We start from the raw sequence: 239937 nt of genomic DNA on the forward strand, positions 1-239937 counted from the left end.
GTTTAGGACTGCATGTGTGTGCATGTGTGTACATATATGCGTGTGTATATGTGTGCGCACGGAAGGGGGGATGGTGCATGTGTGTGTGTGTGTGTGGGTTTCGTGCACGAGTGAGTGCATGTGTAGCGTGTTATTGACTCCTGAATTACTTCTCTGCAGGGGGATTTTGTTGGAATTTTGTGTGTGTGTGGCGGCGGGCGGGAGAACATGGATGATGAATAGAGAAGTGTGTGTGTGTGTGTGTGTGTGTGTGTGTGTGTGTGTGTGCATGGACAGAGTGGGATGCTGAGTCAGGTGGGTGATTTACAGTGTAAGCATTGCAGTGCAGGTGGAGGCGAGCACACACGCAGACACGCCATGTGTGAGATCATTTTTCTCTTCTTCTTTTGTTTTGCTGCGTGCAATCCAACTCCTCCTCGCCTCTCGTCTCTACTCATTCTGTTTCTCCTCCACGTCCTCCGATCCCGTCTTTCTCTCCCTTCCTCCCCTCCTTGTTGCATCCCTCTCCATCACTATCCCTCGCCATTTCCCTGCATCTCAGTGTTCCCCTCCCCCAACCAGACAGCCGGGGCGAAATGTATGTGTGTGTGCGTGTGTGTGCGTGTGTGTGTGTGTGTGTGTGTGTGTGTGTGTGTGCTCTCCCAGCTGGGGGCAGGAGTAGGGAGGGACGTTCTTTGGGGAAATGGAGGACGGTATGCAGTCTGCTCCTCTTGGAAAACCGTCAGTGTATCATCTCTCCTCTCTATCCTTTGTCAACTGTGAATTTCTTCTTCTTCTCTTTTTTAAACACATCTCGGTTTCACTATGTCTGATTTTTCTGCTAAAAAAAAATTGTTCAATCTACCTGTCACCCCCTCCCCCCCCCCGATCCTCCTTCCCTGCCTTCCCCTGTTCTCTCCTCTGTCTGATTTGCCAGGATTTTTTTTCCACTGTTGCTGGTGCCCTCTCAGCATGTACCGCTGTCCCCCACAGAGAGGGTTTTCTCCTGTCACTACACACTCCTCACAGGGTATCCTCTCGCTACCAACAGTCTCTTTAAAGCCCAGCCCTCCATTTATCTCAGCTCTCTTTTTTTTTTTTTATCTCCCATTCTCGCTTTTTTAGAAGTGCCGCAAGCTCCTTTCAATTATCTTCCCCTTCTTCTCGCCGGTCGCTGGGAGACAGCTTTTCTGTGCAAATATTTGCTTTTCATGAATATGCCATCATTAAGCACCCTGCATAGGTGTGGGCGAAGCACCGATGAAATGTTAATTGTGGCTCGGCGAGGCCCTCTCGTGCATTCCTCCCCTTGCAGGAATCTGGCAGGAGCTCAGACAGGGAACAGACGTCTGGGTCAGGGCAGGCTCAGGCAGAGGGAGTGTGAGAGAGAGGAAGAGAGAAAAGAGGGGGAGCAAGGACAGGGGAAGGGAAATGAGGAGTGTGAATGAGAGAAATAAGTGTGAAACTCAGATGTAAACATGAAGAAAATTACCTCTGAAAGCCTCCATTTGTACCATCAGGTTGAGCGTCCAGTCTAATCCTCCAGACCTCAGGGTCTAACATGAACCACAGGGGGGGTTTCAACTTTCGGAAGAGCTGCTTTGTTCCTCTTGAACGCACTTCCCGACCACATGAAGGCACGTCATACACTGAGCTCATTTAAAGAAATTCTTTAATGTTTCTTTATAAATTATCGCAGTGTTTCTAAGTTACTAAAAACCCAACCACTAATTCTTAACCCACTGCTTTAGATTTTTCCCTGTTGTTTTACCTGCTTTTAATTACTGCGTGCCTCTATCCTCCTATTTCCCCTTTGAGATTTCCATTTAATGAAACATGTGTTATTTATAAAATGCATTATCATTGTTATTATTATTATTATTTAGGCCAGAAAACATTGAGAGTGCATATGCCCGAGGGAGTTCAGTCATCAATTGTAGTACAACTGGATGAGGACCAAGAGGCCAGCGTGAAAAGAGGGATTAGAGTCCGTTTCAACATAGAGCTGGTATCTGTTGCAAGATCGCCTTAATATGGTGAACAGCAACGGCTTTGTTGTAGGCGAGGAATGCAGCCGGTTCAGCTAAATCAGAGGCAGCCATTTCCGTTGGCATGAGGGCTTGGCTATGTTGGCAGAGCTTCTGCGTGGGAGAGAATGCGGATGCTGTGATATGGAGTAAGGCAGTTGAAGGAGCCAATCAGAACCAATGATAGATAAATAAATATCAGCTGATGTTTGGTTAGAATGATTACCTGCAGGTTCTTGGTGATGCCAGAGCAAAGTCCCATTCTCTAACATGGGTTTGTGGCAGGACAGTACACGCGTTGCCTACGTGATAAAGTTGCTCGAGCAACAGTCCGCTTGCCCTCTTTGGCTGAGCTGCCTCTCTGAAGACAAAAAAAATGTTTTATTTTTGCTGTTCTGAAAAAGAAATGAGTAACCTGTAACTATTCATGTTAGACCTTTAAAAGAAAAAAAAGTCATGGAAACGTGACAAAAAGCAATAGCTTGATGTAGAAGTTGGCATAACCCTGGATCCCTTAGTGAAAAGCCTATGGGAAATCTAAAACCTACATCCACAAACATCTGGCTTTTGTATGTAATGGAAAAGGTTATAATTGGTACAGCCGGGTCAAGTGACTCTGCAGTAGTCATGGGTATTTATCAGCTCAGGCTCTGATCAGCAGTGATGGAAATACAACACCTGGGTGAACGAGCTAATTTTAGCCCCCTTACCAGCGAGATGCAATGACACACCACCACAAAATACCATCCGTCTCCGTCTAAGCAGCGCTCAGACATCCCTCCAAATCAGTCTGCACCGAGTTTAAAAGAGACCGAATAGGCAAAAGATATATATTAAAAGAAATGGCCGGCGTAAAATTTCACTGGCCTCCATGCTGCTTTCTACTGTTTACTAACCCATTTTCTGGCCTCTCTGTGTTGTCAAATGTATCACATAAAAAAAAAAAAAAAATAGAAAGGCATGCTCATCTGCTGCAGAGCCATGTACATGCTCTAGTCTACTGGCAATGGGAAAGGAGTCTATAGTCTATTTCCCGTGTTTAAAAAACCCACATACATGCGCTAATTTTGGTGGAAAAGGGGAAAGAAGTAGCCTGGAAATCCAGACCCAAATCTAGAAAGATTTAGGGTGGCCCAACCCGAGGGGCGGCACCAAGCATGCATTCGTAAATATCACTGCACGCAATTGGATAACACTACGACCAATCAGAAAAATACACGGGGTGATGTATACGCTTAGCTACCAGCGGAGCTAACTGGTAGATTAGACTCTTGCCGTATCCGGTTGGCAAAACAGCAAAAACGTCCTTCTTGCAAAGGAAAGATTCGAGCGCCGTCTTCTGTTCCTTTGTTAGAGAAAAAGCCAAGTCTAACTCGTTCATTGTAGCGGCCAAAGCCGTTTCAAACAACTGGTGTTCATCCGTAGCCATCTTGCAATGTTTACTGACTGATTCCGGACTTCGTCGTCGCAGCGCTGTTGTCATCTGTTTAGCTCGCCTCTGGCCCGCCTGTATCAGATACACCGATGTGATTGGTGCAGCTCGGTTTCATGGGCACAGGAAATGAGCATCATTACTGATTGCCAGAGTGACTCGCTGAGCAAATTCAAATTGTGCTCTCGCGAGAACTCGGGATTTCCAGGGTAGGAAAGAAGCGTGCTTAACATAAAACAATGCGTGTCCTATGCTCTGTGGAAACAAACAAATAGGTGGTGACTTCACATTGCAAGCTAAATTTTGTTATTGTTATGATTCCTGTCCTGCCAACTCCCGTTGGCCACCTGATGAATAGTGAAATTGACTCCCATCAGTGTCAGCTTCTGTTTCTTTCATGCTTAATTTAACAGGAAGTAGGCTTATTTTCTCAGACGCTTTTTTTTTTTTAAAGTTGGTAGTTGGCATCCAAAATGATAAATACACAGTATAATATATGGTGCGTAGTATCAGTTGCACTTCCTTCAGGTTAGAGCCACAGCCACTCAGAATGTCTGTGCATGTCCCTGGTTTCCAGACTTGCATACGCACAGTAGACATTTTGAGATGAGTCTTAGTAGGAAAAGCACAGGTGTATTCAATAGCATTAATGATAGCTGCCTTCCATTTGGGGGCCCTGGTATTGTGCATGCTGGCTTACTTGAATTGCTCACTGGGGCACTTAATGGAACTGAGCCATTGTTAATGTTATCTGTGCTTTTTCTGCGATGACACGTCAAAATGTCTGCTGTGAGAAAGGTCCCATGGACGAGTGGTGTGAGAAGCACTCAGATCTTCTACGTAAATTAAAGTATCAATACAAGTATGTTAAGTAGTCTTGCATTCATTTTTTACCGTCTCTACCTCAGCTCTAACATTGGAGCGTGAGAATGTGCGTGAAATTGCTGGTGCAGACAGACAGGATGTAGTCACAGGGATGACATGATGGTAGTTAGTCACACTGGGCCACATGACGGCTGCCACCGCCGAGTGAGGCCAGATTGATATGTTGAGGCCCACAACAACAGCTCCGTGTTGTCTGTCCTGAGCCTGCATCGCTGTCGTCTCGTGTCCTAAGTGTATTTTCACATATAAAGGCGAGACGGTATGAGGAAGATGCTCCTCTACACTGAAATGCAGCTGACACGTGGATGTTTGTTTGGGTGGAAGCTCTCCAGTTCCCCCTTCTCATTCTCTTCTCGCCGGCAGTGCAGGTGTGTGTGGACGGATTCCTCATTATCCTTCATTTGATCCTTTTTTTTGTATCAGCCCCCGAAAGCATCCTCAGCTCTGTTTTAGTTTCTTTCCACAGGTGAATTCTCCTGCACCCTCCCTCCTTTGTCTCTCATCTACCGCCCTCCCCCTCCCCCCTTCTCTCTCTCCCTCTGCCTGCTGCTTTCCCAGAGAAGTCAACCTGTTATCGGCAGGGTCTATGAATAGCACAGGGTTGGAGCTGCGACCCACTCACCCCCCTAACATAGCTCATGTCTTATGCATTGCTCCTGCACGCAGAATCCCTCAAGCCCTGTTTCTACAGTTACCCGCCTGTAGTTCTGCCACAACACCTAGTTTACAAAAATGCTGCTCGGTTCCAAAATATTTTAGAGCTTTACATACCATATAATTTATGTGCAGATTAAAGGCTCTATATCACAGTTTGAAATAACGTGAACACATCTCTCAGTTCATTAACAGCAGCCAGTTCATTTCAGTGTCTGGATGTGGGTGTTGCAGGTGTATCATCCTGCTGCTGCTCCTGAGCTGAAAAATGACAAAACGTGTGAAACTGTTAATAAATTGTTACGCTCATTTGCATTCCGCACACATTTTCTCCCACTTTTCCTGCACCAGACACCACACTGTATATTCATCCACAGATTGCAGCTCAGCAGTCAGAGCTGCAGATGCAGCGCACAGATAAGCGTCATCTGTCGTCAATGCCATCATTCTTCCTACGTTTGCTGCTGCAAATTCGGTTGTGGCGGAGATGCTTATTTCCCAAACGCTGAAACGTGTTTACAATGCAGTGAGCGGCGGCATCATCCTCCCAGTGTTTCTCCTCTATGCCACAGCTCCAATAATACACCAGGGACAAGGAGCTTAGCAGTGACAGCCCCAAATCCCTCTTTCCACAGTACTGATTTCTGGATTAAGGAGGGGAGATTTCCACACCTCTGAATTGTATTGTGTTACGGGGCTCACACATCTTTTCATGCATCTTTTCTTCTGCGGCGTGCATCGAAATGGGAGCATTTCCTTATTTACACAGATTTAGAGTGATTCTGGATGGGGCATGGGAGGCTATAAATGAGGTTTGAGGCAGGGAGAAGGTGGAGAATAAGAGTGATTATTGTGGTAAACCCCCTTTATAAGGGGATTTTGGAGCTTCATAATAAACAGAACACCTAAACAGAGTGCTTATGCATATTTTGGTTCCTGAAAAGTGCGTTCACTCGAGGCAGGTTGGATGTTTTTTGTGTCTAAAATTCAAGATGCGCCTCAGATCTGGACTCGTAGCTCTCCCACTGCTTTAGCAGATTTGGATGCCACAAAAAAGGTCGGGGATATTTTCATTCCAGCCTGATTAAAAAACAACTCTCTACTTTATTTCTCCTTTGCCTCCCTCCTCCTTCTCCTCCTCCACCTCTTGGCCACTCCTTTTTTCCTCTCCCTCACTCCTGTCCTCCTGGACCCTCCTCACGCCCTTCGTCATTTTTTCCCTCATTCCATTACCAAACATTGTTTTGACTTTCCAGGTTCCGCATTCCTGTCCACGGCATACCGACCTGCCTGCCGGACAGCCGGAAGAATTCCTGGCCTGTTATTATCCACTCATATTTCTTTCACACACACGCACACACACAGGGGAGGCAGTAAATTAAAGGAATGGGGTGTACTGTTTTATTACCTCTGAAGAAAGGTTTATTGTTTCTTATTGCAGGGCGTTGAATTGATTTACTGATACATTCCAAAATGCCCAAATACCATTGATTTGCTTTTGAGTGATCAATCTGGAGAGATTTGTGTTGTTTTTTTAAACAGATGCTGTATAGCAAGCGAAGCATGTTTGTGTGTGTGTGTGTGTGTGTGCTGCCGTAATTTCCCTCTTTGTGAGCCAAATTAAACACAGCTTTATCGCGTGTTTGTTTTACATTTACTGAGAAATTAACTTCTGAAGAGCAATTAATTAGAAGCCGGAAACGATGAAAATCTAAATCAATCAAACTGAAATTTCCCTCATGGTGCATCGGCAGACATGTATGTGCATTCGTAATTATGGCAAAACACCACATTTTGTCGGAAATAACTGTAATTTTTGCCCGAATGAATAAACAAATTAAACCGGTTTATGTATCTGGAGCAGACACATTAATGCATGTACACACACAAACACTAACACACACAAAGGCATGCACAACATACACACACAAAACCCTACCAGTTGGCAGTGGGTGTTAATTGTGTTGGGCCTCAGGGCAAAAATAACATTGCACCAAAGACACAGAGACAGAGTGTGTTCTGTCTTTCAGCAGCCTACGCCTTTCTATCAAGACAAAATAACACAGTCGTGTTACAAATGCAAAACGCACTCTGTGTCCTTTATTAAAATAAAAGGATAACTCATTTTATATCAAATACATCCTAGAAAGTATGTTCTTTTGTTCAAATCTTCCTTTCTTGTCCTATTTGCAGCCTATATCCCCCAGTGAATCCCAGTAGACAGTGTTTTCATGACTATATGACTGTTAATTGCTAATTAGGCCGGTGTAGCAACAGACCCCTGTGTGAGGTGATAGCACTGTGTCGGTGTACACAGAATAATTACAATGAAAGGTGTTGTAGGAGCGTGTCAACATCTGCTCCCTGTGTGGCTGCGAGAAAAGAAACTGAGACGAGCTCTCACAAATGTGACAGGTTGTACTTATCGGCACGGCGGTATTTGTGTAAATATTTCACAGGTCGTTGGCTACAGTCCAGCGGATACACAGATTTTAGAGGAAGAACTGAGAGGGTGTTTCATTGTGTGAACGTTTCCAGACATAAACTACATTTTCCTTCAATTACATAAAAGCTTGTACGATTACTACCTGTATAATTGAATGTCAGCTGCATCATTTAACCACTGTACACATTGTTTTGTTTCCTGTGCACATTTTGCGACACTGCTTTTTTACTTTAAAGGTCGTGGTGAAACAGTGAAATGTAAATGAACTTTTTTGCGAGAGAATCCTCTGAACTGATGCAATGTTTGGTAAAAACCCATGACTGCATTTGGTACACACACATCTTTAGCGTTTCAGAGATGCATTTGGAATTGAAAGACGAATGGAAAGCGATGAACCAAACAGTGTTAGTTTCAGTGTCATTATGTCTCATGTTGTAAATGAATCCCTGTGGTGCAGACATAGGTGGCTAATGAGGTAGCAAGCAAGACACAGACTTTGTGGTGGCTGTGCCACTTTTTTAGTTGTTGTTTTGTATCTCTTTGATATAACTTTGTGTGTTCTTTATAGTTTTATGTCTCTCTCTTGCTGTTTTGTGTCTCTCTGTAGTTGTTACGTGTCTCTTTGAGGTACTTTTCTGCATCTCCGTAGTTGTTTTGTGTCTCTTTGAGGTACTTTTCTGTATCTCTGTAGTTGTTTTGTGTCTCTTTGGGGTAGTTTTGTGTCTCCCTGTAGTTGTTTTGTGTCTCTTTGCGGTAGTTTTGTGTCTCTCTCTAGTTGTTTTGTGTCTCCCTGTAGTTATTTTGTGTCTCTTTGAGGTGATTATGTCTCTCTGTAGTTATTTTGTGTCTTTCTGTAGTTATGTGTCTCTTTGAGGTAATTTTCTGTCTTTCTGTAGTTGTTTTATGTCTCTTTGAGGTAATTTTGTGTCTCTCTAGCAGTTTTGTGTCTCTTTGAGGTAATTTTGTGTCTCTCTCTGGCTGTTTTGTGTCCCTTTGAGGTAAGTTTGTCTCTCTGTGTTTTTTGTGTCTCTCTGTGGTTGCTTTGTGTCTCTTTGAGGTAATTTTGTGTCTCTCTGTGTTTTTTGTGTCTCTTTGGGGTAATTTTGTGTCTCTCTAGCAGTTTTGTGTCTTTTTAAGGTAATTTTGTGTCTCTGTGGTTATTTTGTGTCTCTTTGGGTTAATTTTATGTCTCTCTCTACAGTTTTGTGTCTCTTTGAGGTAAATTTGTACCTCTCTGTGGTTGTTTTGTGTCTCTCTGGGGTAATTTTGTGTCTCTCTGTGGTTGTTTTGTGTCCCTTTGAGGTAAGTTTGTCTCTCTGTGTTTTTTGTGTCTCTTTGGGGTAATTTTGTGTCTCTCTAGCAGTTTTGTGTCTTTTTAAGGTAATTTTGTGTCTCTGTGGTTATTTTGTGTCTCTTTGGGTTAATTTTATGTCTCTCTCTACAGTTTTGTGTCTCTTTGAGGTAAATTTGTACCTCTCTGTGGTTGTTTTGTGTCTCTTTGGGGTAATTTTGTGTCTGTCTTCAGCAGTTTTGTGTCTCTTTGAGATTATTTTTTGTCCTCTTTTGGTCATTTAGTATCTGTGGTTGTTTTGCCACTATTTGTACTTATTTTGTGTCTTTGCAGTTCTTTTGCATCTCTTTGTGGTCTTACTGTGTCTGTTTGGGGTTAATCCTGAGTCTCCTGTTCATTACGTGTTAATTTGAGTGACATTTTGCAGGTGACAGGGGCCTCCTGACACTTTGGGCCCCTTGGCCTGTGCCCAATAGGCCTGTTTAGTAATCCCTCCATGCCTGCGGACATTGTCTAATATAGTACATACTGTGTGTGTGTGTGTGTGTGTGTGTCTGTGTGTGTGTGTGTCTGTGTGGGTGTGGGAGGGAGTTTGCAGCACTCAGGAGTTATGAGAAACTAAACGTCCCACAAGTAAACCAGTAAAACAGGATTTAAAAATACAGATCTCGTCATGAAATAATTGCGATGCACTGCTTTTGTATCATCGCTCTTGTGCAACACACACACAAACACATATACACATCCCCCCACATTTTCCTTTACTTGCTGACTATGTAAAGCATGTGTCTGTGCTTGAGGTTTGGGACTGCAGCTCGCTGAAAAGCTTGTCTGTGGGTAGAACTATTCTAAAAACACATGTTGGTCTAATGGATTTAATATGGCTGTAAATTACAGTCAACAGAGTGCCGGAGCATTAGTACCACTCACATGGAAATGAGCGCTACTTGAGTGCCTTTTAACGCCGTATTCAAAGCTTTATCAGTGGTAGTGTGTGTGTGTGTGTGTGTGTGGGCATCCCCATTTCAACACATCTTCCAGTGGGCAAAGTTGAGTGTGGTTGTGGTCAGTTATGTCTTTGGTTATTCTTTTTCTTTCACATTTTTAATATGACTGCGTCTTATGAGTTCTTCTCCATCATGCTTTGCTTCCTGCAGATTGCATGGATTTCTTGTCAGTCTGTGATTAATTTCATGCTTCATTTGAATGGATTGTCTAATTATTCAGACAACTGCTTCACAAAAATAGCTTGTAAAGGCTCCCGCTTTAAATCAAAGCCACAGTTTGTCTGTGTTGCCATTTTAATTTTCTCAATTCATGAGCCACAACATTAGCAAATGTCAAATCAATCAGTGAGTCTCCTGTGCGAGGCTGTGATGCAAGAGTGGGTACATGCATGCCATATATGCATAGGTGTGCATATGTGTGTGCGCCAGAGCGAGTGTACTTAAACTGTTGATCCTGTGAATGGTGGTTGCAGATTTTAACCTGCGCCTCTGCCTCATTAGGCCTGCCTCCGTTGCCATGGTTGTCTATTAGAGCAGCGGAGATTAAAGACTAATTTACATGTGAAAGAGGAGAGTGGTTAGAGAGAGAGACTACACTCTGCTGCACTCTGCTCACTTTAGTGTATTCTGGAGAAGAGGGTCAGATAGGGCGCAGGCAAATGTTTGCAGAAGCTTTGACCAACATTTTGACCATCTCTGTGTGTGTGTTATTGACTTTCGTGGAGTTTATTATATGAAATATATTGCCAGCTGATGCACTAGTTATTGATTTACTTTTTGGTGCAATCAAATTTAGCATCTAGCCATAGCGTGCCTTAACACATTTATGACTGGGCGTCTTTGTGGCTTGCGGTTTCAGATGCTTGCCATGTGAACACAAAACCTTGGTTTCATGTGAACTACCTTGCTCTCTTGTCGTGTTTCCTGTTGATCTCAAGAGTCAAGACGACATTTGAAGATCATTTTAAATCATATAGGTTTATTGCAACAAAAGACAAAACCCATTGCTTTATATTATAGTTGTAGATCATCCTGATATTAATATATATTGCGTGTGTTCTGCATGTGTCAGTGTGAGACAGGTGGATGTTTTGCATACTGCATGTAGGCCAACATCTGGCATCCTGTCACACTCCATCCACAAGAGACAGAGAGAAATGAATGAGGCAAACTTGGAAATCAGTTATATTTTATGATTACTGTGGGGGGAAAAATGAACTAAATTGAGGTAAGGAAGTGCTGTGATGTGTAGTCATTGTGGTGCTTGTTGTTCAAAGGTCTGCAAGGTGGACTTAATGACTTTGAGCATGTAATTACTGACGTTGTTCATGGGAGGCATGAGTCACCTCCCGCTCTCTCTGTGTCTAATGTTCGTCATGAACCAAAGCAGGAAAGCTAAAGTGGAGCACTCTGTTTCTCTCTGACTCACTCCACCACAGCGGCATTGACCAAAACAAGCCACAAGATCAACCAGCCTGCGTGTGAAGTCATGCTGCAGCACCGGACCGTGAATCTGCTATTGCTCAGCACAAGGCAACAAATTCACCACGGACCAATTAGTCAAATAAAGTCTGATATTTTCACGAAAAACTAAAGCTTCGCAAACAAAGAGAGTCTGGTGGATTCATGATATGGTTCGTGCCATGTGTAGCCTTCACATTATCAGTCCACACAGGCAGTCTGTGAAAATCACAATAGCCTTTCCCAACAGAGAGTCTGCTCGCCATATTTTAGATTCCTAATAAGCCAAGTCTTTGGGCTACAGGCTGCAACAGACAGCAAGGAGAGAATCTTCTCTATGAATATTAATGTGTGGTACAGAGGGGGAGGTTGAGGGGCAGAGAGGGTGGGGAACCAAAGCCTCCTCCAAATCCTTCGCAGATAAACTGAGAGGGGAAGAGAGATGATTACATGCATGGTTTTTCACAGGGCTCCCCCAAATCTCATTTTCTGTAGTGCATTTTAATGGGATCCTTGCGCACACCTCAGCCCAGCTAAGTCTCTGGATGCCGCTGTTAAAGAGGGGGGCTGATAAATTCCTGGCTCCTGTGATTTTTTTTTTTTTTTTTTTTTTTCATTTTACGCCTGGCCCTGGCGTGGTTTTGTCACGGTTTTTAATGTGCGCAAAAACTGGGCCTTGTCGACCTTTTTGTCTTTGTAATGCGCCGTTATGTATCAATGTCATTTAAATGCAGCCTCAGACAATGGAGAGCTGCGAGAGATGGATGATATGAGGCGCTGAAATGGGAATCAAAGTCATTCTCCGCTGCAGATGATGGAAGAGGTCACCGCATGCGGGCCCGGAGGGAAAAAGATTTGGACATATGTGTGACAAGAAAACATGACGGAAAATTAGTTTATATGAAGAAGAATTGGCCACATTTGATGAAGCCGTACAGTATTTTTAGGCTTTTAAGATTAACCTCCCAGAATTCAAGTTAACACAGAAAAACTGCCAGAACGGACCTTTACTCTCAATCAACTCACATGTCACAGGCCATGATTTCCCGTTTTGAAATCTGAGACTCAGACATTGATCTCGGTCCCCCTCTCCCGTCCGTCTTGTGTTTATTGCTGATAGCCATCAGGGTGACCTGAGCACACACGGGGGACTGTTTAATTACACACTCTTTCTCCTCGTGTCCATCAATAATCCAACTGATGCAATCATTCATGTGGCCATTTCAATCAATACCTTCAAGGGAACTGCAGTCAAACTCTGGGTCACGTGACCGAGGCCTCACATCAGTTTTATGGCATTGTTACTCCCCTTCGTTTTACTGTCTGGAGTTTACCAGCCATTTACTATCAATCTGTTGGTTAAATGGGCCATTTGTTAGTTTTTATATAGCGACTGCACTTTCTCTTGGTGGGTAATTCAAGAACACTGGCAGCTCTGGAAACAGGATGAAACCACTCAGATTTTGGACAAATGAAATGTACTTTTTTAATTAAGTTAAAGATGACATCATGTGTTAGTAAAATAACCCGAATGGAAAACAACATGCTTTCTTCAGAGCTTTTATTTAATTTTTAAGTTAAAGATTGTTTGAATATCAATTTGAAAAAATCCTGTCTTATCTTAGAATAGGAATTTAGCTATTACAGAACCGTCCTGACATAGGCTGTGCATACACACTTTGAGCAAGTTTCTGACCTGTTTTTTAAGCCTTGTGACTGATTTTAGATTCAAGCTGAATTTCAGCTTCATTGAGCGTCATTTGCTGTGCAGTGTACAGGAAGGAGCAAGGAGCTATCATGGCAGGATCAACTGCTCCCAACCGGCCGTCGAACGTTCGGATGAATTTCTGACATGTTAGAGGTTTTGGTTTGAAGGCTCTTGCACTATTGAAGCGGAGCCATGAGTTGATTTCCCAAGCTCAGTGCCTTTTCCTCACTCAATCAATCATACATTGCAGCCTATGCCCAGCTAGTTTGTTGGTGCTCACACTCCAGTGTGTGTTTGTGTGTGTGTGTGTCGAGGGGAAGACAGTAAATCAAAACCTGGACCTGTTTTTAAAGAAATTGTCTTTTAACCTCTTCTGGGACATCTGTCTCGACCCCAGCGCCTTCAAACGAATCTTTATTGGCAGTTGTCAACAGCCAGAATGGTCTGCAGGGGCCGACGGGCTGTTTTGTTGTCTGTTTTACACGCGCATTGTGAACACTCAGGTTGTGGCTTGACAAGTGGACCGCATAGTGAGAACACATTAACTGTGAGCTTTGGGTTTCTACTAGAGACGATTTACTCATACAGTGGGAGTTGGAATTAAACAACAAGGTTTCTAAAACAGGCTCAACTCATACAGTGTATGCCCAGCTTTAGGGATTTCCAAAGTTAGGATTCAATGGACAGTATCTTAAATTCAAACTTACTGCCAAAAATGGCAGCACTGCAGTATTGTTGTCTGAATAGGTCTGAATAACAATAACAATGAAGATGGGGAACAACATGAACACTGAAATATAATGACTGAAAGGCCACTTAAATCATATGATGATGCTTAAAAATTTGCAGACCATGTATTAATGGGAATATACCGAGATGGTGAATGGTTGTACAGTTCACAAATGCACTGTTTTTGTTTTTGTTTTTTGCTGAGGGTGACTTCCTGTCTAACCTGATCTCACTCCAAAGTCGTCAAAATCCAGTGCTTAGGCAATGACTTGCGGTGTCAGACACTGACCAGTGATACACGGCTGGTCGCTGTTATAGTTTAATGGCGCTTGGCAGCATCAGGGGAAGCGTGACGGGACAAGAACGAAAGTTAAGGTGACGAAAGTCAGACTAGGGTGGACAGGAAGGGTGGTGGACGGGTCCAACAAACACAGACTTTCACCTTGGAGAGCAGTGTTTGCATCCCTTAAGATTAAAAAGCCAAACCCTGTTCTTTAAATCTAACCACATGTTTTTGTTGCTAAAACCCAACCATGTGTGTCAGTGGTTGGAGGCAAAAAAAACGTAGTACATTTATTTTTAAAGAGACTAAACAATAAATTTCCTGTGAAAACGAAAGTGTATTTTGAAAGAAGACAATGCGTGTCACAGGCAGAATTTGGCACGGCGTCCCAGAACGTCAACATCCGACACACCCAGGATACATTTCATGTCGTATCTAGACGTGCAAAGTCCATGATCAAACGTCAATGTGTGACGAGGTCGGAATGAGAATGTGTTGTCCAGTCAGTCCAGACAAGTGAGAGCCGTCAATATTATGGCATTGTCCATCTCAAGTAGCCATTTAAGTACATTTAATCAAAGATACAGGCCGTCTGTGTTCATTATAAACATAGATGCAGGGACAGTGACAGGACGAGTGCCGATTGAAGAATTGAGTTTACAGATATAGTAAGGATTTTAAGGTCAAGATAAGATAGGAGGTCCGAGTTAGGACAGGACACAGTGATGAGTTTAGGAATGGCTTCTGTAATATGAAGAAAGGATTTGTCCTCTCTTTGAAATTTAAGATGAAACACGCATTTCAGATATTTTCCTGTAATGAGGCCCCTGAAGTTTCATACAAAAGAAAGTATATTCTCAAATAGTCTACACAAAAATATTGCATTTCAGTGTACTTTCCAAGTCCCTCATGCTGTATTTTTGCATCCCTCTATCCTAGTTGCTATTTTTTCTTTTAGTTTTCTCCTTTATTTAATCTCACTCCCAGAGGTGCATCTTTCCTCCCATGCTTTTAACATTATCATATTCCTCTCCAGAAAAAGCAGCCACATGAAGCGACTTTAGGGAGACATCTACAGAGCTGGAATTGTCTTGAGGAGAGTGCTTCGCCGAGGTATTGACACTGGGCTAGAGAGGATTTGGAAATAAATATAATGTGTGCAGAATCTGTCTGTTTCCTTACAACTGTAAACCATCTATTGGTTTCGTGATCGGAAGGCTTTGACTTTTCATAGAGGACAACAGAAAACGAGCACACTTGTGTATGAGGCGCTAAACAGCCTTGTTCCTCTCTTCGACTTCAAACATGTGCTCATAGCTCATGGTGTGTGTGTGCTGAGCTGAGCTGGTATAAACAACACGATCTGGCAGTTCTGCAGAAATATGAGCGAGCAGATGACAGTGATAGGAGAGGATGGGGTGTGTGTGTTTAGTGAGAGCAAGTGTTTGTGTTTGCACTTGTGTGCTTGATAACCAAAAAGATTGCCTCAGTGTCTGTAGTGTGTTTGCAGGGCCGGCTCATGGAATAAGTAATCAAGGGACCGTTCAATTTCTGGGCCCCTATTCAGGATGCCTTTTTATTCCATAGCCTCTTTGACCATAAGACACTACTCTATCCAATCAGTGTACTGAATCCAGACACAACAAGAAGCTTGTCTCGCTCTTTGCATAAATTTGACTCTGTATATTTTTGTCTCAATGAGCCATTGAATGTTTTGCCTCACGGACATTATTGAAATATTCTTTCAGCTGTCTGTAGCTTCACTTCTTTGGGCCATATCTTACACCCAGCACAAAGCTATGCAAAGTAACTGTCATTGCTAGTTTCATGGCCAGTGCCTACGTTGTATAAGTAGCAAATGTACTTGCGCCCATCATGTGAGTGTAGGTCTTAAATTGAGGTGTGGTCAGGCACATTGCTATTTTGAGGCAGCAGAAGTGATTGCACCATTGACCAATGAAAACCTGATCTAAAGTCAGATTGCCACAGCATTTTCCTGCTATTTAAAGGGTGCATTGTTCAGATAGTAAGATGCGTTTACATGGGTGGATTCGGAACGTGCGTACACTTTGCATATCACACCTTTAGGGGCACACAGATGGGTTGCGGGTGGATGAAATAATACATCACTAATGAGGAAAAAATTCTGTTCTCTAAAATGTGAACATGGCACAGAGCGAAGCAGAGCTGCTGTCCGACTCACCATTAAGAGCAGTATAACTTCACTGATTATTTCACAAGCTCAAAGTTTAGTTCGGTTTCCTCTGTCAAGTTCATAACCACAGTTTTTGCTGCTTAAATGTCCCACAATATTGGCTGCAGTGACATTACTGCTCTCACTGTATTACTCTCAGCAGAAAACTACTCACTTCTCCAATTCATCAAACCCGCAATGTAAATGTCAGTGTGCCAGGTGCAGGCACATCTGGCTTTAAAGGGTTGAATTCTAGTTCACGCTACCCCTATGATTAATTAAATGTCCAGCAGAACAGGAACTTTCTCCCGTGTGCCAAGCGCGCAGGAAAACGACGGTGGCCGATGCGAAAATGCAAAAATGCGAATTGTCCTAGAGCTAGTGTTTGGTTTGACCATTCTGGGCAACGGTAGAAACAACACGGCAGACTCTATAGAAGAGGACTCCATATATAGATATAAACAGCTGTTTCTAAGGTAATTTTAGGTAAATATAAACTACTAAAGATATAGTTAGGATTTTTATATTCCATTTCTGTCAATAGATGCCCCTAAGTCCTACACACTGGACCTTTTAAAGGACTAAATACAACCTCTTAGCCCCTTGCACCATACTCTGCAGCCAGATTTAACTAGAGGAAGTGAGTTGGACACACCCTGAATGCACCATGCACATTAGACCACGCGCTATAGATTGTTTCAATAGGGCCTTTGTGATTAATGACATTCAGAGTGACAAAAATGGCCCTCCATGTGCATGGCTACATTCATGCATGTGCCTGTATATGTGTTAAGTCAAATTCAGTGGGAAGACAGAAAGGTGTGAGTGTGAGCTCAGCTACTGTGCTGAAGCTCAAAAGTGTTAGATTAACATCACACATCCCAGCCCTCCTCAAGGCCCTCTCTCATCCACTGCTCTGATAGACTCAGCCCGGGCAATACAGCATCTGCAGAGATGAGTGTGTGTGTGTGCGTGTGTGTGCGTGCATACACTGGAGGAAAAGCCTATGAAACTGTGATCTCTTCCATAATTCACTTTCAGCCACAGCACTGGTGACTATCTGTGCGTGTGGCTTTGTGTGCATGTGTGCAGTTTTTGCAGAGGTGTGAAAAGTGGCACATTGCTGTCTATAAAATAACACTTCAACTCCTCATCAGCCGCTGTCGTATGTGTGTGTGTGTGTGCGTGTGTGTGTGGAGGGGGTGGGGTTCATGTGTGTAGCAGGTTTGCACGTGTGTGTATTTTTGTTTGTCTTTGTGCATGCCTGGAGGAGGGTGAGGTTTATTTTCAGCATATCATCCTTGTGCAGAAACGTTTTGTTTTTAGCCATTTCCAGTCACACAGATCAATGAAAACACGAATAACCGACTCATCAGGTTTGATCTGACCGTGTTCACACTGAGAGAACGGGATCACATTGACAGCGTGTTAGTCATCCTCCTCTGTCAGGCTGCACAAACACAAAAAAAGGCTCTTTGAAAACAAGCCTTGACCTCAGGAGTTTGGCAAGAGCTTCGCCCCGATGACGGCTCTCCAACTTGGGACACAAGGAAGACAACCTTCCCATTGTCAGTGCGGGAGCGTGGGTACAGCCGAACAGTCACAAACTGTTACTTCAGCTGTCGCCATATCTGGATGCGATGTGTTACTCCCTTATTTCCCACCCACAGCATCCACATCCTTTCATACCTAATGGCTATCGCCTGCAGTGGTGGTGGTGGTGGTGGTGGGAATGATTAAGCAGGATTTGCTGTCGAGCCTCAACCCTCCCCTCCTCCTCCTGAAGTCCGCAGCACTTCAGAGAGTGGTGAGTCATTGAGGGATCGCCAGCCGTGTCAGAGATAAAGACGACGGAGGGGCACTGACTGACAGAATGGAAAGTGTAAACACAGAGGACCTCCAGGCGTCTTGTCTTTTGACATCTGTCTCTTCCACCCCTGTGTTTTTGTCTTTGCTGGTGGTTGGTGGAGATTCATTTCCATGTTTTTTTTTTTTTTGTCATCCTCTCATTCCTTTCTGCAAACCCCTCCACTCTGAAAAATGCAAGCATTCCTCACTCTGTAACCATTCCTGTCTTCTCTGCCCAGTAGGAAACTGCTGTCCAATCCATAAGTCATGATAACAACCGTCTTCCTCCCTCCCTCCTACACACACACACACACACACACACACACACACACACACACGCACACACGCACGCGCGCACACACACACACACACTGTAACAGAGGCGGTGGAAAACCTCCTCCTCGCTTAGAGCATGATGTCAGACGTCTGCTGGCTGACAGGTCTTGCCATGGGAAAAACACGCATAAGTGTGTTTAAGTGTGTGTGCTCACACCACAGAGACCTCGCAGGCACATCAGCGTACTCGTCCTCATGCTCCATATGTGTGTGAGCACACATGAAACACTGCTGTAATTGAGCTGCATATTCACCAACGGAAGCCCATTAAGAAAAAGACCCTAATTTTGAAATGACTTAAGTGGATTTATTCCTCGATTTCGGAATGCAAATCTCACGGTGTGTCATAATGATTGATAAATTTCGCATTCAACTCCATAAATACCAAAAATGATTAAACATTTATTTATATAATGCACTTTGAAAATCCATCTATTCCTTTATGCCAGAACTCCAGTTCAATTTGGCCTCCCATCGTTTAGGCCGCTGTAAGAAATGCCCACTCTCCCCGTATGGCCCCGTGTTATTGATTTGCCATTATGTTGTATGTGGAAGAAAATCCATGGCTCTCCCTTTAAATAACCATCACATGAAGACAAGAGAGATATATCATGGAGAAACCATATCGAATTGGAACACATGGGACGCCTGGTGTAAGCGAGGCAATCTTCTCTGTGTGTCTTATGTCTGACAAAGACGAAGCTGGTGAATTATGTTAAGCTTTGCTGAATCAGGCTTTTCTGGAGACCCTGATCTTGCATGTTGTTGTTGGGAGGGATTCCTCCTCACACAGAGGCTCCTCCATTAAATCTGCATGTATTCATATTAGCCAGTAAGCATGGTGACGTCTGGCTTACTTTAAAACTGGGCTGAATTCAGGCATGAAAGTTCGATCTTGACCTTGGAAATAGTTTTTATGGGAAGAATTTAAACACAAAGTGCACTTACTGGAGCTGGAATAATTTTTGTGGGCTGAATTTGGTTGAAAAGTGAAAGCTTCTTAAATGTCTAGGTTACTGTTTCATGTTTCCCACTAAAATACAGTTAAAGGATGGGTTCACAGTTTTTCAAGTTTTAAAACAATACCGACAAGCCCACTTGTACATTGAAAGAGTTATTAGTTGCTGCAATTGTCAGTTCCTCCGGGATTTCACAGGCTTTTTTTAAATTGGATTAATCCCCACATGGAGTCCAGACACTGGTGGTGGTGGCTGATGACTCTGAGGCTGATGGCTGCTGAGGTGGATGAATCCGTAAAGACTGGGTGGCGATGGGGAGGTGGAGGGTGAACACAATGGCAGCAAGATAGAACTATGGCAGAGAAAGAACCATATTTAAAATGAGGAGCAGTAAGATGATAGGCTGACAGAGAAGGTGTGTCGCTGTGCTATCAGTTGATTGTGAATCAGCTGATGACCCAGACAATGACACCTAGAGACAGTGAGTAAGAATACGTGCAAGGAGTGAATGGCAAGGTGAGAAAGAAACTTAGAGCCTGAGCATTAAAAGTGTTGTCTTCCTGACTGAACTTTTGCTAGAGCTTCATTTGGTGAAACTCATGAGAAACGACTATGATTGTATTTGTGGAAAAGCTGCAGTAATTGGCGAAAATTGAAAGGTCAAACATAATTTACAGGGATTGGCTGAATTGGCATCAGTTGTTGCAACTGCAGCATCTTAGAGGAGCTGAATTGTTCAGCGTGTCCGTTTTGGCTTTTAGGAAGTTCATTAGTTCCAAATGTGATTTCAGTGTAAGAGACGGGGTACAAAATCTACATTTTGAAGTTCAGCCAAATCTAAACTAAAGCTTATGCAGCCTCACTTATTCAAATTAAATGGGAAGCTTCCAAAATTACTGTTTTTTTTTTTTTTTTGTCTTTGTGTTACTGTCCCCTCACCAAAGCTCAGCATCGGAAAACTATCTTGGTGAAACAAAGACTAAATTTCGCACAAAGAAGACTTCAACTTTGGAAAATACCCACTTCATTTGTCTAAGTCAGACCGCTGAAGCTTCATGTTAACTTTGGATAAACTTCAGAATGCATTTTTGCACAGAGCATGGATTTTAATAGGAGGAGGACTCTTTTGAGCTGGCCTGGAGGAGGAAGAGTTACAGCAGGGTTGTCAAACTCAATTTAGTCCATGGGCCACAAGCAACCCGATTTGATCTTAAGTGGGCCGGTCCAGTAAAACCATTACATGATGACCTTTAAATAACAACACCTCCAAATGTTTCCCTGTCTTTAAATGTAAAAAAGTTAATTCTGACAACTCTCAACCATTTACAAAAGAGACGATGAACAGCCTGAGATGTCTCAAGAAAAATAAGTGCAGTTTCAACAATATATCTCAGTTCTTACACATTCAGCCAGTCTGCTACTCACTGTCCTTACCTGCAGTGGTGTAGTCTACGTGATACGCAGGTATACACCGTATACCCACTAAGAAAGCTCCAGGATTTCCGAATACCCACTTAAAAATGTGCAAAGATCCGTAACAATATAGTTTTGTGACAGAACTTTAACTTAAGTGATTTTATTTCGCAAATACCGGGTAAATAACTGCAATAAAATACATTTTGCAGGGGAATGTGTCTCCTCTTTTCCCCTCCATTCATAAAATTCACCCTGTGCACTTGGGTTTTTGTTGACATTGTCAAAAAGTGATAATTATACATTATGTTTATTATAGAGGTCATAGTGGATGGTGTTGATGTACTGGAGTGCATTATATTGTGTGGTGTTCTCATAATTTTGCCCAATCCATTAATATGTATTGAGGGGGACAAAATATTAGGAACACTTTAATATATTACACTCCAGTACGCCAGCACCACCCAGTACAACCTTAATAATAAACATAACATAAAGTTTAATTCTCACCTTTCTGACAATATCAACAAAAACTGAAAATGTAAAAAGCTTCATAAAGTAGAATGTATGACAGAGCTGTTGGATTAGATTGCACGGGTGGACCTAATGAAGTGGCCGGTGGACGGACAGAGGGGCACACACACACAGCGTGTTGCAGAGGTTAGCGGACAAAATACTGTTGAGGGTACTAAATATGGGTCACAACCAGTAATGGAAATTTTTAACAAATATCGTTGTCTCTCCGTCTCGTTTAAGTGTGAGGTGTGTACTGCCATAGCGAAACTTAGGGGTACGGTCAAATCTGACACAAATATGGCGGTGGTCTCGTCGACGTGACGTCACTGTTACCCATGAATAGGTCACTGCCAGGCCTCCCTACGAGGCTGGGAGGGAATCATCACAGTATACCCACTACAATAAACTAGACTACACCTCTGCTTACCTGTGCATTTTTCCAGACATGTCCACTCCTGTGTAGTGATGCTGACATCACCACACCAAACTAAAGTGGGTTAAGAAGAGCATGTTAAGTTATCCCCTGCCTTTCAAACCATTTACAAATCACAAATCTTGGCTGTACTTGAAAGTCATACTTGAGTAAAAGCATAGATATCTGACCAGAAAATAATTTTGATAGAGGTTAAAGTCACCTAATTGAATATTACTTGAGTAAAAGTCTTAAAGTAGCTGATATTTACTGTACCTAAGTATCAAAATTAATTTTATTTTAAATTAAATTTTGAGCATAAAAGTACAAGTAAATGCAGGTAATAAAAAAGCAAGTGGTCAGAATTCTAAAGGCTTTGACAGTTTTTCTTCCTAACATGTACACCACCTTAAAATGGAGCACACACAAAGAAAAACAAGGTCTTTTCCACAGCTTGAAAGGATTTAAAGGAAACTTTTCAGTATCCAGGGCTGACACACTGCAGTAGAACAGTCACCACACAGTTACCTGTCACAAACCTTTATCTTGTTGGATCATTACTCATCCTCTCTGCTGAGGGACGCCATTTTCTGTTTCCATCATGAACTCTGCCTCATCATCCAGTCGAGTGTAGTCACTAGCATGTAGCATCTAATCTGACACGTAGCCTGGACTTGACTGGAGATCCAAACTTAACTGCGGCTTTGAAAGCACTTGTTTGCACTCGCCCTTACAGTACGTGATTAACCTATGATCTGACTTGCCAGCTCGGACCACTGATTCACCATACCTTCCGATTTTATTGAGAAGAGAAGAATTTGCGGAAACGCCCAGATACTGGGGTAAAACTGGAGTAAAATACTTTTACTCCAAGACGAAGATTTGTATTGGAGTAAAAGTATACATTTTATTTAGGAAATGTTGTGGAGTACAAGTATAAGTTGACAAAAATATAAAAACTACAGTACAGATACTCCCAAAACATTCTGACAAAGTATTATTACTTCGTCACATTATACCACTGCAACAGGGTTCCACCAATATCATTTTAAGATAGAAGTCTGATGCAGATTCTTTTATTGTGTAGCTGCTGATTGACAATATTTTGCACAATATTTAACATCTTTAAATATAACCACAATAAGTATTTATTGGTTTTTGGTTTTTGCTCCTGAAACCCGCCACCTCTTAGCCTTCACAAGTGCATCAACATGGGGTGTGCAAAGCGTCTAGTGGGCCAGATTGCACCCTGTGGCTGGCCTGTGGGTTTTTATGTTTGTCAGCAACTAGTTGCTCTTTCAATAGGAGTAAGGGCTCATGAGTATTGTTTCAAGCCAGCTCTGAAAAAAAGGGCCCTATCCTTTAATAAAGCAGCCATTATATGTTCCCAGACACGTTAAAGCTTTTACTTTCCAGGACATGTTCTTGATCTGCAAATCACCAAATCAATGCAAACTGGGTGTCACTGGAGAACAGCTTATACTTGTTCAGGCGTGAGTATAGACAGTGCAGGCAGTGCGGTTGCACTGGGGCCCAATTGCCCACTGGAAATACACCTGTGTTCAAAGAAGAGCTCACATTAAATCATAAATGGTGTGATCTTCTATCAAGTCCTCAAAAAGGCCAGCCCATCTCCTTTAGGGTTTTCTGTTTTTGTAAAATAGTATCAATCTATAACAAATTACATGCTTATTCTACATAGATTATAAAAAATATAATTTAACTTTAAAAAATATTTAGTTAAACTTATACTTTCCTATTTTCTTTTGTATGTTTTGCCATATACAGATAAGTAATGATGGTTGCTGGGTAATATGTATGTTGATGTCCAATATCAAGTCTCTGTTTAATCATGTAACAAGATGATACCATTTACAGCAGCAGCTTTGCTTTTTTGGGGTTATTCAGCTGGATTTAAAAGTATATTTTTGTCTAAACAAACCCAAATAGAGCCAACAGGAACACTTGGTGTCAAATCTTAAGTATGTCTCTATGACATTTAATATTAATGACCAAATAAGGAGTGTGTGGGCGTGGTTTGGTCAGATGTGATTGACACTGGGAGACAACCTTAAGCAAACAACCTCATCATGATTCAAATATTGCTAAATTCTGACTGACATGGCCTTTTTCCGACTGAGGCAAATCTGTGAGGAGAGATTCAACGACACAGACAAACATCTCTTATCTGTTTTAACTTTTGCAGAATATTTTTTTTACCCCATTGCTCATAGTAAGACACCAACTGAGCCTTCTCTCCACATGCATTTGAATGTTTGTGGTTTTAGTGTAACATGCATCATCTGACACATGACTGACACACACGCGCGGTGCAGTGACAACAGAAGGGGACAATACAGGACATGCAGCAGACAAAGAGCTGCCTGTGCTGCTCAGGAAGAGGCCTTGTTTCACTCTGATGTGGCGAGCTGCAGTACCTGCGACACACACCGAGTTCCTGTGTTGAGTGTATGAAGTCTGGTGCACGTGGCAGGGCGATGAGTGACACAGGCACACACACACACACACACAGGCAGCTCTGTCTGCATGAGTCCTGACAGGCTTGCCGTAGGCCATCAGTGAGGGAGTGAGAGGTGATTATAGAGCCATGTGGGTATTAAGGCTTATTGTCTGCAAAGTTTTCTATAATGTTGGATATCTTTGAATGCACACAAGACGGGTAAACAGCCTGAGTGAGTGAGACAGATTTTATTTTTGAATGCCTGAGAGAGAGAGAAAACGACAAAGAGGGAATAAGAGCATGAGCCAGAAAACAATAGATAATATTGAGCCGCGGGTTCTTTGTTTACATTGTGATTTAAAACTGCTGCGGATGGCGGTTTCTGAGTGATTGTCACTTTTTGCAGAAAATGGCAGACTCCATTATCTCTTTAAATTTAATACAAATCTTAAATCCCTGTTGTGCTCTTTGCTCAAGTGAAGAAAGCTTGCTTTATCTATCAGCTCCCCCTCTGAAGCTCCTTCTCTTTGCTCCCCACGCAGCCAATCAAAACCCTAAAGTGAATTATGATAAAAAAAGAAGAAGAGGAAGCAGCAGGGCCAACGCCTGCATGGCTGAATTTCCATATAGATAGACGAGCACATTAAAGTTGTCTATCTGCAAGCTCACTGTCCACCCTTCCTCTTATTACATTTTGATGGAGAGATGGCCGCTTCATCTACATCATCAACTTGCAAACCCCCCTTTCCCCCTCCTCCCTACCCTCTCTCTGTGTCGTGTTCCTATCTGCCCTGGACACTTGATTGTTTCTGAACCCGTGTTGACCCCATAAAGAGGAACCTGCGCCTGGTTTTCCTGCCACAGTTTGTTGTGTTCATTTGAGGTTCTTATTGCTCAATCTAGCCCCTTCCTCCTCCTGTAAAAGCTACAGTTCATGATTCCCCGGTGGTGAGGAGAAAAATAAAGGAGAAGAAGAAGAAGGGGGGAAAAAACAGAAAGGCAGCTCCTCATCATGGTGCTTCCAGGCTTACATGTAAATTAAAACGCAATTAAAAACAGGCAAATAAGCTGTTCCTGGGAGATGGGGAGGGGAGGGGAGGGGAGGAAAGCGAGGAAAGGGCTCTCAGGATAAGGGCCTGCGTCACTCATCATTAGCATGGCATTAGACTGAGGGGAGCTAAATCTGAACACTGGGTCACAGGCACATTTAGAGGAGCTGCGTCTGCTATACTGCGAGGTCTCCATGCCGATGAAAATAGCCACACCATCCCGAGCAGAGGGAGTAATTTCTGCCTTACATCAGAGCAAAAAAAAAAAAAAAATCCACGCAATTATTCAGTGGATTATTCAGCTATTGTTCTCTGAGGCGTACTATTGTGTGCTTACTATTGTGCTGCAAGCTTACTGTTGTGTTTTCCCGCACAAAACCAATCGAGTATCCATCATTGATGGCGGCGAATGAATAATTTTGACATACAGTAGCACTGTGCTGCATGCGCGAGCAGAAAGGTGCAGCTGTGCACTCTCTCAGCACTCAGACACCCATGCTATCCTCCTCGCTGCAGCTCAATACTGTATCGACAAGTCGTGCATTCAGCCGCATTCTGCCAGAATTCCACTGCACCACCTCCTTCCTCCGCCCCTGATCTCGGCCCTCACCCCTACCACCCCCCTGGAAGCCTGGTGCTGTGCGTAGGCCCCCCTTCTTCCTCTTCTCTCCCTCTCCCAGGCTCCCTGCTACCCCCCCACCTCCTGCTCAGGCTCCTGGGTAGAGGGGGATCAATGGGGGAAGCTTATGTTGGTGGTGGTGGGGAGTGGAGGTGGTGGTGGGGGTGAACCCCACACGACGGCAGCCTTGCAGGCAAGCAGGCGGTAGGGCACAGAGGGGAAGAGGAAGGAGGGAGGAGAGCCCACCCTGGCAGAGGAGCACCCCTCTCTGCAGACCTGTCGCCTCGGTGCAACAATGGCCGTGACAATGACACTGGAGGAGGAATTTCCGCTGCCCCCCCCAACACACACACACACCTCCCCACCCCATCTTCATAGTGCATTAAAATCAGCAGTGCCAAGATGAATGGCTTCCTAATAGCTTTCATTTGTTACAATTATCATAATTAAACATATGTCAGGGGCAGACAAAGGAAACGGGAGATTTCTGTTTTAGCACCTGAAGCATGGGGATATGCAGGCACTGGAGAGGGGTATCCATTGTCACAGCATAATTAGCCTGAATGTGTGTTGTAATCATACAGCATATTTACATTAAAGGGCCTCTATTTCACTAATTCAGCCAGCGAGTTTCCATCTTGTTTTCAGCAACAGTGAACCTTGATTCTTCCGTCTTCGTGCCCTTTGTGTGCATGTTTCATCTGTATGTCCTTGCTACATCAGCCTGTTTGATAGTCGAGCTTAATGACCGCCCGCTGAGTGCCGTGAGAATGGCTGTAGGGCCCTCTTAACATTTTTGTAACACCACCACCAGCACCCCCCTCCTTCGCCTAGTCTAAACCCTGTCCTTGCATTCTGTCCCTTAAACCAATCAACTCTTTTCTTCCTCGTCGCTGTGGAGGAATGAATCGGATGCTTGGCTATGGCCGACGCAGAGCTCTTTCTCTCCTCTCTCCTGTCTCCTTTTTTGTCCCCTCTCTTCCTCTTCCCACCACACCTTTTTTCTTCTCCTTGCCCTCTGCATCAATCACACTTTCCCAGCTTCTCTCCCCCTCCTACTCTCCCCCTCATCTCTCCATTCCCTCAGTTGGCACTCCTGGCACCGTGGGTGGTTGGGTGCCAAGGAAGGGAGGCCTCCTGGCTCTGCCCCCCCCCCACCCCCACCCCCCTCCCCTCCTTGAGCCACCATTTTGTGGATTGCTTCTCGAGCAAGCCAGCTGTGTGCATGCAGAGTGAAAGACAGAAAGAGGGAGAATGACGAAAAGAAAATTGGTGTTGCAATGGAAAAAAGGTCACAAGGCTGAGCTCCCAGTGCTTCCTGCTGAGACCGGATCAGAGATCAGGACTTAACCTGACCCTGGCCCTCCTACAAACACACCCACATAAACACATGACACAAACATTCTTACGTGCACAACATTTCCACACACTCTCAAATCCACCTTTAAGTCTCCTTTAAACTCACAGAAAAAGTTAAGAGCTGTGATGTTAAAGTAATTTCCCTGCTTTTACATGTCTTACAGAAATATACTCTGTCTCTCCAACATGTAATGATATAAAACATTGACACAAAATGACACCATATTGAAAAAAGTCCCTTCAAACAGGAGATAAAAACACAGACTGGTTGACCCTGAGTTTATCTTCATGTTTTAGATAAGAACTCGTTTGACCTTGACAGCCTCAGCAAGGACAAAATAAACGCTGAAAGGTTTTTTTCTTTTTTTCAAAAGCACTCATGGAGCATTAAAAAAAATCAAGTCTATAAATTCCAGAATACAAGGACAGTTTTGAGAGCTTCATAAACATCCACAAAGTGGTCTGAGTTTCCGTGTTTGTTGTTCATTTAGGAGCATTTTCACACCGCGAACAGCTTCGTTAAAACCCGGAGGAAATAAATCAGAAGTGTGTCTGCGCTGTTGAATTTGGGGACTGAGGTGTTTTCCACAATCAAATCACCTGATCTGATCGATTGAATTTGATCAGTGCCTTGTTTTAAAAAAATTCTGTGAATGTGTGTAGGTGTTTTTATTTCCCTGCAGATTGCTTTTTGGTGTCGGCAAATCGAAACTCTCCTCTTGATTTCCAGTCAGCGACTTTAATCAACACCGTGCGCCAAAGTCAGAGGTGAACAAGTGCACAGGAGGCACGAGCTCACCTGAGCGCATTCCTGAGAGGGCGTGCAGACCATTGGATCACTATAAATGTTCACACTCATGATGAAGATGATTACATCTGGACATATCTTAGTGCTTCAACGGATTTGCGGTTACTGAGGTGATGATTTGAGGTCATGATAAGTTCCACAGATGATCAACATTTATAAATGCGCGTCGGGGAGTGTGGATCTCTCGGCCACAGATGGATATATAAACACACGCACACACAGGACTGACACAAAAAATATTTTGTAGATAACGAATGCTTTCTAATTCCCCAAACCTTCATACTTGATGCGCATCCTGAGTAAATTAAGAAGTCATTCTTGTGTTTGGTGATGCTGCTTCACTTTACAGTGCTGCCAGGTGATTGCAGCCCACTCTGGTGAAGCCTATTGATTTTTTTTAAAGCATACACAAATATATTTAGATTATATCGAGCTGTGATCACATCACAGACTCCGACAGGCTGAGTCAGAGGATTTTCCAAATGATTATCTCTTGTCTTGACGCAGACTCCAGGCGTCATCCCCGCCGGTGCAAACACAAAATGATACATAATTTGTATTTTGGGTACCTGGTGAGTAAACAGAGCTCACGGTGAATACCTTCCCAACTCTTGAATTTGCTCCATAATGCTCTCACACACCTTTAATGCTTTTTGAATATGCATTTCGATTCGATTAGATCTATTCAAAGACAAAACAGTGCTTGAGGAAACGATGGCTCCTTGGTGCCATTTTTATCAAGAGCCCGTTTGTTTGTCACAAACTTAAATTCTCCCTCTCCCTCTCGGTTTCTCTCCGTCTCTCTCTCCTTTCATGCTGTTGCTAGGGAAGCAGGGCGTATGCGCTCCCTGGCCGCGGCTGAAGGGCACAGGAAAAAAACAGGAATAGGGCGAAAAGACGGAGTTTTAATCGAGCATGTTTGCGACATATGAGCCTTAACCCCCTCCTGCGCACATTTCAAGACCAAAACTCGGGAATTAATGAGTGTAAAACGCCATATTTCGGCGCTTTTTCTCCATTGCCTTATATGGCAGGGCAGAGATATATCGTGCCTGTATTTAATAGGCTGGCCGCTGCCGCTCTGCTTAGAGGCTTCACTTTAACCCTTGTGCTGCTGAATTATTCTTTGAGCAAGAAAAGCCTCACTTTTTAGCTCGTTTAATTCTCATTTGACGCAATCAGTGCCAAGTACCCAAACGAACTTTCCTTTTTTAAAGAAAATCACGCGCACAAATGCTGATTTACGCACAGAAACAGGTATTTGACGCACGGGCGCGCTTTTTCTCTCGTGTTTCTAATTAAGTGCCCATAAATCCGGTGACTTAATGCGGATGACATTTACAGCACATAGTACATACTCAGTGGTGATGTGGTTTATGCTGTCGGATTTAAATTGTCAAGATGCAGATAGATATCCGATATTACGACCAATAACAGGATGTAATGGGGATTTTAGGAGGGGAAACGAGCTGAGCATGGTGGCACCATTAGAAAGTTGCCACAGGTAGGCTGAAGGCTGCACAGCAACCCTCTGCTGTGTGTCAAATTAATGGCAATTGAGCCCAGAGGACATGGCACTGGTTTGACGATGGGAGTGTGTGTGACCTATATTTGCAGGGCGCTGTCAGTAGATCGAAGTGTAAGCCTCCGTGTGCACATCTTTAACTGTTTTAAGGGGATCAGAATTCTTGTTTTTTTTTTTTCTTAAAAAAAAGGGGAACTTGTGTTTCATCAGTGCCTCAGCTCGAGTGATAAACAAGCTTTGATGATGCAGTCACCCTCAAGGCTGGAGGACTGTATTGTTTTTGTTATGCAAGTCTCTAAAAGTGTTTTTAAATGATGTGGAGACAGATGATTGGTTGGCAAAATTGGTCATTTCAGCTCCCTCAGGTGCAGCTCTGCAGCATCAAAGCGCCTAAAGCAGTTTCTTTTATTTCTGTGTTCAGTTATATGAATTTTAATGGCAGCATAGGGATCTATTACTATTAATTTACACCCACACAGCATATGTAAAACTCAACCACTCAAAGTGTTTTTTTCCTCATGTGGATGGTACATTAGCTGTAGGAGGAGGGGTTCCCATGAGCTTTGCTATCGAAATAAACAATAAAGCTGCACGAGTGGATTTTATGCACACATGCTGTGACAGTAAGGTAGTGATTGATTTAAATTTCCAGATATCCCTCCCGCAGTCCAGCACGCACGGGATAAACCTCAACCTCTGTGCAAGGTCTCCACCTCCCCCTCCTCTCCTGACGTCATGCAACGAGCCGAAGCTATTGCACGAAAAGGGCTGCTCGCAGCCGCACTACTGTGAATATCTGTATGCTCATAGCCAGGACTGTGGAGTGTGCAAAGGAGGGAGCGCGCGCGCGAGAGAGAGAGAGAGAGAGAGAGAGAGAGAGAGAGAGAAAGAGCGAGCGAGCGAGGAGGAGAGGTGGAGGGAATACAGTTGGATTTGGATACAACTGGAAAACTACCAAGCGCGCACAGCACGCACCGAGCGGAAGGCACATCGACGGTGCGTTGCCAACATTTCACCTACTCCCCCCCGTCCCCTGCGTTCAGATCCAGGCGAGAATGGAGCTCCCCGCCGCCGGAGAGCACGTCTTTGCGGTGGAGGGCATCGAAAAGAAGCGCATCCGCAAGGTAACAGAGAGAGGGCATGTTTGCAGAACGCGCTCGGGACGGTGAGATATTGCGTTTGTGACACGAGCTTCACCAAATTTTTCCTTCTCCACCATCACAGGGCAAGATCGAGTACCTGGTCAAGTGGCGAGGCTGGTCTCCCAAGTAAGTCCTAATGCAACATAAGCTTCAACAATTAACCCTTGCATGGCATTTTTGCAACAAAATCAAGTGTTGTTACTTAATAAATGCCATTCATCAAGGGCGTGCGCGCACAGTGTGTGTGGTTGTTTGTGGCTGAGTGCGCGCGTGTGTGTGTGTGTGTGTGTGTGTGTGTGTACGCTGGGAGAGCGCGGTCGGTATGTGTTTCAGTGTATCCGCGGATGCCTTCACTAATTTATGCGAGGGAAGGGGGTAGGCACAGCCATGTAATCCCGTTTTAATTATTTCTGCTCTGCCAGCGAAATTACGAGACAGTGGTGCTAAAATGGCCGACTGTATGTTGGTGCTGGAGGACTGTTTGGAGAGCACAATTTGTGTGTGACATGTTGGCTGTGCAGTTGCGTGTCCCCATGGTTGTTTTGCTGTAGCGGGAATGTGGCTGATAGATGTTGCAAATTTATATTCAAGTAAACAAATGTGCAGAAACATCTTGTGACAGTAGGCCCTGCTTTACCTGTCCACTCCTCACTGGCTGCACTGTAAATGAAGATGTGGGAATGTGTGTGTGTGTGTGACGGTCAGAGGCTGAGGCCTGTGTGTCAGTTAGAAAAAGGAAGTCTGCACGTGACAGCTCTCTGACAGTTGCCCTCTCCTCTCTGCAGATACAACACATGGGAGCCAGAGGAAAACATCCTTGACCCGCGGCTCCTCGTCGCGTTTCAACACAGGTGAGAGAGATGTGGACTTCGGACGAGGCCGCAGCAGCCTCCAGTTCAGCCATGACCATATATGGGCATGGGAGGAGGGGCGCTCCAGTAACTCTAGCACTGATCTCCCCCTCCTCCTCCCCTCCTCCTCCTCCTCCTCCTCCCCACAGGACTGTCTCCTGGGGAAAAGGCAGGGGATGTGGTAGTGAGAATTCCTAAATCATACTAATGGGAGGATCGGACACGCGGAAATATGCATGGATGTAGACGTAAATTGTAACAAATTATCATCTGATTACGTGATTTTGCATCAGGAATCAGAGGCCTCCATGTCTGCCATGACCCAATTTCACAAAGACAACAGACATAGCTGCCTTTTTTTGCCAGATGGTGCACGATGGACCGATGAAAATGGGAAAGGAATGTGGATCAGACTACAAATATTGATATAATCATACAAGCATCACATTTTACCGGTTGCTTTGTAAAGCCTTAGCAGGACAGGTGCTGAATTAGCAGCTGCACTCCAGAGCCTGGCTGTTTTCATTCAGGGTGCAAGACGCAAGCGCAGCAGTTTGTTGTGGTTTCACATGAGGAGGCCAAGCTGCTGCCTGATGGGATTCTCATCACTATTAGCAGTCAGAGATCTGCCTCTACCTCTGCAGGCTGATGCTAGATAGTGTTTTCCTCCCTATCTCGGGGGGTTGCAGGGGTCAGAACCCTCCTCAATATGTAGAACATGTCCATCTGTCTCACCCAGTAAAAACAACAAAGTGACAGAGGACTTTTATTTGACAAAATTAAAGACATTTATACCATAGATTGATGCAGAAAAGGCACAAGCTGGTGCATTAAATCTCACCAGAATGCAGGAAATTAAGTGTTTGATGCTCAAAATGTGCTGGCAGAGGACACTCCCCCAAACTCCCCAAAATCTACGCCTCTTGTTCGGCCTGATCTGGTGTAGTCTATGGATGTCTGGGCCAAGACTTCCTCCTCTGTACACCTCGGTCAACCTATATAAACAGATATCTTCATATTATTGCAGATGCATTTTAAAAACAGTCAGATTGCACTTTGGCTAGTCCATTCCGCCTCTCACTCAAACGTAATCGGTAAACACTACTCGGACTACGAACGGAAAGCAGAACATTTCAGATACCAATATCTTGTCCCGTCACCTACAGATTCTGCGCACATGTGCAGAATGTGTTTATAGAGGTCACCCTAGTTTTGAGGCATCACATGCACCTAACATCTGTACTTTGCTGTGTAATGTTGTGGAAACAGAGTATCTCACCTTGGGTGCATAAATGGTCGATCTGCTTTGGTGCAGACATAGGTTTAGTAGAGGCCTGTGAGTTAATCAGAAACACATCGATGTCCGTCACAGAGGTTGAGATGTTAATGAATACTAATGCTGCTGTCAGTTTAGCCCAGTGGCGCGTGCACAGCAACATCTTGTCTGGGTTGCTGGACCCATGAGGCCTGCGAGATACACTCTCTCTGTAGGCCACCAGGCTGCTTGTGGGACTGGGTAAAGACACGATGGCTGGGGAAAGGAATTCGCATTTCTGAAAAGGCTAATTGACACGCAGTGCTCTCCAGCGTTTCTAGTGTACCGCTCTCATATTCCCCCGCAGCCTGCCCGCCCGCCTGTGTGTGTGTGTGGCTCTGTGCTGATGGTCATGGAGTGCTGCCTCTGCGCCGTGTGTGTGGATTCCTCTCTGCTCCCAGAGGATGGGGGAGGGGATCCGACAAGGGAGGCTGTAATTGCCAAATCTTCTGTGAATAGGGGTCACCCCGTTGGACGCTGTTTGAAAATCGCACATACATTATAGCATTAAAATGTAGACTGTTTATTGTGGCAATTTTCTGGCAGCTCTGATAGTTTGAACATCTGTAGCAAGAGGCCAACAATAGGCCGGGCTCACGCATGCCTGATGAAGCCTGAGTGCTGCCGGCCTTCACCCACCGCTGGTTATTTATGAGCCAATGATGAGTCAAGGTTTATATCAGGCAGCAATATTTCACAGACAGGCCCAGTGCTTGATGTAGTCAGTACAACAGTAACATGTTTCACTCTCTCCTTCCTTTATAAAAACATTTCCAAGACATGTTTGTTATTAGTCAGATATTCATCACCATACATTTTCAGGGTGGAGGCGTTGTGTTGCACAAGACGTTTCGGTTTGCATGCTTTGAACAGCAGCATGTATCCCAGAAGTACTCCACAATGTTGTATTTATCCCATTTCATCCCTACCTCATGACCCTAATTAGAGATTTAATGTAGAAGGAAGGGCGTGCTGCAGGAGGGAGGATGTTTGAAAGACAAGGAGAGATTTTCCCCGCTGTAGCCTTAATTGAATTTCTCCGGGATAATGAGAATATGGAATGGGCCGATTACCATGGAGAGCTATGCAAATAAGGACCATAACACTTTGCAGCAGGTCACATGTGGGCATTCATTAGTCCTCCAAATCTAAATTCCACTTTTGACCTTGAATAGGTGGAAGAAAATGAACGAACACTCCAAATGTCAAACCTGTAATTTTCCATGTGATGTAATTAGATTTTTAATGCAGAAAGGTGAAACACTGTCAGTCAGATGAGATGTTGTGTGTAGAAGGTAAACATGGTGCAAGGAAATGTAATTATCTTTTGTTTTCACAGAGAGAGGCAGGAGCAGCTGATGGGATATCGCAAACGGGGGCCAAAACCAAAACATCTTTTACTCCAGGTAATTATCCTCTTTGTCATCGACTAGTCATCACACATAGTTTCTGTTCAAATGCTGATTTAGCCTTTGTGTAGGTTTTACTCTGCGAGAGGCCTAAAAGGGGAAGAGGCCTCTCAGGTGTTTTAGAGCTGTAGTCATTATGGTCGTGGTTATTAATAGATTTCTTTGATAGAGATGGAGTAAGAGGCAAAGAGAGGATGGGGTTCTACAGCTGGATTTGCCTGCACACTCATCATGAAACTGGATTCACTGCCTGAGGTTACGCAAGCGCTGCTTGAGTGCACTCGTTTTATCTGCATGTTCATTATTTCTTTATGCTAAATAGCTTCATGTACAAAACACAGTTTTAAACAGAGCATGTTATTGTAGGGTCTTTTTGCACCAAGGAAATCTGTTTCATCAGAATGTTTTCTTTCATTTCCCTGTTTGCAAAAATAGATGGCTGAAAGCAGCACCCGTGACGTGCTCTGACTATCTTAGCTCGGGCCTTTACAGGAGCGTATTCTGAGCCAAATGTGATTATATATTTTGAGAGACTCTGAGCTGATTGCTATGCAGTGTCACTCCTTAAGAGGCATACCACTCTGCCAGAGTCACACGTGGCCAGCAATCAGGGATAAAGCGTGACATGTCTGGTGGCACTTCTCTGACCTGAGGTCACAGCCAAAGCGTCTTGAGCGTTCCGCTGCAGTGCCCCTCTGACGGCCCGAGGGGTCAGCCTGTACAGGAGGAGGGGGGAGGGCACAAGATGGTAGGAGGATGGTCGTAAGCTGAGCACTGATTGGATGGTCTGTTTAAATTTCCAATAGGCTTCAGCTTCCTGTAAACTTTAATGTTATCTGTATTATAGTGTGTGGGCTCGTATATTTTAGCTGTAGCTCCTTTTAAAGGGGCACTACAGCAACTTTACTCATAAAGGTCAGTCTGTTCGTCATGCTCAGTTTGTGAAAGCATAATGACCCCTCTGGCTCTGGAGGAGAAAATAACCCTGATGATGTCATAGTGATGTCATCAGGGTGATCTAGTCTTGGGCTTGAGACACGTATTTGTAACATAAAACTCTGCATAACAAAATGGGGGAAGGAGTTTGACAGACAATAGCATTTGCAGACAGGGAGGGTTAAAAGACATTGACGCAAGTGGAAAGCATTGTGGGAAATGTAGTATCTAGCGTTACGGAACATGATATGTACTAGTGACTAAAAATCAGGATATGTCAGCCTCTGTTGCATTGATTTTTATCTCTTGTCAGCCTCCCAACAAGTGCAATACTAAAGTGGTCTAATTTTTATTTATCATTTTTAAGACATCCCAGAATTCCAATCATCATTATGTTTTGGTCTTGACAGTAAGATTTTGATGAAAACAGGTGAAATGTTAAAGCTGTTGTTTTGTCTCTTTCATCAAGGTGCCCTCATTTGCCAGAAGATCCAGTATACCTGCAGGTTTCGAGGAATCATCTCAGGATGCAGAGGCCAGCCTCAAGTCCGATCCCGTCCCATTCCAGCGTCCCCAGCCTCAACAGTACCAGCTCAACAGCAAGAAGCACCACCAGTACCAGCCCAGCAGCCAGGAGGTCCCCGCTGACCAGCCAGCCAACGGCAAGAAGAAGTTCATCTACCAGCTCAACAGCAAGAAGCACCACCACTACGAGCCTGACCCCAACATGTACGACGCGCAGGCTTCCAGGCTCAAGGAGGTGGTCAAAGTTCAGGAGCCGGCCAGTAAACCGACAAATCCTGGCTGGAACTTACCGCTGGCTCTGCAGCAGAAATGGGTTCGGGACAAAGACACAGGCTGCTTGAGCAAAGTCAAAGAGTTGGCGGTAGAGGTGAGGAAACCGGCTGTTAAAGACGCTGAGAGCGAACATGCCCTTAAACCCAACCCTAAAGACGCAACCCTACCTAGTGCTATTAGCAGCAAAATGAAGATAATCAAGAACAAAAACAAGAACGGACGTATTGTTATAGTCATGAGCAAATATATGGACAGCAACAAGGTTCACGGAGCAAAGGGTAAACACGGGGAATCTTCGGGCGAAGTGAAACCCCAGAACACCAAACCGTCAGAGAACAATCCAGCGCACACGACCAAAATGGTGGAGCACCCGGAAAACGGTATCCCCAAAGAGCTCTGTAACGGCAGCTCCCCCCCTGCCGCCGAGCATCCTATAAAGTGTTCCCCAAAGGACAGACATTTCTCCAAACCATCGCCAAGCACAGCAGAGGAATACAACACTGAAGTTGCTCGTGGTCAGGCTGATTTACCAGATGATCTACCCCTTCAGTTAACCGCTAGCTCGCCCTTGACATCCTGGGCTGTTGACACCAACATCCCGACCCCTACATCTGTCGACCAGATCAGGATCCCTTCTTTCCCCAACGACCGCAAGCGAAAGCTGTCAGGTCCCATGGAGGACAGGAGCGCCTCTAAAACCTACCTGACTTGTAGAAGCTTCAGCATCCCCAGCACTGTGGTCACACCACCTCAGGACAAACCTATGGACCTCCACTGCAGTGGACCACGCCACAGCAGCACATGTACATACGAGGTTATGGACTCTGGCAGCCAGGAGGAGCCGATGGATCTCAGCTGCCCAAAGACTAAGAAGCAGGTGGAGCCGGAAATAGAGCCCGAGCCTGCCGTCACAAACACGCCTCCCGTCGTAGAAGACACTCAGACACCTGCAGAGAAATCAAAAGAAGCACCTGTTAAAAAAATCTCCCCTTTTATGGGAAATATCATAATCACTGACATCACGACAAACAGTCTCACCGTCACCTTCAAGGAATATGTGTCTTTTTGAGAGACTGTTTGTAAAATGGGACTACCGGTGACCGATTGGATGAATCCTGTGAATATGTGCATATGTAAAAACATCAGAATTTTGTATATGTGGAAATTTATAATTTATCATTCAAATTCAATATGTTTCTTATAATGTTTTATACTGTAACTCCAATGTGACGTCATAGCCAAGAAAGTGCCCTCGAGGATTTGAGCGAATGCATTTGGGTGGATGTGTTCCACTTTAAAAAAAAAAAAAAAAAAAAAAAGCTGTTTATTTGTCATATGGAGCTTGATGGGATACTTTTGCTGTTGTTTCATACCTGTACCAAACTTATAACCTGAGATGTATGAAGGTTTATACATATTTTGTATGAATAATATCACTTATTTTGGTCCTGATAGAAGGTAGAGAGGATGTTGTTGAATATATGGTGATCGAAGATCAATTGAAAGCACTTAATTACATTTTCATACATCGGTTTGTGTCATGAGGAGAGGAGAAAGTCTTATTTCACTTTTTACTCCACACAGGTGTGCTCAAACTGACTTGGCATACATAATTACATGTTTTGTTTGTGGATTGCTTAAGAAAACACGATTAGCCATGACATCCAAATTTAAAAAGCAGGTGTGTGCGTACAGTGCAAACACAGCGTGAGGCACACTCGGCTGTGTCAAAACCTTTAAGAAATGTCCTGCGCTTTTCTTCCTTTGTCTGGTTTTTGTCAGTGAATATGCCGTTGCAACCAGATCTTACTTTATTGCACATTTCAGCTTTTGCAAACATTTAGGGAATAAAATGTGACATCTCAAAGATCATTTACCATTAAGAAGACTTAAGGATTCATACCATAATTTATTATGTTATTGTTGAGCTCTCATTCTGCTGGAGTTACTTTAAAAGTACATGATGCTAGTCTCATTAGGAGCCTCCTAATGTTGCACAGATTAGCGATAATCATCTCATTTTGCTTTTGAAGCTCATCACATGATCTGAAAAACACATTGTACTACTATTTGCTTTAGACAAAGCTTCCATTAATGAGTATGTTACACGGATTTAATGTGAGTGGCGAGGCTGCCTTTTTATACTGTTACATGCGATCCAATGAGTGCAAGCTGTTTTGATAATGCTGCTGATAAATCAAATGTCAAAGCTGTTGGATGTCCCCTACATTTGAGTCTAAATTGCCTTCTACGCACGTTTAATGCAAAACCAGTGAGAATGCTGAAATGATAGTAAAAATGAAGCATATTTATTGACGTTTGATTTGTTGTTCAAAAACAACTACAAAGATGCTCTCTGCATCCGAAGCTGCACGTAATTCCACTGAACAGTTAGGAAGATATTTTGTCTGTTCCATCTCTGACTTTGTTTTGTTCATTCTGTCTCGCACTTGGTTCAAAATCAAAATGATTGATATAAAGTATGTTCTACCACGAGTTGGCTGACTCATTGTTGTTGGCACAGCTTATTGGATGGTATGTTCCACAATAAAGAAAGAGAAATGACCTCTGATATGTTGTTGCATTGATATGTGGTGGGTTTGGTTGGTGTGTGGATATATTGAACGTTCTATTGGCAGTCTTTTCACAGTTGTTTCTAGCGTTCCAGTGGAAGATTTATGTACAATTGTTCTAGCCCCGCAGTTGTTATGAAGCCTTTCTGCTCATATGGAGAAAGAACGGAACAATAAACACTAGAAACACTTACTTAGTTGTGAACCATGAATAGAAAAACAGATCACGTTGCATAATCACAAACGATCCTGCACAAAGGGCCCTCTGTATTGCATAACAGCACCAGCCACTTGTGTTATTAAAACTTTACCCCTGCATTATTTTTCTACTGCAGCTCGACTCCGAGCAGGAATGTAAACACACAACATAACTGCAGGGATGGCTGTTATGCAATTCTTAGATTTTATCAAGAAGAAGGCGTCATGTGGAGCAAGTATTTGGCCGTCACGTGGCTTGTAAGCGTGTGTGTGCCGTCCCAACACAATGTAGCAGTGAAGCGCATCGGTTATATGACATTTAAATATGTTGTGTCTGCACTGGGCTTTGTGGCATTTCCAGATCATTGGGTAAGTTGCTATAAATGGCTGTGTTGCCTCGTAAAAAGGCCTGTGTCACCATGACACAGCAGTTCTCCCTACACTGTTATCATACAGTGAAATTTAGATGCGAGTTCAGGCCTACAGAGGCACAGATAGACATGCAAACTTCGGATACACATGTGCACATGTCAGCCTTAATGAATGGACTTTAATAGGCTTTTCTCACAGCAGACATTTTGACATGTCAAAGCAGGAAAAGCACAGGTGTTGCTAATAACACTGAAGTGAACCAGTGACATTGATAGTGAGCCAGCATGCAAGGATCCTGAAATCAAAGCAGCTTAATTGAATATAGCTATCATATATATATTATTTACACCTGTTTTGCTCCTGCTGTGACTTGTCAAAAAGGCCTCATGCTGACTTTGCATGACATTTCCAAATACTGCAGACCTCTCTGTCCCTGTCTTGTAAGTATTGCCTGCATTGTAATTATATTATACGGGCTATCTACACACACAACATGTATTGCTCATCCGTCTGTCCAGGGAGAGGGAGCTCTCCTCAGCTGATCTCTCTGACACTTCCTCCATTTTTTCCTTATTACAGGGGTGTTTGGGGAGATTCTCATTATCCTAAGCAGTGGTCTAAGGACAGAGGGTGTTGTGTGCTGCACAAAATGGAGGTAAATTTGTGATCTGTGATACTGGGCTGTGTAAATAAAACTGATTTGACTTAAGGAGGATCATTTAAGGGCCTGTACGCCTGGACTGATGTGAAAATGTGAGCAGAAGTTGTTGTTCTACTGGAATCTCAAGCTTGTAAAAAGGTTAACTCTTGGAGGAATGTGTGTGTGTGTGTGTGTGTGTGTGTGTGTGTGTGCTTTATTCATGGGAGTTGCCTATCAAAGAATGTGACACAAACAGAAACCTCTAAAAGGAAAAACAAGACAGAACCTGGAGCTCTTTCTATGTCCACTCAGATGGATTGTAGTGAAACGAATGTTGCCATAGTTTCCAGCATTTCCACCTATTTTTAAAAATGAATAAACCCCCCCGAACTCTTCCCTGTTATCTTCATTTTGTTGCCAGTTAAGTGTCATTTCTCGCAGAGATTGCCTCTGTGGTTTTCTGGGTTACATGTGCGTAAAATACATGTTGAGCCAAAGTAAGAAAATATTTTCATATATTGAAGGCCAGCACTGAAGGCAACACCACCCGGCAGCTTTACAGATCTGTCAGCTACGTGGATCTCATAGAGTTTTCACAATAATTACCTCAACTTTATATTTGTCCTAACCTCATGTCACTCATAAAGACAGACTTTTAATTCCCTCTCCCTCTCTGAGATCTCGTGTTGGAAATTAAGATAACCAGCCAAGGTGGGAAATTAAGAGTTAATTAACTAAGAATTCAAATATCGCCGACTTTGGCCTCTTTATCATGGGAATGAATCCATTAATTAATAAATTAAGAATGTATTTCGGGTGTTATTTGGGCTGTGTGAGCTCCTGAAGTCTAAAAAGGACAAAAATATGACGATCAATCGATTAGTCCAAACAGGCCCAGAGGGGACTGTCTAAAACTGGCAACCAAAGACGTGAAAGACGCGCGTTTTCTCAACAGAAATCAAATGATATGAGCGGGATTTCAAAACCCACGAACGCACACACACACACACACACACACACACACACACACACAGACAGCTCACAGGTCTCTCTGTGTGTGTATGTGTGTGAAGGGTATCTATATAGGCCTTTTATGGCTTTGAACCAACTGTGTGAGTCAGTCATGCATCCGTAGGAAACTGAAACATCGTTGAGCAGGGGGCAACATATTTATAGACCAAGTGTGATGTTTCACATTCCCCCTTTATCATCGTACCCAGCAGCAGCAGCAGCCTGCTCAGTGTCGGTTTCATCCCCGCACAGTGCGGCAGCCTCACAGGATCATGTCAGCAGCAGGATCGTTTGGATAATTTAAAGCCCAGTGTGTGACCCGGTGGAGGCCTGTTGCTCAGAAAATTTAATAGGTCTAAATAAAGAGGTAATATTTGAGAATAAAAGAATGAAAGGGGCTTGCATTAATTAGGGGATTATCTGTGTTTTCTTTTAGAATACATACGAGGTGGAACAAAAGCATCAGTTGGTGTTTCATTTTCATCCAGACAGAGCTGTTAAACACAAATAGATGCAACCTAAAAATCTAAAATAGTGTGGGAAATGAGAGCTGCATGACTCTGTGGTGTATCAGGCTGCTGTAAAGGATGCTTTCTAATTCAAAGCATGCGCTGAAATGTGGCAAAGCTGCAGGTTTGAGCCACACCGCTTCACAGTTTCTTGCTTGTGGTTTTTTTTTTTCTTCTTAATGTGAGAGCCACCTTCAGTCGAAAATGTCGCCCGGTAAAGTAGGACAGTGAACAGCGAGCTGTGTGCAGCAGTTGCCCAGAAACCAGAGAGCCAATAATGTTCTCACAGAGCCAGCACTGTTTATTCATGTACGGCTGTCGCCATTGCGGCTCCCGCAGACTCACTTTTCATCGACTCACAGCCAAATATGGAGAACCGCAGCAGCGCAGCAGTGTGCGCGAGGCTGCCTGCGTCTCTGCACGCACCAAGCCGCCTTTCTCTCTGAACACAAACCGTGCAGGCTATAGCCATTATAGCACCGACAGGAAATGTCGGTCTACAGGCTATGACTATCAAAATGGTGGTTCATATTTCGACGGCAGCCACAACGCATCTTTTGTCCGCGGCGCGCCCGCCTTTGTCTGCTCCACAGCGGGGAGAATTTAAACAGATAGCAGCAAATATATCATCCAGTGTCTTTAACGTGATCGACGGTGGAGACGGACACACCGCCTCCCTGCTTATGTTGCCATTTCATTTCACACATCTGCAGGACACGATCCCACATCCAATCACATCACAAATAATTAGAATTAATTAAGAGACAGCCTTTTTACTTTCATGGATGTCATTTACTGTAGATATTAAATCGGGATTTTATGGTTTATAAAGCACAATGAAGCGCGCAGATCAAGACAAAAATGGAGACAAGCACATTTGTATGCAATATTTCCCATTAATACTAATAATCAGTGGTGAATGCGTGTGAAATAACTGTGAGGATTTCTGTTTTACTGTCACCTTAAAGCTGCAACCACTTTAAAAACCGCCACAGTGGCCAAATAATGTGTTGTCAGTCAGCGGAAATGTGTGGCCCACACACAGTCAGTGGCAGCATCAACAAAAAGCTTTGGTGGCAGACAAGATAACTGATGCGGGGACTTTATATCTGCTTTATTCATTAAATAAATCAGCAGTCACAGGCCTGCACAGACTGCACATATATGTTGGCATCCATTTTAATCACACTAAGGGGAAAAAAGAGGAAGAAAATCGAAGTAGAAAATCTGAAAATGATCAAGTCTTGCGCCCATGCTTTATTGTGTTTACAGCATTTTTAATTAATTAAATTATTTTTCAACGTGTTTTCTATTTGACCTTCCGTTAAGTTCAGTTAAAAGGCGGATGTGTATGGCCTGGAGGCTTTGGCGAGATTAAGATAAGCTCATGTTTCTCTTGAGAAAATGTATCCAAGCTTTGGTTCCACATTTATTATTTTTTTAATTTTCATTATCATTTAAAATGAAGGGCTGATGGATGTAGAAAATGACACCTGAGGCCTACACAAAATTAAGTCACAGTTATGTATTCAGTCATTTTTTTGTCCATGTTTGTCACTCAATTATGTGAGTAATATTCCGAGTAAATGTTTTTTATTACCACCATGATATTTGTTCAGTATATTACAAAAAAGGCAAAAAATGTAGTAATAATTATTATAATTATAATAGTAATAAATTTCTACTGACTGCAGAAAAACATTTTATTTTTAATTAAATTATAAGTGCTTCGTTTTATTTGTGACACCCACAAACATAAATCAAAATACATAATAATAATAATTATTATATTATGTTTCCAAACTCTAATAATAAAATTAACACTGTCGTCATGGAGGAGTAACCAAAAAACAAATTCTTGGACCCAACAGGCCATCATGGTCATATTTATGCAAGGGGAAAAAAAGAATATTAAATTTAATTAATTGAGGCATTTTTATTGTCTAAAGATGCACAACACATTCCTCCACTGATTACAGAAATATAGTTTTTGTTTTACGCAAACCAAAGACAGTTCATCCGGGTTAATAACATAATTTAAATTTAGCCAAACTTTAACTTTGCAGGTAAATCACACCCTGCCCTGCTGGGTGGGGTCTACTTTACTAAATAAAGTAACACCTTGGCTCAATACTTTCCGAAATTCAAAAGTCACCCAAGACTTAAATAATGTAATTTATTAGCTCAGAATAAAAGCTGATGTAGATATAAAGGCTGTGGATATTCTGCTTGTTTGTAGGGGAAGAAATCGACATGAAAGCGGTCGTTTTGACCATTGTGTGGTTTTCATGTAGCCTGGTTCCTCTTATAAAAATTATATCATAAATAGCTAAATAACCCGACTTCCATTTGGTGCTGACGGGCAATAGATTGAACAAAATATGTAGCCTCTGCATGATCATTAAAAACCGACCGAATTAAATGATTTTTTGTTTTTTAATCGCTCTCCATTCTGCATCCAATAAATCTTTGTGCGCTATAGTTGTGCTGCCTCACCGACAGTGCGTAAATCTCAATGCGCAAAAGTCAAATTACGCACGGTATTGCTTTATATTGTTGCTCGTGTAATATTTTCTCTTAATATTCAGCACCTGAAAAGCTGGAATTGATAAAGAAAATGTGTTGTCGCATTTTTTATTGAACAAATTATTTGAAATAATCAGTCACGCACCTGTAAACTAATGATAACCAAAGTGTGTCTAAGGGTGAAAGTTTTTACCTGGAGTGGGGCAGATATTGAAACATTAATGTACCCATTTGGTAAACTGGTAAAAAAAAAATGTATGCAGGGATTTTAATTTTTGAGGATTTTAATTTATTATTCTTTTTAATTATTAATGATTTTACATATAATATTTGCAGGTGTTTTGTGTGAATGTGTTGTGCGTGAGGATGGCATCTTTTATTGAACCACCCATTATCCTCTCTCACTTATTTATTTATTTTTTAATTTATTTCTTTAAATGTTTTTACATGCAAGTGAAATTATTATTTTTCTCCTTTTTGTTTGGATTTTTAGGACCCCCTCAGGGACCTCAGGGGGTCCGTGGATCCGCTCCGGGAGCCTCTGACTCTGCTTGTCCCACTGTGCCAGACATTCCTGTACAGCAGCCAGAGCAGCGGGGCTCCTCCCCTTCACTCAGAAACCCGGAGCACGTAGCAACAACTGAGCCAATGTGCTCCACCGCGATCCGTCCTACCGACTGCGGTGCCTGGCAACAGAAAAAGACGTGATGACGTCCTCCCCAGATTGCGTATTATGGGATGTGCGGAATTAAACAACCCGAAGAGGACACGGGGAAGCCAAAAATAATAAAAGAGACAGAAATAAACGAGGTGCATGGTGAATCATGGAGCTCTCGGCTGTTGGTGAGAGCGTCTTCGCAGCCGAGTCCATCATTAAACGGCGAATCAGACGGGTATTCGCTGCTTTTTCTGTGGCCCACAGGCTGTGTCTCCACACCTATTACGCAACCATTTGTTTGTGCTGCGCCTACAGGCAACCCAATGATAACCTGAATGTATTACGGATCTGTTTTGCAGGGTCGCTGGGAATATCTCGTGAAATGGAAGGGCTGGTCTCAGAAGTGAGTATTGTAGCCGAGGCTGTGAAGGACAGCGCTCCATCCTGGCCGCTCGCACAACTGCACCACCTCACATTATCGTTTATTCAGCTTGTGGATGTTTTTTTAATCATATCATCTGTTGTGTTTGTGCCGTAGTGCAGTCTGTACGTGTGGTGGCTCCTGTCATGGTGTTGTAAATGCCCGAGCTTCAGCCCGCCAGGATCTATTAAACTAGCTTTAGCAAATGGCTGGGTTCACCATGCGTCACTGTCCGCTACGTAGTCTGTAATTGCAGCTCACGCAGCGAGATCGCTTTGATTAAAAAAAAGTATTCAACCGCGTGTGTGCGCGTTGACATGTGATCCGCCCAACGTGTGGTAACAAACACCTCTCCTCTTCGTTGTTTGGACGCAGGTACAGCACCTGGGAGCCGGAGGAAAACATTCTGGACGCACGGCTCTTCGCTGCCTTCGAGGAGAGGTGAGGGTTTGACAGCGCAGCAGTAGGCCTCTCTGCTCCGCCGCGCATTCTGTGCCACAAACATGTCCATTTAAATAACACACTAAGCCCACATTTGAACCCTTTAATCGTATATTTTCAGAAAGAAAGTTATAATAAGTGTCAGTGGAGCGAGCTCATCCAGCTTCCACTTTAGATAGTTGCAATGTGTGAAGCCATTTTCTCATCCCAAACAGCTTATCTGCTTTATTCTGACGCGTTTTTCATTCTAATTTAACTTACTTCCAATCAAAAAAGTGCATTGAAACAAGTAAAACTCACTCCATCTGCAGAGTTTGTCATTTGCTTGGCAAATTAGATTTTCCGATTTAATTAGAGCCCAAATAAAAATATATTCGTTAATGTGTTGTGATGAATCGTTTAATGATTTTCATTCGTCAGGGAGCGCGAAAGGGAGCTGTTCGGTCCGAAGAAGAGGGGACCCAAACCCGAGACATTTCTCTTAAAGGTTGGTGAATCATTTGATGCGCATTTCTCCGTGTTTCATTTGATCTCGCCGCCTTTCCGAGGCGATACAGCTGATGAGTAATTTCCTCGATATGAAAACTACAGCCGTGTTAATTTTGAAACTGTTGGAGCGTGACTCACAAACTAGTGGAATGACAGCTGCAGCCCAACAGAAAATCTGTCATTCACCCAAATGGTTTTCATGAAGTTAAGTTGGGTACAATGTCTACACATTTTACGCATCCTTAATATATTATATGAAGTGTTATAGTTTTATGTATTGGCATGCATTCTTTAAAAGAAGCCAAGCAGCTTCTGGACGAGGCCTCGAACGCCCAGTGTAACCAAACAGATCTGCAGCTGCTTCTCTTAAACCTTTAAATTTCCTCAGGAGACTTCAGATATTCATTTCTTCTCGTAAACGTTATTTGCTCTGTCCTCAGGCCAAAGCCAAAGCCAAAGAAAAGACGTATGAATTTAGAAGAGAGGCTCCCAGAGGGATCCAGGTTTCCTATCCCATCCCGGAGCCTATCATAACACCGAGGGCCCGGGAGGGTTTACGCACCGTGGTTCCCACCATCTTCCCCCCGAGCGCGGTCAACAGAGGGGAGAGCGTCCACGTCCGACCACCGGAGCCAGAGAGGAGGCCCAGACCGACTCCATCAGCTGCTCTTACAGTCCATGAAGCCGCCCGGTTCCCCAAAAAGAGAGGGCGCAAACCGAAGCTGCATTTGCATTATGATAAAGATGACGAAGAGCCGGACACCAAACGGAGCAGATCACTGGCGGAGCCGGTGTCACATGGTTTGTCCAGCATGTCCCGACGCTTGCTTCATCATGGGGAGACGTCAGATCACAGCCTCATCCAGCTGACCAGGAGGTTTCAGGAGGAGACCACGATTACACCCAAACACAGCAGCGAGCAGAGACACGCGGGGTTGTCTTACAGCTGCGCGTTCAACCCAGATGTGCGTAAAAGCGATCACGGGGGACACAGGACTAAATGTTTGAGCAGGATGGCTATTCCTCGGCCTAGCAGCTCTGCCGAGCATCAGAGGCATCGCATGAAGGAGTGCTGTCCGGCCCGGGAGCAACCTGCTGACATCTCCACACAGTCCATCCATGAGCAGTCCACGCGACCAACCTCGACCTGGACCCCCAGTTTCACCAATCTGGACACTGTGACCGTTACAGATGTCACCATGAACTTCTTGACAGTCACCATCAGAGAGAGCAGCACGGAGAAAGGCTTTTTCAGAGAGAAAAGATGAGTATGTGGGTCAGAGGAGGCAAATATATATATATATGCGTAAATAATTCTTTAACAAGCTACAAACTAACACGCCTACTGTAATACTATATTTTTTCTATGTAACTTTCAAACGTGTACATACAGATATTTAATACGCTGCTGAGAAAATAAAAAATGAAATTGACATTGTGAGTTTTTTTTTTTTTTTTTTTTGCACTCAGCTAACATCTTGTTGTGTTATTTTAACTGCAAACTGTTAAAGCATGTCATCATAAACAAGCTTGTCATGACCTTTGTGGAATAATCCCACAATATCCACTTCACTAAAACGCACCCAGATATCCATTGTGACATCTTCCTCCTAATTAAACAACATTATAAAGTTACAAACTCATATTTATGTGCATTTAACCACCCAAACTAAGTCTGGGTTTTGAAGATTATTTCCATTCATGTGTGTCACTTTTTAAAAAGAGGCCACTTCTGTCTAATAAGCTTTATGTATAGTATTTTTGACTCTTCAACTAATTATTAAGGATGTTTGCTGGCAGTATTATCACGTCAAATAATCGAAATAATCAGCCCCATTTTAAATTAGCAATATCGCTTTGCAGGAAAATTAAACTCAAGCATATTTAGACGACCCAAATAAATTAGCCACGTGTTTCACAAAGTGTTGACACCTTTATATTTCTAATATAAAACCGCTCACATGGCAGAAAATAGTGATCTTGTAAAAGATTTGCAGTGTTTCTTTGCTGGGGTCAGGCTCTGAAATTGATCATTCCTGCTGTTTTTGTGTGTATGAATTATTGCAACAATAATTTTGGGAACAGGGCTGAATACATGCAAGAGATAAAATGTGCTCATGTTGGATTTATTTTGAAAAGGCTTTTCTTCTGGTGGAATTTTGTACCAGGAGCTTAATTGTGACATTAAAACTCCAGCAACTTTGGTCCTGTGACCCCGACGGTTCACTTCAAGCAATGAGGGCCTGATCTCAAGTTGGAGAAATACTGCAGTTAATTATTTTAACATTTATTTGATTGTCTTTCTTTTTTTGTAAGCAGCAGTGAAAAGGTTATGAAGCATATCTCATGAGAATGAAAACATGCATTAAAGCTGTGGTGCTTCGATGAACCTGATTACTGATTAAAACTTGCGCGTATATTCTTCTTGTTCCATCATCAGCACCGGCACTGATGTTCATTGGTAAGATTACAGACCTCAGAGGACGAGGTAGGCCTTAAAGCCTACAGCGAGTCTATAAAAGTGAGCTGACAGTTTTAATTTAAACAATATAAATCTTTTAAACAGGATAACTTAAGAACATAAGTGCGCAGACTGCAGAAAGTGTTTCCCAAACGGTGACCCCGTGTCAGGCTCAGTAAACGGAGGTTAATGGTTTTATTTCCCCCTTTTTTAATGCTGTGTCATTCTAAAATATCATGCAGAGGCCGTGATTTTCCCCATCAATGTCCATGTTTTCTACCAGGACACAATTTGCATCACCTTGCTCCATCAGGCCTGTACAGTACACGCAGGACCCAGGCTGCACTGCGCCAATAAGAGGCCATTTCTCTCCGACACAAAGCCTCCATTCATTTGACTTTGCTTTGTCTCTGTGGGACACATGACCCGATGTGACCATTCGGTACTCCTGTGTGGACACTGCTTCTGGTTTCTGCCTCACCAGTGGTTATTTGCAATGTCTAAATATGCGTGTGGGCGAATATCTGGATTTGGTGTTGTGGTTTAATGAAAAGTGGAGGAGAAGCGCAGTTTTGTTGAAATACATTTTGACGCAAATATCCTAAAAATGCACTGCAGCATTGCCAACTTCGTCATGTTTAAAATGTATCTTAATACTTAATCATATTCTGCATTCATCCTTAAATGTTTTAGGCCACTAGGCGTGTAGATTTTTCAAAGTTGTGGTGACAGATTCTTCCAAACTTCTTAAAGTATCTGAGCATGCGAAGGCTTTTCCTGCAGCTGTGACAACATCTGGCCAAATTCTCCATGTGAGTGTAATTTACTCAACGACGTACCCATCAAGAAGCTCAACCCTTTGATCTGATGCTGCTGTCCGAGGGCCTATATGCGAGCTATACCTCGAGAACCATAAGCTCTGAGAGCGGCCTGCATGGTTCCGCTCCACAGACCTCACCTTCCACAAGATGTCGCCACCAGCAAGACCTTGAAACGGTGCCAAGTTATGTTCGCACAAAGAACCTGCAGGACAGGTTAAAAATGAAGCGAAACCACTCACCCCGAGTGGATTAATCATTGGTGAAAGCTGGTAATGTTTGTTTTCATCAACAATATTAGCGGCTGTTGAGTTACAGCCTCCTCCTGCTGGAAGCCTGCAGCAGGACTTTGTCCTCCAGATGTGTGAGCGCATTGTGCGGTGCATCATCCCGCCACTAGATGCAGCTCGAGCACAGAAACACAGGCATTTCTATATCCCCCCCTCTTTATTTATTTATTTCTTTTTTCAGCTGGCCTACTTTTGACATGCATACAGATTGGATTAACTGCTCTTATAGCGCAGCAGAGGAACAAAGTTTGACTCGTGATTTGGTGAATTCAGGCGGATGGGTGGACTCACAGTTTTATCATTTTTACTCAACTGCTGTATTTCAGTTTTGCTGTTTTCCTGTATAATGTAAGCTATTCTTCTTATTATAGCTAATAAGAAGTATAACTTACTGAGCACTTGTGTAAAAGTGAAATAATTAACAGCGGGAAACTTCTCTGAAGTGGATGAATTATTGTGCAGAAAGACGCACTGCTGTTAACAGATGGCTGAGGGCTTTCAAACTGATTGCCTCTTTAGAGAGCAAAGACAAAGACCTGGAGAGTCCAGCAGTCCCCCAACAACTGGATCAGTCCTAATGAGACAGAGAGAGAGGGAGGGACAGAGAGAGCATCTAGTGAAGCTGAGGAGTCAGAGTCGCGGTGCAGCAGAGCTCATGTTCTCTCGATAGCGCACAAACTTTCCAGCCATGCACTTCCGTCCACTTCTGTCTGGATTTTTATCTTTATGTGAGTGAGATGTTGCCAAATGTGATCATTTTGATGTGCATCCTGGGTCTTCAGTTGCGGCACTGTGCGGCTGATCTATGCAACTGGACTGGAAGGTGAGGAACTTCTCTAATTTCTGCAAGATTATTGTGTTTCAAAGAAAGAAATGTTAGGAAAACACTTGCCAATTTAAAGAGCAGTGCTTCCAATGCTTAATAGATCCGTTAAAAGACATTGATAAGAACAACTTTTGGGTTAGTGGTGATTCGTTTGACCACTTATTTCCAGAGATGAGCTGCAGGCGATCTGTACACACAAACACACAAAATGTTAAAACCTACTTACTTTTAAAATGGCTTGTTAACCGCAGATTTAATGCTTATTATATGTCAAGAAACGAATGAGCATTTATCAATGATTTTATAACTGCATTATTGCCAAATAGAAAGGATAAACTATAGCCTAGAAACCTAAAATTACTGTCTTATAACTGATTAATAAAGCTATTAGTAACAATGTGATTCATGCCATATAGCAGTAATTTTAATTGCACATTATTCACTTTTTAATTCCCCGTTTTCCCGCCGTGGATCCAGCGGTTTTGCAGCTGCTGTGGACTCCCGCGTTGTCCTCCAGGTGCGGCTGCGCTGCACAGAAGGCTCGGTGAGGTGGATATACCCAGGCCAGGCTCTCCGGGTGGTCCTGGAGCCCAACCTGTCCTCCGCCCGGCGCACCACCGTCTGCATCAAACCCTCTCCCTCCTTCCGCGGAGCCAGCGTGTTCATTGAACGGGCCGGGGAGCTGGAGCTGCTGGTGACGGAGGGCGCGAGGCCCGAGCAGCAGGTGTTCTGTTTCCGGGCAGACGGTCCGCACAGGCCCGCTATCTACCTCCAGGCCAGCCCGCAGAGTGATGGAGCCTGGAGCAGACGCACGATGGGCTTCAGATACGAGCTGCTGGGGAACCGGAGTGCTGCACCCATGGGCCACAGCGGGCTTCAGAGTGAGTAGCTACTCTGTCACTCTTGATTCATGAAGATCAGTCCAAAATAGATTCATTTATACATTTTGACCCTTTTATATGTAACAAACTGTACTATTAATGGTTTATAAATCATTAACTAAAGCTTTATAGAGCAGTTATGAGCCATTAATAAGACCATCCTTTGGGTTGCCAGGTTGGTACTTTCTGGAGAAGGCCTGCAGAAGATCATAAATCAAAATAATCCATACTGATTAAGCATTTATTAATGGGTCACTAACACCTGTACCTGCCTTATCACCAAACTGAAAAGATAAATATTAACAAAAGGGATTTTTTTTTTACAACCTGGCAACCCAAAGTGTTATTAATGGTTAATAACTGTTTGATAAAGTATTAAGACAAGCTAACAACCTATTACAAACTCATTATAAAGGGTGCCTTATTAGAAAGTGGCACTAAAAAATTCAAGCACAGTTTAAAACCCATGTATTGCACCAACAGTCATGGAGTATGAGGGACTTACCAGTCCTAATTGCCAGAAAAAAATAGCGCTTATTTAATTACAGACCCCAATCATGCTGACTGGAGCATGCAGCTGCTGGTCAGTCGTGTGTTTTGTCTGGCTGTCTGGTTTCCATCGTGAGGACAAAGCAGCGAGGATGGAGCAGACCACTGGGCGGCTGAAGGGCACCGGGCCAAGGGGCCTGAATTGAGACTGCAAATACTTTGCAGATTCCACAAATGCCTTTTTATTGTGCATGTCTGTTTATTAGCATTTATCCATGTGTGCGGGCTGTTCTCAATGTGGTGATGTCATTCTGTGTCCATAATAGACAGCTGCTGGTTTATCTTCTCTGCACTGCCAGTCTGGCAGAAGTGTTTGACTCCTGCGGTCTCCTGCATTGGCACGGGGTCATTCAATTAGGTGGACACAATAGAAGTCAAACGCGGGGTCAAGACTAGTGAGGGTTTTTGATCTGGAGGCGGTGTGGTGGGCAGAGCACTTAAACACAGGAGCAGCATTCCTTCAATGAGCCCCTGGTTTCTTCACTCTTTGACGTGAGGAGGGAGATGGATGGAGTTGGTATGTGTGTCAGATTTTAGGTCAGTGGAGTGGTAGGGAGGAGAGATGACACCCATCTATCACTCCGTGTCAGTCATAGAGCTTTGGGTCATGGACTGGGAGAGGGTGGTTATGATTGACAGATTGGATGCAGGACTTTTTTAAAATGTCATTTTCTGAACTGATTTTCTCTCCTCACAGCTTCATGCCAACCCTGCAATGATACAGAACTCCTCATGGCCATCTGCAACAGTGACTTTGGTGGGTACATAACAATCTTACACTACAAACCAAAGATCTGCGGTAAAAACACACTAACAGAGTGTATTCACACTGAGATATACTAAAGCTATAAAGCAATGTAAAGAAGTAGCCCAAGTGTAAAAACAAATGAAAGAGAATATAAATGAGATTTGGTCTGATAAACACTGCGAGATACCTGACTTGTAAATGGTGGATGTAGTCAAGTGTGATGCAATAGTTGCACCAAAAAGAGCATCACTGTGCAGAAATTTAAATTTTTGAAATTAATATGATACATTCATTTGAGTATTTTACGCAGTATAAGCATTCATGTGCTTGTGTTACATTTAAGCTGTTACATGTTTTTGCAAATTTTTACCCCTCTGCATTTATTTAAGTTGTGTAAAATATTGTAATTTTTATATTACTACATTTATTTGACAGCTACACTCACTAGTTTCTCCGTAGATTTTACAAAGAAATACTTCATCCAAAAGAATGATCATTTGTATCTCAATTACTTACCTTGTGTAATGTTGAATTTGTGAAGAAAACTTTTTTTAAAATGCCTCCACAGTGGATGAAAAATCCAAAACTGGGGAGAATTCCTTGTGAATTGAAGTTAGCAACAGCAAAACTGTACCAAAACATCTCTTTACAAACTCTTTCACAACTTGTGCAGTATAATCCAAGCCTCATTTATTCAGTTGTGTGCTCAGTACTGACCAAAACACCTATATTTTTGCTAAAACGTAACTATTTAAAACAATTTGAAACAGTCTCGCACATGGATGAGTAGCGTACCTAGGCAAGCATGTACATTTGACAATGGAATGCACGCATAATGTTCATGCTGTATGCAAAATTTAGAGCATATGAACATATTCTCTTAACATAGAGGCAGGTAAGCCAGCGGCTGGTGGCTAACAGTGCCATAAACAGCGCTAAACAACAGTAACAGTGCTGACAGAGCTAACAGTGTTAACCAGTAGGGAAATGGAGGGCGAGCGCTATGTTTCCGCACCAACGCTGTCCTGATATCAGCGGTAACTGCCATATGAGCACAGTACAAAGCAGTTGTGACGAACAGGGGAAGGGGATACACACATGCACAACATGCATGCATTGGCGGACTGGTTTGCCAGAAAAAAACACAGAGAAGCTCAGACTACAACAGACACAGAGGTAGCGTGACTTCATTCTCTGCTTACTCCATGATAACTTAACATAGCAAATAGTGGTTTGCTGATATATTAGTGCTCTCAAAGTCACATGTTGCACCCATAAATTATAAGGTGTTTGGACTGAGTGTACGACTGGATAAATGATTCTTGGATTGTACTACAGAAGTTGTGTGAGAGTTTGTAAATGGATGTTTTGATATCTATAGCTGTTGTTAAACATGAACTTCTATGACTTCAATACGTCAAGAATTTTCTCTGTTTTTGGATTCTGTGATCACAATGGAGGCATTCGAGAAAACGAACGTTTTCTTCATGAATTTAAGGTAGCACGGGATCAGTAATTAATATACAAATGATCAGTTTGTGGGTGAAGTATTCCTGCAAGACCATCTTAGAAAATGTGATTCAGCGTAGTAGATAAAATTAACTCCACCTGGACAAACAACAAAAATAAAAGTTTGCTTACATGTTAATGTTGCATCACTATAATCCAATAATATCCTATTTACATGTGGCTTCCGTGCTGAGAATGCGTTTGTACTGTTACTTTTAGTAAAAAAGATTTTGAATGCATGGTCTGAATTTTTCCTCCACCCCTGAGATGAATATTAAAAGCTGATCCTATCATCTGGTGAATGCCCAGGAGGCAGCAGCTCTGCTGGTAGCACAGAGGAGGTCAAACAGATGTCGAGGGAGCTGCAGAATGGGAGAGACCTGTACTTTAGAGCAGAAGTAATAGGTCTTCATTTCTGTGCCTCAGTCTCACAAACCTGCCATGTTCATTTAAAGATAAGGAATACTTCAGCAGCGAAGGTGTGATTGGCTAAAGGAGTTTCGTCATCCAAAGCACACTGGTTATTCACTGATTTTTCATTTGCTTCCCTTAATGCATGAAGGGTATGGGTATAATTCTGCTCTTTTTTCTTTCAGTGGTCCGAGGCTACATCAAAAATGTCACCCACAACTCTGAACGCCAGACGTCGTTGGTGGAGGTGGCAGCTGTGAGGGTGTACTGGCAGCGCAGTGGAGTGTTTGAGCAACAAGCGGCTGCCCCTGGGTCACCTCGGTCAGTCCCGTCTTGGCGTGGACACATCCATACGCTCCTGCAGTGCCACGTGAAGCCTGGGGACGGAGAGTTTCTCTTCACAGGGTCAGAACACTTTGGGGAAGCTTGGTTAGGGTGTGCCCCACGATACAAAGACTTCCTGTCCGTCTACCAGACTGCCTGGGCAGCGCGTCGGAATTCCTGTGACTTTCCTTTAGACTGAGGAAGTGTGTTGTTTTAGCACTATACTGAGCCCGGCCAGTCTTTATCCACAGGCCTCCTCACCCCTGGCGCTGTGGGAGACCCTGTAATGTTGTCATGTGCCAGCAAGGTGGCATCCAGCATCACCAGCAGGGACGAAGCTATTAAACTGCTGGTAGAAAACACATTTGGAGGAGCAAAGCAGGGGCAAACAGCAGGGCCTCCTGCACTGAGGCTCAGAGAGGGCCGGCCTTTGTCTCCCTCCCATCACTGCCTTCAGTCCTGGGAGACTGAGAAGGGGTTGGGTTGCTGCTTTCTCTTTGTGCTTCTCCCCACATCAACCGTTGTTCACTTTACTGGCTCTGTGTGACAATTGCCCCCTGAACTAAGGTGGGAGGGAAGGCTGAAGCGCAGCCATTCATTATGCCCAGTTTGTCCAAGTGAATAGGCTTAAACGTATGAGTGAAGTTACTTTTATTCAGATTCATCTGTGCTTAAAGGTGCAATGTGTAAGACTTAGCCAGAATTTTAGTTTAAAACATTCAAAAACTGAACTAATATTTTTAAGAAGAAGAAGAAGTAACAGTTTAGATGTTAAATCAAAGACATCTTTTATTGTGTTGCAGAGATATCAGTGAAATTAGCATGCTAACCAGCTAGCCATAGCCTGTCCTCTCTTGTAATACCACTTGTATCTCGAGAGGTGATAATGGGGCAGGGTAGCGTCCTTGTCTGCTCTCAGTCCGATATGGGAGGACAGAAAAGTCAAGTCCAGTATTATGATACGTTCAATTTGCACTGGGAAGGTGGAATGTTTAAGTTCCCAAATGGGAAGTTCAATTGGAAGTTCTCAAAATCCAAGATGGCTATTTGCACATCATCAGTAGTCTTCGTTGTGTCTCATTAAAACAGTCATTCACACTTTACGGTCCAAATATAATTGTCGACATGTTGCTGTGGTGTTCATATGTGCAAAAGGCAGCGTAATCCATTTACTCTGCTACAACTGGTATATTAATAACATCTTGATGTCATTCCCTGCTTCCACCTCCAGCTTCCAAGGTAAATGGAACACAGCAGAGGTTTTTGTTGTTTTGAGATACCTGCAATCTCTCCCAACATAAAGTTCAACCATCTTTCTATATCCTTAACTTCCTCCTTTGTAATTGGAAAAGCCGTCTTTGGTCCCATTTTGTTTGTTCAGTGCAATGTGTATGTGGTTGACCCATAGACCCATATAGAGATGGACAACATGACAACTCCCTAAAAGTGAAGCCAAAACATTTCAATCGCCCCCTGGTGGCTGGCTGCAGTATAAGTCATAGATCCCGCTGCCTCCATGGTAGTGGATGGGATGTGGGTGAAACTAAAGAATCAAAGTACATGTACTGTAGAGTAGATTTTTCCCAGAGATGGTTTGTGTCATTTTGGGCAGTTCTTATCACGCTGATGTTTGTTCAAGTGTTTGTTTTTCTGATGAGATTTCACAGTTGCTACCAACATCAACACAGCTGGGCGCCGAGAACAGCCCAGCCAACCAAGCCAGGCCCAGCTGGCCAGCAGGCTCACCAGCCCCGTTTGGCCAAGGTCTGTACTCACTATTCAGGCAAGAGCAAGAATATGTCTCACTTCAGACAATCTGACATCAGGAGTCCCTGATGCTGGTGTGGTTAGGTCAGCCACTTCAGGCCAGTGTGCAGCCAAGCTAAGCTAGCTACCATTCGTAGCTCGTTCAAGTCCATAATCTTAAATTGTTTTCTCAATCCAGGCATTGATCAAAGCCAAAATATGTAGTGTCTCAAACAATACAAGGTTTGAGGTCTGAAACCTAAAATCTATTGTTTTTAGGCAAACACTGCTGAAAACTGGAGAGACACTCTATGCACAGACAGTGCAACTAATGACAACATAGACTGTACTGAAAAACATTCAGGATGGTGTCGATATATTTGATGTGGCTGTTTTCTTGCTACTATGGACTAAGTTTGGTGTATATAGCCAGTCATTACACACTGCACCTTTAAGTTTCAAATCCTCTTTGTTTTGTCTATTTATGTGTTGTGCTCTGTATATTACCTTTTACTTAAGGATTATTGTCTTTATAATGCAAAATAAACCCTCCACTGTGTTAGTGATCACTTTTTTTGACATTTATTTTGGTTCCACATATTTTCCCCATGTTTTATTGTGTCAGAGCAAACACTTTACAAATTTAAATCAGAGACTACATGAAATATTTTAGTATTTAAGACTCGATATCTTTATAAGTCTGTCAGGCTTGCGAGAAGTTTGCATCAAATCAAACATTTCCACATTAATCACGAGCCCAGGCTGTTAACAAAAATGAACATTTGATAAACAGTTTTCAAAATGGTGGCCAGTAGAATTTATTTTATCATCAACATGGAAATACAAAATAAGAACTCCAACATTGTTACTTGCAGATTTCTTTTTTATTCTGGTCTGGTCAGTTCATACAGCTGTATCTGATGAAGTGTTTAGAAATGAACAAAGCTCATGAACACTGCATAAAAATCTAAATTTCATGAGGCCCTCAAGTTCACGTGAATGCTCCAGCCCTTTAAGACTCAGCTTAAATGAACTAACACCCTCATTTCCCATCATATGCTGCGTAATCACATTTTTTTAGGGGAATGGGGCTTAGAAATAAAGCACCCTACAAGCTTATTCTGGCCGTTCTTCCTTCTGTGTCCCATCTTTTCCCCTGTAATCAGATTCTTATGATAATAGGATAGCCCTACCATTAAATGAAATACAAAAATCTCCTTAGATGGCGAAAAGCTCTGAGCAGACTGAATTGGACTTTTCTTTTGAGTTGTGTGGCCCCTACATCACAGCCCGAGAAGACGGATGGACAGATGTGAGGCCCCAAAGCCTGGGGATCCTCCCCCTCGGCCCCTCCCAGAAGACGGGGACAATTAATTGACTTTTAAAGCAAGTGCTTTCTTTGCCTATTCCACACTTGTCCTTGGCTGAGCGGGGCTCACAAATTGGTGTGTTGAACTTTTTATGAGGACTAAATAGCTGCCAATGAAAGTGTAAATGACTGTGTGGTGAATGGGGCCCGCACAATGGCTCTGCAGTGACAAGGCCTCTGGCAAACATAATGACTATTGTCACGGCTGCTGTCATCTAGAAACCATCAGGGCTAGAGAGGCGTGATCCCTGCTTTTTACTCTCACTCTATCTACATTTTGTCTTGTATATTTTCTTTTTATCTTTCCTATTTGTCTCATATTTGCTCCTCTTTGAATGTCTTGTTTCTCAGTTTCAGTTACTCCTGGCACTATAAGTTTTATATTAATCAAAAATTACTGGTAATATGAAAAAACATTTTCTGTGTGCACCCAGAAATATCAATGTTTGGCAAAAGGTTGCAAAAACATCTTACTTTGATAAAAGTTTCCTTAAAATCAAGCTTTCCAAAAACTTATTCATCCTACAGAAGCCCAGATTGAAGTCTCCTCCCTCAGTATTGTCCCAGGGGGCCACCATGTCAAATTTCCAAGCAAAATATAGCCTCTCTGCAGGCTTTTGAGACCACACAATTCTCATCTCTGGGAATTCCAGCAGGCTCTCATGGGGAACGAGCCCAGGAGGGCTCGGCCCGGAGCTGCTGCGTGGTGTACCGGCAGGAGTCCACCCAGACTTGGGGGGTAATTGGTTTATCCCACCGCCTGGCCTGCTTTCCCATGTGGGCCACTGCTGTGGGGAGGCCCAGGGGTACAATATGGGAACAGCGTGATACCCTCCAGTGCCGAACAGGCATTCAGTGCTGCGGCTATAGAGACCAGGGACAGAGTACCAGGAACACAAAGCTGAAGCAGAGATGTCTCTTGGCTTTGAAAAGGTTGCCATTTGGTGTCCTTTTAAGAGTGGGCAGCATGTGTGGTTGAAAATCTGAAGTAATTGAATTTTAGCTTTTTTGTAAATGTTCTTTTCAATTCAAAAGGTAATGAGTTTGAGAGTTTTTCCAGAGCTCTACATAATAGTTGTCATCACTCATGCACCTGTCATGCACCTGGCCGAAAACTAGATTTTCCTATTGTCCTTTTAGTCTTACATAAAACACAGAGCCAAGGAACAACAATAACAAAACCAGTATTTCTCTGAACTGGAGAGACAAATTTACTCAGTTTACTAATCATCTACAACTCTGTTTAACTTTAACTGTACCTATAGTAGTGTGGTGGGAGCAGTATCATATTAACTTAACTTGTAAGCTCAGCATAATAATTCATTCTGTGCAAGCTTACAACCTTTGTTCTTCAACCATCAAACTGCAGCACCTGCACTCGGAGAATCAAGAGTAAAGTTACACATGTTAAAGGTCCAGTGTGTAGGACTTAGGGGATATACCAGCAGAAATGGAATATAATAACATAAGAATATTTTCTGAAGTATATAATCACCTGAAAATAAGAATCATATTGGAATTTTCTAACCTTAGAATGGGACATTTATGTCCACATATGGAGCGGATCCTCTCCTACAGCGATCGGCATGTTGCACTGCTATGTTTTTACAGTAATCCAGAGCAGGCAAACCAAACACTGGCTCTAGATAGGGCCACAACAGTTTTTGCATTTTCCCATTGGTCATCATAGTCAGCAGCCCCTTCGTTATCCAGTATTTTATCCGGTTTTAATCTCCTGGTCCATTTGTTTTTTAGAGAATATGACCTGGTAAAAACCTCCTGAGCAATGAACACTGAGGGAAATTTAACCCCGTAAAGTTTCAGCTGGTTGCAATTTGCAATCCTCACCACTAGATGCCACCAAATCAACCTAAATCTTACACAGTGGGACTTTAATGTGACCAATAACAAACAGAAGTATCTTTAATTATATGAAAAAGTCCAACTTTATTGTATAGCAAAGACAGCATTATTGTACACAAACATCTCAGTGGAACAAAAGAAGGGGTAATATTGTAACTGTAGATGATAAAGTAATCTCACGATTTATCTCAACTAAGTTCATGTCTCATTTCAGAATGAGTCGAATCTTCCTGTCTCCAAGCAGGAGTCTGCGAAAACAGGAAAACAGTTAGTTAAGTTGTTCAGTCAGTAATACAGTAACACAGTCCTTTACAGTATAATATGTATATGTCGCGTTCCCCTACCGAACCAGTACGGCAGCTATTAGACCTCCTGCGATGGGTCCCACCCAGTAGACCCAGTGGTAAACCCAGTAGTTGCTCACTACGGCCGGACCGAAGGCTCTGGCTGGGTTCATACAGGTGCCAGATACATCTCCACTGATAAAACAAACAGGTAAGAGGTAATCATGTGAGCAGAGAACAATGATATCTATGTTAATTTTAATCCTACAGCAGCGTATACTTCTGCTGTACTTGCATCACTGCTGCAGCATAAATATGACATCCCACAGTCATATGTGATATAGCAATAATAATGCAGATAAATGTGATATTTAAAAAAATTTTTTACTTGAGCAAACCTGTAAAATATCATGAATGCATCCATACATGATATTAAGTTGCACACAAACAGACACACTCAATTTCTCATCTGTAGACTCACACTTCTTCTGTTTTACTCACCCAGCCAAGATGTTGAAGATAACAGTACAGCCCACCAAAAATGGCACCATGGGACTTTTGGTCTTGGTGTTGACTGCCCCCAGCAGCAGCACCATGGTGATCAGGCACGTCATGGCGACCTCTCCAAACACAGCTCTTCCTACTTCACTGTCTTCGTGCAGCACAGCAAATGCAGCTCCGTGGGCTTTGGCGAAGTTCTCCCCTGAGGTCATCGCCTGTTGGCATCAGCCATGATTCAGGGCTATTTTATGCACATACAAGAGAGCCTAAGGTGAATGTTTTTATTGACACAAAAATGAGGCAGGTTCACCTTCGCCATCGCAGCTCCAAGCACCCCTCCAACCAACTGACATACAAGATATGGGGCCACCATGTTTAGCTCCATCCCTCCACATAGATAGATGGCCAGAGTGAATGGTGGGTTGAAATGGGATCCACTGGAGAGGCAAAAATCAAGACAAAAAATCAGTTCTGCAGAATTTTAAGCAATGTTGTCTTAAAATGTAGAACTTTTTAAATGGGCATTATAAATATGAGATATAAAAGTGCAACATGGATTGAATAAATAAGAATAGAATAATAGAATTCTATTTATAAAGAAAAAAAAATCTATATGTAAATAATTATTGTCCAGACAGTAAGACAACACTTGGCACAATAAACACTGAAGATGATCCTCACCTGATCTCAGCCATACAAGTCACCATGACGGCTATAACCAGACCGTGCACCAGAGCTGGCTGAAGCCTCCCTGTAGACTCCACATTCTCTATGACCGACACACAGCCGATGAAAACGAAGAAAGTAGTTCCCACCAGCTCACCCAGACAAGGCTGAAATACCCTCTCAAATTTGTTAAGAGGTCTGGCTGGAGGTGGCTTTGACTCTGAAGTCATAAGAGATGCCCCAACTTCTGCCATCTCCATCATCTTCCCATCAGCCATGAGTCTTCAGTGAGGTCTGGTTGTAAGCGTTGAGGATGTAACACTGAGCCTGCTGACCTGAGGTCTGCATACAAATATCTCTGTGCCTGCTAATCACACGGACTTTGGTGTGTGAGGTTAGAGTCTGGGGAGAGTTGCTCCACTGACCTGCCCTGAACTCACTGACTCTTTTTCTTATTTATCCAAGATAGCTGGCTCATCCGCTCATTACAGGGACGAACTTGCAATGTGTAAATTCATGCATTTGCAGATGAGTTTGTGAAATGCGCCGTGGACTGTTTAAAAATCAGCCAGTTTTGGTCAATGATTGCAACTTAATCATTTACAGTGAAGTTACATAAACATGTTTTCAGGAGCTACTTTTCCATGGCAGGGTCGAAGCAGACCTTTTGTTATATGTTTGGCTTGACTGTTTTATCTGGTATTTTCATATAGATACAGCAGCACTTCCATATTGTTTAAGTCAAGATTTTTTAAATCTTAATAATTATAAAACTGTGACAAAAATATATTGGATAATGATGCAAGCCAGAAGACTTACTTAACTAAGCAAAGTCTTTAACTTGTTTTAAATTAGGAAAAATATCACTGAGTTACCTTAAATTGTATAATCTCATAATAGAGTAGATGTCACTCACTAATTTATCATTTCCCAAAAGTTGTTCACACATTAGACAAAAGAATGTCACCAAGGAGATGGTGCAGACTTTGCGCACTGAGTGGTAATACAGTGTGCATGGTGACCCAAAACACACAGTGATTTTGAATCCTTCTCTGTTCTCACAGGATGGTTTGTGCCTGTTCACAGGATGTATGATGATAACAAGAACGGGACAATTGCTAATGGATGCTCAAGGATTTTTGCACAGTGGTTTAGATCCACGAGTGGGTGGAGGTATATTGAATGAAAAAGCCCTCAGGATCACTGAAGCTCTACCAAGTTGATACTATACTAAGACATTTTTGACATACTATACTATAACTATTTTACAACATATTATACTATGATGTTTCATGACATTATATACTCTGACTTTTTTTGACATACTATACTTGATTATTTTGACATAATATACTATGACTTTTTTGACAAACTATACTATGACTTTTTTGACATACTATACTATGACTTTTTTATGACATACTGTAATATGACTTTTTTTTTTACAAACTACACTATGACTTTTTATACATACTGTACTATGATTTTTTTCACATACTATACTATGACTTTTTTTTGACATACTATACTATGACTTTTTTGACATAATATACGATGACTTTTTTGACATACTATAACTTTTTTACATCATATTATATGATGACTTTTTTGAAATACTATACTTTGATTATTTCGACATACTATACTATGACTATTTAATGACATATTATACTATGACTTTTTATGACATTCTATAGTATGACTTTTTTGACATACTATAACCTTTTTACAACATATTATACTATGACTTTTTTGACATACTATACTATGACTTTTTTGACATTCTATTCATGACTTTTTCAACATACTATACTATGACGTTTTGACATACTATACTATGACTTTTCAGGACATTCTACACTATGACTTTTTTGACAGCGCTGATCAAACATGACTCAAGATCTTCAGGTCAAAGGTTCGATCATTATCCAGGGCAGGTGAATTTTAAACTCCAACACCAAAATAAAAAGGTTAAAGGCTCCTGGAGACATGTGCATATATGTAGCTACTGACCTCAGTGCGGGAATCTGGGGTTCACATCCATTACTACCTCACGGATATGCTACGGCATAGGATGGGTAAATTTTGAACTCCAGTAGTAGTATGTAAAAAAAGTCATAGTATAGTATGTCAAAAAAGTCAGAGTATAGAATGTCTTAAAAAAGTCATAGAATAGTATGTCAAAATAATCATAGTATAGTGTGACATCCAAAATATCATAAAAAAGTTATAGTATAGTATGACATCCAAAATATGATAAAAAAAAGTCATAGTATAGTATGACATCCAAAATATGATAAAAAAAGACATAGTATAGTATGACATCCAAAATATGATAAAAAAGAAATAGTATAGTATGACGTCCAAAATATGATAAAAAAAGACATAGTATAGTATGACATCCAAAATATCATAAAAAAAAGTTATAGTATAGTATGACATCCAAAATATGATAAAAAAAAGTCATAGTATAGTATGACATCCAAAATATGACAAAAAAGAAATAGTATAGTATGACATCCAAAATATCATAAAAAAGTCATAGTATAGTATGACATCCAAAATATGATAAAAAAAGTCATAGTATAGTATGACATCCAAAATTACATAAAAAAGACATAGTATAGTATGACATCCAAAATATGATAAAAAAGAAATAGTATAGTATGACATCCAAAATATCATAAAAAAGTCATAGTATAGTATGACATCCAAAATATGATAAAAAAGAAATAGTATAGTATGACATCCATAATATGATAAAAAAGTCATAGTATAGTATGACATCCAAAATATGATAAAAAAAAGTCATAGTATAGTATGACATCCAAAATATGATAAAAAAGAAATAGTATAGTATGACATCCAAAATTACATAAAAAAAGTCATAGTATAGAATGTCATAGAAAAGTCATAGCATAGTATGTCAAAAAAGTCATAGCATAGTATATCAAAAAAAGTCATAGTATGGAATGCATAAGAACTCATAGTATAGTATGTCAAAAAAGTCATAGTATAGAATGTCATAAAAAAATCATAATATAGTATGTCAAAAAAGTCGTAGTATAGAATGTCATAGAAAAGTCATAGTATAGTATGTCAAAAAAGTTAATAGTATGGAATGTCATAAAAACTCGTAGTACAGTATGTCAAAAAAGTCATAGTATAGTATGTCATAAATAAGTCATAGTATAGTATGTCAAAAAAGTCATAGTATAGTATGTCAAAAAAGTCATAGTATAGTATGTCGAAAAAGTCATAATATAGAATGTCATAAAAACTCATAGTATAATATGTCATACATAAGTTAAGGTATAGTATGTTAAAAAAGTCATAGTATAGTATGTCAAAAAAGTCATAGTATAGAATGTCACAAAAAAATCATAGTAAAGTATGTTGAAAAAGTCATAGTTTAGTATGTCAAAAAAATCATAGTATAGTATGTCATAAAATGTCATCGTATTGTATGTCAAAAAAGTCATAGTATAGTATGTCAAAATAATCAAAGTATAGTATGTCAAATAAATCGTAGTATAGTATGTCAAAAAAGTCATAATATAGAATGTCATAGAAAGGTCATAATATAGTATTTCAAAAAGTCATAGTATAGAATGTCATAAAAAGTCATAGTATAATATGTGATAAATAAGTCATAGTATAGTATGTCAAAAAAGTCAGAGGAGAGAATGTCTTAAAAAAGTCCTAGTATCGTATGTCGAAATAGTCAGTATAGAATGTCATAAAAAATCATAGTATAGTATGTCAAAAAATTCACAGTATAGTATGTCAAAAAAGTCATAGTATAGAATGTCATAAAAAAGTCATAGTACAATATGTCATAAATAAGTCATAGTATAGTATGTCAAAAAAGTCAGTATAGAATGTCATAAAAAGTCATAGTATAATGTGTCATAAATAAGCAATACTATAGTATTTCAAAAAAGTCATAGTATAGTATGTCATAAATAAGTCATAGTATAGTATGTCAAAAAAGTCATAGCATAGAATGTCATAAAAACTCATAGTATAATATGTCATACATAAGTAAAGGTATAGTATGTCAAAAAAGTCATAGTGTAGTATATCAAAAAAGTCATAGTATAGAATGTCATAAAAAGTCATAGTATAATATGCCATAAATAAGTCACAGTATAGTATGTCAAAAAAGTCAGAGGGGAGAATGTCATAAAAAAGTCCTAGTATCGTATGTCAAAATAGTCAGTATAGAATGTCATAAGGAGTCATAGTATAATATGTTATAAATAAGTAATAGTACAGTATTTTAAAAAAAAGTCATAGTATAGTATGTCGAAAAAGTCATAGTATAGAATGTCATAAAAACTCATAGTATAATATGTCATACATAAGTAAAGGTATAGCATGTCAAAAAAGTCATAGTGTAGTATATCAAAAAAGTCATAGTATAGAATGTCATAAAAAGTCATAGTATAATATGTCATAAATAAGTCACAGTATAGTATGTCAAAAAAGTCAGAGGAGAGAATGTCATAAAAAAGTCCTAGTATCGTATGTCAAAATAGTCAGTATAGAATGTCATAAGAAGTCATAGTATAATATGTCATAAATAAGTAATAGTACAGTATTTTAAAAAAAAGTCATAGTATAGTATGTCAAAAAAGTCAGAGTATAGAATGTCATAGAAAAGTCATAGTATAGTATGTCAAAAGGCATAGCATAGTATATCAAAAAAGTCATAGTATGGAATGCATAATAACTCATAGTATCTTATGTCAAAAAAGTCATAGTATAGTATGTCATAAAAAATCATAGTATAGTATGTCGAAAAAGTCATATTATAGTATGTCAAAATAATCAAAGTATAGTATGTTAAATAAATCGTAGTATAGTATGTCAAAAAAGTCATAGTATAGAATGTCATAGAAAGGTCATAATATAGTATTTCAAAAAGTCAGAGTATAGAATGTCATAAAAAGTCATAGTATAATATGTGATAAATAAGTCATAGTATAGTATGTCAAAAAAGTCAGTATAGAATGTCATAAAAAGTCATAGTATAATGTGTCATAAATAAGCAATACTATAGTATTTCAAAAAAGTCATAGTATAGTATGTCAAAAAAGTCAGAGTATAGAATGTCATAAAAAAAATCATAGTATAGTATGTCGAAAAATTCATAGTATAGTATGTCAAAAAAAGTCATAGTATAGAATGTCATAAAAAGTCATAGTATAATATGTCATAAATAAGTCATAGTATAGTATGTCAAAAAAGTCATAGTATAATATGTCATTAAAAGGTCATAGTATAGTAAGCCATTACTGCACTGCTGGAGGTAGGTACAATCAATGTCAAACAATGTCTCTCCATTTCATTACACCTAAATGTATTTGGCTTAAAAGTGGAAAACTAGAATGTAATATGCCCTTCTCGTAGGCTCTGTCGTCGTATATGTATAAGTATGTCATAAAAAGTCAGTGTGTGCACTTTTCGTGTGTGGCCCTCAATCAATCAATCAATCAATCAATCAATCAATCAATTTCATTTATAAATCCCAATATCACAAATAACAATTTGCCTCAGAGGGCTTTACAGCATACGACATCCCTCTGTCCTTTGGGCCCTCACAGCGGATAAGGAACAGGAACATCAACAGGAAACATGATAAATTAATAGTAATCCATATGACAACATGATACATAGAGAGACAGAAAGAGAGAGAGAGAGAGACAGAGAGACAGAGAGAGACAGAGAGAGAGATGCAGGACAGACAGTAATGATAACAGCTTACAACAACATTAATTTAAGTAATAATATTACAATAATAATTACGGGTATTGTGGTACAATATGTTGTAGGTATATATTAATATATGATAGTATATTATGTATGTGACAATAATCATATGTGTATATGACAGTAGAAGTATGACTAATGATAACAGCAGCAGTAGGAGGCACCAGGCAGGACCACCACAGCACAACCACACACGTCACACCATCCAGGCACAGCTGCGATATGAGGTAACCTGCCAGACGGTGGAGCACAAAGGCTCTGGAGAAGAAGCCGAGTTAGTGACATGCAGTAACAGGACGAGAGTTAGCAAAGGACAGAGAGGAGCCTGATAGCTGAAGGCTCTGATTGCTCTGAATCATACGTTGAAATGACACTCAGTCATCAAAACTTCAAGAACCCCAGTTTATTATACCTGCAAAGGTGGCACAATGTGAAAAAATGACAAAAATTGAACATTTTGGTCATCATCAGCATGTCGGCATCATCACTGCACATGGAATGAATGAATACTTTTTGCATTTTAAGAGCCTTTTCTACTTTTCTGTCAGTGTGAAGCCAAATTTAATATGAATAGCTGCTGTAAGGGATGAAACTATAAAAGCAGCTCTGCAAAGTACCATGTGACAAAAAAGTTTGAGAACTAAACGAGGAACAGATACCCAGGAAAACAGGAACAAATCAAACCTAATTTTGTCTCTACAGAAGGGAGCATATTCTCTCTCAAACACGTTAAGTGTGGCTCTGAGTTCTCACTTGACTTGATTTGCTGCTTGCAAATTGCAGGTGTGAAACTATGCCGCTAGTTGTTCTTTAACATCAACAATCCAGGGTTAAAGTACCCTGAGCAAGACTTCAGCTATTTATGCACATAGGAATGAACACACACCACATGTTTCCCTCCATTTATTGGTATCATATAGTCACCATCAGTCCCATGACGAACAGGGTTTATCAGTCAATGACATTACTGCTGCATAGATAGGAACGCTTTTACGATGTATTCATTATTGACTCTCATAATATAGGCCACATGAGGCAGATAAGGAAGAGGCGTGCTCTTTGTCTGGGAAAAAAAACATGCTTTTGAGCAATTAGGAGCCTGATAATCATCAAGTCAATAACAAGGTCAATGAGGAAATGTACTACTACCTTCTTCATGAAGAATGATTTGAGCACCATGAGGAAAAATTTAATTCACTTCTACTGTATCGAGGTGGAAGCCATGAATGGATTACTGAACGGTATTGGCTCAGGCTCAAGGGCCCCAAGTGTCATGTGCCACCCCCCACCCCCTTGCCTTTACCTGCAAAATGTCACTCACACTACTGAAACACGTACCAACCAGGAGAAGAATGCAACAAAGAGACACAATAAAAGGCCACAGTGTTTCTAAAGAGACCAAGAATAGACTCTACACGACTAAAAAAAGTCACAAAATTACCTCAGAGAGATGCAAAACAACCAAAAAAGACAAAAATTAAATCAAAATACACAAAATGACCAAGGATGGATTAATGAACAGGTGTACCAGGCACACAATGTCAGGGTGCCCCCCTGGCCTTCACCTGCAAAAAGTCACTCAAGTTAACACTATAACCAGGAAGAAACTCGGTCTGTTATGGTGAAGAGGGAGCTGAGCCAGAAGACAAAGCTTTCGATTTACTGGTCCATCTACGTCCCAACCCTCACCTATGGTCATGAGCTCTGGGTAGTGACTGGAGGGATGAGATTGCGGATACAAGCAGCGGAAATGATTTTCCTCCGTGGGGTGGCTGGGCTCAGCCTTAGAGATAGGGTGAAGAGCTCGGACGTCTGAAGGGAGGTCGGAGTAGAGCCGCTGCTCCTTCGCTTTGAAAGGCGTCAGTTGAGGTGGTTTGGGCATCTGACTAGGATGCCTCCTGGGCGGCTCCTGCTGGAGGTGTCCCAGGCACGTCCCACAGGTAGGAGGCCCCGGGGCAGACCCAGAACACACTAGAGGGATTACAAATCTTGTCTGGCCTGGGAACGTCTCGGGGTCCCCCAGGAAAAGCTGGAAAGCGTTGCTGAGGAGAGGGATGTCTGGGGTGCTTTGCTCGGCCTGCTGCCCCCGTGACCTGGCTGCGGATAAGCGGATGAAAATGGATGAATGGATGGATAAAATGACCACAAAGAAACACAAAGAGACACATTATTACTTAAAGGACACATAAAATGACCACAAAGAGACTAAAAAAAAGACACAAAATCACCTTAAAGAGACACAAAGAGACTAAATAAAGACACAAAATTACTTCAGAATGACAAAATGACCAAAAAAGACACAAAATTACTTCAAGGAGACATAAAATGACCATAAAGAGACTTAAACAAAGACACAAAATTACCTTAAAGAGACATAAAATGACCACAAAGAGACAAAAAGAGACTAAAAAAGAGACATAATTATCTCGAAATGACACAAAATAACCAGAAAAGACACATTATTACTTCAAGGGGACATAAAATGACCACAGAGACTAAAAAAAAAGACACAAAATCACCTTAAAATGACACAAAATTACCTTAAAGAGACACAAAGAGACTAAATAAAGACACAAAATTACTTCAAAATGACCAAAAAAGACACAAAATTACTTCAAGGAGACATAAAATGACCACAAAGAGACTAAAAAAGACACATAATTACCCCACAGAGACACAAAATAACTACTCTAAGGGACGAAACAACCAAAAAGGAGCACAGAACACCTATAGAGCTGCAATATGCTACAAAAAAGGCAAAATCACTAGACAGTTTTGCTCCTGTGTAGGAGAGATGGTGTGACCTTTTACATGTCTGTGCCCAGGGACCTGTTGTCTCATAATCCACCCATGGTGGCAGCAAAAAATCTCAGAGGTGATTATGATAGCATCAACATTTTTTGCACCTTCAAATACTGTTTTATGTGTTTTTTCTGATGAAAAAATCTTATATTCTTATTCTGTTAAAATATGACAGAAATGAGTCACAGGTTCTCAGCTGTCACCACAGGGCAGCAGCCACAAGGTGGCAGCAGAGTGCTGATGTAGTAATTAATGACAGCTTGATCTCCAGTCAGTCCGGAGCAGCTCATTACCTTCCAGTGTGACAGACTGACTCTGGCTCGGTGGAATAAGTGCAATTAAAAGCATCTTAGTCTTTTTTTTTTTTTTTTTGCAGATTTTTATTTATTTACCTGTGACGTTTTTGTCAGATTTTGATTAGTTCAGCATTTTTTTATGAAATACTAAGCCTCATTTAACACTTTAATATTTCCTAGTCTACATTATAAAACTACTTTCTACAGTCAACTGAAACGTAAATGACTGAGAGCCATGACCACGACAGCTCAATAGCTGAGTCAATGCTTTTTTTTCCTTGCTTAGGTATCACATGTCACCACTGGGCCGTGCAGCTTACAGTAGGGAAGTACAGGCACTTCCTTCTTCCTACCACACTGGTTGCACTCAAACCAGTAAGTCTTATAGGAAGTCGGATAATCGTGGCGATGGGGATCCAGCAGCCTGCCAGGGACTGTTTCAACTGACTTCTCTGCGCTTCTTTCCACGGCCAATGTCCCCGAGTTTAACCAGTATAACCAGACAGCTGTAGTGCGTAAAAGTGGTCGGAGCGCAGCCCTGTTTCTGCCACAATGGCTGCGACGTAGCGCAACTTTTGGATCCGCGGTGGATGAACGACAGAGCTGAGGTGCCGCTAACTTTTACACACTTGCAGGAGACGCAAACGAGGACAAAAAACTCAACAACATGAAGAAACAGTTTAATCGCATGAGGCAACTTGCCAACCAGACTGTAGGAAGGTGAGTGTTTGTTCTATCATCATGCATTGTTGCATGTTGATGTCATGCAGTTATTGTCTGGCAGGCCAGCACTTAGGATTTGTCCGTTGTTTCTTCATTGTCATGTGTCTTCATGTTGAAGGGCTGGGCCATGTTTTTGCATAACTCATACCTGGATAGTTTAAGTTTGAGGAAAGTGAAGCATCCGTTTGCAGTTGGGTAATGTCAGAAAGAAACTAAACCTGCCCACATATCACATGAACTTTGATTTTTGGAGCAATAGGAAGAGTTTGAAAAGGTTAATGGGTTTCCATATGTCCTTGCTTAATTATTATTATTCTCTTACTACCTATGTGAGGACTTATAGTGTGTCTGTAAGTCCCCACAGTTATCTTAATTTTGATTGCTGTAAAATTTCAATTAATAGCCCGGGCTATTATTTGCTTAAATCACTGAAATCAACCGGCCTTTATTTGAGACAGGCTTTTAATTCCTTTCACACAAAACTGTTGCTCAGCAAAGACAGGAAATACAATCACATTGTTTATTTAAACCAGTATGAATATTACTCATATATAAAAAGTAGGCTTCAGATAATATATCCATTATGAATCATTCACCTGACATGCAGACACAACATCACTTTATTCTGTTAAAACAATACACACAACTTGCATTAATTCTTATGAAAAACCCTTTTGACTCTTTTGATCAGTGGACCCTTGCGGACCAAAGGAATAGAAATAACGTACAGGGTGATCGAGGAATGGACACAATTTGAGGTAGCCACCAACTGGTTTTAAACATCTGAAGAACTTACATTATTGATTAATCTGCCCAAAATTTTCTCTATTAATAGTTTTGTCAATAAAATGTCAGAAAAATAGTGAAGCATTCCCTCTGTTACCTCCGACAGACCAAGGTGACATCTTTAAATAGTATATTTTATTCAACCAACAGTCCAAAAATCAAAAGTTATTCAGTTTTTTATCATGTATGACAAAGAAAAGCACCAATTTGTCACATTTAAGAATCATGAAAGCAGCACGTTTTGGCTTTTTGCTTAAGAAATGACCAAGATGATTATTTGGTTATCACCTAGTTGACAGTTAATTTTCTGTGGATCGACTAATCCATTAATCAGCTAATCGATGCAGCTCTATTACCTTAATGAAATGTCCAAACAAAACTTTTTTTTAATTTAGATGCAAGAACCAGCTGGCAATTTTGCTCGATGGAAAAGCTAAAACGTCTAATCAGTTATCAAAATAGTTGCCGATTCATTTTTTGACACATTGTTTGAGCTTCAGCCATTTTAAGGCAGATGCTATTTACACCAAGGTGTATATATGCTGTTCTGCTTAAGTTTATGTAAACAACGTGCATTCAGCAGATTTATACATCCTAAAAACTGAAGTCTCCTGTGTGATAATACTGCGCTTAATCCACTTAGCCACCACGTTTTACTTCTGCCATGGACTATAATGCTCTTTATTCTGCGTCACATAACTTTCTGGTCGTACATTTGTGAGTTTTTTCTCGTAAATGTACCACTTTAAATTCAGAGAATATCCAAGTCTGGCTACTACAAGCTCTAACTGTAACCTTTTTGCCCTTATCCAAAGCACTTCCAGCCTCGACACGTCGGTGCGACAAGTACAAGCCCATTCACAGCATGCATCCATAATAACGGGTCGTAGAAATGGTTGTGAATAGCCGAATAGCTGCAGTGTGGCTGTGGCTGTTCTCACTTTGGTGCAAATAGACACTCCACAATATTCATTACATGTAATTTGTATATCTATATTGCAGAAGGAATACTGCTCTGCCCAGGGCCCTCTACAACTTCAGGCCCCACATTTCACTCCAGTAGAGGTCTACACAGTATGTTAGATTTACTGTTATTTATTTCTGCAGTTGTAGTCTCACACACACACACACACACACACACACACAAATATCTATACCATTTCCTCTCCCTTCATCTCCGTCCCCACAGGGGTTTCCAGCCCTGTTCTCTATCAGCAGCCACCACTGAGACCATGTCTCCAGTCATTACTGCATTAACAGTGTCTGCAGATGATGCCCTCGATATGTCTCTCCAAAATGACTTTCCAACCAACAGCCCGAAGCCACTGGCCTCAAATTCCTCACATACGCTCCTCCATATGTTGTGTAAGAGCACTAACACTCCACTGAGCAGAGTGACAGCTTGCTCACTGAGAGGCAGAAGTGTTTGCAAGCACACACCCCTCCGCTGTGGATTACTGCTGGATACAGGGAAATCCTTTGGTGCCATTTGTAGCACTGCATGACTAAAGCAAAGTGGGAGTGATGATGTTATATGAATAACTGCTTGAGATAAGCCTCTTTGTGTTTGATAAAAAGGTGTGTAGGGTGAAACCATGTAGTCAGTGATCACTGGAAGTAACCACCGCAGTCGAATCAGTGTTTCAAATGCCAAGGTATAGGTTTTCCCCAATCTTAATTTAAACCTAGCGTCAGTGAAGGGAAGCAATTGTTTTTATTAATTGTTTGGTGGATGAAATGTCAAACAAAAAGGCCAATCGCAACTTCCTAGATCCCCAAGTGATGACTACGAACACCTTGTTGTGGCTGACAGAACTTTGAAAACCCCAAATCCTCCCAAGACAAACTGAAGCATTTTCTCATTATTTTGCGTGATAAATGGCTCAAACCAGAGATAGATAGCCAATCGTTGCAGCTCTACATCAGTATGACAACACAAACCTAAAGAAAAAGTGTTAAGTTACATCATCATAAAGATGTAGGCCCATCTTTAGATTTTTGTGATGGATTATTTTGCCTATACTGGGTTCAGAGGAGTCTGTTTTCCATCACATGATCCCTCTCACAGGACACTGTTTTCAATCTGTTTCCATGAATTTTAAGTCCCATCCCTCCGGACATATAAGCCAAATTAAATTTGAATGGACTCTAAACCGATTGCCTTTGCTACTGTTGCATGAGGGCCACTCTTTATCTCTTTCACAAACCAGTGAATTTGTCTCCCCCGTGATGATGTGGTTCTCTGTTTTGGCAGGAAGGGCCGGGCACGGAGGGTTTTTGTGGAGTAAGCATTTCCATGGTTGTTGACGGGGACACAGCAGAGGGCTGGGAACGTCACACAGCCACAGAGGGGTGTTTTTATAAAAGAGGAAGCCAGTTTGATTTGCATGTAGTTGTTGCAGTGTGGTTTGAGCTTGAAGGGCAGCAGTGTTTACGAATCAGTGCATACATGTGGAGAGATAAGCTCACACAGAGGGCTTTTAACAAAACTTTGATTTGGGATGAAAACGCTGGCAGTTAAACATCATCTGATACATGAATCTGAACAGGTTTTTAGTATTTGGACTCTGATACGTTTTCTTACAGGCATAGTCATCAAAAGTCCATTTACACAACACACTCTTCTTCTCTTTCTGTCTTTCTGTTGTTTCGCTCCAAGTTTTTTTTCCGGGTCTGGGCTCCAGCAGTGTGGGAGTCTATTCTTAGAACAATAGCTGCTGGCCAGAGTCGAGCTGCACTCCAGTCAAATCAATGCTGATTCAATATTGATAGGAATCTAAAGATCGCTCCTGTAGCGAGCCAGTAAAGCCTAATGTGTAATGCGATCATGTGGATGAGTGTGGAGGTATTCTGGCTCCAAGATCATATATCATGTCATCACATAGATGCAGCACATCTATTTGTTGACCTGTTAAACAAGCTGTGACTTTGTCATATAAATAAATGGCTTATTTTTCATCTCTGTCTGGATTAGTGCTACATGAAAGTCATTTATTTGTACCGATTTTATATACACTCTGTTTTAAACATTAGTTTCCTCTCGGCCTGGAAAAACACGTTGCTTAGGATGTGATGCTGCGTATGTTAAACAAATTAACAAGTTGTAAAAAACAGACAAAAAAAGCCCTGTATATCAAGGTAGAAAATTCAAGAAGCCGCAGTGTATACAGTTCAGAGATGGGCTGGTTATCAGTGCTGAAACAATACCTGCATTTCTGTACCAATATCTAAACTGTACTTTTTGTCAGTACTTTTCATTAAAACACACAAAAAAAATTCTACAAAACAAAAAGAAGCCAACGTATTAAATGTGGTCTAAACACAAACAGTCAAACTTTGCCTTAAAAAAAATCCTTAATTGTCAGAATTTCTATTTAAATCCAGAGCTATCCAATCAAAGAATAAGTGAACTGGTAAATGGGCTGCACTTGTATAGCACCTTTCTAGTCTTTCGATTACTCAAAGGGCTTTTACACTACATGTCACATTCACCCATTCACACACATTCACACACTGGTGGCTGAGGTTTCCATACATGATGCCACTTGCTTCTCAGTAACTATTCATACACTCTTACACAGGGCTGGAACAGCTATTGGGAAAGATTTGGGGTTCAGTATCTTGCCCAAGGATACTTTGACATGCAGACTGGAGGAACCAGGGATCGAACCACCGATCTCCGGATTGGTGGACGACCTGCTCTCCCTCTGAGATTATAAATCTGACCAGACATCTGAGGCTAACAAGGGATGCAGCTTTTAGTATTTGCCCTCTTCCCACTTTGTATTGCAGCTGGTGCTCAGCAGTTTACCTCTGGATAAATCAAGTCTGATCTTAACTAATGATTATTTTAGTTAAGTGGCTCAGAGGTAGAGGTTCATTACAGTATGGCTCATTACAGTATGATTGCCAGTACTTAAACTGTGTGCCAAACAGCAAATCATTGATCACATACAATGAAGAACTCTGTGCAAACAGAATCTTTGATTAGTAAGACAAAATATTCTACTCATCGTGAGCTGGAGTCAGTCGAGAGCAACCAAAGGCGTCTTCGATTAACGGTGAGGATAACGGCAAGCATAAGTGAGGTAAGCCTGAGTCTGTAGGGTGTAACTTACAGCAGTATTAGGTAATAGCTCTTGTGTGGGAGAGGGTTAATTGATCCCTGTGAGATTTAAATCTATAGTGTGGGCCTGCTCTGGTGGAGAAAGGGGAGAGGTCTTCAGGGATTTGTGTGTGTAGATGTAATACGTGTGTGGTTGGTGTATTTGTGAGATATCGACAGAGTGAGCGATGTGCTCGTTTCCTTGTCTCACTAGCTCAGCAACATTAGCAAAATGGGTGGAAATCTGCTTTGAGAGTTAGAGGTCACATTAAGACACGTGCGTATCTTATTTCAGAACAGGTTTTGGCATTTCAACATTTCCTAGATGTTTTGGAGTGATGTCGCTGACCTGTTTTCTGCAGACTCCACCACAATGCACAGTGTGTTCAGTGTGTCTCAGACATCAACAAGCCACTTGGCAACTCCCACCCTCCTCCACACAAATACAAACACCTCCCCCCCTGTTGCCATAACAAACAAGGTGCAGATGACACTAGAGGAAGTGTGTGTTCGGACAGGGTGGAGGAATCCGACAGGTCCATCATGGAAAACATCCTCAGGCACGAGTGGTGATGGGCTTGTGCATGTGTGCATACATGTCGAGTGTACAAAGGTACCCACATAGTTCAGCTGGTCTGTCATGTGACAACATTTCAGTGTGGATTTAAGCATATTATGGGCTGTGTAACATTGCCACAGGCACAAACTGCGGACAGGTTGGGCAAGAAAGACTTTGCTGCATCAGTTTGATGGTCTTGTTTTCTGTGTGCTCATCAGTTTATCTCAGTTTAACAGCAAGTTAGGTCTTGTTTAGTTGAAATTCAGCTTGTGATATATAAGAAAACAGAGTGCAGAGTGAGACATGTTCAGATTCTCCATGTTTTTTTAGGCATATAATTCAATTTCATCATCATAGGACAGGTGTGTATGGGGCTGGGTAACGGTACTCCATACCTTTTAAGGTATCAACTGAAATAACCCAGTATCACAGAGATACCTACCCAACTGTCTTTGCCCAGGGGGCCATGTTTGCAAAATGAGAGGAGGTCATGGTCCAGTCGCAGCAGCCCCTGTTCCTAGGATTTGAGGACATTCAGGGTTTAGCCTGGACCTCTGTCAGGGGGTACCGTTGAGAACTCCCAAATAGTGCTGCAAGGATTAATTGATTAGTCATCAATTAATATTATTATGCCAACTAATATAATTATTGATTAATCTGTTTGTCATTGTTAAAAAAAGAGTAGAAATTCTCTGATTCCAGCTTCTTAAGTGTGAATATTTTCTAGTTTCTTTACTTTTATATGACAGTAAACTAATACGGACGAAACAAGACATTTAAGGATGTCATCTTGGGCTTTGGGAAACAATGATCAACATTTTCACCATTTTCTGACATTTCATAGACCCAACGACTCATTTATCAATCAAAAAAAAAATCAGCAGATTAATCGACAGTGAAAGTAATCATTTGTTGCAGCTCCAACAAGCTCTATTATGTTGCTTTGTATACACTATGGCACCTAATTTATATTAAAAGTACAAAGAAAATCCCAACATAAATCAATTTATTTTCATTATGAACAGATAATGTTTTGGGGGGCCACCTGGCACCCTGTCACGGCCCAGATTTGGCCCATGGGCCCTAAGTTAAGAGTCACATTACCTGAATTCGATCCTTTTTGTACACAGATCTAGAAAAAAAATACTATATGTATGGTTTCACTCACCGCCAGTCACCACAACTGTTCTTCAATATAACACACGTAATTGGTCCACTACCGCAGCAGCTACCACCCTTACAGTCGGTGCTGTGGTGAAGTCAGGCCTGGTGTATTTGATGGAGATGGCAGTTATCACTTTAAGAGTACCGGTATTGGTACTTGGTATTGTAATTTTTCAAACGATACCCAGCCTAATGTGTGTCCCTTAACTCACATCCTTGGATTGTATTATTATTATTATTATTATTATTTGTTTGGTTGTTTATGGTTTTGTGTTTTATCCCTGTATGTTGAAGATGTGTTTCTCTATCTGTATTTTATTTCTCTATTTGTTGTCATTGTTTGACGTTTGGCTTCATATTTGTGTTTCCCTCAACAGGGCTGAGAAAACTGAGGTGCTGAGTGATGACCTCCTACAGGTGAATATGACTTCTTCTTCTCTATCACTGTTCACGTACATTACCTGTCGTTCATACACAGACTGTGTTTAAAGGGCTGCGGCATTTTTCAACCCCATTTTGTCATTATTTTGTGTCTAAGTGACTAATGAGAACAACAATTTCTGAAAATGGTCCAGTATTGAGCGAGAGGGCTGCAGCTGGCAGCCATGAAACAGCCTGCATCTGCACTTGGTCCATTGGTGCACTGTCAATTTACATCCACTAAAAGTGCTTGTTTTTGCCACTGACAGGCTCAGATTGTTATTCTAAGTGTCTAGGATCCATACAAAGATAGATCTTTTTGTTGAAGAGTAAGATCTTTTTTGTTTAACCTGTAACAGCCTCAAAATTGCTATCGCCAAATCCACCAGATACCATTTCAGTAAACAGTTATTTTAGCTTGTATAGAGACAGAATATGTTCACATCTGAGTGAGTGAACACTTTCCCTGACAGAGTTTTATTTTTAATTAGCCAGCCTCTGCCAGCATTTTTGATCATATTCATCTTTCAAGACCCACAGAAGAATTTGTCCTATGAACATGTAAACAGTATGAAACTAAAGAAGAAACCTTCTGTTTTTAAACACAAAAACATTTTATTCTATCCTATTCCATTCCTTTTTCATCAGCACTTGTGCAATTTGTGCATTTTCAAGTACAAAATCAATTTCATATTACATTTTTTGTTTTTTTTCTCATTTTTTTATGTCAATTTGAATTGTATAAATGACAATAATAATAATAATAATCATAATGAAAATAATATTCTCTTTGAGTTATAGCGGAACACGTTGTCACGTTCATTGTCCATTGTCTCTCCTCTGTGTGTCACTGTCACCGTCACGGAGATCCCGTTTCGTCCCACCACACTTGTTTGCTTCTTCGTCCAATTCTTCGTCTTCGTCGGATTCAGAATGTTGATCAAAACAGGAATTGTCAGAGTCTGAGTCCATCAACATCTCCACGGCTTGCGCAACCATAAACTTTTCCATGGGTGCTGGCATTTTCGAGCCATTTACGAGCTGCTACGTTTCTGTAAACAACATCTGCTTCCTGTTTCCAGCGGATCTCTTTCTTCGTTTGTTTTTGGACATGGCACAAGATGTGCAACCCCCTATCAGAGCAGTGAAAACACGGATTGCTGGAATATCTCGTCAATGGCAGGGAAGCCTTCTGTCAAAAATGACGGAAAATCTCAGCAATGGTGGGGATAGTGCTAAGGGTTCATTTCAATCAAGTCAGAGTTGGTGATTGTTGGTGACATGGAAAGCTGAAACAAGATGTTGTTTGTTTATTTTGTTCCTGCCGACTTTTAATGAAGTGTGTTTAAATTCACATGGATGTGAAAATATGCTGACTCTGTACATGCTAAAATTATTTTTTATTTAAATGCAGTCTGGTGGGTATGGCAATAGTGATTTCGGGGCTGTTTCTGGTTAAACAAAAAGGATCTAACTGCATAACAATGCAGTCTATCTCTGTAGGCTCCTTTCCATAAAATGTGAAACAACTAAAATAACAATCTGAGTCCGTCAGTGGCAAAAGCAAGCACTTTTAGGGGACCTACCAGGGGCGGCTGGCCAATAGAGGGCGATAGGGCGCCGCCCCTCCTTGAGCCACAAAAGAAAAGAAAGATGATGATAATAAATGTATGATTATCATCATCATTATTGTCATATATACACACAATATATTAATTATTATGATCATTTTCACTTGAAACAGCTCGTCCTGCCTCTGAATATCCAATCAGAGGCAGTGTGAAGTCACGTCACTCTCATAGACTTTAATGTAAAAGGCTTTTTTTTCTAAATGCAGGCACTCCAATGCAATCTCTATGGGTTCCGGGAGGGCTTGCTCCAATGTGTTTTCGTCATACGTAATCCACCAAGTATCATTCATGTTCTCCTCGGATGGTCCTATTTCCCATGTTGGGAAGTCGTTCTTACTTCACTGTGTGTTCATGAGCGTTTAAGTCATAATGTGGAGACATCATGGACATTACAAAGAATATGTGTTGTATTTTATCACTCAAAATGTGCACGTCGTCAACCGTTTCCACTGAAATATTGCTTTACGGTCGGAAACTCATTTTTCCGATTATTCCGACATCACATGAGGCAGCGCCACTGCGCAGCGGTCACATTCAAGATCAACATGACTAACGTTTCCAGCTGATCCAAGAGGTTTTTTAACCATATAGGTTAAAAAGGAACGACGCATAGTGTGTCCAAATTCACACCCGTTCTTCTCTATGGATATTCTCTGCAACCATTAGCAAGAAGCCACATATCACGTGAAACCGGACCGGAGCTTTCCAGTGATAACACACATCATTGTGCTGTCATCCCATCACGCTATAAATGCAGATCAATTGTCTACAAAATAAAAACCTGACGAATTTCTTCACAATCCATGATACAGATCTTGTTATCAGTCACTTCATATAGTGAGGAATATCGTATCTTACCACGTCTTAGGCTTGCGTGTGTTTCTCCCTGTCTATCCACATTTGTAGTCCGGCTTTCAAGATGCAAATATCTCCATATTGTGCAGTTGACACTCCATCAAACTTTGTATGACAAGACCAACCACTTCACCTTTGCGCACCCAGACAACTGCAGCTTAATTATGCCTGCGTGACAGGGCAGTAGTCACCATATACATTGAGGGGGACACGTCCCCCAATGCCCAAAATGCCCCCCCCCCCCCCCCCCCAATATATAACTGAAACTGAAAAACAACAACAGAAAACATTCAGGTCAGGTCAAAGAGCAGTGATACTATGTCATGTGCATTGTATTAAGTTGTAGGGTATGCTTGCATTTATTTCTTTAATCAGAACACAAAATGAATTTCCACTTAGCTATAATAAAATGTTTTCTGATTTAGACTGACAATGACTCAGTGAATACCTTACTCAGTTTTATTTGATTAATGGTAAAACAGGTCTCTGTTTACAATCAAAGGTATTTGTGTGGGCAAACTGATGAAAAGTAGTCTGTTGATGACCACAGTGGATTGTTCAGTCATTGTAGAGCCAAATTAATTCAAATTTACCCATTGAACGGGTCACCTCAGCCATCATCACAACAATTGCCCCCACTGAGAAATTTGGCAGGAGCCGCCACTGGGACCTATATTGACGGTGCACAAATGCCCTGAGTGGTTACACTGCAACCTGTTTTGGACTTCCGACTGCAGACCTCTCACTTAATACTGGATCGGTTTCATAAACTGTTGTTTCTGTTCGTCATTTAGACACAAAAACATGACAAAATAGGGCCCAGGTTGAAAAATACCATAAGTACCCTTTAAGAAGTCGTTTTCTGGACGAGTAAAATGCGGAAGTTATCAAAGGACTTACAAGTTCTCCTCTCCTGCTCTGTTAAAGCCATCATGCCTGAGCTGCTTGTTGATGCCAGGTTTCTCTGCAGTCTTGGAGTACAACTGCTGGTATTAAAACATTACTGGGGAGTCTTTCATTCAGTAACGCCTCGCCAGCTCAGGGGTTTGGCACTGCAGAGAAAGCAACTCATGGTTTTCCACTCAAGGCGAACCCTGGCAATGTTCTGTTATCTTGAAATCATACTGGATGCATGTGTGAGTGTGTGTGTGTCTGTATGTGTGTTGGGGGATGGGAGTCCTCGGGGCTAGTTAAACTGTGAGGTCACTTCTAGGAAAAGAGTGTGAAGAAATACAGGAGAGGATGAAAAAGACAGAGCGTGTTTACTGTAGAAAGGAGCTTTTGTGGAAGGAAAAGTAAAGGTGAAGTCTAAAGCTTCTTATTCAATCATGGGAGTCAAAGTTTTATGACATGCAGCAGTGAACTATGAACTCCATGCTATTTGCACACACACTAACACATAATATGAACACTTTGTGGTGAGAAAACAGATTATTTCTTCAATGAATAAGCAGAAATACATCAAAGAAGCTGTTAGGGCTTGTGTTTTTTTGCTTTAACAGTGGCAATGGTTAAATTTAGTCATATTTTACACCATTGTGCCAACAGCACAGCGCACAATCTGACCCAACCCTTCCAGAGAATGCTTTCCCTCGTCTTTGGTCCTCGTCCTGAACGACAGGAGCTTTGTGCTGCGTTAGACATTCCTTTAGCTCCAGCTCTCAGAGAGGAATGTGATTGTCAAGTGGTCAGCATAGTGGAAGTAGCTCAGATGTCTTCTGGCGTAACAGCTTGAGCTCCAAGACAGATTCTGCAACCTTGATTACAGTCATGCTAATAAAATGTGTAGACCAGTGGATCAGTGTGTGCATTTAAATTCAGTCACACTAGCTGAGAAAGTTTTTCCCCTCTTTCCAAACACGAGCAGAGGAAGAATAGTTTTTCCTTTCCCCCCTCCCCAACACGCTCCCACACCCCCTTCTCTGAGCCGTCCAACTTGAAACTTGACTCTATGATTTCCATGGTGTCGTAGTAGTCTTTTCTTTTTCCATTTGTTTCCACAGTCCTTTGCATCGGCTAAGCCATTTGTCTTGTTTGGACACGTCCTGCCGCAGTGGGAGAGTTGAGGAGGCTCATACAGTAGAGAGAGTCAGGCTGGAACTGGTCCCATAGCTCAGTATTTGATTACTACTCACACACAATGGACTGTTGTTGTGGATACTGGAGCAAATTCATATCTGATACTGTATGTGTAGCAGGTATCTGTCTGATAATCAGCTCGTGAGCTAAGCAGACAATGACAGCGCTCACTCATCCTGTTAAAGGAAGAGTTTTTGTAAATACACTTGCTGGCTTTCTTGCAGAAAGTAAGATGAGAAGATCAATGCCACTCTCATGTCTGTATGCTAAATATGTTATGTTAGCTTAGCTTAGCATAAAGATGAGAAACAGGAGAGCTTTGCAAGGTGGGAAATGTTAAACCAGTGTTTCCCAACTGGTGGGTCATGGTCCACAACTGGGTCGAGGGTCCATTCTGAATGGACTGCATGTGACTTGCAAACATGCCAAGCTTGTAAAAAAAAACACTTAATTTTGAAGTACAGTGAATTTACAATGCAAGCTTTTATTTTAAAGTGGCATTTCCTGCAGTAATACCAGTAAATAACAGACAGCTACTTAACGGAGACAGCAAATTTTTGCTGAACGATCATACACAAGTTATAACTAAGAGAACAAATAGCATAATCACAATGTTTGTTTACAATAACGTCCAGGTGGAAAGCCCCTGCGTCACGTACATAAAATGAAACAGCACTGATCAACTGAGGTAGTGTTTGAGGTAGTGTCAGCCAGCTACAAAAAGGCCCACTGCAAAAAATCAGTTTCAGTTTAAGTGTACACTATATGTTGAATATTTTCACTTTACCTTGCCCTTTCAGAAAGGGAATTGAAGCTGTTAGCTCAAAGCCACCAGCCTCCACTGACAACAAAACTAATTTTATTTTGAAGCACATGTGAGTTGCTTGTCTGTTGCTGCCTTGACAAGTTTTATACCAAATATAGTCCCCCGTCCACAGCAGTACATGCTTAGCTTCTGTGCTGGTAGATTTGGTTTATTAAAGACACGAGCAAAGCAACACATTACATAAAATAAGCACAGCAGGGATGTATAGTTAACCATGGTCGGACCACCATGGTTAGCTATACATCTTTAAATGTTACAGTTATGGTTGAAAATGACAACAGAAGTAAACAAGTTAGTCGATTTATATCTCTACAGGTCAAAACAATTACCAGGTGTCTACCAACTCAGAAATGTCAGCACAGTGTCACAGCGATTCAGTCTATAGGCATGCTGTGTGATTTCAGAAAACACCTTCTGCCTGTGCTGGCTGCAATACGTGTCGCGGTCACGGATGCATCATAAAGTCCCACTTCTAAGATAAGCAGACACAAGTACGACAAAAAAGGGAATTTCTAAACTACTAATGTAAAATATCTTATTAAATGAAGCATATGAGAGAAAAAACATGCATGTTGAAGCTATTTAGACAGTATGATGTTTAGATATTGCTCCAGACAACTAGGCTACTGTCCAATTTGCAGTTGATGTAGCACTCACAAGTTGCCCTGTTCTAATACTGTCACAAAATAATCACATTATCAAACATTTTGCAAAGTTGGGGCATTATTGATCACACAGAGGCAAAAGTATTTTACAAATACAATGAAAAGGGTTAACTTGGCTCTGGCTGAAGCTAGCAAAATCTACCAGCACCTCCAAAGCTCACAAATTAACAGGCTATATCATGCTTGCTTAATGAGCACAAAAACCGAAGTGTAAAATTGACACATCATGGTTTTACAGGGGGTCATGTGACTGGACATTTCATGGCCAGTGGCAATAACTTGCTGGTCCTGGCCAATAAAATCCAAAATGGCATTTTGACGTTTTTACACTTTGGTTTTTGAACAGATGAAGCAAAATGAGATATGATGTGCTAATTAGTGATGTTTGAGGCAGTCGTTCCCAACTAGTCCAGCCACGGGGTCCAGATTTCTCCTTAGTCATGAGTTGAAGGTCCACACGGTTTGAGATATTCACTGTCATACTTGCGTTTGGCCATGTCGCTGAACTAGTTTGCTGCCCACACTGCGACTACCTGTGGGGGCTTAGTCTCTGCTTGTGTCCTGACCTCCTCCTCTGTCACATCCTCCTCCTCGTCATCATCATCCACCTTAATATTACTATCTTATCAGGCTGTCTGAGTTATGAACTAATATTGTGCAGCCCTGTTTTTCTCTCTTGTTGCAGATGTGCTGCAGGTTACGTCACTTTTTCTTCACTGTTTCTTGGTCAAACAGCTCTCTAAAGGCTTTTGTTAGATAGTTGGATTAAAGTTTCAGTGTCGGCAAGTAAACGAAATGGAAACATTGTGAGGTTGTATTTATTTTTAAACGTGACGAAGAAATACAGACGTGGTATGCAAAGGCCCTCAGAGGTGCTGAAAGACAGCTTTTGTCACCTTTTAAAAAGAACCAGGCGAGCTGTTTCCTCCGTCTCTAGTCTCTATGCTAATGAAAGCTAATATTAATACTAATGTACTATTCCTTTAAGCAAACTATTCAGCACGAGATCCTGTTTCTGCTCTGTCATCAGCTAACCAGACAGTTAGCCATCCTGCCAACAAGGTCAGCCAGCCCATCAGTTCACCAGTGATCCCGTCTGCCAAAGCTGCTCAGAGCCAGAAAACAAAACTGTACCCTCCACCCTCCCGGTTCCTCTGTGACTCACTAAACGTTCCACATTTTTTTGCTGTGGCAGGTCAGAGGTCGTCAGCTCGCTCTGTTTACTGTTTTCATTGCCGTTTGGAAAAAAAAGATGGCAGTAACTGTCCTGTAAACCTTTGGACAGCTCCATAACTGCAGAGGCAGGCGGAAGGGATTGTGTGTGTGTGCTCATGATCAGGGAGTTTTCCTGCTGGGTTTTTTTTTCTCCTCTCTTCAACTCTATGACTTCAGTTTGTCAGGGTGTGTGTGTGTGCGCGCGCAAGAGTCTGTTTCCATAATTGAGTTTCTCCCAGAGGCAAGACCTCTCCTTGTTAGCAGTCAGTAAAGCTGCCTGCATGAGATGTGAAGCTGGCTAATTGAAGGTTATGTTCATCAGACTTCTATTTTAATGAGTCATTATGTTAAATGGAGGTTATAGGAGTGTTTTCCAGTATTGAATCAATGCCAGTACAACATTGCGCCATCATAACGGTGTAGGTAAAAAGAAAGGACAGGTCATTTCACAACGTAAATGGTGCAAAACAGGTTGCAATTTAATATCAGAGGCATTATATTTTGTACTACTGGCGTGTGCCTCGAGGGTGTTTTGGTGTACAATCATGGAAAATTCAATAGAGACAATCTGATCACCCATTGTCTCCAGTCTGCGCCCACACTGAAGTCACTCAGGCCTCTTTCTTTCCTTCTTGGCACCGAGCGTTGGAGGTCTGGATCCAATCGAGCCGTCACCAGATAGAGCTAGACTTCCATGCATTAATCAGAGCAGGGGATCAGCTGAATGGTGAGCGAATCAATTGGATCCAGTCGAGGAGGCCAAGTCCAGCTGTGGTCTGGCATGGAGCAACAGCTGCAGGAAAGAGGGAGGAGAGAGGAGAGGAAGAGGGAGGTGGAAAAGTGTGTGCGAGTGCAAGGGAGAGCCCGACATGCCGTAAAGAAAGGATAAAAGTAAAGGAAGAAGAGTGAGAGCAAGATGAAGATCAGATGGCAAATGACAGGCTCTTAGATGTAGTGACACAGCCGGATGTTTACACTGAAACAGGAAGAGGAAGTGGATACTTAAATGACATTTGCAACAAGTCTACATTGGATTAATTGTCTTTAGAGACCATACAAGTGCTTTTGCATGCTTAACTTTAAATGCAACAGTGCAACAAGCACAGAAATTCAGGTTTTTCTTTGTACAGTGTCAGTGGTTGTAGTCTTCTGGGATGTATTTTTGACAACAACTTTTGAGGAACTGATAAAAACACTTTGGTATTTAACAACCGAGGAAATAAAAGACAGTTAAAATGAACTTAAACTGAACTAAAATCAGGAAATGCTCTCCGATAAAAGTGTGTTTTAAGAAGGGATTTAAAAGAGATCACTGACTCGGCCTACCTGATTTCTGCAGGCAGATTGCTCCAGAGCCGCGGGCCCCTGACAGCAAATGCTCTGTCCACTTTAGTTGTCAGCCGAGCCTCTGGGACCTAAAAACACACCTCTGCCTGAGAACCTCACAGTACATCCCGGCGTTTATGGTACTAGGAAGTCGGAGAAATGGGTGGGAGAGAGACAATGAAAAGCCTTAAAAGTAATTAGTAAAGTCTTAAAATCTATTCTAAAACATACTGGGAGCCAGTGTAAAGAGGTTAAAACTGGGGTGATGTGATCACGTCTCTTGGTTCTGGTTAAAAGCCTGGCAGCTGATTCAGGCAAGGAAAGAGGCTGTTGCAGTAACCCAGGCATGAAGAGACGAAAGTGTGTAAAATTCTCTCTGTGTCTTTAAAAGTTAACATGGATCGTATTTTTGAATTTTTCTCTAAGATGATAAAAACATGATTGCATAAGCTTTGTGACCTGCTGCTCAAAACTTAAGATACTGTCAAACCAGACTCCAAGATTTCTTGCAACAGGTTTGATATGATCCAACAGGGGACCAGCCAAACAGGATCTGTTTAGGGCTTAAGTTGACTTTTATTTCATTTTGACATTTTCAATGATATAAAGTAACCTAATCTTACTATATAATGACGAAAACTCTGTCTGTGTGTCTGTTCCACATTTTTCTCCTCACTGCCTCGGTCAATCCATGTGAAATTTGGCACAGTGGTAGAGGGTCATGGGAGGATGCGAATGAAGCAATATTACATCAGTTGGCCAAAGGGGGGCGCTATAGCAAGCGATTGAAATTGCAAACTTTGAATGGTCATATCTCATGCCCCGTATGTCGTAGAGACATGAAACTTTGCACAGAGATGCCTCTCCTCATGAGGAACAAATTTGCCTCAAGAACCCATAACTTCCGGTTATATAGATTTTCCGCCATTTTGAATTTTTTGAAAAACACTTAAAATCGATCTCTTCCTAGGAAGTTTGACCGATCTGCATGAAACTCGGTGAACATAATCTAGGGAGCAATATCTAAAGTTCCCTCTTGGCAAAAGTTGGAAAACTTACTAAAACTGAGCTTCTATAAGGCAATGAATATTGCAGAGGGCGTGGCTCATCACATAGAGGTGTATAACATCTCAAGGGTTTCACCGATCACCACGCAACTTTGTAGGCGTATGACCACACATAATCTGAGGGGACCCCTCCATTATTGACCCCATCAAACAAAATGGGGGCGCTAGAGAGCTAATTTCTTATCTGGGCCTAACCGCCATATCGATTTTTACTAAACTAGGTAGATATGTAGAACAGGACGCCTCAAGGTGACTGGAGAAATTTAACTCTAACTGGCAACTGGGTGGCGCTATAACAACAGAAAAATGCTTAAAAATGGCTAAAATGCGACCGATGGCTGTGGCTCCCCCTGTGGCCAAATGTTGTTGTTGTTTTTTTAAATTTTTGGTATGACTAAGTCATGGTATGGTATGCTGTACATAATCACGGAAACTGTCAGTGTGTCATTCTGTCAGTCAGTCAGTCATTCTGTCTGTCCCACGTTTTTCTACTCACTGACGTGGTCAGTCTATGTGAAACTGCACATAGGCATTGAGGATTGGCATAGATAGAAGGTGACAAAGCTACCAATGGGTATGGACTAGTGTTTTTAGATTGGTGGATCGTTCAAAACAGACACTCCTATTCTCAATTGATTTTCCAGAAAATGTACCATAGAGAACTTTATACATTTTACCCACGCCCATTGGATTATTCTCTAAAGCACAAGTTTTTAGCTGAATCACCATGTAATGAAAGTTATATTCATTTGGTCTTTTTTTCCCCAGACGAGTCTCTCGTCTATGAATAAATGCACGCTTCCTTCTCCGTGGTAAAACAGTTGGCTGGTGTGGTTTGGTAGAAAGAAAATAGTTCCTACATGAAATTGCTCATAACAAAACAGTCTAGATTAGGGCTAGGCGCTATGGACAGAAATTTATAACTCAGTATTTTCAGGCTGAATGGCAATATGTTATATATATATATATATATATATATATATATATATATATATATATATATATATCAGTATTTCCTACAAAATGGGCTGTGGGAACATTATTTATAAGTAAGGGGTTAAAGGAGCAAAACCACCAAGTGATACTTTACTGTTGTAACACTGCACGCTGCAGCACAGAGCTAGACAAACATCACAGACATCTTCCATCATGTTTTAGTAACAAGAGCACGGTGGGAAGTTTAGAGATGGATGTACACTGCTGTTTTGATTTGTAGCCCTCACCTGGGTGTTTTCTGTTGAACAGGAAACGTGTGTGTGTGTGTGTGTGTGTATTCTCTACTCACTGTAGGCCTGTTTGGTTTGTGCTAGTTTTATAACATTTTGTGTCTTGTGTGCACGCACAGATCGAGAGGCGGTTGGAGCTGGTGCGAATGGTGTCGCACAACACGCACAAGAGGCTGGTGTCCTGTCTGCAGGGTCAACTGGGCACAGACACAGAGAAGAGACATGTAAGAAGCACTCATTTACTCTTTGCTGCTTTTTCGTTCAGCTGCAGCACTGTAGACTCTTGCAACTTTGAACAGTCCTTATCTTATCATCATAGAGATCCTGACTATGTAGCGTGTTGCTAACACGCTACATAGTCAGGATTTCCATGTAAAGCTTTTCCATTTTGCTGTAAGAGTCACTGTGCAGCTGCTAAATGAAATAAGGATGAATCACTGTGACACTGTTGTTGGTATTTGGAAGGACCTGCTATATTGTGCTATGAACACATAGCATCTCTTCTTACATAACACACTGATATGAGAGAGACTCAGGAGAAAAATATTCAGCGCTGGCCTCCTGCCAGCTTCAGTATCGCTGAATAATAGACCGACCTCAGCCACACACACAATAAAACAGACAACACACTGAGTAAACATCCACAGCTTACATGATACTAATGGCAATATTGACAAAGATTGTTTACAGTAATTACCTTAATCCTAACTGCTGATCATTTGGTCATCTTTGTACCACATTTTTTTACATCTGTAAATTTTATTTGCTGGTCTGTTTGCAGAAAAAGCTGCCCCTTACAATGCTGTCCCAGGCCATGCAGGAGGGAGGCAGTCAGCTGGGAGACGAGGGTCTGATTGGGTGAGATGCCTGTCTATCTCAAAAATAAATTTGATTGATCCTCATTAACCAAAGTTCAACATTAAAAATGATTATTTGAGTGGAAGGAATGTAAAGAGTCTCACAAGGGGCCATAAGCAGATTATGAGACAGTGGACCCCTATGCACAGACATGCAAGAGGCCCCACCACCTCTCCCACATAGGAGAAAGACACACAGACCTTGTAGCTGGTTAGCCTCATTTTGTTGTTGTTTAGCGTCTCTTTGTAGTCCTTACGCATCTCTGTACGGTCTGTTTCTAGTCATTTTGTGTCTCTTTGTAGTCATTTTTTGTCGTTTATTGATTGTTTTGCACCTTTTTGTAGTTGTACTGAATCTCTTTGTAGGTGTTTGTGTCTCTTTCTGGTCATTTTGCATCTCTTTCAGGGTTTCCCACACATTTATTGATTTGTGGTGGTCCGCCACGATTAAAACACCTGCCACCACAAACAGATTTTCTATTTTTGTAGTGGAGTGTTCATTAGGAGAGCTGTTGAAATATATAGACCGTTTGGTTATTTATTGCACCACACTTCCGGAGCACACTCGAGGCAGAGAGGAGCAGCTGAACGTCAGGTGCATTGAAAGTGAAACCTAAAGAGTCATTCTGCTCAGTCTAAAAGTTTGCTTTCACTCACAAACAGCTGCTCCTCTCAGCCATCGATATGATCTGATCAGCTGTGAATTATTTACCCCACAAGTCACAAACTGCGGCTGATGAGGAAGAAAAACAAAGCCTGTGATGCGTTCATGGACTCCCAGAAACCTCTGAATTTAGAGACAGGACACAGAATGATACAAGGGGACACTGGTATTTAAAAGAAAAAGAAGCATACATATACATTAATTATGTGGGAAACACTATCTTTCTGGTCATTTTGTGTCTCTTTGTAGTTCTTTTATATTTCTTTGTGGCCATTCTCAGTCAGTTCAAGTCACATTTTGCAGGTGAAGGCAGGGGCCCCCTGATACTTTGGCCTTTTGGCCTGTGCCTGGTAGGCCCATTCAGTAACCCATCTATGCAAGGGGCCTCTTGTGCGTCTGTGTTTTTTTTAATATTTAAAAAAAATCCACTGGGAGAAAAGCATTTATAACAGTCATATCTGTAATATACATTCCTCTGTGTGTGTGCAGCAAGATGATGGATGTGTGTGGGGAGGCAGAGAGCAGGTTAGCGACTGAACTGATGCAGCATGAAGTTCAGCTCGAGAGAGACATCCTGGATCCTCTCAACCAGCTGGCAGAGGTAAAAACACTGCAGCTTTCTCCATACTGTAGTGTTCACTTATGGCCTTCGTGTACCTGTAATTAAATAGTAAATGTGTATTTTAAGGCAAATTACTATTGACTGAAACACTGAGTGAGCTTGTACAGGATCTGCACACAATCTTTAATCTCACGGTTGTGCCAAATTCAACATGGCCTCTAGTATCTTTTTGTGTTATATTATTCTGCATGATTCATATTGACAAAATGTTCTCACGGGAAAAGTGTCAGTGTTGACTCATAATCCTCACTGTTTCTCCCACAGGTTGACATTCCCAATATACTAAAGCAGAGAAAACAACTCGCTAAGCTGGTTCTGGACTATGATTCGGCCAAGACGAGGTACACTGGATTATAGTCTTTATTTAGGCCCATCATTTTCAAATGTTAACTTTAGTTTTTACATGTCTAGGGTTTAGGGTTTTGTGACTGTTGTCGTAGATCTTTGTGATCTTGGTGGATTTCGATTTTCTTTCTGTCTAAGAACTGAAATTGACAGCACACACAAACGATTTTTTAGCTTTTCTTTTGAGGAAAATGTAATTTTATTATAATAAAACACTGGGGATTGAATAACTTTTACATTTTCTCCAAATACACACCAGGTTATAGGACCGTCTCTCACTCAAACAAATCTCAAATGAGAAAGTGCTCCAGGCTACCGGACAGAGCTTTTATTGTACAAATTAACTGAAAATTAATTCCACTTCATCTAACATGTTAAAAGGCAACAGTTACAACAGATTTATTTATGCTCAAACAAACCATTTGCATACGAGAGAACAGGGTCTAATTGAGTCAAGTATTTATATCTTTTTAATGTTATGTATTTATTAGAGATCCAAAATAATATCATGTCATCAATGAAATATTGGAATCAGCCAGCATAATGATAATATCGGTACATCATTGGTAACGGTCATTATCGGCTTTAAAATGAATCGGCTAATGTGCTTTTCTTATTTTGTACAAGAAATGAATATTACACACATTAAAACAAAGCATTTTATTTCACGTCTCCGACTGCTGGTGGGCCATCACGATAAGAGTATGCATGCATAATATGATGATAATTCCACTACAGAAGAGACTTGATGATCACTAAATTTAGGTGGGGAAAAAGTGGATATATCAAAATCGGTAGCGGTTATCGGACAAAAAATTGTGATATATCGGATATCGACAAAAAATCCAATATTGTGCATCCCTAGTATTTATTTGTACAACACACTTTATCAGTCAGTATTTACGAGAATGTAAAGATGTGTGTACAGTAGGCTATATATATTAACTCCCACGGCTGCAGCGAGCAGTGTCTCCTCTCCTCCTGCCTGCCCCACACTGTTAACAGCGCAAGAAAAGGAAAGACCCTGCACTGCTGGAAGAGGAGCTGCTCACTGCCATTACTCTAATTAAGTAACTAAATTTGTCACTTGTCGCTTTCTAGAAATAAAGTCACTAAGAGGGTCTGAAAAGCTGCTAACGAGGGGGTGTGACAAAGTGTTGGTATTTGACGACCTTGGAATGAGAACGGGTAACAACAGTTGCGGACGGTCAAGCTGAAAATCAGGCAATTCTGGTCATCAGCCAAGGAACCAATGAAAAAGTTTTAAATGAAACCCACTCATGTTCACTGTACACATGCCTAAATGTCTAAATCATGTCTTGGTCTACAGGTGGTACCAGGCAACAAAGTCCAACAACCAGGCCATGGCAGCTAAGGCCGATTCTCTCAAAGACGAGATGGACGAGGCTCTCAACAAAGTAGAAATATGCAAGGTAGGTTTGCTTTACATCTCTCCCCAATGCACACTTATCTGATTTCTTACTCAAAATGCAGTTTCTGCTGCTGTCACACACATTACAATTCTTTACCAGCTGTGGTGTAGGTATGCTGTATGCACAGTATTTAATCAAGGCATGTGTAGTGTAATGGCTGTACATTCCAGCTGGGGCCTCTTCCTCAGGTTAAGATCATATCTTATGAACTGGCTAAACAAAGGAAGCCTTGTAACAGGAACAAACACACTACGCACATTATTAGGGCCACGTAATTAAAGGTCATTGCTGTGTCATCTTGAGGTCGTCGGCAGCTTTTATGAAAAGTTTCTGTGCAAGGTCAAGTATAAGGTTTAAAGTTGCCATAATGTTTGCCATGTATGGAAATATATCTGTATTTTCCTCCTACAGGACCAGCTCTCTGCAGACTTGTACAACTTTGCTTCCAAAGAGGGAGATTATGCACGCTATTATGTCATGGTGAGTGCACTTCAGTTTAGTGTAACTGACCTACAACTGAAATGGAAATGTCATGCAAATACGGTCCACTCCACTGTAACTGTATTTGCTGATGCAGTATGAATGCTGTGTGCCAAAGGTTTGTTTGAATGAGCTGTGATTTTGTATCAGTTATTAGAGGCCCAGGCAGACTATCACAGGAGGTCTCTGGCAGCTCTGGAGGCAGCTATACCAAATATCCAAATACAGCAAGGTAAACAGCAAGACATTAAATCTGCACACATTATAACAAACATAACCTTTGGACAGAAATGCTGCCACACACTCAGATAAATATAAAGACACTGGCCTCTCTCCTAGACACATGGATGGAGAAGCCGGCGTTCGGCACGGCTCTGGAGGAGCACCTGAAGAGGAGTAACCGAGAGATCGCTCTGCCCATAGAGGCCTGCGTCATGATGCTGCTGGAGACCGGCATGAAGGAGGAGGTATGGACAGAGAGATAGTGTCAGCACCAAGGTTATTATAGACAGCTAAATCTAAAAACTAAAACTATGTGAGAAAAAAACAGTTAATCGGAAAAAGTACTTCAGCTTTGGACTCTTTGGATGGGATGGGAGAGCAGATATTGGACGAGGTGTGGCATAAAGCTATTCAAAAAATGTATTCATCTTCTGTCTGTTTGAGACACACTGTTGTTCAATTTAAGATTGTACACTGACTCCACTGGTCCAGAGCTCGTTTGGCTAAGATTAGCAGTGATATTTATCCTATGTGTAACAGGTGAAAGCAGTCTTCAGCCACAGTATGTCACATGTTCTGGTCATGTCCGAAACTATTTCATTTCTGAGATTTAATATTTAAAACTTATTCAACAATGTTTGGACTGTCATAACAATATTTGGAGTAACTCCTCTATCCTCTCTGCAATGTCTACATGTCTGTGAGTCAACTGCCTTCACAAAGTGTTGTTTTTGTTTTGAAATACGTATTCTGAACTTCCTAAATAATGCCCCTGACAAATATTTAAGATAATAAACTGAAAGGAGCAAAATCACTCTGGAAACTACCTGAATTGAACGAAAACTAAAATCGAAATAAAAAAATAATAAATATATATATAACTATAAGAACTCTGGTTGGCATGTAGACTGTGTAGAAGAAATGGGCGTACTGTCTGGGTTTGAAAAGTAAAGCCAATGCGCCAGTGCAGTGGCCACCAGGGCGGCGACTCCACTGGTTGCAAAAAGTCCAGTTGTTTAGAAGTCTGAGAGAAAATGATCCTACGTCTTACTTGATTTATAACTCAAGTGAACATTTTTATAATGAGTTTATGGTGTCAATCGCCAGTTTCAAGTCTCCTTCAATACAGCATGATGTTCATTCAGTAAATTATGGTCCCATTTAGAGTGATATAGACAATAAAGCAGGGTATGCTTTGGGGTGTGGCTACGTTGTGATTGACCGGTCACTATTGAGGCAGTGTCCTCAAGTTCTCAGTCAGATCCATCCCTTGCTCCTCCACCAAATATGGTCACTTCTGGCTCCAAAAAACTAAGACAGCGACGGCCAAAATGCCAAACTCAATCGAGGCTTCAAAACAGGAGTCAGTAGTGGCTACATCCACTTCTTTTATACAGTCTGTGTCTTTGCAGAAGAGCAGCGGAAACTTTGGTAAAGTAGGGCAAAGTTGAGGCTTAAATAACCAGAATTTGGACATAAATTTGTACTCATAAATCTTCACTGGAAGGAGAGATGGGTCATGAGGACTGCTCTCTAGAAATGATGGCACCCACAGACTGGAAACATCCGTGGCCAGCTTGTGGTCAGTTAGCCTTGAGGCTGCGGGAATAAGCACTGTGTAGTGTGTGAGTGTGTGTGCAGGCATCTGTTATGCATTAGTATATTCGCTATTGGACTCTTCAGATGTAACCGTATCACTAGACTCCCCAAGGAGGGCAATTTTATTAATGGAAACAAAACTCTTGCACTACGTCTGTCTGCTACTCATCCCGAAAGAGCCACATCTCTAATGGTAACAAGAACAATTCCTGTTGTGACTTTCTCAGTCATTTGCTAGATGGTACACTTTGTTTGCTTTACTTCTTCTTTCCTGTCACCAACCCAGACTTACTTCCTTAATATTAGGATTGAAACCAGTCACCTGTACCTGTCTGAGAAAAAAGCACATTCAGCCATTTTGTCTGTATTTTCCTGGCAGGGTCTCTTCAGAATAGCTGCAGGAGCTTCAAAACTGAAGAAGCTGAAAGCGGCATTGGACTGCTCCACCTCGCAGCTCGAGGAGTTCTACTCTGATCCCCACGCCGTCGCGGGTACAGCGTCTTCTACAAACCTCAAAAAGTCAAACCAGCTGGTCCAGATCATTTTCTCATAGCTTTTCTCTCCACACACAGGAGCCCTGAAGTCCTACCTCAGGGAGCTTCCTGAACCTCTAATGACTTTCAGCCTGTACGACGAGTGGATACAGGCCTCCAAGTAAGAAGACACACAGATACGGCTCTTTTAATACCCTGTAAAACAAACTCACTGTGTGCTAATAAACATTAAACACACCTGAAGCTGTGTGTGCTCACAGGTCGTTTTAGGTATTCCGATACTTGTGTGACAAGCAAATATGTGTGGTTTCAGTGTGTCTGACCCTGATAAGAGGCTTCAGGCTTTGTGGGTGACATGTGACGGACTGCCAAAGACTCACAAGGCAAACTTCAGGTAAGAGCATCCTCTGCTAAATTGTAATCAGTTCAGATGATGCAATGCAATGTGGTGTTGCCACAGCGGAGGTAGGTGCTACTTTCTAAAAGTGAATCAGTAGTACTGAATGTGAAGTTATTTCTTGTTCCCTTTTTTCACTTTAATCACTGATACTGCAGATTTTAACCTGTTGGAGTCATTTCGTTGCCTTATTAAACATCCTAATACAGCACTCACTTCTGATTAAAACTTCAATACTTTATTGCTACATCAACATAAATCAAAAATTAGCAGCAGCATCTAACGATCTACTGGATTAAGTGCATCAAGGGCATTAAAAACATCTGCCCTACTTCAAAATTATTCAACCTGACAAGTGGCCTGTTATGTTTGTAATGTTAAGGAGGTGGACAGCTTCAGGATAGGTGCTGTTTTGGAATCTGGGTGTTCTGGTATTAATTTCTCCTATGGCTGCTATACACTGTGTGATTTTGGGCTGTCCCAGACGAAAGATGACCATCGTGGGAGAAATGTGGCGATATCTTTGGTCGTGGCATTAAAAGGGTGGTCTTATGTCGCACTGTGAGACAGGTTCAAGGACGGCCATTGTCAACGTCTTGCGACCAAAGATAACCTGAGATAAAATTCTGATGGTGTCAGAAATTTAGGATGACTACCTCACAGTGTGACAGCTGCTACTACCTACAGTACGTCTACTAATCAACCAATAGAAATGCAGCAGGAAATGACGCAATGGTCACCGCAACACTGGCGCTAAACCCAAATAAATGATCACTTGCCATGGAGGTAAAATGAACATGACAACAAGGGCTTCTTTCTTCATTGTGCTTGTTTTGCTCATGGACGTATTATCGATCAGTTTTCTCTTACCATGGTGGCGCAGGTGGATGACGTACGTCGTAACCTGCGATTCAGTAGTAAACGGCCATCGTACAATCTGCACACATCAAACTTGATGTCGTACCAAAGTTTATTAGATCCACGTCACACAGTGTGTCATGCAATAGTCTTATAAGATTGTTAAAATCGCACAGTGTATAGAGGGCTTTAGTCTTTTGTGAGATGGAAGGAAATTAAAAAGGTTGTTAGCCAGGTGAGAGGGGTCCTATAAGGGCGTAATTTGTAGCTTAGCCTTATAGATTTCCAGGGTGGGAGATCGAATCTAGTAGTTGTAGGTTCAGTCACTTTGTCCAGCTGTGTCCTGTCCTCAGCCAGCATCTTACCAAACCACACTGTGCGGTCCAATATACATATTACCATACTGTATAGGCTATGTCCCAAAACATAGTATGTTAAATTCAGTATGCCAAAAATGAAGCCTGTCAGAACCTCTAATGACGGATGACAGCGCATTCAAGTGACTATTGACCAGCCGAATAGTAATAATAGGAACATTAATTGTTTACCTGAACAAAATAATCATGAATATAACCAACAACAAAAAGACATACGTATTAAATAACAATAACATAGAAACGCAAAGCTTATATTACGATCGTGAGTATAATATGTGAGAAACTACAGTGTGTACAGTCATTACTATTGCATAACAACATCAGAGCTGCTTGCGTTGTCTCTGGCGGGCTTGGCGAATTGCGTTTTGTCTTATCTCTAAGGTAACGGATATATGAGCAGGAGGGTCAAAGTTCAGGGTGTGATGTTATCAAGTAGAAGTATGTCCTGATAGTGTGCATACTGCATGCAAGAGTATGTAATTTTTAAGGGCAGTAAAAAGAAAAAGTATGCCATTCGGAAGACACCTGCTGTTACTGTGTAGGTGAGGATGCTCTCCACTGCTGCACCACACCATACCTGGATATGCCACATTCTGCTATGAACAATGTTTCCCAACCTGGGGTCTAATAGTTAGATCTGAAGGGTTGAAGATGTTTTTAAAGAACTGAAATGAAAAGTAAAAGAGGAAATGTATATCTGTCACAGAAAATTATAATTATTAATTTATAATTATTAATTTATAAAATAAAGTTTCTCTCAGTTCTTTTAAGAAATGACTTCTTCATGCCTTGCTTTGTTTGAGTTGCTCACAGCTCATATTCACAGCAAGGTCATCACTTTGCTTAGGGAACCAATGGCTTAGGAAATCTGTTAGCTAGCCTGTAATGAAAAGCCGTTTCAGCAGTTTGGAGGTTTTTAAAGATGCTCGAGTCTCTGTTTCAGGTATCTGGTGAAGTTTCTGGCTAAACTGGCTCAGGACAGTGAGGTTAACAAGATGACTCCCAGCAACATCGCCATAGTCCTGGGGCCCAACCTGCTGTGGGCCAAGACTGAGGGGTAAGACCTATGTACTTGTACCTCATATTCATGTTGACGTTCGGGGTACAAATTGAAGCTGAGGTTGATGTTCCTTGTCTATCTGTGGCTGTGTGGTCAGGACGCTGGCAGAGATGGCAGCAGCTACATCTGTCCATGTGGTCGCCATCATTGAGCCCATTATTCAGCATGCTGATTGGTTCTTCCCTGAAGGTAAAACATCTCTGTTTGTTACTGTTGATATCAGGACAGCGTTATCACAGAAGCATAGCACCCAACCTCCTGTTTTCCCCCCAGGTTTACCATGTTGGCTCTCTTAGTGTTGATGGAGTTAGCAACGTTAGCTGCTAGCTACTGGCTAAGCCTCCTCCATGTTGAGAACTGTGTGGAGACAATGCCACCCCAGACACATTTTTAAAGATTGGTGCTGATCACAAACACATAGAAAAACAAAGAACTGGACAAATTTAAATTTTTGATCTGATGATGGCAAAGTTATTACAATTTATCCTTTTTTTTATGTCTAACAGTAAAATTATTGATCATCCCACACTCTTGATATTTACTACTGTAAATTATTTCCAAGCATTAGGCCTCAATCAGACAGAAGAGTGCCCCACTCCCTTTTTTTGTTGAAGCCGGCCCCAATCAGACAGCACTTTTTGTAGCTTGCCGCATCTTTATTTTATTACCTTATATTTGTATTGTTGCTAGGTAGCCACCCAATCGCCTTTCCTTAGCTTAACTCAAAACACAAGGCGGTAAAAACGCTTCTTTCTCACTGAAAACAACCACAAGAAACCGCCCCCAGGCTGTGGAAGCACACTCTGTCTGATCATGGCCTTAAGAGATCATCTTTACCGCCACTGCAATTTTCATGATGTCTTCTGTATTTGCTCCTCATCTTCCTTCCTCCAGAGGTGGACTTCAACGTGTCAGGCATGTTTGCCATGCCCACCCACCCTGCCACCCCAGATCCCGAACCTGGCCTGGAAAGAAAACGCCCCGGCAGCCTGGTGGGGCAGGACGGGGACAGTCACACTCCCCGTAAAGACAGGTACCTGCCTCGCCCCAACCTCAGCCTCAGCCTGCCCCTCACCCTCCCGTCCCGTCCCAAGACACTGGGCAGGCAGGAGTCGCGGGGCCCGGTCGTGTCGGCCCTCTATGTAGTGGCCAACGAGTCCATCACAGTCACAGAAACACCCACTGAAGATCTGCCCAGTCCAGACTTCAAAGCTGTGCCGCAGCCCAATGTAGCTCCCATGAATCCAGATACTGATAAGTAAAAGAAGGGAATGATGTATTTCTGTGATTTTTGCACCACATTTCTGTTACTGTTTAGGTGATTTCAGCACAAGCTAAGTCAGCTATGTTTTCCTCAAGATTGGTACTGAACATGATGAACAAGCAGACAAAAACAAACCATTTTAAACATTATTTCCGTCTCATTGGGATACCATTTTGTCTACAGCTATAATTCTGGTGTGTTACTCTTGTGTACTCTTGTGTTATCTTCTTTGTTTCCTAATTAAAGCTTAGGTCACACTGTAGGTTGCTGGTTTTATGTTTTGTGTGGGCTTCCTCTGTTGCATTTTGTTTGTATGGTGTGGCATCTGTCTCTTCTGTCCCTGCAGAGATGTCGCAGTTCAAAGTTGTTCTATTTTAAAAGGTCACTGTCATGTGGTTTTATGTCCTTTTTGGGTTCTTCTTTCTGAACTGGTTTGATTGAACTCAGGAAGTGGCGTCTCTTTCTGTTTCCTGCACCATCTCTCTCTGTCTGTCTCTGCTCTCGCTGTTTTTCTGTCTCTGTCTCTGTCTCTGTCTCTCGGTCTCCTGTTCTTTCATTCTGTCCAATGGCGTGTGGTTTGCCTTCCTGAACTCTCTCCCCTCTCCCCCCCTCCCTAGCACTGTTAACAAACAGCCGGAGCCCACTCCACGTAGAGCCAGCACTGTAAATAGAAAGCAGCCACAGCTAACCTCACCCACCTTTCAACCCCCACTGCCCCCTCTGGAAGCCGGGGGTCCTGCCCAGCCTGAGCCCCAGCCCCAGCTTTCATCCCCGGCTACAGAGGCTGAGCAGCCTGGCCTGAGTGGTGCTAGTAGTGGTGGTGGTGTTGGTGGTGGTCTGGGTGGTGGGGTCCAGGTAGCCACAGTGCAACCTCAGATTGTAACCCAGCTCAGCGCAGAGGAGAGCAGGTAAGGAGGAGCGAGCTGAGGTCGCAACAATACTCCACCGCCTGCTCGCAGCCAATCAGCCAATCTGGAGCTCACCCACCCTTTGTGTTTGTCGTGTGTTTGATTGGTCTTTGAGTTTTCAGTTCCCGTGTCGGACGTCATAAAATAGAAAATCATGAGAATAACAATGTCTATAATGTCCACATCTTTTAAAAATTTGGCTTCATTTAACAAATTAAGAATGTAATGCAACAAAAATCATGTGATGCTTTGATTACAGGCAACTGTTATCCTCCCTCCTGCTTGTTGTGATGATTGACCAGTCTATTTTTAAAGATCTACTTCCCCTCCGTCTTGCCTGCCTGTCAGCGTCTGTCTGAGTGTTGATTGTCTGATTTTGCATGTAACACATCACTGAACTTCCGAACAAACTGATTTTGCATCCTCCTCTCTACACTTGTCTTTAGATTATTTTGTGAGTTGTTCCTTGTGTGATAACCATCTAATATAATAATTATCTTCTGAATAGAAATGTTTGTTTTATTCATTGCATGCATTCTTTTAGCACTTCCTTGTACAAATTTGTTTAAGCGCAGATGACATTTTCATGCATTAACATTTGGATTTGTTGTATTCCCACAGCCCAGCCCGTGAGGTCACGTCCACCCCGCCTCCCCAGAGGAATGGTTCGGTCCATCTGTCTGTAGGAACCCCTCACTCTCAGGGCGGATCCAGGGGGCCTAGTCCACACATGGTTCGCAGAGGTGAGAGAATGAGAATTCCTATTTTGATTATTTAATACTATCAATATTGTTAATATCTCCACCAGGCATAAGCCTGTAGGGTGTGTGTGTATCCGTCTGTCTGCAGCTAATCTCACAAACTACTGGACTTACTAGCCTTATATTTTGTGTGCACAGTATGCTCAGGATCTCTGTGGTGGTTGGGGTGAATCACTCCACTCCTCTTAACTGGCCAGTAGGGGCCGCAAGTTTTCCAGACACCTGCTTGAACAACAAGTCTTACCTACAGTAGTCTGTTGTATCGTAGGCAACTGGACTTGTTTAAGCTTCTTGAAGATGTTTCATTGAGTCGTAGGCTTTAAACTCCATGTGGGTGTGAACACTTACAGAGTCGTTGAGGTCACAGGTGAGTCATTGACCTACCCCGCCATCTTGTGTGTCTTCAGGGTTAGATGGGTCCAGGTGAGAATGGGTGTTAAGACGTCTGGGAAGGGATCCCAAGACTGTGTTGTAAGTGGGTGATAAGTGGTGTCATAGGCCACCTCCTCTGTTTAACGATTGTCATTCCAGTTTGACGTAGATGGCGAAACGTCTTCATGAAACTCACACAAGTCCAGTTGCCTACGATATAGCACTTACGATTACCATGACCTGGATGACTGAGAATCTTCACCGACTCGGTTACAGGCCCCAGTTTGGCTTTCATCATGGCTCAAATACTGACATCCAAAGAAAAGTTTGGTCTCATTTTGAACTGGAGCATCTGCAGAATACTTTCATACCAAATATATTATGATCTGCTACATTTAGGCACAATAGAAGATGAAATAATTTATTATCTTTGCCACCATCTTGACTGTAAGGAAGCCAGTAGGGACAAAGCCACTGGTCGCAGCTGCTGTTAAGTTTTGTTCTGTCCACCATTTCAGAAGAGTGTATTGCCTGCACAATTTTGTAGACTTGGGGATTTTGTGATTTGGTCATTTTCCCTTGATAATTATGCTTCTTCCATAAATAAGTTATTAGACTACGGAGTTAATTGGTTTCTTTTTTGGTATATGTTAATTGTGTTTATTGTTGTTGAACTGTAGTCTACAGACAAAGTTAAAAGTCCAGTCATGAACAACATGAATCAAAGATTTCTAGCGGCGTTTTAGTCATTAACAATACATTCATCCTCACAACTGTGTATCTGTGTTTCACTCACAGTGCTTGTTCGTAGGAAAATTTGATCTGCTCTTTGCGACACGCCATGGCTCCATAAAAATGGACAAGGCGTGTATTTGCACTGCAGCACATCTTCTGAAATTAGAGGAAGTGTTGACAGTGGCCGCAGTCAGCTTGGGTGGCCGCCTGTTGGAGATCTGCGCTCCACTGATTGTACTTTTCTAGTTAATATTATGATATAATTATGTTTTCCTCCAAAGGCACCAAGAAGCAGGCCCCAGCGCCGCCCAAGCAGTTCAGCCCCTTTGCCTCCCAGCCCAGTAACACCCAGACATCCGGCTCTCATCACCCACCCATCACCCCCCGACGCCACCAAGGCAAAGACAGCCCGATCCACGCCCCGAGCCACCCGCCCCCGCAGCCTCCTCAAGCCCACCAAGCCCAGGGGGAGTCGGAGCCTTCTCCCCCCAGCACTCCCACCCCGCCCGACACTCCGCCTCATGATGGTTCGCAGTCCAACCCGCTGTCCTACCACTCTGGATCCCTCCCTCGCCCCTCCAGGCCAGCGCCCAGGCCACGGCCCCGACCCAGCATGCCGCCGCCCCCACAACCTGCAGCTAATGACAACGGTAATGGCCTCTTTGGCTCCGCCTCCAAGATCATAACAGGTAAACAGTCTTCTTCCTGTGTCTCACAAATCCTGTTTTTCAAAATTTTTATACTAAAATACTATATAAGAAGCAGTGTGCAGTATAAATAGATATTTAAATAACAAAACTGTGAATCACATCTAAAAAAAACAGTGGTACACATGGCAACATGAATTAAGAAAGGGTAATAACATTTCAGTGTACTTATACTGTAACAAAATGTTGGTGGAAGAAGCATCTCTCTGTGTATGTGTGTGTTTGTGTGCACAACATGTGTACTGTATGATCAAGTTTTTTCCGATGGAAACTCTCATCTAGCTCTAAACAGAGCAGGATCTTTGATCTCAGGCCACTTCTGTAGAGCCGTGGTGTTCAGATCTCAGACAGTGAGTGGTGGAGGAAGTTTTCAGATCGTTTACCCAACTGAAAGTAGCCAACAACAAAATAAAAAAATACACCATTAGAAGTAAAAGTTATGTATTTAAAAGCCTACTTAAAGGGATAGTGCACCCCAAAAATGAAAATTCAGCCATTATCTACTCACCCATGTGCTGATGGAGGCTCAGGTGAAGTTTTAGAGTCCTCACAACACTTGCGGAGGTCTAAGGGGAGAGTGGGTAGCAACACAACTCCACCTAATGGAGGCTTACGGTGTACCGCGTTCATGTGTGTTCACGTGCTTTCGCTGGTGTGCGCGCAGTGCACAGCGAGGCAGTTAGAGCTACAGGCTACAATGAGGCTAACAACAGAGTTCAATAGATGTTTTTTTGAACAACTTTTTATGTCAGGGCTTCAGGACACTTGGATCACTACGGACGAGCAGTATGGAGATATTTTGTGGTTTCAATTATGTGTTTTTGGATGTTTGAATTTGGGGCACCGTAAGCCTCCATTAGGTGGAGTTGTGTTGCTACCCCCTTGAATCTCCGCAAGTGTTGTGAGGACTCTAAAACTTCACCTGAGCCTCCATCGGCATATGGGTGAGTAGATAATGGCTGAATTTTCATTTTTGGGTGCACTATCCCTTTAAGAAGTGTTATCAGCAAAATATACTTTAAGTATCAAAGTAGAAGTACTCATATTGTGCACCATTTTAATGTTGTAGCTGGTGGTAGCTTTATATACTCTTGAGCTGTTTAACCCTAAGTTTGTCATATTATATAAACTCATGTTTAGAATGTAAATCATAACCTGCAAAGTAACTAGTAACTATAGCTGTAAAAGAAATGTAGTGAAGAAAGGGGTACAATATTTCCTTTATTACGTTTTAAGAAAAAATCCTCCATTAAAAGATCTTACGTGAATAAAAGTACAAAAGTAGTAGCAAAAAAAATCCCATGTGGATCAATAAAGTCTTAACTTAAATTATAATACATTATTGTAGTTTATTTGTTAGTCACATTTTGTGTTAATAATCTGAATCTGCATCTAGAGTTGTTAAACGTAGTGCAGTAAAAACACAATATTTGCCTCTGAGTTGTAGCGGAGTAGAAGCATAAAGTAATATAAAATAGTAATCAGGTGCAGGTACCTCAAGATCATACTTAAAGGGATACTTCACCCACAAAATGATCAGTTGTATATCAATCACTCACCCCATGTTAAGTTTAATTAGTGAAGAAAACTTCCTGTTACTCGTATGTCTTCACAGTAATCTAAGAATCCAAAAATGAAGATGAGGTGAAGTAAAGGGGGGCCGCATTTAACAACAGCAAAACTATATCAAAACATCAATTTACAAACTCTCACACAGCTCCTGCAGTTGAATCCAACACTCACTGATCCAGTCGTATGCTCAGTACTTCCAAAAAAAGACAGCCATTTCTAACGGGGAACTGAGCTCAAAGTGAAATGTATATATTCTCTCTTCAAAGCCAGACTCCATTGGCAAAAGCAGTAACTTTACAGTACTTCAATGAACACAGGCAGCACTGGTCTACCACTGCCTCTATCGGTTAGTTTGTTTGTGTTACTGTGTGATTTTGTTATTTTTAAGAGTTAGTTTGGATTCAGCAAAGTTGCACAATAACACCAACACTACTAACTGATCGAGGCAACAGTAGACCAGCAGCTTCTGTGTTCAGTGAGGTAAAATTTCTGTTTTTGTCAGTGGAGTCTGGCCTCAAATAGAGCACATATAAGTTTCACTTTACTTTCAGTTCCCCGTCAGAAAGAGCTGTCTGTTTGGGAAGTACTGAGCATAAATGAGACTTGGATTGTACTCAGTGAGTTGTGAGAGAGTTCATCAAGAATTTCCTGTTTTTGGATTCTTCGTTTGTTGTGGAGGGATGCTAGAAAAAAGAAAGTTTTCTTCATGAATTTAATGTAACATGGGGTGAATGATTTACAAATATTCATTTTGTGAGTGAAGCATTCCTTAGAGTAAAGTATTAGCGGTAAATGTACTTGATATCATTCTACTATTGAAGACAGGCAAAGACTAAAGGAGTTTACTGTTAATGCAGTGAGCAACATTAGTGTGTTTTATTAAAGAATTTTATAAAATGTATTTTGACATGTAATGAACAACAGTGTGTAACGACGGTGCATAAAACAACATTAACAGGAACACATCTCTAGTGATGCTTAACATGGTTTAACACAGTTTCTTCTTCTGTGTAGGCATTGCATCGACTGAAATCACTCGCTGGTCGCCTGCTGATACTGTTTTCAGTATTGTGTGATTTCAGTTTCCTGTCAGAGCATTGCTGTATTTAGCTGTCCAGCTTTTGGTTTCACTGTGGTTTCACTGTGTCATAGTGCCTCACACACTTGATCTGATGCATGACAGAAAATGTGTAAATATTACAGATGTCTGAGCTGCTGGTCTGCCTGTAAGATGAGCTTTGCAAGGCAGGTAATGGTAAGGATCTGATTGGCTGATGTGTTAGCCCTGCTTCAGTGTCCACTGCATGTCCATGTTGCTGTGCACATACTGTATACATACATGTATGTATATTAGTGTGCATTTAAACCCTGCTGTCTAACAAAGCTACTGTGCTTGCGATCCCTGCACCGTCCTCGATGCTGATGGCTGCTAACGTTTTTCTGTCACCAACATACTAACCAGACTTTAACCTGACCATGTGCTGTTTTTCTGTATGTGCATTTTCTTTGTAACGATTAACACACCAAGGATGCTCTCAATAACTGCCTCCACCTCCAAAAAATGTTACTTTAAGAAGTATTTCACTGCTGGAAAGATTTTTTCATAAAACTAGGCTGTCTAGGCTATATGAAGATGCAAATACTTTTGAAATTGGTGCGACGTGATCAGAGAAAATAGAGAAAAAGGACTGTCGTATTTGATTTTACTCAAGAGGTAGATAACCTACAACCACCAGAATGCACTGCGTCACACGTAAATGCTCCCGCTGGTGGGTGACGAATGCAAGTTTGGCTGTCTGAAAACAATATGGGGGCAGGCTGGTAACAAATGATCTCATATTACAGCTAAACAGTACACTAAAATATATTTATGAAAACATTTTAGGCGACGCAGCAACAGAACCTTAGAACCTGCTCAGCTTTACCCATTGATGTATTAAAGCTCTGGATACCAGACCCCAAGTCCAATGAGAATTTCTCGCCCCATGCACACGGCATAAAAGTTTCTAGCCTCCAGGTTTACTTCTGTGTTATGCTGCCCACTGAATATGTGCAGTAGTGTTTCTCCTGCTGGCCGCGCCCACTAGTTCCCAAATAGACTTTACATCATGATGACGTCACAGATTTTTGCATCAGTTTAATCCTCTCAAGTAAAGTTTTACAAATATAAAGCCTCCATGGATCAAAAATTCATAATACAAAGAGTCGTTATTGACCTTGCTTTCAGTTAGAGGTGTCCTGTCAACTGTTCTGTAGAAGTCTCTTTTATAAAGGTGGCATTCCTGGGAGCCTGGTTGTACATCTGAACTCAGCATTTTCACTCCATTTTCACAGTATGGGAAACAGTATGGAGCTCACTTCCTGTTCACAAACTCTCTTATTACAGCCAAACAGTGCACTAAAATATGTTTTTGAAGACATTTTAGGCGAGAAATAGACTATACAGTAACAGAATCTTGGTTTATATTTGATCAGCACTGCCTAGTTCTACCATTTGATCCAAGTTTGAAAGAGAGAAAGGGGCAGCGCTTCCTCTTGATCTGCTTCTGTACTCCTTGTGTCCATGGTGGTGGGCATACAAAAATGCAGAAGTACAATCTATAGTTTGAGCAACAGCCCTATTGCCAGCAACAATGTGCCAGATTGACTGTTGTTGTTGTCTAGGGATGTGTGCCCTTTGTGGCAGAGAGTGGGTCCGTCCAATTTCAGTGTGCCAGTGCACCGCTCAGCACGTAACAACGAGAACCAGGAAAGATGTTTAGCCAGCTGCAGCATCAGTGTCAGCCTACAGGCCAAAAGCCATGGTAGTTTTCCTAGCTGACAAATAATTGCCTGCACCGATAGTAATGTCCACAATATAATTTTATATAAATCTGAAAGACATTCATCAGTCCTCTGTCTTATCAATCTCCTTTGGCTAGTTTGCGTTTGTATGGGCCATGTGGTCGTGGGGACGTTTACGCCGCTCTTGCTGCTGTTTGGGCAGAAGCATTTAACTAGAACTTGAAACATGTCATCCGGCGCGTTTTTGCTGGCAACTGAGCAGGGAGTTCGGGGCGCTGGTAAGATGGAGGGGAGTTTAACATAGTTCATGTACACATACTATGCACATTGTTATGACACAAAGCTGGTTAAAAATCGGCAAAGTGTCCTTTTAACTGGTACTGCAGAAGGATCAATCCTTGGTGTCTTACCGAGTGTGTTAAGGGGGTGCGTGTGTGTGTGTGGCTATTATAAGTTTGGTTCATTGCTTGAGCTCAAGTTCAAGATGTGTCTAAGCTGATTTATTTGCTGATCTGTCCCCCTGATTTTCCCGCACAGACGGAGGCCTGTCACTCAAGGGGCTCGGGCGAGCCTTCATCCCTGAAGTGATTGCGGACCAACAAGGGGAGAGCTCTGCTGGTCAAGAGCCCGCCGACACCCCACCCCCGCCCCCTGAACCTGAGATCCAGACAGAGTTCACTGCTCTGTGAAGAAAAAGAGGCATCCTCCTTCACTCAGCTGGTCCAAGTCACAGATTTGAATGTTAAGAATTAAAATATCAGACAGGTAACTCAAATGCATCAGTTCACTCCAGCTCTTCGCGCTCCACTCACATGATGCTCAGACTGCTTCTGGGGACAAAAAAAAAAAAAAAAATGGCTGCCTTTTGTTCTGTTTTGCTGAGACTAAAACCAGAAACCTCAAAACTCCTGTCCAGCTATTAGACATCATATCAAACTCCCTTTGTTCTATATACTGCTGGGTATTTTAAGAAGGGACTGCAGAGCGTAAATGTATAAACATAACCTGAACACATAAGAGCTGAACTCAAAGGGTGCTAAGCTTTCACTCGTCTCCTTGTTTTTTATAAATCCTATCGATACTAAAAGTTCAATGCTGAATGTTTTCGGAGACGGGAATCTGTGAATCTGCTTTTAGCACCACAAAGACTGAACATCTAGTATTTTTTTTATTCAGCAAAGTTGTGTGGAGATATTTGAGTGTTAGCCCGCCACTGATGATCTATTTATCATTTTCCAATTTGTCCGTTTAAGCTGCCTAAATGCGACACTCAGCTTAGAAGGGCTTTACAATTATTGCAGCACACTTCACGATACATACCAGTGTAAAGGACCAAAGAAATGGATATGGGCCAAAGGAAATTTTATGAAAATTTAGAGCTGCTCTGCTTTATCGTGGTTGTTAATGACCAAATATTTTGTGCAATATAACATGCAGTTGTCTTCCAGTGGCATCCTCTCCACAGCCCATAATTTTCCAGATAGTTTTCCTTCTAGTAAACAAGTAAGGTAGAATTTTATTTTGTTTGCCATCTGAATTTTATTTGATTTCAACAGACTTGATTTACCAAAGCTCAAAGATTAGCTTTCAACATTAAAAGGGATTTTTCTAATAGATTGATTGTGATAAATGTGTTTTCAATACAAAGCTTGTAACCGATCACTCCCACTCAAAGCTCTGACCAAATACAGCCAAATTCTTCTTTGTGTATAATTTTTTACTACGGCTGACAATCTTTACCTTGTGGGGTGTTTTTCAGCTCTTTGATTGTTTTTTTTGTTTTTTTTATTTCTTCTCAGCATTTTTATGTTGGCTTTTCTGCACATAATGCATCATACAATGCATCATTACTCTTGATAATTAAAGGTTGTTCAACATTTCACAGCTTCTTCTCGGCAGTTATTTGTCATTTTGTCAAAGCGTAATTGTTCCTCAATCAAAGCTGGATGCAAAGCATAAAAAAGAAGTCGCCTGCCATCAGTCATTATAGTCAGTTTGGAAATGTTTTTCAGCTGTAATTAATTCACCAAATGACAGTGTAAATGGAGCTTTTATTAAATTGACTTAAGCATTCCTTCCATGTATGATTGCAAGATTAAGATCCAATTTCAGGCATCAGTGTTAAAATCATGCTTCAGATGAGCGACATTTGTCATATGATTTGTTTGACAAGTGAAACATGGTAAGTCACTGTGTGTTTTGAAGGAAATGGTGTCACTTATTTTACTGTCAGTTTTAAGACTGAAGCAAGAAGAAAGTGCAGCTTCTTCTCATACTTAAGAAAAACAAAACACGTTACAATCTGTACACACCCTTTTCTCCACCCCACACACCATGTGTCCATTGAGAGTGTCATGACCTGCCTGTTAAGCCCAGTAGCCGATGATGAAGGCAGTTACAGAGAGGCAAATGAGGAGGTTGACGTTGATAATGAGTCGTAGCCGTGGCTTTTCCTCCAGAGAACAGATAGCCTGTTCAGGTGGAGGAGGCGTCACGGGATTACCATCTCCCTCCTTCCTCCTCTCCATCCCACACAGCCAGTAGAGGGCAGACATCAGCTTGGACCGGCTCTGGACACTGGACATGGAGGATGAAGAGTCTGGATGATTCAGGAGGGAAAGAGAGACACTGAATAGTGGAGAGGGTGTGTTCACTGGCAAGACTGATATATTGTCATTTGGAAAACTTAAATGGCAAAGCAGGACAGAGACCCACCTTTCCTGTGATGACATGCTTTTCCATTACTGTTCTCTTCAGTGACTCCCATCTCATTTGTCTGACTAGTGACCATCTCTAAGCTTTTAATGCTGCGTTCCACTGAGAAGACCTGCTCTTTGGGCTCCACTGGGTCAAACCTTGTGAACCAGGTGAGACGACTAATCTGATGAAGGAAAAAAAAAAACATGTCAAACTTAACTTACAAGTTTATTTTCCTGTAAACGTTTCAGAAGTAATCAGTATATGTCTGACTGGCACCTAAAGCTGCTCATATTAGTCAGGTGTGAATTATAGCAAAAAGGCAGATGTACTTCTCTGAAAGACCCAAATGATGATAGATTGGTCACACTTCAAACTCAGCGTGATTTTGTGGCTTCACCTGCTCCGGTTTGGGCTCCTCTGTAGCCAGGCTGACTGCAACCACCACAACCAGGGTGATGAAGGACAGCAGCATGGAGAAGTACAGGTAATGGACGTGTTTCAGCACCTCAGGTCTGTCATCCTCCTCGTAGCACAGGGGTGCAGGGTAAATAAAGTCCAACAACATGCGGATGCAGCCCACCAACAGGCCGACAACCAGGCCCCAGAATGCACCCTGAGCACAATCACGCATTTAGTCGCAGTTGTTTCAGTGCAGCTTTTATCATCTAATCACATCAGGACTCAAAGAGACAACAGACAATGTTCGCAAAAAGTAAAGTCAAATTTCTACATTCAGATCCAAAAAAAGAAAAACAGAAAATCACATTTAAATAAGTGCGTCTGTAACCACTTAGAAATAAATATCGGGGCGTCAGTGGCTTAGTGGATAGAGCAGGCGCCCCATGTACAAGGCTGTTGCAGCAGCGGCCCGGACTTCAACTCCAGCCTGTGGCCCTTTGCTGCATGTCACTCCCTCTCTCTCTCCCCCTTTCACGCTTGACTGTCCTATCCATTAAAGGCTAAAATGCCCCAAAAAATATCTTAAAAAAGTATCAAAATAAATAAATAAAAATATCAATGCATTATTTCTGATTGTACATTTGGCAGGTGTAGTTGGGAGAGGGAAAATAGTTCCTACATGAAACTGTTCACAACAAGGTCCAAGGAATATCTTGAGTAACCGGGTCATGATTTCTGGATCATCTCCACAGCTGATATCTACGACACTCAGCAACTCTTGGGAGTGATCACCACCTTACCTTCTCATTAGTCCTCTTCCAGAAGCACCCTGTGAGGAAGATGATGGAGACTGGGGGCTGCAGGTAGGTGCTGATGGACTGGATGTAGATAAAAAGCTGCCCACCCTGACTGGCCTGGACGACGGGAATCCACAGCACGGACACCACCACCAGCACGAGCACAAACACCCTGCAGCACACACATGAAAAAAATATCAGTGTTTTTAACGCCGAATAATTCAGTTCCGATCTGCAAAGACATGGCGTGGAGAAGATTTGATCTCAGGACAGCTTGTAGGGAATGGAAAACTGCATTTGAACATGACTGTACTGGTTATGAAGTGTGTGTGTGTGTGTGCTGGCTAGAAAAGAAAATCTGGTGAAGTCATTACTTACAGTAGGAATATGTGGAAAGAGGGGTTATGGTTTGGGTGAGCATGACAGAAAATGTAATAATTTGATACGCAATATGGTGGATGATTTCACTCACAGAGCATTACAATGCCATACATGGTTTATACTTTAATTGTAGATGGTCTAAGTGGGAATGAAATTTTCTACATTATGTATAACCCTTTAACCTGTAACTCCAGGCATCAGTGGAAAAAGCAGACAGCAGAGAGGCCCTCCATCGAGAGGCTTTTTAAAGTGTGTTCAAATTCCTGACATGTTAAAATTGTGCAGGCTCAAAGTAGTTCTGCAGTATATTGCATACATGCTCTAACCAGGATCATATTTTGTGTTAGGCCTGCTTGTTCACATATGGTCACATACCTGCCCACAATCATGAGTTCCCATTCGGATGCACGGGATCTAAAAGTCTTCCATAGATCCATGGTGAAAATGGTGCTGGCACTGTTGAAGATGGATGTCAGAGAGGACATGAGGGCAGCGATCATAACCGCCATCATCAAACCTCGCAGCCCTGGGAGGGAAAACATACAGAGATCGGCATAAAAGTGAGTCTATGGAGAGTATGTAGCGAGCGAAGGGCAGAACAGGAGGTGTAAAAAATGAAAAAGTCTCTCACCTGTAGGCAGCAGCTCCATAACCAGTCTGGCGTAGGCGGTATCTGTACAACCCACTGGGTTGCCACAAATCATCTTACACGCCTCAGGGTCTGCACACGCCACATCATCTACAAAATATCATAAAGACCAAAGTTCAAATATCCACCATGGGTCATCCAGTTAATATATTTAACAGCATCATTTATTAAAGATAAAATATGCAGGATTTTCAAAAACATGTATAGACTCATACAGATGTAATCCATTTCTATCAGTAACAACTGGCTACAAGTGTTAGATGGTGTATTTTTCTGCAGAGTCTTTGTCCTCTGCCTGTATTCTCTTATTGTCTTCATATTTTCTGTGTTCCTGATGTTTATAGGGATGTACCCCAGCAGCTCTCAGGTGAAGATGGGGCTTTATAAAAAGGTAGCGACCAGGTGACAGACCATAAGCATCCAAGAGACACAACAAAAAAGCAAAAAAATTTCACAGGTAATTTTACAAACAGTAACCGACAATCCTGCATAGTGTAACTTTAAAGGTATAACCTACTATGCAGTTTTGATTACTGTTTGCGAACATCATACTCAAAGTTGGCCCTTCTTCCTACGCTGCAAGCTGCTGTTGTAGGAACGCTACATTTACGCAGCAAGCTAATTAAGCTAACCTTCCGGCACCTACCTGTCCAATAGAAAACAGGCCAACTCTGCATCACTCGTCTTATAGTAGTAAAGGTTGCTGACCCCTGTCGTAACTGAGTGCATTATGCTTCTTTTTCTTGGATGCGTAACGCTGCTAACACTCCTAAGCTCACCTGGAAGCTGTTTTTTACAGGCAGAGGACAGGGTGTCTGCAAATACATACTCTGACACACTCTTGTAGTGAGTCATAAGTGATGATTGAGAGGGATTACTTTTAAGATTTAGATAAAAAAACTGCACAGGATACCTTTAAACATTAAGCACAACTCATCAACACAACCTGAATGCAACCAGTCTGTCCAGTATTGACGATACCCATTACTAAAATGAGGACTTTTAACAGAAGTCATATATAGTTTCATACAGTATGTATAGAGAATATGAAGGAGGTTTCCCAGCTGCTGGCTTGATTAATAAAACACACATTTCATCCCGTACCTGTGTACAGTATCCTGCTGATCATGCCGGGCAGCATGATTGCAAAGAAAGGCAGAATCTTCAGATAAGCAGCCAGGAGCGATCCTCCTTTTGCATGGGTCAGGGTCTTAGCAGCCAAGGATCGCTGGACGATGACCTGCAGAGAATCACAGTGGACACTTTGTTAACTCACAGGAAGAGCTGGTTAAAAATTAACAGATGCAGCAGTATGTAAGTACATTCAATCAGAACGGATGAGGAAATCATATAGCTTGTAGTTATTGCTCAGTCTGGCAGGTATCAAGGGTTATATGCACACATTAGATACTGATAGTGTTGAAGTGAGAAGCCAGGCATAGCTCATTAAAACTACTCATGTCCTCTGTTGTCTCAGGTTTGGCTGCTTGGCAAACAGTCCCTCTGATATTGTACAAAAGGAATTTTTAACCTCTTTGAGGAGCAAAACATGCCCAATACTTAAGAAGGGGATTTTTCGATGAAGATTCTTTCATACTTAACTTCAGAGGGATTTTGTAGAAAAGCATAAACAAGATGGAGACGCATTAAATTACTTTTTCATCTTTTATAGATGAAAGACCTTGTGACATTTTACAAGTGAAATAAATAGGAATACATTTTTTATATCCATGTTTGCAACTCTGGGACCCTATGTCCGAACCAGCCTTCTCTGTAGAGAGCAGGTTTATCAGCACATAATCTAGTTAAAATTGAGAATTAAAGGAATACATAACCCCTCAAGTGACTGTTGGTGTCAGTTATTCGCCCCGCGTAACTTGTTATTTGTGAAGAAAACTTTGTTTCCCTTGAGAATCCAAAAAGTGGATAATCTCATTCATGCAGTCGTATGTTCAGTACTTCCCAAACAGACAACGCTTTCTGATGGGGAGCTCAGCAGAAAGCAAAACCTAAAGCCAGACTCCATTGACAAATACAGTAATACAGCGGTTCGTTTGTGGTGAGAAGGTGTACCGACCTGGATCTGAACCAACTGCAGTCACATGACACACTGTTTGGGTTAAACATGAGCATGTTACAGTCCTGGAGGATTATTAATGTGCACCTCCTCCTGTACTGCCTTAATATGCACATTCAGCACATCCAATGCATCAAAACATTGTTTTCTAGTTGGAGCCGTGCCTCGTTTTCAAACTGTATGGTTTGACTAAAATGAACAATGACAGCAATATAGTCCACGATGAGCAGCGCTAAAATCAACCTGCGTAGTTGTCCCTCCATTGTGACATTAGAAAGTGTCACATTTATCTTGCAAGTGTACTCTTCTTCAGTGTTTGGTTTACTTCCTGGATTTTCCCCAATTGGAAATTCCGACCAATCAAGAGCAGCTTTCTCGCACAAGGCATTTTATCTGGTCCGCTTATAAATGGTGCCGTGAGAACACGAACCAACTCTAGGCAATTATGCAACTTTGTGACAAAATTAGTCCCTGGTTCAGACCAAAGCAAGACAACTCTAGGTCTGAAAGCACCCATAGTTAGTTTTTAGTTATTGTGTGACTTGCTGAATCTGAACCAACACTTTAAAATGCTAAAGTTACACAATAACACAAACTAACTGGTTGAGGCAACGATAAACCAGCAACTCCTGCGTTTTACCAACAAAGCAAAATCACAGTTTTTGTCAGTGGAGTCTGGCTTTGAGAAAAGCATAGATTAATTTTCACACTCTGTTCAGTTCCCCGTCAGAAAGGGCCGTCTGTTTGGGAAGTACTGAGGATATGACCGGATAAATGAGACTTGGATTATACTGCACAAGTTCTCAGAGTTTGCTGTTGTTAAACATGGACCCCTATGACTTCAATTTATCAGGAATTTTCTACATATTTGGAGACAAAGTTTTGTTCACAAATTCAATATACCACCTGGTAAGTAATTGACATACAAATGGCCATTTGGTGGGTGAAGTATTCCTTTAAGGTCTTTTTATATATCCTGATTTGTGCTGTCATATTTTATTCTTTTGTATACTATTCAGACATTTTCACTTACTGCTTACTTTATTTTCTCTTATTTATTAAAAAAAAAAAAAAAAAAAAAAGTGGCAGACAAAAAGGTTCACTTTTATTACAGTACCTGGTCAGAGCACCAGTACCAAATGCTGGGGATGGACATGCCGATGATGACCCCAGGCCAAGGCAGGTCAGAGTTCACCGGGTCTCTGAATATGTGGAAAGCATCATCTCGAGGGATACCACAGGTTGAGTTTGGCACACGGACAGAAGGGATGGCGTTGGCGTATCCGTCCATCAGACCATCCCAGCCTCCGATCTCCACAAAGCCTCAACAGGGGGACAGCAGGGTCAGATAAACTGGAACACAAAGTGCTGGTGACGGAAGGGTGTCATGTGCAGTTGGATCTGACTTACTGAAGCCCATGAGGGTGAGAGCTCCCGCCAGCATGATGGCAGTTTGAGCAGCATCTGTGTAGATGACTGCAGCCAGACCACCTGAGGAAACAACACACAACAGTCAGTGACACACAGAACAAGCAGTAAACAGCACTTTTAGCTCTAATTTGCAAGCGAGATGTTTTTAAAATGGCGAGTGAAGAAGGTCACCTGCTACGGTGTAGAGAGCAGTGATTGACAGCAGCAGCACAATAGCAAGGTAGATGTCCCATTGTAAGGCCAGCTGAATGAACAGAGCACCAGCGTACATGTCCACCTGGCCAGAAACACAAACACACACACACTCACACTCACACTACATGTTACAGCACAGAAACACTGGGGAATTATTGTGGGTTTGTAGCATACCGATATCTTTGTAAAGATGTAAATAAATAAGGACAGGACAGCTATAAATAACTGTGTTCTTCTACCACCAAACCGCTGCTGCAAGTATTCTGGCATGGTCATCACCTGGAGATGAAAGAGATGAAAGATAAATAAGCAGAAAGGAATAAATAACTATGCGTGTGCATGTATGTGTGTGATGTTTCATGTGTAGACGCCCTCACCCCAGAGGAGATATAAATGGGCAGGAAGAGCCACCCCAGCAGCAGCACCATCAGCATACCCTGTTAATCACCAAATATGAATATGAACAAATATGAATACTTAATAAACAATAGCTGAGTTCCTATTAAACTTGATTTTACATTACAGTCTACAGAGGGTGGATACAATCTCTTACATTCCACTCGTATGCAATCGCCCCAATTCCTGCTGCAGCTCCTGACCCTGCCAGGCCAATGAAATGCCCGCTGCCAATGTTACTGGCAAACAGCGATGCACCCACCTAAATATAGATAAAAGAGTCAGAATTAGGAACGAGTCTGGATTTCACTTTGAACTGCAGAACATTTTGCCTCCATCTAACTTTTCAGTTGCTCTAGAGCAAGGGTCTTCAACATTTATCAGGCCAAGGACCCCTCAGCTTGAAGACAGACAGAGCAGGGACACCCGACTACGTGTGTTGTATATAGAGTCACATAGGTCTACAACAACATGTAGGGCAGCCTAAATTGCCATGTATAAAGATATCCTTTTACAGTGAATACAATACTAAGCTTTTAAAATAATAATTGTTGGCAGATTCATTTATACACCATTTTTTGTTTCTGAAGTAGGGCTGCAACTAACGATTATTTCTTCGATTAGTCGACTAATCATTTTATTGAAAAATGTGTTAAAATGTTGAAAAATGTCGGTCTGTCTCTCCCAAACCTAAAAACTATGTAATCTAATGTCTTGTTTCCTACTCACGCCAAAGGGTTTTAGTTCACCATCATGGGAGAGTGTGTAAAGCTGCCAATATCTGAACGTAAGAAGCTGCAATCAGAGCATTTTGGGGTACTGTTATAGTACTTTTCTATGAAAAAAGACTCAAACCGATTAGTCAACTACTAAAATATTCACCAATTATTTTAATAGTCGATTAGTCATCGATTAGTTGACTAATCGTTGCAGCCCTCCTCTGAAGTGGAGGGTATTTTGGACTTTCTTGCTCGAAAATTTACAAAATTATCCATTGTGGCCATAGATTTGTTACTGAATGGGCCAACTTGCCACAGGCCCAGGGGGTCCCCTGGCCTTTACCTACACAATGTCACTCAAAATAACATGCAGAGACCAGAAGGAGACTCAAAATGACCACAAGGAGACCACAAAGAGATGTAAAGGAACTGCACATAACAACTACAAAAACGGGCAAAACAACCACAAAGAGACATAGTATGACTACAAAGAGACACAACACAACTACAAGGAGACACAAAAGGATTGCAAAGTGACATGAAGCAACCAAAAAAACACATAAAGTTACCTCAATAAGATGCAAAATTATCTCAAGGAGACACAAAACCACAAAAACATGCATAATGACTACAAAGAGATGCAAAACCACCACGTTCCTGTGTCGGAGAGGCGGTGAGACCCTTTGCATATGTGGGCACAGGGGCCCATTGCCTTATAATGATTGTGTCTCACTTGGAAAAGTAATACAGCTAATTAAGCAATATTTTACGTATTATGTCGCTGTTAGTTAACCAAGTCACCTCTCTGTGATGGACAGGTGCTGCACAGTGATTTAGCATTAGCTAGCTCACGATTGCAAAAGGATTCATGGGTAACAGTTAGCCTATCATCAGGTTTGTGTACTGTAAATTAATGTGTATATTCAGGCAAATTTTACTTAAAAATTTATTTATTCATTAATTTAAAGTTAAACTACAAATCAATAATTTGACGCCCACCGCCTGCAGTAACTCTGAGAACCTCCTAAGGGTTGCAGACCCCCTGTTGAAGACCCAAGCTCTAGAACGCTACAGTTAGTTTCAACAAGTCTAACAGTCTGTTTGACTCACTGGCCACCAGGTCATGTTCTTCCCAGCCAGGAAGTATCCATCCACCGTGCTACGCTTCGTCCTCCACATGGACTGGTAGAAAAATGAGAAAGCTCTTAAACATACAATAGCAGGAGAAATGTTGATCCCAATAGGGTATGACAGACTGTAATCTGCAAAGGAACTAAAGCTGTCAGACAAATGTAGTGGAATAATTTAAAGTTGTATTATGTGAAAATACCTCAAACTTGTACTTTTGTACAGCATTTGAGTGAACGCACTTGTTTACTTTCCACCGCTGGTTGATTGACAACACCTTGGAAGACATCAAGAACCAGATCCCAAACTAAGTGACACGACAGCTCCAACAAGTGCTGCAACACGTGCTAAAATCTGGCACCACAGCTTGTTGATATTCTAATTTATTCAGCTAAAGTCAATGAATGATTGTTGATGTTCATTCATTCAAGGTGTTGTCAAAAACAAGCACAGCTGAGAGACTTGGAGATGAATCAGAGTGGATCCATGCAGCAAGGTCCCAGAGGAAAGGAGGAGACTGTATTCCATTTCCAGCAAAATGATTGTAAAGCATTTTAAAACCGCTTCATGTATAAACAATCCTACATGAATATATTTAAATATTCTGTTGCTGAAAATCTAAATTCCTCACATCTTCTACCAAGGCTTTCTTGTTATCTTCTACTGCAAAACATCCAATGTCCTTTTCTGCAGTTGTGTGTCTTATCACAGTTACATGTAGTCACATATTAACAAATGTGAAAATGTAGAGCAGAAACCCTCAGAGACCTGCTTAGACCTGGCTGTGTGCAGTACATTTAGAGTTCAAGCCATTACTTCTCATTTCCTAACCTGGAAAAATTGTCCATACACCACAGTGTTTACTTTTTCTCACAGGAAATAGTCAGCTATGTAAAAATGCTGGTCATAAGAACTGAGATCTGTTCCCCCCTGTACTTACCCAGAAGCCAACAGCCAGAACCAGCAGGAAGTAGACTACCAGCACCACGATATCCACAGTACCCAGAGTGGTTTTGCCCCCTGGAGAGGGTGTTGGAGAAGGGGGCATGCTGGTGGCTTCAAAGGTCATCTGGAATCAGAAAAATTAACATATTCTGGCCCTTGCTGTGATAGTGAGAACGGTAATCAAATATCAAGACTGTTTAATCTTTAACTTAATGCCTCATTCATTACAATGGAAAAAAGAGGACATTACATATTAAAAAGGCTTAACTTTGGAGGATACTTGCTTGATTTGTCTAACTCAGACTGCTGAATTGTCATATTAACTTTGGATAAACTTCAGAAGGTATTTTTGCACAGATTGAGTACTGTGGATTTTGTCCCGTCATCTAATTTTTTAAGCGATCTCTTAATAGCCGGTATGAACAGGAGGAACGATTACATCAAGCAAAAGCTGTCTTAAAACACTAGCTGTCGACTAGTGTTTTAAGACACCAGTTGTGAAAAATTGTGAACCCATTTTAGGAACTTCTTCCAACACAGACAAGTTGAGAGTTAAATTGACACTGAGACACAGAGTATGATAATCTAACCTCAATTTACACAATATAACAATTTGTCAGTTACTGGAGAGATGATTATTAAAGGGGCAGTTCAAGATACATATTTTTTCTCTTACCTGTAGTGCTATTTTTCAGTCAATAGGAGTCGCTGGAGATATCGGCCATAGTGCTCAAAGTGCCAAAAAAATACATTTGAAAAACTCAACAGCAATGTCTCTTAGCAGAAATCATGACCCAATTACTCAAGATAATCCACAGACCCTGTTGTGAGCAGTTTCATGTAGGAACTATTTTCTTTCTACCAAACTACACCTGTAAACCTTAACACCGTGCAGAAGGAAGCGTGCATCTACTCATGGACGAGCGCTCTAACCAAGGCAAGCTGCAGACCACTGTTGAAACCAACAACACTGGTTGATTTCTGGTGACCCTTCACACCGTTTTGTGTCAACAACCCTGGGCAGTTTTTACCAAATTTGGCTGTCTTTAACAGCATATCTATACATTGCTCAGTGACATTTGAACCACAGAACCTGGGTGTTTTATTTTTTTATCTGTCCCTGCTTCTCCAGCTAATTTTGTGCCAACAGACGTTGGTGTTTTAAGCCAAATATGACCTTTTTCAACCATAACCATAGGATTTTTGTGCCTAACACCTCACTAGTGTTGTTGAGAAATGTTTAGTTTCAACATACCAGCTAAAAAATGATGTACAAATGTAACGTATCTGAGGTTTGCAGAAACATAAAATATTTTTTCTGGCAATTGGGTTGAGATACACGCTTCCCTCTGCGTGGTGACACGGTTAACAGGTGCAGTTTGGTTGAAAGAAAACATTTTCAACATGAAACAGCTCACAGTAAGGTCTGGATTATTTTGAGTAGCCAGGTTATGATTTCTGGAGAGAGACATTGCTGTGGAGCTTTTCATAATTATTTTGTTTTCTTCTTTTTTTGGGCTCTTTGAGCACAAACAGTCCAAACATTTCCTACATCAGACTGATCTTGAGTAACCAGATCAAGGTTTCTGGAAATTGACATTGCTGTGAAGTTTTTTAAATGTATTTTTTTGGCACTTCGAGCACCACAAGCCAAGTCCCATTTAGTTCCATTATATTTGAGAGAAGGCAGATATCTCTATGACCGATATTTCCAACACTTGGCAACTCACACCAAAACAGTCTAGACTGATAAATAGCATTACAGGAAAGAGGAAAAATGTGTGTTTTCTATTTTGCGGCTGAACCGTCCCTTTAAACCTGCTGTGCTACTATAGACAGTTAATTGTTGACAAGATGAAGCAGGTTAATATTTAATTCTAGACATATACTGTAAATTGCACTTCTATCAGCATGTGAAGATATCAGTGTCACACGTCATGGCACATAAACATTATCTGATTACTTACATCGTTAATTATAAATCTATTCAAATTTTACAGCAGTTAAGATATCAGTATGTGCTACAGCTCAGCCTCTTACCTTATCTTCATGCTGTCTGGTAAATCCACTCACCTTTCAGTAAGTAGTGTGTATCATTCCTTGAGCTTAGTTGTCCAAACAACACAGCGTGTCACAAATGACAGGAGAGCGATCCCAGGAATCTCAGGCTTGGCTTGAGAGTTTCCGCCACACGCCAAAAGACCAAACTCCACTTTGACTCATGCACTACATTTAGTTAAAATGTAAACGAGTTATTGCTCTTTACAGAGTAATAAAGGCTGCAGCTGATAAGGGGAGAGCTAAGTAATTGCCGAAAATTAATCTAAATTCGTGCCAATCACACGCAAGATGTGGGCAGTGATGTATTAAAACAAGGTAAGGGCAATATCTGTATCTGTGTTTGTTTACGGGTGTATCTCACAAAAACAGATGTTAATGTGAGATGTTGCTGCAGCAGGACAGGTAAAATGGATGTAGCAATAGCAGGTGTGTCAGCAGCAGCAGCTGTAAGGACATAACAATCTGCATCACAAGAGCTGACGGAAATGTACAAACAAGTGTACTTGATCCCCCTCATCCTGTCAATAATACACGAATGGACGCAGTATTATTTCTCTGTAAGACAAACGAATTTCCATCGTTGGCACATCAAAAATCTTAAAAACTCAAGACATCCAGGCGAAAGCAGATTTCATCCCACTCTTTATAGTTGTCAGCATTGTTAGGATACAATACAAAATACAGACTTAACACTTTATAGACCTTAAATGGACAGCGATGCTTTAGAGGTTTACATTCTGTAATTTAAGCAGGAAATAAAACAACTGATACCATTAGAAAACAAAGTTTTTACTAGCTGCGCATGTTATTCTTATTGTAATAATTTGCCTTACTGTTTAAAAATATCACTTGAGGACTAAGCTTTATGTTTTACAGAGCACTGGCACATCTCAGAAGAAGCTGCATTATTAGTATATAAAACGCTGCATCTGCTACACTAAACTTAATGACACTGCTGTCCTCTCAGTCGTATAACTGACACAGTCAATAAAAGAAATAATACATGAACGTAACAAAGTGCTTCATATGTGGCATCTGTATCGGTTTTCTTTACATCCACTCTCATTCTGTACAGTACAAACACAATACGTCTCTGTTATAGTTCCATATAGTATAATAATATTTAGTATGATATCCAACAGTGGAACACAGCTAAACATTCACATATTGCACACTACCCGCTGTTAGCTCCACATTATCCACCTTCTGCAGCCTGCGATCAGTGTGTGTTAGGGATGCACCGATTTATAGCTGAACATCGTATCAGATGATATTCTTCTCGACTGCCGTTGGCTAGCAAATATGATGACATTCACCAAAGGCAGTGGATGATGTTTTTCTGTTGTGTCACATTCATTTGGCACAGGCTAAAAAGCAGAGCTTGATTATTAACAGCATCCCATCATCCCAGGGACAATAGAAAAGGTATATGGGACAAACAGAGATCTTCTCCAGGATGCCTTCGGAACAGAAGGACAGTGAACTCACTAAAGACGCATCGGGGACGCAGCCTATTTTTTCTACAAAGTGAACAAAGGATCAGTGTTAAAATTGGCGGGAGGAGAGCTAGTGAATGTTAGCTGTTAGCAGCTGGAGGCTAAACCAACAGCTAAGGGAGTTTGCATTGATGCTGCCTTCAAATGGGGTTGTGAGTCCATGTGACTGCCTCCCTGTTGTGGTATACACAACCTCATAAGTAGACATTTTCAGAGAACTGAGTTCATGAGTTGTGACGTATTTGCTGATGTTTCAGAAATGACAGAGACCATGGAAGTTTATTTCTGTGGATGGTAACTTAATAAATTGTAATGTTAGTTGTATAGAGGTATTGTTCATATTTTTATACTGTCTGATATTCCCAACAGCCTTGTCTTTTCCCCTTTATAATTACGCCTTTGCATCTTCTAGGCTGCATTCCCTGCTTACTAGCTCACTAAACTGTTCGCCTCAGTGGCGTCTAGACGCAGACAGTAGTGTCCATGTTGCTGCTGCCTGGCAGCATCATCCTCGCGACTTGAACACCAAACATATTGTGTGCATGACTTCCCATGTCGTAACCATGAGCTCATGAGTTCCATTTAAAGGCAGCATAAGTTACATTATGATGCATTCAGCCTCTATTCGGTAAAAATGACTATTGGCAAAGGTAAATTATTGAATTATGCCTTTATTATATGAACTTGCATCATGTAGTGTTCTATTTCTTGTCTTTTTTTAAATATACATTGTATTTTTTTATAGCTTACTTTTGTACATAGATGACTGTCTGCTTTCATATTATGGACCTTTCTCTGTGTCCTTAATAAAGTCATTATTATTATTATTATTATTATTATTATTATTATTAAATTATAACAGTCTAGTGATGTGTTCATATTTAATCTTGTAACATTCAGTTTTTGGGAGAAACTTCAATAAATACAGTTGTCTGAAGGAGAAATTTGTTGATGTTTCCACAGAAAAATAAAATAGATATTAGGGAGGGGTTATGATATATCATATGTTGTAAAAAGGCTTTTGAAGCAGTTATAAAAAAGAGGTTGTTTTGTTTATGTGAAAGAAGGTTTTATAAGTCACTTCGTAAATTTGAATGGTTGAATTTGTGCTCATTCAAAGATACTGTAATGAAGGGCTGAATGATTTCAAAATATTCCTTTTTTTTTCAAAAACAAAATGAACAACAACAAAAAATGCTATCGATTATCGGCCAAGTTGTTATTTCAAACATCGGTATTGGCGCAGGATTTCACAGTTTCAGTGCATCCCTATTGTTTCTGACCGCAGACTGCTTAAAAATGATCCTTGGAACAGTTAAAAGTGTCTTTTATAAAAACAAGTACTAAGTGCCAACTTCTCACTGACGTCTCATATATATACATGTTAATAACATCAGAGGTCAGAACAACACCATTTAGAAAAAAACAAACTATAACTGACATGGTAGGAATTTGGAAAATCTGCTGACAGTGAGGCACAGATACAAAGCAGTACATGAAACAATCTGTCATCAGGACTGATGAATATTTACTTGAGAAAATAAGCTACACTTAGTCAGTAAAGAACTTATGTTACATTCAGTGTGGTGGGCAGCTTACAAAAATACACAACATATAAACTAACAGGAAACTGCTTTGGTGGTTTCTTCCAAACCACCATGAGTAGTTGAATGTATTTTCATTAAATATCTATGTTGGGTTAAAATTCATTTTAGTAAATCTATGTCTTATTTGTGGATATATAACAAAGATTTTACTGCAGAACTGTAATAGCACACTTACACTCAGGCTTAGAGAAAAAAAAGCTTCACCTACAGGATGTTACTGAGTAACTGTCTGTCAAATAGTACACATACCTTGACTGTCAAACAAGGTTGTTTTCTATATAGCAGCCTAGACCATTTCACTTTTAGACTTTGACAAATCTCTGTTAGCATATACAGTATATACTATACCACTGGTATAAAGCTAAATTGTCCATCTTTGATGTAAAAGACACTTTTGCCTCATTTCAAAGCTTCTCCCTCCATTGATTTACCAAAAACACACAAGTACATAAAACCTTGTTTTTTTGCTCAAAATTGTGCGCGTGTATGTGTTTATGCACGTGGTATACAGTATATGTGAACATGTGTATGTACTGTATGAAGTATGTAGTCATCTCCGTGTGTGTGTGTGTGTGTGTGTGTGTGTGTGTGTGTGTGTGTGTGTGTGTTACCAGGCCAGTGGTGAAGCCAATCGTGGACTTCTTGGGCTCTTCTGGTTTTCTGCAGCTTGCTGATCACTGAGAGCTCTCTGTGGTAGAGAAACAACAGGGTCTATTAGCAGTTTTGTGGAATATGCTGTTATGTTTTGCATGTGTCATTATTTATTTTTATTTTAAAAGGCTCAAGCCTGAAGGGTTTGTTTGAACTGATCATTATTTTTCCTAAGAAACACAACATACCGTAACATGGTACATCCTAGACACTGAAAATGTCTTACAAATGACTGGAAGTTCCGTGATAATAATGTCCAAGAAATATGACCCCAATCAGCCTGATGAGGGCACTGTAATTAAGGCCCAAAAATGCCATTTTGGAAAGGCTACTCCCCTCCCACTGTCAGTCTGATTAACTTGGAATTTGACGCACAAGTCTAGCTCAGTGTGTCTTACCAAAAAAAGCCTGAAGAACAATTTAAGTAGATTTTCCGCCATTTTGAATTTAAATTTTTTTTAAACCTCTCCTCCTAAACAGTGGGTCTGCTTACAACCAAATTTTCTGTGTATCATTATTGGAACAAGCTTATCAAAAGCTGCACAAAGCTTGCTGATATCTCAACACCTTTAAAAGATATTGCCGAATTAACTTCAAAAGGGGTATGACTCAGCACATAACCAGACCTAACTCCATAATCATTTGGCCAATCATCACAAAACTTGTAGGATACGTCCACGCAAGAACCTGAAACATACCCTGAGAGTTTCACTTAAATTAACCACTCGTGGGCGCCACAAATCCCCCCAAAAATCGGTGTGGCATGACACAAATTAGACTATAATTTAGAAATTATTTGTGCAATCACAACAAAACTTGCAGGATATATTTCATAAATTGCTCATTAGGGGGCGCCTCCAGTTGCAAATATGTGCATGGACACGTGGACACACAACCTTATAGAAATGTAAAACAATTACAACAGATTTCAAGAAGCCCTTTGAATTTGTCCATCGAGGCTGAATGATTGTGAAATCTGAATGTGAACTGCATAAATCTGAATGTTGTGCTTTGTTCTAAATTTGTCTTTGAAAATGCTGTATTCAGCTCTGGCTTCCTGAGGGGCCTGCCACGCTCAGTGTGAACACACCGATCCATTTACTGTATGTAGCTCATTATTAGTACGGTCGTAGCCTGGCAGACTCTCTCTACATCTCTGATGAAATGCAGGCTGTGCTCATTACTTAAAACACTGCATGAGCCTTTCTAACAACAAAACAGTGGCAGAGTAGAAAATCTAGGACATAATGAGGTAATCAAAAGAGGTGTTTATCTGCAGCCATTTATACTCTGCATCAGAAGCTTTTTGAGGAACGATGACGTTTCTTTTAAAGCATTATGATGAATAACTACAGAGGGAAACATGCATACACACTAGTTTTGACAGTAACACTGTAGAGGCAGGACTAGAGGGATTGCTAGACTAAATTCATGCTTAAATCGTTTTTGCTCACCTCAAATTTGCCAATGAACTCAGCAAAGATACCAAAGAAGGCCTCAGTGTTGGTGGATTTGCTGTCTTCTCCAAAGTAAGAGGCAGTTTTGCCGAACTCCTCCATAGCTCTCTGCTGCAGGGACTCCAGAGACTGGACTGCGGGGTGACTGTTTTCCAGGAAGTTCTACACATACTGGAGTCAAGGGGCATAAAAGTTTCATCTCTTCTACTACACTTGTTTTCTTTTCATCAGCCTATGTAACCCAGCGCTGTCTTTGCAGCTTTGTAAAGGATACACTCATGACAACAGCAAAGCGATCCTCAGCAGTCGCAGGCATCTTCTGACAAGCTGAGCGAATGTCCTGGATGGTCGTAAGTAGGTCGTTCATATCCGATGTAATAGTCCTCTGATTTACTGTAGAAAGAAATGAGGAGGAAAGAATGCTTATAACCATTGAAAAACTTTCTTGAACAAGAGCTCAGTAAATTGAAAAATGTTCTACAGCTGTGGCGCAGAGGTCAGATAAACATGTATCTACCTTTGGCTGCAAGAGGAACCATTGTTAAGTCTTTGGAAAAATCCAACACATCAGGGAAGTGGTGACATAACGACTTGACCAGAATATGTAGAAACGTCGACTTCCCATCCACTGTTTTAGTTGTGCTCAACTGCAGAGGACACAGTGAAGTTATTAAAGGGACAGTTCACCCAAAAATCAAAAACATATTTTTCCTTTTACTTGTGGTGCTATTTAGCACTCTAGATTGTTTAGGTGAGTTGCCAGGTGTTGGGAAATATCAGCCATAGAGATGTCTGCCTTCTCTTGATGATAATGGAACTAGATCAGTGTGTTTAGTGGTGTGGAGCAGATGGACCCAAATGCAGGAGACAGATTTCTCCTTAGCCATTTGTTCAAGGTCCACACGGTTCAATACATTCAGTGTCATACTTGTGTTTGACCATGTCGTCAAGCTAGTTTGTTGTCTCTGTCAAGCAGCTGTCTGTTAGTCACTCACTCTACAGCAGGAAATGGTACTTCAAAATAAAAGCTCTGTGCTAGATATTCACTGGACTTCAAAATAAAGTGTATTTTTTATAAGTTGACACATTCCCAAGTCACTTGCGATCCATTCAGAGTGGACCCACGACCCACTTCTGGACCACGACCGACCAGTTGGGAACCACTGAACTAGATGACACTTGGCTAGTGGTGCTAAAAGCAATTTTTTTTTTTTTTTTTTAACCCAGCAATGTCTCTTTGCAGAAATCATGACCCAGTTACTCAAGATAATCCACAGACCTTGTTGTGAGCAGTTCCATGTTGGAAATATCTTCTTTCTACCAAACTACATCCGCCAATTGTATCACTGTGCAGAAGGAAGTGTGCATCTACTGCTAGCTCACCTAGCACCACTGAGCTAGCTAATGTTACATCTCAGCCAAAGAGGAAGCCATTAATGTTTACATCTGTTGTGATGCACTGTAAATTTAATTTTAACTATTTGAAATTTTAACTTTTTTTTAAGTCATACCATACCACCGATGGTGTATTTGTTGAATGACAATAAAGCAAGTCTGAGTCTAAGTCTATCTCACGCTGTCACGAGCACAAGCCTCACAGCCATGACTAGATGCACACTTCCTTCTGCACTCGGCAACTCACACCAAAACAATCTAGACTGATAAATAGCACCAAAGGTAAGAGGAAAAACGTTGTTTTGAAATTGGGGTCAACTGTCAATTTAATTGTACAAGCATAATGCAACTAGAAAGAAAACAAGGACAAACAAACACCTGGTCACATGTTTTAAAGGTATACTCTGCAGAGTTAGAGCTAGACTTTTTTTTTTCCGACGGTCAATATGGCCATTAATGTTCAAGAAGAAGAACAATTATATACATATGTCTTAAAGCCAACATGACCGGTGTGGACGTGGTATGTGGTCTGAAGAGGCAGTAAGACGCTCTGTACTGCTTCTGTGGATAAATAGATCTGTCCATAATAAAAATCTGGTCTTAAAATAAGTTTATATTTAGGTTGTCTTGGCAACTGATATTATAGGTAACATAATATTGGGCTATTTCACATGGTATTCATGAATTTATTTATCTATTTGGCATCTTTCCTACGGGACATTTTGGCTGCTTATATTTTCATCTGCCAGACAACTACATGTGATACAAGCTAAAAGCTGGCACATGCTGGCTAATATTCACCCTGACATATTACAGAAATATCAGCTACTATTTGTAAATTTGTATTTGGGACGGCAGTAGCTCAGATCATTGGGATTTGGCTTGGGAACCAAAGGGTCGTGGGCTCATGTCCCTGTATGGACAAAATATGGAGCATGTACTGGTAGCTGGAGAGGAGACAGTTCCCCCTTTGAGCAAGTCACTTAACCCCGAACTGCTTGGGGCGCTGTCTAAGGCAGCCCCCTTGCTCTGACATCTCTCCATTTATTGCATGTATAGGTCCTGTTTGCGCATGTGTGTGTGTATTTCGGGCCTGTGTGTACATGACAACAAAATTTAAAAAATATTGAAGTTCCCCTCGGAGATTAATAAAGTATATCTTCTTCTTCTCCTAAACACGTTTGCCAGCAGAAGTGAAAATAAAAGCCAACCCCACATTCACTCTCGTTTGGCGTTTTGCCTCACTCTATTTTTGCATTTTTTCAGCGGTGTCTCTTGGATGTGTGCTACTTACTGTCTGGCACCTGGCTGCTATCATTTTTTAAAGCCCAGAGCTCACGTGAGTGCTGTGGGGGTACACGCCCATACACAGAAAATACGAAGGAATAAGAAAATACAGGCAGAGGGCAGAGTCTCTGCAGAAAAATACACTGCTACACACTTCTACTGGGTCGTAAGTGATGATTGAGAGGGATTACTTTTGTATGTTGTTGTCTATAGATTGTTTTTTAGGAAAACCCTGCATAGTTTCTCTTTAAATATGCATTAATGTGTGATGTACCTCTGTGAGAAAGTTGATCTTGAAGCCTGTTGTCTTGCTGGTTTTAGGCTGGCTGTTATTCAAGTAGTTCCCCATCGCCAACACAAACTGAAGACAGAATGCAGCAAGTAGACACCTAGTCAAACAACTAATTCATAAATAAATGAAACAGCTTGTTTGATATCTCATGTGCACTTACGAACAATGAAGGTAAGGCTAAATTAAGTTTCAGGAAAAAACTGAACATAATTTTGTGAACACACTTCCCTGTTAATCTGAAAACAAACATCCTCTCCCACAGTGCAAGTGGAAGGCTGCTTTTTGCCATGTGTTATTAGAATCACATAAAGTTGCAAAGGAGCACTTTAATAACCATAAACATCTTTTTTCTCATTTTTATGTACTTTGCTGAACAGTAGGCTACCTCCAGTATCTTAGCCAGTTTCTTGCTTGTCTTCAGCTCCAGCGAAGCCTTGTAAAGACAGTCATATGCTCCCCTCAGCTCCTCCGTCTTCTCCTGCAGGGAACACTTAAAGAGGAGGCTCTGCAGGCGGGTCTTGTACTCTGGTACTGATAACATCTGATGGAGAACACACACAACAAGCAAAGAAGTAAGAGATGATGAACAAAAATACAGCACACACAGGCGCAGGTAATCCACACCACCAACCCAGACATTCACACCCTGCCAGGTCTGTACCTGCAACACAAACTGGTCTGGCTCGCTGAGTTTGCTGGGGTCCTGTCTGTACGCTTCATACTGTTTGACCTCCTCTGCATCGGGGGCATACAGCAGCAGCTGTTTGATGTGGGATGGCTCCAGCCTATCACTGACCATGTTCATCAGCACCTGACGCAGCTCGCCAGGAGACAGCTTCAGGTGAGCTATCAGGATGGCTGAAGGTTAAAAAGAACATAGACAGGAATTACAGCTTCCTAATGCTGATCCATATATGAGCCCATAAATCTGGACAAATGGAAATACTTGACAATTTTTTACTTACAGGCATTGTAAGCCTTCTTATGGGACAGAATTTCAATCACATCTTTCTTCTTGAAGGTTTCTGGCAGGAGAGATGGCTCTGGAGCAGGCACTAAAAATTTGATTAGTGTTAGAAAAATGGAGGTCAAAATAGACAGTAGAGAGATGAATGGGGATGAAGATTTTGTGTATATTTTACATTTTTTGCAGCAGGTTAAGAGCAAATGCAAGAAGCACAAGTGCAGAATAGACTTAGATCCCGTTTAAATATGGTGAAAAAATGAGAGAAGCCCTAAGGGAAGTAATTTTAAAAAGATGTGTTGTTTCAGATCTGACGGACAAAATTCAGGGGTGAAATACTGTCGACTTAATGACTAAGTAATAACACTCCAAGAAGGCAGAGATCCAAGAGCCTGGATAATGATGTGCTAGGAAATAACGATGCATACTCCATTCTGGTTAAAAAAGTTTTAACATACTGTGTACACGAGTGGGGCTTACTGATTACTCCAGAATTCTTTACATATCATCTTATGATCTTCAGCTGTGCTTCCATTTAAAGCACTGCAGATATGCATACAGCCACTTGTACTCACTGGAGGGCTTCTGTGTCCCAAAGTGCAGCTCCAGATCCAGATACTTCACCATGTCATGCAGTTTTTCATAGTCAGAATTTGCTCCCAACTACCAAAGACATGCAAAAATGTTGCTATGTTTATTACAAATTCATGACTCTTTCTGTTATCATTAAATATAAAAACATATGCTAATTGGTATAACATTAAAAGGACATTTCATCTCCAAATCAATCTACATTGTTTTAGTGTGAGTTGTTGGAGTGGAGATATTGGCCGTAAAGTTGTCTGCCTTCTCTCAAGTATAAAGCAATTAAATGGTGGTGCTCAAAGCGCCAAAAAAAAAAAATTATAACAAACATTACTTAAGATATACTAGAGACCTTTTGGTGAACAGTCAACTATAGGAACTATTTTCCTTGTTCCAAACTACACCTACCAACTGTATAACCGTGCAGAAGGAAGTTAGCTAGCTCAGTTGTGCTAGGTGAGCTAGCAGTAGATGTCTGCTTCCCTCTGTGCGGTGATACACTTGGCAGGTGTAGTTCAGTAGAAAGAAAATGGTTCCTAAATGAAACTGATTTTGAGTAACCAGGTCATGATTTCTGGAAAGAGATATTGCTGTCGAGTTTTTCAAATGTATTTTTTGGCGTTTGAGCACCACAAGCTGATTGCCATCTCGTTCCATTATATTCGAGAGAGGGCAGACATCTCTACGGCCGATATCTCCAACGCTCTGCAACTCACACCAAAACAATCTAGATTTATAAATAGCACTACAAGTAGGGGGAAAAATATGTTTTTTTGATTTTGGGGTGAACTGTCCCTTTAAAGAGGCCTTAGCTCCCTATGTTCAAACCCCATAAAGCTAACCTGTCCCCAGATAGTCCCCTCTGAGTTTTCCACCTGCTCCCAGCGCAACCTCTTCACACTCATGTGGTTGGAGTCCATCCTGGAGAGCGAAGGCCTGGGCAAGGGTGGAGGGGAGCAGGGTGGAGGCAGCGGTGGAGGCGGAGGGGGCTCTAGGTGCTCTGAAGGGTCTGATAGTGAGTGGGGGAGGGACTGGGGCTGGCTCTGACCATGAGGCTGCTTATGGTGGGACTGGGTTTGGGGCTGGTGTTGCGTCTGCAGCAGGTGATGTGAGGGCTGGGACTGTGGGCGCGTGGCTTGGGTGGAGGGTGGAGGCTGGACTTGGTGCTGGGATTGGTGGTGTTGAGGCAGAGGCTGGAAAGTGGAGAGGGTGGGCTGGTGCGGCTGAAGGGGCTGAAAGGTGGAGAGAAGGGGCTGAGGCCTGTGGGGTTGCTGGGGAGGGTGGATGACATGAATCTGGTGTTGGTAGTCCTGCGGAGGGGGTTGTGGGGTCATATGGTGGATGTGGTGGATCTGAGGTGTGCTGGAGTGGTGGTGGGTCTGCTGGATAGAGTGGGGTCTTTGGGGAGAGGGTTTGGTGGGCTGGGGGTGATGAGTTTGGTGGATCTGCTGTTCCTGGTGTCTCCCTTGCGGTGAAACTTGGGTCTGATGATGACTTTTAAGACTTCTCCGACTCTGATGGGAGTGGCTGTCCCGGGTTAGCTGAACTGGGAGGGATGGTGGGTCTTGCTGGGCTTGATGGAGCAGCTCAGTGGAGGAGTGATGGGGCTTAGTTTGGTGCACCTGGTGGGCTTGATGGAGTAGCTCCGTCGAGGAGTGGTGGGCCTGGGCTTTGTGCATCTGATGGAGCAGCTCAGTGGATGAATGGTGTGGTTGTCCCCGATGCAGCTGGTGCACTTGATGGAGAAGTTCGGTCGAGGAGTGGTGAGGCTGCATTTGCTGCATCTGGTGACCTTGGTGCAGAACCTCTGTTGAGGAATGGTGGGCCTTGGGTTTGTGGATTTGGTGGAGCATCTCTGATGATGAGTAGTGGGCATGGGCTTGTTGCATCTGCTGGAGCATCTCAGCAGACGAGTGGTGGGCCTGGGATTGTTGCAGCTGATGGAGCATCTCAGCAGAGGAATGATGGGGTGGGGCTTGGTGCACCTGGTGGAGCATCTCAGCAGAGGAGTGGTGGGCCTGCGTCCTCAGGCCTTGATGGCTTTGGTAGATGCCCTCAGCATATTGACCTTGTTGGCTCGGGTGGGCTGTTGGTTGGGGCGACGGCTGGTGTGGAGGCGGGGCCGAACGGGACTGACGGCGGTGGTGATGACTCTGGTGGGCCTGCTGCTGCTGTGCTTGGCGCATCATATAAAGAGGATGGTTAGCATGGTGATGGGCGGAGTCTGGAGAAGGGAGTGGGGGTAAGGACTGGTGGAGCTGTTGAAGAGGCAGTGGCGAGTGAGCTTTCTGCTGCGTTGGCTGGTTAGGCATTGAGTGGTGGCTCTGGTAGATCTGTTGCTCCTGATATGCTTGTTGCTCCTCGTAGGCCTGCCGCTCTTCGTAAGCTTTTTGCTCTTCATAAGCTTTACGCTCTTCATAAGCTTTTTGCTCCTGGTAGGCTTGAAGCTCCTCAAAAGCTTTTTGCTCCTTGTAGGCTTGGCGCTGTTCGTATGCTTTTTGTTCTTGGTAGGCTTGGCGCTGCTCATATGCCTGTCTCTCTTGGTAGGCTTGTTGCTCCTGGTACAATTGTTGTTCTTCAAAAGCTTTTTGCTCCTCATACGCCTTCTGCTCTTCATAAGCCTGTCTCTCCTTGAACATTTTCTCCTGATAGGCCTGTTGCTCCTGGTAAGCCTGCTGCTCTTGGATCAGTTGTTCTTCATAGGCTTTCTGCTCCTCATACGCCTGCCTCTCCTTATATGCCTGTTGCTCCTCATAGGCTTGTCTCTCCTGGTAAGCTTGTTGCTCTTGGTAGGCTTTTAGCTCTTGTATGGTAGCACGGACCTGAATGTCCTCTCTTGTGGGCAGCACTTTATGTAAGGAGTGCCGTTTAGGTGGTGGGTTACTGCGCGGTGGAGGTGGAGGAGGGGGGCCAGATTTTCGGCGAATGGGCACATATGCTCTCGGAGAGTGTTCAGGGGTGTAGTTGAGCTGTTGCTGCTGTTGTTGGTGCTGAGACTGAGTCTGTGCAGGTGCTGGAGGAGGAGGTGGAGGAGGAGGCGGGTCGTTGAACTGAACAGGCGGGGGCGGTGGAGGGGTCATCGGTGGTGGAGGGATGTGGTCGGAAGAGGAAGAGTAGGTAAGGGAGGAGGCGTTCTCTTCTCCACTGCTGCTCTGAACATCACTCGGGCTGCTGAGCTCTGGGCCCACAAATCCTCCATTTTCATCTTCGTCCACACCCAACTCCTCTTCGTTATCGTCATCCTCCTCATCTGGGAAGCCCATCTGCACAACATCCTGGCATTAACACCAATTACACTTCATTAGGCCTTTAATGTCAAAGTGGAACTTGTTAAAATGGTACACTTTGAAAAATAGATGAGTTCATTGGCTACAACATCCCAAACGTTAACCAATAAAATACATAGTGGGGAGATTCTACAGGATCTCCTTGATATGTTTCTTTGCTAGAGCTGTTTAAACACGATTATCAAAGGAAACTTTTGACATACATTCAATGTGTAGGTTTGGTGACAGCTTTAATGACAGCTTGTGTATGTCTATCAACAACCCAGAGTTTACTCTACTGCTCCCCTCATCAAATGAAGTAAGCAACATGTCTTGAGGCAAATCATGTATAAAACTAATTTTCATTTAGTTGTTGTGCTTTTGACCTGACAATGAATTCAGGACTGACGGCAGGATTTAGGTTGGTGCTAGAATTGATGGGCTGGAGGTGCGGAGGAGGGACACTGCTGCACTCTCTTGTGTGCTTGTTTGTCACGTCATCAGTTGTCAATGCTCTTGCGACCTGATAAAGCCTCCAGTATGCTCCACAGGGTCTAGCTTGACTCTCAGCCGCCTGCCTCTATCCTACAGCCCCTAATCAGCCTCTAGCACTGACCCGTGCTTTGCTCTGATCCTCCATCAGAGAACCAGAGGGAGGGTGGGAGGGTGGCAGAGGCGAGGGTCCTCTGTCGGCTTTCCTCCCCTGTCCACATACCCCTGGATGTTAAGCTCTTTTTTATCCCAGGGATTTCGTGCCCCTGCCCTCCCAATATTTGTTCACTAACATTTGATTGGACAAACAATTCGCACTCTTGCCAATTATAGTGGGGTCCATGATATCCCTCCATACCATCAGTTCTAGCATCAACCCAGGTTTTAATGGTGTGTTTTACATGTTGATGGTGAGGCTGCTCTTTTGTTTATATTTGGGTCACATAATGTGTTTTTAATGATTCTCTGAGGTCAAAGTGATAATCGACAAAACTTAACTGCAACACACTATACAGGACAACACACAGGGAGACAACACTGTTGTGTGAGGCCAATCTTAAGATTCACTTTGTCATCTTTTAAAAGGACAGTATGTTCTGTACTCGTTCTGTATGTGTATATGTGTCAAGGGGTCTGTCCTATTTCACATTTGGATGCAAGGCTTACATACCGTAGGGAATTAGTGTACCATGCAGAATTAACCCTTTCTCACCAGAAACTATGATGAAAGAAGCGTATTTTCACAAGACTATTTCAGCTGATATGTGGCCCTAGAATATTTTTTCTTTCTACACCAAACAAAATGACTCTCTGAAGCTTCTCTACTGTCTTAAGTTTCCTTATGTAGAGCAGCAGTAAAATAATAAGAGAAGGGCAGCATGCACACACACAAAGTTGATGATTTAGACATGTGATCGCTGATAACGCCTGACTATGTGCACATGGTTACTGAATACACATCAACAGAAGCCAAGCTAATTCTTTTAATATTTACTTCATAATGAGGCTTTAGATTTTAAGTAACTGCGACTCTACCTCCTCATAGTCGTTCTCCGGAGTCAGGAAGTCATCAATGATAGCCACCCTCTGTCCCAGCTGCTCGCTCAGCGCATCCAGAAAGCGATCTGTGTCTTCTGAGCGTGGTGGTTTGGAGAAGGTGTAACGCCGCTTGTTGCTGCGGAGAGGAGGGGGGCTAGATGGGTAGTCCGGGGGCTCTGGAGGTGATGGAGGGGGACTGTCCAGGCTGATGTAGGGGTTGGACTCTGCACTGGTCTGGCTCGTCAGCCCTGACTGATAGAACTGGGGTGTAGGGGGGCTGGGGAGAGGCTCAGGCCAGGATGTAGGGGGTGGCGGGCCTTTACGGCTACCTGGGATAAGGAAGAGATATACAGTCTACAGTTATATGATGACGGCTAAATCTCTGAAGCATCACGTTAGGTGCAGTCTCTCTACTGAAATTCTAGTCTCGCCACCAGACAATCAGAGATCTCCGCCTTCTGATAGTCTGGGGATACTCCTTTCTAAAGTGTGTTTAACACACCGGCGAATACGGCCAGCAACAAAGCAACGCCTCTTGCATTTTTGAAAAGGACACGCCTTCTCGGAAATGTGCGCTCATCCTTTTCTCGTCCGCAAGGAAACAAACACACAGAGAGCTTGAAAATGGATGCCGAGAGATTTAACTCCGTTTAATCAAACGTGTGCTCATCCATGAAGAAAATATTTTTTCCAGCAGATGTCTTAGTTACAACATTATTGAGCTAACTGGAGTAGTTTCATGTCGTATCCAACAACGGGAGACTTTTAACAGATGACATCCTGATGTTAGCTTTGCTGCTGCTGTTAGCTGTCCCTGTCAGCTGCAGCCACTGATGCTTTCTAGACATCGCGATTTCCCAAAACTGAATAAATACCACACATAGCAACACAAAACTGCTTTGCTAGCTCAATCATGTTGTAACGAAGATATCCGCTGGAAAAGATATTTTTTCACGGACCGTTTAATGAGTTATTACCTATTACAGACAGTGCTAACGGCTAACAGGGCTAACAGCTAACGGTTAGCCCAGCTAAACATGCACACAAAAATAGTAATGTTTGTTCAATCATTGTGTTTATAGACTTTACAAACATCAGATTAGTCCAAACGGTGATACAGTGATGTGAAAATATATAGGCTATATATATATAGCTAAAAGCTCTGCTGGTTTTCTACCCGGAAGTATTTGTAAACAACAAGGCGATTCCCTCTATAGTCTATAGCCGGACAGATGAGTCATGGCCTTGTAAAAGATTATGTTTGTTTCTTTTAGTTGGTGAGAATGTGTCGCCGCAAACGCGACAAACATCCACTGAACTTTGATGGCGTTTTCTGTGAGCACGGCTGAGCCATTTTGTACCGCTACACATGTTTCTAGTCGGACTATGTTTACAAGCACAAGAGTTCAGCGAGCCACCGAAGGACCGCCCTGCAGATTTACTATTGGTTCTGCAACATAGGGAATTTTTTTAAACTCTGAAATTGTATCCGCCCATCTAAACACAAAATCAGGGAGAAAGTCATCAGTCTTTAGTTAAGCAAAGCGTCTAAAGACTGACTTGTGAGTCTACTGAAATTCAGATGTATAACTGAATACTTCATCCCCCAAAGGACCATCTGTACATCAATTACCCTGCGTTACGGTGAATGAAGAAAACTTCTCGCATGCCTCCGGTGAACAAAGGTTCAGTGTTTTTGGACAATATTAGACTATTGTATAACGACACAAAATGCCTTTCCTCTACCTAGTATACCTGCAAAATAATGCTCCATATTAAATTCTGTGATACCAGCTCTGACATTTTCTACACAGCAGGTCCTAAACTGACTTAAAGTAATCATTACAGCCATGCTGAGACAAAATTGAAAGCAGTGGGGTGTTTTTGAGACTCCTCTGTGCCGTATATTTATGTACATAAGATCACAAAAATCCTGTTAATGTAGAATTCAAGTATATTCAAAGAAATGGGTTGGCTACCTTGGGATTTCTCATTCTTGCACTGCAGTACTTTTTTAACATTTCATTATCCTCCTTCTCTTACACTAAAACCTCACACTCTCATTCATGCACACAACAGATCTGTAAGGTAGTTATTTTACACAGTATATTTGTTAAATATAAATCCAGGTGTTGTAAGTTTAGTGTAAGCTCATGCTTTCAGCTACCTGTGTTAGCATGTATTGTTGGAGAGGCCGTGCGCGAAGGAGGATCCAGATCTAGCAAACTCTCGGGGGAGGGAGGAGGACGACTCTTCAGAGACTTGGACCTCTTGGATGAATACATGTTCTCCAGTTCAGCGTACACTGCTGAAAGCTTGTATGGTGAAAATGAAAACAAACAAACAAACAAACAAAAAAAACCCGAGAAAGAGTTGTTTCAATGATGATGAGTCCTACATTGATATAATGTATATTTTCCCATGAGGGCTTTGGTACGTACATTGGTGAGGTTGTTGGGAGTCTCTGGAAGGGAAGTACCGTCTCCTGACTGCCTCTCTCCTGGAGCCAGCCTCATCCCTGCCTCCAGCACTGTGTCTGCACGAAGGCCTATGACAATACATTCATTAGTATGACTGAAATACAACTCAAGTAGATGAGTTAGCTCTGAGCTCTCTAACTATACAACAGAAAGGTTTGTCTCTGTAGGGTGGTTGCTGGTTACATTGCTGTTTCGCTCAATACTGGACAAATTTCAAAAATGTTTGTTCCCATTTGTCACTTAGACCCCAAAACACAGGAAAATGGGGTCCACGTTGAAAAATACCAAACTTCTGCTTTAATAAGACTTCGTTTATGATCACAGCTGTTGCTTTGAATGATAATGAAGACAGTTCTGTACCCATGCCCAAGTGTGTGCCGATGACCAGGTCATCAGAGCTACGTCCCCTCACACTGCTCCTGTACGTGGTCCCTGTCACCCTCATGGAGCTGCTACGCCGGTGGGGCTCAGGGACAACCTCAGGCTCAGGAGGAGGAGGCGGAGGCGGTGGCGGTGGTGGAACTGGAACACACACACATAATGGCAGTGTAGAGGAAGAGGCACAGATCCCATAGACAGCGTCTTGTACACACGACACCTTTTCATTCACACACATATTGACCTTAAAAAATGCACATACACACCAAAAATTATTGTGTGCACACACCTGGCGCTTTGTATCCAAGGAAGCGTGAGATCTTGCTCTGGCAGTGCTCCTGCTCCTCATACGTCAGCAGCTGGTAAACAAACTGCCAGATCACCTGTTTGGCTGGAGTATCCAGCACCGGGAACACATCCACGATCAGAGTGTCAACATTCCTGTTGCCATGGAAACACAGGCAAGGTGACCGAGATCGCCTGGCTGTTCAATCACAGGTTAAAGTTAAGCTCATGGGTGATGTCAACCAACAACTAATGGGAGACTAGACACAAAATTAAAATGGCACCCCACCAATTTCACACATTAAGGCAAGACTCCTCATCACGAGGAGTGTTACAAACTTTAAAAGGCATTTACCAAGCAGGGAGGGGTTGATTAAATGATGATACTGGTTGCATTATGGGAAATGTAGTGTGCTGATCCAGTGTTTTAGAGCTTGACTCACACTAGTAACTTTCGGATAATTCGGATATCTCGGACTCCCTCCCTCCTTGTTTGGACATCTCCTCACATCCATCTATCTCACCCCACTCCCCCTTCCCTTCTCCCACTCTTTTTTCAAGCCCCTTGCTCACCTGTGCTGGAAGAAGTTCTCCAGGGCCTTGCAGATAGTGTACCTCTCCTGAATGGTCAGCAGGTGCTCCAGCTGCTGTCCGAAGGTGCGGCCCTGAACCCGAATACTGGGGGGAAGAATCTCTGCCACCCACTGAAGGGAGCTGAGCACCGGGGAGCGGGCGCGCTCTGTGGGAATGCCACCTCCTGCAAGGTCTTGCTCTGCCAGTGCGAAAGTCGGCGGACCGTCCTCCACTACCAGAGTGGGCATGGCACCACTGCCCTGGAGCATGGACACCACCTTCTCATGTGAGGACGTTCTACAGGCACACATGGAAAGATATTTACACAAACACACTATTTTAGCCTTTTAACAGCATGTGCCAACTCAATTCTAAACAGAAGCTCAATCCAACAATTTCAATTTCTGCTGTGCAGCAATGTGATGTGTAAATAAACAACTTATGTAAAGCTTTCTATATTTTGCAAAGAACTTAACATATACCAGAGAATAAAGACATTCTCATGTTCTCTGGGGAGCTTATTTATCACTGTTTCACTTTTAACTTTAGTTTCAGGAAACTGTTGTTGTTTTTTTTACCACATCCAACTGAAATGAGATTCCCACTCACTTCAACAACTGTGTGAGCTCAACAAACAACAAAATATCTAAAAGGGAACCCTATGAGCATAATAATGTTTACCTCTAAATATAATCCTTTTCTCTTGAGTAAGATTTGGGCCCAATACCATGTTTTTAAGTGCCACCTGACCCCTCAGAACACAGACCAAGACCCTGATATGTCATTGGTAGCTGACGATACTAGTGTTTACATTGCAAATATGCTGTCTTCTGCTGTGGTGATTTCTCACGTCACCTATAGGCATCCTTTTTCTAACACTTCCACCTACCCTTCTATACCAACCAGAGTCAGGACACCCTACCCTCGATGTGAATGTGCAAAACGGGGTAGAGGCTAAGTAGTAGGGGCAAGGGGTGTATTGAGATTGAGCCTTAGAAACATAGTTTTATCTAGAAGTTGGGCACAAATTTGTAAAGGATTTGTAAAGTGAATGTGGGTGAGAGCTCAACCTCATGTCCAGTCCATTGAGAAAGAGGATGCGGTCTCCTGGTTTCAGACCTGCCTTGTCTGCTGGGCTTCCTGCAGAACAGAAAATGAGTAAGACATCTGATTTGATAATTTCCTCATTACAAGAACAAATTTCAGAAGCTTTGTAAAGATGTTACACTCAGTTAAATGTTAAAATGTGTTATTACAGTGTGACAACTAAAAATACTCATAACAACAGCTTGATCACTTGCATACACACACAAACATGACCTTAACATGCACACATTTCTAACTTACCAGGGATGACAGAGTCAATCCATACTGGAGCATGGCCTCTAAGAGTGAAGCCAAAACTTGTGTTACCTTTACACACTCGCACTGTCCTAAAGAGACAAATTTGAGCTTTGATTAATGGCAGAACTTAAAAATAAGCAAAGGCCTTATGAATTAAAAGAATAGCAGGGATTACAAAATATTCAGCTCTTTTATTAGCAAATATACAACAAGTATAAAAATGATCATGTCAGAGATTGTGCAGGAGAGGTAACAAACCCAAAGATCTTATGATGAAAACCTCCCCTCTAGAATTTAAAAACTATTCTATAACAAATAAGATTTCTCTCCTAAACACAAGAATATAACAGACAAAACAAGAAAATATAGTAATCATAAATGAGACACACCCATACACATAACACATAAACATAACTAATACATAAACTATGGCACAAGTGTTTTTTCATATTAGATTTAAGCGATAGTAATGGTGGACAGGTTTTTAATAAAGTGAGGACTGCTGTTCCAGAGTAATGGTCCTCTGTGTTAAAAGGGTGGTAAAAGGGGAAGATAAATATCCTCTGCTTGTCTTGTTGGATATGAATGGACATCAGAATTCATTAAGAGAAAGCTGTGCTTTTGAAACATATATTTACACAGAAAAATATTTGTATTTATTTGTTAAAATTCAAATACTGGCTGAAACCATGAAAAAAACGTAAATTGTATAGTACTGAACTGTGGAGTTAGACCACTGAACAGTTTTTCACCCTTTTCGTGTCCAGGATTTTTTGGGCGGGCCTGAAATCATGGCTCAATGATGGACTGGAGCCACCCTTAATATGACCCCTCCCACACTACATAAAAATTAACGTTAGAGCGTATAGCACCGGTGTCAATTTATACTTTTCAGTCTTTTAGCCCAATTTGGGCTGCTCAATGCTGTAGGTGTGTGAGTTGTGCTAATGTTAACTGCTGGACGAGAGGCTGTCGCTGCACAGTAGCTGGACGAGACCTCAGCATTGCAGAGAAAACCTAAACTTGCCAAAAAATTTTTTAATCATTCGAATTTTGCTCGGTGGTAAGTGACACATTTTTCTGTGATGTGATAAACACATTTTTGGGAACAGAAAATGAACGAATGAATGAATTACTCCTGTCCACCCTTTTGCACCTTGATGAAGACCACAGAGTTGAAACCGGACGGTGTTTTAATGTAAGCAGCTGTGTTTTGAAATAAAGGCTTTTTAACTTAATTCAAATGCATCTGTTCCTGTTCCACGCATGAGTACCTGAAATTCATTCAAGTTCATTCACACTACTATCTCATTCTTCACATATCTATTTTTGTTTTACCCTGACTTCAATATGATAAAGTTAATGTATATACTTTTCCTACTTCATGGGTTACCATAGAGACTCGGTTAGACTGACTAAATATGACATAATGGAGACGAACTGTGCTTAAGTGAGGGTGGCGGAATTCATTAATCACTATAGCTCATTGCACACAGTGTTGTGGCCGTGATCTGTTCAAAAAGTTATCTGCAATGAGTCAAATAATGCAATTTAATCCAGACACCAACTGTGGACGTCCTGCAGATTTCCATATTCAGCAGACTACTTTAAATTCACATCCTGCATGAACACTCCCACTTAAATATGGACAGTATATCCCAGGGGAGCTGCATAACATCATCACAACCCAGAGCCACAGAAGAGATTAGCAGTTTCTTGGGGTGCTTTATTCCCACATTTTCAAGAGATTTTGAGAGGATGTTTGTAAACATGTTATTTACACGTTTTTTAAAAATCCTCATAAATGAGATTAGGATTTTGGTTTCTAACCACAGACCAAACTGTCATCAATTCATAGAGACGACAGGAAACAACGTCACAGCAGATGAGAGTAAAAGGACAGGCATGACTGTGTAAATAGGTTTATGTTCCCATTGGCTTAAACACTGAATGTCTATTTTTTCACTTAACTCCTACCCCTCTGAATTCACATAAATCCCCTGCTTACACAGGAAGACCTGTCACAGCTGTTCTCATGTAGAGGTTATAAATTTGATCAGACGTAAGCAGAGAGGAGATGTTATTTTAAGAAAAAGGGTTTTCTTTGAAAGCTAAAAATGACATGGCACTGCGTAGCTGATGGTAAAATGGGATGATGATGATGGGACTCCTGTTAAAAGGCCAAAACACACAGGAAGTAAAAGAAGACAGGGTGTGAAAAACTGTCGAACAAAAATCCACAACATGATACTTGACACAGACCTGCAGTTGGTGGTGGTGCCACTGGAGTGCCCAGCTATGAGTGACGTGGTCTTGCGCATGCCGCGGGCGGGGGGGACCACGCCTTCCTCTGCGTGGGTGCGTGGCACTGAACTGGCGCGGGTGGAGACCAGAAGGCGTTCTGGGTGATCCTCGCTCCGGCTGCGGCGAAGGTGGTTGCGGCTAGGGTCACTGAAGCTCCGCCCTTTGAGCCGGCTCATCAGGCTTTGGGAAACGACCTCGTCAAAACGCTCCCGGTGCTTCTTGGGAATGAAGATCCTGGCGAACATTGTAGAATCAGACACAAACTCAGATCAGCATCACATCAAAGCAGCATTTTGGTGAAAATCACCACAAAAATCCCAAATTCTTGATCCCAATCTCATCCAAAGTATCCCATAAAACAGAGGGATCCTTGCTCTGACTGCACATTGATGCAGCTGCAGGATGCACTTAATTGGTTCAAAAATAGTTCAGTCCATATCGTCTCATGGGACGGCCGAGGCAGGTAGAAGGGATTGGTTCGACATTAGTTTGTGTGTTCTTGCAAGTGTATGCATGTGCGTGAGAGAATGAAAGAGATAAGCTTTGTTTGTGTGGTCCTGTCAGATTAGCAGCTGCAGGTAAGAGTGTTCAGTATCAGTGACAGCTCACAGCTAATATGTGAAAAGGAGGAAACTCAGTGCCAGAGCCACCTCTGGGAGAAAGTGCTCCACTCCCCCTTACCAGTGTTATTTTCCCCTCCCATAATCAACTCCCAATGCCTTTATCCTCTTAAAGGAAAAACCCACCCTCCCTCGGATACTCTTAGATATCAGTTTGTGAGATTTAGTGTGTTACAGGGGTGTTTTTGTGAGCGTGCTGCACCCGCTTTCCTACAGCTTGTTATGTGTGCTACATACATATGGATGAAAGGAAGGTGTCCAGTCAATAAATGAAGATTGGAGAGGATGTTGGCATCAAACTTGTGGAAGAAGGCTTGTATTTAAGCTGTCTGAGGCTTGGTGTAAAATTGGTATTGCTGCCTTTCCTATGACACATTTCTCACTGCAAGATTGTTTAACGTCAGCACACACTTGTAAAGAAAGCAGCGTTTTCTGTCTGTTTTCAAAAACCTGACATTTACCACTGATGTTTTGCTCTACTTGAAATGTCTACTCCCATTAAACCTCCCGTTGTAGCTGTGCTGTCTGCTGCATGAGATTTATATTAGGCCAATTATCTGCGAGAAAAGATATATAACACAACAACAGAAATGACCCAGAAATGGAAGTATCACTGCCAATAACTGTTTGGAAAAGTGTTTTGGGCTGCAATTTTCTTTTAAATATAGGACACCGTCTCCCTTTTTCTTTCCCTTTCATGTGGCGCACACAAGACACAAGCAATCCTCCATCTCACACCCATGTACACACACCTCATTTGTCCCTTTTCTATTTTGCATATCCCACCTACAAAATGATGCTGCCTCCATTCTCTCTATCTCTCTGTCTTCTACATGAATCTCCTGGGTACTTCCACCGTGCAGAGGAGAAAAGACACAAACACAACTCAAATGATACTGTTGAGAATAAGAGTCATCGGCACAGTCTGGTTTTCAAAGCTGTCACTGTCACTCTGCAGGTGCATTTGGGGAACATTGTTAGGAGGCAAGGATTAGATGATTTGGTAGTTTCATAATACAGCACAGCAAGTATTGGGTTTAAATTAAGAGTGACGCATAAGCTGAGCTGCCTCCGTACCAGTGTGTTACAACCCAAAGTTGAGGGAAGTTAACAGATATTTCCCCTCTGGAGATTTCTTACCTAGAGAAAATTCTGACTCACTAAAGTTTGCAAGCGTACACACACACACACACACACACACACACACACACACACACACACACACACACACAACTCACATTGATCCAATAAAACCTGGGACCCTATCCAAAGCCAATCTGTGTGTAGGAGTAGCAAATACACTCTAATTCTGTAACTTGTACAAATCAGGTCATAGAGCCTAAAGCTAGAAAAGTTCAACCACCTCCAACAAATGCAAACTAATAGACTGTGCTCATCACACATAAACAGTGAATAAAATACAGCCACAATTTCATCAAACACTAAGTTTGGTACTTTTAAGACACCGCAGCGTATTTTGAAACCTATTTTCAGTTTCTTATTAGACATCAGAAGTGAAAAATTGCCTTCAGCATTAAATTGATTATCAATAATATCTAGTTATCAGCTGCATTTAATTACACAAAGAGTATAAATATCACATGGCAGATTTTCTGCTTTACAATCCATGCGTCAGAGTCTTGTGTCCAATTATAGTGTGACACACTTGCATCTTATTTACAGCTGTACATTGCAAGTGAAATTGTACTGAACTGTATAAAATAAACAGCACAGCAGGAACAGCACAGTTTGTCCCCTCCACAATTTCCCCAAGTCATGCACACACATTACAGCCACATAATGGGAAGTTAACTGCTGATTCACTGTTTCTTGTGAGTTAACCCATCTGTGGAAATGCTGCCTGTGTCATAAGCAACTACAGCTCTACAACAGCAGACTACGCCACAAAAAATGTCAAATAATGCAATCAAAACAGCATTTAAGGGGCTCTATTTGAAATTAAGAGCATGTGTGTTGAATGGACACGGTTCTCAGCATGGAGGTGGCTGAGAAGGTGGCTAGCAGCTAATGGGTCTAACTCCATAAACAGTGCTGAAGAATGGCAACAGAGTTAACGGTGTTAACCAGGGGGAAACCAAAAGGGGAAGGACTACGCTTCTGTGACGCCACCATCGTGATATCAGTGATAACTGCTGTATGAGTGTAGTGCAAAGCGGTGGCGCTGTGCTAACCAGTGGGATACATACATGCACTAACATGCGCACCTGGCCAGACTAGCTTACCACAACAAACCACAGAGAATCTTGGATTACAACACACACAGAGATAGCGCGACTTTATTTCCTGCTCAGGATGTCATAACACCACTATATCTTTACACAGAAAATAGTTGTTTACTGCTATATTAATGCTGTGAATGTTGCATACAGAACCTTGAAAATGTTGTAATTAAGCCACCTTTAAACAAGCACTATGTGGATGCCTCTAATCACAGCACCAATAGCCCTAACTCCCAACACCTACATGTGATCTCTCAACACAGCAAAACCAGCCCTGGTTAAACTAAAAAAAAAGAAAATACCCGTGCATCCTTGCGTTTCTTGGTCTCCATTCAAGACTGTCAATCACACAACTTTAAAAGAAAGACTTTGACATTAACTGGGGTGCATGTTACATTTTTACAGTAACTATCTGCATGTGTCAAAAACTGTTAATTCACTATAAGGTGTTCCACAGGGATCAATTGTAGGTCCCCTTTTGTCTCCTGTCTATGTTAAACTTAAACCCATCACACAGACTTTATATTACCACAATCATATTATCTCATATGATCTTAGTTTTCTCAGTACACTCTCAGCATACTATGGGTGTAAAATGTGGATGTGCCATTGTTTAACTCTTAAAAATGCAACAGAAATGATGTTTGACACCATAGTGAAAAAACTAAACATGAAAGCTCACCTTGAGAGGATGGTAACTTCAATGGATATAGTTGCACCTGCTTACTATGCAGACAGCCATATAAATTAAAGCCAAGGGGAGATTTGTAGGTGACAGTGATTAAGTGCTGGGTGTGTTCATGCTGCATAAAGTCAACACTTCCCCGAAGGGCTGAAATGTGCTAATTTGTGACACCAGGCTGTTCTAAAGTGCAATCTCGAGGGTCAGTTTTGTAAAGCAAAAGTAAATCTGCAACGACTCGAGCTAGAGACATCACACAACAACAAAAATTAGTAGAAAACAATTTCAGGCAGAGTGAGTGACAATGAAAGACAAAGACAGTAATTAGTGAAAGAGTTGTGATGAATTCATATGAAGAATGGCAGAAGAGTTGCAGAAATACGAAGACACAACCAGCAAAATATAACAGAGCCAGAGACAAGAAAAGAGAGAAAGTGGAGAACTAGAGCTCTTTCTAGGCCAGGGTCATGCAACTACTGGGAATGAAGAAGGCTAGTATGTGCTTACAGGCGATGTAGGCCACAGAACTTTCCCAAACTGTACTCATACATCACCACGGTTGCTCTGACAAATGGCAGACAGGGAAAACTGAGCAGAACGGGGCCATTTATTGTGCACGTATGACAGCCACAGGGCCCGGCTCTACTGATTAACATTAACTTTATCACCTCCAACACCTCTCTGTCACGTTACGGTCTCAGTCAAAGAATATTTCACTTGTAAAATCTTGAAAACCGGCTTAAACAAGTGACCAGAAACGTCACAGCGTTCCTCTGTAGAAGTTGGATGTAGGCCTTGGGATGCCCTCAATTATAAGGAGGGCGAGAAGAGTCTATAATTAGGCCTGAAGGAGGGGTAGATCAAGGACACAGCACACAGAGGGATGAATGACAATTGCAATCAGCTGGAAAACTCATTGCAAGAGCCATTATTGTCAGACCCACTTCTGATCAGCTAATTTGACAGCTGAGCCAGTTATGAATTTGCAAACGCATAGCATAGCTGTAGAGAGATGAAGATCTGTACAGAGTTGAAATAAAAAAGCCACAGAAGGCAAAATAAAGACAAAGTATCAGTAGTTATTTGGAGATGTCAAACTCTTTGCTAGAATCTCTCAGTTTTCTCATCATGTTTCACAAGCTGGACTCTGATTTTGGGACAGTACAGAGTTTCGTATTTTTACATGCTGACAGAAAGTGTAAAATAATCATCAATACAAACTTGATAACAAGTTGCACAACAATACTAAAGCAACTTCAGATCCAAGTCAGCACAAACAACACAAAGCACAGTGAACACTGCTGAGATCAAAGGAAAAGTGCCATACCGAAAGTGTCTGGAAAGGCTCCTATCCCTTCCCATGGCTCTTCGGGGCTTTGAGGAAGTGCCTGAGCTCAGTTAAGCAATGCAAATGCCTCTCCCCTATCTCGGTGAGTCCCCATCTAGTTTGAACAAACAAACTCTCTCGGACAAAGGCGAAAGAAGAGAAAGATGAGAAAAAAGGAAGGTGTCCTGGATCTCAAAAGCGCCTGCTGCAGGATCAGAAAGCAGCCGGAGGAAGAAAGAGAGAGAACGAGAAGGATTGAGGGCGCAAACTGTAACAGTGGCTATGGTTCACATTCCTCCACACCTCCAAAACATCCTCAGGTAGCATCATCAGCTGCTCTCCAACTTCACGTGTGGGGCAACACCCTTTCTTTGTTCCCATCTTTTGTGCCCTCCTTGCTCCGAAGACGCCAGGGTTGAGGTCAGCGCAGGGCACTCCTCTCGGTCACAGTTAAAGGATAATCCTCATCACTGAGTCATCCGTCATTTTGCAGCAAGAGGTAGTGAGTGACAAGTCTTCTCTTACCTCAGTGGAGGAGGAAGGAAAGAATGAGATGAACAGAGGAGTAAGTGAGGAGGGAGAGAGGAGAGAAGTGAAGAAGAGAGGAGAGCCCCAGTGGAATTCCATAGGCAGGTCAGCACAATGGCTGCGTGCATGTGTGTGTCTGTGTGTGTGTGCAAGAACCAAAGTGTGTGCGCAAGAGAAAGTACAGAAACTTTGACAGTCATGTCTGCTTGACAACTACAATGACATCTATCCAAATGTCTCAATACTTTCCCAGCCCCCAACAACTTGACAGATTTATAAACATCTGTAAACACAGAACTGGTATTCAAATAATATGAGGAAAAAGACTGCATCCTTAATCCTGGCTTGTGAATGCATCCGTCTAATTAATTCACATCTTTGAAGTCTATATACAGACAGAGTATCAGACAAAGGCCTTCAGTTCACTTTAATTACATTCAATTACCATAATACAACAGAAACGCGTGAACAAAAGAGCGGATAGATGTTCCAAGATTGACTCTAATGACACTCCAGATACAAAATCTTGTGCATAACTTTCAAGTCTCTGAGACCGTGCTAACCCCTGGGTTTCAGAGCCGTTTAAGAATTGACACCAGCAAATGTGTCAGAAACCTAAGAGAGAATTTATTAAAAGAAGTAGGCTGCTTATAAATAGAACACATCCTGTGGGATGGCGAGGCAAATCGGCAAGGGGACAGAGGCAGACTGAGCAGAGTGTGGCCCAGCTGGTCAAGTTTTACAAGGCAATATGGGAGGAATAACTTCCTAAGATGTTAAGCACACCTCACATCCTCTAATGCGCGACCTCTAATTATGGGACTGAGTCTGACGTGTGTGCGTGAGTGTGTGACTGTCACAGGAAGTGACAGTGATTGATGTGGAGGGTGAGAGACTGACAGTTTGGCACACAGAAATAAGGGGAGGAGACAGCGGTCGAATAAAAGAGGGAGATTCAGCTTCAGTGGCAGACACATAGATTCTCCACACCTCAAATGACAACACTGGCATCCGCATCATGACTAACTCTCTAAAACTCTGGTGTCTTCATTTCTTAGTCATTAACTGGTATTCCTGCTTAAAATTAGACACAAAACTGTTCACATCACTTTGATTAGAAGCTGTGGGGCTACCAGTAAATTGGAATAGAGAAAAAAAGGTAAAACAGGCAATATCAATATGTCTTTTATACCCATTTCCCACCAAAATTGGCATGTATATACAGGTTTTTTAAACATGGTAAACCCCACTAAAAAGGGCAACAGACTACAACACTCTGCAGTAGATGAGTATGCCTTTCTGGGCACGTTTTCTGGGTCGTCACTCTCTTACTTATTCAGTCTCTCTTTCAAACTCAGGGCAGGCTAATTTTGAACGATCTTCAAGTGCTGCTTGGACAAAGATGGACGAACTTTTGTGGCGGTGTGTCATTGCATTGCACCAGAAAAGGAGTGAAAGTTAGCACGTCCACCTGGGTGATGTGTTTCCATCACTGTCAGTGTCAATGGGGACTGAAATGTCCCCAGAGGTAGCTGCAGAGTCAGCACTCCTTGCTTTCACGCTTCTCTCCAGGGTGAAGTCATTACGCTATGTCAAGTTGTTCCGTCCGCTTAGTGAAGGGGTGTGACGGTTACAGGCAGCTGTGGACCTGGACCCAAGGTGAGTCTGAGCGAGACGGAAGCAGCTGCCCAAAGGAAGAGGGCTTTTACTTTCTGCTTAGAGAAACATAATAATATGCAGTCTCTGGTTTTTATTTGATACCTAGTGTCGACAAAAAATGTAATTTCACATCTGTCATTAGCACACATTAGCTGGGAGGGCTAACTTGACTTGTTTAATATATTATCGTTGTTGTCACCCTGAACGTCCTGCCGAACCTCAATCCTTTCAATAAAGTGTAGCTTGATAGTCTATATGAAAAAAGGAACTAATAGTTGAATATTTGTATTGAACAGCCAAATCTGATTCGACGACAAAATTCTGAGTCGGGTAAAGCGCTAATATCTAGTCTCATATCACGATATTGATATATTATTGAAATATTGCCAAGCCCTAAATTAAAATAAAAAAATTGACCTGGCATTATGGAAAACTTCAGGGATCACCAAAGCTATGAATCAATTATTTAATCTTGAGGGCAATGTGAATGTCTATACCAGATTTCATGGCAATGAAATCACTCAGAGCCACAGATGTCAACCTCATGGTGGCCGTAGAGGAAAAGTCAGGGATTCATCTTCTTGGCATCATGGATATCTTTATCCAATTTCATGGCATACATCCACTAGATAAGTCCGGATCAAAGTTGTGGACTGACAGCCTGTGCCATCCTCACAGCCATTGCGCTAACATGGCCAAAAAAGCTTCTCTAAACACACCTATTAACAATATAACCAGCAACACCTTTCCCCAGGAAAAGACAGAACCCACATTATATTTCTTCCCCAGATGCCGGAGGCATTACATTGTCAGCAGCAGCCATTAACACCAACACCAACCTGAGGCATGGCTCACGGACAACCTGGAAGCAAAATTCCCTCAGGCTCCTACCACGGAAACAAGTTCGCCAGATTCTGCTGTAAACATCAAGAGCTATTCCAAAGCTGGGATGAAATATTTTTAGCTCTTTCTAGTGTAAGATCTGCACAGCCTAATTGGCATATGAGAGCATGTTGCACAAAATTACAGCACAAACAGCACTCATAATGACAAGACAATGACACAGCGAGCAGAGGAAAGGAAGAAGAAAAACTTTGCATATCAAACGCTACAGCCCACCTGAACTAAAAACAACAGCGTGGAATTATGGGTAACTACAGCTATCTGAGGTTGATTTATCTAAAGAGAGATTCAGGCTCTCATTGGGAAAGTTACGGTACTTTTCTCACTGGCTAAAGGTGAGGAAAACAACTAAAACTGTTCTCAGTCCTCTATGGACACTGCTAATGCATAATTAATGGGACTACTGTGCAAAACAAACATTACAAAGCATTTTCACAGGCAGCTTCTAATGTGCTATCAAAGCTGTAATACAGACAGCTGTGTCAGAAGAAACTGAGATGGCTGGACAAACAGCTTTTTTTAAGCCTGAAGGAGAGCAAATTACTTCACAAAAATGAGTCACCAGAAAACTTAACACGAATTTATTGTTACGAGACTAAAGAATGCTTCAAATTCACAACAGCATACTTCATTAACCGATTATACATAAACTTAATGACCAGTAAAATGCTTCAAACTGTGCACTACACAATGACAAACTGTTTTCAGCACTCACCTGAGGCAGCAGTTCATAATGTCTTCCCACATAGAACTTCAAAGCAAGGACTGCACGCATGTGTGTGTGAGAAACAGTGCTGCGAGCACGCGGTCTGAGCATCTGCATGTTTTTCTGTTTTCGTACGTGTGCATATCTCAACCAGCAGCAGCAAACTGGCTGTAGCAGCTCAGAGCTGCATGCAGAGGAGGGAATAAAGACCATCCAGTGATGTGATACACAAAAAAATTGGTGCGTGTATCAAAGAGTGCATCACAGCTGACAGGGAGAAATGGGAAAGAAAGAGACCAACAGAGAGAAAGTCAAAGTGAGAGGAAGAGACAGACGGCGGGGAGGTATTGTGTTTAGGGGGTTTTGATTTTCCGATCAATGCTGAGGAGGAAGAAATGCAATATTCTGCGGTGAATATCTAACTATACTCTTGTGTACTGTACCTGAGATGGAACAAGTCAAGCACCCAAGGACGGCAATCAGTGCCGAACATCAGGTCAGCTATTCATACGTGTCCTTACTGTACACCTCTCCCACATTCACAGTGAAATGCTGAGTATTATTGATTTCATGAGGTAATTAAGGAGTTCTTACTCCCTCACTTTGCCCTTATTACTGTGTAGAGCCTGTGTTGAGCAGTGAATACAGCTCAACTGTCTGTAAGACAAAATGGACTACAGCTCTCTCTGGTGCACTTTCTCAAGCGTTGTCAAAAACAATGATCATGAGAAAACAATTTTAGATGTACAACAAAGCCAGGGTTTTTATCTGGGGATTTCAGTGAGCCTTGCTGAATATTAATTTCCCCCACACTGCTAAATAGAATAAATTATGGATGGGTGATTGATTTAGTTTTAAGTTTCTGGATGTTTTACTGCATCTCAAGAAGAGGTTAATCATCTGTTGAGATGCAGTGTTTGTATTGAAAATCTTGTTTGGCTGTTTTACAGTCAAGGTGCTGCTCAAATCCAATCATTTACAGCAGTTTTTAGTACTGCGTATTTAACAATTTCCAACCAAAACAACCTAATTTTAGGAAAGTTTTGGTTGTTTGGTACAGAGTAGTATTAGGGCGAGGCATAAGGGGAAAAAAAGAGAGGAGAAAGATTTATTTTATTTTGCATTTTGAAACTTAAGTCCACATATCAAGAATAAAGCTAACTCCTCTGGTCCATTAAACTGTGTCTTGTTATAAAACTATTTCTTATTGCTAGCAGGTGTAACAATCAACACCCTTTTATGTGTCCATTGCCAGCTATTTCACTTTGCACAAATGCGGCCACCTCTTCCAAGTTTGTCTGGTTTCTCCCAAACACCACAATTTCTTCAAAGTCCTGAAACTCATTACCACCCTGTGTGAAAGATGAATAACGTCCTTGTTGCCAAAGCTGATTCTGAAGTGCAATTTCACCAAATCACCCGCACATTTTAGAGCCAGCCACATGAGCTAATGCTACAAGCTGGATTTATTCTCAAAAATCTGACTTTAACATTGAAATGTCGAGTTTATTCTCAGCATTTTGACTTTATTTTTAAAATGCACACAGAAAAAAAATCCTCTGATTTTTTTTCTTATGCATGGCGCTTAAGCTTTGTTCTCATATTGCAAAAAAAAAAAAAAAGCAAATAAAATCTTCCTCCTCTCATATTTTCCCTTGTGTGTGGCCCAAATACTTCTCTTGGTCATTAGATTCTAAGTTTGCCGATAAAAAAAACATCAGTTACTTCCCAACAAGCTAAACTAAACTATAAATTCACAGGCGCTTAAACCTGTTGAGAGTTTAGACTGAAAACAGCACTGCAGGCTAAAATATTAATGCATTGTCCTGGTTGCATCACTGGCAGTGACAGACACTGAAACAAGATGTAAAGCCACTACTGCAGCAGAACTTTGTCGCACACTGAATCTGATTTTTATTTGCACAGAAGTCTGTTTCAGTGCAGGGGGGAGAACGGGTATAAACATTTTTATGATATTCTCTTGTATCTGACAAGGCTTCTTTGATCACCACATGAGAAGGACTGAAAGAGCCACACAAACACGCACACAAGAAATGTTTGACGTTTGAGTCTGTCTGAGCAAGTGATTGGCTACCTGACGCTGTCAATCAGCTGCTGATGCTCCTCTGTGATCAAGATGTCAGGCAGGGCCTCAGCCAGACTCTCCACATCCCTCTCAGCGGCGTACTGCTTGAGCACCTCAAACAGCTGTTCCTTCACATCTGGCTCCTCTCCGAGAACCTCCTCCACCTGTTAGATAAATTAATGTACATACATAAATTTACATACATAATAAAAACAACAACAAACACATAAAATTACAAACATCTATTTCACACCCACTTTTTTGTTGAATTCCATGGCCTTGTGGGCGCGACTCTCCCTGACGCTGTCCCCGCTCTGCGACAACACCCTCATGCTGCTGCTCAGTCGCTTGGGCCGCCGGGCCATGCTGAGCACGCCCAGACGCAGAGGTCGACCCTGAGCCGCTTTGATCATGGCCGCTGCTGTTTCGTGATGCTTCACCGGGATGCCGTTGACCTCCATGACGTAGTCCCCGGCTTTGAGACCATTGCGACCAGCCGGACCATTGGGCATGCAGTCCTCCACCATCAGAGGACTGTCTCCGACAATGGTGAAGCCAAAACGTCCATCTGGGCCGGGAGTGATGTCAATCTGAGGAAGGGAGAAGCATGTTCACCACCTCAGTGCTGTTTTCACCTGAATGTTATGTGTGGTTTTGGTGTTTTTCCACCAACTAATGGTCCAGTGTGTAAAGTTTAAGGGGATTTAGAGGAATCTAGCAGTGACAATTTCAGATTCCATCCAGCCAAGATTTCTCCTGGTTAGAATTTCTTCAGTGTTCCTTGTTGTTTTTATCGGGAGCTGAATTACCCTCAGAGGTCTCTTCCTCTCCAAAACAAATGGACCAGGTGTCTCTCCTACACTTTTTGGCATGTCAGAGACAGGGCGCTGGCCTAACACCTGCCAATATGTGCTCAACTTCTTTCTCTGATAACTTAAGATGCAGGGGCCTTATTCATAAACATTCTACTCTCAGAGAGCTCCTAACTTAGACTAAAACATTTTAGTAATGATTCCTAGCTTAGGAGTGATTCAGGAAAGTTCTCAGAGCAACTCTGAGCAAGGAAGAGACAGAAACGTCTACCTTAGTGAGGAGGTGTGGTTTGACCCCATTGCTAGGTATGACACATTCTTTTAAAAGATGTGATTGGTTGTCACAGACACACTCTTTTGTGAGCCTGCAAGGTGTGGAAATGAAATGAACTACATCACAATACGAGACTGAAAGTGTTGTCATTATTAGCGTGATCACTGCTGATGGAAGGTTCTGACAGACTCAAGTCATCACTGCTGCACTGTTGCATTTTTCCAGTTTTCCAAATATCTTATTTTTGTTATCATTTTGTTTCTGGCATTACAATGTTATTTCATTGGGTGGGATATGTGTGCGTATCCCTAATGAGATCGACCAAAAACATAAATCATGCACGATCTAAACTGTAGCATTTCATTTAATCACTGTCATCCAGTGTTATGGGGAATATTTCTGCGACTTCTTTCTCTTTCTGCCATTTTCTCCTCTGCTTTAGAAACCCTTTAGCCCCTTAAAAGTCCTTCTCCTCACTTCTGTTTTCCACCTTTAGCTCTTTATAGGCTAAGATGCTCTGTGAATAACTTTTATCTTAACAAGGACTTATTCTTAACTTTAAGGGGAAATTATTAAAAAACATCATAATGCTAAGAATTTTCTTAGAATTTCATCCCTTGGAGCAACTCTTTGTACTAGGAAGCTTTGTGAATATGGCCCCAGATGTTCAGGGGGGTTTTACCCGGAGCCGAATTATCCACAGAGGTCTCTTCCTCTCCAAAACAAACAGACCCAGTGATATAAACAAATAAAAACACAGACTAAAGCAGATTCATGTTAAAAAAAAAAAAGTGTTTTCCCACTCTCTCATCTAGGCTACTATAGAAACACGGCAGTAGACGAGGACCCGCACCCTATGTAGGTTTAAAGGCTCATTCTAACATACACATTACATTATATTCCATTTCTGAAGATATATCCCCCTAAATCCTACACACTGGACCTTAAAAGACAAAATGTGGATTATTGGTTTTCAGCTGACCTGTTCGATCCGTGACACCACTCCGATGCTGGGCGGCACCGTCTTCAGGGTCTGCGCCAGGGCGATCAGTGCCGGTGTGCTGAGGTTGGTCACATCCTGGCCCTCAATGTCCACCACCTGGTCGCCTGGCTGCAGGCCAGCCAGGTAAGCACTACTGCCCTCCACCACGGACAGGATGTAACTGGGTCCTGTGCCACCCAGTCGGAAGCCAAACGCCTCAGGCCAGTTCTGATTGGTGGGTGGAAGGCCAAGGACTGGAGGACGAACAGAGGATGTCACTTGGAAAAAGCCCCAGTGCATTAGACTTTAATGGGTTAATTGGGAGCTGAAATGGTTTACTGCGTGTCGGATATGTATGTCATATGAGAAATTAGGAACATTGCTAATCTGACTGCAAGCTGCTCAGTACAAGAGAGCAGGTTGTGAGCTGCAAAATGGAGGTCAAATGGTCCACTGGTTTAAATAGGGCATCTCAGTAATGGAGCTGCATGGCTGTAGCAGCAGGTGCACGAGCCTATGTAATGAAGCCACATATATAAAGACACAGAAGTCACATTTTTAGATTGATGGATAGTTAAAGAACAGACTAGTGTGAAAGAGGTTATTTCTGACTGTTGGTTCTTCGCCCACATGAACCGCTGGCCTTCCCCTGGTCACTGGCCTCATTCTAACGCAGCAGTAAGTGTCCCAGTAGGCTCATTTGACTCCATCTCCACTCATCTACAGCCATCTAGATACGTCAGAGATATATATAGGACATTATAGGGAGCGGTCAGTCCACTTCGTGATGCTTTCTGTTGAAGATTTCTCACCAAAGAGCCCAACACAACTTCATATTCTGGATCACAACATGAAAAAATGTTGTTTAGTTTAGTTCATTTATTATTTCCGATCTTTTTGTCCTGCTCATTTGCACATTTTACATTTATATCAAAAGGCGTCGTACAATAAATATGGTGTAATTAGGAACTTTATCGCATCTACTGTTTGTATTAAAGTAGAAAATACCTGCATAAGTCATTTGATGAGACATGTTTGCCTCAAGTCGAGGCGGCACTCCCACTCCTATCAACAAAGATTTAAATCAAGGCTTCACATGATGAAATGGCTCCAAGGTGCAAATTTTAGAAAGGAGAATTTGACAGAAATACAACAAAGCAAACTTATGTAAGATACACTATAAAAATGCAGAAACACAAACAATTGCACGCAGTCATCCATCAAACCCCCGGCACCAAACTGCTCTGCTTTTCTTTTTGTAATTGATCAGAGGCACAGAAAGACGGAGACAGAGGGAAAGTGAGACAGACAGAGAAAGACTAAATTAGAGACAGGAAGTAAGAAAAGTAACACAAAAGTGCCTGAGCACTGAGAAAATAAGTCTGTGCAAGACTTTGCAAAAAGTAGAAGTGTCAGATCTACTTCAATGCAAAAAAAAAAAAAAAAAAAAAAAAGACAAATCAGATCTCACCAGAGCACGAGGCTAAATATTCAGGGTGAGATGCGGCTGAGTGCATAAAGCATATATCAAATCCAAAGACTTACAAAGTGCCACAGAATGTGGTGTCAGCTTGCTGGGAGGAAACATCAAACTGCAGCTGAATATTGATCTAAAATAGATTGGGAAATCACTGATACGGATCTGCGGATCATAATCTTCTCTCCCCACCACCACCACCAGAACACAAGCAGCACTCAGAGGGGCTGTCTTCCTGTTCTATTCTCTCCAGCCTGCGACCCACTTACACAATGTCAGCTTCAGATCCTTTCCTCTTTGTCTTACCTCCAGCAGATGAAGCAGTTCAGTTTCAACATGTAAAAAAACTACCATTCAGAGACTTACAGAAATCTTTGGAAGCACTCCGGGTCCCAGATTTGCTCTGGCGCAGGGAGAAGCGGCCCTTTCTGCTCAGGAAACGCCTCATCCTCGCCCGGCTTGCGGCAGGGCACGTTCCAGCCAGCCTCCCTTCGCCCCCGGCCTGGAGGTTGACGCAGCCAAAGAGTGCCCTCGGACACCTTTGTGCTGCTCCTCACCTGAGCTCACTGCCTCCAAAACCTCTACCCTGCTAAGCAAATCAAGTGTGCCTAAGAGGTCACATCTGTAGGTTATCTGGGCCACTGCCTCCCCTTGTTCTTAATCAGAGAACCAGCAGTCTGCAGCTGAGGGCAGGGAGGCCGGAGAACAGGGGAGAGCGTCTGAAAGTCGGGCTCTCCATCCTGGGCGAGGCGGTCGAGCCTCAGCCTCAGCCTCAGTCCAAACCCTATGGCTGAGCGATGATCACAAAACTGGGACACGCTCACTTGGTCCTGAAATGGTTCTTTGGAAGAAAAGGTACTGCGAAGCCCCATTTTTCTATAAATACCTTTCCCTCTCTCTCTCTCCCACCCGCTCTCTCTGCCTTCCTTGGCTGCTCATGTGGATAGGGCCCTCTCAGAGGGCTGAGGAGTGACCCAGAAACCAGTGTGTGGCGTACCAGCCAGGGACCCTTCTCTGATTATAGCGGCTGTGTTAACCTCAGTACTGGAACACCAGTTACAGAGATGTAGCCCGCAGACATGCTCAAGGTTGCTCACAATATTCCAACTGATCCAATGAGCTCTGGTGAATTTAGCGTAGGACTGCAAATACCAATACAGAGTTGACAGCGTGGCATGAGTCAGTGCAAGCTTTGTGGTGTGTACGTGTCCCAGAGGATGTTTTACCTGGCAGGTGTGTGTGGTTTCAAAGCAGGTGGTATTCCCATGATAAGATGGTAGATGACACTCACTCTACACCCACACACTTCTAAAAACAAAGAGAGGAAATGAAATGAGACGGCAACAAAGGATGATAAAAATAATACAATAATAATACTGCAGGATCTCGGTGTATCAACAAAGACAGAAAGATTAATACACAGGTTTTTACTAACATTGGGGGGGACTTTGGGGAAACACAAAAACAATGAATGAGTAGATTGGAAATAACCACATATCCACGGTACTAGGGAGAGATATAGTAGATAATTCCCATTGTAGACATCCCAAATTTCCAGTTTAAAGTGCATTCAGTTAGGGTTAACTGAGAGAAATCCTACATGGTTGTTTCCACTCACCTTAACAATCACTATTCAAAACAAAAATGATTTTCCAAAGACAAGCAAACATGATCACAGAAATCTAATTAGCACACAAAATACATCACACACTCAAAGGTCAAGACAATCTTCATCAATCAATCAGAAAAACAGGAAATCAAAGACAAATAAAAGCAAACTGTATAAGAAAATAGCATTTATTTGATGCAATCTGCTCAAGTAAACTGATGACATTTTAATGTCTGGTGTATCTGTCATGCGTAAAGATGCATTATGGTTAAAACACTGTTCCATGGGAAGTTTGTACTCTCCTTGAATGGCCTCAAACAGGCAGGCACACACACACACGCACACACAGATCTGGATCAGTCGGGCTTTAAAGGGCACCACATTTCAATTTGGAGATTAGAGCTGCAACGATTTATCGATTAGTTGTCAATTGTCAAATGAATCGCCAACTAATCTGATCATCGATTAATCCGTTTTGAGTAACTTTTTAAGAGAAAAAAGGTTAAATTTATTTGATTCCAGCTTCTTAAATGTGAATATTTTCTGGTTTAGAAAATACCCCATTTCCGATACCTAAACTTGCTTATCGTCCGATGCTGAGTGCCGATCCAATGCCACTATGTTAAAAAAAATAACAATAACAGCAGTATATGACGCGCCCATTTCTGTGCCGTTTTGGAGATATTTTAAAATGGTAGAGTACTTTGATCTTGTATACGACATTGCCAACCTCAAGGGAATATTACTAAACTTTGTTAATGCCTTACGTGGTATCAGACCAGTGCATACACTTGCATATTCGTCGATACCCGATCCAGGATTTTAGGCAGTATAAGAGGCATTTCCAATATAGGCAATGGTATCGTAACATCTCTAGTTTCTTCACTCCTCTATGACAGTAAACAGAGCATCGTTGGGTTGTGGACAAAACAAGACATTTGACGATTTCATCTTGGGCTTTTTCTGACATTTGACCAAACAACTAATCGATTAATTGAGAAAATCAACTGATTAATAAAAATAATCTTCAGTTGCAGCCCTATTGGAGATGTAGAGTCCCAAAACTTGAGAATACCCGACCCTGACGTGAGAGCAGAAGTGAAAACTGCAATGGAGCGATGCCATTTTAGGTAGTTTAAGTAGTAAGAAATTTCATTTTCTGACCGCAGCAAAGCAAAGAAACCAGGCTACAACAGATAAAAAGGCAGAGACATGTTCAGTTTGTACCAACTACAAAAGAAAAATGCCTTACAAAATTAATCTGGTTAGTTTTTTTTAAGCTGTACGCACCTAAAAGTTCAAAGATTAGCTGGCATACTGGATGACAGGAAGTGCTTAATTTCACTAAATCAATCAGCAAAAACCAAACACATGATCGAACTAGTCCTCATGCACACTCATTCTTTGTAGGTTTCACACAGACATTTCTTTGAAGGTTGTTCTACTTCTGTAACAATAAACTTTATAAACACTTTGGCCTTTGTTTTGTAGTCAGATCTCACACACAAAGCTCATATAAAGTCTACAGTAATTGGCTACACAGGTACAGTTCGTAGTTAAGATCCTCTTGGATCATACAATGACAGTCTGAATCTCCACCTCCTCTGGGGAGGTGATGACATATTCCTCTTGCTGCTGCACCATCTGTATTCCCTCCTCCACGGCTTCCTCGGTGGTAACCATGGTAACTGTTCCGTCTGCCGTCTCCACGGTGCCCGCCGTGGCCAGCAGCGTGCCGTCACTGATGGCAGAGGCCAGCGTCATTGCCACCTGCTCCGTCAGGCTCTCCGGCGTCGCAATGGTGATGGTGTCACCGCAGTCGGAGATGGATGTGCCCTCCTCGTTCATCGCCACGTTGCGCACAATGATCTGGTGGCTGCCTGTGCCACCGGCGCCGTGTGACTGGCTGACGATACGCTGTACCACTTTCATGATGTGGTTTCCCATCTGGCAGGTAGAGGTTTGATATAAAAAAGTAAAAGAGGAGTTGTAATATAATGAAAGCACAATTAACAGCTCTGATCAAATCCTGTGAATTTCACACTCTGCAACTAACTGCTATAAATCATACTAATATTCTCTTTCGTGTGTGTGTGTGTGAGTGTGTGAGTGTGTGTGTTGGAGTATACTGACCTCATTCTGGCCGTCTTGAATGAGTGTAACCTCTTCTTCCTGCACCTCCTCCTCTGTTTGAGTCTGGAGGATGTGAGAGAAGCAGAGCAAATACAATGAATCACCAAGCATTTAAGTGCACCCCAAAAACAAAAATACATACTTTACCTCTTACCTGTAGTGCTATTTATCAGTCTCGATTGTTTTGGTTTGAGTTTGCGAGTGTTGGGAAATATCAGCCATAGAGATGTCTGCCTATAAATAATGGAACTAGACGGCCCTCGGCTTGTGTCTCTTTCCAGTAATCATGACACAGTTACTCCAGATAATCCACAGACCTTGTTGTGAGCAGTTTCATGTAGGAACTATTTTCTTTCTACCAAATTACACCGGCCAACCATATCACCTCACAGAAGGAAGGCTGCATCTACTACTAGCTCACCTAGCATCACTGAAATAGCTTATGTTACAGTTCAGCCGAGGAACTTTTTAAACCTGACGTTAAAAATTTTTGAATTTTGGATTTAGAATGTGATTTTAAGTTACAAAAGTTAGTTAAAGGGTTATTTGCTCACATAATGTGCACAAACAGGAGACGCATGGAACTGGCAGTTCTCGTACATAAATGCCAAGAGTTGCATTGGACAGAGAGGAGAACAAGAGAGGGAGGGGCTGCAAAGCAACTTGGCTGGCAGTGTTTGCATCTGCTTCCCTAGCAGTGGGAGAGATGTACGTAACATGCAGCAGAGAGTGGTGACCATCTGCGCTCCGCATCGCAATGGAGCAGCATGTGCACTCAAAGACAGAGACACACCAAGGGGTGCAGCCCACTCTGCCGACCTGTTGTGTGTGAGACAGAATCTACAACAGTCTCTTTAAACAGCTAAAGGAAGAGAAGAAGGTGCAAGGAAAGATGTCAGCCCTAAGCTTAATAATAAATGATTTAAATATTTTTTTACCGTGGAAATTTGGGTTTTAATCAGACTCTTGGGCAGAAACTATGTGGTTCATGTAGGGTTGGGCCTGAGTTTTTTGGGCCAGATCAAAGCTCTGGATCAGAGTCAGAGTTTGCTGCATTTGGCAAAGGAAAGTGCTCAGTGATTGATTCCAATCAGCCACCTAATTAATTTGCACTTCAATCAGTGATGTAAGTATCAGTATGTACTCTGCTAATGACTGCTAACAGAAAATACCTGCTGTGGACTGGGAGAGAGATGCTTGAACAAGTTTGATCCCAAAAAGTTCCACTTATGATTGACTTTTAACTGCATCTATAGGCTGTGTTGTAAGGGAGGGAAACCACACTGTCTCTTAATCCTACATCCCTGTGTCTCACCTTGATGATGTACTCCTGCGTGTCAGCCACCACTGAGGAGAACTCCACCAGGACAGCATGCGGATCCTCTGAGAGGATGGCTGCTGTAGCCAGGCTGTCCACTGACGCTTGCTCCCCTGTTGCCCCATCCTTCTGCTCACTGGAATCGTCCTTCTGGCAGCCTCCTGGTGGGAATCACAGGTTGTGATATTAGATCTGTCTGTGTCACTGCTGCAAATACCTTTTCTCTCAAAGCATTGTTGTCACACAGACCTTTTGCACGCATATGCCGATTGAGGGTCCCGTGCTCAGCGAAGCCTCGGCCGCACTTTGGGCACTTGAAAGGCTTCTCCCCGGTGTGATGGCGGATATGTCGCACCAGAGAACCTTTCTCCCTGAAACCTCTCAAGCAGAACTGGCACACGTAAGGTTTCTCATCACCATGGGTCCGCTGATGCACCTGCAAGGCATTCTGGGGCCAGACAAAGAGATATGTTAGAGATGACACTGCCTTTTATGTCTCTAAATGACAAGTTGGTGGGAACAAACTAAAGAATGAGACTCACCTTGGTCTTGTACCCCTTGTTGCACCTGGCACAGCGGTAGGGTCTTTCATCTGAGTGGGCCCTCATGTGCTCACGTACATGCCCGATGGTTTTGTACAGTTTGCCACATTCACCACACTTATACCTCCTCTCACTGACATGGACTTCCATATGTTTCTTTAGTAGATAACCAGTCAGGAACTCTTTATGGCAAAGTGTGCACTTAAAGGGCTTGTAACCTGCATGGAGAGCAAAATGTCCATAAAGTGATGCTATCTTCTGATTTTATATTTTGATAAAATTTAATTATAAGAGGGAGCTTACAGTTATGCTGGGAGTCATCATTAATAATTATGGACTTACCCATATGGCCCTTGAAGTGAAAGCGAAAGTAATTCAGTCCCTTGAAAGAGCGATTACAGTGTGGACACGTGTACAGTTTTGAGGATGTTTGACCATTTCCACTACCTGCTTCCTGCAAATGAAACAAAAGCAGACAGTAAAAATAAAGCTGTGCATGCAACACCGGCCCAAGCTCTGCTGAGAACCTGTTCGCATGTTTCCTAAACTGATTGGCAGGGTGGGCTGGTGTCAGGAGACACTGTGCCGACAAAAATGCAAATGTATCGAGGCGAAACGCTGAACGAGTAAATCTGCAGTAGGTTTTTACTTCAACTTTTGCTGGCAAGCGTGGTCACAAACGGTGTCCGACAATCCTGCAAAGTGTACCTTCAAGTATACCAAATTTTAACACTACACATCACACTTGACTCGGCAGCCAACCCCAAATGAAACATAACAAGACTTGGCTCTATTATTATTTCCATTGCTGGCTAAACTGTGAAATAAACTGGTGTAAGCTCATACACCAGACCAAATAAACCAGAACCAACTGTACTGATCAGCTCAGTGCCTCCCCCATCAGTTTCTATTAGTGGTTAACAGCTTTTCTGTTTTGTTACCCTCAAAAATAAAATAAAACAATACTGATTAATTATTAATCACTTCTCTCTAATGTTGACTCTAACTGGCAGCAGAAATCTTGGCAGAACAGTAGGACCTGTGCTCTGGAGCTCAGTCGCAGCATCCTGACACTGTATTTCAAGCACAGAGCATGGTAATGACTCAGCTGACCTGAGGACTGAGGCTGAACACACACAGCAGACCTACCTGTAGCTTACCACATCAGTTTTACAGTCACTCATACTAACACTGCAAACACTGCAGAGAGTTACCGTCAATCTAATAACAAAAAAATAGAAATAACAGAACTTGTTTGAGCAACTAATGTGGACCCTGTTTTCCAAGAGCTGTTTTCGAACACAATACAATGCAGTAAACGTACTGGTCAATCCCGATTTCTCTCATCCTTACCTCTGCCTCCATCTCAACAAACTCTTCTTTGACCTGGATCTCAGTGATATTCTCCTCTGCATCAGGACAGTCAGAAACCACTTTATCCATCTCCTCAGTAGTGTGTGAGGTCTCCTCAACTACAGCTTCCTCCGTCTCCAGTGCAATGCCAGAGTTAATGATGGCCTGGCAGATGAGGTTGTCGCCTGCTGCTGCAGCAGCCGCCAGGGCTTCCGCCTGCGACTGCTCTACTACAACCTGGCCAGAGGCAAAACAACAGGACAACAAAGAAGGTTTGATCAGCGTTACAAGCAAAACTGTCTCATACTCAGCCCATATTGGACTTTTAGCTAAATGTGCACCCTTTCTCTACTCACCTGTTGCTCCTGCGTCGTTCCATTCACCTCCATTGTGAAGTGGACCTGATGAAGGACCTCTTGGGAACCAGAGTCTACCACGCTTACGACAGCTGTCTGAGCCTCAACCATCTCCTGCTCCTCTGGCTGTTGCTCCACAACTACTACCTCCTGCTGCTGGCCAGCCACTGCAGCGCGATCATCTTCAACCCCTGGACAATTCACACACACCTGTCAGTGGCTCAACTGACGGGCACTTCTTCAGGTATTCTAAATATATTCTTGAATCGAGTACTACTACAGCTCATTTGCTTTGATATAACAGCTTGTGCAAGACAATTAAGCTCCTGCTGTATAAGTCTGACCTTTTTGTACTCCATCTTTGCTGACCAAGATCTCCTTGTACTGAACAAAGCGGATCTTTTCAGTGCAGGGTGTGAGGGCCTTGAGGTGTCTGGTGAGAGCACCTGACTCTCGGAAAGACTGGCCGCATAGGGTGCATCGATACGGCCGCTCATCTATAAGAGAACAGGAAGACAGTAGTGTTGTCGTTAGGTAAAATGTGTGAGAGGACATCAATTCATGACAAAAAACAGTCCCTGTTTACTGTCTGTACCAGTGTGACGACGATTGTGACGAATCAGGGAGCCTTTTGTGCGAAAGGAGGTTCCACACAGGTCACATGAGAAGTTCTTCTGGTCACTGTGAGTTTTCATATGAGTTCTCAAGATGTTGGTCTGTTGGAAATTAGAAAATCTCATGTTATTCATCTCAGGTACTTACTTAAGAAAATATAACCAACATTTCCTCATAAAAAGACACACACACAAATTAAATGTACGACTCACTGTTTTAAAGGTCTTGTCACAGAGTTGGCAAATGAAGCGTCCCTCTTGGTTGACTTTGTAAACAGGCTTGTCACTGTCCGCATTGTCAGACAAGGAGCCTTCAGTCCCATCTGAGAGATCTGTGACTTTGAGCGAAATGACTTTCTTCCTTCGACCTCGACCCAATACACCGCTGCTTTCATCTGTGTGGAAAAACAGACAAATTAACAATGCAGTCCCCCCGCAGGTCTGATTCATAGGATGAAACAAAATGGACGAGTTGACAGATTGATTAGTTATTCTACATAAACAATCAACAACTATTTTTGCCAATGTATTGCTTCAGTCTTCTTTCAAGCAACAATGATGCACCAGAGATACTCAAGTTGCTCTGCCAAGGGGCCACTTTTGCAAAATGACAGAAGGTCAGGGGCTGGTTTCTGGAATTTGAGGACATTCAGGGCTTAGCCCGGACCTCAGTCGGGGGTCCCAGGTAGTCCCCCTCAGGCACTTTTTTAAAAAGACAAGCTCTACTCTGATGCTTTTGCCATGCACTCTGGCACCTTGCATTCAAAATACAAAGAAATTCCCATTTTAACTCAGTTTATTTTAATTGTGAATGAGAAAATGGTCAGCAGGCCACCTGTTACCCTGTCATGGGCCAAATCTGGCCTGCGGGCTCACATTTAGTACCACTGTACTGAGCATTCACTGCTGCTTGAATGTGTCAAATGTATGGATTTGATGCTTTTCTTTGTTATATATGGGAGTAAACTGAATATCTTTGGTTCTGGACTGATGGTTTGTCACCTGTGGGAAATTACAGAAGGTCTTTTTCACAATTTTTCAAGAAAATAATTGTCAATTTAATTTAACAGTTACAGTCTTACAGTTAACTCACCATTAGTGACCTTCACTGGTTCATCCGAGGATGCACCTTCAGCTGTTTTCACCTCTGAAGAACTTCCATTGGCTGCAGTAACCTGGCAAAATATAGACCTTTTTTTAAATTCAGACTTTATTAAGGACACAACTCATGAGGGTCCATAGCACTATGAAATACAATTTAATAATAAAATAACATACAGATAAAAATAGAAGCCAGTTAGATGAGAACCTGATAGAGATCAGTTCAGGGTTGAATAAGGCTAACAACACTGTTTATATTATCAGTCAACATACTCACACATCTATATATAGGATTCCTTATTGTAGCAGAGCAGGATGATACACCAAGCAAATTCTTGGAGCTTTACGCAGCAGCTTTATACTGTCATTGTAAGCCACTGTAGTTTAGTTTATCTCCTGCATCCTGTTTTTACTTTGGATATCTGTTTTATTTTACTGTTTCATGTTAGAAGTTGTGCGAAGTTGCTGCTCAAAAATTTGACATTTCCTTCTTTAGGTGTTTCACAATAAAAGTTGATACATAACAAAGTAACTGAGGACTTTTACTGTGAAGAATCTACAGGACTTGAAATGTGTTATTACAGAATTAAGGGAACCTTGTTAGCAGCTTCTCTTCAATAAAGTCAAGTCTAATTATATGGCAGGGAGGAAAGTGAAAGCAGAGACGGCCACAGTGAGATGTTGATGAAGAGCTGCACACAACAGGCTCTTACTGCACCTCTGCAAACAGCTCACCTCCAACAGGTAAACTTATTTTACCTGCCCTGCTGTGGAAAAACACATGCAGCAAAATAGCAGGGGACTTTAGTTAAGTTAAAGAGGGTAGCCCTGCTGTAATGGAAATGCAAATCCCTGCTGTGCTGGGCTGATGGCCCAATTTATAACGCTACAACCATTTCATTGTATATTGTATATATTTCAGATTGTTTACTTTACTGTTTTATTATTTATTTTATTTTATTGTCTACTTTAATATTTTATTTTATTGTCTACTTTAATATTTTATTTTATTTATTCCATTGTCTATTTTAGTATCTTATTTATATCTTCATCTTTATCTCTTGTTTCCATTCATGCTGTATTTCTATTTCTACTTTGCACAGAGCATTGGAACAAAAACAATTCCCCCCCGGGGATTAATAAAGTATTCTGAATCTGAATCTGAATCTGAATCAAACCAAGCCAAACCAAGCCAAGCCAGCTGTGAATGTGGAAAAGGGGTATAAGTTTCTGCATGTTACCTTTTTTTTAATAGCAATGCCACAGGTGGGCAGGATATAATGGGGTGCAAAAAGCTTTAAAAAATGAAGCCTTCACAAACAGAACACATATTGAAGCTACAAGCCAATATGTTTGCTTGTGCATACAACTTACAGCAGTCTGTAAATATCCTTAACACTGATAGAGCATTGATTTTGTTATGGCCCAGATATTTAGTCCCATTATGCCAGACTGAATGAAATCAGGAAACACTAACTTTCTGTCCTCTCTACTTCTGGTGATCATAATGCAACTCTTTTTGCACAATATGTGATGTCAACATCTATCCCATATTGTGAGCATATCCTCAAAAACTGTTGAAGACAATCATCCATTCAATATAAATGATTTACCACTGCTGTTTTTCCTTGATATCAAACCCACAGATCACAGTTCATACCTCTTGACTGGTCTCCACACGTTTACAGTTGTGCTGCAGCTTGTGCTGGATGAAAGCCTCCAGCGTGGAGAACTCGGACTGACAGCGTCCGCACTTGTGCACATCTTCATCTGACAACACAAAGACATGCACATTACAAAATGAGACAACTTCATTATCTGTTTGTACTCCCAGATACCACCGAGCTGATGTAAACGTTTCTGAACACTGCTGACTGGCTGCACTTCTAATCTGAGTAAAGCTAATACCTAGCTAATGTTGTTGCTAACGGCAGCTAGCCGCTAGCAACATTTCCTGATGGAGGAAGTTAGCTAGGCCCAAACACAACATTTGATAAATATTTCAGTCTTGTTCCAGCGAGACAAAGTTCAGACCTTCATCTCCCAGTGTTGTCTGAATGGTGATCGTCTCGTTGCCGTTTGTCGTTTGCTCAGTCTCTGTTTCTGCCGTATGATCATTTTCTACATTCATGTCGTTCGAATTCTCCGTCTCTGTCGCAACGCCGCTACAAGGAGGGAAAACATGGCGGATTTACGACCTCGTAGTCATAACAACAAAAGGGCGTGTGCGCGTGTCTTTTTCATCTTTTCACCAACAGAGAGGAGAAAACAAGCTTTGATCTAAATTTAGCCTCAAATCACGTGTGAAATATATCTCAAAATGTTAGGACAATACTCCTAAAATGCATATAGGCATAAAATGGCTTCCATTAATCCCTTTACATATTTACATATGTGATGAGTATGTGATTATTAAGACTATATTCACTATTTTGACTGTGTTAATTGCATGTATATTTTTGCACTGGCAACCAAAATGTCCTTCAACATTATCTGCATGTGCAGCTGTCTGTCTTACAGTAATAATGTAAGATACAGTGGTGTACAAAGTGCTCAGATGTTCTGCTTAAATGCAAATAGCAGTACCACAGTGTGGAAATACTGCACTTAAAATTTATTTAAGTAAGAGTGTATAAGTATTAGCATCAAAATGTACTTAAGTTACCAAAAGGGAAAGTACTCATTCTGCAGAATGGCCAGTTTTGGATTTGAATTATTGGTGTATTATGTGAACATCACTTTAATGTTGCAGGTGGAAAGGTGATGCTCATTTTAAGTACTTTATATCACACTGCGTAGTTTAACCGTTAGGCTAATAATACACTATAATCTATTAGCTGATTTATATTTAGTACTACTAATAATCTGACAATGCAAAGTGAGGAGTAACTTTGAAATAAATGTAGTAAGGTAAAAAAGTACAATATCTCCCTCTAGGATGTAGTGAGTATAAAGTAAAAGAAAATGTAGATATTCAAGTAAAGTACAAGTAGCTCAAAATTATACCGAAGTGCAGTACTTGATTAAATGTACTTAGTTACATTCCTTCACTGGTAAGATGAATGACAAAGTTATGATAAGATGCTTTTACTAAACATTGGAAACATATTCAAAGCAAAATTACTAGTGAATTGAGCTGAGTTGGTCAAGCATGGAAAAGATTTGGTACCCCATATTATCAAAGGACCTGAAAGCCATTGTTTATGTTGTTGACTTCCTTTCTAATTTGAATCAGAATATGCAGATAAATGATAAAATTATACCATGACCAGAAATAAACAATCATCCCCTCTCCCTCCTGAAAACATTCAAACTCTTACACAATCTGACTATAAATGCAGAGAACCTTAAAGGCATCACAGCTTCTTTAGGTCTGACAAAATGCAGTTTTAGGATCCAACGATTGTCTCTACTTTCTCCAGGAACCCAATGATATTGATCCAACAAATTATCATTTCTGTAAATCAAAAGTTATCATTACTGTATTAATTTTTACACAATACTTTTGGTATTTAATATTGACAAAAAGGCCTTCAGAGCTGATAAGGTGGCAGCAATAAAAAGGACAAATGTGACAGCATATAGCTTGGAGGGGGATTAGTGAACTTTTCTCCTTTAAAGAGTAGGTCCCAAGTGTATAAAGTTGCCATGTATTCTCTAATGAGGACCTGGGATTTACCGACACACAGCGGTAGCAACTGAAGGCCAGACCAGGCGGGAACCTTGCATGTATATAATAGTTCACAAATCAATTTATTGTTGTCACTGTAAATTGTCTTGCAGGGGACTTGCACCAAGAAACAAGAATCTGCACTGTACAAACTACACAAAGAAAAATATTAATATTCATATTCATGCTCATATACAATTAATATGAAATTACTGAAAACAATGACTAAAATACGTAAAGGTAGAGTTTACAGGAAGAAGCTTTCATATAAAATGTAAAATTAGCTCTAGTTTGGAAAGAGCAAGGATTTGGTGAGGGCTTGTAGCTGTGGATATGTTTTGTTTTTATTCAATTTAATTTAATTTTGTTTTTTATTCTATTTTATTTTATTTTATTTATTTTTGTATAGACATAAAGTTAAACTTATAATTACTGTTTATTTCTGACCTGTCTTGACCTCTCTTTCTCCCCAATGCCTAACAGCTTTATTTTATTTTTTTAATTACTTTATCAGCAGCATTTTAAAATTATATGCATATATATTCCTCCTCTTATAATTTACAACACGTCTGAAACATATAGGATAGAGATAACTATGATAAATATATCCACAGTGTAAGAGCTGATTGAGAAACACACCAACATGTGGTTGACAGTGAGCTATTCACGACACAAGTGTAAACAACAAACACTTTACGGCAGTAGATATGGCGTCTCAGTTCAGCGGTGTGCTGCAGCTGACAGATCTCGATGATTTTATCACCCCGTCTCAGGTAATTGAAGTTATATCAAATGTCATAACACCAGGTTTGTTGTAAAAGGACGTAGTTAACGCTAATGAGTCGCTGACAATGTAAAAGCAGCCGTTAGATAAAACGTACGGAAACAGCTAGCATGCTAACTAACTGTTGTCTGTCCTCGTCTGTGCTGCTGTGTGTGAGAACAACTCAAAAATAACCGGTAACATTAACCCTGCTTAACAAAAGCCAATGAATAAAGAATATCAACTAATTGGTTTAATAGCTGCTCATGGTAAAACCAGCTAACATTAAAAATATTAAATGCGTGTTTAGCAGTTAGCTTGATGCTAATGTTAGCAATGATGTAACGGTGACATAGCAGTGTTGGGTAATAACTTGGTTTAAGTGCATATAGATATGTTATAGTTTCTCTCAATAGACAAAACGTTACTGTTGCTTGAATTATTACCCGAAATGTTCAACTGAATGTCCTTGATATATTTTCAGTTCATATATTTAGATGTATCACCTATGCAGAATGGTATGACACTGATGATAAGCGTTATAAACTATAATTTCTTAACTGTCGTGAGGCATTTAATATTTTCCTGTGGTGTTTGTGAAGGGAAAACAAGTTAAATGACTGATGGATTTGTCTAGACACGTTAGTCTATCTAAATCCCAATTTAAAACTCTTTTCATTTTTTTAAATAGTTAATTTTTTAAGCCCATTTTCATACAACTCACTTGCTTTTTAGTTTACAATTACAAACGAGGAAAGAAAAGGAGAAAAATAATAACTAAACAGATGAGATAGGGGATAACTGATAGTAGAAGATAATAACGGATACGTTTTAATATGCAAAGACAGTATAGTTACAGTATCCCAGTGACTAAGAGTAACTGGAGGTTTTCCCAAAATAATATGCTCTGCTTTTAAATACAGTTTTTTAATATCTCTTCCATTATTGTAAACACTTTTAACCAATATGTGTTTAATACTTTACATGAGTAGAAATTGTGTAAGCAGTTAGCATGATCTTCTCCACAGTTCCTCCAGCATTGAGAGCTTGAGCTCCTCTATTTTGAGATAATTTCTGGAGTCGAGAAGTATCTCATATTTATTTTCCAAGCAAATTCTCTCCAAAAATAATCAAAACTCATTTCAAAACTCATTGTGTGCAGGAAAGGTTTTTCTATTTCAATATGTGGAGTGAAGTTATGGAAGAGTTTGAATGTGGAGCTCAAGCAATGTCCAAGCTTACATTAATTTAAGGTGTAAAGACATGATATTCAGGAGGTAAAGGGTTGAAGAAGGGGTTTGACATTTACCAGGTGTTCACAGGGATGACTGTCTATTTTCTCTACTTATATATACTTATATATTTATTGTATTTTTCTGTAATTAATGTATTAACATGTGAATTTTTTTGTGTGACAAAGTTAAAAGGTAATAACAATGGTATATTTAGAAAAGTCTTACGTATAGGTCTGTTTCATTTCACTCAATGACTTATGGAGGAGTGGGATTTTAATAAGTGCTTCCTCCCACTCCTTTTTGAAAGTGTAAATCAAAGTAACTACATTGACAATTGCTTTTCATTATGCTTTTTGTTATTTTTTTACATGTTCGAAAGATGGTGTTGACCTCTAATAATGTTTGTTTTTTTGTTTTCCATTCAATTTCTGTTCTTGTTTGTTTTGTTCCCTTTGTTTATCTTGTTCAAAAAGTTAATTAAAAACAAACTGAACACAAGTGTTTTGTAGTTTGGTTTACATGTGTGGTTTCTGTTTTGCAGGAATGTATCAAACCTGTGAAAGTAGAGAAGAAACAAGGTAAATCTGTGGCCAAAATTCAAATAGAAGACGATGGTAGTTACGTTCAAGTCAACCAGGTAGGTATCAAGGCCTCATCAAAACCTGTGTGTGAAGTAAAATTTAAGTATTGCACCACTTTTTACCCTGAGCTTATTCGCTCTGTGTTTGCAGGATGGTGGGAAGCAGAAGCTGGAGAAAGCAAAGATCTCACTGAATGACTGTTTGGCCTGCAGTGGTTGTATCACCTCAGCTGAGAGCGTCCTCATCACGCAGCAGAGCCACGAGGAGCTCTTTAAAGTGCTGCGCAACAACAAGGTAGAGATGGGTTTATGTGTTTGCTTGTGTAGTGCATTTGTGTGTGTGATAGTAATAGGTTTGGGTGTCACTGTATGTGCCATCTGCCTTCACAGGCCAGTCCAACAGAGCAGAAGGTGGTGGTGGTGTCGGTGTCACCGCAGTCCAGAGCGTCCATCGCAGCATACTTTGACCTCAGCAGTAGTGAGACAGGCAGGAGGCTTACTTCTTTCTTCAAAGGCCTTGGTGAGTGTTGTGTTTATTTAAATCATTCAACTCAAAGTAAAACAGGAAATTAAATATGAGAGGTTGATTTCGGCAAATGCAGTCACTTATGAAGATTATTATCATTATTGCAGGCGTTCATCATGTGTTTGAAACAAGCTTTAGTCGGACCTTCAGCCTGCTGGAGAGCCAGAGAGAGTTTGTGGAGCGTTTCCAGAGGAAGGAGCAGGACAACAATTCACTTCCCATGCTGGCATCTGCATGTCCAGGTATTCCTCTACAAAACCTGTTGGTTTAATTTTGTGTGTTGCCATGCTGCAGACCTGTGTTGCTTGGCCTACAACACATCCCCCCCCCCTACATTTCTAATGATTTCAGTGTTTGCTCATAGACTTCTTCATCGCACCTGTCTTTATGTGTGTGTGTGTGTGTGTCTTGCTCAGGTTGGATTTGCTATGCAGAGAAGACCCACGGGGAATTTATTCTTCCATACATTAGCACTACTCGCTCCCCGCAGGCGATGATGGGCTCTCTGGTTAAAGGCTATTTTGCTGAACAACAGGTACAGGGACCCAGCATATCAGATATCAAACAGTGTGCACCACTTTATGAGTTGCCTTTGAGCTGTGTTTTGTGTGTGTTGTTAGGGGCTTAGTCCACAGCAGATCTACCATGTGGCCGTCATGCCCTGCTTTGACAAGAAGCTTGAGGCCTCGAGGTCAGACTTCTACCTGGAGAAAGCCGAGACTCGAGAAGTAGACTGTGTCATCACATCTGGTACAGTAGCTGCTCTCATTATGATGTATGTCCATGTGGATGTGGAGTGTCTCCTCCCTTATACTTTTCTCATGTCTGATATAGGAGAGGTTCAGAAAATGCTGGAGGAGAAAAACGTGTCTCTTAATGATGTGGAAGCTGCGCCTCTCGATGCGATGTAAGTTCTTTGGCATTTTGTTTTTGTAAGCAAAAGCATGAACTGCCAGAAGAGTAGATGAACTTACACACTACTTATTACTCCAGGTTCAGCAGTGTGAGTGGGGGCGAGTACCTCAGCCATGCCGGCAGCGGGTCAGGGGGTTACCTCCATCATGTCTTCACTCATGCTGCCAAGCACTTGTTTGGGGAAGAGGTGAAGGAGCTCACGTACAAGACCCTCAGGTGAGTCTGTCTCAACAGCTTTAAGAAGCGTCACTGCTTTGTGTAATTTGTGGAGGCGCATTACGCCTGGAACAGTCGAGCTTGGATTCAGTATGAATAAAGTGATCCCAGTGATCCTAAAGTAGCTTTCCTTGAAGATGATGCTTAATTATACCGTCACTCAACCAGACCCTGTCTACAGCAGGACATTGCGTAACTCCCGTGTCAGTACTCCTTCCTGCCTCTCCAAACTAGGGGCATGCCAAACAATATTTACTATATGTAACACACAGACTGTGGATAAATAGCTGATACAACCACACTTCAAGAGATCCAAACTATCCCTTTAGTATCGTGTTAGAGGCTTTACATGTGCAGGCCGAAGTATACCAGCTTATTGTCAAACCCTGTTTTCTCACCTCAACCTCTCTGCCACAGGAACAAAGACTTCCAGGAAGTGACTCTAGAGAAAGATGGAAAGGTCGTGTTGTGCTTTGCTTCCACATACGGCTTCCGCAACATCCAGAATTTGGTGCAGAAACTGAAGAGGGGAAAGTCGCCATACCACTTTGTAGAAGTTATGGCCTGTCCATCAGGTAAAGTGAAATATGCAGATGTAAACATGGAACGAGTTCTGTCCCAGTTCACGCACCTAATTTTGAATTGTCCAGAGCATTTCAACCAATAATAATAGATACCAGATGGATAACTGACATGCAAAAGTTGCACAGTCATCTCAGCACCACTGCTGTACTTATTTGATATTAGGAGAAGTTTGCAGGCAAATCAAAGTGATAAACCCGGCATGTTTCCTCTTCTTATCATCCAGGCTGTCTAAACGGTGGCGGACAGCTGAAGCCCAAACCTGGTCAGAACCCAAAGGAGCTTCTCCAGAAGGTAGAGGAGCTCTACAAGGCAGAGCGCCCCCTATCACCAGAAGAGGACGCCCGTGTGGCCGAGCTGTACCAGTCCTGGCTCCACAGTGTGGGGGAGGAGAGAGCCAAAGAGCTGCTGCATACAAACTACCACACCGTGGAGAAGATGACGAACGGACTCGCCATGAAGTGGTGACGAAAGCTTTTGCTGCAGTCCATGATTAGCTGAGAATTTTTTTAACAAGCACTGATTACAGAACCGTCCAAATACATGTGACCAGTTCTGTCTCTCTTTACAGAGGAGGGTTACAGGAAATATAGGCTGGTGTGATGTATGCCAGTAACTTCAGTAACCACTTTATCTCGTCTGTTGTGTGCCTGACAAAGTGGAGGAGACACAGTAGACACAATAATGATGCCAAATTATGGATGTGGTCTGATCATTTGCAGCTATCCTGCTGATTGTCCTTTCAAATAAGAATAATTCATTTGTGTGGGACCTGTTACACTTTGAAAACCTGAGCTGAAAGAACACAAAGCAAATATAATCATTCCTTGTTTATTTAACCTCATGGTTATATAAATATATATTAAAAAATAAAGACTTTATTTAATTGTAGCCATTTCCTTTGTAAGTTCTTTTTAAAAGATGTCCAACAGAATATCAATTCAGACTCATATCTTTTATTGAATAATCTTGACTGATGTACAATTATAGGTTCTCGCAAAGTGAAGTTTTACTCACTTTGAGACGAAAAGCAGCAATTTACATTCATAGGGTTGTACACTGCATGTTTCTTTTACCATTGTACAATTTATGAGTGCAAAATATCAGACTCCAGTTTCAAAATGCTCTGTGTAAGGTGAAGCCTAAATTATACACACATATACTTATATTGTATTTTACAGTAAATCAATTGTGTGAAGTCAAACTGCTTAAGTAAGGAAGAGAAATCGTACAGAATATATACAGTATGTCCAAAGTGAAGGTAGTTAAAAAGTAAAATAAAATGCAGTGGCAGTCACAAGGTTACAGACAGAAAACTACCCAGAGACATCAATAAAGAGATCAAAAGCGGATAAAGGAAATATTCCAATACAAATAAGTTATAAAGAAAGGTTATTTTTATCCCCACACCATTAATTAAAACAATAAATACACAAAAAAACCACATTAAAATCAATGGAAATTGATATGAGCTGACATTACCTGCTGCAGTTTGTGTGTGCATAACAGACTGGGAGACCAGCCCCTTAATTCATTAATATAGCTTGTAGGAGTATTAAACGAAAGCAGCTTTACTCTGGCCTTTTTGTGCAGACATTGTTTTTAATTACTAAAACAGAACACACAGGGCCGACCAGGCTCCCAGCAGTATAAATTCAGTGTTAACTAACGCAACAAACAGCACACTCTACAGTGTTGTGTCTTGCTGCATTCAGGCGTTCAATCTACTCGTCCTTGATAGCCGAGTATGTCACATGTTCAGATCTCACGGCCTGAGAAGCCCCCACTCCAGAGCCAACATGGCGTGAGGAGGAAGTCTCTCCTTGGGCTTCTTAAATTTATCCTTCTCCTTCCGCAGGACCCTCAGCACCTCTATGGGGTCCGTCTTCCCAGTGAACTTTTGTACTCCTTCCTCCCTAAAGTAAAGGACGAGGATTAGAAATAAGTATTAACAACTGAGATAAAGTATTAAATACAAAATTATGGCAGGAAAAGTCATGATTTTTGAAACCACTGATTAACCCACTTGCTCAAGGACTGCATACTACATGTGCCAGACCTCAACAGCGGTGGCTAGTCTTGAGCCTCCCCAGCAAGGCTAGCAATGGATTCCACATCCATAAAAGTGAAGTCTCAGAGGAAAATACTGAATTTAATAGTGCATGGACAGGTTTGTTTGGTATCAACGCCAGTGCTGCAAAGTTCCCAAATAATCATAGATAGCCCACTGCAGAGGAGCCATCTTGTGGTAAAACATATTCTTGAATGCTTATTTAGATCAATTTTTAATGTCACTAGGCTAATTTGGACTTAATATGCTGTGTTACCATGGGGCTAAAATACGTTTTGCAGCTCAAGGCAGATTTACATACAATTTTGACATTTTAAGATCACACGAATAAACACTTTAATCGATAGTCAAAGTTATGATTTTTGAAAAATTAGGAAAAACACTCATTTTACACTGCATATGCGTATGAATGTTTGATTTTCAACTTGTTATGAGTTTGTAGATACCAAATATGTTACTGTGCTCCTTGCTGTTTCTGAGCCATTTTCTTATCATACTGTTCTAGTTTCAGGGCACATGGGAGTAACATTTTTTCCAAAGATAAAGAATATATAGAAACTGTAGTCCCATCCCATGTGCCCAAATACTAGATATAGTATGATAAGAAAAACTCACTTTTCAGCCACATGGTTTGACTGATATGGAAAATTTCTTCAAACTGGTGCCTAGTCAAACCCAGAAAACACTCCCACGAAAGGAAATTCAAAATGTCAGCTGCAGGCACAAATGGGTTCATCTGGAAACAAGCCCACCAAATGAGCCTGTTTTACAAAACTGTCAAGTAGACTGCAGCACTGGTACACAGAGTGTTTCATCATTAAAAGAGTGACCAAGAGTAAACATATATCATTTACTGAAAACACTACAAGAAGCCCAAATACAGGCGTACAGACAAAATACATCTGAATGAGACGATAACATAATTTGAATGGATACCAAAACGACACAAAAGAAGACAATCTGAATCCAGAGTTGATTGACAAACTCTACAGATGGCTAAACATATTCTTTTTCACCTAGCCTATCCTTTAAAATCACAGATATATTATGTATATAAACACCATAACTCACGAGAGGCGAAGAAAAGGGTTGTACTCAAACTCCTCCATTAAAGTGGATGGCACTGTGGGTTTGTCATCATCGTCTCTGGCCTGCAGACACAAACAATGTCAGATAATAAAGCAAAAAAAAAAAAAAAAAGATTTTCCATCTATATTTAAAGACTAAAACTGGCAATATTCTATATTTTTGTTTTTGTCATCAAATCACATGAAAAGACCAAAACCAACGATTGTTGAATGCATTTATCCGACTAACTGTGTAGCCGTGCCCAAAATAGCTTATTACACTGCTCCATAGTCCTCCACTGTTGTCTCACAAACTATTGTAAACACTTCAGTGAGCCAACGTCATTACCTTCAACATGAGCACTGTAGGTTATTTTTAATTCAGTCCTACAAACATGTCCTGCTGCCAGAAATAAACACTCACTGGAGCGTCAAATATGTATTAATCCACAGCTGAAAATAGTCCCTAGCAAATGTATTGTTTACTCAGTGCCCAGACATTATTTAATATACTTTATACTTAAAAAAAAACAACTAATTATTATGTCTTTATAGGGAACAAATGGGCCTGGAGCTGAAATGGGTAAGTACAGTATTATGACACAGACTAATGCACTGTTTAGGTTTTGATCATAGACTGTAAATATAATGGACATAGCCAAAATGACATCAGCCACTGGTTTGTGGACGTACCCTCGTACAGTTGTCATGAACGAGGAAATTTGCTAGAGACAAAAACTTATCTACCAGGCTGGACATTTTAACATGTGGGTCTATGGGGTTTGACTCACTTCTTGGAGCCAGCCTCAAGTGGCCGTTCAGGGAACTGCAGTTTTTGAAACTTCTCTTGTTGGCTTCATTTTTCAGCCTCTGCGGTTATCAGTTGGTTTTGGCCTTTTGTTGACAATAACAAGCACATTTTAGTTGTAATGCTCACCCGGGCCCAGCTCAGCATCTCTTTAACCTTTTCATTCTCTGGCTCCACCAGCAGGGCAAACTTCAGGTTCTTAATGGTGTATTCGTGTCCACAGAACACCTTCTACGGGTGAACAAAGCATGATTTAATGTCAGGATTTCTGGTTAACTCACACACACAGCAGTGCAGTTTGGGTTTTGTGCCATTTTTGAGATGTCTTGTGCTATGAAGGCAGAAAAGAGAGCCAGGCTGTACTCAATCCCCTCATTGTACGTGTGTTTATTCATCACTGTGACTCAGCCTTATACCAGCTCTTATCTGACGTCATGTTAGCTGTCGTTAACCCCATGAAGGCTGAAGACAGCCACGCCAAATATCTTTTATTTCCACTAACCGTGTCTTGAGGTAGGGAGCCGAGCACCTGGGTGAGATTGTGGTGCATCTGTTCTGCCGTACCCTCAAGAAACCGCCCGCATCCACCGATAAACAACGTGTCTCCTAACGACCAAAAGAAAGGACAAGTGGAGGCAGAGGGCAGAGGTCAGTCCCTGTCATCCCACACGGCGAGAACAAAAGGACAATGTGCTGCTCAACAAGGATTCATATCTCTAGCCACTCAAGATGAAGTTATTTCGCAGCAATTGATGCCACATGAAGTGGCCGTGCCTTCATACAGTGAGTGTACAGTAAGCAGTGTGCATAGATGTACGTCTCAGATTTCAACTGGTTCACCAGCTCTGTATGTTTACAGACAAAGACCTGTGAACACAGCAGGGGCGTCAGTGCACTCATCCTCCCAAACAAAGTAGCACATGTGACCAGAGGTATGGCAGGGAGTAAATAGGCACCTCACATTGATGGAGTTAAACTGCAAATGGAGAAAACACAGTATCAAAAGACAACACGGCAGAGACACAAGAAAACTGGGCTTTTTTTTTCATAATTAACATGTTGAAATCATAACTGAGATGTTTCCGTTGCATGTGGGCACCTTGAGTTCCTGGGCGTCTGTGACTTTATCCGTCAGACCCCCAATACGATCGTCTCCTCCGTACACCCTCAGCCCAGGAACATCCTTTAGCAGAGCCTCATTCCCCCGAGCGTGGTCCCTGATCAGTGAAAGCAGGTTGGTTAATTATTAACTTTACAGCGATGTGTTCAGGTGCTCTGGTGTTATTGATTTACTTTAAGTCATGGCTACCTCCTCTAGTGCCAGACTTACCAGTGATGGTGTGTGGTGAGGATGGCCGTCAGAGACAAGCCCTCTCTCTTCACTATTTCTAGCAGCTGTTAAAGAGAAAAACACGTCTACCTGTCAATCAACAGGAAAATACAGTAATCAACCATTATTTTCATACACGATTAATCATTAAAGTGCCAAACATTCATTGGTTTTAGCGTCGACATTGTAAGGATTTGTAGGTTGGACAAAACAGGCAACTTGATGACATCACTTTCGGTGATTATTTGTTATTTTTTCCACTTTTTTGTCTCAATATTATGCTTACAGTATGTGTTTCATACAGTACAGGCCAAAAGTTTGGACACACCTTCTCATTCAATGCGTTTTCTTTATTTTCATGACTATTTACATTGTAGATTCTCACTGAAGGCATCAAAACTATGAATGAACACATGTGGAGTTATGTACTTAACAAAAAAAGGTGAAATAACTGAAAACATGTTTTATATTCTAGTTTCTTCAAAATAGCCACCCTTTGCTCTGATTACTGCTTTGCACACTCTTGGCATTCTCTCCATGAGCTTCAAGAGGTAGTCACCTGAAATGGTTTTCCAACAGTCTTGAAGGAGTTCCCAGAGGTGTTTAGCACTTGTTGGCCCCTTTGCCTTCACTCTGCGGTCCAGCTCACCCCAAACCATCTCGATTGGGTTCAGGTCCGGTGACTGTGGAGGCCAGGTCATCTGCCGCAGCACTCCATCACTCTCCTTCTTGGTCAAATAGCCCTTACACAGCCTGGAGGTGTGTTTGGGGTCATTGTCCTGTTGAAAAATAAATGATCGTCCAACTAAACGCAAACCAGATGGGATGGCATGTCGCTGCAGGATGCTGTGGTAGCCATGCTGGTTCAGTGTGCCTTCAATTTTGAATAAATCCCCAACAGTGTCACCAGCAAAACACCCCCACACCATCACACCTCCTCCTCCATGCTTCACAGTGGGAACCAGGCATGTGGAATCCATCCGTTCACCTTTTCTGCGTCTCACAAAGACACGGCAGTTGGAACCAAAGATCTCAAATTTGGACTCATCAGACCAAAGCACAGATTTCCACTGGTCTAATGTCCATTCCTTGTGTTTCTTGGCCCAAACAAATCTCTTCTGCTTGTTGCCTCTCCTTAGCAGTGGTTTCCTAGCAGCTATTTGACCATGAAGGCCTGATTCGCGCAGTCTCCTCTTAACAGTTGTTCTAGAGATGGGTCTGCTGCTAGAACTCTGTGTGGCATTCATCTGGTCTCTGATCTGAGCTGCTGTTAACTTGCGATTTCTGAGGCTGGTGACTCGGATGAACTTATCCTCAGAAGCAGAGGTGACTCTTGGTCTTCCTTTCCTGGGTCGGTCCTCATGTGTGCCAGTTTCGTTGTAGCGCTTGATGGTTTTTGTGACTCCACTTGGGGACACATTTAAAGTTTTTGCAATTTTCCGGACTGACTGACCTTCATTTCTTAAAGTAGTGATGGCCACTCGTTTTTCTTTAGTTAGCTGATTGGTTCTTGCCATAATATGAATTTTAACAGTTGTCCAATAGGGCTGTCGGCTGTGTATTAACCTGACTTCTGCACAACACAACTGATGGTCCCAACCCCATTGATAAAGCAAGAAATTCCACTAATTAACCCTGATAAGGCACACCTGTGAAGTGGAAACCATTTCAGGTGACTACCTCTTGAAGCTCATGGAGAGAATGCCAAGAGTGTGCAAAGCAGTAATCAGAGCAAAAGGTGGCTATTTTGAAGAAACTAGAATATAAAACATGTTTTCAGTTATTTCACCTTTTTTTGTTAAGTACATAACTCCACATGTGTTCATTCATAGTTTTGATGCCTTCAGTGAGAATCTACAATGTAAATAGTCATGAAAATTAAGAAAACGCATTGAATGAGAAGGTGTGTCCAAACTTTTGGCCTGTACTGTATATATGTTATGTATTTTTTCTATCTCACCAATCCTTTCTGACTAATGTAGGGGAGAGCAGGGTTGGTTGTCACATTCATTAGCTGTGCATTCCAATACTCACACTACCATACTATATAGTATGCCAGAAATAGATTTAGTATGTCCCAGTAATAATAAATTATAAAATCAAATTAGATATTAAAGGAGTTGCAGCAGTGTGAAGCGTAAATACAAAGAGTCTCAGACCTGTATCAGGAAGTCAGAGCTAGTTAAAGGCTGAAGTGAACAGATACGTTCTTAGCTTTCTTTTAAAAATATTTAGCAAGCTAGCTTCCCTGATATCTATATGTAGTGTGTTCCTTAGCTTTGGGGCCTCATTGACAAAGGCTGCATCCCTGATCTTCTTGTGGTTGTTGCTGGTAACCTCCAATAAACCAGCAGCAGATGATCTCTGTGTTCTTGGAGGCAAATAGTTAACAAGGTAGTTAGCAATGTGGCTCTGTCCCAGCCCATGTAGGGCTTTGTAGACAAGGAGGAGCTTTAAATCAATTCTAAATGTAACAGGAAGTCAGTGCAGAGCAGCTCGGACTGGCCTGATGTGCCCTCTCCTCTTGGTTCTGGTTAATAGCCGAGCTGCAGAGTTTTGAATGAGCTGGTCGCTAAGTGGTGTTTTTGGGAAGCCAGTAAAACGTGTGTTACAGTAGTTGATTCGGCTTGAAATAAAGGCATGAATCAATTTCTCTGCGTAAAATGTATTTGACAGTCCACATCTTCTGAACAGAGTAAGCTTAGGGAGAGTGATGTCACTCCATTCCTGCCTGGCACTTTGAGCTTCCATTACACACTGAGTGGGGTCAAATCAAACTAAAACTTGGGACGACCAACCCTGTTCTCCCCTATTATGTTTTATCATTTTGCTATTTTGCTAATCCTTATGACATATGCACCTTCTGGCATCCTGAGGACATCTGTTGGACAAGACAAAAAAATAAAAATAATAATAATGTGCATCATATGGACACAGGACAGGAGTGTGTGTGTGTCTCACCCGGTGTGGTACAGCAGGGTCCACAGCTATGGCCTGTTTACTCTGCTCCTCAATCACCAGGTACATGTAGTTGTCCTCCAGGATGGAGATGACCTTTACCTTCATGGCACCCTCTGACGCATGCGCAGCACAGTGCGCGACACTTCAGGAAGAGTTTGATTAGTCAACGTTACTTATATCATCCTGCTCTCATCTGCACCAGGTGTTAATGCATCTCTGATATGATTAAGCATTAAGTTAGCGAATAAAAAAGCTAATAAAAGCATGCTACTATGACACGACTGTTCGCAGCACCAGCGTTAAAACTGCCTCTGGTTCGGCTGATGTGTCATGACACTGAGCATTCAGGCCGAATTAAACAATGTATGCACATTAATAAAAATACAGTTACCTGAGTTTGACTGATTCCGATGAGGCTGTTTTATGCTTGTCCGACTGTGATGCTGTGAAAATGATTATTTACATGCATTCAGACTGAGAAGTTATCGCGACATCATCGAGCCAACATGTCAAAGCGAAGACATTTTAATCGAGCCGGAAACATTCAACGATGTCTTTCAATCTCTGGTACATTATTATAAATTATATATTACAAATATATTGTTGTAAAGTCGTCAGTTAATGAACTTAATTCATATATTACGTGTTTTTTTTTTTAATTAATTTTGTTCTAGATGAATGTGAATTATCTATCTATCCAAGTCTGGTTAAGTGGATGGATGTGTACTGTTTGCATATAATTAGACTTGGTTGAAAATAAATCTTATTTAAATAATATTTGATTTCAAAATGATATAAATTCAGATATGCATGTCAAATACTGTCATGGAAATTAATGTTCTAATCACTTATTACCAGTAGTAATTTACTCAAGTACTACTGTTCAGTTTAATTTCCAGGTGCTTTACTTGAATATATAAGTTTTCTGCCGTAGTTCTACTTCACTACATATTAGGGGGAAAAAAACCTTTTTTTTTTCTCATCTTGCTTCACCATATTTTTGACACCTATAAAAGGTTACATCCTGCTGAGACCTAAATTTTTGTTTGGTATGCATTTCTCAATTTCTCCTAGCTATTTGGGATCGGTAGGACCTGATAAGTATAAAAAACACAACTAGATATAACAAGGCAATAATAAAGTCCCAATGTCCTAAAACGAGATGACAATGTCTCAATGTCTTCAAACAAGACAACAATAAAGTCCTAATGTCCTCAAACGAGCTGGTGATAAATTCCCAGTGTCCTCAATCGAGTACTATCTAATAAACAGTGTTTTAGCTTGTTACTGTTGCTAAAATGGGTAAAATGTGTTGGCCTATCAAACAATAAACGTTATTAATCATAAATAAACATATTTCAACCATAAAATGTGATCAGCTTTTGTACATTGTCCACTTTTGTGTTGGGATCAGCTGCAGACTGACTTGGCAGAGATGGTGGCCATCTTGTTTTTACATGGGTTAGTGTATTGTGCTCTTACTACCACTAGATGGCACAAAATAGTGTCCACAAACAAGGACAACAGGGCTAAGTTAAGTAGCTACAATTTTTTATCTAAAGCATAAATAATCATAAAATGAAATATATTTATATAGATTTAACTACACATCAGTACCCTTCTACACAGCCATGATGTATAGTCAGGACTACATGGTAATGCACAATTGATAATCTGATAATATAATATGATTCATCAATGGGATCATTCTGCACAAATTCTGACTGCAAGACTTTTATTTCTACGGACTTAAAATAAATGTTTTATTGCCTATTTCCAAAGAACATCATGCAAGTATTCTTTGTAAGATTGTACTTCACATGCAAAAGAGCATTTAGGGCATCTAACATTTAATGCTGACACACCGATGAGTAGGCAAAGCTTGGCTCACAGAATGCTTTTAAATAAAGGAAGAAATTAAAAGCGCTTGCGCCAGATTTGACGTAATTAACAATGAAACTAAAAGCCTCCGAGCAAATATGTAAAGAAATGCCATGAGGAACATTTAAGTTGATATGAATCTTTACAGACAAAGAAAATATTTTATCAATTTACAGAAATTTTACACATATTCTAACATTTGTTCCTCAGACGGCTCCTGTCATGTTAATTTTTTTAATTAACACTTAATGAGTAGTAGTTTGTACACTGATATATTACAACAGGACACTAAATAGACTCTAAAACTCAGATTTACAGATGAACAAACTCATTTCTCATTTAGAGCATTCAATGAATGGCCATATATTCCTTAAAACGATCACACCAGCATCATTCAAACAAACAGAACACACCTAAAACAAGTTTATAGCCATGATACGGCTGAATGTAATGATAAAAGGTGATTGTGTGAGTTATTGAAGTAGATCTATTTATAGCGGCTTGAAGATGAAATGTAGATTATGTCCCGTAATACACTATTGACAGCTTGCAGTGTTGTGAGCAGTTGTTAACAAACAGTCAGCATGAGTGCAGTGGTCATCACTCCTTAGGCACCCTGAAGGAATCCTTTTCTTTCCGGAGACTTCTCATGGTTTCAATCGGGTTTGTCTGCTTCACGTGGTCTTGCACGGACGTCTCTCTGAATTAAACATCAAAAAAATAACAGTAGAGCTATAATTAGCTGAAAACAACTTACACAGACACATTGTAAATAAACAAAACTTAATTAACAGGATTAAACCATGCTCTACATACTTTACTCTCATGAAAGGGTTATATGTGAATTCCTCTGCCAAAGTGGACGGAACGGTGGGTTCTCCCACGCTGCATTTCTCCTACAGAAATACAAACACACACAAACACAAAGTGGTTTTTATTTTCAGTGGTTTCAAAGGTTATTGATCATCTGATTGAGGCAATGATTGCTTGGATGTGACGCATCAAGTCAAATACCTTTGCCCATGCTAGCTTCTCCTTAATGACTTCATTGTCTGGTTCCACATGACGCGCAAATTTCAGGTTGCTGACGGTGTACTCGTGGCCGCAGTAAACACGCTTAAAACACAAACACACAGTGGTCAGTCAGTCTGTCATACAGTAATTACTTTTACACTGACACAGAGTCCAATTCAGTGACTTTTCAAGGACCTTCCAGGCCCAATCTGCACAAAGTCAAGGTCCCACCATGGCATAGTTTGAGACACAGATTGAGGTGAAATTTTTCGAAGTGACATTGTATGGGGTACTTATCCATAGACAGTATATTACATACAGTGGTTGTCGGTCGTATTTCTCCCAGTTTGAAGAAGCAGTCTGACGCAAAAGCTGAGCAACGTACTGCTGTGGAGGGGTCAGTGACAAACCCAATTTAGCCACCTAAAAGAATCATTATCATTTTAAGTGTACGCTATATTTACAATATTTTCACTGCTTTACCTTCATGTCAGACGGTGATCTCCAACTGGAAAATGAAGATGTTCATTTGCGCACAATGACACAAACAAACAAACTGATAGAGGCAGCGGTAAGCCAGCAGCTCCCGTGTTTAGTGAGCTAAAATTAGTTTTTATCAATGGAGTCTGGTGGCTTTCACGAGAGCATGGATGTGTAACTGAAGCCATAAACAGCTTCCCCTTCGCAACAGGCTGTCTGACGGAAAGATAAAGTGGTGAAAATATTCTAAATATAGGGTACACTTAAACTGACAATGATTTTCTTTTTTGGTGGGACTTTTTTTTAGGTGCCTGAAACGCATTTTGTTGCTGACTCCCGTCCACAGCAGTAGATTGCTTAGCTTCCATGTCGCACACTAGCCTGCTTCTCCATACTGGGGGCATGCTGACTGACATCTACTGTGGATAAGTACCCTTTACAACCCCACTTCAAAAAATCTGAACTATCCCTTTAATTACTGTTGAAACACTGATAATTTTTTCTATAGAGACGTTGCAGCCTTTATAGAAGCTCACAGACAAAAATTTCCTGTTACAGTGACAGCAGCCTAAAGAACCTTAATTTCTATTCTTGCACAAAATATATAAATTCAACCACTTCCAATGACCCATGTTTTATTTCCACAAATGTACAAACTTTAAAGGATTTAAAAGAACTATGGGAACCCTGCACATTATAGATGGTTCAGACATATTTACCGTTTCAGGAGGCAGGTGTCCCAGAGTTTCTATCAAGGCTTTGTACATCTGTTCAGCTGTACCCTCGAAAAATTTACCACAGCCAGCCACAAACAGTGTGTCCCCTGCATTGGATAAAGAAAGTTTCCTTGGGGCGTTAAAGGTCACCCACGACAAGAGTGCATCAATACTTATTGTTTAAGCTTGACATATTTAATCAGAATCAGAATACTGCCAAGTAGGTTTTCACATACAAGGAATTTGCATTCGTGTTCGGTGCACATAAAAAAAATTAAAAAAGAAAAGAAAAAAGTAAAGTCAAGAACCATAAATATAGAGTAGAAAAATCACAATTTAATACTATAAAAACATGTACAGTATATGTGTTTTACAACAAGAGAGCTGTACAGATATGTGCAGGGAGGTTTTGTCAGAGACTTCATTGTCTCCTGGTATTTATTTGTGCAGTTGATCTGATGTGATGTGATGTGATGTGATTACCTGTGAAGACAGCTGGCGGCTCTGTGCTGTTTTCTTTTGTCACGTAGTAGCAGATGTGCCCAGTTGTGTGACATGGCGTAAAGAGGCATTTGACATCGAGTGATCCAATCTGAGAGAGAATGACACTGGTGAGCAAACATCAGTCGTTTGATATTTGGATTGTAGAACAGACAGTTTGACAGTCTTACTTTAAAAGTGCTGGAATGAGAAACTTTCTTTGTAAGACCATCGACTCTGTCGTCTCCTCCATAGATTCTCAGTCCTGGAACGAGCTTCAGCATCTTCTTGTTTCCACTAGCATGATCCCTGAGGAGAAAAATAATCAGTGTAGTGTTATCTAGTTTTATGCAGGTATAATGGTCTCTCTGGTTAGCTTTAGAGTTCTCTGAATGCTCTCATGAATATAGTTAACAAATGGTAGCCAGTGTAACACTATAATGAAACATAAACGTAACATGTAGCTTACCAGTGGTGATGAGTGGTCAGAACTGTTGTGAGTTTTACGCCATGTTTTCTGACGGCTTCCGCAACCTGGTAAAAGAAGGTAGTGCGTAAGAGAGTAATCATTAAAAGACAATCACTCACCAACAATTTTGATAATTGTGTATAAATGTATTAAGCAAAAGTGCAGAATATTTGCAGGTTCCAGCTCATCATATGTGAGATTTGCTTTTTTGTTTCGTTCTGCAACATCAAAAATTTCATACATGTGGGTTTTGGAGTGAAAATGTTACATTGTACTGAGGAAACCTCTGATGGGAATTTTCCAATATTTTTTGACATCTTACCAACTTAAACTATTAATAGAAAAATAATAGACTGTGTAATTATTGCTTGATGCCCTTAATGGACGCACAAGTAAAATAAAAGTGGTGGAACAAGTTAGGGTTCCTTCAGTGTTCGTTATTCATGAGGGGGACCAGGAGCCAAATTATCTGCAGAAGTCTTTTCTTCTCCAAAACAAACAGACTTAAACCAGTAAAAGCAAAGAATAAAGCAGTTTCGGTTACAGATCAGTGTTTCTCCAACACTGTTTGGCTCTTCGCAGACGAGCCGCAAGCCCAGCACCTGTTAATGTGTGCGCACCTTTTTCACTTATCATTTAAGATCCAGACGTTCATTAGGCTTTAACCTAGAGCCAAATTATCCACAGAAATCTCTTCCTATCCAAAATAAACAGACCATGTGATTTGAATCGGTAAAAACACTGAATAAGCATCTCCACGTTAAAAATCTGTATTTTTCCCCAATAGTGTTCTGCTCATGGCGGGGGGGGGGGGGGGGGGGGGGGCTACTAACTGCAGTGGCTAATAAAAAAATGTGAATGGCCCTATCTATAGCCAGGGTTTGGTGTTTTGTGCTACAGTAGAAACATGCTTGTGCAACATGGTGATCTCTGTGGATGAGGACCTGCTCCCTATGTAGATATTAACGTTTCATTCTAAGGCAAAGAAAACACAAAGATTCATTTTTTTCACGTGATTATACAATAAAGAAAACATACCTATTATATTATAGTCCATTTCTGCCTATATATCTCCCATATATCCTACACACTGAACCTTGAAGTGTAAGTAGCAATTCAAAAAGCGTGTTATGTATAATTATGTACACTACATTCTCTAATTGTCATCGCTTGCTTGCTTGATGTGGAAGCTGGTCAAGGTGGAGCTCATTTTCACTACTATATTCAATATTGGTTTGATTAATCTATAAAACATCAAAGGATGGGGCAATATGACAACATATACTATAAGACAATATTGATTTGTCAATCAAAGAACACTGACTGATCAGGCATTTAATTTGCTGTATTACTCAACAACAGACATTTCTGACGGGTCTTTTATCTGCCGACAGTTTCTCGATGGATTTTCCAGAAACTATATTTATTGTTATGATGAAAAATAAAAAATACATGTACCGTAATAGAGGATTTTATCTATAATGCCCACCCTTAATCCATCATATCCTATAAATTGATCAGATTTTGTATTTAAAACAATCTTTAACTAGTAACTATTGTTCAATAAATGTTTTGGAATAAAAAGTACTTTATTTACCTCTGAAATTTAGCAGAGTATAAGTACGGGGTAGCATAGAACGGAAATGCTTCAATAACAGTCCTACAATATGTCGCACAGACCTTATTTGGTTCCACAGGGTCAACAATAGCTGCTTCTCTGGAGTCCACATCTATCAGGAGGTACATGTAGTTGTCACTGAGTGCAGGCACAAGTTCAATCCTCATGTTTGCTTGCTCCACCAGAGATGACTTCCTCTCTACGCTGTGAAGGAGGGCAGCTGCTTGGACGTGGATTTCCACCACAGGCACTGCATGAGAGGATATGAGTCAATATTTGACAGACTTTACATGACGACACTCTGTCGGCTTTAAACAATTCATTTTCTTCCCATATGTGGATATGTATCATATGAAATACATGCCCCTATCGAAAGAGTGATGTTGACATACATGTTCCCTGTAAGGCAATATATTATTATCACATACACACATTATTATCATACAAATATGAACAACCCATGGTGAAATGTGTATATGTACATATTTCAAACATATCTATGCTGATTTTATTTATTTAGTATTACATGCTGCTACCATTTATGTTACCACTATAAATTTACATCATATATGCAAGGTTTTGTAAACATTTATCACTCATTCTTGAGAATTAGGACAAAACTTTTTGGGTTTTTTTTTATTCTTAAATTAGGCTGGGAAATATATTTTAAAAGATCAAGGTGACTACTAAACCTTATAACCTCCCAGTGAGTTCATTTTTTTTCTTAAATGGCATACATAATGATTGTCAGAGGTAAGATCTGAAAGGGTTGATGTCTTAAGGAACTAACAAAAAGTTATGTATTTATTAATTTCACAGCAGTCGTAGTGAGAAGCCATTTTATTTTTCAAAGTTACTAATAGTTCTCGTCATGCTATTTAAAATACTCATTTTAAACCATAACTTTTATTTAGTTTTTTGATTTAGGAGGGCAACAGAGGTGACTTGTTATGGTTGAAGCACACCTGATAGTATCCCTATTTAATGAATTTATCAAAAAATAGAAAGCCTACCAGTGCTTGAACAGGATTCCCACCTTTTAGGAAATCAGGACGTGGGACAGGAGTCCTTAGCTAACCCTTTTATGCCTGATTAAGTGATGCTTTTTGTAGAAATCTGACAGAGTTAACAAAAATCTGGGACACATCTTTAAAGGGCCAATGTTTTCATTAAAAATATATTTTAAAACAAAGATGACTATAACAGGTTTTATCACTTTTTAAAAAGAACTGTTTGAAGTTGTGAATGCTTGTCCAGGACTAGGCTGTTTCCCAGCTCAGGGCAAGTTTAAAGGTTAAAATGAAAGAAAAATATTTTATAAATAATATTTATTTCATAAAAATAAACCCTTTAAAATGTTTCATCTCAGAAACAGAATTATGTTTTAATAAGTTCTGATTTTTTGTGCGTGTTTTCTTCTTTTGTTTTTTGGCAGGACATAATTTGTCCCAGTTCTCAAGAATGGGTATTGTATATTACACATTTATACGAGTACATACGTGTTATATTTATAAATAATTATATATGTGACATATATGGCAATACATGTATTATACATACATAAACATAGATATTTGTATGGGCCAGACATATATGTCAAAAATATAAAATTGCTGCTGTTTCTAATAGTTTTCACAAATAGTTTGTACATCATGTATACATATCTATCAAATATGGAAATTCAATATATGGACATATATTACATTTCGTATGAACACTTTCCCTAGAAATGTTTACTTTATGAAGCCACAAACACCAGTAAACGTTGGCAGGACACGTATTCAGCCTGTAAATCATCTAACGTTATGATATGACATCATAAAGTAAACAGCTTAGCTTCAATGCTAACTTTAAAAATGCAACATACAGTATAACTATCTCTTCACCTAGCTAGCTGCGATAGCTTTGCTCTAACTCGACTGCCTTTGAGGCGGTTATGTAATAAGGTGTAGATATTTACTCAGACAGGCCGGGGGCTGTGTTCACCTGACAGCTCCCCTCTCAAGACACGACAAAATAAAAACATGTCAGCCATCAGTAACTAGTTAACATTCACCAAATCACACAGGCTAACATGCTAAGCTAGATGTTTGCAAAGGTTCGCGTCGACGTACCAAATCTGTAGGCTGCGGCAGCTCCAAGTAGAGTGCAGGCACTCCCCACGAGTGACTTGAATAACATAACAACAGCAGATATTGCCTTATCACATTCGTGTAAAGCAGAAAAGTTTGGTCCTGGTTTACTTCCGCGTTCGCCTCCTTTTCAACTTTGACCTCAACAGGCTGCACCAATCAAATCTGGGGGAGTGGATCGGGAATAATCAGTTAAAAACGCGAATAAAGTGGTTATTAATATATTTTTGCCGACGATTCCACGAGAATACACTATGGTATATGCGAGGGATATTTGTTTTGTATTTTAGCCCTAATAAATTACACAAATACGTCGAAAAATCAGCTTTGACTTGAGTTTTCAGTTCACCGTATGTCCTTTCAGGCTTGCCGTAGGTTAATAATCTCCACTCAGGGACCAGTGTGACGGTCAAAGTTTCGTTCAACTGGTGCCGACAGCCTCACGGCGGCTGACAGCTTCACATACTTCCACAATGACAGCTCGAAATATATCTCGATTCTGGGAATGGGGGAGAAAAATAATTTGTGTCGGCAGAAACTACGCGGACCACGCCAAAGAGCTGAAAAACGCGATTCCCACAGAGCCCGTCCTGTTCCTGAAGCCACCTTCTGCATATGTAATTGAAGGCTCCCCAATCCTGGTACCTCTGTACTCCAGCAACCTGCACCATGAAGTGGAGCTAGGAGTCGTCATCGGGAAAGGAGGCACCGCCATCTCTCAGTCCGCTGCTATGGAGCACGTTGCAGGCTATGCTCTGTGCTTGGATATGACAGCCCGGGACGTGCAGGATGAGTGTAAGTCCAAAGGTCTACCCTGGACTCTGGCTAAAGCTTTCAACACCTCCTGCCCGGTCAGTGAGTTCATCCCCAAAGAGCGCATCCCTGACCCGGGCAACGTGAAGCTGTGGCTGAAGGTGAACGACCAGCTGCGGCAGAACGGCTGCACATCCCAGATGATCTTCTCCATCCCATATCTCATCAGCTACATCAGTGAGTTCATCACCCTGGAGGAGGGGGATCTCATCCTCACCGGGACCCCTAAAGGAGTCTCCGCCGTGCAGGAGCATGATGAGCTGCAGGCTGGGATCGAGGACGTTGTCACCATGAGCTTCAGAGTGGACAGACAGGACCAATAATGAAAATATACCAAATATAACTACTCAGACTTTTAATGAAGACACATGTGGACTCAAATTCTTTTAGATCATTTCCAATATCTTTGTGGATCAGCAGATGGCGGTGCTGTGCCATCAAGACCATATTTCTACACTGGTGCTGCCTCTTACTACCTGAGAAAATGAACAAAACACAATTTGTTTACACTGATCGATCTCATGAGCACACGTGTGATCTGCTTTACTGTATCATCTACTTAAACCATCATCAGTGATCAGATCATCAGTGGTGGTACAAGTATTCAGAACTGTTACTCAAATAAAAGATGCAATGATTGTTCTAAAGTATCTTTATTACAAATGAAGGTCCTGGATTCAAAATGTAAGTAGAAGGATCAGCAAAAAGTAGTGATTATTGGACACAGAATGGCCTCTGTCAATGTTATATTATCATTTATAACATTATTAGATTAGTGTTATTATTAATGCATTAAAATGCAAGTAGCGTTTTAATATTAAAGTTGACTATCTAGACAAGGTGGAGCTAATTTGAACTACTTTATGTGCTGCATGAGTTCAATATAATGGCAGAAGAAGTACTGTCTTCATTTTACTTGAGCAGAAGTTTAAATGAAAGGAGTAACCACACACTCAAATCTGTATTTTAGTTTTGCACAGCTGAGTGTGCCACCTCAGTCTGATACTGGGGAGCGGTGTCTACTTCCCTATTTTCTAATGTCATTTGAGGAGAAGTATAAAAGTAAGAGCAGCAAACTGCACTTAAAATATTTAAAGTAGAAGTACTCATTGTGCAGATTGACCCTTCTCAGAATAATATATATTACATAACAGTGTATGTTGCAGGTGGTAAATATGGGGCTGATTTTAACTACTTCATAAACTGCTGGGTGGCGTAGTCTATGATAATATCTATTCATTCATTTTCAGTAATCGCTTATCCTGTTAGGGGTTGCAGGGGGGCTGGAGCCTATCCCAACTGACACTGGGTGAGAGGCAGGGTACACCCTGGACAGGTCACCAGACTATCACAGGGCTGACACATAGAGACAGACAACCATTCACACTCACATTCACACCTAAAGACAATTTAGAGTCACCAATTAACCTGCAAGTCTTTGGACTGTGGGAGGAAGCTGGAGCACCCAGAGAAAACCCACGCTGACACAGGGAGAACATGCAAACTGCACACAGAAGAGACTCACCCACCTGCTGTGAGGTGACAATGCTAACCACTGCACCAGAGTCTATATCAGAATTTATTTGTTGATTATATTTTGTATAATAATCTATTAAGTCACTGATAACTATAGCTGCCAGATTAACAGAGTAAAGTATAAAGTACAATGTACACTGTCTGAAATGTAGTGGATGGAAATACTCAAAAGTAAAAGTACCCCCAAAATTGCACTTAAATGGACAGTTCACCCCCAAATCAAAAACAGACATTTTTCCTCTTACCTGTAGTGCTATGCATCAGTCTAGATTGTTCTGGTGTGAGCTGAAAAGTGTTGGAGGTATCTGTCGCAGAGATTTCTGCCATCTCTAATGAACTCTCATGAACTCTCTTTACATGAAACTGCTCATGACAAGGTCTGTGGATTTGCTTGAGTAACTGGGTCATGATTTCTAGAAAGAGACATTGCTGCTGAGTTTTTCATACATAGTTTTTTTTGGCGCTTTGAGCACCACAAGCTGAGTGCCATCTAATAAACTTCATAATAATAATGATAAACTTTGTTTAAATAGCACCTTTCAAAACACAGTTACACAAGGAGAATAAAACAAACAACATGTCATAAAATGTCATCAAGTAAAAGATAAAATAAGGAAGGCCAACGCTAAAATCAAGATAATAAATGGGAAATAACATCAGTAAGATAGCAATAAAATAGACAGATCAGATCAGATAAAGTCAGGATATGCTTTCTGATAGAAGCACGATTTTAGGAGAGACTTTAACGAAGCCAGTGACTCAGACAGCCTTATATCCTCAAGTAGGTCATTGCAGAGCCTCGGGCCCCGACAGCAAAAGCTCTGTCCCCTTTGGTCTTCAGCCTGGACTCTGGGACAAGCAGAAGACCTCTGCCTGAGGATCTCAAACTACGCAGAGGTTCATACGGGACTAACAGGTCTGAAATGTAATCTGGAGCCACCAAAACAATCTAGAATGATAAATAACACCACAGGTAAGAGGAAAAGTACCTATTTTTATTTGGGGGTGAACTGTCCCTTTAAGTACAGTACTTGAGTGAATGTATTTACTGGTTAAATACACAGAAAGTAGAGTAAGGTAGAATAAAAATATGATTACAAAGATGATCCTAACAGAATGACAGCACTCTGCATTAATGTGGTGTTCCCTTCAGAAGCTTAAATGTGAAGTAGAGTTTATCCCCGATGAGTTCAAGTTGAGAAAATAACCATGTTAGTGAGAAAGTTTAGAGGACTGAGGGTTTGGCACTGGACACCTGTGGTTATTCGCAAATTTGGAGCACATTTTGCTGCTTGTTGTATTAGCTGAGATGTGTTTTCTTCACAAAATTTGATGGACCCTGTTTTGATGCATTTTTGTAGCTGCACAGTGAACCCTGTTGCTCCTTCCATGCACGCTGTCTGGTTAGCCTTCAAATATCTAATACACCAAAAAAAGATGTGCCAATACCACTTAATAAATAAAACGGTGGTATTTCTCTTCATCATGTGTAATTTTGAATTTCAGGCTGTGTACCTTCATCATGACCACATTCTTCCTGGACTGTTTAACATCTGTTCCAGGTTCATTTACAATTCTCCCACAGGCTTCTCTGTTTTCAGGATCAATCAGAGCCTCCATCAACCTGTCCCAGGCCGGTCTGCTGTAACCCGAGTCTGTGTACATCATCTCCCCACACCTGTAGGGCATGTTATCTCCGAGACTCACAGGACCCAAGCCCTGGCCCTCAGGGGACTCCAGGGTTATATGTGTCCATCATTAGAGAAGTTATGACAGATTCAATTAGATTTGGGGTCTGGGAAATGCAGTTGTGGCCTGTGTTTTTTTAGAGCTGTTAGAGCGGTGCACAGTGTGGCATGTGCACACAGGTGTCGTCTTTTATGAGATATGAATCATACTATTCATTGTCCCCGTGTGACTGAAGGTATTACACCCTTGCAGGTTTTAACAATGGCTTCAAAGCTGGCTCTCAGCTCTGGTTTAGCGTTCACCACATGAAGCGGTATGTTGTCATCGAGTAGGAGTCTGAGGAGGTATATATTTGATGCTTTCAAGGGAGAGGGGATTATGTGGAGACCACAGTCTTCCGATTAAAACACACGAACAATGATATCACCTATGACATGAAATCACGCCAGTTGGAGCCAAACAGCAGATTCGCTTGTAAACAAAGTAGATTTTCTACTTAAAAAGCGTCATAAAGATACACATACATATTTAAATATCTCAACCATTATTGGATAGCTTGACACAACATTTGGTCCACACATTCACAGTTCCCAGATGATGAATCCAAACGACTTTGTTTGAAAATGAGGCTTGATGTACACTGACTGCAACATGCGACATGTGACATATTACTGCAGACATGTTAAAACATCTGTTCATCAGTTCATCAGTAGGTTTAGTGCAGAGTTATCTGTCTTGCTGGAGGTTAGCAGGTCAGATCTCTCAGGTTCACACGGAAAACAACTTGAACATGAATACGGACTTGAACATGTATCCAGGGGCGGATGGGTGGGGTGGCTTCTGGGGCTCCAGCCCCAAATATTTCCTCAGGTGCCCTTAATCAATGCTATTTCACAAAGAAATCTAATATGATTGAGTAAATGTTCCTCTACTAGCCTTACATTCACTTCAGAGTATTGAAGACCACATTACTGGGCATTGTTTGGGTTCCTTGATATGCAATTACAGCAGCCCAAATAAGAAAGGCATGGATTTAAATGTAGCAGATTTGTCACCTTAACTTTCGTTCTGTGAAGTCTACTTCAGCATAGCATAACAAAAATAGCCTTCAGGATTAGTAATGCTGCTTACACCAAATTCCCGCTCTTCTTAAAAATACTTACATCAGACAATGTTTACCTCTTTTTAGGATGGCATGAGTTAAAATGAGTCATCCTCAACATTTGTTGTGTTGTGATTTGAGGATGTTAAAATCATAGACTTTTTCACTGGCATTCTCTTGTTTACAACGCTATTCTTAGCTCACTTACAGCATGCTAATATGTGTACATTAAACAAAAAATTTAAAAAATGGCTGTGCTCTCTGGTCTCAGAACTTGTTTTTATTGTCTGTACCAAGGGTACATACAGAGTGTGGCAAGCAGGCATTTATGTATGCAGCTCCTTAAATGTGGAATGTTCTGCAGAGGGACTTAAAGTTGCACTTTTTTGTTCCTCTTGGTTGTTTAAATGCACTGTTGCAGGATTTTTGTACACAGTCTCCTATGAGCCAGTGTGACAGTGTATCTTAGCTGGTCTTTGTAATCATGTGTAGCTGCCCTTTTTTTTGGTTTTTGGTTGTTTATGATTCACTTCTAGTAACATACTTTTGGCTTTTCTTTGCAGTAATCTTATTTTGTGTTTTATATTGCTTCTTTTAGAGCTGTACATTTTTTATAATGTCTTCTTGTTCTATGTTGTCTGTCTGTAATTTATGTTGCTGCCTGTCTTGGCCAGAACACTCTTGAAAAAATGTGACAAAAATTCTGTTATATCAAATGATTTTAAGAAATAGTGTAGAGAGCTGATGTTAATAGGGGAAAAAATCTCCCTGTCCCTGGACCCTGCTGGGTTTGGACTGAGCCCCAAATGTATACAATATCTGGCTTTGCCCCTGCATGTTTCCATGGCCAATACATTCTCACTTCAACCATGTCACATATCAACATTTGGTCATGGACATTCTACGTCCAGATGTGACGTAAAACGTACCCTGGTTGCGTTGGTTGTTGACGTTGTTGACGTGTTGACGCCGTGTCAAGTTCTGCCTGTTACATGCATTGCCTTTTTTTCAAAATACACTTCCATTTTCACAGGAAATTTACAGTTTACATACAGTCTCTTTCAAAATAAATGCACTACAACATTGCATTTGGTACAACACTGCAAAATGCAAACACCACTATCCCTTGTGAAGGTCCATGTTTGTTAGACCCATCTATCACCCTTCTCCCGCCCGCCCTACTCAGAGTTTTGACGCCTTAACTTTCATCCTTGTCCCGCCACATTTCTTCCTGATGCTGCAAAGTGCCCTTAAACTGTAACAGCATCCGCCTGCGTATTATGCCAATGCTAAGGGACGTCTTTGTTTTGTCAGTCTCTGCCCAAGAGCTGGATTTCAACGATGTTGTAGTGAGACCGGGTTGATGGCTCATAATGATCTTGATGAAATGCTATTTTTTGTCATTTTTTAAACAGTAAAGTCCAGTTTGGTATGTTTTAATATGAAGAAACATGTAGAAAGAAACCAGGGGTGTTACTAGGATTTGAAGACACTGGGAGCTCAGCCCAGACCTCTGTAGAGGGGGTCTTGGGGGGATCATCCCCCTGGGAAATCTTTTTAATGACCATGCTTTTTTCATGCCCTCTGGGACCTATTTACCCTTAAAAACTTTTTATTTTATATTACTTTAATTTTATTTTAATTATAAATTAATTATTATTTAATTATAAATTGTGATGTAAAAAATGTCAGTAGTTTTTAGTAATTAGTTTTGAGTAGAAACAGAATACGTTACAACTGCTGTCATGAAACATGTATTGACTGGGGCTGACAAATAGTTAAATATATGTATTTATGTTAACAGTGGTAGAATGTTGCTAAATACATTATTCAAGTACAAGTATGGGCGGAAGTATAAGATCCAGGGCTTGTCATTATTGTTAGGCCTGTTCTTATTTTATATACGTATATAGCCTATATATTTAGATCCAGGGTTATATGTAAAACATCCAGGCCTGATGGCGCCACTGACAGAAACACACTACAGCTTCTTTTTGATTATAAAATGCATAAATACAACAATATAAATAACCAACCATCCTTAGTCGACTGACATCTGAGTTTTAAAATATTGTTGCATTGACCTTTTTCTGGTGGATTAAAGCTACAGCCCTTGACATGAAATTTATGGCAAAAAGGTCCAACATGTGAAAATGATTCACAACTTGGCAATGTGTGTGTGTTTAAAAAATGACCATTCGTGATGCCTCGCTTTGCGTGCTGCACTGTATGTCACCAGACAGTGCTGTGGTGTGGCCATTCTTAGAAAAAAGAACCACCAACACACAGACACACACAACCATGGGAAGGACTGAGTCAGACAGGACGCAGATGACATATCGCATCAAAAAGACACGCACTCACATGGCCGGGGAATAGCTTTTATTTAATTTTTTGTAAAGGCCACTGTGCTCTGTGTGTGTGGAGACTATGTGTGTAAGTTTACACACTTGGATGTCAACCCAGTGCTTACAGTGAATACACCATATCTTTATCCCATGTTTTGACTGGTTCCTCTGCATGTAAACAATTGCAGTGCATTTAATTAATCAGTCTCCTGAATGAACAAGTGGGTGGTTGGAGATTAACAACACCATGGAGCAAATCAAGAACCAATTTGTGATTTTTTTTATAAGCCAAACTCGCAGGCTGTAATTCATTTTGGTAGAATAATGAATGGGGTCTTTGGCAAATGAAAAGAAACCATGCGTGAAGGCCAGGTGTGAGCCGCTTTCATTCAGAGTGATTGACTGCACGTAGTGTGTTAACATTTTGTTTGAAGATGCAGGTGGAGGGCGAAGTGGGTAGTGTACCATAGAACATATTGTAAGTTTAACAACTGAACGCAGCATTTGATTTTAGCATGCTTCTTCCATACAAATGTCTGCGAGGAGTCATATTTTTAGTTTAAGAATGCAGTTTTATTTCTTAGTGTAAAAGGTTTCCAGCCATTGGCAACACTGCAAGCTTCTCCATAAACTTTGATTGTTCAACTTTTCCAATCAGGGCCCAATAGGCAGACTGGAGCTGGTATTTTGTTGGCTGAAACGGCAACAGAGGCATGCGCTGAAACGGGTCCAGAAAAACAATGTTATAAAATCTTATTGTAAAAGTTTCTAATCCCACGTCCCTGAAAAGTCCCCCAATTTGAGTGGAGCTACCATGACCATTTTGAAAATCTCTCTAACCCAAATTACTCTCTCATCAATTAAAGCTGGAGTCACAATTTAACAAGATGCTGCTGTGAGGCCTAAACCACAGAGAAGAGAGAAAATCCCCAAGCATTTCTTCCCTGAATCGAAGGAGACTGCGGTACGGGTGGAAAATGTGTGGAGTCCTCAGTATGAACCGTCTTCATTTGTGGCTCCTCAAAGGGAAACCACTTTTACACTCTTATCCTACGTTTTATCTGCTGTGTAGGAATCAGCCCCCCTTTTCCTTCAGCGCAGCCCTCAGAGTGGTTCATCCCTCCCTCGGGGTGTTTCTGATTAGTCTGCCATGTGCCCATTATTCCCAAATAAGAGTCACCGCACAAAATATACACCCCTCATCACGCCTAATCTCAAATAGTCACAGTGGCCTGTAACTCAATCCACATTGGGCGATTTTCACTCATGCAAACAAATCCACAATGATAGGAATTGATGGCATGCATTAAATTGTGGGCTCAAATCCTTGGAAGCTGCATGCCATCCAAAGCTAAACAAATTAGTGTTCCCATGAGAAGGGATGATTTGGAGATTTATGGACCTGTAATTTATTGTCTTTGCCTTTTAGTTGTTTGGAGCAATCAAAATCCAGAATATCTTGTGTTTCAAACAAACATAGAGAAACATATTGTCCGTCTATCATCTGGATTTGCTGTGAGTGTTGAGTCTGATCTCTATTGACTAGAAAATGGTTGGCTTTGGCTCAGTGTGAAAAGGAGTTGACACTAAACCTTCAAAGATGAGTCTTTTTTATTCTCATTTCTTATCCTTTCATTGCAAGACCAACACTTTTTCCAAATTTGTAAAAAGTCTCATATCGCATCAGTCATTTTAGGGCTTATGTGTTTTGTTAAAAATCGGATAAACAATGCAGTGCTGTGGTTATTAAAGCTTGGGTCGGCAGTTTCATTTTGGTGTCACGGGGAAAAAAGAGAGAGGGCATTCCTATTGGCTGGTTTACAATACAGATGCATGTGCGTGTCCCTTTAGATGGTGAAAGCTTGATTCAGTGGCAGATATTCCTGCAGAGAAAGGTGCTATTCCAGCATTTGCAACAAGTGCCTACACTGCAAAGCAACCCAAAAAAGGAAGACAGACTTATTAAAAAGACAGTCTTAAAGAAAGCCTGACAATGAACAAAAAAAATGCGGGTCAGTATTGGGGAAGCCTTTCAGAGACAGAGAGAAAATGAGCTCGGACATCCAGAGGGAGTTCAGAGGAGAGCCGCTGCTCCTTCACGTTGAAAGGGGTCAGTTGAGGCGGTTCGGGCATCTGATCAGGATACCTCCTGGGCACCTCCCGTTGGAGGTGTTCCAGGCACGTCCCACTGGTAGGAGGCCCCGGGGCAGACCCAGAACATACTGGAGGGATTACATATCTCATCTGGCCTGGGAACGCCTTGGGGTCCCCCAGGAGGAGCTGGAAAGCGTTGCTGGGGAGAGGGACGTCTGGAGTGCTTTGCTTGGCCTGCTGCCCCAGTAACCCCCAGATAAGGGGATGAAAATTGATGGATGGATGGATGGATAACGGGAGCTAATGGTTTATAGCTGCGGCATCATGTTCACGTTTATAATATCACAGTCTCACTCCCTGCTGCTACATACCACCTCGCCGGAGGGAGAGCTACCAGCTGCTGACTCCTAGTCAGCGAATGCAGCAACACAGATGCGGCACAGCCAGCACAAACATCAGCTCTAGGGAACCGGACATCCCGACCCCCCAACAGATCAGCAAATATCATGCTGGCCACCAGCGCTGTGACACCCAGCACTGGGGGGGTTTTTGCTGGTCAATTTCGAGCCACCAAACCAAAGGCCCATCTCTCGAGCCGCTGCCTGCTGTCCTCCCGGGGAAGCAGTCCACAGCAGCAAGGATGGTAGGGTGCTAACGTTAGCTGGCTAATTCATGTCTCATTTGTGGTCTGATAAACAGATTAAGAGCAGGGCAAGAGGGGCTTTAGCTTTAAGCTAAAATGATACAGCATATCCTGTTATTGTGATCATTTGTTGGTATTTTTGATATATATTTATGTGTATTAGCTGCTGAGAAACCACTCAAAATTAATGCTCATAAATATTACACTATAGACTAAAGTTGAACCTTCACATAAATGTGTAATGGAAATGTAAAAGGCTCTCAGACAGCTGCAGTGAGAATGTCTGGAACTGCGACACCGCCTTAGTCTATTGAATCAAATCAAATCGTGAATTTTGTGAATTGCCGTACACCTAAAATATTGATGACAGAGTCATAAAACATGACAAAGTGCTGGTGGTGTCTACAGATTCTTGTGGGAGGTTGGCCGCTCATGAGCACATACAGAGCAACGTATGCAAAGACAAACCAAAGGGAATACTGAAGCTTGTTTGCTTCACTGAGTTGGATGAAGTTGCGGTTTATTACATGAGCAGTAGTTTATTTTCATGAACACCAACGTACATCTTCACGTCTCGCTTTTAGGGAACATGTTCTCAATCATTCCTCTTTTTTTGGCTTTTTCTTCCTTCACCTCAATTGGATTTCTCACATCATTACCAATGTTTAGTGACAACCATAGATTATGCCGAATCTCCTGCTGATTTAATGAAACTTAACGACCGGGCTGGTCCTGCGAACACTGATGCTAACGTCTTTTGCAGATGGCAGAATGGGAAATCAGTTATCTTTAATGCCTGCTGCTGGGCTGGCACAGCGAAAAGGCAGCTATCACTATGACTGGTAATGCAGAGTAATAAAAGCTGGCACAGATGAAGTGAGCCAAGCACATTTAAATTTTAGCGAGGCCCACTAAAAACTAATGCCAGACATATAAAACAGAGGGGGAATGTGACAGAAATATTGACTGGAATTAGAGGAGGCAAGATGTATGGAAAGAGCCAAAGCAAGGGGTGTGTGTGCATGCAAACTCGCCTGAATACACGCACCAGCATGCTAATGCAAGCAGCCACTGACGTTTCCACAAACAAAGCTCAAAGTTAATAGTTTTGATTAAATATTTTTGGTTTAATCATTGAATACAAGCACTGGTCAGGCATAAATCCATGCATTGTTAAAATAAAACAAACATCTGCAGCTCAGTGTATTCCACAGATCTTAAGTGGGTTCTTTTTTGGTTGTTCCACCACAGCAGATGTTTTTTTTTTTTTTCCTTCCGTACAGGATAGTGTATGATGAAAGAGAAGAGCTCTGCTGCTAATTCGGAGCCCAGAGAGAAAGGAGGGGGGGCTTTCTGAGTGAGCTGACATCTTTTATAATTAAAGGCCACAGCAGCACGCAGGCCTCAGACTGTACATGTGGTCTCACTGTGTGGAAGTGGCGAGAGGGAAAAGCAGTGCGAGAGAGGAAGAGAGGGAAGAGCGAGACTTCGAGCTGAAGTCTAAAAGCATGAATAAAGTGCGGGGAGAGAGTGGGAAACAGCACGGCAAGGACGGAAAGAGAGACAGAGGCAGACGTTTTGGTTGTGGAAGCACCAACAGGGTTACTATGGAAGAACTGACCATTAACTAAGCCCGCCCCCTTAGTTACTGCTGCGCCTGCCAAGCTTTCTGTTCTAGAACAAAAGGTACTCTATAACAAAGATGATGCATCACAAGCTGTGCCAATAGTACCAAATGGTATCCTGTCTCCTAAGTTAAATCAATTGCCAGTTGTCGACCCTTTTGTTCGCTTGACGTCACAGTGATTCAGTCCATACATCCATGTTCTAGAACAAGGGCTTCCAAGCTTTTTTGAAAGGGGATCGGCTGCTTCTCGCGTCAAATGGGTAATTTTTTAAAAAAAGAAATCACATACAAATGAAACAACGCAACTGCTAATCTTTTACGGCTCTTAAAAGCGGCAGCCCTTGCTGTTGTCTTTATCCTTCTTTGCTGTAGCCGTGTCTTCTGCCTAGCAGGACATGTCTGCTGTTAGGTGAAGTGTTCGTTTGGTTGCTTATCATCTGTTTATGAACTTACATGGTTCCTACTTGGTGCATGTCTATAAACTGTATTTTAGTCCTATCATTGTGAGGTCAAGGGAAAAAAATGCAAAATGATCTTGCTTGATTAACCAGTATTGTGTGGTGGACCACCTGTAGTGTATTTTGAAAGACATGAATCAGTCCGCGAGCCGGACTTTGAACACGCCTGTTCTAGAATGCTGTATCATAGCTGTAGTTGTAGGCCTAGCTGTTGGTAGCAAATTAAGCTAACGTTAGCTAAATTGAAACATTTTTTTAATGTTTGCAGCTGATTCATATTAGAACAAGAATCCTGTAAAGAAATCTTAAATGTATACACAGTGGCTTATAACATGATATCATGCTAAAGACAGGACAAAAATAAGACAACATGAAAATAAAGAAACAGCATTGTTCTCGTATTGCAGTGTAGAGCTAGTCGTAGCATTAAAAAACTGTTAGATCAGTATTTTTTGTTTTAACATAACCCTGTTTGGCTGTTTAGCTTACAGATTTTTAAACAGCATCTTTGCATTTAAAGGGGCTAACAAATGTTTTTGACAACCTTAAAGGCTCTTTTTGACCACTAGTAATGCCACAGTGGGAGTATGAATAAAGAAGAAAGCTCTTTTATGATAACCCATAGCCTCACAAACTAATTCAGCCTAGTTATGTCAAGATGTGCTCAGTGGCCTTAAAAGTAAGGTGGTCATCCCTATGTTCCCAAGGTCCTATATTCCTTAGGGCCGAATCAGCCTTGTGTTGCGTTTTCAGCAAGTGTCTCTTCATATAAACCAATATCATAAGAGATTGGTAAGGTCTATCTTTGCAGCTTGAATTGCAATAAATAAATAAATTAATTAATTAAAAAATGAAGTGAAATAGAACAAAGATACATGACGGGAGATGAATGTTTTAAATGCAGCTTCAATGGGTGCAAATCTCATTCCCAGTGTTCTATGTTCGCAATTTCCCTTTTTTACACACATTACCTATTGTGTTTAGGTCAAATTTGACACATTTTAAATTAAAGTATCTCATAAATAAACTAACCTGACCCTAAACCTCTTTCTTATGCTGCGTTCCAGGCAAGTTTCTGAGCCCATAAGTCACCACTTCAGGTCACGACTCACAACTTCATAGCGTTCCAGGCAAGTCACGCCAAACTCTCAAAGCAACATGGCGGACTGTGCAGGGTTTATGTTTGTTTATGATCACTTCTGTCACCAAAGGTGCCGGTTCCTTGCTCATTTGAGCGAAACGGAGGAGGAGAAACGGCGCATAAGGTCACAGATGCTATTATACTTTTTATTTTACGTTATCTGTCCGTTTGGAAACGTATTTTGTATTGATTTATTCTTGCACTGGAAACCAGCTGTTAGAGCGGCTGCCAATAATGCGTTAACATTAGGGTTATTTTATGTCTCTGTCTCACCGTGTATCACCTGCATCAACACCGCATCCATAGGGCTGCCATTGTTGTTTAGAAGAGTAAGGTAATTGGTTTAGAGGGCTGTGTGACGTCAGAAAGCGTAACTGGTAGTACATCGATCTGGAGTTCACGGGTGGTAAGTTACGGGTTTGACTGCCGTTCCAGTGCACTTTCACAGGTAGAAGGTTGTAAAAACACGAGTTACAGGTTGCCTGGAACGCAGCATTAATCTTAACATATAAGAAAATGGCAATAGCCAACTACTTTTAATTTCCAGACCCTAAAATGTTTAATAATTATTTTCTCCTTTGTTCATCTTTGTTTTTGTTCTTCTCTTTTAATTGGTTAATTAACTGGTTGACTAATTCTTATTATTTTAAAGTTAGGGCTGAAATATGTTTGGGAGTCATTCTCCATACGAAAGGAGTAAATACTGGGGCACCAAAGGAGCTAAAAGGGTAGTGCGCATAACATTATGGCCAGGTCCAGTGCAATTCATGACCCTCAGACTCATGATTGTAGTCCAATATCTTAACCCTAAGCAAAGACAAAGCTGGGGAACATCTTTTACAGGTTCCCGATAGGAACTATATACAGCTGTGGAACATAGGACCCTGGGAACATAGGAATGGCCCTGCTTGGGGAGTAAAAATCCTCACTGTGGAGACATCAATGTCGAAGTCAAGAAAACTGTCTTGCCCACAGATTTAAGGACGTAGGTTTCAATAGGCTATAAACTGCAGGTAGGTGATTTCAACATATTGACCGACAGAAATATACCTGAGCATTTGATCTAGGGCAAAAACAGGGTCTCCTTAATGTGTCATGTTGAGAAAATACTGAGCTGGGGGAGCGTAGGACCCTAGTAACATAGATAGACAACTCCCAAAAGTAGGTTACTAGAGGTTGCTAGTTAGCAGACATGCTAACACCTGTTTCATCTGTTTCTCACACTTTTGCTCTTGTGTTTTTGGTGTTAAACATGTTAAACCACTGTTCAAAGTCTGCACAGTATGCTGCACAGTATCTCATTACAACAGCCTCATGTACACCGCTTCAACATATGGGGAAATCCAAACTTTGGCAGGCCTGCCATGCTAGTTGGAGGTGCTAAGCTATGTTCAAGGGAGGGGATTATTGATGGCTGATCCTTTCAAAAATATCGATTAGAATGAGCACAGGTTTCAGATACATTAAATACCTTTATTGGATTACCTTTTGAGGGCCAAGCATGTGTCATTCTTCCAACAGTCTTTACACAAACATTCTCAGTTTGCTTTACAGTAACACATAAAATAAAAACGGATGAAACTCTGTGAGATAAAACTACTTCACAACACAAAGAATCAGAGTCAGAATTAAGGTTTTGGAGCCCAAAATAATCACAGAGTCTGAGCAGTAACTGTTAAAAGTGAGTGTGAGGAGATACAGTTTGCACTGTCAAAGGCAATTAAAATATGTGCGGCTCTGAGGGGAAAAATATCTACAAATGCCTACAAATGGAATGTATGGTTTCTGATTATTGTAACGTCATATTTACAGATGAGGTATCATTGGTATGTCAACTGCAATGTGCACAGAAATACCCTGCAACAGCAAACTAAGATATGTAGCATTTCAAAGGACATTTAGAAATGGTAAATGCTCTGAAAATATAAATGCAGTCAAGGTAACACTGCTAATAATTAAAAAGACATAGTGGTTTGTCATGGAGTGGGACATTTTTTCCTCCAATGTCCTGTCAATGAAAACATACTCAGTTTTATGTCTTACCTTGTCGTGTAATAAATACATTTCTTTCATAAAAGAAATCTGTAGCTGTTGTATTTCAAATCAACAGAATCTATAAATATCAGCTTATTTTATAAACAAAAGTCAAAAGATGATGTTCAAAGGCAATGTTTTTTCCTTTCCCTTTGGTGCGTACTTTGCTTCTAACTTCTGTGTAACATTAACATACAGGCAAGAAAATGGTTTAATGGTTTAATAACTAAGCCACGTGTGTAACTTGCATATTGGCAGCACGGTGTTCGTGTCGGCTTCGACTCTACAACTAAACTGTGACTGACGGTTCATGTGCTGCATGTCATGTTGAGTCCACTGAGGCAGAGTTCAGCTTGTGGACTTTGTGTTTCTCTACCCCGTCCCTGAGAACGTTAGTCCTGTGGAGCATTGAACAGTCAAACTGGCTTTGATCTGGGCTACGACAGGAAGCTCCTCGATTAGTCCCAGCCAAAGTCTTGTCCACTCATCTGGTAGAAACGGTGGTTGAAGGGCTTGTAGAAGTCTCTCAGCCTCTGCAGGACCTCAGTGGGGATTTGGGGATGGGGTCTGCCCTTAGACTTTCCGAGGCAGCGAGGTCTGCTGCTCCCCTCGGGCTTCTTCAAGCAGGGAAAACCTTTGGTCTGGTTGAAGTAGAAGTGTTTGTCTGAAACAACCCTTTTCAGACCCAGGAAGTCCTGTACCCGGCCCATCTCCCCAGCCGGATCAGACACCAGGCGCTCACCGCTAACAAACAGAAAATGAGACAAGGGGAAGTGCTGGAGCCAGTTCTCCAGATGTTTGGCATAGAGGCCGATGCGCACAGCGCTCCACGTGGTGTCAATCAGACCTGTGGTGGAGTTTTTTAAAGCCAGGCTCTGGAAGGATGGAAGGCCTGGGTTCTTGGATAGCGTCTGGGTGTAGTCAGACACGGCCCGCGTCACAGGATCTCTGACCACCACGATGAGCTTGGTTTGGCAGTTCATAGTGCAGACACGGCTAGGAGCCTCCTTTGTGACAAAGTAGCTGGGGGTCTTCTCCATGGTGATCTGGCCGTCCAGCGTCCGAGGCATCAGGTTCCTGAATGAGAAGAAGAAACTGATCACACACAGAATTCTGATTCATCTCTCAAAGCCATGACGGACACTATTGCACATTGTAACATACATACATGTAACTAATGTGTCACAGTTTGAGAGCTTCATTAGCTGTGTTTCCATATGTTGTACTTTTCTAAAGCAGTATTAGGCAATTTTAGCCACTTGGGGCAGTCAAACAAGCTGTAAACACAACACTGACATATTACCACAACCATATAAAGTTGATAAACGTATTAGCAAACAGATACCTAACACATTTAGCAGACACACAGCAAAATTATGAAGTCGTGTTTGGACTTATTTTACCAATCAGCAGCAGATATAACCCATAATTTATTTATTATTTATATTTTAACTGTGCAGTGGTCTGTAGAAAATGCAACACTGACTCAAGGCCCCCTAAATAATTGTGCAATAATACTTCAGCTCAGCAATACTCTTTCTTATGTAACTCTTAACTGGTCTATTCTTGCATTTATATTTAGCACACTTGTTTTATGATACACATATTTGTATACATTTTATATATTTCTTATTTCTTATATGCTTATATTTATATGTAAATATTGGATTATATATTGTTGCATAATGTACATTTGTTTCTTGCATAATATTTATTTCTATTTTAATTTTCTTATAATTTCTCTATGCTTATGTACAGTATAAAGCAACTGTAGCGTGTTCTAGTTTCCCTGCAGGGATCAATAAAGTACTCCTGATTTCTGATTCAAGTCCACATGATTGGTAGAGATCCAATATTCACTCTTCTTTTAGCTCTGTTTTTGGTCTCCACCAATGCCTGTGGGAATATATTTGGCTCTTTAGCTGCTAAATGCTCCTCTATGTTCACCAGCTCATTGTTGATTTTGTCTGTCTGCTGTATGTTAAGTTCAATAAAAATGTAAATGTCAGTTTGATTAACCAAAAGTGTTTTGGGCTTGTCAGGGGGTGTTTGGCTGAAAAAAATATTTCAAAGGTGGTACATTGGTGAAAAAAGTTAAGAAGTCCTGAGCTAAAAGACCCTTAAACACTCTGTGGAGCTGAGGCAAACTGAAGAGCTGGTAGATAATTCTCTGTGGGTCCATCGCTATGATGAACCTCTTTCATGTTACACATAGACATTTGACCAAATTTAAATACAGAATATTGATTCTTGAAGCTTTAAAAAGGAAAAGTGCCAGTTGCATTATCGCTTTACATTTAGTGAAATCGCACCATGCCGCTGTAATCACATGTGGAGTACAAACTGACTTCAGTGAAAACAACATCAAGCGATAACGTAAACACATGATATACCCTAAACATTAAAGCACCCCAGATTAAAGGTCTATACGGTGCAGTGTGTTTACGTACCGGGGCCTCAGACGGCCCATGTGATCCTCACTAAGGCCTGCACAACGGGACCATCCACTCACTATGGGCCTGATGAATCAAAACCACAAAGCCTCAAGAACCACTTAACAGCAATTTCCAGATTTCCACCCCCCTCTCCTTTCTTCCTGCAAGAGCAAAGTGCCCCCCCTCCTTCACCACCCTCACCTCCCCTACGGGTTTCTACAAGGACCCAAACAGACCAAACAGACCAAAGTCAGGAAGTGCAACCAGGATGGCAAGCTGCTGAGCTCAGCTAGTGTATTAAACACATGGCTGCGAGGAGGAGAGATGCTGTGTGGAACACGGCAGTGAAAAGACATGTGTTGAGTTATGTGCTACGGTATTACAGAAATAAATTTTGCTAAGTAATCCAGTGTATATTAATCTGTAACCCAAACCAGTATTGCTCATATGAGCTATACTGATATATCTTCGTACATATGTTTACAGTTTTCTTCTCCACTAACTGAGTGCATCTGCTGTCCTATTAACTTTTTAGTGCTATCTGGCAAACAGGCATTGTGGCTTACATGGAATTCGACAGATCTGGCGTTTGTTCTTATTGACAGCAAGAGTGAGGCAAAACTGTGGTGGATTTGGATTTCATAGACAAATTGTTTTGCATGACAAGCAGATGATGAGCAATGTTTTGAAACAGCAAATGAATCATCTGCAATTCATTTACTCAACACATCTTATTTGTTACTGGAAACAGAGAGCTTTAATGTGGCTCTCTATAAAATAAACAAGTAATGGAGCCGGTGTGCTTTATTTGTTTGAAATCGAAAGTCTGCGATGACAAGAGGCCATTCAGAAATGTGGATCGCTGACGGACATCCAAGGGAAAGTTACTCCAGTTTTGGCTGTTGCTGCAGTGAGATTGTTTGTGGTCAAACACTGATTAGATGATTATGAAAAGCAAACTGCAGTATTCATAAAGTAACGGTCCATTAGACCCAGTGTTTGCCTGCAGATGTTGATACAAAAACATCTGTCAGCCTTTAAGATGAAAAATCAAAAGCAAAAAATATCATTTTGATTCAGTCAAAAAACGAAAACAAATACACTCATATTTACCATGTGTAAGGATTAACTACTTGAGTGTTATATGCCAACATTATTTAGATTTTGTTTATGTTCTAGCTGAGAGAACTAGAGTTAAACAAAGCCTCAATGTGTGAGCGGAAAGGGGCTGATGAAACTCAAACAGTTTTAAAGAACATTTGGCAGCGACTGACTATGGTTACGAGCAGCAGCACAGGTTGCACCGATTTCACTCTTGCTCTGTGGTCAAATGCAGTGCAGTAACCCCTTGACAAGCAGCAGTTTGCTGATGCATCAGTCAATACAAGCTCTTTCTGTGCAGCTAAACATTGCTGAAAACCACAGAATTACATTTCGAACCGTAATGGAGCTCTTTAAGGAGTAGTCTGACAGATATTCATATTCATATTCATATGAAGCTTATGCCAGCAGAACCAAAGGTACAAAGATGAAGGTAAAATATCCACCTCCAGCACCTCCAATGCTCAACATGTTGCAGTCTTAGAGGGGATTAGTGCTAGACTATTTCTTAGCCAGGTGCAGTTACCTTCTATGTCATGTGAGAAAAAACCCCATCTTTAAACACTTTGATTTTTCTCAGGATTAAACAAAACAAGACATAACAAGACATAGGCTGCTTTCACATCAGGGACCAGTCCCGGATCCAAGTACACTTGACCCCAAAGTCCAGTTTGTTTGATTGGTGTGAACGATATGTACTATACCCGGGCACAGATCAACAAACCTGTGTCCTCTAGAAAAGATGTTCTCGAGTATGGTCCACGTGAAAAGCAATTGTACCAAAACACAGAAGTAGATGGCTATTTAATGCAAGTAGCAGTCGGTGAGTACAGTTGCGAAGGCATTTCTCAACACCACTGAATCTGCATATGTGTTCTAGACATTGTCTCCAAAATATAAACAGTAGTAGGGATAATGCGAAGGGCTTGGGATCTTGCAAGTGGCGTGCTTTCCTAGAGTGTAGCAACAACATAAAGACATGTCACGTAGATGATGACGCAAATCGGGTACGGAACAACATTACTAACATTAAAGCTAAACAGCGAGGGAGGAGAGGTGGAGAGGTGGGACAATCATACTTAGGCACATAAAAATGCCCACAGTGAGCTTTATGACCAAAATACATGAGGCACAGATAGCACTTCAGCTAGGTGGGACAGAGAGGTTTTTACCTGCTACACAAAATCCGTCTCTGTAGCATGTGGTTGCGTACCACTTTACTGTGTAGGTGCTGAGTTTTGCCAGGTGATAATGCAGCTGGTTATGCAGGGTTTAGAAGCATCGGTTATATTACCTGGGACTGATTTAATTAAATAGATTGTTTTAACTACAGGATGCATTGATTGATTTATTTTAATGTAGAATGTAAGAACACCCACAAAGTTGCTCTGCTGCATCAAGTTGCCTTTAGGACAATGAGGTTTTCATTTTAATATTTTTTAGAGATTATAGTACTTGCTTTTTACAAAGTTCCTTATGGGTTTAACCTGTTGGAGAGCGCAGAGAAAAAAACAAAGAACAGTGTCGAGCAGAACATTGCTCACATGGACAACCTTCGGTGCTCACGTGTAGAATCTGCAGCTGATTCTAATGGATGAACTCTGCTGTGGGCATGCTGCAGCAGATGTGTCGCACCACATCTATGCCCCATGTATTTTCACTACTAGAGGTGCTGGTCAGCAGATTTTGCCATCTTGTGACAGAACCAAGCTACATAGCTGTTTCCCGTTTCCAGTCTTTGTGCTAAGCTAAGCTAACCAATTGTTGGCTTCATACTTAGCGCAGAAACCTAAGCATGGTATTGATCTTCACATTTAACTTGTTAAATGTCAGACTGTTCCTATAAAGTTTGAAAAGATGACAAATACATCGAGATTAATTTTGATGCACAAGACATGTAGAATATTTCAAATTGATTTATTGGTGAAGTCATAAAAAACAAGTCGTAATGTGTGAATATTTCAATCAGTGTTGATGAAGAGTTGGATCCAAGTTAGACAAAACATATGTTTCATACTGCCAGACAGTGAGGAATAAGGTGAAAGAAAGCTACTTATGGGGAAACAAAAGGTATACCTGCATGTTAAATATATTATATTTAGTTTGCTGCAACAATGAAGAAACCTTTAGTAGTTCTGTATTCATGAAAAAGTATTTGTTGTCTCATGGAGAGTCCATGACTATGAGTGTGAAGGAGGAAAGGGCCTCCTGCTCCTCTTTAAGTTTCAAGTTTCCCCTTTACTTTAAGTTAAGCCATTTCAATCCACCCCCATTAAATGATCCCCATAATAAAACACCATTAATTGATTATTATCCAACAACAAGAGCTGCAAATGGCCTATCGCTGCCTGTCTGTCCCCTGTTTATCTATGTCTGATCAATACGTCTGTCTCTATATGACAGATTGTTCACTGTGTGCGCGTGTGTGTATGTGTGTGAGCGCACACACACATATGTGAGCGCAGAGGTGTCGGTGTTTACTGATGAGAAACTAAACGCTCGTCTCCCTCTCCATCCTCTCCTCTCTCATCCATACTCCTCTGGATTTGTCCTTCACTCCTTCACATAAGTGTCACTTCAGTAATTGACCATAAGTTCCCTTTCCATATTCATGAATAGTTAATGAATTGCGGCTCTGCCCCCTCTCTCTCATCGGGTCCCTATCTCCCTCATCACAATCTGTCTCATTATCAGAGAATCAATAAAAGCATTTTCTATCATAAATCAGCTCCTGTGTGTGGTGTGAGGAGAAACTGTAAACAGATCAGGGATGATTAATGTCTTGTCAATTTTCTCATGCATGTAAATCTACTGTTTTGTTCTACAAATACAGCTCTTTAATTTAACATAAGGAAGAAAAGCCTTTAAGTCTACTGTCACGCAAAAAAGAGCACACAAAGATGTTTTCTATTTAGCCCAGTATTTGGACAACATTGCTGACTAGCCACATTAGTCTGGAACTCCCTGCTGCTTTAAGGATGTAGCACTTTTCCTCCCTGAAGTGCTACACCGCTGATTACACCACTGATATCTTCTAGGCAGTCTGGATGAGAGGATTAAATACTAACCCTGGCAACAAGGATGTGGCCAAGAGACTTCCTGCCCCCAAGATTATGGGTTCTCCCGCTGAAGTGCTGCAGCTACATCCCCTGTAGCGCCCTGACAAAAGGCACTCTGCACAGTAGGCAGAGCACACAAAAAGATCCCAAGAATCAAATTATCATGTCATTTTCTAAAAACAAAAACAGATCTAAATTTCCATGGGTTATTATAGTCATTTACTGGACCATGTACGCTAAACACTGACTTGCTAAAGGAGACTTCTGCTTTGGCAGACGTTTCTATGTCCAATCGCTTTCAGAGCTAAAACCCAATTAACGAGGCATGTGGAAAATCAAGGTCGTAAAAATGAGAAGGAGAGCAAACAACAAACTGGAGGAAAACATTTCCCAGCAGTGCTGCTGTGCTCAGAGGGTGACAGAAGCAGCCTCGGGGGCCACTGACGGCCCGTCAGGCTGACAGGATGAGTGTGGGAACCTCGATTTATGCCGTTGTGGCTAGATGAAACCAGGCTGTTCTCATTTACTGTTTGTACTTATACCTACAGAAAGTAATTCACTATAATTTGTATACAACCCACTTAATCATGAGTCATGAGGCTGTGATCACGTAAGCTATGTGCTGCAGGCTTTACTCCGTCAGCCAGGCCACATAGTTTAAAGACTGTGTAGAAAGGAAGGCTGAGGTTGTGGATGGGTCAAACATACACAGGACTTTGACCAGGAGACCAGGGTTCATTTCAGATGTGAAACCAAAAGTCAGGGTAACATCCCATCATTAATCTGGTCCTAAACCTAACCTTACCAGTAGGGGTGCTAATTTGTAATAGGGATAATTGTTTTCTTGCTGGGAAGTAGATGAGTAGATTGATATCAATCCCTGTCCAGTATACAGCTACAGCTAGCAGCCAGTTAGCTTAGCTAAGCCAGCTCTGTCCAAAGCTAACAAAATCTGCCTACCAGCACCTCTTTAGTTCATGAATAAATACATTATAGCTCATGTGTTTGGAGCTTTAACCTCTTGAATTCTCCTCTGTTCACTTCACAGTGACCACAAAACTGAAACTTGTCAAGATTCAAGATAAAATGTGTTAATCAGTGAACTTTTGTTACCTTTTGGCAGAGCTGAACTAGCTGTTTCCACCTGTTTCCAGTCTTTATGCTAAGCTAATCAGCTGTTAAAGTAGCTTTATATTTAGGCTAACGGACAGAAATAAATGGTAAATGGACTGCACTTGTATAGCACCTTCATAATTTTCTGACCACTCAAAGTGCTGTTACACTATGGATCCACATTCACCCATTCACACACTGGTGGCCGAGACTACTGGCCACTGGCAAGGTGCCACCTGCAACTCAGTAACCATTCATACTGTATGCTCTCACACACCAATGGAACAGCCATCGGGAGCATTTGGGGTTCAGTGCCCAAGGATACTTCGACATGTGGATCGGAGGAGCTGGGGATCAAACCCCCAAACTTCCGATTGGTGGACGACCCGCTCTGCCTCTGAGCCACAGCTGCAGAGAAGTAGTATCAATCCTCAATCTAACTTTCTGCAAGGAGGGGAACACGTGGGTGAGTGTAACATTTCCCAAAATGTTAAACAACTGCTTTAAGTATAACGTGGGTGCCCTACAGTGACAAAGCATAAAGGTTTACTGTGAAACCACACCATCGACAGTGTTGATGCGATAAAGACCCTGCGCATTGCACACACAACAGGAGTCATCATTGTCTGTGGGATACCAAGGGCGAATGCCGCCATGCTGTCTACATGTTCTTTGTCTAAATTGAAACCTGAGCAATTGACGAGGCCTTAAAGTATCACTGAAGCCAAAGTTGGAGAGAAACAGAAATTAACGTGTAAAAAACCAAGTGTAGCCTGAGGACGGGTTTGACACTGAACAACATCATTGTAAATAATATTTCACAACGGCTAGTGACACAATATGCATTAGAGCTAAAGAAAAACTCAACACACAAACACACTGAAAACTTGATGACTGGAGGTGAGAGCCTGGAGGTCCTCTCACTATAGGCAGAGAGAGGAAGTGGATGGTTAGACCCCTCTGGGAAACCACATGACTGGCAGAAAGACTGTTGCCACCCACAGATTTTAAATACATTGTTATCAGCTGATTTTTTTTCTATGAATAATGATGCAGTAATGGAGGAAGAGGAGGGTTTTCTCGACAGGAGGTTAGCTGAAGTGCTATACTCCCACAGAGACTACAGTGTTTTACATTTTCATCTTTGGTGGCTTACAGCAGGATACCACTGCAATGAGTTTGAATGTGCGTATGTGTGTATAAGAGGGTGGGTGGTGGTTAGGGGGTAAAGTCATGCACATGTGTGGGCTTTCCTTAAAGGAAATGAAATACTTTTTGTTGGTCAGTAGCTAATTAGTGACTGTGTGGCTTTTGAGTGTCCAGTCATAATTAGGAGATTTAACAGGATGTTAGTGATGCTTTGCTGGTGAATTCAGTAATGGCTTCAGCATTTGGCACAAGAAAGTAGCTGTGACACTTACCAGGCTAAACTTCCAGATGGGTTGTTCTATGTTCTGTCCTTGTGCCAAAACCAACACAATACTTTTTTAAAACCTCACATTAAGGAACACGTTTTTTCTAGTCCAACGCTTTGGTTGACACTGAATGTCTCAACAGCTACCGATTGGATTGCTGTTATTTGGTCATCTGACCCTTCGTCAGGTCAATATTAAGCTATCTACATATGTATGCAGAATCTGTTTATGACACAACACGATTTTGTTGTCAGAAGTGTTCTGGTTTCAGTTTGTAGTCCATTTGTAGTCCGAGGTATCATGTTTGAACGACAGGTTAAACATTCTGTGTAGAGAGGTGAAACTTACTGTCCGAAATTCAATCTTGGAATCAATCGGCTACCGTCTGACAATGAGTTAGCATTATATATGCTTTTTTAAAAATGTATCTGCGTCCATATGCAGATATGTGATTATAGAGATTAGCTATAGTGCCGGTCTTAAAAAAGAGGAAGTCTTGATGTGGGTATCTGCTGCCTACATGGGACACAATAGGGTTCCAAAACTGGTCCAGAACTAATGACTTGCTATCAGCCTCAGCTGTATTTTGCATTTTTTTTTTACCAGTTATCAAATGTTGCTTGCATGCTAACACACTTAAATAAGATGGTACACATTATACCCTCTGAACATCAGTATGTTAGTGTTGTCACTATGCCTAAGTCCAGCCTTGCAGAGCCACTAGCATGGCTGAAGACTAGCAGTAAATCTGGAAACATCTAATCAAAGTATAAGTCAATAAGGCTGTGAATCTGACAATCAAATTTTAGCACTTGTCGTTTTTAATACTTGATGCCACAGACACTATTTGTGCCCAAAACACAGTGATGTTTGATACTTAATCCTCAAACTGATAGTTAGCTTGATGCTAAACAGAACTTGATGATTGTGGCTGTCTTGGTTGCTATGGGAATCGGATTCAGACTTCGCCTTTAGATGTGGATCATATATGTATTATAGTTTCAGTTCAGAAGAGGACCCAAATGCAGATTCAACAGGCAGGTTTAGGTTATCAACAAAAGGCGAGCTTTGATGTAGCTGATGAAGGATTTCCAAATAAAGGCAGGCAACTCGAAAAAAATAACATCTGTGCGCAGAACAAAAATCCAAACTAAAGCAGGAAAAGACATGAAGACCACGGATGATGAACACAGAGGGAACACAGAAGGTAGCCTACGCAGACGGACTGACAAAGGACGAAGGGGAAACACACAGGTATATAAACACAGAAGACTAATCACAAGGACGAGACACAGCTAGAGAAGGAAGACATGGGCGAAAGGAGTGAGACAGGGATTGGCTGACAACAACGGTGGAGCAGACAAGACTAATACAGAACAGGTGTGAAGGGAAGACTCAGGGAACAGGCAAGACTTAACGAGACAGATGTGACAGAAAACAGGAAGAAAAACACACAAAGACAGGAAGTAAAACCAGACATGACACATGAGGAGAGAACCTACAAAATAAAACAGGAAGCAGATTAAATATGAGCTATGAAACCAAAACCCAGGATCATGATAAGATGTGTAATAATAACTTGATATCGAAACCAAAGATGGCACCTGTTAATTCCTATGGGATTGCTTGGGAAAAGTTTCTAGCTTTCAGGTTTACTTCAGCAACATGCAGCCCCCAGTGTGCGCAGCCGTGTTTCCCCCACTAGCCCTTCCCCTGCCCTTAAGTTCCTGCTCAGCTCATTGTGATGACGTGGCTCTAGGAAAGTTTTACAAACATAAAACCACCATAGATCAAAAAGTCATAATACAAGGAGTCATATCTGACTTCTGCAGTTCAAAGCGTCCTTTCAACAGTTTTATAGACTCTGTTATAATGGTTGTCTATGGGTAAAATGCATTTTGGGCAGTTGGGGATTTTTTTGTTGCAATACTGTAAGTCTACAAAATGGAAGCAAGGCTGAGCTGCATTCCTGCAGGCCTGTGCAGGCTCACAGAGCCTCGCATGGCTGTAGACTAGCCATAAATCTGGAAATAATTAATCAAATAATAAGTGAATAAGACTGTGAATCTGACAAACAACTTTCAGTACTAAACAGTTTTTGATTCTTGATGCAAGGGACACAATCTGTGCCCAAAAAATCCAGTCCCTGTATTGATATTAGCTTGATGCTAAACAGAAAATTATGCTCCCGTCATTATGAGAATCAGAGTCAGACTTGTTCTTTAGATGTGGAGCCATTCAAACCATGTAATGTTTCACTATGCGCTATATAAAAAATAATTGTTTTTTTAATTTCCCAGTTGTAATATTTTATTTTCATTGGTTGCTCCCATCGGCTTTCTACCTCGTGTTATTCTTTCCTGGAAATAGCAGCCCAGCTGAGCATGACTACTAAATATCTGAAACATTTTACATTTGCCAACTGACACACAGTATTTTCCTCACTTGCTAACTGCAGTCCGGAGCTAAAACAGCATGACTGAAAGATTTTACAGGCGCCCCAAAATGCACCACAACGCGCCTCAAATTATTATAATTCCCACCATATGGGGTGTGAGTGTGGGCCTTTTCAAACCTTGTAACACCACCTAGACCCAACTCCAGCCAAAACCCACCACCATTAAAACACAATACAACTCAACACTACAGAGACCACTTCCTGGTCTGCTACACCAATCAGTCGTGTTCAGCCTCTATCACTAATGGCCTCGGGGCTGGACACAGAATGAGGTGTCGGGAAAATCACCCTCGATCTGGAAAACGTTACTCCATTGCGCATTAGAGTCCACTTTCACCATTTCATCTGTCAGATATCCAAACTGACATGGTAAGTGTTTGAATGTGACCTTCTGGAAAATACTGAGGTAAAACATGCATGAATGTGGTGCTGTGATGATTTAAGGTAAAACAAAGCACAGGACAGTTTCACCTACCAGTTAGAGCTTATAAACAAATCCTACTGATGGAGGTAAAACATATTATTTTGTTACTTAACACTATTAAAAAAGGAAGTGGTAATTTTGAATATTAACTAGGCTATCAGTCAGTATCATTATAAATCAGTTATTTTATATTCATAACCAACAAAATACATACATGACTTTACAGACATATCAGACTTATCTTGGTTACTCAGACATAGGCGAGGGGTCAAAGGACATGTTGATGTTTGGAAATGCTGATGTCAAACATTGTGATTTTTTTTTTAGAAAGTTAAATAAATTGTCTATTCTCCGTATTACTACCATTTTGTAACAGATTCAAAAAGCAAATTGAAAAAATAGTCAGATGTGGATTTATAGAAAAATGGAATATTGGAAGTGGACAAGTAAAAGGATGAAGAAGATTTTGTGGCTTTAATTTGGGCAATCATCATCTTTCTCGTCTAACAAAAAGCATATAACTTGATGTATATAATTATTAGCAATCTTATTTTGTGTTTTATATGGCTGGCTTTAGAGCTTTACATTTTTATTGTGTATTTTTGTTCTATGTTGTCTGTCTCTAACTTATGTTGCTGCCTGTCTTGGCTCTTCTTGTCTTCACTCTTGAAAAACAGATTGCTAATCTCGAGAGGTTTTTCTGGTTAAATAAAGGTTAAATAATAAAATATTGAAAGGAACAGCAAATAGGTTTTGAGAGAAACATAATGCCGAGCAAATTATGTTTTCTATTAAAATCATGAGGAAATGTTTCTCAATATCATTTTTGTCAAGTCACAAATATGTTGATACTTAACAAATCAGCAAAATGTTCACTTAAAACGTTTTTCAGCTGTTTTCCACCAAAATAGGCAATCTTGCAATACAGTATCCACTCGTAGTAACTGCTTTTGTTGCCTAAACGTAAGACAGGAGTCTAGATGCAAACCCTGGGTTCTGGTCCCTAACCCCAACCATCTCCTTCTAAAGCCCATGTGATACATAAATATGATGTTTAATTACCTAAAAGAATCATTGTCTCTGAACTAGGGCTGCCCCCCAATAGTCGACCAAACATTAGTTGACCAGAAAGGTCGTTAGTCAGCAAGATTTAATTTGTCGCTCAGCTGCAGAAAAAAAACAACAACAAAAAAAAGTGAAACTATCAGGAGCTGGCCTTGTCAAAATACATCAAAACCTATATAACTGGATCATGTGGGAATTTAATTTGAAACGACAGACACAGGAAGTGTCCATGCTCAGCAGTCAGACAGGAGTCATGTTCATTTCCAGGGCTGGTACCTGCGGTTATTCCACAGGCTAGTTAATAACGTGTCAGGCAGGAAATCCAAAGTGTGGGATCATTTTGAGAAGGTGAAGGACGAACCCAAGGTGATATGTAAACTCATCTTCATTGGTCGACTACAAACATGACGTATCATCTGAAACATGGAAGTAGCTACATGCCCATTAGCCACTTAGCACAATCATTACTGCTTTGCTGACAGCGTCATTAACAGGCGGCTCGCTCAGTGTGTGACGTGCACTTGTAGATAAAATATAGGCCTATATTAATGAAGGTTCATTAGTACGGTTTTGTATTTCTCTGTAATGTAGCACAGTGTTAACAATGTTACTGATACTATTCTTTCTCACACCTTCAACTCAAACCATTGTGTTGCCCCGCCCAAAATATATAATTTAATAATTAAATTAATATTGTAAACATGCAGGCGACTAGTTAACTAATGACTCTAAATGACGACTACTGGTCAACGAGGAAAATTCTTAGTCGGGAACAGCCCTACTCTGAACATAACCCAGGCAGTGATTACTTTGCCACAACAACATAATTAAGAAAGCAGTAGTAACACACAAAACAGGGTTGAAAGCAAGAATATAATCCCATTTTATCTTCATCTGTTGTCATCACTTCATATACATATTTGCAAAAACCGATGTCTTTTTAAGGACTGATGTAATTTTCAGCAGTGCTGTCATTTCTCTTTGCCCTCATGCTGCTGCCCTTAAAGGATTTATACTACATTTTAATAGCAATCCGATTGAGCGTGGCCTTTGGTGTCAAGACTGTAGGTCAGCCGATTGACAAGCTTTCCAAGTATTGATGGAACTTGTAGACTGGTGTTTTTCCTCATATAGAAATTCAGAAGTGCATATTTTCATAAATCTATAAAGACTAATCAGTAATTTGCCAGGATGCTGTTTTGGATCTGAAGCTGTGCAGCTGCATAGTGTTTGTCTCTTCCTGCTTTGAGACAACAACAAATGTTCTCACTTCAATGTCATCAAGGTACTGAAGATGCAACAAATATAGACTCCATCTATGGATTAAAATTCTAGCCCACATCATAGTGACAAAGCCGTGACAATCACAACCATTGTGCCACGGAAAAGCCGGGGTTTTTCAGTCTTCTGCGGCGGCTCTCAAGTCCCATATGAAACCCATCACTCCATGAAGTCCCCATAAAGCCATAAAACAACACAGAAATTCATTAAATCTTCGCTTCATTCTGAATGCACTATTTGTGGCTTTTCCATTCCCGTAATGGGCTCGTATGCACACATGCAAAGGAGGCATGGGGATGGAGAGAGACGGGGCTGGGTGGAGACTGACTGGATCACTCAAGATAAAAGCAATGGAAAACACACATGAATGAGGTCTAAGTTTGTCTCGCAGAAGACAATGCTGCTGGAACAACATGCTTGGGAGGGCACTGCTGCTGCCGCGTCTGTGAAGTGTCTCCAGCACGGAGATCGCCAAAAACTGACAGCAATATATGACTGTGCACGACTCACATCCATCTGTTAAAATCGCCAACAGTTCGTGCTTATTTCTCCGTCCAAGACATGAGGACAGGCGGAGTATCACAATGCACCACCCGTTGTCAGATATGCTAATATGAAACCATGTGTCTTTGGCAAAGACTTTTATTACTTATCCTGACTTGTCTGCAAAATGATTAACAGTCTACTAATTAGGAAGCATTTGAATATGTGTTTTTATATTGATTATGGCTGAAATACAAGCACGCAAGGGTCTGAAAGGGAGAATCGATAAAGTAATAAGACAATGTATGTTAATTGGTTCTATCCTGAGATTAAATTAATGATCCAATTAAACATTTATGCCCTTATGTGTCGTAGAAATATGATCCTGTGAGCTGCAGATGAAGCGGGAACTTCAGAAAGATAGCATGTCAAAGCTCAGGGTTGCTTTTCAGAGTCTGTCATACACAGCAGCCTTGAATAAGAAAGTGTGTGTGCTGGCTTCCAGATGTGACAGCAAGTTGACCCGCTGTTCACTGACAGTCAGTTGAGGAGGACTCGCTTGTTCCACATGACTGAGCTCTCGCTGTCACTGGCACACACACACATGCACGCACACTTACACACCGCACCAGTCTGTGACTTCCAGCGGCTTCTCTGTGGGTCACTGCAGATGACAGCAAACAGATTTCCCCAATTTCTGAGATTTGGTGACAGCAAGGGACTCATCTTTCAGTGATTTCACCCAGGATCATGTTGCTGCTGTCACTATTGTTGTGTTAATCCCTCCAATTTTTCTCTGCCTTTCCAGCTAAGTTTACTTCTGTCCAAAATAGTAAACAGCCAACAAAATACTAGGGATGGGCATGAATACTTGAGTACTCAGGCTATTAGTATTTCCTCAGCACATAGAGAAAAAGCCGCCCACATATGAATATGACTTTAATAGATTTAAATCTTATTTCACTGTAGAGCTGCGTGCAGTGTATTGCTTCACTTAGCGCTTCCTTGCCCTTCTGTCACTCTCTCTGTTTATCATGACACCACTGCTGGAGTGTGAGCTCTGAACTGGGGAGCAGTTGGTGCAAGTCCACACCCGCACACACACTTTTAGCATTATACAGATACTGTTAACAATTATTAATGGGTTAACTGACGGAGCTGTTTCGGTGTCTCTGTGAGTTTGTTGTGACTGTTAAATAAAAAAACTCGGTGTTGGATGAGCTGCTTCAGACTCTGGAGACAGTCCATCAGTGCTGTCGAACCTATGTCACAGCAGCAACCGAAAGTTTGCTGATTTCTCTTATGTTCACTTTAAATTTATGGTCTGATAGGTTAATTTAAGACTGGTTTAAATGAAATTGCCTGTTTTCCGCTGTTGGCCAGTTAAAATTCCTAATCTACCATTTGATTTTTTTTCTCTCGAAAAGTAGTATTCGAGTATTATGTAAAGATTTAATGAGAGTACTCGCATGTGGAAGCCACATTAAATGCTCATTCCGGGGCGTCGGTGGCTTAGTGGTAGAGCAGGCTTACCTGTCCTGTCCATTAAAGGCAAAATGGCCCAAAAAAATATTTAAAATTCCTGAACCTAAAACCTAATTTTAGGAGCTAGCAGTGCGCTCTTTATGGCTACCTGTATAGGCCTGTGTTCTTTGTGTTTACGCCAGCAATAGGTTGTTAAATTGGAGTGAGAGAGTAAAATGGCTAAAAATAAATTACAACACTAAAGGATCTATTGGTCCAGAGTTTAATCACTACACAAAATGAACCACTGTCACAATCTTTGCATGTAAACTATTGTTTGAAAATCAATACAGTGTTATGGGGAACTGATACAGTATCAAAAAACACAATCACCATACTCAAGGGTGTTGATATTTTCTTGCATGCCTACATAATAACAATATTTTTGGAAGATCCCTGCAGTCATACCTGCCCAGTTGTCATTTGTCTAATCCATATAAACGCCACTGAAAATTTGGCATCAAAACAGGATATATTGCACATCTTTCTACTTGTGTTTTGCTTTTGGAGAACTGAATTACTTGAATAACAGTTAGATTAGTTTATCAAAAGAAAAATAAACCAGAAAAACAACTCTTTTGATAACTGACTAATATTTGACAAATTTTTTACAACAAAAAATTCCAAACATCTGCTGCTTCCGGCATCTAAGGATTAGTTGCTTTTCTTTGTCATGTATGACAGTACAATGAATATCTTTGGGTTTCATGCTGTCAACCCAACAAAACAAGAAGCCTGAATATGTCATTTTCGGGCTCAAATTATATGTTGCAGTCCTTATTATGACTGATCTAAATTTCAGAGACCACATTGGTGTCGCTGCCGTGTTACAGCACCAACAAACCTCCAGCATTAAAGCATAACAGCTTTACAGCACCAGTCAGGCTAATTAAAACACACAGAAACACACATAAAACATGCCCTGGAAACACCAGGTCTGCCACAGGTATTTCCACATAAAGACATGTTGACTCAAAGAAGAGTAAGGAATAGTGAAGCTGGACGAAAGAGCAACGGAAAGTAGCGAGAGGGATGTGGGGAGACAGATGGATTACTGCAGAGACAGTAGAGAAGAGAAGTGTAAGAGAGGAGAAGTAAAGGGAGCAAAGCGTTAACCTGCATGAGCATGTGATGCATGTGTGTGTTTATGTGCACTGAGAAAAACAGAGAGGAAGCTTAGCAGCATGCTAAAATTATCAGTGGTGAAAGTGTTTCCATGTGTCCTTGTGTTTGCAGTTAAAACACAGCTAAGGGGGGTAAAAAAAAGCCGGGAGAAGATTAAATTACATCTCAGAGTTTCAAGTACCGTCATGCTATCAAAGTGCTTGCTTCAATTAAATCTCACTTTCTCCTTATGGCACCTTTAACGCTCAAACATAGCACAAATAGTGTTCATGCTAAGTTTGAGCTTAGCTGGGATCGAGTGTGGAGGGGACACATATGAAACAGGGGGTTTGGGGGTCCTCAACCAGATAAATTTGAGCATCAAACACCTACTTTCCTGCATTCTGGTGACTTTTCATGCACCTTGTTTGTGCATGTACTGCTTCAGTTCATGGTGTATAAACCTTAATTTTGCAGAAATAAAAGTTCTCTGCTACTTTTGTGTTTAAACTGGTTGAAATTCTGAGTTCCCTGCATCCACTCAGAAATGGCTGGGATGTTCTCTCTGAGCTTGTAGAACATCTGGAGATGATCAAGAACAGCTTTATCCAGACTCAAATCCTCCTTTAGGGCTTTAAATACACCCAAATGATAGCTCTGGTCAGTCTGGTCACCCCAAATCAGCTGCTGTCACTGCGACAGTAGCTGATTAACATTTTATGTGCAACATCATTGTGACATGCAGCCAAGACCTCCAGTATACACCTGACAATAAGGTCTTAACGTCTCATATGTGGGAGTCATACTGGAGTGATGTTTGCATGAGTCACACTCAGAACAAGGGGAAAGTGTTAGTACAGGATGTCATGTTGAAGGGTATAAATGATGTTTAGATGACTGTCAAGATGATGAACTGCTCCTCAGAGACCCCACTAGCCTTTTGATTCACAGTGCAGCATGCGGGGAGAATATTGGCTTATAGTGATCTGAATATATCAGCCTGCCATGTGTACGGCTGTCTGGTCTATTGACAGGAGACATCAGCACTTCTGTACAGGTGACACCGCGGCTGCTCATCTGACCCTTCACCCTGCCATACATCATGCAGCACCGTCTGAGATGGTATCCAAAGCTTTAGTGTAAAGATTTAAAAATGTGCCTGTGGCGGATCTTCCTATGGGGGAAAGTCATCGATCTGTAGTTGTTGTAGGACCTCTAGTCCGGGCATTGCAGTTCAACTTAATGTGTTCATCAGTGAGTGATTGTCACAGTCAGAACATGCTAGAGCATCAATGGGTAGGATGGAGAGCATTAGAGTAAAGCCCAGTTCAGACCAAAGATTTGCAACAAGACGAATGTTGCAGAGAAAAGTTGCAGCGGTGTGAACTGGCTGGTCTGTGCCAAACTCAAGCCGGCTGATAGTGCGTCACCTGTTTCAAGGGCCAATCAGCGTGTAGCAAAGCCCGCAGGCCAATTCTGTCTGCAGACAGTGTGTGCCTGCTATGGCTGAGAACAGCCTTCCATCCCGACTGAGCCCAAGTCCATCTCATGCACACATTCAGGGTTACTGACACATAAGTCGGTCTCCGTCCTTGTGTCACACACACATACTCATCCACTGATTATTTTGAGCAGTTTATTTAAATTATTGTGTCCTATTTATTATGAACATGGTCCATCTGAAGCTCAGGGTGTTTTATGTTTTCACTGTTTCATCACTACAGGAAATGCGACTGTAGTCAGTATCCTCATTCATATTTTAAGAAGCTACAAATATATTCTGCTACAAAATTAGCCTGAAAAGCTGGAAATCAGAGTAAAAGTACAGAAAGCTGCTGCTATGAAGATGGTGCACCGTTTCGTTTTGCAAATAGTTGCAAATTATTATTGTTTGTTAGCTAAGTTGTTTATTTGTGTTGATTTCACACTCACTCTTATTCTTTATTTTAAGAAATACAAGATGATAATATATACAGTATATATTTTTAGGGGGGGGGGGGGGGGGGGGCGCAAGCTTGCCCAAGGCACCAAATGTGATAGGTCCGGCACTGTCACTTGTTATATTTCTTTTGAGACTCAAAGCATGACTGTGGTGAATTTCCATTAGTGAATTTAGAGTCGATTTAATGGTGTTTATGGCAGATTAAATCTCATTTTCAGACAGTGCTCTACTTGGATCTAGGACCTAGGGACGAGAGCTGAAAATGAGCAATAGCTAAACTTTCTTTAAACACATAAGCCCCGCACTCTGTATTGGACCTATGTGAAATTGCCTTGTCCCTATCAAATAAAATAAAAAAAAATATTATAAATTAACTTATTAGTGAAAGGTATAGAGGAGTTCTTGTAGCTGCCCTTTAGTTTTTATTTGCTGCCAAAATTGATCTAAAAAGGCAATCCATAATTGAGTGTGTGTTTGTGTGTGTGTGTTCCCTACCTGTACCACTCCAGTCCTTTATCATAAAACCTGTCGAAGAAGTGAGGCTCCGCGCCGACCGCTCTCACGTCCGGGTGGATGCGGAGAAACTCCAGCAGGGCGCGGGTTCCTCCTTTCTTCACGCCGATTATAATCGCCTGCGGGAACCTTTTGGTCCCGAAAGTGTTGGACACGGGGATGCCGTTGCTCTGGGCGCTCTCCTTGGCGCTGTCCGACATGTGCTGAGGCAGCTGTCCCGGCGCGTCCACCTGCTCTGCGTCCGCGGAGGCAGCTGTGCGGTTCCGGTGAGACGGCGCGTCGGCGGCGAGGAGACGCGGTGACGGTCGCAGCTCGTCCAAAACGCGGCGATGATCGTCCAGAAGGTCATAGTCTGCAGCTTGTTGGCTGTATAAAGTTCTCGGGGCCGAATCGCAAAATCCGGTGAGGCAGTAGAAGAAGTAAGTGAAGATCAGGACCATGGTAAAAAACACCGAGACTTTGGAGAGCACCTTGCCAAAGTTGAACCTGACTCTGCATCCACTACATCCCATGAGTTGATCTCCTGCTCGGTGCCAAAGAGCCAAAACGGGGACAGCATGCTTCTTCTTCCTACATTGATCGGAGGTGATAATGTTGCATTTACCTCTCAGAACCTGTTGCGCAAAAGTGAGGCATCACATGGAGAGCGTCAGTGGGATGGCACGGTGGATTTGACAGAGATGATCCTCATAATCTTTGTCTCCTTCTTGTCAGATATGACAGAAATTATTCCTCGTCAGTGAAGAAAGTTTTGTCATTTAACATGACTCGTTTATTTGCAGTCAGATGAGACGTCCAGTCTGCTGCGTCTGTGCGCTCTGAGGTCTACTAATCTCTCATTCAAGGCTTCGCTTCTGCTTCTCCTACGCCCTTTTTTACACGTCTCCACCCCTCCCTCCCCAAGCTATAAACATGTCCCATGGGAACACAAAGTAGCATACATGTAAAGGCACGGATCTGTATTTCTTATGGCAAATATATTCAAATCTTTCCTTTTTTCATTTATAAGATAAATGACATCATGCATCATTAACAAACCACTTGATCCATACTGAAAAAACAATGAGAAAACAAACATTTTGTTTGTGGTCTGATGGGAGTTAAAGGTTCTGTCTTACTTTCATAAAATCCCTGTTATTAGTGAGCCCTCTCTTTGAGACTGTTAACTGAACTTCAGGCCAAAGCAGTGACAAGACTGGCTGTGATTGACTGTTATCATGTTGACAGATGACTGGGAAATAAACTTCAGTCATATTCAGAATGCCATTATTGTCTGCAATGTTCCTTTATTTCATTTGGACCACTGACTCCTGATTCTAACCCTGTCAACATTTATATGTGGGGCCCATGTGGTTAGCAAATGAGCTTAGAAATGGGCCCTGTATGGGATTGTCCATGGCTTCCATATTGGCCCCAAGCCAGTTGCCCACACAGGTTAGTTTATGCAAGTGGGCCCCACATGGGTTATGCTACAGCTACCTGGGTACCAAGTGGGTATGGGCCCAAAATGGGCATCTTATCCTGGGGCCACTTGGGTAAAACCACCCATGTGGGCAATTGGCGTGGCACCATTATGGAACCCTTGGACAGTCCCTTATAGGGTCCATTTTTCAGCTTATTTACTAAATACATGGGCTGCACATACAAATGTTGGATGGGAAGTAACTTACCATCTGCAAATGACATTATCAGCTGATAATACAGCAATATGTAGAAAAGCTAAGTTTACACAGTTAAAAGCACTTCGTACCTTTCCATCTTTTATGGTTGTCTCAATCAACACAGATTGTCATAATAAGTTAGTAGCTATCATATTTCACGTTAGCTGGGGAAGTAATTTGGCCAGCTGGATGTAGGCCTAACTAAGCTACACTGCATTGATGTGGTGTTGATTGCTTTGTAACATTTGCAAACAGCAAGGTAACCAGTTTACCAGCCAGATCCGCCCTGGAGTTGGGATCATAGATGTATAATAATACCTAGATGCTGCATCCCAAGATGGCGCCTATTCATTCCAATGGAGCTGCTCGTCTGGTACAGTTTCTAGCTTTCAGGTTCAGTTCTGCAGTATATGACCCACTGTATATGTAGTGTATATGCAGTAGTGTTTCTCCCGCTGGCCCCGCCCGTGAGTTCCTGCCCAACTCATAGAATTTAAATTGTGATGACATCATAGATTTTTTTTTTTGTCTTTTTGCCTTTATTGGATAGGATAGTCTAAGCATGAAATTGGGAGAGAGAGAGTGGATGACATGCAGCAAAGGGCTGGAAGCTGGAATCCAATCCACGGCTGCTGCGGCAAGGACATTGCCCACACGTACTCTACTCAATAAGTCACCTGGCACCCTGACATCACATTTTAAAATCACTTTTAGTATATTTCGGAATGTTTTGCAAATATAAACCTGCCATGGATCAAAAATTAATGATAGACAAAGTTATAATTACGTATCTTTTACAGTGGTGTTCTGTGAGGAAAATGCTTTTTGGGCTGCAGGGGATTTTTTTTTTCTGCAATACTGCAAGTGGCCACTGGAAAAAATAGCAGGGCTGAGTAAATGATGTTTAGGCCTACTACTTCCCTTAGACAAGAATGGATGGCAGCTCAGACCTTAGCTGTTGTAGAAACCCAAATTCAGCAAGCCCATACCCCAGCCCAAGGGTTGACAGGGGGCTGGTGGCCAATGGCAGCAACAAAGTGTGCTTATCCAGCGAGGATTCGGGGCAGTCGAGAGGGTTGTCCTGGATCAGACTCCCAGCGATCGGTCTTGTTCTGGCTGAATTCAAGTTGCTACAGGGCACTAAGTTAAGGTCTGTCTCTGTTGGGCCACTGCTGAAAAATGCATATAAAGGAAACAACGTGTGGAGTCTGAGTTGTGGTTGATGCAACTCCGTTTCTTAGCAAATGTTAGCTGCTGTTGCACACTGTGTTAGCACTGTGGCAATGCTAGGGAGAGACAAACACATAACGTCACATCCTTTGGATTTTACAGCAAAAAACATTGGCCTGAGTCCTTTTTCAGGTCAGTGCAAAGGCTGCTGGAAACAACCGAGAAAGTCGGGGAAAGTCTCAATTTTTAAGTTAAGTCAGAACCTGTTCATCCATTGGCAATAAGAAAAAAATTAATACTGGCAAAAAGTTACAGACAAAATCTTTAAATATCCTGTATGTGTTTTGAAACTCTTTAGAAAAATGTTGAGTACTTTGTTATGAGCTACAGGCACATCAGTGTTTTACAAATGTAAGCTGACCCCACAGAGGAAAATCCTCCTTGCCCCTTTGAACCCGTGTGATAGATGTTTCTGTGAATAAGAGACACCCCGAGGATATCTATCCAAAACCTCTTGTACTCTGCCTGCACCCTGAGACTCAACACTGAACCAACGCGAAGCCGACACAGTGACAAGTCTCCTGACACAAACCTCCGAAACAATAGCCCTGAAGCGAGGAGGGGGCGGGCTGTGACTGCTCTGTCCCATAAATACAGTATCTGAGGCTGAGTGTGGCACCTTAGGGGCTGTACAGGAAGGATCAGCGCTGGGATGTTCCCCCGACTCTGTAAAGCTGGAGCAGGGATAGAGTTTCTTCTGGCAAAGAGATGGAGGTTGAACCTGAGATGGAGTTCAGACTTTGAACCTGACTAACACACCAAGTGGCTGCTTGAATGGATGAGGGGATGGGAAGAGAGTGAGGAGAGGTAAAGGGGAACTGAGGTAGATAATCTGTCTGAGAACGCGGTGCACACATATACACTCACACACACTCGGCACACTCAGCCCTGGGGCACAGTATGTTTTAGACAGAGATAGTAGATGAATTTGGCAAACTCACTGTGTCGGCTAATTGAGGATTTTATTTTTTTTATCTTTATTCAGCTCTCTTTCTCTATATCCTTGGAGAAAATAGATACTGCTTGGCTGAAAAAACCTACAAGAAAAGTTTGACATTGACACCACTCTCATGTCTGTATACTGAATATAAGTCGCCTAATTTAGCTCAGCATAAAAACTAGAAATGGGAAACCTAGCTCTGTGTAAAGGTAACTAAATCCACCTGTCAGCACCTCTAATGCTCACTTATAACATGCTGTATCTCCTTTGTTTAGTCCGTACAAAACCCAAAATGTAAAATCAACAAATTGACATTTTACAGGGGGTTATATCTGTTGGCAACATGACCTCATCCTAACTCATCCCTATATAGTGTAGGGGCAGGGTTTATGCTAAGGTTTGCTTCACTGAATCATCTAGCAAACATTTAGCCCCACCCAAAAAATCCTGGACACAGAAATGGTGAAAAATGGTCTAACTCCCCAATTCAGTACCGCACAGTTCCCAGATTTTCTCATGTTCTCGGTAAGTGAGTAAGTTATCCACTAACACCACTGACCATTCTAGGGTGCACTCAAGAAAAGAATCCACTGGTTCAGCTTAAATAAAAAATGAAGGTAACAATTTGCATGCATTTTTTTCAAGTAGCTCCAACTCTGGTTTTATTGAGCCAATCCCATGAGTCTTTTACAATTTGACAGACTCAATTAGTTTAGTTCAAGCAACATGATTTGCTTTGAACTCAAAAAATGTAACTAAGTTGAAACAACTTAATATTGATCCAAAAGTTGTGGTGATGTGTAGTGGTCAAATTATTTTATTCAAGATATCCCAACTAATTTATTTGAATTCCATTCTACTCAAAAATGTCAAAAATGTTTTTGATTTTGACCAAATTAATGTAACAAATATAAATTTTTATGCTGAAAAACTTGTTTGTTTTATGTGTTATCCACTAACCTCATGAATCATTTTTAGAGTGTGTTTTCTAATATGTATATTTAGATGTAAATCTCAGCACTTTAACTGAAAGTTCGTGCTCCAGAATGACAGCCTTACTCGTGAGTCACGTTCATCATAGCGTACACCAAGCATGACTGTCTAGAAAGAGGTCATGTGAGAAAAAATGCGACGTAGGATCCAAATTGTTGCTATTTCGATCATGTTGGTCGCAGACTAAAGCCAACTACTAATTGTGACAAATTGGTGAAATTATCATACATTAAGGCACTTTTTGGCATCACTGATCGCACATTGTACAGAGGGCAAACCATTGTGCAGCTACAAAACTTATGGTACATCTGACAACGCTGTAGCTGCTAACTGTAGCTTCATATTCAGTCTACATGCCAGTGTTAGCCATTCATCCTCTCATCTACTGTTCACTTATCTTACTGCTTTGTGCTTTCTTTCTTTTTTTACTGATGCTTGTTTTGCACTCTTATCTTATCTTATCTTATCGTATCTTACTCTCAACAAGAAAGCGAGTAAGCATACAGTATGTCCCAAATTGTCAAACTTTCTCTTTAAGGAGTATATAAACTTCTCAGAGTTAAGCATGACAAAGCCTGTGATTGCAATTTCGGACTTCTAAGATGTAAAAGCAGTTTTAAAGAAAAAAATGTCCTCAAACAAAGGTCTGTGCAGATTCTGACATGACCCAGGCAAATATAGAATAATGATATGTTTTGAAGCACAAACAGCCATTGTAAATCCATCCAAAGCAAGGCCAGCCTGGCACCGAGGAATTCACAGCTTTGGAAACGACTGTCTGCTGGCTAGCGGCAGATTCAGAATGAGGTCAGGATCCAGGCTTTGCTTTCATCAGACATTTTATTTGCTTTTCCCTCACGCTAATTGCTCTAGTTGGAGTTACACTGACAGGTTTGGACGCAGAAATATAAACAGTGAGATTAAAGAAACAAACAGGCAGCAGCAGTGTTGAGGAAACAAATACAATTTGCAAGTTGTGAACTGTGCCTGTATGTATAAGATTGAGGTTAGATAATATGTCTCACTGCTGGTGATGTGTTTGTGTGCACACATCTATACATCTTTGGTACATTACTGTGCTCTCACATTCATGTGCAGGCGTTTATGCATGCATGTGTGTAGTCCAGACTACATTTCCAACTATGGTGCCTTCAGGTGTGTGCTGCTGCATCCCTGTGTGTACCAGTGATAGAGATTTCCATAGCCAGAGGCCCGCTGATGGCGCGTACATGTGTCAGCCATTACAGCAAATTACAAATCCTCCTCAGCAAAAGCAGAATGTTCCACTCTCATTTTGTAATTTCCAGTATGAGGAAGAGGCTGTCGGCCATTTGCGATAGCCGCAAGATACCCAGCAGAATCTCCTTAAAGCCATCATGACAGATCTTTGAAACCACCGCTCAGGAGATAGTCATTTAGTGGTGCAGAGGCATGGCTGTAGTTTCCTACAAATGGAACCTTTTTATTGTGTCTGGATAGAGACATTTACTAATAATGAACTCCAGATTGAAGATGTACGCATATCAGAGGGTTTTCCTACTGTTTGGGTCTGGCTTTCCATGTACGACTGTGGTCATTATCCCAAAACAATCCAGTTTAATGCTCACATTGTGGTGTCTGAAGTGCAGCTCCTTTGAAGAAATAAAAGATGTCACACACGCCGCCTGCTATATGTTAGATGCTGAATGGCCGAGCCCTCAGGTAGGGAGGATCACTGAATACAAAAGCCGACAACAAAGCAACTGCGGAGCCCCACCTTTCTGCTGGAGCCTTCCCAAACTTTCATCTGCAAACGTAAGCAAAGTCAGTAAGAATGATGGATGGAGACAGAGGGCTGAACAAAAAAAAATCGCTCTGATCTCTTCATCCACACACAATGTTCCTCCCCCCACATCTTCCTCTTCTCCATCCCTCGCGTCCCACCACCTTCACACAGGTGCATCAATCTCTTTCGCCTGCAGGAAAATGTCCAGACTCCCAGACTTGCCCTGCAGCTTTATAGAGACATCACTGAAAGGATGAATGTGCTAAAGATCTGAGAAGAGAGATGTTTGCAGCTTACGCAACAGCCTCAACGGCCTTGAAAGCATTAAACAGTGTTAGACACACATAATGCCTCGAGTTCAACATGGGAGTAATTTATATTGGAGGAAAAGTTTGCTGCGATTCATTCCAACTTCATGAGGGTTCGATTTGGGCAGCACCCAAAGCCAGGAGGTTCAATTACGCAACTGATATACATGTATAGAAGATAGGAGCCCACGGATATTTTTCAAATAAACAAAAATGCATGCAAGCTCTGCTCGACCGCTAGAAACCAGCTGCACAGACCACTTTTCAATGTGTCTTTCATCTTGGCAATAAAACCAAAAATGCTTTTCCGGGGAGCAAGTCTGCACAGGAGTCTTGTGTTGGTTTAAACTGTTATTTACCTTCTCTGGGTGCTTAAATGTAGCAGTAGAATCAGGAGAGCAAGGATCCAAATAGCACAGAGAGAATTAAGTTGAATGACAATCATGTCATCGCACAAGCCGCAGACCATTTGGGAAATGCCTTCTTTTCTAATCTGCAACTCTGTGGTGAAAAGTGGGATCTGGTGGTTGGCTCCGAAGCGATACTGGGTGTGTTGGAGAGGGTGGAGATGCAAGGCGAGGAAAAAGGTGGGGGGGGGGGGGGGGGGGGGGGGGTGCGAGGGGAACTTGCGTGTGCCTATGTGTGTTTGTGCCGTCATGGCAGAAGATGAGTGTGAGCGAGAGACAGAAACGGAGTGAGAAAGAGGTTAAAAAAGAGACAACTGTGATTAGTTAGGTATACAGTTTCATGCCTCCCAGCTCACTTCGGGGGATTCACTAAGACATGTGGCTGCAAATCTGACAGAGCTGTGGAGGTGAAACATTATGAAGTGCAGCTTGTGTCTGTCTGTATATGTGAAGTCTGTCAATATGCGTGCAGAGACTTTTATTCCTTTAGGGTGTTATGCATGCATCCATGTGCCTGTGGAGGCCTATTGTTCCAGTCTGCGTGCACATGTACCACTTGTGGTACCCGATCCCAGACTGTTACTTACTGAGATGCTTGTGGGCTGCTCCATGTGGCTTTCCTTCATTGAAAGGCCTCGTCGTCTTAAACGCTGATTGCCATGACGTCAGCTCCAAACCACAGCCCTGCCTTTTATGTGTCACTGTCACCATCTATTTCCGCCCAGTGTGTGAAAAACAACTTTCTTTCCATCTTCGCGATTCACTGACACGGACGGTTGGATTGAACACTGTGCTACTGTTACTGGGCCAGAACCGCCACCCAAATGGATGTGCTCGTTAATTTTCACACTCACTCAGCTTATTCAAAACAATTGAATGGCTAAAGATGCGTGTGAACGAGCAACTGGGTGAGTGTCTCATTAGTTAAATGGGGACTATGTGTTCATTTATGTAAACAAGTCAGACCTGGAGGATCTTTGTAAATAAAAACAGTCATCAGATGGGTGTTAACTGACTGTAATTACTGGTGTAAAACCACAGCAGTTTGTCTCTCCACTCTCTGGAGTTTCCCATGTTTTTCGAATTCCGACCTGTCACAGCGACTGCGAGAAAAGAGAGCTGTCATCCTTGGAAAGAAAAAAAAAAAACTACTCTGTCCATTGCCTCACTGTTGAGTCAGGTCTGCTAAAATAGTATCACCTGTCCTGTGAGATCCTGCCTACCAGTGTGTGTGGGTGTGTGTGTGTGAAACTGTTTCATGCTGCAGAAACAGGAGATGGGCTCCTACCCTGTGGGGCCAGTCCGCATTTCACAGGAATGCAAAATCATGTGCGACTCACACAGGCAAACCATCAGTGAAGGTGCTGACGGTTGTTTTGGCCAAAGGGGACAGGACAGGAGTGGAGCAAATATGTGACCCGCCAGGAAAACGACAGACCTGGTGGGAGATAAATGGCCTTTAAATATTGGATATTTCACATTGGTTTTTCAGTTTGAATCATTTAAAGTTGGTTCAAAGGGTAAAATGTTCACATTCTTTGGACAAACGTGGCATTATGTGCTTTTTATCATTGTCCAAAGCTCTGTTTGAACCAAAAAAAATTGTCTGGGGTGGTGGAAAATGAAAAACAATAGAAAGACATTGGGTTGTATGCTTATTTGTTTTCTTGTTGAGAGGTAGATTGATTGAGAGGATTGATACCACTCATGTCTGTATGCTAAATATATAGCTACAGCCAGCAGCTGGTTAACATAACCAAAAATACTCAGCTAAAACAGGTGGAAAGAAGTGTAAAAAGTGTGAAAACAATCAATCCACATTATATTTCTCTCTTAAAACGGTAAATTGTCACTTTTAAACTTTGGTTTTTGAACAGATTAAGGGAACGGTCACACATGAGCAAATGCAGGCGAGTTATTACCGTCTGCTGACGCAATTTTCATGCTAAATGATGTGACAGACATGGAAAGCTAACCTGCTAGCTAATGTTAGCTAGCTTGCTAATAAATATGGCGAAATATGATGTTTTTGGTACATTTTTCATTTGCTTATTTTCCATGCCTGTCACCCACCTTGCTACCAGCCAGGCAGCATCTCTCATGTGGGGTAGTTTGTATATTTCATGGCCAATATCATTGGCTGCTTAAACATGACAACAATCACTGTCTACAACACATGTAACTTTACTTCTTTGCTATTACACAGAACACAGAATGAAGCGTACATCTACCAGGCCCCTAGGAAAGCCGCTCAGCCTTGTAGCAAATTTTCCCCAGTGGCATTGCAGCAAAAAATTTTCCCTCACAGGCCACCATTGTAAAATAGACATCTGTAAAACCAATGACAGGACACCTTGAACTGCAAACAAGGTCAATTATGAATTGTTCTATTCTGATTTTTTGGAGCCATTGTGGTTTTATATTTGTAAAAAATCCTCAAGCCAAGAAAAATGATTTACAAATCTGTGATGTCATCACAGTATAAAATCTATGAGCTGAATGGGATCTCATGGTCAGGGCCAGCCAGAGAAACACCACTGCACATATTCAGTGTGTTGCATACGGCGGACACAAACCCGGAAGCTACTTTCATTCGCAAAATGTGTATTTTTTTGCGAATGCGCCAGGTGAGCAACTCCAGTGGAATGCATAGGTGCCATTTTGGGATCTGGTATCTAGTCATGATTAAAATCTATGGCATCTACGCATGGATGAGAGGCTCATGCTCAGTGGTGTTAGATGAGCTAGTAGCAGTCAGCGCTGCATGCTTCCCCCTGTGCAGTGAAATGGTTTGCGGACACTGTTGCCAACTCTTTGCCATGAAAATAGCTAGCACTAGCTCCAAACGTTGCTAGATGATGTCATTAGCTCATTTGCATATCATTAAATCATCGCTCATCAAAAGAATCATTACAACTTCGCTGAGATTCAATACAAAAATCCTCAACAAAACATTTGACTGGCATGACAGCTGTGGTGCTTATACTACAATGCACCACCTTCTCAGACTTCCAATCCAGAGTCCTTCTGCCTGTCCAACACCTACTGCACAGAGGGGAGAGGAAAGAGGGAAGAGACCCTACACTGATGGTGGAAAAGCTATGGACTGACGTCACTCAGAGCAGCATGGGTATAAATCACAATGTAATATATTTCTGGTGGTTTGAATGAGTCACTAAATTTGTCGCTGGTTGCTTTTTAGAAATAAGGTCGATAAGAGGGTATGAAGAGTCAGGTGTAGTTTAGTAGAGAGAAAATAGTTCCTATATGAAAACAACAAACCATGTCTGTGGATTATCTTGAGTAACCGGGTCATGATTTTTTTTTTCAAATGTATTTTTTTGGCGCTTTGAGTACCACAAACCAGGGGCCATCTGGTTTCACTGGATTTCATTATACTGGAGAGGAGGCAGACATCTCTAACTCACACCAAAAAAATCTAGACAGATAAATAACACTACAGGTAAGAGGAAAAGTATGTGTTAATTGTCTCTTTTAAGGTGCTGGTAGGCAGATTTTGTTGCCTGAACTGTCTTCCTATCTCCAGTCTTTATGTGAAACTAACTGGCTGAAGCCACCTCTCAGAAACAAAACAATTTCTTTGATTTATGGTGCAAAAATATTATTTGGATCAAGACTTCTACAAATCAGCACAGGTTCATAATTTCAGTTGTGGTCACAGTAAAGCTCCTCTGTCTTTTCAACACCACCACCACACCCTCACTTTTGCGTAAAGCTGATAATCACATCGCGTTGTCTGCGAGCCTCATTCCTGTGGGAATGTATTCTGAGTCTTTGACCTCTTCTTTTTTAACCCCTTTACCAACACACACACAGTCACGCACACTCAAACACAAATCTCCCTCTCCTTCCTGTCGCTCTCATCTGGTCTCACTTTGGGTTTTGAGGTCTGTGTTTTTAGAGGACACAACAGAGCCGCTGGTCCAAATGACAGCAGGAAGGCTTCTCTGCGGACTTCCCCAGCATACATTCAAAATTGACTTGGGTTCTGTTTTGACCAAGCGATCGATCATTCACTTCCTGCTATGATTGTTACAGATACATATGGAGGAACACAAAGTACGCAGTCTGTCTTCATTGTCTCTAGTATTTGGTGTGACATGGTGTTCTCCCTACAAATCTGGGACACCGACCGATGAGCCAATAGGGAGAGACTGAGGGATCGAGAAAAACAATTACTGCGGTGACTGACAGGCAAGGTTAGAGGGTATTTACTTCTCTGGCACAGAAGCAAAAGAATAAAGTTCGCTGGGGCCAAATGTTGATGCTGAAGATATATTAATCATGCATTAGGGGATTATTTTTAATATAGAAAAGCAGGTGATAAATGATAACTCTGGAATGATAGTTGGCTCTAAAAGGTAAAATCCGTGTGTGTGTGTGTGTTGCACAACAGGTGCTGAGGGGCATAAAGCTGTGAAGGTATGTGGAATTCCCCTCATTTGTACAACCAGGGGGATCCAGATGTGATCACACAAACAAACACACGTTTAATTCTTTATTTAAATCTGGTAAGTGTTATTCTTTGGGGTAACATGCAGTGTTACATAGAGTAGACATGCTTTAAATGAATAGCCTGGTTTGACATTTTTTTTTCAGCACAGGCAGATTTTACTTTTGGGTACAGCCTGGCTACTTGTGTCCCTCTGTTTCCAGTCTTTATGCTAAACAAAGCATAGTATCAATCTTTTAATCACACTCTCCACCATAAAGTGAGTAAGGGGGCTTTCACATCGCAGACCTTGGCCCAGATCTGAGCACACTTGATCCCAAAGTCCAGTTTATTAGATTAATGTATACAGTACACAGTATGCCAATCCATGCCAGAGGACACTTGAAAAGGTGGTCTCAAGTACAGTTCATGTGTACTTTTTGTGTCTGTCAACAAAAATGTCACAGAAATGATGACGCAAGTGCACTGAGGTACAGAACATTACTAATGTAAACACTGAGTGGCAGGGAGCTATTCCTACCCTGGCACGGTACCAATCAGTTGTACCTAATATGGTATTAAAATGTATTTCCCAAAATGTCAAACCAGTGGTGTAATGGAGGGTATACCCACCTATCAGCCAAAACACCTTTGGAATATACATGAGAGTATACCAACTTTCTCCATCACGGTAACCTACCCATCTACCCAGTAGTGCACCCCCTTCATCAACTGCCACTACCCCACTGTGTCAAACTAGTGTTTTATGTGCATACTGGAATACAACCAACACACAAGAACTACAAAAATACAAATGAATGGCACAGTATTGCTTGTTTAGGACTTGAGACTTGACTTGGGACCAGTGGCGATACTAGACTCTGAGGACCCAGACAAAGAAGCCAATCGAGGCCCACACAGTTGTGCTGACAGTTACACCTAACGTGTGTATGACACTTACAGGTAGCTAGCAAACTGTCCTAACGAGGGGTATGAAGCTGTCATACGGAGCTAGAGGGGACCCCACTTAGAGGGTTTTTGGGGCAGTGGCGGTGCACTGTATAGTGTCTTTATGGGAGGTTTATCGTTGTCATTGCAAATGTGCCAATATGAGTGTCCATTAGGGGTCCCTTTTCCCAAAATTTGTGGCCCTGCTTGGGACTTGTAAGTCTTGACTTGGGACTTGAGTGCAAAGACTTGAGA

The 239937-nt window shown here is 41.5% G+C and overlaps 12 protein-coding genes across 23 annotated transcripts; 5 read left to right on the plus strand and 7 right to left on the minus strand.

Annotated features, from left to right (window-relative positions):
• Positions 1-30173: 30173 nt before the first annotated feature.
• cbx4 (chromobox homolog 4 (Pc class homolog, Drosophila)) lies at positions 30174-38424 on the plus strand. The gene is made up of 5 exons (XM_033644288.2): positions 30174-30525; positions 30626-30669; positions 31329-31394; positions 34049-34115; positions 35524-38424. Exons 1-5 carry the CDS (start codon positions 30202-30204, stop codon positions 36919-36921), a joined length of 1899 nt encoding a protein of 632 aa, XP_033500179.2. The 5' UTR covers positions 30174-30201; the 3' UTR covers positions 36922-38424.
• Positions 38425-44260: 5836 nt separating this feature from the next.
• cbx8a (chromobox homolog 8a (Pc class homolog, Drosophila)) lies at positions 44261-47123 on the plus strand. The gene is made up of 5 exons (XM_033644298.2): positions 44261-44574; positions 44699-44742; positions 45136-45201; positions 45622-45688; positions 46131-47123. The coding sequence occupies exons 1-5, from the start codon at positions 44506-44508 to the stop codon at positions 46956-46958; spliced, it is 1074 nt and encodes a 357-aa protein (XP_033500189.1). The 5' UTR covers positions 44261-44505; the 3' UTR covers positions 46959-47123.
• Positions 47124-47228: 105 nt separating this feature from the next.
• Positions 47229-56817, plus strand: LOC117268112 (meteorin-like protein). The gene is made up of 4 exons (XM_033644303.2): positions 47229-50082; positions 50563-50966; positions 52213-52272; positions 54369-56817. The coding sequence occupies exons 1-4, from the start codon at positions 49997-49999 to the stop codon at positions 54704-54706; spliced, it is 888 nt and encodes a 295-aa protein (XP_033500194.1). The 5' UTR covers positions 47229-49996; the 3' UTR covers positions 54707-56817.
• A 2727-nt stretch (positions 56818-59544) lies between these two features.
• Positions 59545-61465, minus strand: aqp8b (aquaporin 8b). The gene is made up of 5 exons (XM_033644306.2): positions 60952-61465; positions 60581-60707; positions 60271-60485; positions 59830-59964; positions 59545-59733 (listed from the first exon to the last, which is right to left on the minus strand). The coding sequence occupies exons 1-5, from the start codon at positions 61212-61214 to the stop codon at positions 59691-59693; spliced, it is 783 nt and encodes a 260-aa protein (XP_033500197.1). The 5' UTR covers positions 61215-61465; the 3' UTR covers positions 59545-59690.
• Positions 61466-70130: 8665 nt separating this feature from the next.
• On the plus strand, positions 70131-108852 carry arhgap17b (Rho GTPase activating protein 17b). Of its 5 annotated transcripts, none has more exons than XM_033644267.2 (21): positions 70132-70529; positions 77524-77563; positions 88576-88680; positions 89238-89314; positions 90467-90578; positions 90864-90940; positions 92275-92377; positions 92789-92857; positions 93008-93089; positions 93197-93324; positions 95058-95169; positions 95251-95332; positions 95486-95566; positions 97748-97861; positions 97962-98053; positions 98759-98897; positions 99746-100036; positions 100658-100779; positions 102186-102593; positions 105387-105438; positions 107505-108852. In XM_033644267.2, the coding sequence occupies exons 1-20, from the start codon at positions 70477-70479 to the stop codon at positions 105392-105394; spliced, it is 2295 nt and encodes a 764-aa protein (XP_033500158.1). In that variant the 5' UTR covers positions 70132-70476; the 3' UTR covers positions 105395-105438; positions 107505-108852. The 5 variants fall into 5 exon arrangements, with proteins under 5 accessions (XP_033500157.1, XP_033500158.1, XP_033500159.1 ...); XM_033644268.2 differs by having other exon boundaries at positions 105387-105432; XM_033644266.2 differs by lacking the exon at positions 105387-105438 and having other exon boundaries at positions 70131-70529.
• Positions 108853-108998: 146 nt separating this feature from the next.
• On the minus strand, positions 108999-120990 carry slc5a11 (solute carrier family 5 member 11). Of its 2 annotated transcripts, none has more exons than XM_033644272.2 (16): positions 120858-120990; positions 118780-118908; positions 117822-117893; positions 116150-116254; positions 115974-116033; positions 115771-115875; positions 115573-115678; positions 115381-115461; positions 115088-115293; positions 112998-113133; positions 111876-111983; positions 111620-111770; positions 110867-111035; positions 110065-110280; positions 109683-109848; positions 108999-109566 (listed from the first exon to the last, which is right to left on the minus strand). In XM_033644272.2, the coding sequence occupies exons 2-16, from the start codon at positions 118906-118908 to the stop codon at positions 109334-109336; spliced, it is 2043 nt and encodes a 680-aa protein (XP_033500163.1). In that variant the 5' UTR covers positions 120858-120990; the 3' UTR covers positions 108999-109333. The 2 variants fall into 2 exon arrangements, with proteins under 2 accessions (XP_033500163.1, XP_033500164.1); XM_033644273.2 differs by having other exon boundaries at positions 120825-120931.
• A 480-nt stretch (positions 120991-121470) lies between these two features.
• grid2ipa (glutamate receptor, ionotropic, delta 2 (Grid2) interacting protein, a) lies at positions 121471-158694 on the minus strand. 6 transcript variants are annotated; one of them, XM_078161321.1, is made up of 23 exons: positions 158262-158694; positions 155559-155812; positions 153748-154080; positions 153500-153654; positions 142698-142973; positions 140439-140524; positions 140162-140231; positions 139092-139388; positions 138523-138674; positions 138216-138377; positions 137817-137923; positions 137543-137690; positions 135373-135704; positions 131422-133854; positions 130570-130657; positions 129996-130085; positions 129692-129888; positions 129416-129571; positions 129013-129099; positions 126574-126703; positions 126331-126449; positions 126054-126218; positions 121471-124636 (listed from the first exon to the last, which is right to left on the minus strand). In XM_078161321.1, the coding sequence occupies exons 3-23, from the start codon at positions 154015-154017 to the stop codon at positions 124556-124558; spliced, it is 5601 nt and encodes a 1866-aa protein (XP_078017447.1). In that variant the 5' UTR covers positions 154018-154080; positions 155559-155812; positions 158262-158694; the 3' UTR covers positions 121471-124555. The 6 variants fall into 6 exon arrangements, with proteins under 6 accessions (XP_078017447.1, XP_033500148.2, XP_078017446.1 ...); XM_033644257.2 differs by lacking the exon at positions 158262-158694 and adding an exon at positions 157402-157889 and having other exon boundaries at positions 131422-133842; XM_078161320.1 differs by lacking the exon at positions 158262-158694 and adding an exon at positions 157402-157889 and having other exon boundaries at positions 131455-133854.
• Positions 158695-158814: 120 nt separating this feature from the next.
• Positions 158815-168257, minus strand: e4f1 (E4F transcription factor 1). The gene is made up of 14 exons (XM_033644271.2): positions 168096-168257; positions 167722-167831; positions 166054-166135; positions 165174-165355; positions 164942-165062; positions 164691-164843; positions 164347-164537; positions 163991-164227; positions 162980-163091; positions 162638-162855; positions 162345-162543; positions 162093-162256; positions 160778-160840; positions 158815-160591 (listed from the first exon to the last, which is right to left on the minus strand). The coding sequence occupies exons 1-14, from the start codon at positions 168190-168192 to the stop codon at positions 160217-160219; spliced, it is 2304 nt and encodes a 767-aa protein (XP_033500162.2). The 5' UTR covers positions 168193-168257; the 3' UTR covers positions 158815-160216.
• Positions 168258-170407: 2150 nt separating this feature from the next.
• Positions 170408-175439, plus strand: narfl (nuclear prelamin A recognition factor-like). The gene is made up of 11 exons (XM_033644290.2): positions 170408-170504; positions 172271-172366; positions 172461-172604; positions 172700-172829; positions 172943-173077; positions 173252-173370; positions 173456-173585; positions 173670-173742; positions 173829-173966; positions 174384-174541; positions 174775-175439. The coding sequence occupies exons 1-11, from the start codon at positions 170439-170441 to the stop codon at positions 175014-175016; spliced, it is 1431 nt and encodes a 476-aa protein (XP_033500181.1). The 5' UTR covers positions 170408-170438; the 3' UTR covers positions 175017-175439.
• Positions 175440-175488: 49 nt separating this feature from the next.
• LOC117268114 (hydroxyacylglutathione hydrolase-like protein) lies at positions 175489-183311 on the minus strand. The gene is made up of 9 exons (XM_033644305.2): positions 183177-183311; positions 182786-182927; positions 179825-179889; positions 179594-179711; positions 179362-179470; positions 178997-179100; positions 178624-178725; positions 177691-177770; positions 175489-176464 (listed from the first exon to the last, which is right to left on the minus strand). Exons 2-9 carry the CDS (start codon positions 182888-182890, stop codon positions 176314-176316), a joined length of 834 nt encoding a protein of 277 aa, XP_033500196.1. The 5' UTR covers positions 182891-182927; positions 183177-183311; the 3' UTR covers positions 175489-176313.
• A 1192-nt stretch (positions 183312-184503) lies between these two features.
• LOC117268111 (hydroxyacylglutathione hydrolase, mitochondrial-like) lies at positions 184504-192423 on the minus strand. Of its 2 annotated transcripts, none has more exons than XM_033644300.2 (9): positions 192221-192423; positions 189506-189693; positions 187826-187890; positions 187548-187665; positions 187360-187468; positions 186880-186983; positions 185681-185782; positions 185483-185562; positions 184504-185366 (listed from the first exon to the last, which is right to left on the minus strand). In XM_033644300.2, exons 1-9 carry the CDS (start codon positions 192288-192290, stop codon positions 185267-185269), a joined length of 936 nt encoding a protein of 311 aa, XP_033500191.1. In that variant the 5' UTR covers positions 192291-192423; the 3' UTR covers positions 184504-185266. The 2 variants fall into 2 exon arrangements, with proteins under 2 accessions (XP_033500191.1, XP_033500192.1); XM_033644301.2 differs by lacking the exon at positions 192221-192423 and adding an exon at positions 191558-191717.
• A 14057-nt stretch (positions 192424-206480) lies between these two features.
• On the minus strand, positions 206481-227829 carry LOC117268109 (heparan sulfate glucosamine 3-O-sulfotransferase 6-like). Its single transcript, XM_033644297.2, has 2 exons — positions 226960-227829; positions 206481-208137 (listed from the first exon to the last, which is right to left on the minus strand). Exons 1-2 carry the CDS (start codon positions 227487-227489, stop codon positions 207519-207521), a joined length of 1149 nt encoding a protein of 382 aa, XP_033500188.2. The 5' UTR covers positions 227490-227829; the 3' UTR covers positions 206481-207518.
• Positions 227830-239937: the final 12108 nt, after the last annotated feature.

The sequence above is a fragment of the Epinephelus lanceolatus genome, chromosome 18 (genome assembly GCF_041903045.1).
Source record: "Epinephelus lanceolatus isolate andai-2023 chromosome 18, ASM4190304v1, whole genome shotgun sequence".
In the NCBI taxonomy this organism is placed as follows: Eukaryota; Metazoa; Chordata; class Actinopteri; order Perciformes; family Serranidae; genus Epinephelus; species Epinephelus lanceolatus.

Excerpts from the sequence above, each read along its gene's own strand:
- cbx4 (XM_033644288.2), top strand. The coding sequence starts at position 30,202 with ATGCTCATAGCCAGGACTGTGGAGTGTGCAAAGGAGGGAGCGCGCGCG. Across the intron at positions 30,670-31,328 it reads TGGCGAGGCTGGTCTCCCAA|ATACAACACATGGGAGCCAG; the intron begins GTAAGTCCTAAT and ends TCCTCTCTGCAG. Across the intron at positions 31,395-34,048 it reads CTCGTCGCGTTTCAACACAG|AGAGAGGCAGGAGCAGCTGA; the intron begins GTGAGAGAGATG and ends TTGTTTTCACAG.
- cbx8a (XM_033644298.2), top strand. The coding sequence starts at position 44,506 with ATGGAGCTCTCGGCTGTTGGTGAGAGCGTCTTCGCAGCCGAGTCCATC. Across the intron at positions 44,575-44,698 it reads TTAAACGGCGAATCAGACGG|GGTCGCTGGGAATATCTCGT; the intron begins GTATTCGCTGCT and ends TCTGTTTTGCAG. Across the intron at positions 44,743-45,135 it reads TGGAAGGGCTGGTCTCAGAA|GTACAGCACCTGGGAGCCGG; the intron begins GTGAGTATTGTA and ends GTTTGGACGCAG.
- LOC117268112 (XM_033644303.2), top strand. The coding sequence starts at position 49,997 with ATGTTGCCAAATGTGATCATTTTGATGTGCATCCTGGGTCTTCAGTTG. Across the intron at positions 50,967-52,212 it reads GGGCCACAGCGGGCTTCAGA|CTTCATGCCAACCCTGCAAT; the intron begins GTGAGTAGCTAC and ends CTCTCCTCACAG. Across the intron at positions 52,273-54,368 it reads CATCTGCAACAGTGACTTTG|TGGTCCGAGGCTACATCAAA; the intron begins GTGGGTACATAA and ends TTTTTCTTTCAG.
- aqp8b (XM_033644306.2), bottom strand. The coding sequence starts at position 61,214 with ATGGCTGATGGGAAGATGATGGAGATGGCAGAAGTTGGGGCATCTCTT. Across the intron at positions 60,486-60,580 it reads TTGGAGCTGCGATGGCGAAG|GCGATGACCTCAGGGGAGAA; the intron begins GTGAACCTGCCT and ends TGATGCCAACAG. Across the intron at positions 59,734-59,829 it reads ATAGCTGCCGTACTGGTTCG|ACTCCTGCTTGGAGACAGGA; the intron begins GTAGGGGAACGC and ends CTGTTTTCGCAG.
- arhgap17b (XM_033644266.2), top strand. The coding sequence starts at position 70,477 with ATGAAGAAACAGTTTAATCGCATGAGGCAACTTGCCAACCAGACTGTA. Across the intron at positions 93,090-93,196 it reads AAATATCCAAATACAGCAAG|ACACATGGATGGAGAAGCCG; the intron begins GTAAACAGCAAG and ends CCTCTCTCCTAG. Across the intron at positions 102,594-107,504 it reads CGCCTCCAAGATCATAACAG|ACGGAGGCCTGTCACTCAAG; the intron begins GTAAACAGTCTT and ends TTTCCCGCACAG.
- slc5a11 (XM_033644272.2), bottom strand. The coding sequence starts at position 118,908 with ATGACCTTTGAAGCCACCAGCATGCCCCCTTCTCCAACACCCTCTCCA. Across the intron at positions 117,894-118,779 it reads TTCTGGCTGTTGGCTTCTGG|TCCATGTGGAGGACGAAGCG; the intron begins GTAAGTACAGGG and ends TTTTTCTACCAG. Across the intron at positions 111,036-111,619 it reads GAACTCATGATTGTGGGCAG|GGTGTTTGTGCTCGTGCTGG; the intron begins GTATGTGACCAT and ends TGTGTGCTGCAG.
- grid2ipa (XM_033644256.2), bottom strand. The coding sequence starts at position 157,483 with ATGAGGCGTTTCCTGAGCAGAAAGGGCCGCTTCTCCCTGCGCCAGAGC. Across the intron at positions 154,081-155,558 it reads TGGTGTCACGGATCGAACAG|ATTGACATCACTCCCGGCCC; the intron begins GTCAGCTGAAAA and ends TCCCTTCCTCAG. Across the intron at positions 129,100-129,415 it reads AACTGGCTAAGATACTGGAG|TTTGTGTTGGCGATGGGGAA; the intron begins GTAGCCTACTGT and ends TTCTGTCTTCAG.
- e4f1 (XM_033644271.2), bottom strand. The coding sequence starts at position 168,192 with ATGAATGTAGAAAATGATCATACGGCAGAAACAGAGACTGAGCAAACG. Across the intron at positions 166,136-167,721 it reads GTGTGGAGACCAGTCAAGAG|GTTACTGCAGCCAATGGAAG; the intron begins GTATGAACTGTG and ends ATATTTTGCCAG. Across the intron at positions 162,544-162,637 it reads ACAAGGGGTACAAGACCAAG|AATGCCTTGCAGGTGCATCA; the intron begins GTGAGTCTCATT and ends GTCTGGCCCCAG.
- narfl (XM_033644290.2), top strand. The coding sequence starts at position 170,439 with ATGGCGTCTCAGTTCAGCGGTGTGCTGCAGCTGACAGATCTCGATGAT. Across the intron at positions 172,367-172,460 it reads GTTACGTTCAAGTCAACCAG|GATGGTGGGAAGCAGAAGCT; the intron begins GTAGGTATCAAG and ends CTGTGTTTGCAG. Across the intron at positions 173,586-173,669 it reads AGACTGTGTCATCACATCTG|GAGAGGTTCAGAAAATGCTG; the intron begins GTACAGTAGCTG and ends TGTCTGATATAG.
- LOC117268114 (XM_033644305.2), bottom strand. The coding sequence starts at position 182,890 with ATGAAGGTAAAGGTCATCTCCATCCTGGAGGACAACTACATGTACCTG. Across the intron at positions 179,890-182,785 it reads ACCCTGCTGTACCACACCGG|CTGCTAGAAATAGTGAAGAG; the intron begins GTGAGACACACA and ends TCTCTTTAACAG. Across the intron at positions 178,726-178,996 it reads GCTCCCTACCTCAAGACACG|AAGGTGTTCTGTGGACACGA; the intron begins GTTAGTGGAAAT and ends GTTCACCCGTAG.
- LOC117268111 (XM_033644300.2), bottom strand. The coding sequence starts at position 192,290 with ATGGCGGTGCCTCCTTTCCCGATGACGACTCCTAGCTCCACTTCATGG. Across the intron at positions 187,666-187,825 it reads CTGACCACTCATCACCACTG|GGATCATGCTAGTGGAAACA; the intron begins GTAAGCTACATG and ends TTTTCTCCTCAG. Across the intron at positions 185,367-185,482 it reads AACCCTTTCATGAGAGTAAA|AGAGACGTCCGTGCAAGACC; the intron begins GTATGTAGAGCA and ends TGTTTAATTCAG.
- LOC117268109 (XM_033644297.2), bottom strand. The coding sequence starts at position 227,489 with ATGGGATGTAGTGGATGCAGAGTCAGGTTCAACTTTGGCAAGGTGCTC. Across the intron at positions 208,138-226,959 it reads AAAGGACTGGAGTGGTACAG|GAACCTGATGCCTCGGACGC; the intron begins GTAGGGAACACA and ends CTTCTCATTCAG.